We start from the raw sequence: 243,793 nt of genomic DNA on the forward strand, positions 1-243,793 counted from the left end.
ATGTGTGAGAAAGATGCACTCTCAAACATTTCTTCACAAGTTGCTTCATTGTGTATTGTTCATTAAACAAACATAGGCCATCAAACAAATTTACACTAAACATGGAATTTAACTTCAGCTTTGACAAAAGCATTGTAGGAACAGTTACCAATTAAACACTAACCTGGCTGGGGGGGGGGGGGAGAGAGAGAGAGAGAGAGAGAGAGAGAGAGAGAGAGAGAGAGAGAGAGAGAGAGAGAGAGAGAGAGAGAGAGAGAGAGAGAGAGAATAGGATACCCCGTAACAGTGGTATAATGAGCACATACCACAGCCTGTCGTGATCTATTGCTTAATTATAAATAGCTCTGGTTGTTTCTGTTCAACGACATTTTGTATGTCATGTTTGTGGTGTGAGCGCACCTGCCGTGGTGATGTTGGGCTTGTTGTGGGCTTATATGTGATCAATGATGTATCTGTCTGATCGTATTAGCTGTAGATGGATGGTTAAATAATGTCACAAGATCGGTCATACTGCAGGCTCTCATTTGCAAATGCACTGATTGTGTGCCCGTCTCCGATATGCTATATACCTGGCATTTATTCAGTTCTTCTGAGTGCGCAAGAACGGTGCCAGTTATTGTCGTGTTTGCATTGTAATGCACAACTTTGCCCCTCCCTGTTATAAAATAACGTGCATCCCAACAACTTTAGCCAATGCAGGCTCCTATTGCTTTACCAGTGTGTTTAAAGTGTGTGTGTGTGTGTGTGTGTGTGTGTGTGTGTGTGTGTGTGTGTGTGTGTGTGTGTGTGTGTGTGTGTGTGTGTGTGTGTGTGTGTGTGTTGTCATGTAGGCTATAGATATAGATTGATTGTCTTGGCTTGCTTGCATCCATGAAATATTGTAACGTCAAGTAGAAACACTTCCTTCAACAACTTGCTCTACACACACACACACACACACACACACACACACACACACACACACACACACACACGACTCTCTCCGACCACATGTCACAAGATCGGTCATACTGCATGCTCTCATTTGCAAATGCACTGATTGTGTGCCCGTCTCCGATATGCTATATACCTGGCATTTATTCAGTTCATGTTCATGTTATGTAATGTTATGGCCTAGCTGGCTACTGCATATCAAGAACAATCTGGGGATGAGGACATCCCCGAATATTGTCGGGTATTTCGCACACTGCCATCTCAATATATAGCCTAACATATACAAATATATCACTGTACTAGACATAAATGTATTTTCCACTAGCTAATGGTGGTCATTACATTGTAGTGAAACTAGTAAAGACAACACAGCTTTATGTTACAGCGAAACATGGAGGCACTGCAGCTCTGATTGGTTAGACAGCCTTCAAACTTCGTGGTCAAGCAAAGAAGAGGGAGGGGCTCGTTCTGCATACCTAATAGCTGGAGTGAATAACTAATAGCCGGAGTGAATGACTAATAGCCGGAGTGAATGACTAATAGCCGCGGCTATTACGCCTCGTTTCCACATACGTACATTCTCGTATGCGATCCAACCGTCTCCGACCGAAAGTCCATTCATTCCTATGTGATTCTCCGTAATGTCAGTTTTTCCTCCGAGACTCCTCCCCTCCGTAAAATTTCTGTCCGGTATGTCCGTAATATACGTTCAAAAAATTTTACTTTCGCCGTCGTTTTACGGAGATACCGTATGAAAGTTTTTATGTTTTTCACAAAACATGTAAGTACCTGGCAGGCCAAACTCCTCACCGATCTCTTTCCAAGCCTGGTTGGTTTTGTTTTTATCTCTGTATATGTCGATCCTCATGTTCCAAAGTACCGGTCTGCTAAAAACGGCCATTATCATACGCTCCCCCATCTTTTGTCCGTAAATAAATTCATGTCCGTACGTAAAACACTAGCGACTCCTTCCGTAAATTTACGGAAGCACGGATACGAAAAACATACGTATGTGGAAACGAGGCGTTACGCCTCGTTTCCACATACGTACATTCTCGTATGCGATCCAACCGTCTCCGACCGAAAGTCCATTCATTCCTATGTGATTCTCCGTAATGTCCGTTTTTCCTCCGAGACTCCTCCCCTCCGTAAAATTTCTGTCCGGTATGTCCGTAATACACGTTATTTTTTTTTTACTTTCGCCGTCGTTTTATGGAGATACCGTATGAAAGTTTTTATGTTTTTCACAAAACATGTAAGTACCTGGCAGGCCAAACTTCTCGCCGATCTCTTTCCAAGCCTGGTTGGTTTTGTTTTTATCTCTGTATATTTCGATCCTCATGTTGCAAAGTACCGGTCTCCTAAAAACGGCCATTATCATACGTTCCCCAATCTTTTTGGCTGACCGTAAATAAATTCATGTCCGTACGTAAAACACTAGCGCCCCCTTCCGTAAATTTACGGAAGCACGGAAACGAAAAACATACGTATGTGGAAACGAGGCGTTAGTCATTCAAAACCGTACGGAATCCGTACGGAAACCGTATGGATTCCGTACGGATTTCGTACGGATTCCGAACGAGAGTTGTTTTTTATTGAACGAGACTTCAACACGGAACAGCTGCACGAAACGATGGTCACGTCACTCTCGGTGACGGTGTCGACAACAATGAACACACAAACAATGTTAATAGAACAACACACAACCACATAACATCCCGAACCCATTAACCCCACTTAATCCTAACAACAAAACAAGTTAACAAAAGCCCCTTTTGTCAACTGACAACCCCAATTCCCAGAATCCCCCGCGGCTCCGGAACGCGGCGTAGCCTATATTAATCTTTATTATCTGAATGGGAAATGCAATATTTTAGGACAGATACACCATTAAACGCGTTTCTAATGACATTTCTAGCGAGAAATGTACATTTTCCTTACATAATCTTCAGTCAGTGAATGTGTATGATCTTTATTAATCTTTATTATCTGAATGGGAAATGCAATATTTTAGGACCGATTCACCGTTAAACGTGTTTCTAATAACATTTCTAGCGAGAAATATACTTTTTACTTGCATAATCTTCAGTCAGTGATTGTGTCTGATCTTTAGTTTTATAGTTATTAGGATTTGATCGGCTCGCTCGCATGTTTCAACGACGTCAGGTTGTTAGGGACGCTGCTTTCGCTAAACTAGCAGCTCACGTGCTTCCTGCGTTTGTGTTATTAAACTGTTACTTTATGTAACTTTTAATGATATCATCTTGTTAGAAACACGTATATCTGAGAGCCAACCCAGTCGCCAAAAGCATACGTTGACAGTGTACGTTTCGTGAACACTGGATTACGTCGCATTTCAACATAAAATAGCGTGTTCTATTTCATCCTTACTGACCGCCAGAGGCGGTGCATTAAGCACTGGATTTATCCGTCGAGTACCTATACCAACAAGGTCACATGTGACCCTCGTGACACCGGATTGGCTATATAGCCCGGTGTCGACAGAGGATCTGTTCCTTTCATCTTCTCGCAAAGACGCATGTAGTAGTACCGCTTGCGGATAGCGTATTCGCTTTTTGAAAAGGATCGCGCTCTTGACTGTGTGCAGCCTCGCGACCAAGGGTCGGAGCAACGGGTGAACTCGTCCTCCAGGGGCTGTTTGTCTGTACAGCTCTGAAAGGCTTCCTTTGAGTAGAAGCTTCCAAGTTTTTGTTTAGTAACACTTTTGTTGGAAGAATATATATATATAATCGTTCAGTCACTTACCGGTGAAGACAGCGCTCTCGCGTCCTCTTCCGGCAACACTGCTGGGATTATTTTCACTACTGGGATTATTTTCACTACTGGCTACATTGTACAGTTCGCTCCCCCCAGCGCTTGTAGCTGCTACTTGATAGCTCCCTGATAGAAACAGCTCGGCTGTGTTCTGGGTTACCAAATTTGTTTGGTAAATTTTTTTTTTCTTTTTTCTTTTCAGTCACTTACCGGTGAAGGCAGCGCTCTCGCGCCCTCTCCCTGTAACACTGTTGCGTATTTATTTTCAGTCACTTACCGGTGAAGGCAGCGCTCTCGCGCCCTCTCCCTGTAACACTTGTGTGTTTCTTTTCAGTCACTTACCGGTGAAGGCAGCGCTCTCGCGTCCTCTCCCGAGAACACTGCTGTATATTTGAGTGTGTAATTATTTTCAGTCACTTGCTGGTGAAGACTGCGCTCTCGTGTCCTCTCCCGGTAACACTTTCTTGGCTTTTCTTGAATTAGTAGCTTACTGGTGAAGGCAGTGCTCCCTCTCCCAGTGTTCTGCTGATGGCTCATGTGTGCGGCGCCTGTGTGGCCCTCCTTGAGCCTGACGATGGCCATGATCGCTGCCCCTCTTGCCTCGGCTTCGAGCATTTGAGGGAGGGCCTTACAGAGAGGGCCTGTATGAACTGCGGCTCCATGCCCTTGGCACTCAGGCTGGCTAGGCTCGCAGCGGTGGAACAACCAACAGCCATCGACCATCCATCAATGGCGCCACTTCCTCCGGCTCAGCCCGTCCGTTCTTGGCGTCGGGGTAGAGCAGGCCCCCCCCCCCCAGGAAAAGGGCTAGGGACGAGCTAGCATCCAAGGTGGATCGCTTGTCGTCCGACATGGTGAGGATACAGGAACTCCTCCTGACCCTGCAACCTGGGGCAGGTGGGGCGGTGGCTGACATCCGGCCTGACCCTTCCTTGGGGGATGTGCCGGGGACGGACGATGTCCTGTCGCTGGCGGCATCAGCCAACCTCTTCAGTGAGGGTGTCACGGGGGAGGAAGCCTCAAACGCTTTTGGGGAGGCCTCCCGCTCCTCTGCTCAGAGCTCTGGGCACAGCACAGAGGGTAACCCCATCGGGGCCGTCATCCGTACGGCCCTGGCTCGCCTGGGGCTCGATGCTCCTCAGGCAGACTTGGCTCAGCCTAGCGCCTTTTTCAGGCGCAGCCCTGCCACAGCCCCTTTCTCTGTCCCTCCTTCGGAGGAGTATTTAAAGGAGCTACACGTCTGCTGGAAGGATGCCAAGGCTCTCCCCCGTCCTTCTTCCAGTGCTCGGGCCTTGGCTGCCATGCGGGATCCAGCGCAGTATGGTTTGGGTCGCATGCCACCCGTTGAGCCCGCCATTGCCTCCCTCATTTTAACCCCCGATCAGGCCTTGCGGCCGGATGCCAGGTGTCCTCGGCCCCAGTGCAGGGTCACAGACGACCTGCTCTCGAAGGCCTACGACGCAGCAGCACGTATGGGGCGGATTGGCAACTCCCTCTCCCACCTAATGCTGGCACTCTCGACCTCGCTGCAACAAGCTGCAGTTGAGCCGTCTACGCAGGACCTGAGCGACGCGTCCCTACAGGCCTTTGCCCTCATGTCCAGGGAATTGGGGCGTGTTATGTCCAACCTGGTCCAGACTCGCCGCCAGGTTTGGTTGGCTCAGTCGCCCCTGACGGAGGCGTGCAGGAAGGCCCTCAGAGCCGTGCCAGTGGTACCGGGGGAGCTGTTTGGGTCAGCTGCCCTGGAGACGCTGGAGCGAGCTGCCCAAGCTAGGCAAACCAACCTGCAGCTGTCGGGTCTTCACAGGAGTGTGTCCGCTCCTGGCAGGCCTAGAGCAGGTGCCAAAGCACAGGTCCCGGGAGTAGAAAGGATCCAAAGCAAACACGTTTTCTAAAGTGAATAATAATATTTATTGACTGGAAAGGGATAAGGGAAAAGGGAGAACAAAACAGGAACAACAGTAAGACAAACAAGCACTAAACAATAACCCACTCAGCTTGATAATACAGACTAGTACCACACAAGCAAATGACTATCGCCAGGGAAATCTAACTTGCCGGGCAAGATCAGCAAGACAACATAATGAAGGCTAAAGAGCCTACCAACAATGGCATGAAAGCCTACAAATGTGACAGGTAGTGTCCACATCAATGGCGTAGCGCCATAACACGATACAACCAGTATCAACCGTGGCTTAGAGCCAAGTGGTGTGGGAGAGCACAGGCTTTATCCACCCGCCCCTCTTGATTGTAATTGCCCTCAGCTGTTGTCACCATTGGGCCTGTAGGATACTCTTCAGGGAGGGGCGGGGGTACCTGAGCAGAGGGGGGGGGGGGGGGGGAAAGAAAAGGGATTAAATTCCTCGTACAAAATAATTACCTATACCAACCTGATGTTTACATTGAACGGAATACGATAATGATGATGAGCCAACCCACCTACGTAACAACCTTAACCCGGGGGTACGAATTACAGTTCCGACGCCGGCCCCAGGCCTTCGGCCGGGTCAGGATGACAGTCGTCCGCGACCCGACGAAGGCCGCAGCTCTGGCCCAGGAGCTATCCGCCCTCCTATCGGGGCAGGCATTACCAGTTCAGGGTACTTCCCTTCGGGCTTTCCCTCTCCCGAGGGTTTTCACCAGGGTTGTGGCGGCAGCCCTCGCACCCCTGCAGACGCAGGGCATGAAGGTCCTGCCGTATCTGGACGACTGGCTGGTCTGTGCGCCCTCCAGGTCCCAGGTGGCCCAGGGCACGGCCCGCCTGCTGTCGCACGTCGCCCGGCTGGGCTTGACGGTGAACCAATCAAAGAGTTGCCTGGACCCTTCCCAACGGGTTACCTATCTGGGGTTGGTCCTGGACTCGGTCGCCATGAAGGCCTACCTTTCACCTCGACGGGTGAACGACATCCTCCGCCTCCTTCCCCTCTTCAGAGCCGGCAGGAGGCTGCTTTTTATTCAGTTTCTTCAGCTTCTGGGCAAGCTGGCAGCTGCTTCAGCTGTGGTGCCTCTGGGCTTACTGTCCCTGCGCCCACTCCAAATGTGGCTGAACAGCCTGCACCTAGATGCCAAGTGGCACAGGCAGAGGAGGGTCAAGGTGACCCTGCAGTGTCTTGTCTCTCTGGCTCCATGGAGAAAGAGAGCGTATCTGGAGGCAGGCGTGCCCATGGGCGCAATCCCGGCACGCCGGGAGTTGGTGACAACCGACGCCTGCCTCTCGGGATGGGGCGCAGTGTGGCAGGGCAGGACTGCGCAGGGACGGTGGTCTGGCCGGGACGTGGCACAACACATCAATGTGCTGGAACTCCGGGCTGTGCAGCTGGCACTAGCCAGCTTTCTGCCCCATTTGTCAGGCCGGCATGTCCTGGTCCGGTCGGACAACATGGCCACGGTTTCCCAGGTGAACCACCAGGGGGGCACCAGGTCAGCACGGCTTCTCCGGGTATCCCAGAGCCTGTGGACTTGGGCTTCTCCCCGTCTGGCCAGCCTACGGGCAGTCTATTTGCCGGGGGCCCAGAATCGGGCGGCAGACTTCCTCTCCCGACGGAAGCCTCCACCGGGGGAATGGCGGCTTCACCCCGAGGTGGTGGAGTCAATGTGGGGCCTCTTCGGCAGGGCAGAGGTGGACCTCTTTGCCTCGGAGGAGTCGGCGCATTGCCCCCTCTGGTTCTCCTGGGCAGAAGCGTCCAGCCCTTTAGGGCAGGACGCGCTGGCGCACGATTGGCCGGACAGGCCTCTTTATGCATACCCACCATTGCCTCTGGTTCTGCCGACACTCCAGAGGGTCCTTTTGCAGGGCCACCGGCTCCTTCTGGTGGCCCCTTTTTGGCCGGGGAGGCTCTGGTATCCACTGCTGCTCAGGCTCTGCTGCAGCTCGCCATGGCGCCTCCCCGACAGGAGGGATCTCCTGTGCCAGCTGGGGGGTCAGATCTGGCATCCCGACCCCTCTCGCCTACAGCTCTGGGCTTGGCCACTGCAGGGCCCGACCCACTGCTGAGGGAGTGCACTGCGGCTGTCAGGGGTACGGTCATGAGTGCCAGGGCACCGTCAACCAGGTTGCAGTGGGGAAACAAGTGGAAGCTGTTCTCCAACTGGTGTGCGGCTAGGGCCGTGGATCCAGTGCACTGCGCTGTGACCACGGTGCTGGAATTTCTGCAGTCCCTCCTGGATAGTGGCCGGTCGCACTCTACCTTGAGGGTCTATGTCGCTGCCATCTCCTCCCTACATGATAGGGTTGACAGCGCCACGGTAGGGTGCCACAGATTAGTGTCCCTCTTTCTTAGAGGGGCTTTGAGGCTGCGTCCCCCTACAGCCATGCGGTCTCCAGCATGGGACCTGCCACTGGTGCTGGAAGCCTTGTCATCGCCTCCCTTCGAGCCTTTGGGTCAAGGGGGGTTGAAGTGGCTGTCCATGAAGGCTGCCTTTTTACTCGCCATAACATCTGCCAAGCGGGTCGGGGAGTTGCATGCCCTATCAGTGAGTGATACATGCCTGAGGTGGAACTCTGATGGCTCGGGTGTCACTCTATGGCCGAATGTTGCGTTCCTGCCAAAGATGCTGCCACGCAATCACCATAACCAGCCCATCCAGTTAGCACGCTTTGACCCCCCTTCTGGGGATGGTGGGTCTGAGCTGCTGTGCCCGGTGCGGGCCCTTAGGGCTTATATTTCTGCTACCGCCGGTATTCGCCAGTCGGAGCAGCTTTTTGTTTGCCATGGTGGCCCTAACAGGGGTCGTGCTTTAACAAAGCAGAGGCTGTCCCACTGGATTGTGGAGACCATAACGCACGCCTACGGGGCCAGTGGCCGCCCCCCGCCATCCAGGGTGAGGTGTCACTCAACCAGGAGCGTCTCAACATCATGGGCTGCCCTGAGAGGGGTGCCCCTGGGGACCATCTGTGCCGCGGCGTCATGGGCGTCGCCTAGCACATTCTCCAGGTTCTACCGGGTCAACGTTGCCACTCCCCATCCAATGGGTGTGGCCCTGATGCCAAGCACTGCTGTCTCTGGTCAGTAGGTGAGCGCCTTGATTCTTCGTGACGTTGTTGGTATTGGCCATCCAGTGCTTAATGCACCGCCTCTGGCGATCAGTAAGGATGAAATAGAACGCAGAGTTACGTATGTAACTCCGGTTCTATGAATCCTGGATGACCGCCAGAGTTACAGGTCACTCAGAAGTCTCGTGGTTCGCGAGAAGATTCTGGGAACAGATCCTCTGTCGACACCGGGCTATATAGCCAATCCGGTGTCACGAGGGTCACATGTGACCTTGTTGGTATAGGTACTCGAACTGCGCATGCGCGAGACAGATAAATCCAGTGAGGCTTAATGCCTCTGGTGGTCATCCAGGATTCATAGAACCGTAGTTACATACGTAACTCTGCGTTATACACACAAACACACGCACGCACACACACACAAGCACACACACGCACGCACAGACACACACAGACACACAGACACAGACACACACACACACACACACACACACACACACACACACACGCACACGCACACGGTGCATTTCGCTGCTAAAACAACAACAAAAAAATATTCCCTCAAATATTATTACTTTCAAAACGTTGGCCAAAATGGGCAATAATTGGGATGCTTCTAGGACATTTTGGGTGGATTTTGAACGGTATGTGGGCAGCACGTTTTTTGCAGGACCTGGCAACCCTGCGCTGTTGCCCGAGATCTGGATCCACCACCCCCCCCCCCCCCCTCCCTAAATAAATACTATGGCAGAATAAAGAATAAATTCATGCATTATCATTAAACTTGAACATTCAAAGGAGCTGCCGTAAATTGTGTTGTTTTTGTCGTAAACTGGGGTCCGACGGTTAAAAAATAGACAGATATTCCGAGGTATCCTTAAAAGGCAGCTTGGATGTTTTTATTTTCTGCAGTTTAGACTTCTTCTATAACCTATTTTTGAAAGCAAAACACCAAGTTCATTGATTTAAGGAGGCAGGGTTATTTGAAACAATTTATTCAAAAAATATTTGTGAGAGGTCATTCCTTCTCCTGAGTTTACTTCCTATTTATGTCTAGTGTACACCCCTACTGTCCAAAAGCATCCCTCCCCATATGGATTTGGAGAGTTGTTGCCACGTCCCAGTGGTGGAAGTATCATATAATATGAAAGAGGGCATTCAATTATACTACAATGATCAATTAGGAGGCCGAAGCCCTAAAGGAAGTGATACAATAGGTGACTGAGGCGAGAACATTTAAGTAAACTGTACCTTGGGGTCTCTTATATATCAAAGGGGGTTTCAAAGGACGCATACGCTTCAACCTGTGGCTCCAGCCCTACAGGAAATGACTCAGCAAGTGCTCCATCTCGTTGCACCTGCACCCAGCGGCTCGCTTGCAAGATTTTGGCCTGAAGTTCTTCCCAGACCTATACCCTAACAGTCCAACATGCATATCTGAGAATCAGGCCTCTCTTCAATAATGACAAAATGTTATGAGAGAAATACAGATTAACTTTTTGTTATCTCATAAGCGGCGTGGTGCCGGCTCCTTTTGACCTTTTGACCCCAGACTTCAAAGACGTGGCCACAGGCCAGCTGTGTCTACACACATTAAGCCACAAATGTACCCCCCCATCCCGCAGCAAAGCTAGGGATGCTAAAATGTTTACACACATTTCCCGGGGCCCCGAGAACGACATATCCAAGATTTGTAGTTCTAGCCCATAGAGAAAAAAAGTTTTCCCAAATGGACTGTCATTTGGACAAAGCCCCTTCAGAAGTGTTGCCTGCGAGACCTAATGGTTCAGAATGTGGTGGAAAAACAGTTTTTGAGATAGGAAGGTCCTACCGCCCTGAAATTTGAATACCATATTCTAGGGCCTAACTGGGACCCCCGCACCGAAACTTGGCCCGGTCGGACCCCGAGTGCAGGAAGGGGGGGCCTGGACTTTCATAATCTTCGCTCGGTGAATGTAAAGGATGTTTGGTCGGATGTTATGACGAAGAATCATAATGTGAATGGGAATATTCTATAAATGTCTTGATATCATCTTTCGTCTCAACACTTCTGCTGCAGCCGCTTAAAGTCTCACTCCGAGAACCTTAAAATATGAATCAATCCATTAGAAGTATGAAAATATCAGGGCAAACAGGGCAAACAAGGTGTCCTTTGACATCTACGTTTCGAGACGATTGCAACAGTGCCACACATGATCATATTTGAATATGTTTCGGGGTAGTAATTAGCTGTCGATTTTGGAGGCCTTTATCAATAATGACCAGCTATAGATTTGCTTCCCGATGGAGATTTTTGACAAATTACATGTCAATTAGCATCTACACGTTAAGCTGAGATGAGATCAAGAGAGATCAAGCTCGCCCTCTTGCTACACCGAGATCATGTCCTAGACCTAGGTGTACCATGTAAAATACATGTTACCATTAGCTAGAGTGTCATGCTTGGTGTCATTGGACTCAGCTCAACGTGTAGATGCCAAATAACATGTCATTTGTCACAAATTTTGCAATCGTTGCAATCGCCTGGAAGCGTAGATGTTGAAGGACACCTTGTTCGTCCTCTTACGCCACCGGGAAGATATTTACATGCTTCTGATTGACTAATGAATTGATTCAGCTATTCCCCCAGAAGTCTGGGGTCAAAAGGTCAAAAGGAGACGGCACCACACCGCTTATGAGACAAAAGTTAATGTGTATTTCTCTCATAACTTTTTGTCATTATTAAAGAGAGGCCTGATTCTCAGATATGCAGGTTGGATGGCTAGGGTGTAGGTCTGGGAAGAACTTCAGGCCAAAATCTTGCAAGCGAGCCGCTGGGTGCAGGTGCAACGAGATGGAGCACTTGCTGAGTCATTTCCTGTAGGGCTGGAGCCACAGGTTGAAGCGTATGCGTCCTTTGAAACCCCCTTTGATATATAAGAGACTCCAAGGTACAGTTTACTTAAATGTTCTTGCCTCAGTCACCTATTGCATCACTTCCTTTAGGGCTTCGGCCTCCTAATTGATCATTGTAGTATAATTGAATGCCCTCTTTCATATTATATGATACTTCCACCACTGGGACGTGGCAACAACTCTCCAAATCCATATGGGGAGGGGGGGGGGATGCTTTTGGACAGTAGGGGTGTACACTAGACATAAATAGGAAGCAAACTCAGGAGAAGGAATGACCTCTCACAAATATTTATTGAATAAATTGTTTCAAATAACCCTGCCTCGTTAAATCAATGAACTTGGTGTTTTGCTTTCAAAAATAGGTTATAGAAGAAGTCTAAACTGCAGAAAATAAAAACATTCAAGCTGCCTTTTAAGGATACCTCGGAATATCTGTCTATTTTTTAACCGTCGGACCCCAGTTTACGACAAAAACAACACAATTTACGGCAGCTCCTTTGCCGCGTGGTTTTTAGAGCCATGTAAGGATTAGAGGGGGCGGTCGATAGCAACCACCATAGCAACCATGACGGTCAAGTGACTGGCTGCAGCCCCGTTGAAAAAAATAGAATACCACCCAACACACTCAGGAGATTAATGATATTTAAATTATTATGACCATGAAGTCTTTATTTGCATGGGTTTACATTTTGTTCTGTGTAGCATGGAAAAATCGGAGAAACACTCCCATTCAGAATGCATTGGTTTACATTTCGTTCTTTGGAAAACGGTACTTTTTATTTATTTATTTATTTATTTTCAGTTTTTGAGGAGGTGCTTAAAAGATGCTAATTTTTCTGCAATAATCCAAAATCCAATGGAAAAACCCGTTGGCTTTTTGTCAAGGGAACCCAGGGCGACGCTAACTTCCGGGTTGGCCAACATACGTCATCCCTCCACCAATCTACTGTAAAAACAAATGTTCAAGTTTAATGATAATGCATGAATTTATTCTTTATTCTGCCATAGTATTTATTTAGGTGGGGGGGGGGGGGGTGGTGGATCCAGATCTCGGGCAACAGCGCAGGGTTGCCAGGTCCTGCAAAAAACGTGCTGCCCACATACCGTTCAAAATCCACCCGCTACCCCTAACCGATCCCCTACCAAATGGGACAACCCTACCCTGTGACGTCATCATGGCCTCCCCGTGCCCCCTAGCAGATAACCAGACCCCTGCAATGTTACAAGAGACAGACTGGCTGCCATTGTCTCGGGCAACGAGCAAGACCCATTGTAAAGATGTTCAACCTGAAATGGTATTTATATTTTGTAATTGGCATGTTTAAATAAAGTGTTAAAAAAAAAAAACTATTTGTCCCTCGTAATATACCTTTATTTTGAATGTCACTTAGCTACATGTTAAAGGTGGTATTAGGGTGCACTCACACTAGGCCATCTGGCCGTGGCCGTTGGCCGTTTTCACACCTAACCATGCTCAAATGGCCCCATTGTTCATACGTCATCACGTCGTAACACTTCATCACCAAGCGTCCGCTGCATGGACCATAATAAAGTCTGCCGCCAGTCAGAGTTTTAACAACAATGGACAACAACACAGAGAACACACCAACAGTTGAACCGCTTGACGCGATGTTTACCGTTTAATGGGAAAGAAGGCTCGTCGCCTTTATTATGTCCGTGGTCGTCGCATTGACTATACGTCATCCAGCTCAGGTTGCGTAGCCGTGCGTGTGCGCGTGTCAGTTCATTAGCATCTGTACCGTAGCGGCCCGTGCCGTAGCAGCACACCTCTCCCAAGTGGCCAAATAGCCCCCGGCCTGGCCAGACTGGCCACACTCACACTGGCAGATTTGAGCATGGATAGGTGCTAAAACAGCCACGGCCACGGCCAGATGGCCTAGTGTGAGTGCACCCTTAGATGTCATTTGTGATGTGAACCGGGATAGAATTGTGCTAGAGCCACATTCTGTAACTAAGATATTTAAAGGCATACAGACTAACAAAGCGACAGGTCCGGACAATCTGTCGGCTTTCTTTCTCAAAAATTTTGCAGTATGGCACAAATTATTTCAGCTCTCCATAGACACATTCACAGTACCCAACTTATGGAAAAAATCAATCATAATCCCGGTACCCAAGAAAGTATGCCCTCAAGAGGACAATGACTATCGGCCGGTGGCCATTACCTCCAATGTTTTTGAATCTCTAGAGAGGCTTATGATTGAAGTACTCCATTCAGAAGTAGAACCCATGCTTGACACAAACCAATTTGCTTACACCAAAAACCGGAGCACGAGCGATGCCATATTAACAATAATGCACCTCATTCTTAAGCACCTAGAGAGTCCTAATGCGTATGCCAGATTGCTTTTTGTTGATTTTAGCTCTGTTTTCAACTTAATCCAGCCAGACATCCTTCTCAAGAAACTGGTAGAGCTAAAAGTCAACCCTTTTCTAATCCGGTGGTACCACTCATTCCTGTCAAACAGGCCTCAACAGGTGAAATTTAACGGGTCTTTGTCTGACTCTGCAGTCTGTAGCACCGGCGCCCCCCAAGGCTGCGTCAGCTCTCCGTTCTTATTTACATTATACACTAATGACTGCGTCATTACTGCACCTAACCAACACATAGTAAAGTTTTCTGATGACACTGTCATTCTCAGTCTTCTCACTAAAAACACAGACATCAGTGTTCACAAAGCTGCTGTGGACACGTTTGTTAATTGGTGTGATTCACACCAACTTCATATCAACACAAAAAAGACATTAGAAATGTTGGTGGATCCCAGATCAGTTGGTGACAAAAGCACTGTGACATGGTTCTGGCATTGCACAGGTGTCCTCCTTCAAGTACCTAGGGGTACATATCGACTGTGACTTGAGCTGGCGCACACATGTGGCAGATGTGTGTGCCAGAACTCACCAACGCCTCCATTTCATGCGCAGACTTAGGGTTTTTGGGGTCAGTAAAAATATCATGATCATATTCTACAGGGCAACAATTGTGTCCATTCTCCGATACGGTATTACCAGCTGGTTTGGGAACCTAACTGTCAAGTCAAAAACACAGATTTTCAACCTAGTTAAGACAGTAGGCAAAATCAATGGAACACCAGTACCTCTCAACCCACAAGAGCTCTTTGAACAAACTACAATAAGACAGGCTCAGACTATCCTATCTGACAGCTCCCATCCTCTGCACTCTGAATATACACTGTTAAACTCAGGTAGGAGGTATAGGGTTTCTCTGTGCAAACACAACAGGTACAAACACTCATTCATCCCTCTCTCAGTCAAGCTCATCAATGAAAAACGGTGAAAATGACTGTATGACAACATGTGAGAAGCAATGTCTTTTTGAAAGTGGAATGTATGTTACGAGATGGAGTAATGTATAGGTAGCTAGGACTATATGGGGAGTGGGGGGAGGGATAACTGTATGCACAGGGAACAAGATCTGGTAGATGAGTATGGAAGGATGAATGAATGAGACCAGAATTAATGTTGATCGTATGCCTGGTTGGATTGCTATTGCTATTGTTGCACAGGTATGGATGTATGAATGGAGGAGCAGTTTTGGTCAGGATGAATGCTGAGTGTATGGTGTGATTGCTATTTGCACAGGAGTGTGGGAATTTACAGATTGCTATTTTTGCACATGAATGCTTGTTTGCACAATACTATGTACAACAGTTTTTGAACCTGTTTGTCCAATAGTTTTTACTGATCGTTTTCGTATCTGTGATTTGCCAATACTATGTACAACAATTTTGCACTTGCCCATGTGATGAACTGACTGTATGTTGTATGTTGTATGTTGTTTCATACTGATGTGATGCAGCTATTGCCCAGATCCAAACAAATTTCTCCCCTGGGAGACACAATAAATTGACTTGACTTGAGATAATAATCGGTTAAGAACAAGAACACTTTAGAAGAAACACTTTATTTAAATAAGAAACACTGAACCACACATCTAAAAATACACACACACACGCACACCTAAAAATACACACACACACACACACACACACACACACACACACACACACACACACACACACACACACACACACACACACACTCTCTCTCAGCTTTTGAGAGAATGGTGGAGAATCACATCTTCTCCACCATTCCGCCAACTTTGCCTCGCTCTCCTCATGCCTCGCCTGCTCCCTGGCACTCTCCTCTTGGAAGGGGTGTCTGGGGTGGTGGAAGAGGTGCCTGGGGTGGAGGAGCATGAGGGAGAGGTGGGGGGGGGGGCTGGTGGCAGTGGACTCAACGAAGTCCTGAAAGAAAACGAATAAGAAGGAATTAGGAATTATATGCCAGAACTGGGTGATATGGCCATATGTTATGTACAATATATAATAGCTATGTACACAATATAGTACTGCCAAAAAATACATTGATTAACCATGTAATATTACTAATATAATATAATATATTAGTACATATAATAATACTTATAGAATATTACTAATATAATATAATATATTAGTATATATAATATTACTTATAGAATATTACTAATATAATATAATATATTAGTATAAAGCTTATTTTTAACCTGGAGTCACTAGAACATGGAAGATCTGGGTATCATACGACATGATATCCAGCCCGGTCGTATGCAGTCCGGTCTGCATCCTGGTCTGCAGCCCGGCCGAGAACCGGGGTCGGGCGGCCCGCGAAAGTCGGCCGTGGACTTTCGCGATCTTCCGCGAAAGTCGGCCACAGACTTTCGCGATCTTCCGAGAGTCCGCGGCCGGGCTGCAGAGTATAATTAATAAAATAATTACTAGTTAATAACAGAGAAAACACTTACATTTGTGTTTTTCCAATCCTGTCGCATCTTTTCGCCCTCCATCTTGTCTAGGATATTTCTTGATTTTCCGTTTTCTCGCAAGGTATTGTGGGAGCAAGTCAGAACTGAAACGCTTTGAGGGTGCCCATCGAAAATCTCAATTTTGAGGGGATGTTAGCCCTCCCCCTACCCCTTAAGCTACCTTTAAACTGGTATTGGGACATGGCTCCACGGCGCGTGAACGCGCAACAGCGAGGGTTAGGGCTGAGATTTTGAAGCGAGCAAAGGATTGAGATTCAACCAAAATGTCCTAGAAGCATCCCAAATAAAAAATTATATTATTGGCCATTTTGGCCAACGTTTTGAAAGTAATAATATTTGAGGGAATATTTTTTTGTTGTTGTTTTAGCAGCGAAATGCACCGTGTGCGTGTGTGTGTGTCTGTGTCTGTGTGTCTGTGTGTGTCTGTGCGTGCGTGTGCGTGTGTGTGCTTGTGTGTGTGTGCGCGTGCGTGCGTGTGTATAACACGCTATTTTATGTTGAAATGCGACGTAATCCAGTGTTCACGAAACGTACACTGTCAACGTATGCTTTTGGCGACTGGGTTGGCTCTCAGATATACGTGTTTCTAACAAGATGATATCATTAAAAGTTACATAAAGTAACAGTTTAATAACACAAACGCAGGAAGCACGTGAGCTGCTAGTTTAGCGAAAGCAGCGTCCCAACCTGACGTCGTTGAAACATGCGAGCGAGCCGATCAAATCCTAATAACTATAAAACTAAAGATCAGACACAATCACTGACTGAAGATTATGCAAGTAAAAAGTATATTTCTCGCTAGAAATGTTATTAGAAACACGTTTCACGGTGAATCTGTCCTAAAATATTGCATTTCCCATTCAGATAATAAAGATTAATAAAGATCATACACATTCACTGACTGAAGATTATGTAAGGAAAATGTACATTTCTCGCTAGAAATGTCATTAGAAACGCGTTTAATGGTGTATCTGTCCTAAAATATTGCATTTCCCATTCAGATACTAAAGATTGGCTACGCCGTGTTCCGGAGCCGCGGGGGATTCTGGGAATTGGGGTTGTCAGTTGACAAAAGGGGCTTTTGTTATCTTGTTTTGTTGTTAGGATTAAGTGGGGTTAATGGGTTCGGGATGTTATATGGTTGTGTGTTGTTCTATTAACATTGTTCGTGTGTTCATTGTTGTCGACACCGTCACCGAGAGTGACGTGACCATCGTTTCGTGCAGCTGTTCCGTGTTGAAGTCTCGTTCAATAAAAAACAACTGTCGTTGTCGAGCGTTCAATAAAAACCAACTCTCGTTGTCGAGCGTGCCCCCCCCCCCCCCCCCCCTACAAACGTGTCTCCCCCCCCCTCAACAAACGTGTTCCCCCCACCCCCCCCCTTCAACGAACGTGTTCCCCCCCCTCCCCCCCCTACAATCGTGTGTCGTCGTCCCCCCCCCCCCCTCAACAAACGTTTTTCAATACCATGACCGCTCTTTTCTCACTGAGACCTTCTTCATTTCATATTAGACCCATTTCTTGTTATTAGGTCAACCGTGATGTTCTTTGTGGGCACATTATTTTCAAAAATAATAATGTAGTGGTTGTTATTGTCTCTGTCAGTTTATGTGCATTTGAACAGTATAGAAAATACCCCCGGTTGTATCATCATAGCAGTCTCTCTCTCTCTCTATGGAGGATGTGTCACTGTGCAATGGTACAATTATTGTGGACAAAGTTTGTCCAGGGGGATGAGTCTGTTTATGGGGAGTTTGAGGTACTTCTCTCATCACAACAGGTGACGAATCTGGCTGCTGCGATCACACGTTGTTTTATTTCTCCCAACAGGTATGGCAGTTTGTTAGCATCTAGAGTATCTTTAAAGTCCTTGCATGCCTTTGTAATCCGTGGGAAGTGTATGTTCCTGATGTCTTTGTATGACCGGCAGAAAGTCAGGATGTGCAGCTCTGTTTCTAGTTGGTTTTGTGTGCAGTGGGAGCACCGTCTGTTATTCTCTCTCTCTCTCTCTCTCTCTCTCTCTCTCTCTCTCTCTCTCTCTCGCTCTCTCGCTCTGTCTCTCTGTCTCTCTGTCTCTCTGTCTCTCTGTCTCTCCGTCTCTCCGTCTCTCGATCTCTCGTCTCTCAGTCTCTCCAGCTCTCATCCGCTCTCTCCGTCTCTCATCTCTCTTTCTGGCCATCTCTCCTTGATGGCATTTGACCACAGTGTTGTTCCTCTTACTCCCTTCCAATGCATTGGGCACATTGGCGCTGATCCAGAGTACGAGAGTGTGGGACAGTATATGTATTGTTCTAGAATAAGCAGGTGAATGGAAAGATTGCAATAGAAACACTTTACAATAAGGTCACAATGATTAACCGAAAATTAACATAGGCTAATTAAGTGATAACCATTCGATAACAATTAACCATCATATAACAATAGAAACGCTGGCACCATCTAACTACTTTAGATGTCATCTGTGGTCGTTTTGACCATTTTGTTTTAGTGCCACCAAATAGTGACATTTTACTGCACTGCTGCAAGAGTTCTCAACTACTGGGTAAGGTTAAGGCCACACAATGACTTGGTTAGGGTTAGTTATGGAGAAATACAGTTTGAATTAGTCAGTCTGGTTAGTCAGCTGTAGGCCTTTGCTAACATGTTAACTCACATGTGTTCTGCTTAGTCAGCTGTAGGCCTCTGCTAATATGCTAGCTCACATTGTGTGTTCTGGTCAGCTACAGCTGACTAACCAGAACAGCCTAGCTCACATCATGTTTTGGTAGGTCAGCTCCAGGCCCACCGTACCCACATTTACTCAAAAATAGCTTGAAATATGGTGCTAGTTGAGAGATGTTGAAAAATGTGCATGCGTGGAGTTGATTCATGACCGTAAAAGTGCTTATGTCACGGCTTTTTACAATTATTACCATTCTCTAAGTCACTGTTCCCTCATTCCGTGCCTTTTACTGAACTCTGCTCCATGAGGCCGTTCTCCAAACACCAACAGGAGCTGTTCCCGAGTTCCCGGGGGCTGTTACGAGAATATATTACTTTGTGTTTACATTCGTGGTCAAGCTGTCTTCTAGATCGTGTTCCCCAAGTCCAAGAAGGCTGAATGCACTCCAAGCCAATAAAAACAGGTCCTACTCATACTTTGTAGGGAACATTTGTATTCAACAAAATTTAATGACAATTATTTTTTACAGTTATCGGCACGCTTTACATGTATGAATAGATGTATGAAGGTGGATTCAGAAAAGTACCCTCTTTAAGAACACAAAGTAACCTTGTGAATGACCTGATATGATATAGTCCACTCTATAAGCTCTATACAGTGAGGCTGTAAGCTAGCCTTGCTCTGCCCGCCTAAGTACTTCCGCTCAATTTAAATTTCCCGTCAGTTCTAGGTAAACTTCAACAGACAACCGCCTTCAAGTGAGTAAACGTTTGAAAGTCCAGACTCTCTGTACAAATGAAGTGAAGTATGAGAGTCTGCTAGGACCAAGCTAGCTGTAAGCCTGGTTGGTGCACCATGCCTGTAGGGGGGACTGGATCATTCGTCCAATAAGTAAAAAAATAATGATTTTTATACTGTTGTTATAAAGCAAATTATAACTATACTGAGGCAACGTCACTGAAAATATTGATCAGGAAACACAAAGTGTTTACTGTCAATCTTGTATTTCAACTTAAATTTTGTCTGAATAAAAAGTAATATATAAATAATAATAATATTAAAAATAACCTACAGCGAAAACAGTGATGCAAGACCTTACTCGAAGAGGAGGCTATAGTCATTTATTACACTGTTCTTCTCAATGTCATGCTTCGTTCACGTGCATGGGCCCTTCACAACTTCCGGCGGTGAATTATGTTTAATAATTCACTGTTGCTAAGTATAATTGCCGCTGTCAAGGAAAGTGGATTTTTTGCCGTCTTTCGTATCACTCTGCAAGTAGTCCGGTAATTTATCAACCCCAGCGTACTCAGTAGCTAAGCGACGTCAACGTCTTTGGCGGACTATTTCTCAGCTAACCAACTCTTCGAATGCTGGTAACAAATAAATTGTAAAAAGACACACCGTGTGAAGTTATTTTTTGTTTTGACAAGTAGCCGTGTAATAAGCGGGATAATGTATAGAACATTGCCATTATGGTAAATAAGCCCCTTCAGGGCGAAGCAAGGCACACAAGCCGTAACTGAGCTGGGTCAAACCGCACCTTCAGTACTGGGCCAAGGCGTGCTGGGCCAAAGCACACCCGCCGGTGGAAACGCGCCATTAGGGCTTGCGTTTCCACATAATATAATATGGTAAATTCAGTTAGTTATTAGGAGTTTAGATAACTGAAGAACATATAAGAGTGATTAACCTGTTAACACTATCACCTTCACACTGTTTAACTCACTAGATCTCTGCGGCTCATCAAAACATACATACATTTTTACATTTCATTATATGTTTATGATAATGTTATAGTTTAGATGAGATTATTCAATATGATATGAATATATGATCATTACACATATCATGAATTCTTCTTTAACTCTAAATATCATAGTTTGACAGGTTCGTTTTATCCAGATGTCTCGAATCAAAGAAAGAAATAACCCGCTGTGATTGGTGGAGGCGCGGCAGTGGTTTCCAGGCGCCCCTCCCCGTGCCAGGAGTCTATGGAAGGGCGTCTAGAAACCATCTGCTCGGTGCGCGCGCCCCCACTAAATCCTAGCGACCGTCTCGTGCTGTTGGTGATCTGCACGGAAAGTTTCATTCTTCTTTGATTTCAAGTTCCTGAGGGTCGGTGGGGCTGAGGTTCGTTCTTCTCTTCATCTCTGGTTGAGGTCCGGAGGGTCGGCGGGGCGTTTGTTCACTCAGGGACGACGGACACGAGGATGTCTGCAGTCAAAGGGCAACGCCAAAAGCGGAGTTCATCTGGATGTTTCTCTCCGTTAAACCCTGGAAAATAACATTTTTTCAGAGTGGAAAACTATCACTTCGGATCACTTCGGATACCTTTCTGATGGAGGATAACATTTTCTAACGGAAAACAACCGTTCCGAAATGCAAAATAACACACTTTTACTGTTTAAATGTCGATGTTGCCAAGGCGCTGATTCGGTGAGTACTCTTCAAGTCTAGTGAGATCAAAGTTTTCTCTCGCTCAACTATGTCGCTGCTGGAGTATGTGACGTCAGGGTCTAGATCTGGTTCTTCAAACCGGTTCCGCACCAACTTTGTCGGGGTCTACGTTCTGTTCGTGTTCGGGGTCGCCTGGCCATGCGCGGCCCAATCTCAGGATGACGCGGGTCTGTCGGTGCCGGAGCACGGCTTCTGCCAGCCCATCTCCATCCCTCTGTGCACGGATATCGCCTACAATCAGACCATCTTGCCCAACCTGCTGGGCCACACCAACCAAGAAGATGCAGGTCTAGAGGTCCACCAGTTCTACCCTCTGGTGAAGGTCCAGTGCTCAGTGGACCTGAAGTTCTTCCTGTGCTCCATGTACGCCCCGGTGTGCACGGTGCTGGAGCAGGCCATCCCGCCCTGCCGCTCCCTGTGCGAGCGAGCCCGCCACGGCTGCGAGGCCCTCATGAACAAGTTTGGCTTCCAGTGGCCCGAGCGGCTCCGCTGTGAGAACTTCCCGGTCCACGGTGGGGGAGAGATCTGTGTGGGCCAGAACTCCTCTGACTCCGGAAGCTCCACCTCACTGTCCGCCGTCCCGTTTTTCCCGGAACTGATGACCATGCAGCCGCCGAAATTGGGAAGACCAAACCAGAATCCTCACCTGACCCCCCAGAACCAGCCGTTTTCCTGCCCGCTGCAGCTGGAGGTGCTTCCCTATCTTGGCTACCACTTCCTGGGGGCCAAGGACTGCGGGGCTCCATGCGAGTCCAACAAGCCCAGCGGACTCATGTACTTCAGGGAGGAGGAGCTCAAGTTCGGCCGCCTGTGGGTGGGCGTCTGGTCCATCCTGTGCTGCGTCAGCACCCTGTTCACGGTACTCACCTACCTGGTAGACATGAAGAGGTTCCGCTACCCGGAGCGCCCCATCATCTTCCTGTCGGGTTGCTACTTCATGGTGGCTCTAGCGTACGCTGTGGGCTTCTTTCTGGAGGACCAGCTGGTGTGTATCGACGGGTTCAAAGAGGACAGCTACCGCACCGTGGTGCAGGGCACTAAGAAGGAGGGCTGCACCATCCTCTTCATGGTGCTGTACTTTTTCAGCATGGCCTCTTCCCTCTGGTGGGTCATCCTGTCCCTCACCTGGTTCCTCTCTGCTGGGATGAAGTGGGGCCACGAGGCCATCGAGGCAAACTCCCAATACTTCCACCTGGCGGCGTGGGCGGTGCCGGCGGTGAAGACCATCACCATCCTGGCCATGGGCCAGGTGGACGGGGACCTGCTGACAGGGGTCTGCTTCGTGGGCATCAACAGCGTAGACGCGCTGCGGGGATTCGTGCTGGCGCCGCTCTTCGTCTACCTCTTCATCGGGACGTCATTCCTCCTGGCGGGCTTCGTATCTCTATTCCGGATCCGCACCATCATGAAGCACGACGGCAGCAAGACAGAGAAACTGGAAAAGCTGATGGTGCGCATTGGGGTGTTCTCGGTGCTCTACACGGTGCCCGCCACTGTGGTCATCGCCTGCTACTTCTACGAGCAGGCGTTCCGGCCGCACTGGGAGAACACCTGGCGCTCACAGACCTGCAAGCGGCTGGCGGTGCCGTGCCCTCGCCACGATGCCGCACCCCTGCGGCCGGACTTCGCAGTGTTCATGATCAAATATCTGATGACCATGATCGTGGGCATCACGTCAGGGTTCTGGATCTGGTCCGGAAAGACCCTGCAGTCCTGGAGGCGGTTCTACCGGAGGCTGGGCAGCGGGGCCCAGGACGAGACCACTGTCTGACGTTACTTACCTCATTAGACCTACGAGGGGAACCGGGGCACTTCTCGATTATAGAAGAGTACTCCTCAAATGATTACCTTGTGGTCCTTTAACCTGTAGCATTTTTTTTCAGATCATTTGGGGTCTAAAGAACTAATGCTGACGATGATGTGAGATTTGTCCAGTATTTAGGAGGACGCTGCAGGTGTGATCTGTGAGACAGCTGCTGTGTCATCCTTTGGGGCGACAGCACCCATCAATGAAGGACCTCTAAAGGCTTGTTTACCACTGATGCTCAGATCAGGTTATATCATTATGGAAAGGATCTCCACTAATTTAACTTAATTTAAAGAGTCTCTTTCAAGGAGTGTTCTCCCTCTGTAATCTCCTTGTTGCGTTGTTGCAGGATATTTCTCTATTATCTTTAAAGTCTCATCCCTCCTCCACCCAAATCTTTTAGATAACACTAAACGACACTTTCTGTAGTCCACACAGCAGACTCTGCTCTCAAACCCTCACCCACACTCCAAACTCTTCCTACTCTGGGCCAAATAGCGAAAGGTAAAGAAACAAGTTTTATTTCTGTCAGGATCCTTTCCGAAATGATAGAATATATTCCGAAGCTGTCAGCAGCATATTTTGACCTTTGCCATTTAGGATTACATTGCAACCTGTTTTGCGGAATAAGGATGTAAACTTTATGTTCTTAAATTTCTGAATTTATTCTTATAGCTTTTACACTTATTAGGATGTAAACTTTTCATGTTTTAGTGGAAGGTTAAACCCTATTCCTCGATCAGAACTGGTTCTATCTAGAATAGTCAACTTCATGAAGATAACGGACATATTCGATCCAACATGCAGACAGTTTTGTGTTTTTAAGCAACATGTTTATAAACTGCTACCATGTACTGACATTTAGATGTGACAGTATGAACATTCCAGGTTACACTCAGGACTCACCTTAAGGACCCAAGACTGGGGAAGTCTTTATAAGTCAGGTCAACATAACCATGGTAACCAGCCCTGCCTTCTGCTGTTTTCTCCTGGATTGGGGAGACTTTAAACCAAGGAAAACATTTCACATAGTTTAGATGTCTGTCTCTCACACACACACACACACACACACACACACACACACACACACACACACACACACACACACACACACACACACACACACACATTATTTTTATGTGTATGTTGACCTAGACTTGATTCCTGATTGTCATATTGTCCTCACATCTTCTCGATGTTCATCTTCAAGGTATAAAGTCTTAATTAGAGTGAACTTTTGAGATGTTTATGTAAACAATACTTCCACTACTGCCAATCACAGCTTTGTTCGGTCTTCATGTCCTCTAGTGTAGCGACACGGACCTCAGGGAACCAAAGATCTATCCCATAATAGACAAAAGGATAAACGGTTGCTGGGGACTAAATGATAAATATATAATCAGAATAATCCTAGTCCTTTGATTATCCTCTGTATTCACCTGGGACCAGAACCCGCCCAACCCTTATAGCAACAACAAATAATGCCTAAACTGTGACTATTGGACGGACTGACGGTCTATGTGACTGACTGTTTAAGGGTTCACACTTGGGGCACATATGCAATCTACAGTATTGGTATGGAAGACTTTCAAATGATATATTGTATTAATAGTTCTGCCAGGTACCTATTTTTGAATGGCATAAAACATTTATACATTTTGTTTTTTTATATACAGAAAGTTAATAAAACAATCTGATTTCAAAAAAATATGCTGTTTGTTTATGATTCTATTATGATAGGAATATGTTTTATTATTTGCTTTATGCACTTTACAAATCAATTAGCCTCCAACAAACGCATGTTGGACGGACTGGAACTAACCCCAACCCTATATTGGTTGAAATGGTTTCTAGCCGATAAATGGTTTCTGGCGCCTCCTAATGGCCTGGCTTGGTAAAGCAGGGAACAATGACATGAATATTACTTCATTTAAATCTAATGAACAGGTTTTACACCTTGAAAAGATAAAAACGTAACTGACGCACAATGGTCTTTGGACCCATGTACAATAACGCTGAATATATATATATATATATATATATGCGTATTAAGATTAAGTCCATAATTACATTGATAGCATTCAGAATCGGAGTACTTTTTTTCACAATACATTAACTATTACAAGGCCTACAAATATAAAACAATATAAAATAAAATATAAGTAACATAAATTGCAGAAATAGATAAATAGAATATATACACAACATTTTGAAAAATCAAATCAATGCATTATGAATAAAAAGCATAACATTTATCAAAAATGAATGTACGTAACAGTAAGTAAGTGGCTAAATAATACCAGAAATCGGAGTGCTGATAGATTGAAATTCAGAACTCAGAAGTTTATGGTCTGTATATCCATCTTACTGCCATGGCAACAGAAACACAGACACACTTAATGGACACACACACTCACACACACACACACACACACACACACACACAACAGACACATAAACACATAGCAACAGGTACTACACACAAAGAGTTTTTTAGCCAAGTCTTAGGTTGCTGGGAGATGGTTCTGTGGAGCTGCTGAATGGGACGAGAGCGTATGTCAGGTAAGATCGGTTTTAAACCCTTAAGTTAGGTCATTTCGCAGAGGGTTCCAAATGATGGAACTCTGCTGCAGTTGACATAGGCGTTTCAACAGAGCACTGGGAATCAAACAACTGCTTGAGACTGCTGCTTGAAAACTTCATGTGTTCTCCTGTTGATACCATTTTTGGTGGCATTTAAGGGGCAGGATCATGTATTGGTTGGGGTGTTTGACCAACATCTCTGTTCAAGAGGCCTTCTATCCCCCACCGGCCTCAATGATCTGTATCTGAAATCAGTAGGAGAGAGAGTTTTTCTGATCTTCTGGAGCTGATTGAGTCCAGAAAATCTCCCCATGTGAAGCTCTGGACATGTGCGTGAATCAAATGTTAAAGAAATGTCAAGAAATTGTTACCTGAAATACAATGGCATTCATTTTTATAACACATTTATAGATGTTGTGAGCTGCCAGATCCAGACGCCTGTGTGTGTGTGTGTGTGTGTGTGTGTGTGTGTGTGTGTGTGTGTGTGTGTGTGTGTGTGTGTGTGTGTGTGTGTGTGTGTGTGTGTGTATTAACACTCACACTTTGTATGGACATTTTTTTTTAGAATGAATTGCTTTAACCAAATTCTTTAAAACAATTCAAATACAACCAATCATCTTCAGTCTTCAATTTAAATGAGCCAATCAACAACCAGGGCTCTGCCTGGGATATTTTCCTGAATTGTATTTGCTAAATACATTTATAAATAAGTTTGAATACACTACCTGCTAGTATGACCTGTTCCCAGGGTCACACAGGAAGAGCAATAATGAATGGGCTGTCCCTTCTGAGTCGGGGTTGTGGTCATGTGGAGGAACAACATGGCCGCCTGGAGGTCTGTTTCACACCGCAGGTACCCCATACCACAATGCAACACTGTTCAGTCAAACCAGTTGGTCTGTGTACTACCTATCAATGACTGTATGCTTTGACCAATAGGATTACTACATCTGGAGGTCGCAGCAGTCTCTGCTCCGGCTGACCAATAACAGCAGCCGTCTGCTGCAGGGGGGCGCGGCCACAGCTGCTAAGACCTATAGCACCCGCAGAGGACCCCTGCTGATCTACACACAGGTGTGTGTGTGTGTGTGTGTGTGTGTGTGTGTATGTGTGTGTGAGTGTGTTTGTACATTTTGTGAGTCAACATGTGAAAGAAAACAGAAAAATCTACAATCAAATATAAATAAATAATAATCATAAATGATAACATGAAAATATTCATCAACAATACAATGAATAATAACGTAACCCAAAATAAACAAGCAGAAGATTAAATACTGACAGAAGGTCTTAACAGGATCAGGTCAGCAGGTCCACTGCCCACCAATCCGCTGCCAGCTTGTGGAGGAATGGGCAGGGCTCCCGCCCAGAGGAGCAGTTTCAAAAGCCAATCACAACCCAGAGGAGCTCGTTGGTGGCCATGTTGAACTGTGGAAGCAAGAAGGTTGGAATCAAACCACTTAATTTTAAGTTTTAAGTGTGTCTTGTTTTGCTGCCCTTATTTAACTCTAGATTTAATTTGACGTTTTTATTATGTGATTTGATCTGCTGCAAAGCGTCTTTGAATATTAGACTGGGTAGCCCCGCCCATTCTGCCGCTGATATGAGTTTGCCCTGCAGAATGGTCTGGAGATGAGCAATACATTTCTCTCTTGTTTCGATACGTTTTTGCGGGAGCCAATCACCAAGCTGGCTTTTCCCCAGGCGCCCTGGTTTAACACAATGACGACAGGGAAGCGACGGCAAGCAGCCAAGCAGAGTAATTTGAGGCCCATTGGTCACGCCTCTTGTGCTGAAGAAAATGACAGCAGCTTCACCAGACCAACGTGCAATCTACGATTGAGCTTGGTCTGGCAATAGCCAGGCTATTTGAATACCTTTGGAGGTCAAAACATACAAACTTTATGAACTGTATGCAGCATCTACCCTGCAATATTTACAATACATTCGAGACACGTTTTGTCTGTCATTGTATGATGAATGCTCACATGTTATATCCTAGAAATAGTTGTAATACTAGTCTTGAAAATGTATTAAACTGTAATCCCTAACCCCTATTTACCTGTATAATTTTAATCCCTAGCCCCTATTTACCTGTATCATTTTAAACTCTAACCCCTATTCAAACAATGGCCGGACTGAACGTGTGCTGTAAGGACCATAGCACTGGTTCATACATACATACTGTATACATGAGGACACTTTGTAAGTTTTCATATCTGCACATACATATAGATGATAACATCTACATGGGATATATTCCTATGCATACGTACGTGCAGTGGCGGACTCAGGGGGGGGGCAGGGGGGGGCGACCGCCCCCCCTCGTGGCTCAATGGTTGAAAAAGCGTGCTAAAGTGCCCTTCAAGAGTGTCGAAAACGAGAGGAAAAACCTTATTGGCTGCCCATTTCACGTGCAAAACATGATTAGGTGCCCTCTAGGGTGCTCCTTCATACAATAAATTATGATGATGTGCCCTCTAGAACAAGAAAATTCAATGACGTGCCTTAATGAGTGCCCTTATAGTCCCCTTCTGCCCGTCTGGTGCCCTTTTAGTGCCCCCTTTAGTGCCCTTCTGCCCGTCTGGTCCTTCTAGTGCCCTGGTAGTCCCCTTCTGCCCGTCTGGTCCTTCAAGTGCCCTTCTGCCCTTCTAGTCCCTTTCTAGTACCATGATAGTGCCCTTCTGCCCGTCTGGTCCTTCTAGTGCCCTTCTAGTGCCCTTCTAGTACCCTGATAGTGCCCTTCTGCCCGTCTGGTCCTTCTATTGCCCTTCCAGTTCAAACTAATAGTGCTCGCTTGTTCAAAAACTACGGTGGGCAGTATGTGCCAAGAAGCTGTGTCATGACATCCAATACTACCTCATCGAGTCATTGGAGTGATGAGGTTCGTTGTTTCAAATTTTTTTCAAACTGCATTGAATCATTACGCCTCCTTTCCACATACGTACATTCTCGTATGCGATCCAACCGTCTCCGACCGAAAGTCCATTCATTCCTGTGTGATTCTCCGTAAGGTCAGTTTTTCCTCCGAGACTCCTCCCCTCCGTAAAATTTCTGTCCGGTATGTCCGTAATATACGTTCAAAAAATTTAACTTTCGCCGTTGTTTTACGGAGATACCGTATCAATATGTTTTTATGTTTTGCACAAAACATGTAAGTACCTGGCAGGCCAAACTCCTCGCCGATTTCTTTCCAAGCCTGGTTGGTTTTTGTTTTTATCTCTTTCTATGTCGATCCTCATGTTCCAAAGTACCGGTCTCCTAAAAACGGCCATTATCATACGTTCCCCCATCTTTTTGGCTGTCCGTAAATAAGTTCATGTCCGTACGTAAAACACTAGCGACCCCTTTCGTAAATTTACGGAAGCACGGATATGAAAAACATACGTATGTGGAAACGAGGCGTTAGTGTAAGCCAGTGATTTTCAACCTTTTTTGAGCCACGGCACACTTTTTACATTTACAAAATCCTGGGGCACACCACCAACCAAAATTACACAAAATGACACTCTAACACAGTACATATAATGCATATTGTAGTGGCGATTTGTCCTCAATAAAACAATAACTTGAAAATTAAGAAATCAAACAAAGCAACGTAATCAAAATAGCCACTGTGGCACCAGGGGGGACGAATCTTACGCAGTGCAGGGGAAAGAGTCAACTGTCCAGTCGTGAATTTAGATTTCTGCAGGTTTATTTTCCGATCTTCCAAGCAAACAAGACAAATGTGCAACAGTGTGAACTAGCAGCCTCAGTCCTTTGTCTCTCTCGTACAGCTGGTAAAAAAACATGACCCTTCCCAGTGCCTGACTTACCTATGCCCGCCACCTCTATATATAGGCTAGTTATAACTTCAAAACAAAAGCATAAACAAACTCAAATTAACAAATTTATAATACAAATACAAAAAAAATACAAATAAACAAAAGTCATATTATTTTATATTAAGCAAACAAACTAAATAAATGTTTTACAATTAAATCTAAGAACTGCATAGCTCCAACACATATAGTTAATAATATAGTTTCTAAATGTATTTATACTCACTTGGCAGTTCATAGACCGGAAGAACATGGAAGCCTCCATGAAGCTTACCCGTCCTATGTAACTACATATTCATTATTCTTCGCTCAGGAGGATATGTGAGATTTTTGGCAGCGATAATTTTACACCAATGGGGATTTATTTATGAATGAATACGTTGATTTGAGGTAATAAATGACTGAAAATATTACACAGTGTCACTTTAAGTGCAAATACATATGTATACATACGTACACATACATACAAAACCAAAACCTAACAAAGGACCAGGGAGTTGCGTGGGCCTGGGGTTCAGTCTGAGCATGGTGCTACCTTCAGGGGTTCAGTCTGAGCATGGTGCTAGGGGCCCTTCAAGGGTTCAGTCTGAGCATGGTGCTAGGGGCCCTTCAGGGGTTCAGTCTGAGCGTGGTGCTAGGGGCCCTTCAGGGGTTCAGTTTCAGCATGGTGCTAGGGGCCCTTCAGGGGTTCAGTCTGAGCATGGTGCTAGGGGCCCTTCAGGGGTTCAGTCTGAGCATGGTGCTACCTTCAGGGGTTCAGTCTCAGCATGGTGCTACCTTCAGGGGTTCAGTCTCAGCATGGTGCTAGGGGCCCTTCAGGGGTTCAGTCTCAGCATGGTGCTAGGGGCCCTTCAGGGGTTCAGTCTGAGCATGGTGCTAGGGGCCCTTCAGGGGTTCAGTCTCTGCATGGTGCTAGGGGCCCTTCAGGGGTTCAGTCTCAGCATGGTGCTAGGGGCCCTTCAGGGGTTCAGTCTGAGCATGGTGCTAGGGGCCCTTCAGGGGTTCAGTCTGAGCATGGTGGTACCTTCAGGGGTTCAGTCTGAGCATGGTGCTAGGGGCCCATCAGTGCTACCTTCAGGGGTTCAGTCTGAGCATGGTGCTAGGGGCCCTTCAGGGGTTCAGTCTCAGCATGGTGCTAGGGGCCCTTCAGGGGTTCAGTCTCAGCATGGTGCTAGGGGCCCTTCAGGGGTTCAGTCTGAGCATGGTGCTAGGGGCCCTTCAGGGGTTCAGTCTCAGCATGGTGCTAGGGGCCCTTCAGGGGTTCAGTCTCAGCATGGTGCTAGGGGCCCTTCAGGGGTTCAGTCTAAGCATGGTGCTAGGGGCCCTTCAGGGGTTCAGTCTGAGCATGGTGCTAGGGGCCCTTCAGGGGTTCAGTCTCAGCATGGTGCTAGGGGCCCTTCAGGGGTTCAGTCTGAGCATGGTGCTAGGGGCCCTTCAGGGGTTCAGTCTCAGCATGGTGCTAGGGGCCCTTCAGGGGTTCAGTCTCAGCATGGTGCTAGGGGCCCTTCAGGGGTTCAGTCTCAGCATGGTGCTAGGGGCCCTTCAGGGGTTCAGTCTGAGCATGGTGCTAGGGGCCCTTCAGGGGTTCAGTCTGAGCATGGTGCTAGGGGCCCTTCAGGGGTTCAGTCTCAGCATGGTGCTAGGGGCCCTTCAGGGGTTCAGTCTGAGCATGGTGCTAGGGGCCCTTCAGGGGTTCAGTCTCAGCATGGTGCTAGGGGCCCTTCAGGGGTTCAGTCTGAGCATGGTGCTACCTTCAGGGGTTCAGTCTGAGCATGGTGCTAGGGGCCCTTCAGGGGTTCAGTCTCAGCATGGTGCTAGGGACCCTTCAGGGGTTCAGTCTGAGCATGGTGCTACCTTCAGGGGTTCAGTCTGAGCATGGTGCTAGGGGCCCTTCAGGGGTTCAGTCTCAGCATGGTGCTAGGGGCCCTTCAGGGGTTCAGTCTGAGCATGGTGCTAGGGGCCCTTCAGGGGTTCAGTCTGAGCATGGTGCTAGGGGCCCTTCAGGGGTTCAGTCTCAGCATGGTGCTAGGGGCCCTTCAGTGGTTCAGTCTCAGCATGGTGCTAGGGGCCCTTCAGGGGTTCAGTCTCAGCATGGTGCTAGGGGCCCTTCAGGGGTTCAGTCTCAGCATGGTGCTAGGGGCCCTTCAGGGGTTCAGTCTGAGCATGGTGCTAGGGGCCCTTCAGGGGTTCAGTCTCAGCATGGTGCTAGGGGCCCTTCAGGGGTTCAGTCTGAGCATGGTGTTAGGGGCCCTTCAGGGGTTCAGTCTCAGCATGGTGCTAGGGGCCCTTCAGGGGTTCAGTCTGAGCATGGTGCTAGGGGCCCTTCAGGGGTTCAGTCTCAGCATGGTGCTAGGGGCCCTTCAGGGGTTCAGTCGCAGCATGGTCAGATTGACAGTACTCTATTGATACTTGGGGGACGCCCCGCCCATTGGTCCTTGGACACTAATGGTTTCCTCCTCTCCTCTCCAGGACTACTCCTTCTCCTGCAGAGCGGATCCTTCGCGCCTTCCTCCTCTTAACCTTCCTCCAGTTCCAGACCTCCGGCACACCCCCCTCCCCCCTCTCTGGAGGGTCCCCTCCCCGCTGCCCTGGCTCCAACCCGTCGCCAGGACAATGGCCCCAAGGCTAACCTCCAGGAGATGGGGCGGGTCCGTGTTGAGGATCCAGAGATTCAGCTGGACGCCCCTGGACCCAAATGCTCCCAGACCCAGACTTCACTACTATAGCGGTACCTGGAGGGAGGGAGGGGGTGCACATAGAGACATAGAACTAGATAGAACTACTAGAAATATATATAAATATATAGATGAGTCTAAATATATTTATAAATAGATGTATATAAATAGATGTGTCTAAATATATTCAAATATGTAGTCGCGATTAATCACATTATTGTCATAGTTAACTCACGATTAATCGCGATTAATCGCAAATCTTTTTTCTATGCTAAATATCCCTTGATTTCTTTGTACCATTAATTGTTCTAATTTTAATGCTCTTATCAACATGGAGAAGTGCATCGGCTTGCCTTGTGCAAATGTTTTTTTATTGATAACAACATTGGCATATACTGATCAAAACAGGAAGATACAAAAAAAAGCCTATAGTGCAATTAATCGATGAACATACAAACATACTGCCTTGAACATAGCAGTCAGGCTACTACTTCTTTGTTTTGAGCCAAAGAAATTATTATTTATTTTTTTTATATGAATTTGCGTTAATTGCGCGATAAAAAGATTAACGCTGTTAAAATTGGATTGCATTAACGCCGTTAATAACGAGTTTAACTGACAGCCCTAATATATATCTATGTATAAATATATATAGATATAAATATATGTATATAAATAGATATATGTAACCATAAAGAGACTGTTCTGTGCTTGCCAAGTCCTCCAGAGCAGCAGGGTCTCCATGAGCAGGGCCCCCCCCGACCCGCCTCCGTCCTGGGTGTACGATAGGACACGACCCCCTGAAGAACAAGAAGGAGCCCAGGTGAAACCAGACACATGATGTCACTTTCAGAGAGCACTCCAGGGTATGTTGTGATAGTCCAGTGTTGTACAGCCAGGCAGCAGAGAGCAGAAACACCTGCCAGAGCCCCCCAGAGAAGAGACCACAGGTCTAGACATGGGTCTGAAGAGGACCTACAATACCTGGCTCCCAGGAGTGCCCAGAAGAGGCTTTCCTCCTGTCATCCCAGAAGACAGAGAGGAAGAAGGCGGCGATGAGGCAGCGGAGCAGCGGGAGGAAGAGAGGGAGGAGCAAGAGAGCGGCCTTGTAGGTCAGGCTGGAGGAGAGACATGTCTGAAGGTAGCCATGCTTGATTCATGCGGGAAGTCTTCTCCTCTGGCTCAGATCCGTAACTATGGACGACACTGGCCTGGAGATCAAGGGGGAGGACCAGGTACCTTTCTGTCTGTCTGTCTGTCTGTCTGTCTGTCTGTCTGTCTGTCTGTCTGTCTGTCTGTCTGTCTGTCTGTCTGTCTGTCTGTCTGTCTGTCTGTCTGTCTGTCTGTCTGTCTGTCTGTCTGTCTGTCTGTCTGTTGACCTAGCTGTTCGTGACTATTCAGAGCAGAGCTCTCATCATAACAGTTTCTCCATTTAAATGTATAGTCCATATAAATATGTAGCCCCCCATGTGTTCATGTGGAACAGCCTACGTGTATTTCCAGGTGTATTTGCTTCAGACCGAGTGTTCGTATGGTAAGTGTGTTTATGGTTTGTGATCCAACCCAGTCGCCAAGAAAAAACGTTGACGGTGTACGTTTCCATGAACACTGGAGATGTAGCATTTCAACGTAAAAAATAGCGTGTTATACCTACAGTATCCACGCGTGCCGCTGTGGAGGCGGGTTTCGGGGTTTGGGTTTCACGGCTTTCGCGGCAAATTGTGGACACGATTGTTTAGGGGGGGGGGGGGGGAAGACTGTTGTTGACCGGGGGGGGGGGGGGGGGGGGGGAGACATGTTTGTTGAGGGGGACGACGACGACACGATTGTAGGGGGGGGGGGGGGGGGGGGGGCGACACGTTTGTTGAGGGGGGGGGGAGACACGTTTGTAGGGGGGGGGGGCACGCTCGACAACGAGAGTTGGTTTTTATTGAACGCTCGACAACGAGAGTTGGTTTTTATTGAACGAGACTTCAACACGGAACAGCTGCACGAAACGATGGTCACGTCACTCTCGGTGACGGTGTCGACAACAATGAACACACGAACAATGTTAATAGAACAACACACAACCACATAACATCCCGAACCCATTAACCCCACTTAATCCTAACAACAAAACAAGTTAACAAAAGCCCCTTTTGTCAACTGACAACCCCAATTCCCAGAATCCCCCGCGGCTCCGGAACACGGCGTAGCCTATATTAATCTTTATTATCTGAATGGGAAATGCAATATTTTAGGAGAGATACACCATTAAACGCGTTTCTAATGACATTTCTAGCGAGAAATGTACATTTTCCTTACATAATCTTCAGTCAGTGAATGTGTATGACCTTTATTAATCTTTATTATCTGAATGGGAAATGCAATATTTTAGGACCGATTCACCGTTAAACGTGTTTCTAATAACATTTCTAGCGAGAAATATACTTTTTAATTGCTTAATCTTCAGTCAGTGATTGTGTCTGATCTTTAGTTTTATAGTTATTAGGATTTGATCGGCTCGCTCGCATGTTTCAACGACGTCAGGTTGTTAGGAATAGGGACGCTGCTTTCGCTAAACTAGCAGCTCACGTGCTTCCTGCGTTTGTGTTATTAAACTGTTACTTTATGTAACTTTTAATGATATCATCTTGTTAGAAACACGTATATCTGAGAGCCAACCCAGTCGCCAAAAGCATACGTTGACAGTGTACGTTTCGTGAACACTGGATTACGTCGCATTTCAACATAAAATAGCGTGTTATACACACACACGCACGCACACACACGCAAGCACACACACGCACACGCACGCACAGACACACACAGACACAGACACACACACACACACGCACACGGTGCATTTCGCTGCTAAAACAACAACAACAAAATATTCCCTCAAATATTATTACTAAAGAACCGTTTTCCAAAGAACGAAATGTAAACCAATGCATTCTGAATGGGAGTGTTTCTCAGATTTTTCCATGCTACACAGAACGAAATGTAAACCCATGCAAATAAATATCATTAATCTCCTGAGTGTGTTGGGTGGTATTCTATTTTTTTCAACGGGGCTGCATCCAGTCACTTGACCGTCATGGTTGCTATGGTGGTTGCTATCGACCGCCCCCCTCTAATCCTTACATGGCTCTAAATACCACGCGGCAAAGGAGCTGCCGTAAATTGTGTTGTTTTTGTCGTAAACTGGGGTCCGACGGTTAAAAAATAGACAGATATTCCGAGGTATCCTTAAAAGGCAGCTTGGATGTTTTTATTTTCTGCACTTTAGACTTCTTCTATAACCTATTTTTGAAAGCAAAACACCAAGTTCATTGATTTAACGAGGCAGGGTTATTTGAAACAATTTATTCAATAAATATTTGTGAGAGGTCATTCCTTCTCCTGAGTTTGCTTCCTATTTATGTCTGGTGTACACCCCTACTGTCCAAAAGCATCCCCCCCCCCCTCCCCATATGGATTTGGAGAGTTGTTGCCACGTCCCAGAGGTGGAAGTATCATATAATATGAAAGAGGGCATTCAATTATACTACAATGATCAATTAGGAGGCCGAAGCCCTAAAGGAAGTGATGCAATAGGTGACTGAGGCGAGAACATTTAAGTAAACTGTACCTTGGGGTCTCTTATATATCAAAGGGGGTTTCAAAGGACGCATACGCTTCAACCTGTGGCTCCAGCCCTACAGGAAATGACTCAGCAAGTGCTCCATCTCGTTGCACCTGCATCCAGCGGCTCGCTTGCAAGATTTTGGCCTGAAGTTCTTCCCAGACCTATACCCTAACAGTCCAACATGCATATCTGAGAATCAGGCCTCTCTTCAATAATGACAAAATGTTATGAGAGAAATACAGATTCACTTTTTGTTATCTCATAAGCGGCGTGGTGCCGGCTCCTTTTGACCTTTTGACCCCAGACTTCAAAGACGTGGCCACAGGCCAGCTGTGTCTACACACATTAAGCCACAAATGTACACCTCCATCCCGCAAAAAATGGGGCCTAGAAACTAACCTCTGTCTTATGTACAGTGACTGTACTGTTGGAGGTCACGCCCCTTTTCCGGCCTTTTCGAGATAGCTAGGGATGCTAAAATGTTTACACACATTTCCCGGGGCCCCGAGAACGACATATCCAAGATTTGTAGTTCTAGCCAGAGGTGTCAAGTAACGAAGTACAAATACTTCGTTACTGTACTTAAGTAGAAATTTGAGGTATCTTTACTTTACTCGAGTATTTTTTTTTCTGACAACTTTTTACTTTTACTCCTTACATTTTAACACAATTATCTGTACTTTCTACTCCTTACATTTTTAAAACATTCTCGTTACTCTTGGTTACGGTTTTGTTTCAAAAGTTTCAAATGTGCGCCATCCAAATATACTGATTTCTAGCGTAATTGGATGAAGCATAGAAACCCATAACACTCATTGGCTTCTCTGCGTATGACGCAAAACAAGAGGCTGTAGTGCCGAGAGACGGGAGTCGGAGGCGGAGTATCCAGCACAAAGTTTTAATGAACACAATACAAAAAGACGTTCATTCGTAAAGTCAAAACCGGACTAAACTGGACGGTCGTTCCGTCCGCTAAACGGGTCCGTGCTAAACACCCCCCCCACCCATAGTTCCGTGGGTGAATTATGTTATCCACCACAAGGCTAATTTAAATATGCAAAGCGCGGCAAAGGTCAGTGTCAAAAAGATATACTGTTGGCAACTGTCACTGCGAGATGGCTGAAGGCTTTGAAGACAGAGGAGGACATCAAACGCTTCCACATCCCTGGCCCTATCTTGAAGAGGTGTTTGATATTGTGGGAAGCAAAAACGACTCATGGTGCATGCGCTGCAAACTTTGCCAACCAAAGAACCATGTACTTTCAGCTTTCAAGAACTCTCCGTCTAATCTCAAAAAACATATGGAGGTAAGCTCTGTATTATTATTATATTATAATAATGGTCGATTTAAAATGCTTGCTACAGCTTGACTAGCATATAAACATGCCAAAATAGTGCACTATATAGGGAATAGGGAACGAGAATTCGGACACTACGCTGAACATTTCTAAGCGTCAGTAAATGCGCCGGGTATTTGTGTGACGCAGAAAGATGCGCCCACATCATGTAAACAAACCGGGCACTCACGAGGAAAGCTGGAGGTTGTATTGATGTTGAATGTTACATTTCCTTGTTCATGTATTTTTTTTATTAATTTTGAATGTTAAATATTCTATGTTGTCAATTATATGAGGTCCATTAGTTTAGCTGTAAATGTTTAAAAAATATATATATATTACGGTTACTTTTTACTTTTATACTTTAAGTAGATTTTAGAGCCTGTACTTTTCTACTTTTACTTAAGTAAAGCGGTTAAGTTGATACTTTTACTTTTACCAGAGTCTTTTTAAAATCCAGTATCCATACTTTTACTTAAGTAGCGAATGTGTGTACTTTTGACACCACTGGTTCTAGCCCATAGAGAAAAAAAGTTTTCCCAAATGGACTGTCATTTGGACAAAGCCCCTTCAGAAGTGTTGCCTGCGAGACCTAATGGTTCAGAATGTGGTGGAAAAACTGTTTTTGAGATAGGAAGGTCCTACCGCCCTGAAATTTGAATACCATATTCTAGGGCCTAACTGGGACCCCCGCACCGAAACTTGGCCCGGTCGGACCCCGAGTGCAGGAAGGGGGGGCCTGGACTTTCATAATCTTCGCTCGGTGAATGTAAAGGATGTTTGGTCGGATGTTATGACGAAGAATCATAATGTGAATGGGAATATTCTATAAATGTCTTGATATCATCTTTCGTCTCAACACTTCTGCTGCAGCCGCTTAAAGTCTCACTCCGAGAACCTTAAAATATGAATCAATCCATTAGAAGTATGAAAATATCTTCCCGGTCGTGCAACAGGGCAAACAAGGTGTCCTTTGACATCTACATTTCGAGACAATTGCAACAGTGCCACACATGATCATATTTGAATATGTTTCGGGGTAGTAATTAGCTGTCGATTTTGGAGGCCTTTATCAATAATGACCAGCTATAGATTTGCTTCCCGATGGAGATTTTTGACAAATTACATGTTAATTAGCATCTACACGTTAAGCTGAGTCCAATGAGATCAAGCTCGCCCTCTTGCTACACCGAGATCATGTCCTAGACCTAGGTGTACCATGTAAAATACATGTTACCATTAGCTAGAGTGTCATGCTTGGTGTCATTGGACTCAGCTCAACGTGTAGATGCTAAATAACATGTCATTTGTCACAAATTTTTATCGGGAAGCAAATCAATAGCTGCTCATTATTGATTAAGGCCTCCAATTTCGACAGCTAATTACTACCATTAAACATATTCGAATATGCTCATGTGTGGCACCGTTGCAATCGCCTGGAAGCGTAGATGTTGAAGGACACCTTGTTCGTCCTCCTACGCCACCGGGAAGATATTTACATGCTTCTGATTGAATAATGAATTGATTCAGCTATTCCCCCAGAAGTCTGGGGTCAAAAGGTCAAAAGGAGACGGCACCAGCCCCGTTGAAAAAAATAGAATACCACCCAACACACTCAGGAGATTAATGATATTTAAATTATTATGACCATGAAGTCTTTATTTGCATGGGTTTGCATTTCGTTCTGTGTAGCATGGAAAAATCGGAGAAACACTCCCATTCAGAATGCATTGGTTTACATTTCGTTCTTTGGAAAACGGTTCTTTAGTAATAATATTTGAGGGAATATTTTTTTGTTGTTGTTTTAGCAGCGAAATGCACCGTGTGCGTGTGTGTGTGTGTGTGTGTGTGTCTGTGTCTGTGTGTGTCTGTGCGTGCGTGTGCGTGTGTGTGCTTGTGTCTGTGTCTGTGCGTGCGTGTGCGTGTGTGTGCTTGTGTGTGTGTGTGTGTGTGCGTGCGTGTGTGTGTATAACACGCTATTTTATGTTGAAATGCGACGTAATCCAGTGTTCACGAAACGTACACTGTCAACGTATGCTTTTGGCGACTGGGTTGGCTCTCAGATATACGTGTTTCTAACAAGATGATATCATTAAAAGTTACATAAAGTAACAGTTTAATAACACAAACGCAGGAAGCACGTGAGCTGCTAGTTTAGCGAAAGCAGCGTCCCTATTCCTAACAACCTGACGTCGTTGAAACATGCGAGCGAGCCGATTAAATCCTAATAACTATAAAACTAAAGATCAGACACAATCACTGACTGAAGATTAAGCAATTAAAAAGTATATTTCTCGCTAGAAATGTTATTAGAAACACGTTTAACGGTGAATCGGTCCTAAAATATTGCATTTCCCATTCAGATAATAAAGATTAATAAAGGTCATACACATTCACTGACTGAAGATTATGTAAGGAAAATGTACATTTCTCGCTCGAAATGTCATTAGAAACGCGTTTAATGGTGTATCTCTCCTAAAATATTGCATTTCCCATTCAGATAATAAAGATTAATATAGGCTACGCCGTGTTCCGGAGCCGCGGGGGATTCTGGGAATTGGGGTTGTCAGTTGACAAAAGGGGCTTTTGTTAACTTGTTTTGTTGTTAGGATTAAGTGGGGTTAATGGGTTCGGGATGTTATGTGGTTGTGTGTTGTTCTATTAACATTGTTCGTGTGTTCATTGTTGTCGACACCGTCACCGAGAGTGACGTGACCATCGTTTCGTGCAGCTGTTCCGTGTTGAAGTCTCGTTCAATAAAAACCAACTCTCGTTGTCGAGCGTTCAATAAAAACCAACTCTCGTTGTCGAGCGTGCCCCCCCCCCCCTACAAACGTGTGTCTCCCCCCCCCCTCAACAAACGTGTCGCCCCCCCCCCCTACAATCGTGTCGTCGTCGTCCCCCTCAACAAACGTGTCTCCCCCCCCCCCCCCCCCCCCGGTCAACAACAGTCTACCTCCCCCCCCCCCTAAACAATCGTGTCCACAATTTGCCGCGAAAGCCGTGAAACCCAAACCCCGAAACCCGCCTCCACAGCGGCACACGTGGATACTGTAGGTATAACACGCTATTTTTTACGTTGAAATGCTACGTCTCCAGTGTTCATGGAAACGTACACCGTCGAGTCGTCGACGTTTTTTCTTGGCGACTGGGTTGTGTGATCATATGGTTCTGTCCAAGTGTGTATTTGGTACGCACCACGAGATAGGTTCATTTTGTAGAATCCGCAGGTGTTGATCGGTACGGTTCACCTGTGGTTATAAGGTTCTGTCTGCATGTGTGTTTATAGGGTTCTGTCTTCAGGTGTGTTGATAAGGTACTGTCTCCAGATGTGTTTATAAGTTACTGTCAGAGGTGTGTTTATAAGGTTCTGTCTGCAGTTGTGTTAATGAGGTACTGACTGCAGATGTGTTTAAAAGTAACTGTCTACAGGTGTGTTCATAAGGTATTTTTTCTGCAGGTGTATTTATAAGGGCTTGTCCGCAAATGTGTTTATGTGGTACGATCCAGGTGTGTATTTCCAGGGGTGTTTCTTTGGTAGGGTCCACAGGTGCTGGTCTTCACACTGGCCTTCTGAAAGTCCCGATGCCCCGGCATGCCCGGTCAAACCCGAGCCCCAAGGTAAGACCCAGAATCTCCTGCAGAACTCCAGAGAGGGGGAGACCCTCTTCAATGTGTGAGACCACCTTGTGTCTGCAGAGGAACCCGCAACTAGAAACACACCCATTGAGTTCTCTGGGCAGCCAAAACAGAACCTTCCTTCGTTCTAGACTCTTGCTGAACTGGTGCCCATTGGTTCCACTTGATGTTATGTATAGAGTCTAGAATCTCTTCATCCAATCAGCGATGATGGAAAGGACCGAAAACCTGGGGCAAACAAACTAACGTAGCACCGTCTGCGAGCACAATGGACAGCGTTGATGCAGTTTAGAAGCAATATTAATGAAGTTAGTCAAGTCAAGTTAGTCAAGTTGCGGAGTGAAGAGAAGTCAAGAAATATATCAGAAGTGGTCCTAATGGCCGGACTCAATGTGTGACAAGGCCCACCTCCTGTCATCAGCTCATAAGGTACCACCTTCAAACTGTGAAAGTACAGCAAAGCCAAAAGTAATCCAGTCTGATAACACCAGGCTGCCCAGAACCAGCGGGAGAACCAGAACCAGGGAGTGGGTCTGCCCCCGCTGGACCAGACCCGGCTTGGGATCAGAGGACGTCAGGGTCCAGAAGAACCTCTGGTTGGACCACTGATGTTCGCTATTTCAGAACCATCTGGGACTGTCCCACAGAACAGAGGTAGAGCAGTCCATCTGTCCATCGGCTCAGATATGTAACCTGGTGTCAGTTTGCTGTGGATCCGTCCAACGTACATCCATCTTTCTATCCATCAGAGGAAAGAGGAGAGCAGAGAATCCGAGGACATGGGCATGGATGTAAAGGAGTGGAAGAAAGAAGTGAAGAAAGAGGAGCTGAAAAAGTCTGTGTGATTCTACTTCAACCGTTAGCAGGTAAACCTCGGAGAGATAGAGATGATATGATGTGTTAATAAACATGATTAAAACTTAATTCAAACATCTTTTATCCTCCCCTCTACTCTCTCCTCTTCTCACCTCCTCCTCTCTCAACACTCTCCTCCTCTCCTCCTTTCCTCTCCTCCCCCCTCCTCCCTCATCTCCTTCTCCCTCCTCCTCTCTCCCTCTCCTCCTTTCCTCTCCTTCCCCCTCCTCCCTCCTCTCCTTCTCCCTCCTCTTCTCTCCATCCCCCTCCTCCCTCCCCTCCTCTCCTCCCCCCTCCTCTGTCTCCTCCTCTCTCCCTCTCCTCTTCACCCCTCCTCTCCTCTCCTTCCCTCTCCTCTCTCTCCTCCACCTTGTCTGTGGGTCAGAGATGGCTACTCCTGTGCTGATGCATTGCTTTGAGGGGAGGAAAGGCCCAGGGAGGCAGAGTTCTCTGGCTGCCCTGCACACCAGACAGCTTGACCCCCGTTCTGACCTCCACAACCTCCATGACCTCCAGGAGTCTGGGGGTACCAGCGGGGGGGTGGTGAGGGGCACACTGCCCCAGGTGCTGAGAGGTGTGGATAGTGGTCACACATTCTAGTTCATAATAATACCATCAAGTGAATGCATTAATGAAAGCACCTTGCTGCTTTTCCATTAGTGCGATTTCAACTGCTTTGGGCAGTGTGGCAAGGCCTTCCTTTGGTGATTACGTGATTACGTGTTGAGAGGCTCAAGCCGTTGTCCTAACACAAAAGCACCGAACACAGAAGCACTAATTAGTTTCAGCTCAAGTCCAGATAATCGTGCTGCCACTAGAGGTTGGATGATGACAAAGGGGCGGCCCCCCGACATAGGGGCTGCAGTAAGGTCCCAGAGACTCCGGCCTTGACTGGGAACAGGCTGCAGTCAAGGCCCCAGTCAGGGCCGGGGGGGGCTCGGGGCCCTGACTGCAGCCCCTATGTCGGGGGACCGCCCCAGTTATGAGCAGTTGAGTATCAGGTTGACAGGTTGTGATGCAGCCCTCTGTAGCCTCTGGGATTGTCTGTCAGAGTTCCAGGCAAGGCAGTCCATGGGCAGCCTGCTCTTGGCTCCTGATGGGGAGGTCCTTCAGCTGTCCCTCTATGAGAACCACGCAGATAGGCTCCAGCTGGCGCACCGTGATGAGGTCACAGAGGAGGAGAAGGGTACAGTTAGCTGTGGAATAAACGATAATGGCTATTTTTACCTTTGAATTATCTTTTACTGTCTCTCTCTCTGTATATATTTATTTGTCTCTCTCCTTTTAGGGCAAGAACAGCTGCCCTGGGTCTCTTCCCTGAGGCCCGAACACACACAGAGAGGTACACGCACACAAACACACACACACACACACACACACACACAAACACATGTTAACGCACACAACCAAACATGCTTTAACATACACACACACGCACAAAGACACACGCACACAAACACATGTTAACGCACACACCCAAACATACCTTAACAAACACACACACACACAAACACACACCATGCATCCACAATTTCACACACACACACACACACACACACACACACACACACACACACACACACACACACACACACACACACACACACACACCCTCATGACATGAATCTTCCCATAAGGGGTGTGGTTCTTAGTGAAGCCAGTGGTTGCCAAGGGCGACCAGCGTGTCAGCCATTGTGTCTGATGGGTTGGGTTTCTGCTCTGCTAGGATAATAAGTGCCCAGGATATTCATTAGAGAACGGGACACCATGGGAGAGGGAGTGCTGCAAGGGTCGCACCACACCCTCCAACACACACACACACACACACACACACACACACACACACAACCTCACACACACACACACACACACACACACACACACACACACACTGTGGTAACCCGCTCCTTGAATGAGTCGGGTTACCGGTACAAACGACGCGTTTGTGGAAGGTTAAAGCCATTCCAGGCATTTATTCACAAACACTTCAATCAACCAGGGTTCTCACGGTCTCTAGGGCCTCCGTGGGCCTCTAGGCTCTCTTGCTGCCACGAGCCCTTCCTTCCTGCACCCGAGCCGTGCTGTGCTGTGCCTCCTTTTAACATGGCTACCGTGCTTTCGGCCAGGTGTCCCCCAATCACCCTGATTGGGGTGCCGAAAGGGCTGCTCTCTCTCGCCGGCTGGTGGGTGGGGGTGGTACACCCCGTCCTCTACGGTACCCTGGGCCCGTCCAGGCCGAGGACCACGTGGCGGGATGCCACACTCCTCCACCCTTTGTCCAAGCCCCAGGTAGCCGAGGGACCCGCCCAGGATGGTATCTCGCCGGGGCCGGGTGTCTCCTGCGGCGCCGGCTGCGTCGTCTCCGGCAGCGTCGTCTCCGGCAGCTTCGTCTCCGGCAGCTTCGTCTCCGGCAGCTTCGTCTCCGGCAGCGTCGTCTCCGGCTACCTCGTCTCCGGCTACCTCGTCTCCGGCCGCCTCGTCTCTAGCCGCCTCGTCTCCAGCTGCCTCGTCTCCCGCTGCACCGGCGGCGGCTGCCTCTCCTGCCGCGGCGGCGACCGCATCTCTCCTGCCCCGGGACTTTAGTGCCGGGTCCCAAAGCCGGCGAAATATCGGGCAATCCCTCCCGATTAGGAGCGGCACGGGGACCGGATGACCACGTGGCATGTCTCGTAGGTCCGGGTCCCCCCGTGCACGCAGGCCACCTCCATGGGCTCCCCCGCCTTCCCCCCCGCCAAGACGGGGCGAAGGAGGGTAACCACGCTGCCCGTGTCCAGAAGGGCCTGCGTGTCTCTGCTCATCACCCGCACCGGTACCGTCGGGCTCCCGGACGTCCCCTGCGCCAAGCAGGTCGCCAGCATGCAGGGCCGACCCGTCCCCACGTCCGCGTAGGCCGGCGGCACCGGCGCGTCCCGGTCTCGCGCTACAGCCTCGTCTCGCGCTGCGGCGGCGGCGGCGTCCCTTGTGCCGGCGGCGGCGGCGGCGTCCCTTGCGCCGGCGGCGGCGGCGTCCCTTGCGGCGGCGCCGGCGTCCCTTGCGGCGGCGGCGGCGTCCCTTGCGGCGGCGGCGGCGTCCCTTTCGGCGGCGGCAGCGTCTCTTGCGGCGGCGGCGACGTCTCTTGCGGCAGCGGCGACGTCTCTTGCGGCAGCGGCGACGTCTCTTGCGGCGGCGGCGACGTCTCTGGCGGCGGCGGCGACGTCCCTTGCGGCTGCGGCAGCGTCCCTTGCGGCTGCAGCAGCGTCCCTTGCGGCGGCGGCGGCGTCCCTTGCGGCGGCGGCGGCGGTACCGGGGAGCCGTAGTGGGACCTTCAAGGTGCCTGCATTCTCCACCAAGTGTGGCAACCCGCTCCTTAAATGAGCCGGGTTACCGGTACAAACGACGCGTTTGGTGAAGGTTAAAGCCATTGTGGGCATTTATTCACAAACACTTCAATCAACCAGGGTTCTCACGGTCTCTAGGGCCTCCGTTGGCCTCTAGGCTCTCTTGCTGCCACGAGCCCTTCCTTCCTGCACCCGAGCCGTGCTGTGCTGTGCCTCCTTTTAACATGGCTACCGTGCTTTCGGCCAGGTGTCCCCCAATCACCCTGGTTGGGGTGCCGAAAGGGCTGCTCTCTCTCGCCGGCTGGTGGGTGGGGGTGGTACACCCCGTCCTCTACGGTACCCCGGGCCCGTCCAGGCCGAGGACCACGTGGCGAGATGCCACAACACACACACACACACACACACACACACACACACACACACACACACACACACACACACACAACCTCTCACACACACACACACACACACACACACACACACACACACACACACACACACACACACACACACAATCTCACACACACACACACACACACACAAACACACACCATACATCCACAATTTCACACACACACACACACACACACACACACACACACACACACACACACACACACACACACACACACACACACACCACACTATACAACCAAGGTCACACAACACAATACACACACCTGCCTGTCTGTTTCCACTCTCTAGGAATGCATTCTGATGCACCATAACTTGCAGGGTTGTACTGGGTAGCCCCCCCCTAGTGGCGACACAAGGAATATCACCAGTAATGCTCTGGTTATGATTTGCCATCTGATGGGTTTTCAGAGGGGAAGATGGACGTAGACCAGGACCTGGATCATCACATGGACCACCATAGGACCAGACAGCATGTGAGGGCTGAACCAGTAACTTTCCAGCGTGTTAAGGTGCAACGTCTTGCTCATGGGCCCTGAATCAAACAGCATTGTGTTGTGTGGCTGGTTCTAATCCCCAGATACCAGGAGGTTCAAAGACCCTGACAGCCCACCACCAGAAGTCTTCATCTTGGACCCAGCAGACCAGCGCCAACCGGGTCCCAACGCTTTCTCTTTAACCTCTCTTTAAGTATCCTCTCTTTATGTGGGAGGCTGGACAACCTTTCAATGTTGTTTTTCTTAAAGATTTACTGTCTGTCCGTTCGTCCATAATTCTGTCCGTGTGTCCGTCCAGCGGGCCTGTCCGTATATCCGTCCACCGTGTCGGTCTGTCTGCCTTTCTGAATGTCTGTCCGTCCACCGTGTCGGCCTGCCTCTATTTATGTCTGTAATTCTCCTCCAGTCCATAGAGGCTCCAGCAGTACCACAACAAGACCCCAGACAATCCACAAGGCCCTGTTACCCGGGCAGAGACCAGGGTAGGGATCAAGTTAGGGTCTAGACAAAGTAGGGTACTGGGACCAGGGTAGGGTCTGGGGACCAGGGTAGGGTCTAGGGACCAGGGGTCTCATTTATAACCGTTGCGTACGCACAAAACGGGGCTGAAATTGGCGTACGTGACTTTCCACGCCAAGGTTGTGATCTATAAAAAACCAACTTGACGGGAAAATGTGCGCAGCCCTAAGCAAACTCTGACCCATGCGTACGCATGGTTTGAAGGAAAAGGAGAATTGGCGACACAGATGGTGTGGTGGTGAACTGAAGTCAGACCGAAGATAAGAGTGAGAAGAACGATTATGTTTTATCATCGCCCTTCATAAATTAAATTTCAACCCGTATCATGCGTTAAATCTATGTAATCAGAATAATTCAACTCAACTGCGTTATTTCTCAGTTATAACTCCAGAAACATCTCCTTAGAATAGAAATAAAAAAAAAACCTCTATATTTAATCCCGTCACTCCATACTGTCCACTGACGGCGCGACTGCATGGAATAAAGCATCTGTCCAACCTGTGTCAATAACATAATATTTTTATGTGACACTGTAAACACATAATCAAATGTCAAGTAAATCCCAAGTGTGGAAAACCAAGCCACACTCCTCATCACAATCGTTGTCCGTTACTCTTGATGCTTTTCATGACAAATCAGGCATTAAAAAGGGGTTATGTTCAAGAACATTTTACGTGGGTGATTATTACAAACTGATTATCCAAGGTGTTCTCGTCAGTCTTATTACCGTAACCCAGAGCCGAGCGCCGTGGTAATACTGCACCATATGGCACTTCTGGCGGACCATGCAAATGGCAGGATTCGGAGGGAGAGGGTCTTTAGGGACCATAACGATTTATTGGTAGGCTATATAAAAATATGTAACTTTATGTCAGACCACTTCTTTTTTAATTCTGGGACTGTGCGCTCCGTGCTACTGACAGAGTTCACTGCTGCAGCAACATGTTGCCGCTCACTCTGCTTTTTGTTGTTGGCGATCCCAATCCCGTGACCACCGAACAAAACTACTTTTCGGGCGTCCATCTCACCCACAAGTGTCTCCACTTCAACCTCCGTGAAATTTCGCTTTTTTGCTTTTCTCAGTACTTCTGCCATTGTTTCCGACAAGACATAATTCTTGCATTTGAGTCTGTTTTATATGCAGAACGCATTCATGAGGTCATTTGCATTGACCATTTATGGTTAAAAAGGGGCGTGTACAGGGCGGAGCGTGAAGCGGATTCAGCTGCGCACACTTGTAGGAAGTCTGTGATTTATAAAGAAAATATTGCGTACGGTGTGCGTACGCAGGGTTTTATAAATCGGAATATTTTTTGGCGCTCGCAAAACTTGGCTTTTGGGCGTACGTACACTTTTAGTAGCAATCCCACGCACAGTTTTATAAATGAGACCCCAGGTGTTTATTAAAGACCAACATTTTCAAACCCTTATTGGTTTTCGTCGTACTTTGTTTCAATCTTGTTTGTTTACGTTGACATATTGTCAGTAAGCTTCTCTCTACTGATGGCTGAATAAGTGAACCCCTTGTTTTGTCCAGCGGTAGCAGACCTCGCCTGTCCTCTAGTATCCATGGCAACAGAGGACTCGAGTACAGAGATGGCCCAGAGAACATGGAACGGACGAAAGAAGGATGTGAGGAAGAAGAGGAGAGGAGATGAGGAGCTAGGGAGGGCAGAGGATTTCTCTAAGGACGATGGCAGGCTCTGTCCAACGCCAGCCAATAGCGGACAGGCTGCTAAGACTGCAGCCAATAGGCATACGTGTGTCACTTCAGGGTGGGTTTCAACCAATTTCAAAAGAGCTTTGATATGAGGCTCATTAAGCCAAACAACTATAATTTAATTATAATAATTTAGTGGGAATTCCCGGGCCACGTCAACCATAACAGTCTAAACTGACCAAATTGGGTAGAATAAAGAGACACCCGAACTTATAAAAATGATGGTCATATATTTGCGTAATAATGGTACAATAACATACAAACAATCATACAGCAAACAATAAAACATACCAAACAATGATCCAATAGATGGGAATCAGCCCGCACCCCTCAAAGAGGTGCGCAAGCTGAAGTCCCTGCATGGGAAATCAACCTCTGCAGTTCAAAGAGCTGTAGTCTGACGCATTGTTTAATGCAAGGACTTCTTATACCGTGGCACAGGTCTCAGAAATGTTGAGATCAACTCTGCTCCACAGATGATGTGTGATGGAAAAATCGATCATGTCGTTTGCATTGTCTAGCCACTCTACTTGTTCCTAGCGTTATCTAACGTTAACCTTTGTGCCTGGGGTATACCGGTCACGATGTAGCAGAGATCCCCTTATGCATTATTTGTCCTTGATTAGAATACAGGAAACTGTCCTTAGATAAACATTATCCGATTTGATCATTGACAATTGAAATGTGGGGTCTCATAGTGGTGTCTTCTCAGTTGGACACTGTGTACCTTTACCACCCCAAGGGTGTCAACGAAAAGGCATAATCAACTAATTACATTAAGGGGAAACAGAATGTGAAAATATAATTTCCCTGTTACAATAATTAAACCATAATTGAACCTGGTACCAGAAAACCTTAAAAATACATCTATTTTGGAATAAAAATAACAAGAAATGCTTATTCTATGTTTACACAACCTAAATGAAGAAACAACTAATCATGGAGTTTATAGCTATGACCCCTCCTGAGGTGTTAACCTGCCCTCTGTGTGCTAAGGGAGGAGGACCTATCCCCCCCATCCAGCCCCCCAGGAGGCCATTGTAGGAGCAGGAAGGAGGATAGAGAAAACTCAAACACAGGGTGACACATGCTCACACACATGCACACACACACACGCACACACTCACACGATGACACACACAAACACACATGCACGCACACACAATTGGGATGTTCTTTCACTCTTCCCCTGCTGGTAACCTTTCAGTCATGATCTCGTTCCTGCTCAGACAGGACTTGCCTGGGAGTCAGACAGGAAGTAGAACTCACCGGGACCAGAAGATGAGAGGCAGGAGGGGGCGGAGCCTGTCAAAGCAACCACAAAAGGGTGATCGACCAATCAGGGACCAGGAGGAAGAGAGGAGCGACCGCCAAGAGGATACAGAAACTCACAACACTGCGATCTCCATGGTTACGGTAGATACGATGTACTTGATACATGCGTTATATATATATATATATATACAAGGCTGTTAATTGATGATTGATTGTTGGTGGATGTCATCAAATCCTTCTGTCAGAGAGACCCAAGAAGAGAGAGGGGTGAGGAGAGGAGAAGGAGGCAGACAGGAGTTGGAGGAGAGGAGAGAAGGGTGGGAAGGGGAAGGAGAGGGGAAGGAAAGCAGACGGTGGAGGAAGAAGAGGAGAAGCAGCCGTCTGTGAGGAAGAGGAGGGGACGCGGTGAACAGGAGGACTTTCTTGTTGGTAAGACATCTCTTTTCTACTCTCTCTGTCCTCCCTTGGTGGAGAATGAAGTGGTGCACATAAACCGAGGAACGCCATCATAGTGTCAGCAGAGACTCCCTTAATAAACATTACAAATTAATTTGAAATGCATTATATATATATATGCATTTCATATATTACTCGGCCATACCACCCTGAACACGCCCGATCTCGTCTGATCTCGGAAGCTAAGCAGGGTCGGGCCTCGTTAGTACCTGGATGGGAGACCGCCTGGGAATCCTAGGTGCTGTAAGTGGTGTCGGGTGGTGTCGGGTGGTGGCCTATAGGTGGCACTCTTCCCTCTGGCCCCCTTGCTCATCAATCCCAATGCCCCAGTGCAGTGACGGGGACACTGTGCTGTGGAAGGTGCCGTCCTTCGGAGGAGACGTAAAACCGAGGTTCTGACTCACTTGGGTCATAAAAGATCCCATGGCACTGATCGTAAAGAGTAGGGGTTTCCCCGGTGTCCTGGCCCAACCAGGCTCATTTCAATCTGGCCCCCTAATCATCCTCCTGTATAATTGGCTGACTCATCAATTCCCTCACTCTCCACCTCAAGCTGGTGTGTGGTGAGCGTTCTGGCGCAGGTTTGCTGCCGTGCATCACCCAAGTGGGTGCTACACACTGGTGGTGGTGAGTTAGGTCCCCCCCTTCTGTAAGCGTCTTTGGGTCATTGAAAAGCGCTATATAAATATAATGAATTATTAATTATTATTATCTATATATATATATATAATGCCATATACTGTATATATATACAGTATATGGCAGTATATTCTGTTCCTAAAATACATTATATCCTATTTAGTGGAGCAGATTAATGGCATATTTCAAGAGAATCGTTCAAATTGGTATACAAGCATGAAATGTGGCACAGATACTCTCTAAGGGTCACTTTTTGGGAAAAAGGCGTGGGCCACCAAAAATTCAACATGGCGGCCATTTTTTCAAGATGGCCGCCATTTCTGTCAAATGCTCGTTATGTCAATCGTTCAAACAGTGATGTAGGCATAACATTTAGTGAAAATATTCTCTTAAGAATGTTTTATTTTAGAAACGGTGCTTGTCCCTCAAAAATTCTAGATGGCAACCATTTTTCAACATGAATGCCATTACTCTTGAATCCTTACATCAATTCTTCAAATGGTGATGCTATCATCACATTTGGTACAAATATTCTTCAAGGAACATTCTCATGGAAAAAGGTGTGTGCCACTCAAAAATTAAAGATGGCGACCATTTTCAAGATTGCCACCATTTCTCTCAGAGGTCAATGTAATGTGTTAAGGAATAGGTGAGTCAATCTATGGAAAAAAAGGGCTTAACCCCCAAAAAAAATATACAAAAGGTTTTTCAATGGATTCTAGTAGTATTTGGTGTGCTGAATAACATACTAAAAGTATACCAAAATATACCTCACAGAAAGCCCTCATTTGATCCTTGAGCAGTTTGTTGTCCTGCTGTATGATCGATCAAGCACAGCTGTTAGTGTAGATGAGGCTAGACTTGACATGTTTGCCCGAAAGCAGAGGCCGTATGAGGCCATTCCTCCAACAAGAGCAGCTCTGCTTCAACACACTAAACGTGCTGCATATCAGGCAGGCTGCATATGGGGTCAAGCAACCCAGTGTCAGCCGGAAGCAGAGTGTCCTGCTGACTGGGGATGGAAAAAGCTTGGTGAACAATGGGGGTTATTTTGGACAGCAAATGCACCAAAGTTGTGAACAACTAAGTGTGGCTGCAAATCAGAGTGCCGTGGAAGATGCAAATGTTTTAGATTGGGGTTCACTTGCACAGAACTGTGCAATTGCAAATGTGAATAAAAAAATAAGTAGGGGAGGCATTGGTTACCATTTTTTTTCAATCCTTCCTTTTAACTCAGTCCCAACAGAGTACACTATTAAAGCAACACCCACCTTGAAAAATTAATCTTGAATTTTTGCGGTTGCCCTTTTCTAAAAGTGTGGCCGTTAGATTATTTTGCATGTGTTGCATGTGTGCATCAGTGTACAGACTACCAAAATGACGGCCATCTTGAAAAAGGCCTCCATCTTGAATTTTTTATTGGCCATACAATTTTTTCAAAAAGTGGCCTTAACAGAGGCATATTTTCTGTAACACTATTTGGAAACAGTGGCAATGAACATAGGACAGGAATGGAAGTCATCTTGAAAAATGGTTTCCATCCTGAATTTTTACTGGCCACTTCCCAGTGGCCCTTCCTCTCTGTGGACTGCACCTTGCCATGGTGGAGAGGCTTGTGTTCGCCAATGAACCTGAGAGCTATGCCGGCGGGGATTTTATATCCCTGGCAAGTTTAACTAGGCCGGGCATGTCAAAGGAGAGGAGGCTGACAAAGCAGACATTACAACTATCTGACAGAAATGGTGGCCATCTTGAAAATGGTTGCCATCCTGAAATTTTGAGTTGCACATACCTTTTTCCAAAAGAGTGTTCCTTGAAGAGTATTTCTGCCTTATTGTATGCTTGAATCACCATTTGAACAATTTAAATAATTAATATTTGACAGGAACGGTGGCCATCTTAAAAATGGCGGCCATCTTGAATTTTACTGGGACAAGCATCTTTTTCCATTAACATGTCCTTTAGATAGTATTTGTATCAAATATTATGCTTGGATCACTGTTTGAATAATTGATATAATAAGCATTGAATAGCAATGGCGACCATCTTGAAAAATGGCCGCCATATTGAATTTTTGAGTGGCCAACGCCTTTTTCCAAAATAGTGGCCCTTAGAGAGTATCTGTGCTAAATTTCATGCTTGTATATACCAAAGTGAACGATTATTTTACTTATCTGCTCCACTATATTCACTTTTTGCTGGAAGCAACCAGGGACAGGAAGTGACTCCACAGCCAAAGTTAGTTTGTGTCACCACACCTGCCACCCCATCCCCTGAAGCCAATCAGAGAGTCTGATAGGTGGGACGTTTACCGGACTCACGTTTAAGCTTAAGGTCGAGCTGTTCATTTGTCACTCAAGGTGCGGCCACACTGAACGCGTTATGTGCGTAAGATTATGCGCGTAACGCGCCTAACTTGACGCTTGATCATTGTGTGTCACAGAAATTGTTCAACGAGCCCGATTTCAACCTGACATTTTTTTAATGTGTAACTTAGGCCTACTCTGCTAAATATATATGTAAGGGATATTATATAGAACGCCGGTCATTATCGATAATGACCGGCGACGTTCTATACATTATCCTGCTTATTACACGCTTAGACCCGTGTAATAAAGGCCTATAATATTTCTGTTTATGGCATAGATTTCTCCTCAGATTAGGCCAATAAAGCAATGATTAAAAAAAAACAAAAACACAAACGCTCGATCAAAGGCCCGGCCCGACCCGGCCCGAGGACAGTGCTGGGGAATATCGGCCCAACCCGGCCCGCGGGTCGGCTCGGGCTCGGGCAGAGAATCTATACTGTAGTGCATGACATCCTCCGTAGGTGCTCACAGCTGGGTGGGTTTCACCTCCTCCTCATCGTTTCAGTGTGTGCTGAAACTTGGTCGTCCATGTTCTTTCTGCTTCTGTGCGTCCTCTGTTCTCTGCCAGTGACATCGGGTCAAGCCCAACGCTGATTGGCTATCGCGGCTAAGCGTCACGCGTAGGAGCGTCAAAAGTAAATATTATGAACTCGGCGCGTTGGGCGCTTTATTTAGGTGCGTAAAACGCATCCAACGCGCCTAATGCGCTGCTTTAGCGTGTGTAACGCCTCTCCGTACCAATGGTTCCCTATGCAAAAATGCATATTTTCTACACACATAACGCGTTCAGTGTTAAAGTCAGTTAAATCGATTCTGCTAATTGATAGGTTAGGTTTTACCTAAACAACTTCATACATGTGGATTCATATCAAAAATGAAGAATCCGTGTTACCTTACCGTCCTAGAGTCTGGTCTAAAGGTCCTGCAGCAGATCAGTTTAGTCATGGTTTCATGAACATGATCCTCTCCCTCCCCTTCCTCCCTACTCCCTCACCTCCCTGCTCTCCTATCCTTCTCTATCTCCCCACCTCTCCTCTTGGCTCCCCTCAACCTTTTATAGGTAAACCTCAGGATTCTGTTTTGAGAGACAAGAGATACCAGACCAAAAGAGAGACAGACAGATTGAACGAAAGACAGATAGAAAGAGAGACAGACCAAGAGACAAGAAGACAGACAGATAGAGAGGAAGACAGATACACAGAGAGATGGACAGGTAGGGAGACATGCAGCAAAACAAGCAGACAGACAGAAAGAGAGACGAGCAGAGAGACATACCGATACACAGATAGTGAGACAGATTGCTCCCTCTTGACCGCTGAATGGGAGCTGAGTTTGGTCCAATCAGGGAGCCTTCCTCGGTCAGCTGTTACCACGTCCTCCAGTCAGAGAAGCTATCCTCGGTCAGCTTTCACCAACACCTCTAATCAGAGAAGCTTGCGGCAGGCGGCTGCCTTCTGTGGAGGGGCGGGGCCAAAGGGGAGCGCTGGGAGCATGCCCTCCTCTGCTGTCATGGTAACCAAGGAGCAGCTGATGCTGGACCTGGTCCAATCAGAGGTGGGCTGATCCTTCCTTTCTTCTTCCTCATGAGCTCATTACATTCATTTAATTGATAAATCAATAGATACAACTTAAAGTCACAATGTGCCACATTTCAATTGGTTTGTAGCTTAGAGTCTCCTGGACATATCTGTGGTCAATGCGATTGATAAAATGACATCCAATAACTGATACATTCTACTGATAGAATGTTCTGGGCAGCCAATGTGTCTCTCTTTGTTTGATTAAGTATCTTACTATCAATACTTAATCAACACTTGATCAATACTGACTCACAGCGACCCACACCACCCAGCCACACGTCACACGGTCGCACAGCCAGGAATGCACCTTCATACACTTGGTGTCCGCCTCGGTCCGCGTCGGATGACGACACCCCAATGTGGACGGCCGCGCTGTCCAAGAACTGGCCACGGCCTTCTGCATTGGGCTGTCGACATCCGTACAGGAGGCCCGTACACGAGGCCCGTACACGAGGCCCGTACACGAGGCCCGTACACGAGGCCCGTACAGGAGGCCCGTACACGAGGCCCGTACAGGAGGCCCGTACACGAGGCCCGTACACGAGGCCCGTACACGAGGCCCGTACACAAGGCCCGTACAGGAGGCCCGTACACGAGGCCCGTACACGAGGCCCGTACACGAGGCCCGTACACGAGGCCCGTACACGAGGCCCGTACACGAGGCCCGTACAGGAGGCCCGTACAGGAGGCCCGAACAGAAGGCTCATACACAAGGCGAGGCTCTAACACAAGGCCCGTACAGGAGGCCCGTACACAAGGTGAAGCCCATACAGGAGACCCGTACACGAGGCCGTACATGAGGTGAGGCCTGTACAGGAGGCACGTACACAAGGCCGTACACAAGGTGAGGCCCGTACATGAGGACCGTAAGCAAGGCTCGTACATGAGGTGAAGCCCATATGCAGGGTCCCGTACACAAGCCCTACACAAGACCCATACAGGAGGCTTGTACACGAATCCCGTACATGAGGCTTGTACACTAGGCCCGTAACTGAGGTGAAACCTTTTCCAACGAGTGAACAGGACTAATATTTAAACAAATCAGCTCTCAATGAGCTGTTGAGATTAGGATGCAGAGAGGGGGTAATAGTGTTTGTCAAACTGAATTCTTCATCGCTAATTAAATTGTGTGTGTGTGTGTGTGTGTGTGTGTGCGTGTGTGTGTGTGTGTGTGTGTGTGTGTGTGTGTGTGTGTGTGTGTGTGTGTCTATCTGTGTGTGTGTGTGTGTGTGTGTTAGCCTCCTGAGAGGAACGTGGTTTCCGCTGCAGTAGTGCGTCTGGACCAACAGAGGGCAGCACAGCGAGTCGGGAAGCACCGGCAGGAGGTCGAAAAGAAGAGACGGGAGAAAGAGGAGGAGAAGAGGAGACAGCAAGAGAAGGAGGAGAGAGAGGAGGAGGAGAGAGAGAAGAGAGAGGGGAGGATGCGTGAGGAGCTTGAAGAGGAGAGGAGACGGAGGGCAGGGGAGATCAGGTTCAGCTAAACTACTAATAAATCATTGATCAACTTCTGCTGTGTTACGAGCATCGATGAGTAAATACGTAAGGGAAAATGTATAGAACGCCGGTCATTATCGAGAAAATAAGCCCCGACCGGGCGAACAGGACACCGACGCGCAGCGGAGGTGTCTTGCTTCGCCGTGAAGGGGCTTATTTTTCGATAATGACCGTCAAAGTTCTATACATTATCCCGCTTATTACACGGCTACTTGCCAAAACGAAACAATTTATTTACAATGTATTTGTTACCAGCATTCAGTGTTGATAAGCAGAGAAATAGTCCGCCCAAGACGTCGTCGCTTAGCAACCGACAGCGCTTGGGTTGATACATATCCCGCTTATTACATTGACAAGTTACCGGACTACGTGCGGAGTGATACCAAAGGCAAAAAGTCATTTTGTTTACCTTGACAGCGGTCATTATTCATCCGTTGAATTATCAAAAAATAATTGACCGCCGGAAGTTGTGAAGTGGCCATGCAAGTGAACGGAACGTTGAAAAGACCTGTGTAATAAATGAATATAATTCAGAAAAAACACAGAACAGCTGTCTGTTCCTATGGCAATATGTTGGGTCATAGTATATTAATACTATGTATAATATGTTCTATAATCTGTTTTCTCTAGATTAAAGAGAGAGAGGGAGGAAGAGCAGCAGAGGGTGAACGAGGCAGAGAACAGGGAGAGAGAGAGCCAGGAGCAGGCTAAAGGAGAATCTGAGAGGAGGCGGGTGGAGGAGAGGAGGAGACACGCAGAGAGACTCCAGAGAATGAGAGAGGAGGAGGAGAAACGAAGAGCAGGTGAGGAGAACCCAGAAAGTACACAACCTGTAGTTTGTTTACAGGTCAATAAACTGAGTTGTAGTTTGTTCCCAGGTCAATAAACGGAGTTGTAGCAAAGAATGTCTAATAGGAAGAGAATTGGCACCAGAATCAAATAAACATTGAAATTCCATTTATACCCATGTACTTTCAAGCAGGGTTTCTGGTTGTAATCGGTCGCAAGTCCGTCACTGACCAATCATTAGCAGAATGCTAGCGTGTTACGGCCAACAATGGCCAAACCTGTAAGAAAGAAAGAAGTACTCATTCATTCGACTTTTGAACTATAATCTATATTGAACTTGCGGATTCTACAATAAAATCTGCGATATTTAAACGACAAGCAGTTGAAAGAGATAAATGTAGCCGTCTAGCTCCATAGATCCTCGCCCACGATCACCCCTAGTGGAATTCTAATGGAACTGCAACCAAGTTCGACACAAAGGGGCTCAATATAGAGTGCCAAGGCTCTCCCTAGACGGGCTCCGGTTGTAGTTGGTTTACAGGTTAACACATTTAGTGGTAGCTTGTTTACATGTAACCACAATTTAGTTGTAGTTTTGTTCTTCTCCAGTTGAACAGGAACGTCTTCACCAGGAGGAGAATGAGAGGAGGGAGGAGGAGAACAGAAGGGTGGAGGGGATGGAGGAGGGCGAGAGGGAGGAATATCTACACAGGAGGCAGGAGGAAGATGAGGAAAGGAGGCAGGTGGAGAAGGAGAGGAGGAGGAGGGAGGAGGAGGCTGCTCTTTCGGCCCTAAAGGAAGCCCGACGCAGTGGGGCGCTCTTTGCCAGGTAAACGTGGTTCAGTCCAGGCTGGGTTTCCTCTTTAAACAAGCTGCTTCTTTAAAGTTGACAGAAAACAATGAGCCTTATAAAAAGGATTTCTGAAACCCAAACCCAAAACAACCCAGACTGTCATCTGTTCTCTCCTGTGTGATGACCTCTGACCTCCCTCCAGACAGAGGGCGCTGTTGGAGCAGCAGCTGTCCTTTAAACGGGGTCTCCTGCTCGAGGCTGAGGGGCTGGATACCGGACAGGATGTCTCCAGACCTTGGGTCTACTCCTACTTGGCCCTCCTGGACCTCCTGGGACTCCCCAAGCCTGACCCAGCGGAGCCTGACCTTTAACCTCTCGGCTCTGTTTTGACGCCAACCAGCTTCTAATGAAACTAGAGACTGAACACTGCTGTTTTCAGTCTATGTTCTCCAGTAGCTAGCCTTAAGTTTAGCATGCTAGGTAGCAAGGCTCAGGGAGCAAGTAAACTGTGTACTGTAGACATTAGCCTTTAGTTTAGCATGCTAGTTAGCAGGCTAAGAGAGCAAATATACTGTGTAGTCATTAGCCTTTAGTTTAGAATGCTAGGTAGCAAGGCTCAGAGAGCAGATCGACTGTGTAGACATTAGCCTTTAGTTTAGCTTGCTAGGTAGCAAGGCTTAGAGAGCAGATAGACTGCAGACATTAGCCTTTAGTTTAGCATGCTGGGTAGCAAGGCTCAGAGAGCAGATAGACTGCAGACATTTGCCTTTAGTTTAGAGTGCTGGGTAGCAAGGCTCAGAGAGCAATTAAACAGTGTTGACATTAGCCTTTAGTTTTGCATGCTAGGTAGCAGGCTAAGAGAGCAGATATAATTTGAGGACATTAGCCTTTAGTTTAGCATTCTATGTTGCAAGTCTCAGTGGGCAGATAGACTGTGTAGACATTAGCCTTTAGTTTTGAATGCCAGGTAGCAAGGCTCAGAGAGCAGATAGACTTTGCAGACATTAGCCTTTAGTTGACCCTGCTAGATAGCAAGGCTCAGAGAGCAGATAGACTGTGTAGAGTTAATGTGCCATCCTAGTAATGTCTATAATATTTCCTGCTTCACAAATAAAGTTAATTGAAGAAAATGAAATGTTGTCTTTTGTATCATTCAACACAGCCGACTAACACACTCACTCCTAATGAGCTGCTGGCAGCAGTGATGAGATGGAGGGTGTGTGAGTATATTGGACTGCTGATTATACTGACTCACACTTCTGCAGCAGTCTGCGTCTCCTCATCGCGACGGTCGCAACTCATTTTGCTGTGGTTGCGGGCAGCTCTCGGAGCACGCCGGCAGAGAACCAGAGGTAGGAGTATCCACCGAACTGCCATGACCTCCCTTAGGCTGCTGTTAGGGTTTGTGTTTGTTAGTGCTAATATAGAAGCATTCTTGGTGGTTAGGCTAAGAGCTATGCTAACATCATTCATGATGTCACAGCACCACCCGAACCAGAGCCGTTGTGATGGAGCTGTGACCGCGGCCGCTGGAGCACACTGGTGGAGCAGACTGGAGAAGCAGACCAGTGGAGCAGACCGGAGGAGCAGACCGAAGGAGCAGACCAGAGTAGCAGACCAGAGTAGCAGACCAGAGGAGAAGACCGGACGAGCAGTCCGGACGAGCAGACTGGACGAGCAGAGATGCTGAGCCCGGCGGTGCTGCGGGGGTCCCTGTTTCTCATTATCTTCTGCTCCCACCCTGGAGCCCCCTCCATTACCACAAGTACCGCCACCTGTCTGTCTGCCTGTCTGCCTGCCTGTCTATCTATTTGTATGTCTGTCTTTCTACCTATCTGCCTCCTTGTATTACTGTCTGTCCGTCTGCTTCTTTACCTGTCTCTCTACCTGTCTGTCTGTCTGTCTGTCAGCCTCTCCATCTTTCTATTTGTCTCTCTGCAGTTCTGTCTGTCTATTTACTCACCTGACTGCTTCTATCTGTCTGTCTGTCTGTTTGTCTACCTTTCTGTCTCTCAGGGTTTCCGACCATCAGAGACAAGACGTGGAGAGGTCAAAGATCATGCCCGCTGGTCCTGGCCCCTCCCCCTCCCCTCTTCCCTCCGTTCTCACGCAAAGAAGAGCTAATGGTGACACACACACACACACACACACACAGGCATGCATACACACGCGCACACACACACACACACAAACACACGCAAATACACACACGCACGCACACACGCACGCATGTCATGGACGTATTCCGTCATCCGCCAAAAGGTTGATTACATAAAAATGGAATGGAGGCACCATGGTTACAAAAATGTTGCTCCCAACTAAGAAACCAGGACTCCAGCTTCTGTCCTTCCGAAAGGAATCCCCTCGTATTGGGCTGCCCCCTACCAATCGGTCCCCAGGGGCGGAGCCACGCACCTCGTATTGGGCTGACCCCCTGCCAATCAGCCCTCAGTGGCGGGGCCAACCACCTCGTATTGGGCTGAACCCCTGCCAATAATTTCCCAGGGGCAGGGCCAAGCATCTCATATATCACTGACACCCTGCAAATCAGTCCCCAGGGGCGGGGCCCAGCACCAAGACAAACTCCACGGGTGGGGGATAACCTGCACTGTGATGAGATGTCAGAGGTCATCTGAAGGTGGTCTTGTTTCCAGGTTGACATAACGGATCAGATAACGGGACTCAACGGAGACAAGGTAGCTATCAGCTCATCAAGATCTAGTGTTGGCACAGCTGATCATACATCAATAATCAATATCTTTACAGGGCTGCAGGGGGACCAGAGGACAACAGGTACACACACACACACACACACACACACACACACACACACACACACACACACACACACACACACCAGACAAATCAAGCGCGTGTGTTTTCTGTTCGTCAGGGTAAGCCTGGACCCTCAGGGTCTCCTGGAGAGACAGGGTCACCTGGATCGATGGGACCCCCCATGAAGGTAACATTCAACCAACCATATATAAGCATTATTAATTACATGCCTCATGACCTTTCCAAAGGTATGCAGTGTTCACATGTTAAGGGTCTCAGGATGTAATGCTGTGTTCACATGTTAAGGGTCTCGGGATTTAATGCTGTGTTTACATGTTAAGGGTCTCATGATGTAATGCAGTGTTCACATGTTAAGGGTCTCATGATGTAATGCAGTGTTCACATGTTAAGGGGCTCATGATGTTATGCAATGTTCACATGTTAAGGGGCTCATGATGCAATGCAGTGTTCACATGTTAAGGGGCTCATGATGTAATGTAGTGTTCACATGCTAAGGAGCTCAAGATGTAATGCCTTTTTCACACTCTTAGGGGCTCATGATTTAATGCAGTGTTCAAATGTGTGTCAGGGGAAAAGGGGGGAGCGAGGTTGGAGAGGACTCTATGGAGACGTAGGGACACCTGGATTCATCAAGGTAATCAATACAGGAGAAATCATCACCTCAATACATAATCAATGTCCGAATACCTCACAAAAATATCAACACCTCAATATATACCCAATATTGTACTACTACATCAATATATAAGATACATAGAGTCATAACACTTCAATTCAATGTATTTTGGAGACATAATCAATAGTTCTATAGAATAACAGCTCAACACAACATCATGTCTGTTTACAGGGAAGGGCTGGAAACAAGGGAGCCACGGTGAGTACTACTGACAGACAACTGACGGACAGACGATAGACAGACAGACAGACAGACAGACAGACAGAGAAATGACAGACAGACTGACAGGCGCGAGACAGATGACAGACAGACAGACAGAAAGACAGAGGAGAGACAGATTACGGTCAGACAGCCTGTGTTGTCCTCGTGTCCTCCTCAGGGGGTGAGGGGGAGACCAGGGCTGCAGGGAGCCAGAGGAGATCAGGTGAGGAGCTTCTCTTCCCCTATTGGACAAGGTGTACACATCTTTGACACGGCTCAACAGATGCACTCACTGTGTTCTAGGGTTACGGTGGAGGACCGGGGGTCCTGGGAAAGAGGGTGAGCATTCTCAGGACACATCTACTGATGCCTAAACTACTGTACCACTGTACAACTGAACTATGCTAGTCGGTTACTGATCTGCTGTCATCTATTAACATCCAGAGTATTCTACTGTGAATCTGAAATAATATACTTCAATCTATTATAATCTAGTGTACTCTGCTGTAATCTACTAAATATTATTAATCAACTGTAATATAGTCGTTTTTTATGATCTACTCATCCGTAATCTACTCTAATCTATTAATAATCTTCTGCAATTTGCAGAAAGTGATGAATGATCTACTGTAATCTATTGTAATCTACTGGTTTAGGGGGACAGAGGCAAGGAGGGAGATGGAGGGATGAACGAGGAGGACGGACCACGAGGACCCACTGGATACAGAGGAGATACAGTATGTATCACTCTTTATCACTCTCTATCCATCACTCAACATTCTATCACTTTATATTAGTGTATACATTGTTCTTCTTTATATATCACGATCCATATATCACTCCATCGACCGAACACTCAACATAAGCATGTCGTATATATATATTGTAGTCGAGGTGACAACGACACAGTGCTTTGTATAGGGTTAGAAGGATGTCAGCATCCATCGAACTGAAGGTAGGTCTGAGGAGTCTGAACGTGGCATTGGCTTTGTTTATTTTGCCGTTGATTTGTATGTCAAATCGAGGTTTTGGTAAAAAATAACTCCTAGTTCTTTTCTTGTTTTGTGTATTCCAGATCGTGTCTTCCTTTGTCGTCTGTGAAATGTTATTGGTATGTGTTATCGGATTTTCCATAAGAGACAATTTATCCGGATGGTATCCGAGAAGCCCAGTGTCGCTCCACTTCTGTAGATTGTTTGGATCTTGTTGTAAGGAATCTTGGTTTGATTCTTTTTTTTCGTTCTGAATATCTTGGTGTCATTGGTAAATTGGAAGATGTCTGAATGAACATTATCTGGTAGATCCTTTATAAATATAATGAATAAAAGTGGTCCCAGTATGGATCATCGTGGGAAGCCCTACAAGGCGTTTTGCCATGTTGATGATGATCCTTTGATGACTACTCGTTGTGTTCTGTCTGTCAGGAATGCCTTAATCCATCCTAAAATGTTGCCTTAGTGCCGTATACTTCGACCTAGTAGTAATTTGTTGTGGGGGACCGTATCAATGGCTTTTTGGAAATCCATGTAGATGCAGTCTACAGATTGACCTTAATCGAGGGCTTGTCCATTTGTCAAGTATGATTAGTAACTGGAGTGCTGTTGATCATCCTTTCATGAATCCAAATTGTTTGTTGCTGAAGAGGCTGTTTTTGTCCATATGTTTCGCGATGTGGTCTCTTACTAATTTCTCCAGGGTTTTGCAAATTATACTGTTAGGCTGATGGGTTGGTATTACCTTTCTTTTAGATCGCTGATATTTGACCTCGTTTCCATTGTGTTGGTAATTTTTACTGTTTGATCGATTTTCTGTAGATGTAGGATATTGGAACACTAAGTGCCTCTGCCAATCCTGGAGATTTGTTGGGATTTAGTTAATGTAGCTTCTTCTCTATTAGTTCTAGGGTTATATTGATATATTCCATCGGTTGTGTAGCTACTCTCATGTTAATCTGAAATCAGAGTGCTGAATTCTTTATGGAGATCAGCTATATCTTTTCTAGTTTTTGTTCTGTTCTTGATGTATTTCCACGAATATTTAGGGTTTTCTTTAGCTTTTGATGCAAGGTATTTTTCATACTTTTTTCTTAGTTTGCTTGTTGTTGTTCTTACTTTCTTCCGTAGCTTGCAAAATTCTCTGTGGGTATGCACATCACCTGTTTCTCTGTAGCGTGTCCATAGGCGGTGTTTCTTGTGTATGAACTTTCTTGTCTCGATGTCACATGGGATATCCCATTTTTGTCTTTGGTTGCTGTCTATGGTTCCCTTAGGGATTTTTTCATCCATTAGATCTTTGATGATGCCTTCAAGGATGTTCCACTGTTCTATGACGTTTGAATGGCAGTTTTTAAATGTTTCTGGCCAATCCCGAAGCTGTAGTTGTTGTCGGATATGATTATAGTTGTCAGAGCTGTAGTAGTATAAAGTTTTAAGATATGGTGGGATCACAGGGCTACATGTAAGTTCAATGTATAACCCACAGTGGTCGCTGGCACCAAATGCACTCAGATATTCTATGCTGTTTACCAGTGCATCATCTGTTGTGAGGACTAGGTCCAAGATGCTTGGTTTATTTTTACCTCAAACCTGGGATGGTTTGTTTATCAGCTGATACACATAGCAGTCGCTCAGGCACTCTATCAGTTTGTATGCATTGGAGTTTATGTTGCTTATAGTCGTCCAATTTTCCCAATTTATATTTGGGTAATTGAAATCGCCCATTATTATTGTTTTGGTAAAGATTTTAGTTATAGCTTTTTGTAAGCATTCCAGGAGGTGGTTGCTGCTTGCTGTAGTTCCGCTGTATGATCGATGGATTTTGTCGTTGCTTTCTAGAGATACCGTATTTCTACCCAGATGTTTTCCTGTAACGGGGTGTCTAACCTCTTGGCATGCTAGACCTGCTTTAGTGTACATTATCATGCCAATGCCAATGTTGTTATCTATATTTCTGGTCCACATTTTATAGTTGTGTAGGTAATAATCCGAATCTGTGACCGGATAACCGAATCTCTGTCGTTTTTTGGTTTGACTTCTGTAGTTTGAATTTGTTGAACTGGTTTTTGAACTGGTTCGCATTTGTGTACTAACAGTGCAAATTTGCTCTACATTAGCTCGATGCAGTGCGATTGGGTTTCTCAACCAACTTATTTACAATGGCAAATTTATATTTTATTTTATTTTATATTTTTATTTACATTTCCTCTATTTCTGGCTCCCCTGCCTGGCTTGGGGGCATTTTGGGGGTCATTAGGTGGGTGCTTCATGCAGCGCTCAGCTATTGTTCATCTTAAGTTTTCTTCTTTCTTCTTTATTATTCTCTACAAATTTTGGGATCTACCTCCTTCATCAATTTTTCACCTAGAGACTCAGTTAAAATGTTCATATTAGCTTGGAATCGCGCAATTCTTTTCAGATTTTTATAATATGTTATACTTTTTAAGATATTCTACTTTTAAATTCTGCCCATTCTCTGACACTTACTACTTCAGACTTCAGACGTAACCTTGTCAATATTTTATTGTTAACCTTTGTTCAAAGGTTTAACAAATCAACACACTTGTATCTTCAATAATCTGAAAACAGAATTTCGATTTCCTTTATACTTTTTCTAAATCGCAGTTTAAGTTCCATGTCGGCTTGTTTTCAGTTGGGCCGTTTCTCAATTCCTAGTACTACGGACTCGATGACTTGCAAGTACGGACTTGGCAAGTCCGTACTTCAAGCACAGACTTGCGAGCACGCGAGTACGTACCTGCAATTGGAACAGCAGCGGACTCGATGACGTCACCACCTCTGCTCATCCGTTAACTGTGCTACGGCCTCATTTAGGCATATACTACTGAACAATATAAACAAATGATATAAAACAAAATCCCAGCCTCTTTCATTTTCAAATAGTATGTAAATATTCTGAATGAATAAAAATTGAAAAGATATGCGTGTCCTGTCATGTGTATAAGCTATACACACACGACTTTATATATATATATTTATATATTATCTTATATTATTATTATTATTATAATATTATATATTATATAAATATATATATAAGTTAAGAGTAACTTAAGCTACAGTTGTGCGTCTTCTCCATAGTGTCCGCCATCGTACTGCTGCGAGTGCGAAATGCATCCTGGGATTTATAGCGGTTGCAAGCACACACGAGCAACCTCCGATGCATGCTCGGTGAAACGGTGAGATCGAGCACGCATCAAGAACACTTCTGGGTTTTACGACAGTACTCGCTTGATGGGACTCTCTGGCTGTGTCCCAATTCATAGGACGCATCCTTTGTAGACCGCGTCCTTCGAAGAATGCGGCCTTCGTAGACCGCAAAGGACACTCCGAAGGCCGAAGAAATGGGACGGTCTAGCCTACGGAGCATTTCCGGTTTACGTAACGAACCGTTACCACTCTTAAATTTGAAACTATAGGGCTTAACGGGTGTTCTTAGTTAACGTTACAGCGTCACTAACTGTAACGTTACCTTACTTATATTGCCTATTACTTTAATGAAAAAAGTTTTAAGGGCCCTTGTTTTTTTTAACATTTGTATCGTTAAATACTCCAGTGACTAGAAACCAAATACTTACATTTAAATGCAAAACTTAAATCGCCATTCTCCGCCAACTCCATTGATTGAGTGCGCAATGAATCTTGGGAGGGATACGTTGGGCCGTGAAGGATCTTGGGATACGTTGGGCCGTGAAGGATACAGCCGATGCATCCTTCAAATCCGGGAAAAGAAGGCTGCATTCGTATTCCGCATTTGAAGGACCCTTGGAATTGGGACAGCACTTGGCGCGTCGCTGTGACGCAATCGGCGTCGACGCATCCTTCGAATGCAGCCTTCGAAGGATGCGTCCTAGGAATTGGGACACAGCCTCTAAATCGACACCACTTCGACCTGGGCGGGACTTTACGTCCTACGTCACTCGCTATGGGTTTGCATGTGTGCGCGTAGCCGTTTGTCTCAGGGATCTGTGCACGAACTCCCTTGCACTACAGATTACGAGCATCAGTGTCATACGCGATGGAGGGTGGGTGACATTCCTACAATCTGTGATGATAGGCTATATTTCTACAAATGACTTACTATTACTAGCGATTAACATGACGAAACAACACGAACTAAGCTAACATTAGACTATAGCCATACCAGATAACGCCATACCAGCTAACCCTAACTATTTCTATTAAACTCTGAACCATTTTGCAACAGGCAACTGTGTGTTGGTGCGTCTTATTGCTTCCCACGTCTCTGCGTCTGCATCTTTCCCACTCCTGGCTAATAGTTTCAGCTTTTGTACTGTATATCAGAAATGATCACCCTGTACCACACTGCTGACTTGTTGATGTTTTGTGAGCACTCACGCATTTCTCTAGGTATCTTAAGTTTCCTACTGGAGTCATCAAAACTTTGGAATTTGTTATTGTAAGAAATATTGTGTTGCAAAAACACTTTGTGTCTTACCCTTAGCGTTACCCTAACCTTAACCCCAGTAACATTTCTTCATCATAAACTACAAGTTACGCAAAATGGCATAGAAAAATCAAGTCGAATATGAAAGAAAAAAGCTAGCTTCATTAAGGAATCGAACCCCTTATCCCCGCGTTAATGAGTTGTTCTCTGACCACTAACCCATCAGGTCTTAGTACATGCGATTCAAGAGTTAACCACTTGACAATCTTTAAACTTCGGTTGCCTAGAAATTGTAAAGACAGTGATGTGTGTACATTGTGCGAGTATCCGTCACTCGCGATGTGTGTGCAGTCCAAAATGAAAGAAAAAACCTTGCATCACTAGGGAATCGAACCCCCAATCATCAGTTGGTCGTTGGTAACTGTAAACAAAGAGATCGCATTTTGTTTAACTGCTAACTAACAAACGGGTTTATGCGTTCACTGAACAAAGATTATGGAAATAAAAGACCACTTTTCCATCAAAAAAATCATCAGAACCGTTATTACCAACCCATAGACACTAAAGCCAAAACCTTTCTCACATGCACACCCATTGCGAGTGACGGCTATGCGCACACATGCACACCCATAGCGAGTGACGTAGGACGTAAAGTCCCGCCCAGGTCGAAGTGGCGTCGATTTAGAGAGTCCCCTCGCTTGATGCGTGCTTCGAATTGGAACAGTGCTCGGGCAACGACTGATGACGTTTCACGAGTCCACGAGCACACGAGCACGCACAAGTACGCGAATTGAGAAACGGCCTTGGTCTCATTGATTTACGCTGAGGTAAGAGCTAGTGATGAGTCGGTCGCGAACGAGCCGGTTCAAAGAGCCGGCTCTTTTAAGTGAACGAAGGGAGTCGGCTCCCAGCCGCGAGCCACTTTTTTTATTTTTTGGAAAAATGAGCATTCGGCGAGTATAATTTCGGCTTGTTTAAAAAAAAAAAGGCGGGATTATTATAATTCTTTCTGCAAAGATCAATCAAGACCATACCTCATAAGGCATATTGTTAGTGGAGCTAGTACCACTATTACTTCAGATAGACTACTACTTCAGCGACTACTACTACTTCTACTTCAACTACTACTACTTCAAATCAAATCAAATCAAATCAAATTTATTGTCATTTTGCTGATTGAACAACAAAACGAGAAGGTGTTTCTCACGGATCAAGATCAATTCCTAGTACTACGGACTCGATGACTTGCAAGTCATCGATTTAAAACAAACAAACAAACAAACAAACAAACAAACAAACAAACGTCCCAATGATGAATAAATAAATAAATAATAAATAAATAATAAATAAAGTCCAGTGAGAAGATCTGGGACGCTGGTGCATTGAGCATCCTGACAGCTTGAGGTAGGAAGCTGTTCCGCAGCCTGGTGGTGGAGCATCTTAAGCTGCGATAGCATTTCTTGGAGGGTAGGAGCTGAAAGAAGCTGTTCTGTTTGTTTACGTCCACCCCGTCTCTGCGGCTTCCTCCTCAGTCCAGATGCCAGCGAATGCCAGTGATGTTACTCGCTCTCAATGTCCTAATGTTTAATATTGTTTCCCTGTCATAAACTATGTTCGTAGGACGTCTCACACTCAAACATTGAATCTCAATCTCACAGATCTCAAGAGGGGCCGCTGCGACTGTGCGCGCCGCCAGTTAGTCGCCCTGGCAACAAGTTTACTTCCTCGTCTCCTATCCTGTTCCTAATTCCTCCCCTCGATCTTCTTTTCCTCCGTATTGTCTTCTTTATCAGAGTTGTTGGTATGAAATCCAGTTGTTCGGGTGATAAATCAACCCTCTGGCAAGCGAGTTGAAGCTCCAGAAGGTCCGCTCTAGCGTAAGTGCGTCTCGGTGGATTTGGATACGTGGTGACCCCAGCAGAGAATAAACCTCAATAACTTGATGAAGAATGGCTTTTGAATTCCTCCAACGCAGATTTGACAGTATCCATAAGTCATAAGAATATTGTCACGATTTAAACTCGACAAAAATGGGAAAAAGTAAATTAAATATGTAATAAAGTAGCCTTTCAATGACGAGTCGCTCAAACATAGGAGCGCCCCGCATCTCGTTGCCATGGAAACCCCAGCTACTACCATTACTACTACTACTACAGCTAGTACCACTACTACTACTATCTTCCAGCTTTGACAGTATTACAGTTTAGCTTCCAGCTTTTGTAACAATGTATTTCAGCATTTTGCTAATGCAGTTCAGCGTCCGTCAGTTTTCAATTTCAGCTTCCAGCTTTTCAGACGGGCAGTGCAATACATTTGAACTTTTTAGATTCTTCAGTTCAATTCCTTTTACATTTTTGCATTTTTAGCAATGCTCTGCGCTTTTCCTTCAGCTGTCACTTTATTTGTTTCCAACCATTTACATTTTTTTAAATGGTGTGCATGTTTTACATTGTTTACTCCATTTATACTTTGGAACTCTGTTCAAATCCCTTCACCTGATTCAAGCCATTTAACGTTTCTTTATGTCTAAATCTATGTGGCTTTATTAAAACATATTTTCAACCTCAATTTGTACTACAGCACTCACCGCATTTTCTAGTTTTATTTATTCTTCTGTCCCATGGTTGGCCTCTGACTCTGAGATATATTTCCCTTTTGCTTTCTGTTCCAATTATTTTGTCTATTCGATAAGGGCTCTTTCATCTTTTCTTTGTCTATGAGTGAGATCGTGTCAGACAGATACCTTATCATAGGGCACTCCTGCTGTTCGTAGTTTTTGCTGATTTTTTAGGAGGAGCTGTTTTGTTTGTGATTCTTTCATCTTGACCAGTACTGGTCTTGGTTGGTTCCTTCTCCAGCTTTTCCTAGTCTTATGACTTCTCGATTGTGTGAGGGTGATATTCCACAGAGACTACATATTTCCTTTGTTTAATCTATTTCAGATTGATCTCGGGATGTTTTTTCTCCTTCAATGCTTTCTGGTAGATGTCCGGCTTTCTTTATTATCTGCTTTGAATTTCTTTGACGTTCTCCTCCATCATTGCTTCTGCCTGCTTAGAGGCCTCGTCAATTGTTTGTTTTGCAGTCTGTTTTGCAGTCTGGAGTCTCGTTCCGAGTATTTCATTTCGAATGATTCCTGTTTTTTATCCAAGTTATTTTGTCGCTCACTCAGTTGGACGACATGGGACATCACTTGCCTCGCTCACTTACAGTAATTACGGCTGAGGTGTTAGGCTCTGCAGGCTTGTTGACCGATGCGACCTGATTGTCACTGCGTTGCCCCACACGCGTCGGGGACCTCCAGCAGGAAAGTCTGAGGCCTATCACTCTATATGTATCACCATCCATTTATCACTCCATCGATCAATCAACATTATTTCACTCTATATCCCTCCATATTTCCCCATCCATATATCAATCCATCTATCTATCACTGTATATATATCGCTATATATATCATTATCCATATATCACTACATCTAGACCTCAATATCATATCACTACTTATATCACTCAACATTCTATCACTCTATTTATCAATCTATATACTGTACCATTATCTATCTAACACTCAATTAATTATCACTCATCATTCTCAATCACTATCACAATATATACCTATCAGGCACACTTAACATCTATCATTATCTGTTTATCATTATATGTGTGTGTTATATACAGTATGCATATGTTATATATACAGTATGTGTTTATTGTTTACAGTTCGTGTGTAATATACACAGCTTTTATATATTATATACAGTGTGTGTATTATATACAGTGTGTATATATTATACACAGTGTTTATTATATACAGTGTGTGTGTATTATATACAGTATGTGTGTATTATATAAACTTTATAAAGCATTTGTGTATTATATAGTGTGTGTATGCATAGTAAACTGTGTATGTGTGATACACAGTATGTTTGTGTATAATAAACAGTGTGTAATGTATAATATACAATGTGTGTGTGTATTTTATGAAGTATGTGTGTATCATATGCACTGTGTGTTACATGCAGTATGTGTGTATTATGTACAGTTTGTGTATTATATACAGAATGTGTGTTTTATATACGTGTGTAGGGTGTGAGAGGAGCTCAGGGGCCTGTAGGAGGGGCCGGGGGGCCCGGGCTGGTGGGCCTGCTAGGTCTACCTGGAATGCCTGGACACGCTGGAAGAGGTACACACGCACTCACACACACACATGCAGGCACGCATGCACGCAACCCCGCACACACACACACACACACCCACACAAAAAACAAGTACATCTCTGGATCTCTCAACTCAGTGCTTCATCTCATATCTGCTGCTGTTTCACTAATGACGTGATGTGAAAATGTGTGTGTGTGTGTGTGTGTCTTTGTGTGAGTAGTGCATGTCTTACCAGGGCCGAGGGGTGACGGGGGCAACATCGGGACCACACACAGCTGTAATTGTTCACAAGTTCGATTCCAGGATCTGTTCCCAACACTAGGAGCCATAGCTGTGGTGCCTACCGTACGTACCGGTCTGTCTGTCTGTCTGGACCTACTGGCATGTATGTCTGTGTGTCCGTCTGTCCCACATGCCTGTCTGTCTGCATGCCTTTCTGTGTGCTACCTGTCTGCGGTCCAGGTGTACGTGGTGGAGGGCGAGCAGCAGATGCACAGCGTTTCCTCTGAGAACGTGATGGTCGTGAGGAGAGACACCCACAGGCTGCTGCTCTTCTCCAGAGGCCACTGGGTCCCTGTTTCTCCCAGAGCCGGGCCCCTGACACAACACCCCTGACCTGCTCATGAGCAAGGCACTGCAGTTTCATGGAGGTATCTGTCTGTGCTAATGCTTTGTCCCAAAAATTGTCAAATTACCTACCTACCTAGGTACCTTCCTACCTACCTCACCACAGGTGAGGTAGGTAGGTAGGTAGGTCCAAGCCTGGCTCCAAGCCTGGACCTACTGGGTCTCCATAGCTACTGTGTCTAGGGTACAGCATCAATATTGGACCTACTGGGTCTAGGGTACAGCATCAACACTGGATAGTGGCAGTTTGAGACTAACTGAATGCTCACAGCCAATGAGACTCCATTGCTTCTCACTTGGTCTGTGTTCAGAAGTCTGGAGCAGCTGTGTGATGAACCAGGGATCCTGACTGCTCTATGCTAGGACATTATGTTTGTGTAATATATGTGTGTAGATTATGTTTGTCTACATAATGTTTTAGTTAGTTATGTGTGTGTACATTATGTTTGTGTGTGTAATGTGTGTGTGTACATTATGTGTGTGTGTGTAATATGCATGTGTACATCATGTTTGTATGTTTGTGTGTGTTATTTGTTTGTAATATGTATGTTGTGGCAACCCCACACCGTCGGTCTCACACCATGCCAGCACCCTGAACAGCGCCCTCTCCGCGGGGAGGTAGTCAAAGGGAGATACTTACCGTTCAGCGCAGCTGCGCTAGATCGCTCATCAAGCGGCCCCGGGCAATCATGGGCATTGGGACCACCTGCGGGAGGGAGCCGGAAGAGGAGTTCTATTTCATCCTTACTGACCGGTGCTTAAAGCACTGGATCTCCACCTCGCGCATGCGCATTTCGAGTACCTAATACCAACATAGTCACCTGTGACCCCCACGTGACACCGGGAAGGCTATATCTTCCGGTGTCATTAGAGGATCTGTTCCTTACATCTTCTCGCTGCGCAGGTACCGTATTGAACCTTTGTTTGAGAAAGGAAGGAAGCTGTTACAACTGGCTACGTGCAGCCTCGTGACCAAGGTCGGAGCTGCGGGTAACCCGTCCTCCAGAGGCTGTGGCTAGTTCATACAGATACTTAGTGAAAGTAACTATAAGAAGAGTGGCCGGCGTTTGTTTGGGAGGGCAGTGTGCTCGCTCCCGCTCCCAGCATTTTTCCCTTACAACTTACCGGTGAAGGCAGTGCTCTCGCTCCCGCTCCCAGTAACGTTTTTGTTTGGTTTCTCCCTTGTTTAGCAGCAGCGCTTACGCTCAAGCTAATTAATATCGGTCGATTAAATTTTCTGGTGAAGGCAGTGTTCTCGCTCCCGCTCCCGTTAACGCCGCATTTGGCCCTTGTTTGGTTGATAATTAGTAGCAGCGATCACGCTCAAGCTAATTAGTTTTGGTTTTTCATTTTTTCTGGCGAGGGAAGTGCTCTCGCTTCCGCTCCCAGTACGCTGCCGGTGGCTGCCTCTATAATGGCCCACCTATGTGTCGCCTGTGCGGCTCCTCTTGAGCCTGAGGACGGCCACGACAGTTGCCCTCCTTGCCTCGGTCTCGAGCATCTGAGGGAGAGCCTCATGGACAGCGCCTGCATGAACTGCAGCCTCCTGCCTTGGGTGCTCAGAGTGGCTAGGCTAGCAGAGCTGGAGAATCGGGCAGCAGCCAACGACCCCTCTGCTTTAATGAGCCTCCCTCCCAATCAGCCTGGTCGTTCGGGGCGGCAGCGGCATGATGGGGCTGCGGCTATGGGTGCCCCCCCCAAAAAGAAGGCAAGGGGCGGGCTTGCTGCTAGGGTGGACGGATTGGCGTCCGACATGGAGCAAATCCGGTCCCTCCTCCTGGCCCTTCAGCCTGGGACTGGTCAGGGGCTGGCGGGGCTAGCTACAGCCCGGCCCTCCCTCCTCCCAATTTGAAAGCGATGCCCTCTCTCTGGCGGCTTCGGCTAACCTCTTTAATGAGGCTATGACCGAGGGCGATGCCTCCCACACGTTGGATGAGGCCTCCTGCTCCTCGGCACAAGGCTCCCTGCAGGGGGCAGCAGACACCTCCATGGCGGCCGTCCTGCGGACCGCTCTGGCTCGCCTGCAGCTTGACGCGGCGCAGACGGAGTCAGCCTAGGCCAGCGCCTTCTTCAGGCGCAACCCTGTCCCGGCCACATTCTCCGTCCCTCCTTCAGAGGAGTATCTGAAGGGGCTCCATGCTTGCTGGAGGGACACTAGGGCCCTATCCCACTCGACGTCGGACGCCCGGACCTTGGCTGCCATGCAGAATGCGGCACAGGTTGGGCTGGGCCGCATGCCAGCAGTCGAGCCTGCCATCGCCTCCCTAATTCTGGCTCCTGATGAGGCTCTGAGGCCAAATGCCAGGTGCCCTCGGCCACAGTGCAGGGTCACAGACGACCTCCTGTCAAAGGCCTACGACGCAGCGGCGCGCATGGGTCGTATTGGGAACTATTGGGAACACCTGCTGCTGGGTCTTTCGACCTCTCTGCAGCAGGCCCAGGTCGAGCCGTCGCTGCAGAGTCTGAGTGACGCCTCATTGCAGGCTTTTGCCCTCATGTTGAGGGAGTTAGGGCGCACTATGTCCACCCTCGTGCAGACTCGCCGCCAGGTGTGTCGCCCTTGACGGAGACATGTAGGAGGGTCCTTCGTGCGGTGTCGGTGGAACCAGGGGAGCTCTTTGGGTCAGCTGCCCTGGAAGCACTGGAGGGGGCTGCCCGAGGTAGGCAGACCAGGCAGCAACTGTCAGGCCTAAATAGGAGTGTGTCCGCTCCTAGCAGGCCTGGGGGCCCCTCGGCAGTCCCCCAGCGGCGCTTTCAGCCACCTGATAACTCCGGTGGCCTACGTAGGTCTCAGCGGGCTGCGCAACAGCCAACAGATGGCTTTCGGGCCCCCGAACGCCTACCTTCCTGGCAGCTCCGTGCCCCACAACCCAACCGACGCCCCCCCAGAGCCTCAGGAGGCCGGGGGGGCAGGCGCTAGGCCCTCGGGGCCGGTCGTCGGGAGTTTTTCCCATCAGCAGCTCAGTTACTGGGCTGCCTGTACTTCAGACCCTTGGGTGGTTTCCACCTTGACCCAAGGGCATGGACGCTGGAAGTGGGGGGGCTGGGGGGGCTGCAGCCCCCCCTGGTGGCGAGAGGCTGAATGTGAAATGCAAAAACCCCCGTGGAAATAAAATAAATACATAAATATATCAGACTATTATTATACTATTGTCATTTTATTGAAATAACTCAAACAACATATTTGACTATAAATGTCACAAGCAGTAGAAAAACCCCCACTGAAGTCCGTAGGTTCACGATACAAACCCCCCCCCCCCCCCCCCCCCACCCCCCCCCCCCCCCCCCGGAACGTTTCTCAGCCCCCCCAACTGTGAATTACTTCCAGCGTCCCTGCCCAAGGGTACGAGTTACAGTTCCGACGCCGGCCCCTAGCCTTCAGCCGGGTCAAAATGACTGTCGTCAACGACCCGGCAGAGGCCTTAGCTCTGGACCAGGAGTTGTCCACCCTCCTGGCCAAAGGGGCAATCGAGCCAGTGGATCCTCTGCTGCACCCCAGAGGATTCTACTCGAGATATTTTCTCGTAAAAAAGAAAGATGGCAGATTTCGCCCAATTCTCGACCTGAGGGGACTCAACAGGTTCCTGAAGGTCCTGCCATTCCACATGCTCACCGCATCCGACACGCTACGGGTGGTCGCAAGGGGAGAATGGTTCACCACGGTGGACCTAAGGGACGCATACTTCCACGTCCCAATTGCACCGCGCCATCAGCACTTCCTCCGGTTCGCCTTTCGCGGCCGGCACTTTCAATTCACTTCCCTTTGGTCTCTCCCTCTCTCCGAGGGTATTCACCAGGGTGGTGGCGGCAGCTCTCGCACCCCTGCAGAAGCAGGGCACGAGGGTCCTGCATTATTTGGACCACTGGCTGATCTGTGCACCTTCCCAGTCTCAGGCGGCCCGGGACACGGCTCGGCTGCTCTTGCACGTGGCCCTGCTTGGCCTAACGGTGAACTTTATGAAGAGTCGCCTGGACCCATCCCAACGGGTCGCATACCTGGGGATGGTCCTAGACTCGGACGCTATGAGGGCCTATCTGTCACCTCAGCGTGTGACCGACATCCTCCTCTGCCTCCCCCGCTTCGGGTATGGCAGGATGGTACCATTCATTCTTTGCCTGCAGCTCTTGGGCAAGCTGACAGCTGCCTCAGCTGTGGTGCCCCTCGGCTTGCTGTCTCTGCGCCCTATGCAGATGTGGCTGAACAGCCTCCACTTGGACCCCAAGTGGCACAGGCACCGAAAGGTCTGAGTGTCTCGGCAGTGCCTCTTCTCTCTGTCCCCATGGAGAAAGAGGTTGTATATGTCTGTGGGTATATACAACCTACAATGGGTACCATTGGTGCCCAATGGTACCCATGGGCACCATTCCATCCCGTCGGGAGCTGGTCACGACAGACGCCTGCCTATCGGGATGGGGCGCGGTTTGGCAGGTCAGGACTGCCCAAGGGCAGTGGCCGGTCCAGAACCACGCTCACATCAATGAGCTAGAGCTCAGGGCGGTACAGCTAGCACTCAATCATTTTCTGCCTCATTTGAGAGGCAAGCATGTGCTGGTTCGATCCGACAACATGTCAGCTGTTGCCCAGATCAACCACCAAGGGGGGACCCGGTCTTCACGGCTACTCCGGGTATCTCGGAACTTGTTGGCCTGGGCATATCCCCGCCTGGCCAGCGTGCGGGCAGTCTTCATACCGGGGCAACGGAACCAGGTCGCAGATTTTCTATCGCGGCAGAAGCCCCCACCGGGGGAGTGGCGGCTTCATCCGGAGGTGGTGGAGACGATGTGGGGTCTCTTTGGCAGGACGGAGGTGGACCTCTTTGCATCAGAGGAATCCGCACATTGCCCCCTCTGGTTCTCCTGGACGGAGGTGACCGGCCCCCTCGGACAGGATGCCTTAGCTCACGACTGGCCACAGAGTCCTCTGGATGCCTTCCCACCGCTGCCCCTGATTCTCCCCACACTCCAGAGGGTGTTTCTGCGGGGCCACAGGTTACTTCTGGTGGCCCCCTACTGGCCAGGGAGACTCTGGTTTCCACTGCTGCGCAGGCTCTGCTGCAGCTCTCCATGGCGCCTCCCCTGCAGGAAGGACCTCCTTTCGCAGCTGGGGGGCCAGATTTGGCACCCAGATCCCCGTCGCCTCCAGCTCTGGGCCTGGCCGCTGCAGGGCCCGATTCACTGCTGAATGTTTGCACTGAGACCGTCAGGAATTCTATTCTGAATGCCAGGGCACCATCTACCAGAGCACAGTATGCCAACAGATGGAAGTTATTCTCTGACTGGTGTAGGGGTAAGGCAGTAGACCCAGCACGTTGCTCCGTGGCCACCGTTCTGGAGTTTTTGCAGTCCCTCCTGGATGATGGTCGCTCTCATTCCACCTTGAGGGTCTATGTGGCTGATATCTCTTCCCGACATGAGATGGTCGACGGAGCCACAATGGGTTGCCACAGGTTGGTGTCCCTCTTCCTTAGGGGGGCCCTGAGGCTGCGTCCCCCTAGGACTCTGAGGACTCCAGCTTGATAATAATAATAATAATAATACATTTTATTTAGAGGCGCCTTTCAAGACACCCAAGGTCACCTTACAGAGCATATCAAAACAGAATAACACTCAAAAGAAAGGGGGGGACCTCACTAACCACCACCGATATGTAGCACCCACTTGGGTGATGCACGGCAACCAATCGGCGCCAGAACGCTCACTACACACCAGCTTGAGGTGGAGAGTTAGGGATGAGGTGGAGAGTGAGGAAATTCCCAGTAACAATCCGTCCCAGAAACATAGAAGACAGTGTGGGGAGACAGGACGGAGAGACTGTCAGGCGCTTGTTCACGAAGAACCCGCGGCCCGCATTAAATAAGAAAGTTTCAAAGCTAAGACAAGAGGAAACGAGGGGGAAAAAAAATTGTCAATACCCCAAACTATGCTCCTATAAGGGGGGCACAGTGTAGGGATTAGCAAAAAAAAACACCTCAACACATAAGCATCACATCAAAAACATCACAAACATATGGGAGGGGGAAGGGAGTTGGGGAGGGGAGGTGTCACAACTCAGACACCGGGAGGCGGACGCGGCCAACGGGCGCATCACATCACTCACGGCATACTGTGCTGCAACGGGGGAAGGGGAGGGGGGAGGGAGTCCAGTAGGCGGTGAGTCCAGGGGGTGTGTGTGTAATCAGTCTTGTGTGCGTGTGTGTGTGAGCTCAGGGACTCCATCTCCCATGGACTCAACAGTGTCTCTCCCGTCTGGTAGCTGGTGACGAGGACACGACCGTCGCCGTGGAGACGACCTCGAAGAGTTCCGACCAGAGATAAAGTTCGCAGGAGGTGGGGGGTGGACTTTGTGGGGGGAAGGGTGGCAGGGCATCCATCTGCATAACAACCAGGGAGAGGAGAGATATCAGCCTTCCAAGGCCAAAGTGGGGGGGCCGAATGAAGATAACGATTGCTTTGGGTCAGGCCGACTCTGCAATTTTTGCCAACCTTAGAGTCTCTCTGGTACTCTCTGTAGTCTTCCATTTCCAGAATCCAAAAACCAAAAAGCCAAAATAGCCGAAAAATTCGTGGTCCGTTTAAACCCGGTCCAACTTCACCACAATGGTATCCAATTTGCGATTTAGTTCGCCCAACGCATGAGTCTGTGTGTCGGCCATCCGGCACAATCCAGCAATGTTGGATTGCAATCCAATAATGACGGGCAGCTTTTCAAAAGCCGGATATGCTGCCATCACCTTACTAACTTTGAGATAGAACAGGAACCCGCAACCTCCGAACAGCAGGAATCCTGCTATCATCATCCCAATTATGTAGACGTCTTCAACATCCTCGACGGAAAGTATGGCGAGACACAAGGGCCTCCACTCCTTCCAGGAGTCCATCATGTATCCCGCTGCGAACGTTCCGTCAGGGCAGGCGGGCTCTCCTTGGCCCTGTTTTCTCGTCGAGAAAATTTGATCAATAGCGTTGAGAGACCAGCCGATCAAATCCATAATTTAGGTTTCGGGTAGAATGCAGAGAAGAGGCAGCACAGAACAGAGACAGAGACAGAGACAGAGGCAGGGACAGAGAGCAGGGGAGAGATAAGGGCCGGGAGCGGCAGAGGGAGCAGAGAGAGATGCGACCGCCTTCGTTGGATGCAGAGTAAAAAAAAAAAGAGAAAAAAAAAAATTGAGACCTGCCCCTGGTGCTGGAGGCCATGTCATCACCTCCTTTTAGCCTCTGACCCAGATAGGGTTGAAGTGGCTGTCCATGAAGGTGGCTTTTCTGCTCGCCATTACCACTGCGAAGCGGGTCGGGGAGTTGCACGCCCTATCCGTGGCAGATACATGCCTGCGGTGGAACCCTGATGGCTCAGGTGTGGTTTTATGGCCCAATGTGGCGTTCCTGCCCAAGGTGCTTTCACGCACCTATTTTAACCAGCCTATCCAGTTGGCATGTTTTAACTCCCCATCTGAGGGGAATGAGTCCGAGATGCTGTGCCCGGTACGGGCGCTTAGGGCTTACATTGCTGCTACGGCCGGTATACGGCAGTCCGAGCAACTGTTTGTGTGTCACGGTGGCCCTAACAGAGGTTCTGCCTTGTCTAAACAGAGACTGTCCCACTGGGTCGTCGACACCATTAAACACGCCTATGTGGCCAGTGGCCGCCCCCCGCCATCCGGGTTGAGGTGCCACTCCACCAGAAGCGTGTCGACATCGTGGGCCGCACTAAGAGGTGTACCCCTGGAGTCGATCTGTGCCGCGGCATCATGGACGTCACCGGGCACCAGTCGCCAGTCCCCACCCGATGAGTGTGGTCCTACTGCCAAGCTCTGCTACCTCCAATGAGTGAGGTGGGTGTTGGATTCTTTGTGACCTTTTTGGTATGGGTCATCCAGTGCTTTAAACACCGCCTCTGGCGGTCAGTAAGGATGAAATAGAACGATAGTTACGAATGTAACTACGGTTCTATGAATCCTGGATGACCGCCAGAGCGTTCAGTCACTCAGAATCCTTATGTTCTCGCGAGAAGATTCTAGGAACAGATCCTCTAATGACACCGGAAGATATAGCCTTCCCGGTGTCACGTGGGGGTCACAGGTGACTATGTTGGTATTAGGTACTCGAAATGCACATGCGCGAGGTGGAGATCCAGTGCTTTAAGCACCGCCTCTGGCGTTCATCCAGGATTCATAGAACCGTAGTTACATTCGTAACTATCGCTTTAAGGGCTGGGAACAAGGCAGACGGGGAGGAACACGAGTCGGAGAAAGATGCTGAACGAACGCCTCATGCTGGGTTAACGTTGGAGCGTATTCCAACAGGACAGAACCAGAGGCGTCGGGAGCGATTTCCACACCGACCACGACAACGGGCCTGACCCGGACACCCCTCACGCTTATGCCCCATTGTGGAAGAAACCCGAGTTACATTATATTTTCCGTTTTCTGCGTGAGCTGCACGATATAAACCTTTGCACCGCAACCGTGTTTGAGTGTGTCCATTAAGTCCCAGCCGACATCGAGGGGCGTTGCCTCAATGTGTACATCATGTTTGTGTACATTATTTTTGTGTGTGTAATATGTTTGTGTAGAATATGTGTGTGTAAACAACCCGGTATCACGCGATTTCGTGCTCATGCGCACAAACGTTAATCTATTGAAGCGTGTTCCAGAGCACGGTAGTCCGACTTTTTTCGTGCTACACAGAACGAAATGTAAACCAATGTATTCTGAATGGGAGTGTTCTCAGACAATTAACGTGCTCCACAAAACGGTACGAGAGAGAGAAAGAGAGAGAGAGCGAGGGACAGAGAGAGAGCGAGAGAGAGGCTTCAGAAAGGGTGTTCTCAGATAGTACAGTGCACCCTAGTTATGTTTATGCCAAAACCACAAATACTATATATATATATATATATATATTGTCTAATTATATATATTGCCTATATATATATATATATATAGGCTATATATATAATTAGGCTATAATTATATTATTTAGCGTGTAATGAGACTATATAGTCTATAGCCAAATTGTCGAAGATGCCCGAGAATCTCCGGAGATATCAGCATGGGAAATCGGCGCATCAGACCCATGAACCTATAAAGAAAGACGTCATCTCAAGCGGGAGAGAACGTTTGCGGGGCTGGTTTGTGTCACGTAAGTACAGGGCTCTCATGTCTCATGCATTCGGCGTGAGACACACGCAATTCAACCCATGCACACGCTCGAACCTGGTCTCACGAAAATACGTGACACTGTCACGTTATTTAATCTATTGAAACGTGATCAGGGACACGTAGGCCTATTTTCTAAATGTTGTATTTCAATTGGAAGTAGGCTATTTGTCGTGTCACTATAAGCACGACTTCCAAACTAAGGTTCTGTCCCGGAGCGTTCTCCCTAATGTCCCTTATGGAGCTCCGTACAGATCATTCATTGTTGAAAATTGTCTGTGATTACTAACAAATGACAGCTTTTGGCCACCCGTTTCCACTTTAAATTGTCTTTGATAACTAACAACATGACAGCTTTTGGCCACCCGTTTCTACTTTCACCTTTGATACTGAGAAATTGTGACAATACACGGATATATTAAATGCAGGTGCGCTGCTCTGTAGGCAAACCGCGAAGGAAAAAAGGGTAGCTGCTTCATCTGTTCTTTTTAGAATAGGGCTTGGGTGTCATGACGTAATTACTTTGCGTGGCCGCCATGTTGATGGTCTCCTTTACCGTCGTCGGTGCTCCACTCATTGTTTGGAACTTCATATGGATCCAAATTATTAATAATGCTGATTTTGTCACCATACCGGTCCCTGGCATCTCTATTTAATGTGTCCCGGTAAATTCCAGATCCTTTTCGGGATTTTAACATATTTTTTCTAGCTATTCTTTCTCAACTCTACTGCTGCTTCTCTTCGTTCAACAACGTTATGTCAGAGTTATGTTAACGTTCGCGTAGCCATTAACATGGCCGCCACGTCCCACAATGCAACGCGGATCCCGCGCCCTATTGTATGTCTTGATGTTTATTTTATCTAGCCATCTATTCTCTTGTTTTTGGCTATGTGAATGAACGTCCGCGTCGATGCCTCGCAAGTCCAGTGTCGCGAGCGGTTGTGCCATGACATTTAGAAATCATACTGTATTTAATGGGTTGTAGTGAGTGTAACATAATTCACCTACAGTATTTTGTTATGTGTTGTTCTTTCAATTGTGTTAGGCATGTCGTTTACTGTCTTGGTGGTTCAGGGATCGCTGTCCCTTTAAGGATTACGAGCGTCTCATGACGTCAGAGCCCATGCGGGATTTGTTTACTTGCAGCACGTTTTGATTTCCTGTTTCTCTCTTACTAAATAAACGACTCACACAACTGTGTGCTCAACGTGCGAAATTGTATCGCTCACTTATTGCAATTTCCACAGGGTTATCATTAATATTGATGTGTAGGGGTTGATTATAACTCGTGAATAATATTGTTTAGACCACGGTCTGGGGGAATACTCGTATTGTGATTGGCTGCAGTGCGTGCATTAACTCCTGATATAGCCCTACAGACACCTGCTAAGTAGTTCCAGTCAGTGTTTAGATTCTCTGCCCGAGCCCGACGCGGGCCGGGTCGGGCCGATATTTCCCACCACTATACTCGGGCCGGGCCTTTGATCGAGTGTTTGTATTTTTATTTTACCATTGGTTTATTGGCCTAATCTGAGGAGAAATCTATGCCATAAACAGAAATATTATAGGCCTTTATTACACGGGTCTTGGCCGTCAGTGTTGGGAGTAACGGTGTTTAAGTATAACGGCGTTACTAACGGAGTTCTTTTTCAGTAACGGAGTAATCTAATTAATTACTTTTGTCATCGTTGCAACGCCGTTATCGTTACTGATAATGTAAAGTGGCGCGTTACTACAATTTGGTTGAATGAAGCGTGCGGTGTCATATTACACACAAGCTGCGTGGAGAGAGCAGGGGCGTGGGGATGATGACACCGTTGCAAACGCGATGATGATTGGCTGGGTGGGCGGATGCCCTGCTCACGCTGTCTCACTGCGGGACTCTCTAAATCGACGCCACTTCGACCTGGGCGGGACTTTACGTCCTACGTCACTCGCGATGGGTGTGCATGTGAGAAAGGTTTTGGCTTTAGTGTCTATGGGTTGGTAATAACGGTTCTGATGATTTTTCTGATGGAAAAGTGGTCTTTTATTTCCATAATCTTTGTTCAGTGAACGCATAAACCCGTTTGTTAGTTAGCAGTTAAACAAAATGCGATCTCTTTGTTTACAGTTACCAACGACCAACTGATGATTGGGGGTTCGATTCCCTAGTGATGCAAGGTTTTTTCTTTCATTTTGGACTGCACACACATCGCGAGTGACGGATACTCGCACAATGTACACACATCATTGTCTTTACAATTTCTAGGCAACCGAAGTTTAAAGATTGTCAAGTGGTTAGCTCTTGAATCGCATGTACTAAGACCTGATGGGTTAGTGGTCAGAGAACAACTCATTAACGCGGGGATAAGTGGTTCGATTCCTTAATGAAGCTAGCTTTTTTCTTTCATATTGGACTGGATGTTTGCATGCCATTTTACGTAACTTGGAGTTTATGATGAAGAAATGTTACTGGGGTTAAGGTTAGGGTAACGCTAAGGGTAAGACACAAAGTGTCTTTGCAACACAATATTTCTTACAATAACAAAGTCCAAAGTTTTGATGACTCCAGTAGAAACTTAAGATACCTAGAGAAATGCGTGAGTGCTCACAAAACATCAACAAGTCAGCAGTGTGGTACAGGGTGATCATTTCTGATATACAGTACAAAAGCTGAAACTATTAGCCAGGAGTGGGAAAGATGCAGACGCAGACGCAGACGTGGAAAGCAATAAGCAATAAGACGCACCAACACACAGTTGCCTGTTGCAAAATGGTTCAGAGTTTAATAGAAATAGTTTGGGTTAGCTGGTATGGCGTTATCTGGTATGGCTATTGTCTAATGTTAGCTTAGTTCGTGTTGTTTGGTCATGTTAATAGCTAGTAATAGTAAGTCATTTGTAGAAATATAGCCCTAGTATACGACAAAAACAACACAATTGACGGCAGCTCATTTGCCGCGTGGTTTTTGGAGCCATGTAAGGATTAGAGGGGGCGGTCGATAGCAACCACCATAGCAACCATGACGGTCAAGTGACTGGATGCAGCCCCGTTGAAAAAAATAGAATACCACCCTACACCCTCAGGAGATTAATGATATTTAATTTATTATGAACAGGAAGTCTTTATTTGCATGGGTTTACATTTCATTCTGTGTAGCATGGAAAAAACGGAGAAACTCTCCCATTCAGAATGCATTGGTTTACATTACGTTCTTTGGAGCACGGATATTTTTATTTATTTTCAGTTTTTGAGGAGGTGCTTCAAAGATGCAAATGTTTCTGCAATAATCCAAAATCCAATGGCAAAACCCGTTGGCTTTTTGTCGAGGGAATCCAGGGCGACGCTCACTTCCGGGTTGGCCAACATACGTCATCCCTCCACCACTCTACTGTAAAAACACATGTTCAAGTTTAATGAGAATAATAATAATAATAATTCTGCCATAGTATTTATTTAAGGGGGGGTGGGGGGGGATACAAGTCTTTTGGCCATTCGTAGTGTTGATCAGCAGAGAAATAATTTGTCCGAAAAGACGGTGACGTCGCTTAGCAACGGAAGACGCTGGGGTAGACAAGTCACCGGACTACTACCCATGCAAGTGAACGGAGCGTTCCACGGCATTGAGAAGACCCGTGTAATAAAGGCCTATAATATTTCTGTTCATGGCATAGATTTCTCCTCAGATTAGGCCAATAAACCAATGGTAAAATAAAAATACAAACGCTCGATCAAAGGCCCGGTGTTGTGCCGAATTCGACCCCCCCAACATATTACGACCCCCCCCTTCGCGTGAACGCGCATTTGCTTATTGTCAACGCCCCATACTTTCATTTAGTTTCATTTAGACGCTCTTCCTTCCGACAATATTAGTCTAAATTAGTGTTTATATTCTATCACAACATCACAAGTTGAGCAACTTATCACAGAAAGCGATGGCATATTTTAGATTGTAAGTTTGAAGACGAACACATCGCATGTAGCCTCCGACGACCCATGTACGCTACAACATTCACGATAATGAACTACGAGAGCACTTAAATACGTAATAGTTAAAAGTAATACATTTATCCATTATATTATTTACTCATTAATTTTGACAACCTCTTGGTAGCCTACCCTGGAAAGCACATTTAACTGTCACTGATCCAAAACTAAGGAAATCCTTTACTAGGTACAGACTCAGTGAGCACAGCCTCTCCTTCGAGAGAGTGAAGGATATTGGATATATTGGATATATATTGAATATATTCAATATATATTTTCGATATATTCAATATATACTGTATATACTGTATATATTCAATATCCAGCCAATTTAGCCTGCCATATTCATCACCCCACTCCTATTTCTTGTTTGCAAAGTCTGAGAAACGTATTGAGTGTTGAGTGTTACTGAAAAGACAACATTTTCTTCATTATGAAGTCTTCGGCTTGGAACTTCAGGTGACCTTTCTCCAATTATCACGAGAGTTTAGGTGAGTGACAGCTCACAGGCCTGTGGTGGCCTGTGAAGGATATTGGATGTATTCAATATGTATTCAATGTATCCAATATATATTTTGGATACATTGAATAGATATTGAATATATATATATATACTGGATATATTCAATATCCAGCCAATTTAACTTGGCTGGACCAAGTTCAAGTGTCCAGCCAACACTTGAACTTTTTTGGGGTTACATCGTTGGATGTGTTGCCACTGGATGTGACTGTAGAAATGTCAGACGTGTAGTCACAACAGGGGACATTTGGCGGGGGGGGGGGTGTATTCTGGCAGGCAATTTAGGCACAATCCCGTTTCTTTGCTCACTGCCTCAACCCTACATCTCAACCCTAACCCTTACCCTCATAGCTCATGCTCATTGCTACCCCTAACCGATCCCCTACCAAATGGGACAACCCTACCCTGTGACGTCATCATGGCCTCCCCGTGCCCCCTAGCAGATAACCAGACCCCTGGTAATGTTACAAGAGACAGACTGGCTGCCATTGTCTCGGGCAACGAGCAAGACCCATTGCAAAGATGTTTAACCTGAAATGGTATTTATATTTTGTAATTGGCATGTTTAAATAAAGGATTTTTTTAATACTATTTGTCCCTCGTAATATACCTTTATTTTGAATGTCACTTAGCTACATGTTAAAGGTGGTATTAGGGTGCACTCACACTAGGCCATCTGGCCGTGGTCGTTGGCCGTCGCAGCTGTGGCCTGGCCACGAAAGGCTCTTGTACATACGTCATCACGTCGTAACACGTCATCACCAAGCGTCCGCTGCATGGACCATAATAAAGTCTGCCGCCAGTCAGAGTTTTAACAACAATGGACATCAACACAGAGAACACACCAACAGTTTGAACCGCTTGACGCGATGTTTACCGTTTAATGGGAAAGAAGGCTCGTCGCCTTTATTATGTCCGTGGTCGCGCATTGACTATACGTCATCCTACGTCATATATAATAATACTTATAGAATATTACTAATATAATATAATATATTGGTATATATAATATTACTTATAGAATATTACTAATATAATATATTAGTATAAAGCTTATTTTTAACCTGGAGTCACTAGAACATGGAAGATCTGGATATCATACGACATGATATCCAGCCCGGTCGTATGCAGCCCGGTCTGCAGCCCGGCCGAGAACCGGGGTCGGGCAGCCCGCGAAAGTCGGGCGGCCCGCGAAAGTCGGCCGCGGACTTTCGCGATCTTCCGCGAAAGTCGGCCGCGGACTTTCGCGATCTTCCGAGAGTCCGCGGCCGGGCTTCGAAGCCCGCGACCGGGCTGCAGAGTATAATTAATAAAATAATTACTAGTTAATTACAGAGAAAACACTTACATTTGTGTTTTTCCAATCCTGTCGCATCTTTTCGCCCTCCATCTTGTCTAGGATATTTCTTGATTTTCCGTTTTCTCGCAAGGTATTGTGGGAGCAAGTCAGAACTGAAGCGCTTTGAGTGTGCCCATCGAAAATCTCAATTTTGAGGGGATGTTAGCCCTCCCCCTACCCCTTAAGCTACCTTTAAACTGGTATTGGGACATGGCTCCACGGCGCGTGAACGCGCAACAGCGAGGGTTAGGGCTGAGATTTTGAAGCGAGCCAAGTAATGGGATTCAAGGTTTTTGATCACCCAGTGGAGGGAGGGGACGTTGCCAAGTGGCTTATTTCCCTGCGTCAGGGCTCCCGTAGCGTAGCCGAGTTCTCAGTCGAGTTCAGGACCTATGCAGCCAGGTCGGGCTGGAACGACAAGTCTCTACGTGGGCTTTTTATTTCCGGTCTCTGTGAGTCAATTAAAGATGAGCTGGCTACTAGGGAGGAGGCCGACACTCTCGACGAATTGATCTCCCTTTCCATTCGGCTGGATAATCGCCTACGTGAGCGGTGTAGGGAGAGGACAGGCAGTTCCGTGCCCCCGGCACTCGCTGCTTCACGTTTTTTCCCCACTTCCCGAGAGCTGCTCTCTCTGCCCCCGTGACACGTGCTGTCACTGAAGAGGAGCCCATGCAGCTGGGGCGCACTCGCCTCACCCAAGCAGAGCGGCTTCATCAGATTAGGACCGGAGTGTGTCTATACTGTGCCCTGCCCGGGCATCTCATCTCCACCTGTCCGTCACTGCCAAAAGACCGGGCTCAGCAGTGAGACTCGGGGCCCTGCTGAGCCACGCCCCCTCCGTCCCCGTTCCTCTCTCTTCACGCTCGCTGCTGGATGCCACTCTTCTGTTCCTCGGTCGTCCCCTTCCAGTATCGGTCCTTGTGGATTCAGGAGCGGATGAGAACTTCATCGACGCCGGTTTCGCATCTCAGGTTGGCATCATTTTAGAACAGTTACCCTCTCCCCTGAATGCCAACGCCTTAGATGGCCGCCACCTGGCCCTTATTACTCATCGTACTAAGCCCCTTGAATTAATTGTTTCTGGTAATCACAATGAAACACTTCAGTTTCATGTCATCCGGTCTCCCCTTACTCCCCTGGTCCTGGGTCACCCCTGGCTCAAGCGGCACAACCCCCATTTCGACTGGTCTTCTGGCAAGGTGGTGAATTGGAGCACTTTCTGTCATTCCACCTGCCTTCAGTCTGCCCTGTCTCCAGCAGAGGGAGGTGTTTCCTCGCCCCATGTACCCCCCGACCTCTCCTTGGTTCCGCCAACCTATCATGACCTAGGAGAGGTGTTTAGCAAGTGTCGTGCGCTCACCCTGCCTCCTCATCGCCCCTATGACTGCCCCATTGATCTCCTCCCCGGCGCCCCTTTGCCCAGTAGTCGCCTGTATAACTTGTCCCGTCCTGAGAGGGAGGCCATGGAGAAGTACATCAAGGAGTCTCTTTCGGCCGGCATCATAAGACCCTCCTCTTCTCCTGTTGGTGCAGGTTTTTTTTTTGTCTCCAAGAAGGACAAGTCTCTTCGTCCATGCATCGACTTCAGGGGACTCAACAACATCACAATCAAGAACAAGTATGCCCTACCCCTCATCAGTTCCGCATTCGAGCCACTGCAGGGCGCTACAGTCTTCTCGAAATTGGACCTGCGCAATGCCTACCACCTGGTGCGTATCCGTGAAGGGGATGAGTGGAAGACTGCTTTTAACACCCCCCTCGGCCACTTTGAATACCTTGTCATGCCCTTCGGTCTCACTAATGCCCCTGCCGTGTTCCAGAACCTTGTAAACGACGTCCTCCGGGACTTTCTCAACCGCTCAGTTTTTGTCTATATAGACGACATACTTATTTTTTCTCGCAACCAGGAAGAGCACTGCCAGCATGTCCGACAAGTTCTTCAGCGGCTGTTGGAGAACAAACTATTTGTGAAGGCAGAGAAGTGCGAGTTCAGTGTCACCTCTGTATCCTTCCTTGGGTTCATCATAGAGAGCGGACAAGTGAGGACCTGTCCTGAGAAGGTCAGTGCTGTGACAGACTGGCCCATTCCCAATTCTCGCAAGAAACTGCAGCAGTTTCTTGGGTTTGTAAATTTTTACCGGAGGTTCATCCGTAATTACAGCAGGGTTGCAGCCCCTCTCACTCGTCTCACCTCTCCTGCCCTCCCATTTGCCTGGACACCTGGGGCGGAGACTGCCTTCTCTGACCTCAAAATACTTTTCTCGTCGGCCCCCATTCTCATCCAACCTGACCCCTCCAGGCAATTCATCGTGGAGGTCGATGCGTCTGACACGGGGGTGGGGGCGGTCCTGTCCCAGCGCTCTGCCTCTGACGAGAAGATTCACCCCTGCGCGTTCTTCTCTCGCCGGCTTGTACCTGCGGAGCGCAACTATGATGTGGGTAACAGAGAGCTGCTGGCTGTGAAACTGGCGTTGGAGGAGTGGCGACATTGGCTTGAGGGGGCAGAACAACCGTTCGTGGTTTGGACCGACCACAAGAACTTACATCCAGACAGAGAAGCGCCTGAATTCCCGCCAAGCCCGTTGGTCCCTGTTTTTTGGGCGCTTTAATATCACCCTCACCTACCGTCCTGGTTCCCGTAACGTCAAACCTGACGCCCTCTCTCGTCAGTTCAACACTGAGAACGCACCGGCCCTCCCTGACACTATTCTCTCTCCTTCCTGCGTCAAGATCGCTGCCGTCACCTGGGAGATCGAGTCCCTCATCCGGGAGGCCCAAGTCACTGAACCAGATCCGGGTAACGGTCCTCCTAACCGTCTCTTCGTCCCCAGTGCGGTTCGCTCCCAAGTCCTGGTGTGGGGCCACACATCGCGCTTTGCCTGTCATCCTGGTGTGGTCCGCACCCTGTCCCTCCTGAAGAGGAGCTTTTGGTGGCCAGCGATGGACGCTGACACCCGGGCGTTCGTGCTTGCCTGCACGGTTTGTGCTCAGGCCAAGTCTTCCCATCAAGCTCCTGCTGGTTTGTTACGTCCCCTTCCTGTTCCTGGTCGGCCCTGGTCCCACATCGGCCTTGACTTTGTGACTGGGCTTCCTCCTTCTAAGGGCCACACTGTTATTTTAACTGTTGTTGACAGATTTTCGAAGGCAGTTCACTTCATTGCCCTTCCCAAGCTCCCAACTGCCACCGAGACTGCCCAGCTGCTTGTGCAGCATGTCGTCCGCCTCCACGGGATTCCCACTGACCTCGTCTCAGACCGTGGTCCCCAATTCATCTCCCAAGTTTGGAAGGCCTTCTGCCGTGCGCTTGGAGCCTCTGTCAGCCTGTCTTCAGGATACCAACCACAGACTAATGGGCAGGCTGAGAGAGCTAACCAGGACCTAGGAACCGCACTTCGTTGTGTGGCTGCGCGCAACCCCTCTGCATGGAGCGACCATCTCTCCTGGATCGAGTATGCCCACAATTCCATGGTCTGTGCGGCCACCGGCATGTCCCCATTCGAATGTTCCCTGGGGTACCAGCCTCCCTTGTTTCCCGCCCAGGAGGATGACATCTCCGTCCCCTCGGTTCAACACCATCTCCGCCGTTGCCGCAAGATGTGGAGGGACGCACGCTCCGCTCCGCTGAGCAGAACCGGTGCATTGTCGACCGCCACCGGGCTCCTGCTCCTGCCTATCGGGTGGGTCAACAGGTGTGGTTGTCCTCCAAGGATCTCCCCTTACAGACTGGCTCCAAGAAGTTAACCCCTCGTTTTGTTGGCCCTTTCCCTATTGTTTCGGTCATCAACCCCTCAGCTGTCACTCTCAAGCTGCCTCCAGCCATGCACGTACACCCCACCTTCCATGTCTCTCGCCTTAAGCCAGTCTCCGTCTGCCCCCTCCCCCCCCCGGCCGTTCCCCCCCCTCCTCCCCGTTTGATTGACGACCACCCTGCTTACACCGTCCGGCGGTTGCTGGACATTCGTCGTCGGGGCAGGGGGCATCAGTACCTCGTGGATTGGGAGGGTTATGGGCCAGAGGAAAGGAGCTGGGTTTCGCGGGGTCTCATCCTCGACCCCTCCCTCATCCGTGACTTCCATCAGGCTCACCCAGAGAGGCCTAGGCCGCCTAGAGGCGTCCGTTGAGGGGAGGGTACTGTTGTGCTCACAGCAGTTTGCTGTGTTTTTCCACCTCCTGGGTCTGCCACTCCTCCTGTCTGTCTCACTACACACCTGGACCTGTTCTGCCATCATGCTCACCTGGTCTTCATCTCCAATCAACTCCCCTTCATAAACCCTTGGATTCCCTGCTGTCGGTGCCAGATCGTACTACGCACTACTGTGGTAATGATACACGCCTGGCTTAGTTTTCGTGTTACCTCGCTCTCGCTCTCTCGTCTCTTGTTGTTTTTGACCACTACTCAACTCTTCCAATACCTGCCTCCCCGCCTCGTTCAATAAACCCTTTTTCTTCAATTCAACTTCATCTCCGTCTGCTCTTGGGTTCAGCATCGTTTAACCCTAACATGCACGGGTAATCCATTATATATAGGTAATTTAAAAAAAAAAAGGCACAGTGCGGTTGTGGTGAAAACAAACAAAAAAAATATATATATTGGATATATTCAATATATATCCAATATCCTTCACTCTCTCGAAGGCTAGGCTGTGCTCACTGAGTCTGTACCTAGTAAAGGATTTCCTTAGTTTTGGATCAGTCACAGTTAAATGTGCTTTCCAGGGTAGGCTACCAAGAAGTTGTCAAAATTAATATGAGTAAATAACGTAATGCATAAATGTATTACTTTTAACTATTACGTATTTAAGTGCTCTCGTAGTTCATTATCGTGAATGTTGGAGCGTACATGGGTCGTCGGAGGTTCCATTGCAATGTGTTCGTCTTCAAACTTACAATCTAAAATATGCCATCGCTGTCTGTGATAAGTTGCTCAACTTGTGATGTTGTGATAGAATATAAACACTAATTTAGACTAATATTGTCGGAAGGAAGAGCGCCTCGAACTAAATGAAAGTATGGGGCGTTGACAATAAGCGAATGCGCGTTCACGCGAAGGGGGGTCGTAATATGCGGGGGGGTCGAAATTCGGCACAACGCCGGCCCGAGTTTAGTGGTGGGAAATATCGGCCCGACCCGGCCCCCTCGGGCTCGGGCAGAGAATCTAAACACTGACTGGAACTACTTAGCAGAGGGGTGTTCCACGAACGGAGGTTTAACAAACACTGAGTTAACGCTGAACTCTAGGTTGATTGACCCTGTGCCGACCAACCCAGAGTTTTCGGTTCCACAGCAGCGGTTATGCATTAGTTCAATCAACTCGGGGTTGGTTAACACAGGGTTGTGCGTGTCCACGCCAAACCTAAAAAGACGTGATGTATGGATCATGGAAACCCTGATCGATATGGCGAAACGGGCCGCTTATATCAATGAAATGGAACTCCAGGTTCTCCTGGAGAGCTATGACGAGGAGAAGGACATTATCACCAGAAAAGGGAACGCTAAAGCCTCTGCAACCCGGAGAACCAAAGCCTTTTGCAGCGGATCGCTGACCGCGTAAATGCGTTAGTTACACGTCTAAAGCATGATCCTTAATATTTGAGCCATGAATATATAAATATCCAAGTTAAGCATTCTTAAAGATCCTACCACATAACCCCTTTCTTCTAAAAAATATGTACTCCGATTGCTTCCAAGCGGTATAAAAAAACATACAAACGGGTAAGCTTTTCCCACCATCGTATTGGTATAAATTTAAATAAGCCATTTTTTTAAGCCAATCGTGAAAAGGCCGACGGTCGGCAGACTGGATCTGGCCCTCAAATTGTCTTGACCCCGGTGGAGGAGCTGTTAATAAACATAAATTCAGGCCGCCCTGGCATGGAGGGGGTAACTGGAGGTATACCTCCTCAGAGAGTCAGGGGCCATACCCCACTGATTGAATGTAGGTTTTTGTGTTTTCTTGTATTTTAGATTTTTTTTGCCTTTGAAGTAACACATGCAAACCGTGTGCTTGCCACAGCGCATACTATTCCAAACGTTCCTTATTTTGGTAACTGGGTAGTAAACCTAAAAGTGACAATTCATCAACTTCACAGATCAAGATGGATTAATGCTTGTAATGTAGCCGCCGGCTACGATCAAACATTCTCCAGTGGATGCAAGTCCGTTAGGACTATTTTATACTTTATGTTGTAAATGCCTCTCGGCATAGTAGGCCTACTCAGACAATATTGCTCTTTGTATGATAGGATGCCGATACAAATCTTGGATGGGTCGTCTGAAACGACTGTGATGTGCTCAGCATCTCCAACATTATAGCCTAGATAAAACTACAATTTGCAAAAAACTGAGGGCTACGCAAATAGTCTGGAGTGAACTGAGGCCAGGGGGGTATACCACGAAGCTCGCTGAACATACCCAGGCTTTCTTGGGAAAACCTGGCTCGACAGAGCCGCAACTCACAATCAGAGTTAAATGGTACCACGAAGCTCACTTTAGATAAAATTAGTTGAACCAGGTTTTCCGCTTTAGGTTCAGTGCGCGTTCACGTGAAAGGGGCGTTTTTTGCGTCATTTTTCTCACCTTTACGATAGATCAAGCAGTCTATATGCATATGAGTGAAAAGATTCTGCATAATGTCTATAAAATAACTATGCCAAATGCAGAATTGTTCGCCATTAATCCAAATAGAATGATGATGATTTAAAAATGCATAAGCAACGTCCATACTGCCTTATTCTATCATTTAGGGAATTCACTTTAAATACACCCTATGTAAGAAATGTATAGCATGTTTTCAACCGCTGAGAGGTAGCGGCTGTAGCGTAGTGGATTAGTATAAGACCCGAACGCCAGCGACCGGGGTTCAAATCCGCCGGTCTATCATCATGCATTTTCCCCCCATAGATGTGGTGCCAGCACGGCCAAGTTCGAAATAAGCACAAATATATAATTCCATAAGCTTTAGTGAATAAGTATTCCATATGCATGAAAATTGGGACATTTTAAGCTTCACATAAATTCCCATCACTTGGGAGTCGAACCCCCCGCGCAGAAATTCAAGACTGACGCGCTACCTCCACTCTAGCACTCTGTCACGGAGACGCAATGCGCAACAGTAAGCATTGTCTACATAAGGTCCAAAAGGACGATCAAATAACGAACACCCTCTGATGAGAATCTGTATCTCTCATGAAGAACCCCAATTTCGTTGTTTGCACAATGACAATAAAGTCTGAAATCTGAATATCGTCGGACAATGCCAAGGGATCGGTTCTGTCCCGTAAAACCCTCTGTCTCCGGAGAGACGCCTGTACGAGAAGTGCGCCGAGGTCCACGGGAACTAGGGCTGTCACTTTTTATTCGAAGTTCGAATATTCGTTCGAAGGTGGGGTGAAAAGTTCGAATTCGAAGTGTAATTCTCCATTCGAACTGTAAAAATGCGCTATAAAGAAGAGAGCGGCGAGTGGCTTTTCCTCAATAAAGCGGCCCTCCTGGATCCCCGCTTCTCCCGGTTAGTCCACCTTTCCCCTGCACAGAAACATCTCGTGACTGAAAGCCTCTCACACGAGCTCATTGAAACGGAGACCGACACTGATCGCACACGACAGGGAGAAAAGTCCGCTGCTGCGCTGGGCGCGATGGGCAGCCTGTAGCGGCTGCAGCTGCAGCGGTAACGGAGAGCTGCGAGACTACTTGTAATTTTCTTTACAAGTACAAAAGAGCAGCATGCCGTGTTGGAGGTCGGCCTCACAGATTGTTCGTTTATATAGGCTGTGTGTGCCATGGACGACATGCGCTCCGCATATCGCGCTCCGAGCAGTTATTGTTAATGCGTAAAAGACAGCCGCACTTGTGTGTCGGAGCTTCCTCTTGTTGTGTTTACAAATGTGTTATCAAAGATGTGTTTTTATCCTGTGCTGTTATGAATTCAGTAGGTATACGTGATTTCCACAAGAAATAAAAAGAAACACGACAACAGTCGTTGTCGTGTTTCTTTTTATTTTTTATTTTTTATAGTTCTATGGGGGGGGGGGGGGGGGTCGAATGTATTCGAATGTATTCGAATTAATTATGGACATTCGAAATTCGTTCGAATTTCATTTTTGGAAAAAGTGACAGCCCTAACGGGAACACCCACAAATGGTGGCGCCATTGTCAGAGGAGGGGCTAGGAAGCTGCGCACGCCGATTTAAGTAGCCGATCTCCGGCTAGACTAAGCCTAAAAACTGCTCCCGACCAGGTTTGGTTGCGAGCATAAGTCACCATGGTGATACAGCGACGCTAAAAGAGATCGACTTTCATGGTACAACTAACCCAGGCTTTGAGCTCAACATACCTCGCTAACCCTCTAAGCGAGCTTCGAGGTACAGGGCCCAGGTCCTCGATTGGTAGTGTTGGCTATGTAAGGCTATGTGGCATTACGGGAAAAACAAGCTAGCCGACAACGCCACCCTAGGAATTGCACCCAGGGATATACTAATCGATTAAATCAAAACAATTATCTAGCACACACGTTCGTTGACTGACGGCACCAGAGACGAGGTTCCAAAAATAAGTTGTTTTTATTAACTAAAACATGTGGGTTCCACATGTAACAAACATGATAAAGGAAATCAGTAAGAAACAAACTAAATATAACACAAATACACAAACCAGGCCAAAGAAGGATCTTAAACATGCGTGATAGCCCACTGGTTATCCGCAGCTATAAAAAAAGGCCTCCTGCCAGTGGCTTAACAGAAGCAGGGCTCAAAACAAACCATAAACAGAATCCCCCAAATTAAACCAAACACTTCCCCAGGACAAACACGCACGCACGCGCAAACACTCTACACACACACACACCGACACACACTAGTTGCGACACGGACAGGTGGAAACACACAAGGACAAGTCAACAGACAGCCGGATCACGTTCAAAAGGAGTGGTCGTTAGCGTCTTCGCCGCTATCCTCCAGGCTAGCCCAGGACAGTTGGGCAGCTTTGGTGGTGAACAACGGGTGGCAAAAACAGCAGTCGGCAACGACACAATCGGCAGTACCTAGAAGGCAGAGTGGTAGATATAACAGAGTGGCGACACTTCCATTGGACTCCGTTGTAGCACCTACTTCCGGGGTATGGAGCCTCGAATAGTTCCAAACAACCATTTGACGGCGTAGGAGATCATCCATTTCCATTGCTGGCCGTCGAGTAACTTCTGCGGTAAATTGATTAAATAGCTTCCTCTTTTGAATTGTCAACTGTCTATATTGTATCAGAGGCCCTTTATGATGCATATACTGATATTTATTTGTAAATGCACAGCGTAATTGTATATATATTTATCTTGGTAGACGACCGTTTGCCTGCTAGTTTGTTAGCTCAACTTCGCCATCTGTGAAGGTAACTCCAGGGGTAAATTGATTAAATAGCTACCTCTTTTGAATTGTCAACTGTCTATTGTATTAGAGGTCCTTTTATGATGCATATAATGATATTTATTTGAATATTGTCGTGGCAATTTCTTAATTAGATATTGCGTCTGAGACAGATGAGATGTTTAGATGCAAAAAAGCACACAATACTTGTAGGCAATTGCTGGTCGCATATATTTGTAATAAAAAGTACTAACAAAGATACATCTCAATATGCATCAACAAACAATAAAAAACAGGCATACAATAATAATAATCTGAGGCCTCAGATGGGAGTTCTCCCTGCGTGTTACTTCATATACTAAAGGCACGCTTAGAGAACAGTCCATTGAGTGTTTGAATCGATGAGTTCTTATTCCCTTGGGTTGGGCTCTGGAGGAGCATCACGCAAAATGCATCACTCGACCCTTGACGGTTTACACTTTAGATGACCCACAAGGAGTAGAACGTAGGCCCTATATTAAATTACACAGAATAGCAATAAAACTTAAATTCATACAGACCAAAACAATACAACATGTGGATTTTCCATCAAAATATGCACGGCGTAATTATATATATATATTTGTCTTGGTAGACGACCGATTGCCTGCTAGTTTGTTAGCTCGACTTCACCACCTGTGAAGGTATCTCCAGGGGTAAATTGATTAAATGGCTATCTTTTGAATTGTCAACTGTCTATTGTATTAGAGGTCCTTTGATGATGCATATACTGATATTTATTTGAAAATGCACGGCGTAATTATATATATATTTGTCTTGGTAGACGACCGATTGCCTGCTAGTTTGTTAGCTCGACTTCACCACCTGTGAAGGTATCTCCAGGGGTAAATTGATTAAATAGCTACCTCTTTTGAATTGTCAACTCTCTATTGTATTAGAGGTCCTTTTATGATGCATATACTGACATTTATTTGTATATGCACAGCATAATTATATATATTTTTATCTTGGTAGACAACCTATTGCCTGCTGGTTTGTGAGCTCGACTTCGCCATGTGAAGGTATCTACACCAACAATTACGAAGTTCAGTAGTGAATCAAACTTTTATTTAGTTAGTTATTTATGTTGGTTCACTAGGATCATTTAGGTTGATTTAAGGACGGGTTTTATGATGCGATAGCTAGTAGAAATAACAGTATATTTGTTTAATTATATCCTGGAAAGGGTGTTCAGCACTTATGTAGACAAAAGCCCAACAGATTCCGCCGCTTCAACAATGCTGATTATGATGGGCGGTGAATTTAACCTGTATGGCTTTTTCGTTTTAACTTCTGCAGTCGCCCCATCAGTCCCTGGCAGTCTGGTCCCTGGAGCAACTGGCCCTGGAGCAGCTGCCCCTGAATCACCTGCCCCTGGCAAAGTGGCCTCTTGATTGCTCTCGGTGTCTCCTGTCATGTCCTTTTCATCGCTCTTGAAATCCACCTCAATTTCTCCCTCAATCTCTGTAATAATTACAAGGTAATGTTGCTGTTTTATGTTTTTTGCCTTTGCATTTGCAACTACTGTCATCTCCAATGTAAGAAAATTAATTAAAGCGAATCATTTCTGTAATGTGAATTAAATCATCTGCCACAATCAGAAACCAATAAAATGTATAAATGGATCTACCGGCAATTGTTAATTGGGTAGAAATGTGTCGATTATCTACATTGTGTGCAAATCCTCAGTGAATCCCTGACCTCTGGTTGTTTTTTAAACTGAATGTACAAATATGAATTATGTAATCTCATTAGGAGTGTAGTCTATCCTTGAATTACATGAAATGGGGAATATTGTTAGCTGCATGGATCATACCGAAGTTTAATTTGATGAAATATGTGTGGTCCGTTGCACTTGGTTCTGGAGGCACCCTCACAGAAGGGGGTTTCCTCCTCTTCGGCTTAGGGCGATGAATGAAAACTGTTGGGACTGCATCGGGCCTCAGCTTCAACATCCTTTCTCTTTTTGTGGCAGTGAATTGGTCATCTTCAAAGTGTACCTTTTTATAGGTAGGCTTGTAAGATCAGTTTCCATTGCACTTAAAATATCATTGAAAAGTCATAATTCTCTACACTTATAATTTTTATGCCCTTTGAAATGCTATCAAGTGATGTGAACATTAATTACATTACATAGTTTTTGACGGTTGCTGACCCCTGTCACTTGTACGTTTTGACGGCTGACCATTGCCATCCATTTCTTCCTGCGCTCTTGGTCCTTGGGGAAGCCATACATGTGGTAACCTTTCTCGGACCGATTGGAGCATCCAAACGCTGCACAGCCAACCATGGTATGACCATTGATCTAAACCAATTTTGAATTTGCTCAGGGCTATTATAAGTATTGTAATGGCATAAAGTATAGTATATTTGCAACGTTATATGTTAATGGTTTGCCCTAATTATATAGTGTTCCCTGCTGTGTCCATTGTTGAATCTGTTAACACAATCACACTCACTTGTTCTTGTCACACTAATTGTTTAATAAAAATAAAAACGATTTCATTCATCCAAGCGTAATGAGTTGTTATTCTTTAATATATTTGATACTTTGTGTGGCTCATATCTTAAAATGATCATGGTAAAACATCTTGATTACTTTGATTTCAATACAGATGTAGGGTAAAAGTTAAGGTTAAGCCAGTATGCTAACACGAACGTGAAGCTTTCCCTCAAACTTAAAAACGTATCTAACCACTCTAAAGGTAAAACTGACATTAACAAATATGCAATAATGCCATAACAGTCAGACAAATACTTGTATGTGTTTTTTTTCATTCATATTTACCATTCAATATTGAAATCTCTGCTGTCGTCCCATAGAATAACATTGCGTGTTTGGAACTATTGAGGCTTACATGAACCACGTGACAACCACGTGACCACCCTGTCGGCGAGATCATAGCGTGTCGCAACTCTCTCTCTATAGCATAGGCGGAGTTTCACTTTTGCATCGGGGGGCAAAACAATTTTTTTCACACGAACATGTTCTCACTCATGTTCGCACGCACAAACACACACACACACACACACACAAAGCGCATTTCGCATGATGGCACAAGTTTAGATGAGGTTCAACACCAGTTGTTACATTACAACGTGGTTGCTAGGAGTATTCATTTAAAGAAAATAGTCTTACCTAGTGCAGAAGTAAGCGTTTTTTTTGCGTCCTGCGTAAACGTCCACAACCGTCTCAAGTGACAGCCTGGCAGTGATGTCGCGCTCGATGTGAAGCACAGCAAGGGATGAAAACCGTGCAGCTCCTGTTGTTAAGCGTAGCCAGTTGCGAATCCTTCTCATTGCAGAGAAACTCCTCTCGGAAGTGGCAGATCCAACGGGTAGAGTCAGGGCCAACTGTAGTAGAATGTATAGATTTGGGTATACGGCCCTTGTCACCGTTTTTTTGAAGATGTTCACGTGACACAGATCCGACAGTAGAGGCTTTAACAAGGTCCATCTCTGTCCCAACAAGGTGGGGGTTGATTTTCAGAGGCTGTGCATACTTTTGTACGAGAGGTTCAATTCCACTTTTGTCGCATCTTAACACTGCTGCACAGGCCTGTGCGAGTTCAACAGCCTCTCCCGTGAATCGTCTGTCCAGTTCGCCAATGATGGTATCCAGCACTGGGAAATACAGGTGCTGTTGGAATCCAGGGGTCTCACTCTGGGACATTTGTACAGTATTTACATCATTTTCTTCTCTGTGGCCCAAAGTCGTTGTTATCAGGAAATTGTCGAGGGAGGTGGGGGGTTGTGTGGCCCGTTTTCTTTTCGGTAGTGGTCCAGGACCAGCAGGTGTCTGACTCTGAATGTTCGCATCCTCGGGTACGGAGACGTTGTTGTCTCGGCAGAACTGTTTCACTAATCCCCATACAGAGAGAGACAGTCTAGCACTTTCGTTAGTCTCTCCATCGCCTTGCTCACTCCCGGAGTAACAACATTTACACCCTCTCCATCATCCAACATATGTTTTACTTGGTAACTGTTTCTACTTCCAGGCGCGGAGTGATATGCAAACCTTCACAAAATGATCGGGCGTCATAGCAGTTATGTATACGCTCATTATACAACAGTTGGGAACCAATCAGATCGCTGGATTTAGGTCCCCCGTTGTATAATTAAGCAATAGATCACGCCAGGCTGTGGTATGTACCACTGTTAAGGGGCGTTGTCCGGCCCCGACGCGCAGCGGAGGGCCGGCGACCCCCTTCACAGTGGTATAATGAGCACATGCCACTGACTGAAGTGATCTATTGCTTTTATACAACGGTTACTATTATGGCGAAACGAAAGTCATCGACACACTACATTGAAAAAGAAACCAAGAAAGTCAAAAAAGCCGTTTATTAAAGAATACAAAAAAGTAGTCCCTCCTGGCTGCCGCTATGCATCGACGGGCGCTATGCAACACACTTTAGCGTCCCTCCGAGAGAAGGCTCCGATAGAGCGGTTCGCCGGCAATTTATCCTATGGAGTGAGCCATATTTATCCTATGGCTCACTCCCGGAGTAACAACATTTACACGCTCTCCATCATCCAACATATGTTTTACTTTGTAACTGTTTCTGGGTGTTTCTGCAACTATGGTCACTTTTGACTCTCCCAAAATAAAAAAATCAACCTTTATGAATTTGAATTTTAACCATCAGAGTCTGTAATAGGTACACAACATTGCATGTAGTTATTAAGATTTTCATCTGGAAACTTCCTCATCCTCATCCTCATCGTCATCCGCTTATCCGGGGTCGGGTCACGGGGGGAGCAGCTCAAGCAGGGGGCCCCAGACTTCCCTTTCCCGGGCCACATTGACCAGCTCTGACGGGGGGATCCCGAGGCGTTCCCAGGCCAGTGTTGAGATATAATCTCTCCACCTAGTCCTGGGTCTTCCCCGAGGTCTCCTCCCCACTGGACGTGCCTGAAACACCTCCCAAGGAAGGCGCCCAGTGGGCATCCTTACCAGATGCCCGAACCACCTCAGCTGACTCCTTTCTAAGTAAAGGAGCAGCGGCTCTAATCCGAGTTCCTCACGGATGGCTGAGCTTCTCACCCTATCCCTAAGGGAGACGCCAGCCACCCTTCTGAGAAAACTCATCTCGGCCGCTTGTACCCGCGATCTCGTCCTTTCGGTCATCACCCAGCCCTCATGACCATAGGTGAGGATAGGAACGAAGATCGACCGGTAGATCGAGAGCTTTGCCTTGCGGCTCAGCTCTCTTTTCGTTACAACGGTGCGGTAAAGCGAACGCAATACCGCCCCCGCTGCTCCGATTCTCCGGCCAATCTCACGCTCCATAGTACCCTCACTCGCGAACAAGACCCCGAGGTACTTGAACTCCTTCACTTGGGCTAAGGACTCATTTCCTACCCGGAGTAAGCAATCCACCGGTTTCCTGCTAAGAGTCATGGCCTCAGATTTAGCGGTGCTGATCCTCATCCCAGCCGATTCACACTCGGCCGCCAGCCGATCAAGTGAGTGCTGAAGGTCACAGGCCGATGATCCAATGAGGACCACATCATCTGCAAAAAGCAGTGACGAGATCCTCAGACCACCGAACTGCAACCCCTCCCCACCACGACTACGCCTCGATATCCTGTCCATGTATATCACAAACAGGATTGGTGACAAGGCGCAGCCCTGGCGGAGACCAGCACCCACTGAGAACGAAACTGACTGGCTGCCGAGAACACGAACACAGCTCTCGCTTTGGGAGTACAAAGATTGGATGGCCCTGAGGATAGACCCCCTTACCCCATACTCCCGCAGCACCTCCCACAGTTTCTCCCGGGGGACCCGGTCATACGCCTTCTCCAGATCCACAAAACACATGTAGACCGGATGGGCATACTCCCAGGCCCCCTCCAGGATCCTTGCGAGAGTGAAGAGCTGGTCCGTAGTTCCACGTCCGGGGCGAAAACCGCATTGTTCCTCTTCAATCTGAGGTTCGACGATCGGCCGAACCCTCCTTTCCAGCACCTTGGAGTAGACTTTACCAGGGAGGCTGAGAAGTGTGATACCCCGGTAATTGGCACACACTCTCTGGTCCCCCTTTTTGAACAGGGGAACCACCACCCCGGTTTGCCACTCCTTTGGCACTGTACCCGACTCCCACGCGATGTTGAATAGGCGTGTCAACCATGACAGCCCCTCAACTCCCAGAGCCTTTAGCATTTCTGGCTGGATCTCATCAATCCCTGGGGCTTTGCCACTGCAGAGATGTTTGACTACCTCAGTGACCTCCACCAGGGAAATTGACGACGAAACACCATCAACCTCGAACTCTGCCTCCAACATAGAGGGCGTGTTATTCGGATTCAGGAGTTCCTCAAAGTGTTCCTTCCAACGTCCGACGACCTCCTCAGTTGAGGTCAACAGAGTCCCATCCTTACTGTACACAGCTTGGATGGTTCCCCGTTTCCCCCTCCTGAGGTGCCGGATAGTCTTCCAGAAACACTTTGGTGCCGACCGAAAGTCCTTCTCCATGGCCTCTCCGAACTTCTCCCACACCCGCTGCTTAGCCTCCGATACGGCAGCCGCTGCAGCCCTTCGAGCCTGTCGGTACCCTGCAACCGAGTCAGGAGTCCTCCAGGATATCATATCCCGGAAGGCCTCCTTCTTCAGTCGGACGGCTTCCCTGACCACCGTAGTCCACCACGGTGTCCGAGGGTTACCGCCCCTTGAGGAGCCTAAGACCCTGAGGCCACAGCTAGCCACCGCAGCTTCAGCAATGGAGGCTTTGAACACCGCCCACTCCGGCTCAATGCCCCCAACCTCCACAGGAATGCCAGAAAAGCTCCGCCGGAGGTGTGAGTTGAAGATACCTAGGACGGGGGCCTCCTCCAGACGTTCCCAGTTCACCCGCACTACTCGTTTGGGCTTACCAGGTCTATCCGGAAATTTCCCCCATTCCCTGATCCAACTCACAACCAGATGGTGGTCGGTTGACAGTTCCGCCCCTCTCTTTACCCGAGTGTCCAAAACATGCGGCCTCAGATCAGATGACACGATCACGAAATCGATCATCGATCTTCGGCCTAGGGTACTCTGGTACCAGGTACACTTATGAGCACCCTTATGTTCGAACATGGTGTTTGTTATGGATAATCCATGACTAGCACAGAAGTCCAATAACAAACGACCGCTCGGGTTTAGATCAGGGAGGCCGTTCCTCCCCACCACGCCTCTCCAGGTGTCTCCATCGTTGCCCACGTGGGCGTTGAAGTCTCCCAGCAGAACTACGGAGTCCCCTACTGGAGCCCCATACAGGACTCCATTCAGGGTCTCCAAGAAGGCAGAGTACTCTGAGCTGCTGTTTGGTGCATACGCACAAACAACAGTCAGAGTTTTCCCCCCTACAACCCTTAGGCGCAGGGAGGCGACCCTCTCGTCTACCGGGGTAAACTCCAACACCGCGGCGCTCAGCCGGGGATTTATGAGTATCCCCACACCCGCCCGGCGCCTCACGCCCTTGGCAACTCCGGAGAAGAATAGAGTCCAACCCTTATCCAGGAGTACGGTACCAGAGCTGAGACTGTGCGTGGAGGTAAGCCCCACCAGATCTAACTGATAGCGCTCCACCTCCCTCACAAGCTCCGGTTCCTTTCCCCACAGCGAGGTGACGTTCCACGTCCCCAGAGCCAGCTTCTGCCGCCCGGGTCTGGTCCGTCGAGACCCCTGACCTTCGCTGCCACCCATGTGGCTGCGCACCCGACCCCAACGGGTCTTCCCACAGGTGGTGGGCCCATGGGATGAAGAGAGGGGGGGTGCCACGTAGTTTGTTCGGGCTGTGCCCGACCGGGCTCCGTGGCAAACCCGGCCACCAGGCGCTCGCCATCGAGCCCTCCGTCTGGGCCTGGCTCCAGACGGGGGCCCCGGGCTTCCTCCGGGCCGGGTCACATCTCCTCTTTTTTCGTTCTTCATTGGAGTTTTGTGAACCATTCTTAGTCTGGCCCCTCACCTGAGACCACTCTGCCATGAGAGACCCTACCAGGAGCACAAGGCTCCAGACAACACAGCTCTCAGGTTCACAGGGACACGCAAACCTCTCCACCACGATAAGGTGACGGTTCCAGGAGAGGGAAACTTGTTTATTTTTTATGGTTTTCATCAAATTAATCACAAAATGTCCTTACCGCAACATTACAATAACATAAATTTTACACATTTTTCATTTTTAAAATTTCTAGCACATTAATACATTTAAATAGATTTTCAGCAAGTTTTGTGCATCATTGTAATTACTGATAAAAAAAAAAAAATGGGTTATTTTATGTTTTTCTCTACACCATGGGATTTTGACAGTAACCTTATATGACAATTGTCTTCATACACACATATTTTTTTTTCTTTTTTTTATGACAGATATTGTTATTTCTAACGTGTAAATCATCAGTTTTGAAATCCCTTTGCAAATGAAAATCACAATTATAATCAAAATAAAGCATTGCTGCGGCAATGACATCTTGTGCCGTTAAGGACGCAATGGGGAGCATGTCTATGCCCACAGCCCGATGGTCCTACATTTCGAAGTAATCTAACTACTGTATAATGAAGAGGGTGTCTGTCTGTCTATTTGTGTCTGTCTCACTCCTATTCTAACCTCTCCCTGTCGCCTTACCCTAATCACGCAGCTGTGATGCCTAAACCTAGTCGCCAATTTCAGGAACATAGGGCTGTGTGACCATCAGGCTGTGGGAACATAGGGATGACCCCATGCATATGACCCCAGTACCCTTCTCCTCCAAAGTCAAGAGCCTCGGCGTCATCCTGGACAACACCCTCTCATTCGCACCCCATATTCACAACATCACCCGGACTGCATTCTTCCACCTCCGCAACATCGCCAGACTCCGCCCATCACTGACCCAATCCAGCACTGAAATCCTAGTTCACTCATTTGTCACATCACGCATAGACTACTGCAACGCCCTCCTCACCGGACTCCCCACCAAACTCATCAACAGACTGCAGATCATTCAGAACTCAGCCGCCCGGATCATCACCCGCACCAAATCATCTGACCACATCACCCCTGTCCTCATTCAACTTCACTGGCTCCCAGTACACTACCGTATCCAATACAAAACCCTACTCCTCACCTACAAAGCTCTCCACAACCTAGCCCCCAGTTATCTCTGCGACCTCCTCCAAGAATACACTCCCTCCCGCTCCCTCCGCTCAACCTCTGCTGGACTACTATGTATCCCCACATCACGACTCACTACAATGGGTGCCCGGTCATTCAGCTGTTCAGCACCCAGGCTCTGGAACTCCCTCCCCCCACACATAAAACAGTCAGACACCATTACAACCTTCAAGTCACAACTCAAAACTCACCTGTTCAAACTCGCACACAACGTCTAACTGATCACTGTTTTGATTGTTTTGTTTTTTTGTTTTGTTTTGTTTTGTCTTGTTTTTGTTTTATTTATTTCTTATTGCTTATGTTTATTTATTTATTTATTTTTTTCCACAATGTCTTGTTTTTTAAAAAAATTATGATGACTATATGCTCTGTAAGGTGACCTTGGGTGTCTTGAAAGGCGCCTCTAAATGAAATGTATTATTATTATTATTATTATGCAATGTGAACGGTAAATGTAAATACAGGTATGTATCCTTAACAATAGGCTACTGTAGGAAGTAAACTTAAAAAAGGCATTACATGTGTCATTAAAGACTGGATTAAACAGATTTTCTGGCTTGAACATTAATACAAATACACTAACATTAACATCGTAATGTGAGAGGCACCAACAGCCTCTCACATTAAATTTGTGTACCAAGTACTACTTAAAACGAGAGCAGAGTTCCTGCCAAACCGAGTCCATAAGCTTCATGTGCCTTGTTGTGACTGGTTTGGGTTCTGGCACAAGTCCAACCACATTCTCGTGTGGGTACCAGATCACATCATCCTTCATCGGCCAATAAAACCTATTGGCCCCAACGCTGTGCATTGTTTTGACCAAGGCACAACTCTCAGTATCGATGTCTGCCTCTTTACTGCTGCACCCACACCATCCGCTGGTCCCTTGCCGTGGCCTGCTTCAAGGAAATTCCATGTCACTTTTTTAAATCCCATCTTGAAGGGCTCTGTCGACAGGAAGAAGAAGTTGTTCTTGCAACGATACTGCGTGGTTGGTCCATCACTGACCATGTGAAGTACTCCTGATTTTTCTCCTGCAGATCGTGCAGAACTGGTTTGAGATGTGTCCATATGGCCGAAGGGTCATGGCGGAAAGAGGATGACAGAGTGCAATACGAAGATTGTGCTGCCTTGGTGTAGGCCACAACTGTGTGTATGCTCACCTGTTTATGAGAATCCCCGAAGTGCACTGCCTGTATTTCAGTTGCATATTTGCAGAGATAGTTTTCTGCAAAATCAACATGCAGTAAAACCTCCTCTTCGGTCAGATTCTTCTTTAGCTTTGTCAAGGTAGCATACTGGTGCTTAATGTTGTAAATATGCCGTCCTATTTTTGCCTGCAGCAATTCAGAGAAGTCTTCAATGAGGACTTGTAGGGTTCCATAAACCTTCTCCTTTGTTGTTAAATGAACAGTAAATTTCTCTGTCCCTCCATCTTTTGACTTTTTCTCTCTCTCCTCTGCTTTGTGTTGCCAATGATGCCACCACGTCTGATCCCCCTCTTCAAACGGCTGAATTTGGAGTGCTTTCTTTCTGCAGTTGGAGCATTCCCTGTACATGCACTCTTTTGATGGACTACAACACATGGATAGCATCAAGTCTGCAACCTTGCTGGTCTTCACTACACTTTGCTGGTATAGCCTGTCTGCCATGAATTGCGCATTTTCACATATCTTACAGAGACATGTTTCCCTGTCTCTGACTGATGGATGTACAACCCAAAAGGGTTTTCTCTTGCAAAACTCACTGTAGGAGATTTTGATGTTTGGATTCTCTGCTTTGAATTTCAGGTGTAGATTCTTAAGAGAATCGGAGAGTAGGCGCTTCTGCATTTTCAGTTGCTTTTTAGTTTTTGTGTCCCGTTTTCCTGTGGTGGCCCTGCTGTTGTCATCCCTTTCAAGAAATTGTGCCACTGTTAAGTCATCAGTGTTGGTGATCACATTTGATTGTTGTTTCCTGTGATAATCCAGGGAGTTTGGCCTCTTTCGGTTCGCTCTCATCATCTTTTGTGAGAACCCGAACTCTTGATGTGCATATTTTCCAAGTCGATATTTCTTTATGATCTTTCCTGAAATCACTTTTGAAAGGATCTGCTTCTCTTTAGGGTTGGTCAATTAGTTGCTACTCTCCTTCAGCTCTGCCATGATGACATTATGGAACAGAAGAACCTTTCTAATTTGGCGTTTGGATGTGTGACTTTGGTGGCGGGCTTTGGTTTGGGGTGAGTCAGTCGGATTTTTCGTCTTTGAAAGCCTGAGACAACGCTTCCTGTACTTTTCGACTGAGGCCAATGCCTTCTTAAGCTTGAACTTTGCATCTGTGAGTTCTAAGTACATCTTTGATTGCCTCTTTTTCACTTTTTTACGCCCCCTCTTCTGAGCAACTACCACATTAGGTAAGACACCAGCAGGTTCCTGAGGAACAACAGGTAAGTCATGAACAGCTTCATCCACAGGTAAGACTTCTGGGGATAGTGGTGGTGTGTTGTGATTTGAGGCCTCCAGCATTTTGTTTTTTTCCCTCTGGTTCCTTTTATTTATCCTCCACTGTCTTCTTTTCAGATTTGTCTCTCTTTTCGTCAGTTGGGAGACACTCTTTATCTGCCCTTTCTCACTTCTTTTTTTGTAACGCTCTTTTTCCTTCCGGAGATACGCTTCGTATCTGTCCGGGTCTTTTCTCATTTCCTCTCTGCATTTCCGTGATCTTATTGTAGATGAATTTGGTCTCATCTAGGGTTGAACAATTGACATGTTTATGTTTAGTTTAAAATAATAATTTATGACATAACAGACCATAGTAATAACATGTATGAATTTTGAAAATGGGTGGTTCCCTTTTAATATTTGCAATATAATATATCACCTTGAATTTGTCTCTACCGCGACACAAGGTCTTTACCGCAACACCTAAAGCTGCTGCGGTAAGGACACGTTGTGGTAATGACATTTTAGCTAATATTGCAGATTCATGGCAGCTAGCAAGGATTGCTATGTTAGCTTTGACTCTTAGCAACTAATATACATGAATTAAACAGTAATATTAACTTATGTTTTTAAATTTAGTTCAAAACACACAATTTCTACGCTGTATGGTAAGGACACACAATAAATACCTCCAAAGAAAGTATGATCTTTACCTTGTTTTTGCTTGACCTTGAGGGGCACCTAGTGTGGGTGGCCCAACCTGTCATCCAAGTGCTCACTTACCAACTGCCGTTTCCATAGAAACTAGATTTGTTTGGCTTACCAAAAACAAGTCCTCACCGCGACATTTGTCCAGTGTCGCGGTAAGGACTCAGAAGTGTGGGACAGACGCATTTAGACAAAAAAATCCAATAAATAATCGGTAAACAAATTTCATTTTTTTACATGGTGTAGAGAAGTAGAGTAATATGTTTATGAAACAATTGCATTTAAAATAATGTCATATTGTAATTGAATTACATCATTTTACGCATCTCAACCTTGAGACCACAGTGGTGGGACATGAACACAAGTGGTGTTTGGACCCATAAAATGCTTCATAAATTGTATTAAATCACATTATTTAGTAATGATTTTTTAGGTCAAGATGTGTTATAACACTGTGTTTATATTTATCAAGCTTTATATGATTAATCTTAACATGAATCCCAAATTTCACTACTGGGACTTAAAAGTGCCTGTAGTTGCAGAAACACCCTTCTACTTCCAGGCGCGGAGTGATATGCAAACTTTCACAAAATGATCGGGCGTCATAGCAGTTATGTATACGCTCATTATACAACAGTTGGGAACCAATCAGATCGCTGGATTTAGGTCCCCCGTTGTATAATTAAACGCATCCAATACTAGGAATGTCCGCTGGTTACGCCACTGAGGCTATAGTAGGCTAACGAGGCTCTTAAGGTGCGGCCACACCAGATGCGTATCTCGCGTACTTTTTACGCGAGATACGCGCGTAAAATGTTGCTTGACCATTTTGTGTCAAAAATGGTCACATACGCGCAATACGCCACACAACCCACACACACCGATAGCTGAAGCCAAGCAAAATACACACACACATTATTCACTGATCTTACCAGGAACGCCAATATCCTCTGCCACGTCGACCCACGCCCTCTCTGTTTTGTTCCTGTTCCTGTACGACACCATCGTGGTGTCGTACAGGACAGGACGGCCGCACACGGCGACGATGAGATTTTGATCCACCTCCATTTCTGTTCGTGTAGTGTCTGTAAGTGTTGATCAGCAGAGAAATAGTCCGCCAAGACGTTGAGGTTGCTTAGTAACCAGAGACTCTGTCCATGCAAGTGAACGGAGCGTTCCCTCTTCGTCATAACTATCAAACCAAACATCCTTCACATTCACCGAGCGAACATTATGAAAGTAAAATGCACATTTCTCGCTAGAAATGTTTCCATAAAAGCATTTAATGGCGTAACTATGTTACTATTTCCACACAGAATAAAGAAAGATGTCGGCCGTATGCTTCTGTCCAAGCTCACTACTCTCTGCCAGTGACGTCGGGTCAAGCTCAACGCTGATTGGGCAATACGGCTAATCGTCATGCGTATGAGCGTAAAAAGTTAAATTTTTTGAACTCTTGAAATGTACGCGATATACGCGCAATACGCGCGTATAGCCAGTGGTGTAGTCTATTTTATTGTAGTGGGTATACTGTGATGATTCCCTCCCATCCTCGTACAAACCCGTCCCACCGGTACGTGTACGTGTGTGGCGCTTATGGGATGTCGCACCACACTCACCAACGCAGGGGTCTACAACCCGCTGATTTAAGAGTATAACGATTATCAACAATCATGGAAAGCTGAGTAGGTTTATCAGATTTAATAACAGTATGAACAAATAGAACACAAAAATGAAAAGTTGTCCTTTGTATAGCAATAGCACATGCTAAACAAGGACAAAATCTACTCAAAATAATTTAATGAACTGTTTACAACCATGGCTAACCAGTGCATGAGAAGGAGATGACAGGAGACTAATGTTTCACGCTTTCAATTGCTCTAATTTGAGCTCTTACTGTTGTTATCTAACATACCATACAGTAATTGAATTGTGTAAAAGTGTAAAATTACTGCACCTTGAAAATGACCATGAATTAGCTATACTCATTTGCATAGTGATTAACATTATGAATTTCAATTGTGTATACCAACTGTATGTTGGCTGATATTTAGGTAACTTTTTTTCCCTCCACTCTAACCGAGGATGCCTGTTTTTAAATTCCCTAGCCTGACACCCTGTCTGAAAGGCTGGCCAGGGGGTTCTCATCTAAAAGTAACAAGGAGATATAAAGTGGGATTAAACATTGTCTTCTGTTGACTACTTATGTGGTTTACACATTAATATGGGAGTACTGGACACACACGCACGCACACACACACACGAGAAGGAGGGGCCGTTTCGCGCTTCGTAATAACAGAGACGGGGCAGAACGCGAGCCGAGCGTGCAGGGGGAATTTTATGAATGGTGAATGTAGGAGACTTCCCTACTTAAAGTATTTTATTGCAGTTATACCCAACCGGTATTTGCGAAAAATAAACACAGAAGTGAAAGATCTGTCACAAGACGATTGACACGTATCCGTGCACATTTTTAAGTGGGCACACGCAAATCCTGGTGCGTTCCTAGTGGGTATACGGCGTATACCTGCGTATCACGTAGACTACACCACTGCGTATAGCGCGTAAATATACGCGCCTCATACGCGCGTAAAATGTTGCTTATACGCGTATTACGCATAATACGCGTAATACGCGCGTATACCAATGGTTCCCTATGGAAAAAATTGCGATTTCATACGCGAAGTACGCGAGATACGCGTCTGGTGTGGCCGCACCTTTAGCGTCCTACGAGTACCCTGGAGCACTCGTTAGCTACTCGTGACTCGTGAGCGTTTTTAAGAGGTTCGTTACCAAAGATGCTTTCGGGAAACGGTGTGAAAACTGTACGATGCTCGTACGACCCACTCTGCGATCCACTTAGGCTAAAGATGCTTTCGGGAAACGGGGCCCAGGTTTGATTCAGAGCATATGTTTCTATAGCAACTAACATACCGTGATCCTTTTGGAACGGAAAACCTAGGGTTACCGCAAACCCTGGGTTAACTTACCCGGTTACGTGATAAAACCGGCTTTGTGGAACACCCCACAGGTGTCTGTAGGGCTATATCAGGAGAACTCCTGATATAGCCATAGTGCGTGCATTAACTTTAATGCACGCACTGCAGCCGAATCAGAATACGAGTATTCCCCCAGACCGTGGTCTAAACAATATTATTCACGAGTTATAATCAACCCCTACACATCAATATTAATGATAACCCTGTGGAAATTGCAATAAGTGAGGGATACAATTTCGCACGTTGAGCACACAGTTGTGTGACTCGTTTATTTAGTAAGAGAGAAACAGGAAATCAAAACGTGCTGCAAGTAAACAAATCCCGCATGGGCTCTGACGTCATGAGACGCTCGTAATCCTTAAAGGGACAGCGATCCTGAACCACCAAGACAGTAAACGACAACACAATTGAAAGAACAACACATAACAAAATACTGTAGGTGAATTATGTTACACTCACTACAACCCATTAAATACGGTATGATTTCTAGATGTCATGGCAATATCCGCTCGCGACACTGGACTAGCGAGGCATCGACGCGGACGTTCATTCACATAGCCAAAAACAAGAGAAGAGATGGCTAGATAAAATAAACATCAAGACATACAACTCTAAAAAGAACAGATGAAGCAGCTACCCTTTTTTCCTTCGCGGTTTGCCTACAGAGCAACGCACCTGCATTTAATATATCCGTGTATTGTCACAATTTCTCAGTATCAAAGGTGAAAGTAGAAACGGGTGGCCAAAAGCTGTCATGTTGTTAGTTATCACAGACGATTTTAAGTAGAAACGGGGGGCCAAAAGCTGTCATTTGTTAGTTATCACAGACAATTTTCAACAATGAATGATCTGTACGGAGCTCCATAAGGGACATTAGGGAGAACGCTCCGGGACAGAACCTTAGTTTGGAAGTCGTGCTTATAGTGACACGACAAATAGCTTACTTCCAATTGAAATACAAAATTTAGAAAATAGGCCTACGTGTCCCTGATCACGTTTCAATAGATTAAATAACGTGAGTGTCACGTATTTTCGTGAGACCAGGTTCGAGCGTGTGCATGGGTTGAATTGCATGTGTCTCACGCCGAATGCATGAGACATGAGAGCCCTGTACTTACGTGACACAAACCAGCACCGCAAACGTTCTCTCCAGCTTGAGATGACGTCTTTCTTTATAGGTTCATGGGTCTGATGCGCCAATTTCCCATGCTGATATCTCCGGAGATTCTCGGGCATCTTCAACAATTTGGCAATAGATTGTCTCATTACACGCTAAATAATATAATTATAGCCTAATTATATATATAGCCTATATATATATATGTAGGCAATATATATAATTAGGCAATATATATATATATATATATAGCATTTGTGGTTTTGGCATAAACATAACTAGGGTGCACTGTAGGCCTACTATCTGAGAACACCCTTTCTGAAGCCTCTCGCTCTCTCTCTCTGTCCCTCCCTCTCTCTCGTTCACTCTCTCTCTCGTACCGTTTTGTGGAGCACGTTAATTGTCTGAGAACACTCCCATTCAGAATGCATTGGTTTACATTTCGTTCTGTGTAGCACGAAAACTATCGTGCTCTGGAACACGCTTCAATAGATTAACGTTTGTGCGCATGAGCAGGAAATCGCGTGATACCGGGTTGGTGTAAATTATGTTTGCGCACATTATGTTTGTGTGTGTGTTATGTATGAATGTGATTATTATTTTTGTGCAAGATATGTGTGCATTGTTTGTGCACATTATGTTTGTATGTTATGTGTGTGAATGTGTATGTGTTGTTTGTAATATGTGTGTGTACATTGTTTGCGTTATGTGTGTACGTATGTTATATGAGTGTACGTTATGTTTGTGTGTTATGTGAGTTTGTAGGTTTTGTGTGTTATGTGTTTGTGTTATGAGTGTGAACGTTATGTGTTTGTTTAATGTGTGTTATATGCAGGGCCGCCGGACTGCGGGTTTAAGTTACACAGTTGTGGGGGGGCCCAAGGCAGAGGGGTAAAAGTCTAAAAAGAAAATAAATAAATAAAAGTCTGTAGAATTTTCTACCATCCCCTAGCGGTAGGAGCCGCCCACCCCCGCCCCCCGTCAACAATTGCTTCCCCCCCTCAGCAATTCTGACGGGGCGGGGTGTATAGGCCTACAGAGCACAGAATTTGGTGCTACGGCCCTGGTAATATGACTGTGTGTGTGTTATAAGTGAGTCGTGGTTAAGGAGAAAGTTGTCCTTTATTGACCTGAAAAGTAACAGAACATGTGAGCGTCTGCAGCCAATCAGGATAGAGATGCATGAAGATAAAGGATTCATGTTAAGATCTGACGACAACCCGACCTCCTCTGTCTCATTAATGTTTTGGTTCACTTTATTCACCCAATGCTGTAATATCAATGAAAATAAATAAAAACGTGAACAAGAATTGAAACATTATAATAATTATTTCATTTTGGCAGGAGTGACAATGTAGACACAACATGCATACGTCTGAACGGATCAGGAAGCCTGACACTCAGGGAATACAGGGTCTGGAGAGCTGAAACACACATTTAATCAAATGAGATTGTCTCAGACAACGGATCCTGTAAAGGGTACTTTACAAACTCACTAGAAAAGACTATCTATAGTCGAAACACAAGCTAACAAAATACTAGCATAGTTTACCGTCAGCTGGTTTGGGACTCAAGGAATATATAGTCGATGATTAAACATGAATAAAGTTATATAATTGGTTGTAATGAGGAAGCCCCTCCTTCATGGAGCTAGCAAAATGGGTAGTCTAGCTCACTAGGCTAGTTAATGGGATACTTCACCAATTCATAACCGGAGTTCAATCATTCAAAAATCGCTATTGTAATATAAAAAAAAGTTTTTTTTCCCCTTGTCTAACCCATTCGTTTGACCTCATCTCGGGAGAACTTTGCTTGCCTGCTAGAAGGGCCGAGGACTACAAACCACTGGCAAATTTGTGAGCACCAATAAGGAATGCGGGGGGGCGGGAGCTCGCGTACGAGATGTAAACACAATATCCGCCATGTTTCTTCACCGCTTAGCTAGAGAACAAATTTGCAATGTGAAACAACCAAAGTGGATTTTGAAAATCTATTGTTGGATTTGGACATTCAGGGCTATTAGTACAAGCCAGGATACAGCCAGGAAGAATTGACACAAATAGAGAAGGAGGCTGCTGCGGCTGCAGCTGAACAAGCCTTGCCTGTTGCCGAGGACGAGGAGCCGGAGCGCTCTGGTATGCTCTGTTCGCCTATAGATACTAACACAGAGTCCCTGTGCTGCAGCGAATTTCAGCGATGCCAGTTTCTTCTAGAATAAATGGCTGAAACTGGCGGGGACGGGGCCATGTGTGTAACCTCTCCCCCAGGCTTTAGCCTCCTCTGAACAGTTGGGTATTAGATACATATTTCCGGACCCAGAAAGAGTACTGGAAACGCCAACCAATGCCCGCCGGGAGCAACAGACGTCTGAGCATAGAGTAAGTGTTGTTTTTTTTACTTACACATTTGCTACAACAGTTTGAGGCCTGGGGAACATGACGTAGCTATCCAAAAGTAGCCGATCTTATTGGCAGAGCATAGGCTACGTTACGTTAGCTTGAAGTCTGTGTAATGCTGTATAGGCTACTCAAGGCATAATTGATCTTGCTTTGCTAATGTTGGTCTCTTTCTTTCTTAGAAAGTATCGGCTTCCTGTGTTGTCCAGGCCATCACAGCTAATTACCCAACACAAGATGGGCAGTACCGTGGCTATCAGGAGACAATAGATGCTCAAGATGAGCTGTGACTATTTTGACTCTAGCAAACACATGTTTATTTTCTGTAAATAGTTCATATATTTTCATGAATAAAAGTTCAAATTCATGTTGGTTGTTGTGATTTGTTTACCAACCCTGTTAAACAAATCACAAGTGCTGTTATACTAAAGTACGCCTACTGTATAAGATAAATACTTATTTCAACTGGGGAGAAAAGGTTGAGTACAAATACTTGATATGCTGAGCTACTGTAATTAGCAAATGTTTTTATGCTGTACAGTAATATACAAATGATGCGTTTGAAAAAACAGGGGCAGAAGTCTAAACTAGAACGTATCATCACAGGGAAATGTTTACACAAAGTTCACTCGCACTACCACTCGCGCTAGGACCATGGGTCCTTCCCCCTCCAAACGTTAACAGGCGGGCGGTGCAGCGAGCGCAATGCACTTTGGTAGTTGGAGGAGTTCTTACTTTTGAGCCAGAGAGACACTTTTTGCCTTTTCTCAGGCTAGAATTAATGGATTTAATTTTTTTTGCACATTTATAATCCATATAATTATTTAGTTCATATAACCTTCATATCACCACCGGTGAAGTATCCCTTTAACTAACTAACTTACTAGGATAGCTGGCTAGGCTACCTCGCAGATCAATGGATCAACTCTCAGAACACAGATTCACTGCCCGTCAACGGCCGTACTACACTTCCCATAAACATAAAGGAATTCAAAAACAACAATAGCTTTTAGGTATTAAATAATCTAATATAAAAACACACAATTTGAACTTTAAATGGCAAGGCCCCCTCCGACGGTGCCCCCCCCCACCTCACACTGGTCTGAACTGGCTGCTACGGTAACGATACCTCTTCCTGGCTCATGCTGCTCGGAGCACAAAGCCTCCGTCCGTCGTCCACTCCATTATATTTTAATGCTAAGCTGCTAAACCTGGGAAAGCTGGGTGGGTGTTCTAGTATGATCAGGGTATTATATATGAGGACTGGGGGGTAAACACGCAGTGGAAGGACAACAAGGGGACAGACAGGGAGATGGAAGCGGGTCAGCTCGGTCCTCAAGTCCTGGTCTGGGGGGTCAGGACCTCTGGGTCAGCTCGGACCTCAAGTCCTGGTCTGGGGGGTCAGGACCTCTGGGTCAGCTCGGACCTCAAGTCCTGATCTGGGGGGTCAGGACCTCTGGGTCAGCTCGGACCTCAAGTCCTGGTCTGGGGGGTCAGGACCTCTGGGTCAGCTCGGACCTCAAGTCCTGGTCCGGGGGGTCAGGGCCTCCTCGATCTGCTCGGTCCTTAGTCCTTGTCCGGGGGGCTCCGGACCTCGTGGTGGGCCGGTCTGAGTCCTGGTCCAGGGGTCCATACTGCCTATGGGCCAGTCTGAGTCCTGGTCCGGGGGGTCAGGACCTCCTGGTGGGCCGATCTGAGTCCTGGTCCAGGGGTCCAGACCGCCTGTGGGCCAGTCTGAGTCCTGGTCCGGGGCCCCTACCACTCCCCGGTCAGCTTGGTGTTCTGGTCCCGTTTGGGCGGGGCTGGGGGCGGCCCGCGGCGCAGCGTTGCATAGCCTGAGATGTGGGCGTGTTTGGCGGACTGGGAGCGGGTGTGGTGGCGGGAGAGGGTCTGGCTGTGGCCCGCCCTCTTCTGGCTCTGCAGCAGCTCCGGAGGGGGGGGGGGCAGCAGGGCCAGATCGTCCACCGTGCCCATGGGCTCGGTCTTGGAGGGCACGGGGAGGAGGCCGGCGGCAGCCAGGACGCCGTGCCGGGACACCGACTTCCTCTTCAGTGTGCGGTTGAGGTCCTCCAGGAAGTGGGGCTGCAGTGCCAGGCCGGGTGGCGCCGCCGCCTTGGGGGAGGTGGGGGGCACAGGGGAAGGGCAGTAGGAGGAGAGGGAGGGGGGCGGGGTCTGGGAGAGAGGGGGAGGCGAGAGGGGCGTGCCGCTGCTCCTCCTACTGGGCGCGGCGCCCGCCCCCTTCTTCAGAGAGCCACCCTGTTTCCATGACGATGCAGGGCTGGAGGAGGAGGGCTGCTGGGGCTGGGGGTTGACCACGGCCACGCGGGAGAGTGGGGAAGCAAACTCCGCTCTGTGAAGAGGAGGAGGAGGAAACAGCTCCGAGTCGCTGGGAGGAGGAGGGAAGTCGTCGGGGGAGGAGTGGAGGTGCTGCGGAGGAGGAGATGGGGGGGAGGGCTGGCGGTGCTGTCCTGTCTGCAGCCCCTGCAGCACCAGGGGCAGCGTGGCCAGGTTCAGCTTGCCCGGCTTGGGAGGAGTGGAGGAGGAGGGGCAGGATGAGGAGTCTTTGGAAGGAGAGCCGGCGCCAGAGGAGGAGGGGGGGGGCGTCTGGGCAAACAGGCTGACCAGACTGTCCACCTTCTTGGGCCGCTCCTCCTGGGAGTCGACCCGCACGGTGGAGGCCCTCTGGAGGGCAGGGGGCCGGGGTTTGGAGGAGCAGCCCCCCACTCCCAGGGGGGGAGGGGGGAAGTCGCTCTCCGAGGGGGGAGGGGGGAACTCTGGGGAGTGGAGCGCCACGCTGCCCCCCCGCCCCCACCGGGGCTTGGCTTTAACAGCCGGGGGGGATAGAGGGGCGGAGCAGGAGGAGGAGGGGGGGGAGTTCCCTGGGAACTGGTTCACTATCTGTTTGACCAAGGAGGAGGTCGCCGCGGCAACCAGTGAGAGTGAGGACGAAGAGGAGGGGGATGAAGCGGGAGTGGAGAGGGGGAGTTGCCGGGAGGAGAGGCTGTGCTGCTTGGGGAGGGTGGGGGGGGGCTGGCTGGGGGAGTGACCTGCAGAGAAGCTCTGCTGCTTCCTCATTGGTCCATGGCTGTGTGATGGGGGAGTCGGGGAGAGGGGGGAGAGCGGGGAGAGCGGGGAGATGGCGAGGGGGAGTGAGGAGGGGCCAGAGGGCTTGCGGGCTGTCTGTGGCGGGAAGCCTCCGCTGAAGCTCTTGGGAGGAGCAGGGGGGAGGAACTGGAGGGAGGCAGGGGGAGAGAGCTGGGGAGGGGGAGGGGGAGGGGGAGGGGGAGGAGAGTCCTCCTGGTGGGAGCTGAAGTCGTACTCCATGTGGGGGAACTTGTGGGAGAGGAACTCCTGCAGGCCGGCGTTGCAGAGAGAGGAGTGGGGGGGGGATGGGGGCGAGGGAGGGGAGGGGGGAGGGGGGAGGAGCTCCTCCTCCTCCTCTGGCGGGGGGGGAGGAGGAGCGAATCCCAGCGTCAGGGCGGAGAAGACGGGGGCAGGAAGGGTTTGGGACGGGGGAGGGGGGGTGCAGTAGGCAGCAGGGAGGGTGTTGTACCCGGGGCGGTCGGGCAGAGCGGGGGCCATGGGGGGGAGGGGACCGGCGGACTGGGCCCGGGGGAGGGGGTGGGCCAGGGTGCTGTACTTCAACTGCATCCCGGGGGCCGCCATGGGGGAGGAGCCGGGCAGGGGGGGGGACGGGGGACACTCCTCGGAGGGGGAGGTGCTGCCCGTGTAGCTGTTTCGAGAGGGGGGGGGTTGAGAGGGGGGGTACTGCGGCATGCTGGGTATCTGGACTGGGATTGGTCGACTGATTGGGTCAATCCTCAGCATCTAGAGAGAAAGAGAGAGAGAGAAAGAGAAAGAGAAAGAGAGAGAGAGAGAGAGAGAGAGAGAGAGAGAGAGAGAGAGAGAGAGAGAGAGTTTAGTATCCACCAGTGGATCCTAAACCTCAGACAGTCTGTACCCAGTTATTCACCAGATACAGGTCCGCCTCAGACGGTCGGTACCCAGTGTTCAATTTAATCATATTCAATTGATAACGGCCGTTTAAGTGAAGTCAGGAAAGATGTAACGATGGTTTCTGGTGTGGTCCTTTAAAGCATCACATAATTAAACATAATGCTATAAAACGTTTTACATATATCAGCACTGTGTTAGAGCAATGGATACATTATTATTATGAACTATATAAAAAGTCAAGAGCCTGTTCAAAACGGGTCTGTTTGGAATCGGCTGACTGCTTGGCCTGCGGTGTGTTTGGTAAACCGCTCATCAACCTCCCACTGGACCCGACCTGCCAGGAACCTCCCACCGGACCCGCCCTCCCACTGGACCCGCCCTGCCAGGAACCTCCCACCGGACCCGCCCTCCCACTGGACCCGCCCTGCCAGGGTCCTCCCACTGGACCCGCCCTCCCACTGGACCCACCCTCCCAGGGTTCTCCCACTGGACCCGCCCTCCCACTGGACCCGCCCTCCCAGGGTCCTCCCACTGGACCCGCCCTCCCACTGGACCCGCCCTCCCACTGGACCCACCCTCCCAGGGTCCTCCCACTGGACCCGCCCTCCCACTGGACCCGCCCTCCCACTGGACCCACCCTCCCAGGGTCCTCCCACTGGACCCGCCCTCCCACTGGACCCGCCCTCCCAGGGTCCTCCCACTGGACCCGCCCTCCCACTGGACCCGCCCTGTCAGGGTCCTCCCCCCGCCCAGGGGTCAGTCCATCGGGTGATTAGGGGGGTCAAGAAAAGGAAGGATAGACGGACATAGAGACTTTGATACTATAGTTTGATTATTATTAAAGGGACATATTATACCACCAGGTGTGAGTGTGATTAGCCATTACAAGCCGTTTTGAAAATGTGCAGCTTCTGACATCACAGGTGGGCCTGTCCACCTACGGTAGATGTGTGCTGGATAAATCAGTCTGAAAGCCTACCCAGTGGACGGTAGCAAACGTTGCTCATCTATCCGTCATACATCGAGATGGACAAGCCCACCTGTGATGTCAGAAGCTGCATATTTTCAAAACGACTTGTAATGGCTAATCACACTCACACCTGGTGGTATAATATGTCCCCTTTAAAGTCACACCCCAACTATATGTGGTGTGTGTGTGTGTAAGTGCATGTATGAGGTGTGTGTGTGTGTGTGTGTGTGTGTGTGTGTGTGTGTGTGTGTGTGTGTGTGTGTGTGTGTGTGTGTGTGTGTAGTCTGTGTGGTGTGTGTCCGGTGGTGTGTGTGTGTGGTGTGTGCGTGGGGTGTCTGTGTGGTGTGGTGTGTGTGTGTGTGTGTGTGCGTCTGTGTGTGTGGTTGTGTGTGTAGGTGGTGTGTGTGTGGGTTTGTCCGTACCTCTCCTCTCCTCCAGGCATCAGAGAAGATTGAGCTGACCACACTCTGAGAGCGGGCATGGCATGATGATGTCATCTCTGAGACGCCACTGTCTGATTGGCTGGAGTGGTTTGACTGAGACTCTGGAGGAGACAGACATATGACCTTTAACCCCAAACAGACGGACAGATAGACAGGGAGCTAGAGAGACAGAGAGACAGGGAGCTAGACAGACAGACAGACAGACAGACAAACAGGGAGCTAGAGAGACCGACAGACAGAGAGAGAGACAGACAAGCAGGGAGCTCGAGATACAGACAGACAAACAGGGAGCTAGAGATAAAGACAGACAAACAGGGAGCTAGAGATACAGACAGACAAACAGGGAGCTAGAGAGACAGACAGACAGGGCGCTAGAGAGAGTGAGACAGAAAGAAAGACAGACAGAGAGCTGGAAAGACAGGCAGGTACCTGGCATGCTTGAGTTGCTGGATCCTGATTGGATGGAGGAAGAAGACAGTGAGGACCAATCATATGCTGCGTCTGATCTTCTAGTGACCTCTTGGAAATTCAGGTACAGCTGCTTCCCGTACTGAGATCAAACACAGATGATATTATCCAACTATTATTACAGAGTATTTACAACTCACAGATTAACAGATAATATATATACAACTATCATTACAGAGTATACAAAAACTCATAAACTAACAGATAATATAATACGACTATTTTGACAGAGTATTGACAACCCACAGATTAACAGATAATATAATACAACTATTTTGACAGAGTATTCACAACCCACAAATTAACTGATTATATAATACAAAGATTACTACAGATTATAGACAACTCACAGATTAACAGATGATATAATACAACTATTATGAAAATTGTATACAGCTCAACGATTAACAGATTAAATAATACTCAGATTACCACAGAGTATAAACAACTCACATATTAATAGATGATACAATACAAATATTATTACAGAGTTTTATACAAACCACAGATTAACAGATTATATAACACACAGATTACTACGGATTATATACAACTCAGATGATGTAATACACAGATTACTACAGATTGTATACAACTAATATTATATAATACAAAGATTACTACCGATTATATAAAACTCACAGATTATACAATACACAAATGACTACGTATTATATAAAACTCAGATTATACAATACACAGATTACTATAGATTATATACAACTCACAGGTTGTTTAATACACTGATTGCTTCCGATTATTAACAACTCACAGATTGACACAGATCTGTGAGTTGTTAATAATGAACTAATTCACATATTACTACAGATAAAATACAACTCACTGACACAAATTACAATATATTATATACAACTCAGATTACATAATAATACACAAATGACTACTGATGAATTGTACTATACTGTATACTACTGTATAAGTATTATATACTATGTATAATACTGCATACTATATTGTAGTATAATACTACAGTGTAATTAAACACCCGCACACGCACACACACACACACACACGCACACACACACACACACACACACACACACACACACACACACACACACACACATAGATTATATATTGCTATACAACATAGACACACATACACACACACATATATTCACTCAGATGATATATAGCTATATAACACAAATAGCGATTAAATGTAACTTGTTACCTTGGCGATACGAATACTGTTGACCCACTGTTGGAGCGTTCTGACGTCGTCACAGCAGAGATACTTGATGTACTGAGACTTCTTTTGTATCTGAGGATGCTGCATACACACACACAGGTACATGTGTATCAATACCGAGTGCAACAGACAGAACTTTGAGTACTGCAGGACAGAGGTGGTGTCTAAAGGTACTGCCACAATGAACGCGCGTAAGATTACACACATAACTGTGCGTTCACACCAAACGCGAAATTTGTCGCCAGTCCGCGTTGTCGCCGAAGTTTTGTCGCGCCACACATCATAATCTGACGCTGTGCAAGTTTTGTTGAATTTGTCGCGCCACAACAAGATAACCACCATTGCATGTCTTTACCTTTTGTGGAAGAGGGAGAGACGTCGGAGGACCCGACGCAGTATATTCATAATATTGCAATCACGGAAGAGACAGTGAATGAAGTATTGAATCGACAGAGATTTATTAGATAGGCCTACCTAATAAACCGTTGGAACACAGAAGACCGGAAACATAGCAACGCCGGTAAACAAACCCCAAGAAGCCCAATCCCTATGAGAGCCCCGAATTTGTCGCGCCACAAATCCTCGTGAACACGCTCGTCTGTGCACGGCGAAAGTGTGGCGCGACAAATCAAAATTTGTCGCCGGTTTTCTCTCGCAAAAAATTCGCCCCATACGCGTCGATACGTTCACTTTGTATGGGATCCTGTCGCCCCGTCGCGTTTGGTGTAAACGCACAGTAACGCTTGATCATTGTGTGTCACAAAAATGGTTCAACCCGCCTACGCAGATAGAGCCCTCCCAAAACCTATTTTCCCCCGCTACTTTTCTTTTGCTCCAACAACATGGCTGAGATCACCACCATCGCTGCGCTGTATTTGTTGTGGGAGTTCGAGGCGAGTGTTTGGGTGCATGATAGAGCTTAGATCGGGCCCAAAAAATCGAGCCCGACCCGGCCCGAACCCGAGCACGTTCTGTCCGAGCCCCGCCCATCCCGACACATTAACTGTAATTATGAGCCCGACCAGATTTCAACCCGACATTTTTTTGAATGCATGTGTAATTTTGTACACATTTCTTACTTAGGCCTGCTCTGCTAAATCTATAGGGATAATGTATAGAACGCCGGTCATTATCGGGAAAATACAACCCAGTCTCACGTAAATACGTGACGCTGTCACGTCATTTAATCTATTCATTCGTGATCTGGGACAATTGGGAAATTGTGACAATTCACGGATATATTTAATGCAGGTGCGCTGCTCTGTAGGTAAACCGCAACGAAAAAAATGGTAGCTGCTTCATCTCTTCTTTTTTGAAATTTGTGCTCTTGGCATGAAAAAACTTAAATTACGTGTCCCAGATCACGAATGAATAGATAAAATGACGTGACGTGACAGTGTCACGAGACTGGGTTGGAAAATAAGCCCAGACAGGGAGAACAGGACACCGACTCGCAGCAGAGGTGTCTTGCTTCGCGGCCCAACCCGGCCCGCGGGTCGGCTCGGGCTCGGGCAGAGAATCTAAACTCTAGTGCATGACCTCCTCCGTAAGTGCTCACAGCTGGGTGAGTTTCACCATCTCCTCATCGGCATTTGGGGAAATTTGTGTGAAACCTTTCCTACAAATGAAAAGTACTAATATGAAATAAATCAGCTCTCAATGAGCTGCTGAGATTAGGAAGCAGAAAAGGGGGAATATTGAAGATCAAACTGAATTCATCATTGCTGATACAGTTGTGCATATTCTCTACCTGAAACAAACATTTCATACTATTTCATACCTTATATATAAAGTCTTAAACAAATCAATCAAATGTACAATAGGCTAAAATATAAAAGGTTTAGCGCACACACAAGTGTGTGTGTGTAGAGTTCTTATGTGCTTCTTGATGAATCATTCTTACATCAATATGTCTCCCCTCTGCTCTATGTGAAAAGTGTTGTCAACTGCCCTGAATCATTCTCATTAGTTTGTTCATATAACTATAATACCAGTGTTGACATTTCCCTCAAATGAATACTTCTCTTTGATTATTTAACAGTGCCTATAAAAAAATCATTGTGCGGGATATGGGCAGATTAGAGTTCTAAACGGAGTGATTATTATTTGTTCTTTCAAAATGATATCATAAGAAGTTCAATGTCAGTGTTGCCATTATTATTATTATTATTATTATTATTATTATTATTATTATTATTATTATTATTATTATTATTATATCCTACCTTTCTCCTGCTAACCTTTTGTAGGCCATTCCTTTTGTAACCCCTCAAACAAAAACACAACAGCTATTGTGTTGTGGGATTGGCATTACTACACTGGGGAGGCCTCATTGGCTTCATTGCATGATTTCTGGTCGTAAATTAAAGGCCCACTTGTTAAATATGGAACATCTAGAGAGGAAACTAATGTCTTATATTAAATTCAGCACGGTTGTCTGGCCGGTTTAGCCCTCCAGTGGATATGTGGACATGCTTAATGCACATGTGTAGTATCAGCTATGTCAGGGTCTCACAAGCCTTGTGTGTTCTGGCAGAGAGCAGAACGCCTTACCTTCAGCACCAGGCAGTAGTCACTGGGCGCTTTGTATTTGCTCCTGTAGTCCTGACCATAGTAGATGTTGACATGGTGCAGCTGGAGGAAACACACCAGGTCCCTGGATGCCTGCAAACATACCAGGCACGCAAAGCACACACACTAAATAATAATCCTTAAATATAATAAAGGTGGCAGGTGTACACTACAAGTTTTCATTGCTGTCTGATTGGGTGTCATGGGTGATGGGGGTGGACTATATTAGGGGCGTGTGATTGGAAGGCTGACCTTGGCTTTGCCTTTGGGGACGTAGTAAATCCCTGACGCTCGCAAAAGGAAGTAGCGCTTCTTCCACGACTTCTTCCCATCTTCCTTCAACCACAACACACCCTCCATCTCCGGCACCGACACAGAGCCACCGCCAAAACACTCCTGCACACACACACACACACACACACACACACACACACACACACACACACACACACACACACACACACACACACACACACACACACACACACACACACACACATTAACAACAGAGAGAGAGAGAGAGAGAGAGAGAGAGAGAGAGAGAGAGAGAGAAACTGAGTTATCGAACAGGAAAACTACGGCAGAAAAAATCTTCTCCAAAACATGTATTAGAGGATGAACACTCACTTAAAAAAGATAAAAAAAGAGAAACTGTTTTAATTGAATCCTCTAATTGGGCTTTTTTGTGAAAGGGTTGTTTGGGAAAGGGTTTTTGGTGAAAGGGTTGTTGGTGAAATGGATGTTGGTGAAATGGATGTTGGTGAATGAAAGGAGTATGATGGTCTTCACATGAGGCACATCCCAGAGGGTTAGGCTTGGGAACGTAACAGTTTGTGTAGTTGTGTTGAGCTCTGCAGCGGCCGATGTTGATGTCCGAGAGAGGGTTGAGCTTCACGGAACGTATATATATAAGTCCACGGTGTGAGGCACATTTCATGTAGAACAGCCCTTACATCATTAGAACACAATGAAGGTGATTGAAAATAATCACAAATGGGTCACAGCCAGACTCTTTAAAATACTTCTGAGTGGTATAGGCGGAGACTTATGATTTAACTGCTTTGTTGGGGAAAAAACAGCCATTTGAAAGAGTGCCATGGTGTCAAACAGTTCTGCAATATGAAACCGGTGTTATTTAATAAATATGAAATTGAAGAGGTTCTACGAATATCAACAATCCCTGGTGTTCCCCAGGCAGACCGAGGTAAACATTGACATTGGCACTGAGTGAACTTAAAAGGGTCTACGGCATCTCATTAGCATTGAGTTAACTTAAATATGATCTACATTAGAGACATTTTATCCCCAGGAGATTGACACAGAAGCTTCCTACTGCAATGTTTGGAATACAAGTTACAATAGGAGATCACTACTTTAATAAATATATAGGTGAGGAGAGCAGGACAGACGCTAAGCTCCGCTTGCTAGATCCATTGATTCTATTCCATCAGAGTTTAGATTTTTACTACCAACTAACTTCGTATTCATTATATAATAATGGTCAATGGTTTAAATGTCAATTTTAATATTATTTTTTAATATATTAATATTAATGTATTAAAAAAAATCATTATTTATTTATTTTTTATAGCCCATAATCACATTTACATATTTTATATATATATATATATATATATATATATATATATATATATATATATATATATATATATATATATATATATATATATATATATTATTGCTAGAGGGCAGTAGAGAGTTAGAGGGAGAATGGTAGAGGGCAGTAGAGTGTTAAGGGAGGTAGGGAGTGGGCAGTAGCGTGTTAGAGGGAGAACGACAGAGGGCAGTAGAGTGTTAAGGGAGGTAGGGAGTGGGCAGTAGTGTGTTAGAGGGAGAACGGCAGAGGGCAGTAGAGGGTTAGAGGGAGAGGGCAGCAGAATGTTAGAGGGCAGTAGAGTGTTAGAGGGAGAGGGCATTAGAGGGCAGTAGAGTGTTGGGAGGTAGGGGGGAGAGAGAGGCAGAGGGAGGTGAAGGTAAATCAATGATGATCACCTCTAGTAAGGCTTCTTTATTCCGGTCAGCCATCTCACACGTCTCCTTCCGCCCCAACAGGTAGTTCTACACAAATACACACAATATCATGTAGCTATACACAAATACACACAATATCATGTAGCTATACACAAATACACACAATATCATGTAGCTATACACAAATAAACAAAATATCATGTAGCTATACACAAAAACACACAGCTCATAAAGTCGTTCACACTATATGACATAGTCCTACCAGTGTTTCCCCCAAGATGATTCTAGAGGTGTTTCTGAGAGGCACTATGTTGATGTAAGCATGTACTGTGCTAATGTGTGTGTCCACCATCCTGATGTGTGTGTGCATACACCTTGTTGGGAAACACTGGTACTACAAAGAACACACAAATACCAGGTAGTTAAATATAATATATACTGTATGCAGTGTTGGGGTAGTTTCTCAAAAAAAGTAATTAGTTACTTATTACTAGTTACTTCTGTGAATTGTAATGAGATTACTTTACTAGTTACTGCATTTGAAACTTCACTACTTATTACTTCTCTTTCCCGTTTCTTAATTTACTGTAGGCCTAGATACATGGACAAACATCATAGCCCTATCATCACTTAGTGTTATTGTATAAATCTATACAAAATAGCATATAAACCATATGAAAGAACAATATCCCTGTCTGCACAAAGAAATGCCTCGCTGTAAAATCCACAAACAACAGGATAAAGTAGGCTATGTTGAGGTCAATGAAAAATACAAAAAGGTCACTTTATCCCATACAATTAAAACAGAAATGCACTTAAGCGGCAGTGACACATACTTTATGTGGTCCAAAGGCTGAATGAACCTGATCTATTTCGCAAAATATGACATCGTAAGTGTATCTTCCTCTCACCCTCTTGCAGGCAAGAGCAGCCTTCTCAAGTTTTAAAGTAATCCAGTGCACCATCATTCCTCAGTAATTTTTGTTGTTTGCGGACCAAATGTCCGTGGTGGTGGACACATGATCCAGGGAGGACTCGAAAATTATTTTGAGCTTCGATTCCATGTCGTAACACTTGTTCAGGTAATGGGAAAATGTTTTCCTGTCGGATGTTGGCTTGCGAGTTGCAGGTATTTTATCTAGTATTTTTCCTAAATCTGGGCGATTCAATAGTTGACAGGGGAAGCATGTCTTCTACAATGAACCCTGCAACCAGCCTGTCTTTCTGTGTCACCTGCTTCTGCGTTCCAACACTTCCAACACTTTACACGCAGGCAAACAGGGCTTGGGTAACGGAGGAAAGCGCGTCACGATAGTCTAGTAAAGTAGTGTAGTTACCAATATTTTAAATGTTATGCGTTACTTTACTTCGTTCACTTCGTTACCCCCAACACTGACTGTATGTATATATATAAATATCTATATGGACTTCTGCCGGACCATATGATGACATATGTTGAGTGTTAAGGGCCAATCGAATGTTCCATGTACCTAAATGGACATCACGTCACGTCAGGTAGTCTTGATGAAGTTACATGAAAACCAAGGTCCTGGTCTGAAGGCCAGGAAGTGGCAGACCGTGTGGACCACAGCCTGGAGCCCCCAGCGGGAACTCAGCCTGGAGCCCCCAACATGTGGACCACAGCCTGGAGCCCCCAGCAGGAACTCAGCCTGGAGCCCCCAACATGTGGACCACAGCCTGGAGCTCCCAGCGGGAACTCAGCCTGGAGCCCCCAACATGTGGACCACAGCCTGGAGCCCCCAGCGGGAACACAGCCTTGAGCCCCCAAAATATGGATCACAGCCTGGAGCCCCAAGCATGTGGAACACAGCCTGGAGCCCCCAGCAGGAACACAGCCTGGAGCCCCCAGCATGTGGACCACAGCCTGGAGCCCCCAGCATGTGGACCACAGCCTGGAGCCCCCAGCAGGAACACAGCCTGGAGCCCCCAGCATGTGGACCACAGCCTGGAGCCCCCAGCATGTGGACCACAGCCTGGAGCCCCCAGCATGTGGACCACAGCCTGGAGCCCCCAGCAGGAACTCAGCCTGGAGCCCCCAGCATGTGGACCACAGCCTGGAGCCCCCAGCGGGAACACAGCCTGGAGCCCCCAGCATGTGGACCGCAGCCTGGAGCCCCCAGCATGTGGACCACAGCCTGGAGCCCCCAGCATGTGGACCACAGCCTGGAGCCCCCAGCGGGAACTCAGCCTGGAGCCCCCAACATGTGGACCACAGCCTGGAGCCCCCAACATGTGGACCACAGCCTGGAGCCCCCAGCGGGACCACAGCCTGGAGCCCCCAACATGTGGACCACAGCCTGGAGCCCCCAGCGGGACCACAGCCTGGAGCCCCCAGCATGTGGACCACAGCCTGGAGCCCCCAGCATGTGGACCACAGCCTGGAGCCCCCAGCAGGAACACAGCCTGGAGCCCCCAGCAGGAACACAGCCTGGAGCCCCCAGCATGTGGACCACAGCCTGGAGCCCCCAGCGGGAACACAGCCTGAAGCCCCCAGCATGTGGACCACAGCCTGGAGCCCCCAGCATGTGGACCACAGCCTGGAGCCCCCAGCATGTGGACCACAGCCTGGAGCCCCCAGCATGTGGACCACAGCCTGGAGCCCCCAGCATGTGGACCACAGCCTGGAGCCCCCAGCATGTGGACCACAGCCTGGAGCCCCCAGCATGTGGACCACAGCGGGTCATGTGACAAAGACTGGCAAATAGGTTCTGGTAGATTGTGGCGCGGATAAGGCTCTCTACCCGTCCTCAAACTGCCTCACCTCGTCCAGTGAGCCGTACCTGAGGGTTCTTGAAGACAGCGTACTTCTCCATGCGCTCAGTGAACATGAGCCGGTTCTGTCCGTCTCTCGTCCAGTTCAGGAGGTTCTCCACCAGGTTCTCATGGTCCTCTAAAACACGCTCTGCACACACACACACACACACACACAGAAACACACAGACACATGGGCACAATCACGCACACGCACACACCCTCAAGACACACACAGACACACAGATTTGACATACACAGTTTATACAGGACACACAGGAAGCCCTACAGCTGTAGGTTAGTTTAACCACAGCACTGCTCAGTCCTTCAGAATGTGTGTGTGTGTGTGTGTGTGTGTGTGTGTGTGTGTGTGTGTGTGTGTGTGTGTGTGTGTGTGTGTGTATATATATGAATGTCCATATACATACATAAATATGTAAAATTTATTGAGAAGGCAAGGCAACTTTATTTATATAGCACTTTTCATACACAAGGCAGACTCAAAGTGCTTTACATATAAATATTGTCATACAATAAAATAAAATAATAGACAAGTAAAAGAAAACATATGCAAAGAAATGAGTAAAACAGAAAACGCAATGTATTTAAGATCAGATCAACATTCTCTCTGGTACCCATGTCGGGACTCCAACCCGACCTGAAGGAATTTGGTACCCACGTTGGGACTCCAACCCGAACTAAAGGAACTTGGTCCTTTCTCTGGGACTCCAACCCGGATACTAGTACTCTATTCTAAGACTCTAACCCAGATTCTAGGATTCTAACCCAGACACATGTCGGTACTCTAACCACGAACCAAAGGCCTTATTCTGGGACTCCAACCCAGACAGACGTCGGGACTCCTACCCAGACAGTACTCAGGCCTTTCTCTGGGACTCCAACCCGACCTAAAGGAACTTGGTCCTTTCTCGGGGACTCCAACCCAGATTCTAGGACTCTAACCCAGACAGAACTTGGGTCTCAAACCCTTATCCTTTCACTCTGGTATCAGATCATGTATCTTTCTGGTAAAAATAGAAAATAAATGGAAAGTTAAAAAGGCATTTTAGTAATAAAATAGAAAATAAAGGCAAAGTTAAAAAAGCTTTTTAGAAAGTGCAATGCATTTAAGATTTAGCAGAAAGCTAAAGCAAACATAAAAGCCTTCATTCTTGTTTTAAAGGTGCTCAGATTTGGGGCAAGTCTTAAATCCTAAGGGAGTTTTCCAGCTATTTGTTGCATAGTAACTAAATCCTGCTTCCCCATGTTTCGTGTTTACCCTGGGGATAATTAACAGATTGGTCTCAGAAGATCTTAGTGGTCTAGAAGGCTTATGTAGTGGAAGCATATCAGTTAAATATTTTGGGCCTAAACCATGTAGGGATTTATAGGCAGTGTTGGGGAGCATACATGTACCGGCGTTATGTATTCAGAATACAAATTATAGCTAACAGTATTCCGTTACAGTTACAATTTAAATAGTTGGTAATTAGAATACAGTAACATTGTTGAAATCAATGGATTACATGACGATACTTCTGTCTCAACAGTTTATTCGTGCTTTCACACCAACAGCATTTAGTGCGCACTAAACGAGTTTGTTCCCTTGGTTCGGTACGTTTGCGTTGGTGTGAATGCAACCACCTCGCTTCGATGTGAACCAAATCAGCCGGCCGAGACCTTCCTGAACAGCTGGTCTCGGTTCACTTCCAAACCAACCCAGTCGCCAAGAAAAAACGTTGACGGTGTACGTTTCCATGAACACTGGATACGTAGCATTTCAACGTAAAAAATAGCGTGTTATACCTACAGTATCCACGCGTGCCGCTGTGGAGGCGGGTTTCGAGGTTTGGGTTTCACGGCTTTCGCGGCAAATTGTGGACACGATTGTTTAGGGGGGGGGGAGGTAGACTGTTGTTGACGGGGGGGGGGGGGGGGGAGACACGTTTGTTGAGGGGGGGGGGGGGGGGGGGGACACGTTTGTTGAACAATGTTAATAGAACAACACACAACCACATAACATCCCGAACCCATTAACCCCACTTAATCCTAACAACAAAACAAGTTAACAAAAGCCCCTTTTGTCAACTGACAACCCCAATTCCCAGAATCCCCCGTGGCTCCGGAACACGGCGTCGCCTATATTCATCTTTAGTATCTGAATGGGAAATGCAATATTTTAGGACAGATACACCATTAAACGCGTTTCTAATGACATTTCTAGCGAGAAATGTACATTTTCCTTACATAATCTTCAGTCAGTGATTGTGTCTGATCTTTAGTTTTATAGTTATTAGGATTTGATCGGCTCGCACGCATGTTTCAACGACGTCAGGTTGTTAGGGACGCTGCTTTCGCTAAACTAGCAGCTCACGTGCTTCCTGCGTTTGTGTTATTAAACTGTTACTTTATGTAACTTTTAATGATATCATCTTGTTAGAAACACGTATATCTGAGAGCCAACCCAGTCGCCAAAAGCATACGTTGACAGTGTACGTTTCGTGAACACTGGATTACGTCGCATTTCAACATAAAATAGCGTGTTATACACACACACACACACGCACACACACACAAGCACACACACGCACACGCACAGACACACACAGACACACACACACACACACACACACACACACGCACACGGTGCATTTCGCTGCTAAAACAACAACAAAAAAATATTCCCTCAAATATTATTACTTTCAAAATGTTTGCCAAAATGGCCAATAATATCATTTTTTATTTGGGATGCTTCTAGGACATTTTGGGTGGATTTTGAACGGTATGTGGGCAGCATGTTTTTTGCAGGACCTGGCAACCCTGCGCTGTTGCCCGAGATCTGGATCCACCCCCCCCCCCCCCCCCCTAAATAAATACTATGGCAGAATAAAGAATAAATTCATGCATTATCATTAAACTTGAACATTTGTTTTTACAGTAGATTGGTGGAGGGATGACGTATGTTGGCCAACCCGGAAGTTAGCGTCGCCCTGGGTTCCCTTGACAAAAAGCCAACGGGTTTTTCCATTGGATTTTGGATTATTGCAGAAAAATTAGCATCTTTGAAGCACCTCCTCAAAAACTGAAAATAAATAAATAAATAAATAAAAAGAACCGTTTTCCAAAGAACGAAATGTAAACCAATGCATTCTGAATGGGAGTGTTTCTCCGATTTTTCCATGCTACACAGAACGAAATGTAAACCCATGCAAATAAAGACTTCATGGTCATAATAATTTAAAATATCATTAATCTCCTGAGTGTGTTGGGTGGTATTCTATTTTTTTCAACGGGGCTGCATCCAGTCACTTGACCGTCATGGTTGCTATGGTGGTTGCTATCGACCGCCCCCTCTAATCCTTACATGGCTCTAAAAACCACGCGGCAAAGGAGCTGCCGTAAATTGTGTTGTTTTTGTCGTAAACTGGGGTCTGACGGTTAAAAAATAGACAGATATTCCGAGGTATCCTTAAAAGGCAGCTTGGATGTTTTTATTTTCTGCAGTTTAGACTTCTTCTATAACCTATTTTTGAAAGCAAAACACCAAGTTCATTGATTTAACGAGGCAGGGTTATTTGAAACAATTTATTCAATAAATATTTGTGAGAGGTCATTCCTTCTCCTGAGTTTGCTTCCTATTTATGTCTAGTGTACACCCCTACTGTCCAAAAGCACCCCCCCCCCCCTCCCCATATGGATTTGGAGAGTTGTTGCCACGTCCCAGTGGTGGACGTATCATATAATATGAAAGAGGGCATTCAATTATACTACAATGATCAATTAGGAGGCCGAAGCCCTAAAGGAAGTGATGCAATAGGTGACTGAGGCGAGAACATTTAAGTAAACTGTACCTTGGGGTCTCTTATATATCAAAGGGGGTTTCAAAGGACGCATAAGCTTCAACCTGTGGCTCCAGCCCTACAGGAAATGACTCAGCAAGTGCTCCATCTCGTTGCACCTGCACCCAGCGGCTCGCTTGCAAGATTTTGGCCTGAAGTCCTTCCCAGACCTACACCCTAGCCATCTAACCAACCTGCATATCTGAGAATCAGGCCTCTCTTTAATAATGACAAAAAGTTATGAGAGAAATACACATTAACTTTTGTCTCATAAGCGGCGTGGTGCCGTCTCCTTTTGACCTTTTGACCCCAGACTTCTGGGGGAATAGCTGAATCAATTCATTAGTCAATCAGAAGCATGTAAATATCTTCCCGGTGGCGTAAGAGGACGAACAAGGTGTCCTTCAACATCTACGCTTCCAGGCGATTGCAACAGTGCCACACATGAGCATATTCAAACATGTTTAATGGTAGTAATTAGCTGTCGAAATTGGAGGCCATAATCAATAATGAGCAGCTATTGATTTGCTTCCCGATAAAAATTTGTGACAAATTACATGTTAATTAGCATCTACACGTTGAGCTGAGTCCAATGACACCAAGCATGACACTCTAGCTAATGGTAACATGTATTTTACATGGTACACCTAGGTCTAGGACATGATCTCGGTGTAGCAAGAGGGCGAGCTTGATCTCTCTGGATCTCATCTCAGCTTAACGTGTAGATGCTAATTAACATGTAATTTGTAAAAAATCTCCATCGGGAAGCAAATCTATAGCTGGTCATTATTGATAAAGGCCTCCAAAATCGACAGCTAATTACTACCCCGAAACATATTCAAATATGATCATGTGTGGCACTGTTGCAATCGTCTCGAAATGTAGATGTCAAAGGACACCTTGTTTGCCCTGTTTGCCCTGATATTTTCATACTTCTAATGGATTGATTCATATTTTAAGGTTCTCGGAGTGAGACTTTAAGCGGCTGCAGCAGAAGTGTTTAGACGAAAGATGATATCAAGACATTTATAGAATATTCCCATTCACATTATGATTCTTCGTCATAACATCCGACCAAACATCCTTTACATTCACCGAGAGAAGATTATGAAAGTCCAGGCCCCCCTTTCCTGCACTCGGGGTCCGACCGGGCCAAGTTTCGGTGCGGGGGTCCCAGTTAGGCCCTAGAATATGGTATTCAAATTTCAGGGCGGTAGGACCTTCCTATCTCAAAAACTGTTTTTCCACCACATTCTGAACCATTAGGTCTCGCAGGCAACACTTCTGAAGGGGCTTTGTCCAAATGACAGTCCATTTGGGAAAACTTTTTTTCTCTATGGGCTAGAACTACAAATCTTGGATATGTCGTTCTCGGGGCCCCGGGAAATGTGTGTAAACATTTTAGCATCCCTAGCTTTGCTGTGGGATGGGGGGGTACATTTGTGGCTTAATGTGTGTAGACACAGCTGGCCTGTGGCCACGTCTTTGAAGTCTGGGGTCAAAAGGTCAAAAGGAGCCGCTTATGAGATAACAAAAAGTTAATCTGTATTTCTCTCATAACATTTTGTCATTATTGAAGAGAGGCCTGATTCTCAGATATGCATGTTGGACTATAGGTCTGGGAAGAACTTCAGGCCAAAATCTTGCAAGCGAGCCGCTGGGTGCAGGTGCAACGAGATGGAGCACTTGCTGAGTCATTTCCTGTAGGGCTGGAGCCACAGGTTGAAGCGTATGCGTCCTTTGAAACCCCCTTTGATATATAAGAGACCCCAAGGTACAGTTTACTTAAATGTTCTCGCCTCAGTCACCTATTGCATCACTTCCTTTAGGGCTTCGGCCTCCTAATTGATCATTGTAGTATAATTGAATGCCCTCTTTCATATTATATGATACTTCCACCACTGGGACGTGGCAACAACTCTCCAAATCCATATGGGGAGGGGGGGGGGATGCTTTTGGACAGTAGGGGTGTACACTAGACATAAATAGGAAGCAAACTCAGGAGAAGGAATGACCTCTCACAAATATTTATTGAATAAATTGTTTCAAATAACCCTGCCTCGTTAAATCAATGAAATTGGTGTTTTGCTTTCAAAAATAGGTTATAGAAGAAGTCTAAACTGCAGAAAATAAAAACATCCAAGCTGCCTTTTAAGGAAACCTCGGAATATCTGTCTATTTTTTAACCGTCGGACCCCAGTTTACGACAAAAACAACACAATTTACGGCAGCTCCTTTGCCGCGTGGTTTTTAGAGCCATGTAAGGATTAGAGGGGGCGGTCGATAGCAACCACCATAGCAACCATGACGGTCAAGTGACTGGATGCAGCCCCGTTGAAAAAAATAGAATACCACCCAACACACTCAGGAGATTAATGATATTTAAATTATTATGAACATGAAGTCTTTATTTGCTTGGGTTTACATTTCGTTCTGTGTAGCATGGAAAAATCGGAGAAACACTCCCATTCAGAATGCATTGGTTTACATTTCGTTCTTTGGAAAACGGTTCTTTTTATTTATTCATTTATTTATTTTCAGTTTTTGAGGAGGTGCTTCAAAGATGCTAATTTTTCTGCAATAATCCAAAATCCAATGGAAAAACCCGTTGGCTTTTTGTCAAGGGAACCCAGGGCGACGCTAACTTCCGGGTTGGCCAACATACGTCATCCCTCCACCAATCTACTGTAAAAACAAATGTTCAAGTTTAATGATAATGCATGAATTTATTCTTTATTCTGCCATAGTATTTATTTAGGGGGGGGGGGGGGGGTGGTGGATCCAGATCTCGGGCAACAGCGCAGGGTTGCCAGGTCCTGCAAAAAACGTGCTGCCCACATACCGTTCAAAATCCACCCAAAATGTCCTAGAAGCATCCCAAATAAAAAATGATATTATTGGCCATTTTGGCCAACGTTTTGAAAGTAATAATATTTGAGGGAATATTTTTTTGTTGTTGTTTTAGCAGCGAAATGCACCGTGTGCGTGTGTGTGTGTGTGTGTGTGTGTGTGTGTGTGTGTGTGTGTGTCTGTGTCTGTGTGTGTCTGTGCGTGCGTGTGTGTGTGTGCGTGCGTGTGTTTGTGTGTATAACACGCTATTTTATGTTGAAATGCAATGTAATCCAGTGTTCACGAAACGTACACTGTCAACGTATGCTTTTGGCGACTGGGTTGGCTCTCAGATATACGTGTTTCTAACAAGATGATATCATTAGTTACATAAAGTAACAGTTTAATAACACAAACGCAGGAAGCACGTGAGCTGCTAGTTTAGCGAAAGCAGCGTCCCTAACAACCTGACGTCGTTGAAACATGCGAGCGAGCCGATCAAATCCTAATAACTATAAAACTAAAGATCAGACACAATCACTGACTGAAGATTATGCAAGTAAAAAGTATATTTCTCGCTAGAAATGTTATTAGAAACACGTTTAACGGTGAATCGGTCCTAAAATATTGCATTTCCCATTCAGATAATAAAGATTAATAAAGATCATACACATTCACTGACTGAAGATTATGTAAGGAAAATGTACATTTCTCGCTAGAAATGTCATTAGAAACGCGTTTAATGGTGTATCTGTCCTAAAATATTGCATTTCCGATTCAGATAATAAAGATTAATATAGGCTACGCCGTGTTCCGCGGGGGATTCTGGGAATTGGGGTTGTCAGTTGACAAAAGGGGCTTTTGTTAACTTGTTTTGTTGTTAGGATTAAGTGGGGTTAATGGGTTCGGGATGTTATGTGGTTGTGTGTTGTTCTATTAACATTGTTCGTGTGTTCATTGTTGTCGACACCGTCACCGAGAGTGACGTGACTATCGTTTCGTGCAGCTGTTCCGTGTTGAAGTCTCGTTCAATAAAAAACAACTCTCGTTGTCGAGCGTTCAATAAAAACCAACTCTCGTTGTCGAGCGTGCCCCCCCCCTACAAACGTGTCTCCCCCCCCCTCAACAAACGTGTCCCCCCCCCCGTCCCCCCCTCAACGTCCCCCCCTCCCACGTGTCCCCCCCCCCCCCTCAACCAACGTGTGTCCCCCCCCCCCCCCCCCCTCCCCCTCAACAAACGTGTCCCCCCCCCCCCCCCCCCCCCCCCCCCCCCCCCCCACCCTCCCCCCCCCCCCCCCCGGTCCAACAACAGTCTACCTCCCCCCCCCCCCCTAAACAATCGTGTCCACAATTTGCTGCGAAAGCCGTGAAACCCAAACCCCGAAACCTGCCTCCACAGCGGCACGCGTGGATACTGTAGGTATAACACGCTATTTTTTACGTTGAAATGCTACGTATCCATGTGTTCATGGAAACGTACACCGTCAACGTTTTTTCTTGGCGACTGGGTTGTCCAAACGAACCCTGGTACGGTTTGCTTGAGATGGGAAAGCGAACGCACCTCGGTCCGATCCAGTTCTACAAAAAATATGCCTCTTTGGATGTAACAGGCACCCGCTCATCCGCGTGCATAATGGGAATTATTGTTTGATTAGCGGTAACTTCAAGACTAGCAGCAAATTGTTGGACCGTCTGGTAATTTGGACAGACGCCCACATAAAACGTATCCTGAAAAACACACGAAAAAATGCCGATGCATTTAACACATTCAGCACCAGGATGAGGGCGGGTCCACTACCGCCCCAGACTTTTGTCCAATGATTGAACGATCCTCTCTCTCTCTCTCTCTCTCTCTCTCTCTCTCTCTCTCTCTCTCTCTCTCTCTCTCTCTCTCTCTCTCTCTCTCTCTCTCTCTCTCTCTCTCTCTCTCTCTCTCTCTCTCTCTCTCTCTCTATATTTTAAGGCAGTTTTTTATAGGCAACACCTATGCACTTAGCCCGGTGAAGAAAATGTTAGATGTAATAGCAAATATCTTTCGCATGAACATACCCTTATAGTCTTTGCTCCACTACAGCAAATTATATAAAATAGTGCACTTTCAGGGAGACTTGGGCCTAACACATTCAGCCAGTTTGAACAGAAGAACACACCAGAATAGGCCTGTTTAGTAAGCAAGATTTGATGCCGCATTTCTACACTTATAAAATGCAATTCAATGTGGATGTAATCCAAGTATACAATACTCATCACTCAGATTGAGTGATGAAACGGAATATGTTACATTTTAAATTTTTGGGCATGTATTTCGTATTCTGTAACTGGATACATTTTAAAACTATCCTTCCCAACACTGTTTATAGGTTAGCAACATGATTTTAAAATCAATTCTCTGACCTACAAGAAGCCAATGTAACGATTTAAGAATTGGTGTAATATGTTCACATTTTTAGAGTTTGTTTTGGGAGACCTGTAAGGAGACCATTGCAGTAATCAAGCTTACTGCTGATAAAGGCATGTACAAGTTTTTGCATGTCTTCGGTGGACATGAGCCCTCTAAGCATTTTAAAGGTGATAATATGCAGATTTTGTAACTGATTTGATGGGACTGTCGAAATGTAAATCTGAATCCATGATAACCTCTAGATTTCTGGCTTTGATTGAAGTTTTCAGGAACAGAGAGTGAAGGTGCTGGGTTACTTTAAGCCTTTCCGTTTTAGCACCAAATACAATTATCTCTGTTTTGTCCTCATTTAGTTGAAGGAAATTTCGGCACATCCACTCTTTCATTTGCTCAATGCACTGGCACAGCAGATCTATGGGCCGATAGTCATTTGGTGATATCGATACATAGATTCAGTGGTGGGTAGAGTACTGAAAATCTATACTCAAGTAAAAGTAAAATTACTTCCTTCAAAATCTACTTTAGTAAAAGTAAATATTCCAATTGGAAAACCTACTTGAGTAAGAGTAAAAAAGTACTTTGTTTTAAAGCTACTCAAATTACAAGTTACTTTACATTTTTGTATTGGAGTGTTTGGATCAATGAAAAATACATAACATGTTAGAATGCGTGAGTGAGTGAGGGAGAGAAAGAGATGCACTCCTAAAACATTTCTTCACAAGTTGAGGTCCACAACAAAAGCAATATGTACAACAAAAATGTAATTTCATTTCAAACAAATTTGCATTAAGCTCTGTGCATGTGACAAAAGGCAAGAGCTTTGTAGGAACACAACCAATTAAACACAAACGAGACTGACTTGGTCGGCTGATTGGGCAATCAGTTTTATCCAGCCTACGCACATAGCATGCACGCACACTCACAGAGCCAGACACGGCAATGACGAACAAGTTTGTGAGTGGTGTGCAGAATACAGTGCAACATAGTATCTTTAGAATTATATAAACTATACGTGGACCGTAACTCTGCACCCCCTGGCGAAAATATCTTCCTGCGCGTCTGCATCCATGCGTTTCTAGTCCTCAGTCCAACGTAACGGTCGACTCGTCTCCTCGCTATGGAATTGCAACAATGTTGCAACCTAGGGAGGGCGCGTCGCTAACGTGTGCGCTGTATTAGTCAACGAAGATAATGTCTTTATCAAAATACTCATTTTAATGAAGGCACAATGGAAAATGTAATTGATTAAAGTGTAGAATTCTAAATCAAATATTTACTTGAGTAAGAGTAAAATTACAGACTTAAAAAAGGAACGTGAAAAATACTCGTTACCGAAAAATTTACTTTTTTACTCATTTGCGTTACTTGTAATGCGTTACTACCCACCACTGCATAGATTTGCGTGTCATCAGCATAGCAATGATGGTCAATATTGTTATTTTGCATGATTTGCCCTAGCGGGAACATGTAGATGTTGAATAAAGAGGGTCCTAAGATCGAACCTTGTGGGTCTCCACATGTCACGTTGGTTGATTCTGATACAAAGTCGCCAATGGAAACAAAGTAGTTCCTATTTTGTAGGTAGGACCTGAACCAATTTAAGACTGTGCCTGACAGCCCCACCCAGTTTTCTAACCTGTCAAAAGTATTGTATGGTCTACAGTGTCGAATGCAGCACTGAGGTCTAGTAGCATTAGCATTGAGGTTTTGCCAGAGTCTGTGTTAAGACGGATGTCGTTTACAACTTTAATAAGGGCGGTCTCAGTGCTGTGCAGGGGTCAAAATCCTGATTGGAAGGTGTCATAGCAACCAGTTCATGCAGGAAGTGATTAAGTTGCTGGAGGACAACTTTCTCAATGATTTTAATTATGAAGGATAGCTTTGATATTGGTCTGTTGTCAATAATTGGTCAGTTGTCAATAATAGAGGCATCTAGGCTCCGCTTTTTTAAAAGGGGTTTAATAACTGCAGTTTTCAAGGCTTTTGGAAATTGCCTGAATGGAGAGAGTTGTTAACTATCTGCAATATGCCTATTGATTAGACAGTCAAAAACATTCTTAAAGAGGTTGGTAGGTGAAGTATCAAGGCAAAAGGTGGATGGTGTCACCGTTTCCACAAGAGTTTTAGAGTCTATAGCAAGAAATCATGCCATCCTTGCCACGTTACTTTTGCCTGAACAGGGTGGTATTCCAACATTTTTGTTGAGTGGAGATATTCATGGCGCGTCTGATGCCTTCAATTTTATCTGTATAAAAAGCTGCAAACTCATTGCATTTCTGCGTGGAATGGAGATCAGGTGGAATTTGTGTTGGGGGGTTGGTCAGTCTGTCAACAGTTGCAAATAGGGATTTGCATTATTAGTATTGGTTATAATGATATTGGCGAAAAAAAAATCTCTAGCACTTTTTATAGATATCATGGTGAATATGAAGTTTTGTTTTACGCCAGATGCGTTCAACCTTCCTGCATTCTTTTTTCTGTGCTGTTACAGAAGCAGCTTTTCTCCAGGGTACCTTTTTTTTTTACCTTTGTTTTAACCTTATAAGGTGCAATGACATCTATGACTTTCAAAATTTTCAAATTAAGGTTTTCTACAATATCATCAGCAGAACATGGGTTGAGAGGTGGTAGCAAGGAGATGGCCTTTTTAAGAAGTACATTATAATCTTCATTGATAAACCGTTTTTTGACAGTATTCGATTTTGTCTGTATGTCGGGAATAAAAGATATGTTAAAGAAAACACAAAAGTGGTCAGACAAAGAAGGATCAGTCACAGAGAGATCAGAAACGTTGAGGCCCTTTGTGATAACCAGGTCTAGAGCGTGCCCCTTACAATGAGTAGCCTCTTTTACATGTTGCGACAGTTCAAATGTCTCCAAAATGGTAAAAAAAAAAAAATTCACACTTGTCATTCAAATCATCAGTATGATTTATTTCAAGTTATAACTAGACAGTCAAAGTCTGTGGAGATGCTAGAAAATAATATGTGAAGTCATTGAAAAAAATTGCAGAGTATGTGGGAGGCCTGTACATAATTAATAGGTGAACTCTGGGGGAGCATTTCAATACAGCACAAAGGTATTCGAATGATGGAAAATCACCAAATAACATCTGTTTCCCCTGAAATACATACACCCTTAAATATAGCAGCAACCCCTCCACCTCTTTTTCCAGATCTACATGCATAAAAGAAAGTTATAGTTGGGAGGAGCTGTTTCTATCAGAAAGGTTGCACTGTTATTTTACTCCAGCCATGTTTCAGTTAAAAACATAAAATCCAGTTTAGAAGTGGTAATAAAATCATTAACTAAAAATGATTTGCTATTAAGAGACCTAACATTAAGTAGACCCATCCTGATGGTGTTGTTGATAGGCTTTAAGGTTGTTTTTGGTTTGGAGGCAATAAGTATGAGATTTGTGAGGTTAGCAGTGTGTCTAAATTTCCCTTTGTTTACTCTCTTAGTGGTTACAGCAGTAATGCAAAAGTTGCCATGTTTTGACGAAGGCAACCTTGGGTTCAGCAGATTATGCAAAACTTCCTTTATACTGTGTCTACGGCTGAACCCTTTTTTGTCTCAGTAATGCTCAGGACTACTATCAGTACAGGGGGTGGGGGGGCTGGGGTGCCCTCCGCATGGGTGTTATCAGCCTGTGGCCATGACGTGGCGATGCTATCATTGACACAGATGCAAGCTTGACGCCAACATATTCCAGTTTCTTAAATTCAGCTGGAAAATCGCAAAGGGAGGAGGCAGTGGAGCTGGAGTTGTTGTTGTGGCTATGACTCAGGAAAGCCATGTATTCAGTGCAAGTAGACGACTAAATCTGTTTATTCCCCTTTCAACTGCTGGTATGGGTCCACTGATGAATGACTTAATGTGTATTTTGTCCAGTATGTCAATTAGATCAGCGTAATCCTTTGTCAGAAGTTCTGACTGATATCACTAACCATCACATCTGGGAAGTATCATGTTTTGATCGTCTTACCGGTTATATTCTTTATGGTTGAGTTTCCTACAATCAGAGTTTCTGGTTCACCACATGCTTTCTGTGAGATGGGCCCGTGTTGGCTTGAGGTGGCGGTGGCAGATGCCTGCGCAGCTCGCTTCTGTAGCGACTGGTTCTTGTTCCATCTCTGTCCGCACCATCCGTCCGGACACATCTCAGGGTTCAGGGTTGCACGGGTGGCCAACTCTTGGGCAGCTCGCCTCCATGACGATTGGTTCTTGTTCCATCTCTGTCCGCACCGTCCGTCCGGACGCATCTCAGGGCTCAGGGGTGCATGGGTGGCCGATGCATGCACAGCTCGCCTCTCTGGCGACGGGTTCATGGTCCATCTCTGTCCGCACCGTTTGTCCGGACGCATCTCGGAGCTCAGGGGTGCATGGGTGGCGGGCACGTACGTGGACTCATGAAGTGGCAGGCACCGGTTCTTCAGCTGCAGGGTTAACTTCAGTGACGGGCAAATCCGGATGGTACATGCTACTTTAGCTTTGGGTAGCTTAGTATTTGGCGTTGAGTGAACTTGTTGATTCACTTTGGTATGTTGTTTGGGCTTAGCGCCGACTCTGTGCTAGTGAGACGCAGCTGGAACTGTCTCTCTCTTGTCCAGCTTCGGGAACGATACAGTGTAGCTTTGATTGTCTTGATCGTCTTGTAGCTTTGATCGTCTTGCAAAGGACTCCTGGGGGAGTCCTTTGCATTTTTCTAATGCTGCTGGTCTCGTTTCAGATAAAGCCACTGTCTGTCGCAGTTTGGTGCAGTCTGTGCATTTCCCAGTCTCCATGCCTGAGATATCCGAGTACAGAGGCATGTTGGCGATAGGAAAGTCCAAGGCTTTTGCTGTGGTCTGATCCGGGAGTCATAAAAGTGCCCAAATGTATTGTTGAATCGAGCGATGGAGGAAATGGCTCAGTTCCTCTAGTGACACTGGTAGGAAATGGTCAAAAAGAGCTGAAGGTCTAATGCCTAAGTTATGCAGGGGAGAGACTGGTGATGAGGGGGTTTAAAGACTGCCTATTGAGATTGATTTAGTCAATAAAACATTTCAAAAATGTCATGCAGATGTCGGTGGATGGCTTGACTTGTGGATTGATGATTGAGTTTAAAAGGCTAAAAAGGATTTTGGGACGATGAGCGTGTTTACTGATCATATCGGAAAAGTGTATAACTCTAGCTGCTTAAGCTGTCATGGTCCGCTCCTGATTTTCCCGTTCACCTGCCTGCCACGCTGATCTCACCTCATTAGCTCAACCACCTTCACCTGTGCTCCCTCTATATCAATCCTCTCTCTCTACTCAGTCTTTGCCAGATCGTCTCTCTTTACTCACAGAGCTTTCCCGCAACTCCAGAACTGTTTCTCCAACGCTGATCCTGCCTGTTACCGAACCCTCGCCTGTCTGACCACCCGCCTGTTGTCGAGTCCCTGCCGGCCTGTCTGCTCCCCTGTTTCCGGCTCCTCGCCTGCCTGCCTGCCCTCCTGTTGTCGAGTCCCCACCTGTCCGACTACCCGCCGGTTACGGTACCCCCAGTCTACCTGATTGTCTGCCGGTCCCCGAACTCTTGCTTGTCCCCGTTTACTCTGCCTGTCTGATCCTGAGCATCGGTGCAATCAATAAACCTTTGAACTGCCCTGTCACCATTGTCAGTCTGTGCACTTGGGTTCTGCCTAATCCCCCCGTTACATAAGATGCTGTTTGAAATGTTGCTAAAGAGTTTCTGGAAAGAAACAGTGAGGTGATCTTTCTTCCACTTTCGCTCAGCTGAGAGCGGATAGTGTCATCCAGCCATGGTTGAGATATGAGTTTGGGGCGTTTGAGCTTAAGGGGGGCAACATAATCAAAAATTGCTGAGCATGAGGAGTTGAAAATAGACAGTAGTTCATCTGCACAAGGGGGGGGGGGGGGGGATAACTCGCAGTTAAAATGGAGGTAGCAATATCACTAGCCAGAAAGCTATCTGCGAACTGTTCAGCAGTGAAAGGGTCTATGTAGCGTGAATAGCGATCTGGGGATTTGGCTTTGCATTGAGGATCAGAAATGTTAACATTGAATACAATAGGTTTGTGATCAGATAAGTAAGCATCCTCGACATTCACATTATCAATGGACAGGCCATGGGTTAAAATTAAGTCTAGGGTGTGCCCAAGTACATGAGGGGACTGATTAATATGTTGCATAAAGCCAAGAGAATCCAACACATCACAGAATTCCTTGACCTTGACCATCTGGACAGCAGATGTGGATATTAAAATCACCCAAAACCAACAGACGATCATGCAATGTTATATGATGCGACAGAAAGTCCGAAAATTCTGTAATGAAGTCCTTGTTTGGGGGCCTGTGGACCAGGGCAGTAGAAATAGATTCCACAATCACGCATTGAATTTCAAAGGTGGAATGAGACCCCACAGAAAGTAGCCATAATTTGTATGTATCCCTGAAAACCAAAGCAACACCACCACCCCTCCCGGAAGACCTAGGCGTGCTAAGGAAGGAGCAGTTAGTTGGACAAAGTTCTCCAAAGACAGATTTTTCACCAGCGGCCGCACTTAACCAAGTCTCCGTTAAGAACAGTAAATCCAAGCGTCGTCGAGTGAAAAAGTCATTTAAAAGGAATGTCTTATTAGACACCGACCTGGTGTTGAGTAGCGCCACTTTTGCTGCCAGTGAGATAGAGGATTGTGTACAGTGTACAAACTCCAGATTGGGGAGGTTATGCCCATTAGCTCCACAACCAGGGCCAGTCGGTTTTCGGGTGATGCGGGGAGTCGAGTGAACCGGAATGTTTTGAAAATGCTGTGCCGGTGTGATCGGAGGCAGGGAGATAATGTTGCAAGGATAAATGCCCCCATTTCTACGTTGTCTGGTTGACGATCGGGTGAGCGGTGCTGACAGCACAGTTGGAATAGTGCTATCAGATGCGGCGTGGAAGTGGATTTTAAGCCGACCGCCTCGGTGTAGATACCGGGGCCGACGTGCGATACAGAGGCTGGTGCAAAGTTTGTAAACTTCAGTTGGCAGCCAACGGGACGAAGAGTGTAACTGAAGCAAGTCAGTTGCAGAGTAGGTTAAATCCCCTGTGGCCTGCGGTGCCATGATAGATCCACAGGTAGGAATCCACAAGGACAGCAAGGCGTTGATGAGGAAGACGAGAGAAGTATGCGGCGGGCGCATTTTACCTCCACATGGATCACCGCGATAGCCAGCAGAACTCACCGCCAAGTTTGATCAAAACCTTGATAGGCTAACTGCCTAACAGATCTCAGTCTGCACTCTGTCAATGGCAGGGACAGCTCGAGTTAGGCCGGTGAGAACGTCGGCGTACCAACAGCGACAGGTCCGTGGCAGGCAGGTAAGTCCAATTTTATCAGCTAAGACGATAGAATAATCCAAATTGGCTGGAGCTGTGACAACGTAGCAATTATCGAAATCTTGCTACGGGGGAAAAGGGAAAAGGGCAGACGGATACAACACAGACCCGGCGAGCAGCGGCAGCCATTCACGCCAGCGTACACTCTACCGGAAGCTGTCAAGATGTCACTGACAGCTTGACAGCTGTCACACAGGGAAGAAGGTGTTTGTGTATGTGTGTGTGTGTCTGTGTGATTACCCATTTGCAGTTCGTGGATGGTCTCCACGAGAGACCAGTCGGGACTGAAGCCACAATGAGACTTATCCAGCAGATTGTCTAGAACCTGCAGAATACATGGTCACGATAAGTAATACTACTGGTAGTACTGTGTGTTATTATCATTACACACACTGTTAGATATAACCTGGACAACACAGTAGAGATCAGCTGGCCATTATGGAGAAACTGGACCTGGATACAGTTTAGTATCAGGTAAGTATCAGTTGAGTATCAGGTGAGTATCAGATTAGTATCAGGTTAGTATCAATTCAGTATCGGGTGAGTATCAGGTTATTATCAGTTGAGTATTAGGTGAGTATCAGGTGAGTATCAGGTGAGTATCGGGTTACTATCAGTTAAGTATGAGCTTAGTATCAGTTGAGTATCAGGTTAGTATGAGGTTGGTATCAGTTAAGTACCAGGTAAGTATCAGTTAAGTATCAGATGAGTAAGCTGGGAGTGGAGCGAGGGACTCACCTGTCTGACCGTCTGTCTCTCGTCCACCATCATGGTTTTAGAGCTCTCATCCGATAGATGAACACGGATCACCAGCTAGAGGGAGAGAGGGGGAGAGAGAGAGAGAGAGAGAGAGAGAGAGAGAGAGAGAGAGAGAGAGAGAGAGAGAGAGAGAGAGAGAGAGAGAGAGAGAGAGAGAGAGAGAGAGCGCGAGAGAGAGAGATACACAGAGAAACATTATTGGTTTGATAAAAGTGGAAGGAGGTGTACGCAGGGCTGATACCCTGATGTCTGATGACTATAAGAAAAGGAGATCTTAATGTGAGGGGGTGGTTGATTATATATCAGGCCATGGGAGCTAACTTGAGCACACCTGTCATGGTGGGACGGATACACGTTTCTTTATGTTGAGTGTAAAACCTTTTGCATTTCAAACAAAAATATTTATTTTGAAAGCAAAATAAGCTTTTAAGGTACTAACAGACCAATTTACATTTTACATTTGCATATTCATGCAACCTGCGTGATGCTTGACCAAATCAGCCTAATGTTTCTGTGTTCAAATCCTTTTACTCTCAAAGTTTTAAAGAAATCCTTTTCGTTTGACCAATAAATATTTTTTTGCATGATATTTTGATCTTCATTTTAGAATACTTGATTGCAACGGTTTTGCACTCGATATAAAGACACAAATCTATCTTCATACTCTGTCATAGTAAGATGAACTGTTCCCATTTTGTCAAGGTTATTGTCTGTTGTTATGTCTCGTTAATCGATGCCTCAATGTATGAACCACAGACATTACAATTAATTATTGACCTTTGACCTTAATTAGCTTGACCTTTACTCATCCATTCTCAACCTATATTCCTCACTAATCCACTGACTGGGAGTACACCATCAATTGAGATTAGTTGGTCATTCTGTTGGGTGCTGTGTGTATGTGTGGGGGGGCTCATGCACTACCACACACACACACACACACTCACACACATCTCTGTCCTGGAAAGCAGTACTGTAGTACCAGTAACTGACCTTCTCTTAACGATGTCAAACAAAGCCCACATTGGGCTGTGGTTCATGTGTCCATTATATCTAACATTCTGACTTCGTCTTTGATTCCAAATGATCACATTCAACCATTTACTGCTATTGTCCTGCTTAACATCGTTCTTCTCGCAACAGGTAGGTAGACTTGACAACTACAAGGACTCCCAAGGCACAGAATGGACTTGTGTGTGTGTGTGTGTGTGTGTGTGTGTGTGTGTGTGTGTGTGTGTGTGTGTGTGTCTGACAGTGTGTGTGTGTGTGTGTGTGTGTGTGTGTAACAGTGTGTGTGTGTGTGCCAGACTCACCTTTTTAACTTGGGCTTCCTTAATCTTCTCCAATGCAACTCTGATGTTATCAGCTTTAGTCTTAGCTGCCTGCTCCTCCTACACACGGACGCACGCATCCACGCACGCACGCACACAAGCATCCACACACACACCCACCCACACACCCACACACACACACACACACACACACACACACACACACACACACACACACACACACACACACACACACACACACACACACACACACACACACACAGTAATTATCGGAAGGCATTCTGCTAGTCCTAATATTATTGGCTGGACTGGGAAAACAGGATTCAACAAAAATATCTGTGTATGAATGACACGCAATAAATGACAGAAATGGGATAACTTTTTGCTGGGCTTTTGGGCGAAAGAGCACATATACAATGTGCTGAATAAAGTTTATGTGCTGAATAAAGCATTATGATGTGTTAAAGATGGACTGAGCTGAAATTTGAAGTTTAGTTGATATAACAGATGTATTGTCGGCCTTCTCATTGGTACAATAACAAAAAATGGCTGAACTTGCTAAAAGGGATTAAATTGTACGTGTAACAGGGCGCCGCCATGTTGGATTTCAACAATCAGCTACGTCACTGGCATGGTAACCTACTCCTACTCTGTGGCTCAACTAACACCTTATCGATGTTGAGTATTTCAGTTCAGTTCATCTTTAAAGTCCTTCGACTTCAAGTGATCAGAGAGTTCAACAGCTCCACACCTGCCGAGCAGAGGTAAACACACCCTGACCGTAGTTACAGGATTCTGCATGGAGGAAACAACTGGTGAGACCTAAAATATGCATTGTAACATTTCAGACAAATAAAGTATCAAGTTCATTCTGCTCCAGACTAAATTGGAAACTAACTTAAAGTATCAAGTAGGGATGGGAATTGATAAGAATTTAACGATTCAGATTCTGCTTATCGATCCGATTGCTTATCGATTCTCTTATCGATTCTCATTGGGTGAGAAAATAAGTACGAATTGAAACTGTTATTTATTGTAATAATGTTGTTAGGTGTCACAAAACGGAATGTAATACGAAAAAGTAGGTACTATTTTAGCGGTTTGCTATTGATTCTCATTTCCCCCATAATGCATTGGATACATCACGTTGGGGAGACACGGACCAAAGCCGCATTGAGACCCTTGAGAGTGGAGACTAGTAAGAGAGTGTTCAGCAGATTATTCAGTGTGGCAACCCTGATCCAACTGGGGGGGTCGAACCACGCCAGCACTGGGGGCAGCGCCCTCTCCGTGGACAGGTAGTCCGAGGGAGGTATGTGCCGTTCAGCACGGCGGCGCGGGAACGCGCATCAAGCGCACCCGGGCAATCACGGACATTGGGATCACCTGGGGGAGGAAGACGGCAGAGGGCGCTTGAGGACCAAGCACGCGGCAGACGGGAAGGACAGCCGAGTTGGAGAGACGCGGTAGGGGGAGATCGCACAAACCTAGACTAACGCCAATACGCTTCCCCCCCCCAGGACTGCGTGGGAGAAGACGGGAGTGATAGAGACGCTGACCTCGCAGCCGGACAAGACCCGGAGACGGCCGTTTTTACCCCATAAGAGGATGACCTTATGTTGACTTTTGTTTTACCTTTGTTCCCACGTGAGGCACAAATTAAAATCGCTGACCCGCAACCCTTGTTTGAGCGTCTCCTTTGACAAACTCAGCCGCCGACGATCAAGGTTGCCACAGTTGTGGAGAATGCAGGCAACGCGATCCTTCGGCAGACCCTAGACGAGACCATGAATCAATCAGGAGACCAACCCGCAACGCGGGATGAGGAGATCGAAGTGTTGCGGCGATGCATGGTCCGGATGGCCGAGCAGCTCGGACGGGAACCTGCCCACGCCGCGGGTCACCAAAATGGGACCGGACGATGACGTTGAGCGAACTTTGATCTTTGTGCGAACCGCGGCTCGTGAAAGGTGGCCAGCCCGGCCCAGGCGGCACATTACCCCACGCTCAAGCGGGCCATCCTCGCCCATTACGGACACAGCCTCCCAGCCCAGGTGCAACGCTACCACGACTGTGTTTACGACCCCCTGGGGTCGGTGAGAAGCCAGATTTCGCATCGTCCGCCTGGCCTGCCCTGCTGCTGGACCGGCTTATAATCAACCGTTGCATCCGATCTCTGCCCACCGGGGCCAAACGCTGCGCCTCCGGGAACCAACCCAGGTCGTTGAACGACCTTGTTGAACTTTTGGAGAACCATCAAGTCACCCAGCGGCTGTGCAGCGGGGCGACCCCGGCCCCCAGAGGGGACGAGACGCGAACCGAGCGGCGCAGACGGATGCCGGAGAACCAGCGCACCCAGATCATCGTGGACCGCCGAGGGCCCGCCCCTCAGACCCCCAGACTGGAGGTGCTACAGCTGTGGCCAGAAGGGCCACCTTACCCGCCATTGTCCCGGAGCAGGGGACGTGTCCATGCCCACGGCCAGTCCGCCCGACAGGAGAGGAGGGGTCTGTCTCCGCACCACCTGCTGGTCCCACGAGCGGACCGAATCCCCAAGCCTACCGTTACGCGTGGGGCGGCACGACACCCACGCCCTACTCGACTCAGGGAGCGTGGTCACGTTGATCCGACCCGGTCTGGCGGACGGAACCTCCGGGCAGAGGATCGACGTAGGCTGCATCCACGGGCAAACCGAGTCCTACACCACAAGGGGGATCACCGTTCAAACCCCGGGGCCGGGCTGGTCCCGAACCTCCCTATGCCCCTTTTGAAAGGACGGCACTGCCCGATTAGGGTCCGAGCTTCAGGCACCCCAACGCCGACAACTTCGGACCAGACCACGCCGGATGCGTAGTCGGTCCACCTATATGGCCGCCCACCCGGCGCCATCCAGGTCCACGAGTCCCCCGACAGGCTCCCGAGAGAGGGGGCGCGGCAGACACGCCTCGTCCACGGTCTCCCTTCCCCCGGGGACACCGGACACGATGACCGCCTCCGAGCAGACACCTCCACCAGGCGGGAGGGAGAATCCACCCCTTATCGACTTCTCCGACTTCCCCCTGGCCGACGGGGGAGGCGCCGACAGGGGAGGTCAGTTCGCCATCACCCAGCTGGAGGACGACGCCCTCAGAAACGCCTGGGCACATGTACAGGTCCATGAGGGCCTATCGCGGGACTCGGTGAGTAGCCGGCAGTACCCACACTTTAGCACCGGGGGGGGGGGGGGGGGTTGCTATACAGGGTGGTACAGAGGGGGGGGGGAGGAGGCGGAACAGTTGGTCGTTCCGAGACCATACGTGAGCAAAGTCCTCAATATGGCCCACACCCACCTGCCGTTCTGGAACGGTAACTGCCGTCGCGACTACTGACATACCATGGCATATGCCGTTCTGGAAAGGTAACTGCCGTTCTGAAACGGTAACTGCTGTTCAGGTGGAACGGCATATGCCATTCTGGAACGGTAATTGCCGTTCCCAACAATGGTATGTGACACCAGCATAACTCCTCTGTATAATTTCAAGACAGGTATCGCCGTAAATTTTGAAGCTATATATATTTGGTCTTTATTGACACTATATCACAACATAACGCCGTAAATAAAGGCAAGGCAAGGCAAGGCAACTTTATTTATATAGCACTTTTCATACACAAGGCAGACTCAAAATGCTTCACATATAAACATTGTCATACAATAAAATAAAATAAAAGATAAGTAAAAGAAAACATATGCAAAGAAATGGGTAAATAAAGGGATTTACACGCTTCTCTCGTTCGTGCTGTTGTTAGGATATTTCCGATCGGTTTGTTGTTGTCTTTTGTAATGACAGATGCTTTTGAAAACAGCCGGACTTGCTCCGGTGACGGTAGTTAGCCTAGCCACCTAAACAGGTCTGTTTAGGTGTCTATAGACAGGGCTCTGAAGTCTCACGCATTTGGCATGAGGCACACGCAATTCAACCCAAGCACACGCTCACACGCCACACTTCGTATTTCTCACGCAGATAAATTACCAGGATAGCGCCCAACCAATTTGGGCCACTATTTAACAGTGGAACAGGTAGGAATCAAATGGGTTTCCCATACGTAGGGTAACTAGACGTCCTCTTTTGCCCGGACATGCCCTATTTTTGAGACACTTTTAAAAAAAAGTGTGGCGGAATTTCAAAATCGTCCGGTATTTTATTCAAGCCTCATACATGATTGAATTTGCGCTGTGTTTCTCGTGGTTGTTCACAAACTAGTTAGGCTACGCCCTCCCCTACTCATTTCTGTTCGCTTTGCATTGGTGGAAGTGAGTAGGGGGAGTGGTTAGAGTAGAGCCTTCAGATTGGACGGTTTGACCTACTTAGGTACCGTCATGTTTTGTAATTATTTTTTTTACCATTATTGTTTTATAGGGACAAACATTAATACATTTCTCCTACAGGGGTTTGATAAAGTACTATCTATTGAACAGAAAGAAACACTTGGTCATACTTTACACACTTTACCACAGCATTGGCCTACTGAATGCCACAGATATACTTTAAGCATTGGACTGAATGCCACACAAGCATTGGACTGAATTCCATCATGTATGCCAAACAAAAATTTGTATATATGTTGTTATAAGAATGATTATGTAGCTGTGAATCATGAGTGGTATGCGTGTATGAACGGGCAAATACCACAGGAAAGGTGTGGCATGCCAGCAGAAAAACGGTAGGTGCCAGTAGAAACTGGTAATTACCATTTTACATGAGTGGCATGCCAGCGGAAAAACGGTAGGTACCAGTAAAACCTGGTAATACCATTTTACATGAGTGGCATGCCAGCGGAAAAACGGTGGTTCCAGTAGGAAATGGAACTTCCGATTAACATAATTAACAAAAAGTTTGGCCTGTATGCCATTATACCACTGGATCATGTCGGTATAGAAAGGTTTATGACACTGGATCAGAGTTAAATGATAGGAACCTGTAGGCCTACTTAAATTATTTGGTTAAACAACAATAAGAACAAATGCAAAACTTAATATTTGGCCAATTGAATAGTTATGAGCTGAAGCAGTCATACAGTAGGCTATATTATAGGCTACGCTACTAGAACATCTTGATAAAACACTAGTGGAAAAATGGATGACTGTCTAGCCATAGCCAACAGTGCCACCCCATGGTAGATATAGGGACCTGGCTCTGTGCACTAACCGGAAACTACGATCGCACGACGCAACCGCAATAAACATCTCGCTTTGAACGGTGAACTCTTTACACATAGTAGTTATAAAGCTATTAAAACTACAAAATGACTCCATTAATGCAGGATCTGTGGAAAATGCATGGACCTATTAAAGAAAATGCGCCGACGTTGGCTCAGCCTGGCTCTGCCTCTTCAGCTACGTAGCTAAGATGGCTGCCGTAGAGCACGAAAAGTGTACATCAATCCAAACTCCGCTGTTTGACCGTTTTGAGTATACCATCGGGGTCCTTTCACTACACTTCCTTTCGCCCTGATCTTAATTGCAACGCACTACGTACTCAAACTAATGACTGCGGATAGTATGGATATTGGAACACAGCAATAGACTATAGCTCTATAGACACCTAAACAGACCTGTTTAGGTGGCTAGGCTAACTACCGTCACCGGAGCAAGTCCGGCTGTTTTCAAAAGCATCTGTCATTGCAAAAGACAACAACAAACAGATCGGAAATATCATAACAACAGCACGGACGAGAGAAACGTGTAAATCCCTTCATTTACCCATTTCTTTGCATATGTTTTCTTTTACTTATCTATTATTTTATTTTATTGTATGACAATGTTTATATGTGAAGCACTTTGAGTCTGCCTTGTGTATGAAAAGTGCTATATAAATAAAGTTGCCTTGCCTTTATTTACGGCGTTATGTTGTGATATAGTGTCAATAAAGACCAAATATATATATAGCTTCAAATTTACGGCAATACCTGTCTTGAAATTATACGGAGGAGTTATGCTGGTGTCACATACCATTGTTGGGAACGGCAGTTACCGGTCCAGAATGGCATATGCCATTCCTGAACGGCATATGCCGTTCCACCTGAACGGCAGTTACCGTTCCAGAACGGCATATGCCGTTTCAGAACGGTAGTTACCGTTTCAGAACGGCATATGCCATGGTATGTCAGTGGTCGCGATGGCAGTTACCGTTTCAGAACGGCAGTTACCGTTCCAGAACAGTATATGCCATGGTATGTCCGTGGTCGCGACGGCAGTTACCGTTTCAGAACGGTAGTTACCGTTTCAGAACGGCAGTTACCGTTTCAGAACGGCATATGCCATGGTATGTCAGTGGTAGCGGTGGCACATGCCACAGGCCAATAAACGATCTCGGCCCTACTGAAACTGAGACCAGCTGCTCCCGCACGTCCTGTTTGCCATCCGAGAAGTACCCCAGGCATCCACGGGATTCTCGCCCTTCGAACTCCTCTATGGCCGGCGACCAAGAGGGCTGCTGGACATCGCCCGGGACGCCTGGGAGAGCCAACCATCCCCCCACTGCACCGTCATCGAACACGTGGAGCAGATGCGGGGCCGGATGGCGCAGATCTGGCCTGTGGTCCGGGAGCACCTCGGACGAGCCCAGCAAACCCAAGCCCGTGTATACAACCGAGGGGCCCAACTCCGCACCTTCAACCCAGGGGACCAGGTGATGGTCCTCGTCCCGACCACAGAGTGCAAGTTCCTGGCCAAATGGCAGGGTCCCTATGACGTCATCGACCGGGTCGGCGACGTCAACTACCGGTTACGGCAACCGGGAAGACGCAAGGCTGTCCAGATTTACCACATCAACCTACTGAAGCGGTGGCAACCACCGACAGCCCCGCGGGAACCAGCCCTCTTATCCCTTTCCTCTCGACTACCCCTGCACGAGGTACCAGTGGGGGAACAGCTGAGCCCAAGCCAAACCCAGGACATGAGGGAAGTGGTCCTCCAGCACCTTGACGTCTTCTCTGAGTGGCCCGGGAAGGACCACAACCGTCAGCCATGACATCAGGACGGAGCCGGGAGTCCGAGTCCGACTCCGGCCCTACCATATTCTGGAAGCGCGGCGGGCCGCCATCCGAACGGAGGTCACAAACATGCTGCGGATGGGGGTCATCGAGGAGTCCCACAGCGCTTGGTCCAGCCCGGTGGTCCTGGTCCCCATACCGGACAGAACATACCGCTTCTGTAACGACTTCCGGAAGCTGAACGAAGTGTCGGCCTACGACGCCTACCCCATGCCCCGCATAGACGAGTTGATAGAGCGACTGGGGCCGGCCCGGTTCATTACCACCCTGGATCTAACGAAGGGATACTGGCAGGTCCCCCTCACCTAGCGGGCCCGAGAGAAGACGGCGTTTTTACCCCATAAGAGGATGAACTTATGTTGACTTTTGTTTTACCTTTGTTCCCACGTGAGGCACAAATTAAAATCGCTGACCCGCAACCCTTGTTTGAGCGTCTCCTTTGACAAACTCAGCCGCCGACGATCAGGGTTGCCACAACAGATACATAGATAAATACATATATATTATCGATAGTTAGTATATGCTACACGTGAATCTCCTAAGATGGCGCAATTTGATTGGTTCGCTATCTCGGGATATTGGGCAATATCCCATGATTCACATCTCAAACTCGATATTGTTTTCATTGCAAAATGTCCACTAATAACAACAAATGAACCTTCGGTCTCAGGACTATTCCCCACTATTCACTTCGCCTTCGGCGTATAATTGTTGACTAGATAGATAGATAGCCTAGTCAAGTATTTATTAATACCAAACCACAAAAATCGTCGGGAATTCAATTAGGTGATTCGGCTCACACAGTATAGCCTACAAGACCACACAGAACAAGGGAGACAACAAGTCTGACTGGACATACACGAAATACATCACATTAAAACTAGACACAATTGTTTATAGATAGATAGACAGATAGAAAGATAATTAAATATGTTATATTATTTGCCTTGCGGATCCAGCCAATCCTGTGCTCGTATGCAAATTAGCCATGTGCGCCTAAAACAAGAAAAAGGTACCGTAATAAGGCGCACCGGATTATAAGGCGCACCTTCAATGAATGGCCTATTTTAGAATTTTTTTCATATATAGGGCGCACCGGATTATAAGCGCATAGAATAGAATAGCATAACGCAACCCCAGTCAAACGTTTGACTGGGGTTGCGTTATGCATCGACTAGACCGAGCTGTGCTAAATGGAATGTCAACAAAACAGTCAGATAAAGTTAAACTTTATTAAGCGTTCTGACAACTCCGTTCACTCCCATGGTAATGATGTTCAAACGTTAATTTGCATATTAACAATATCTCCCAGCCTTGTTCAGTTGTAAACACGTAAAAGAAACAGTCTGATACCGCTAATTCAAACGTTAGTGCATAACAACATTGTTCAGTTACGTATAACACGTAAAGCTCACTTTTTCAGTTCATTCCCCGTCCACGAATCCCTCTTCTTCTTCTTCTTCAGTGTCCGAATTGAACAGTTGGGCGAGTACGGCATCCAACATGCCCGGCTCCCTCTCGTCATTATCCGAGTCAGTGTCGCTGCTGTTGCCTGGCAGTTCAGTGATTATTCCTGCCTTCGTGAAAGCTCGGACCACAGTTGAGACTGATATATCAGCCCAGGCATCCTCGATCCATTGTCAAATAGTGGCGTAAGTTGCCCGGCGATGTCTCCCCGACTTGGTGAACGTGTGTTCGCCTTCTAAGGCCCCGTCCCCACAAAGCCGATTTATTGGTGAATCTGCATAAAGGCCCATTCTCACTCTACGATAAATACGGATACGGACCGTTTCGTCCGGTCCCGGAGGTTTTTCGTCCGTCAATGGGTCCGTCGCCTCTGAGCTTACGAACCTGGAGTGCTCCGGGAGAAACGGAGCAATACCACCGGAAATCGAGGCGGCAGTGTAGAGTCAAAAGTCAGACCATTCGCGAAAATAGAGAGTAGTATAATATCTGATATATATTGGTTTTATACTTATATTATACTATATACCTGACCGTTTTATTTTATTGTTCCCCTGCTTTGGCAATGAGTTGTAACTGGTCATTTAAAAAAACATTTTGAGGAGATAATCTGCGGGTTGGTGAGGGGTGTTACATGCCACCGCCGCCTAGGCCTACACTTTTTGCACATTTTTTTGCCGATTTCAGGTGACGCAAAGCAAAATCATCTCTACAGATATCATGTTTGCGATTGTCGATGCCGTTAATTTGTGAAACGACAGTAACTGCCCTCTGGAGAATTTATTGCGTCACATCCATAACAACGCTGAATTTCGTCCGGATCCGGAGGTATGAATCGGCCTTACGTCTTGTGCGTTTCGGCCGACCGTCCAGACGGAGCCGGCGAATCCGGCGCCCGAAACCGCACATTTCTGAAACCACCCTCGGAGGTGGTTTCAAAACTATCCGGACCTATGCGGTTTCGTGTTAGGATTTGTGTGGACGCCTGAAACTCAAACGATTATGGCATTAGCCCCCCACCAGCTGGGGGATGTCAGACTTGCGTTGAATTTTTTATTTATTATTTTATTTGTATTATTTTTGTAGCTTTAAATAAATCCCCTTGATAAATGTAATGACTAACTTAAACCTTCAACATTAAAAAGTATTTCTGCTCAATTTAAAAGGTTGAATCTCCTCGTGACTGAATGTTTGTATACAGCGCGCAGGCTTGATGCGCTCCACTTATTTCGGTGGATAACCAGCGCCTTGAATATTTACTACAGCGTTTCTACAGCTCGATGCGGTTTTGAAGTAGCCCCGTCTTTACGAAGATATCCCTGAACCGCATAAATCGAAATCGGATCGTTTTCGCCCATTTCGGCTCCGTGTGGACGGGGCCTAAGTGTTCGTGTGTTCGCCATATATAAGGCGCTCCGGATTATAAGGCACACTGTATTTTTTTGAAAAAATTAAAGGCTTTTAAGTACGCCTTATAGTGCGGAAAATACGGTAATGTTGAGAAGTTTAGCGAAAGCTAAACCAGAATGTATCAATCACATACTTTGGATCCATTCTAATTTATGGTAAGAGGCTAGTCTTTAAATCTTTGCAGTGACTGAATGTTGATGATAAAATGGATTGTTTTGCATAAGATGAGTGTGTGCGATTGCGTGTGTCCTTTCCGGCTTCGGCATACTGCTAGTTATGAAGGCCTTGTGGTTAGTTGTGGTCTTATGCCGCGTTTCCACTGCAGGGTGCAGGGAGGGGGGGGAGGGGGCGGTATAGCCCAGCTGAGTTCTGAGGTCGCGTTTCCACCGCTGACAGTACCCTTTATGGTAGGCCGGATGTCGATCGCCTTGGCAGCTACGTAAACATTGTGACATCATAGCAGCGCGACACAGTGTAGCCTGCTCAATAAAAACGATGGAAAAGTTGAACGCGACACATTAAACCAAGAGCTACCATGGAAGTCGTCCAGCAACAGTTCCTGGCCTCCTTGTTTGCCCAAGCAAGCGTTTTACGCGACATGTTCATTGTAAAGAATAATACCTCGAGGCTACTGGTTGTTTGTTTTTATCCCCACGTCGCCCGGTAGTGATGATTCTATCGACCAATCGACGGAGGGGGGGTGTAGCTCGAATTTTCCGGCACCCTTTCAGGAGTCTCAGTACCCCAACGGAGGAGTACTGAAGACGAGGGTAAAACGAGTACGGCTCAGTCCGGGTCACGCCCACTTTTGGCGTGGAAACGTAATCCGTACCGCACCTTTGCGAACCAAACCGTACCGCACCCTGCAGTGGAAACGCGCCATTAGTGAAGCAGCCTAGCCTTGGAGTTGGATAAGTTGGAGTGATGTGTACGGACGTGCAAGAGAGAGAGAGAGAGCACACCCGCCGTGGGGATGTTTGGCTTGTTGTGGGATGTCTGTCAGCATCCGCCGGGTTGGACGATATGCTTTGTGTATGTGTTCAATGTACATCTGTCTGGTCATATTTGCGGTAGATTGATGGTTAAATAATGTCACACCACGATCGGTTGTACTTGCAGGCACTCATTTGCAAGTGCACTGATTGCGTGTCAGACATATACATTGGGGGGTACAAGTCCCCCCCAATGTTCAGATATGCCCAAAATGTCCCCCCCAATAAATCGCTGGGAATAGGGATATAGCAATTCAATATTTCTATTGGTAGAACACTTAGGTTTTCCCTGAAGTACACTCCGTTCCCTGAATGCATCTCTGCACACAGTGCGCGCCCCACACCCTAAAGAACTCAATCCGATTCCATCTACAACTCTTACAGCCAATGAGAATATGGCTGCCTGTTCGGGCTAGCTAGCCAATGGGATAGATCCATGATTTGATTCGTCCCCGCACGTGCGGATCGGTGACGGTGACTTGTCGATTGCATTGGTCATCAACCGTCTTTTTTACATGACCACGGAATCAAAAACATCAACAACAGCAAATGAGTGGCGTGTTACGATCGAAAACACAGGTAAATTATGAAGCTTTTGATAGTGTCTCTCAAATTTCGTGGGTTGTTGTCGCTTCTCTAGCGAGCAGCATCATTAGCTATGTGTTACCTATGTAATAAGCCAGCTAGATGACGTTGGCCCCGGCCCCATTCCGTAATTCCAACGCCTCATTATGCAGACGTCTCAATGTTCCGAAATGTTCCCCATTAGATCTAAATGCATGGGCAGTTTGGTTTTAAATGTGCTGGGGACAGAGATGCATTCGGAAGTGCATTTTCAGAAGTGCTGGATGCACTCGTTTTTCTCTCTTTAGTGCAGTTAATGAAAGGTTCTGAAAGACGGCATACCCATGTAGCTAATACTAAGGAATAAAATGTATACAAAATCTGTCTGGCACGTTTTATGAAGAAAACGTTTCCAAAAAGTATCGGACATATGACCCACTATGTTCTGCTCCATGTATCCAATGTTGACAACGTGACATGACATGGCTAAGCTACCAACATAAACAAGAGGAGCTAGGAAAGGAAATTAACTGCGTGTTCAAGTTCAGAATAGGGCAAACGTGTGGCTACACTACACACAGCACTACAAAAATCGTCAAGATTGTATTTGGTGCTGCTTAGTGTGAGAGAGAGAGCGAGAGAGACAGAGAGAGAGGCCTGATTCACAAATTAACAAATGCCAGTGACAGTAAAGGTGTTGGCAAGCTGTAACAAATATGCATTAGCAACCTTTGCTGGTTTAAGTGAATTCACCATCCTCTTTAGGGTAACTAGGCTTGGAGGTGTGGAGAGCGAAAGAGAAGAGCAAATTATTGGGAGTAGGAGAAGGGAGGTAAGGATGATAGTAGAATCTCATGTTAGCCAGGCCTGCCTCAAAATTGGCTCTGTGTCGCACACACGCACTTGTGTATGTCACCATGGGTAAATCTTTCACATGCACTGTAGGCCTACGAAGTGCACAACCATTCTCAGCACTCCATTTTAGGAACTATCAATGTTGTGGATTGTAACAACAAGCCTGCGTGAAGTTTTAACTTGTCTCTCATGATGTTAGTGCTGCTTGTGTTATTTCACAGTCGTCATGAGCAAGAGGAAGCAAGAGGGTTGCAGAGACATTCGGCAATGTTTTGCCTCGTCTCAGAAAAGAAGCAAAGTAAGTAAAGAGGGGTGAGAAAATGAGAAGTGTCAACCTATCAGTTGTAGCATTACAGTACAGTAGAGTTAATAGACTACAAAAAACTAGCCATAGAATTATTGTCATTCAGATCAAAAGTGGTTTGTTGACTATCTGAGAAAGGAACAGTACTTGTTATCTGATAATATTTCTTCCCTGTGGCATGTCCACTTTGGTGGATGAAAGGATGAAAGCAGTGTGTGTCAATCTGGTAGTGACATAGAGGTGAGTAGCCTAAGAGAGGAGTTCTGGAAACTAATAGAGCCTTGGCTTTTCCTATGTTCAATGCAATTTGTAAGTTACTTTGGATAAAAGCGTCTGCAAAATGATTGTCAAAGAGTAAATATTAATGGTTTGAACCAAATTGTGACATTAGAGCAGAATCCTGTTGGCAGTGGCACTGATGTCTATAGTGTGTTTCAGTAGTCTACTTGTAAATAATTTGCTGATATCTGTGATATTATTCCTTCCATGTTTCCTCTGTTGTGTTCAGAGTAGAGCTAGTGAGCCAGCGGGAGGGACAGAAAGTTTGGAGGATGAAAGCACAGGGAGAGTTTGTCAATCTAGTGGTGGCATAGAGGTGAGTCGCCTAAGAGAGGAGTAAATATGAAAGGTTAAGACCGAATCATGACATTCAAGCAGAATCCTGTTAACACACATGTATATAGTGTAGGGTTGTCAAAAAAAAGTATACTCAGATACTAATCGATCAAAATTAAAAATAATAATATCGGATTAGATACTTATGTGCAACAGTATCGATACTAAAATCGCTGTCTTCATCATCTTCATCTCTTTTTTTTTCTCGCCTCCTTCAGTTGACACACAACTCTACACAGCAGCGTTGCAGTTGCTATTATAGCATTATAATAATTATTAAGCCAAGTTTCATTCAAGGTTACAAAACATTGTATGATGTATGTATTCATAGATTAATCCATAACTAATCAGAAAACATTTAGGTTATGTCCTAGACATGTCTAATTCTTTAACAGTGCATCATTCAATACGGCTAATGGTTTCACCATGAGATTAGCTCAGTGCGCTCTCTCGTGAAACTCATCTATGTACTTATTAAACAAGTGGATGAAAATATCAGAAAATCTATGTTTTCTGAGGGGTAACAAAAGTTTTGGGTTGACTTCTATTTAGGTCCATGAGATAGATGCACCTGGGTGGGTTTTACTCAACATTGGCAAATGTGATGGTTATGCAATAAAAAATGTAATGGAAGTAAGAACTGGCTGGATTTTGTGTCCTTGTTGTGGTGGTGCAGGTGTTTGTTTGTGTGTGTTTTGTAAAAAAAAGACAAAACATCAATGAATGTAATGTGAAAAAAAAAAAGGACTGGATTGGTTGAAATATTGAGGAGCACAAAATGTTATATTTAATTTAAAAAGTAAAGGAAAACAGAGCTCTGAACATGTGTGTCAACCTTTTCCTAATTTCAAGTCTTCCACACTCCCAGACTGCTTGGTCACATCCAGTATTAAAGTGTTTTAAACATCCATCCCTAAAAAGGTCTTCAAAATTAGGTGCAAGGTATTGAGATTTTGCTCTCAGAGTGCACCAGATTAATGCATGTTCAAAATCTTTGCCTGGGGGGGGGGGCCGGACCCCGCCCCCAGGCATTTGTCCCCCCCAATGTTGAAACCATGGCTACACCTCTGGTGTCAGATAGGCTAAGTTAGCCCATAGCTAGCATTATGCCTTCTATTTCTAGATCTTCTGACTAATTTTACCGGTACTTACGACATAATCGCTGTCACTAGATATAAAGAAAACGTTGACTTTCATTCGGTGCTATTCACTGAGAGTAAAAATAAATAAAAGTGCTGTTATTGTATGCACTGCTGTACATGACTAGCTCCAGCGCTCGTTGCTGCGTTGCTTAATGATAGTAACTCCCCACTCATTCTCCTCTGACCATGCATTTAATTGGCATTGATCAGTTCTCGGTAATTCCTCATTCGCCGTATCACGTCTGACAGGTTCGAAATTATACTGCTGTGGGCCATCATACATGTTATTTGTGGTTCTTGCCACCTCTTAGACGCCATAGTTCTATTACTAGGTTGAGGCTACCTTCCAACACGTCTCCCCAACGTGACTTCATCGCCGAATGGTGTTAGAAAACACCTGTTACTGCCAAAAACGCCAAAAACTGGACTTTAACACAATTTTGGAGACATTTTTTAAATGATACACATATTTTGAGTATTTATGTACCCATTAATCAAACCTTCCGGTTAACCTGCATGTAGGCCTTTGAGCAGGCATGCTAACGATTCCAAGGAATTGGTTCACTGGGCACCGGTTATGAACAAGAACCGGTTCCCACCCCTAGTATCAAGTTCATTCTGCTCCAGATGTCAATCTTACCTAAAGTATCTAGTTCATCCTGCTCCAGATGAGAAACTAACCTAAAGTATCTAGTTAATTCTGATCCAGATGAAAAACGAACAAAGTATCAAGTTCATTTTGCTCCAGATGAGAAATTTATGCCGTGTTTCCGATGCAGGGTGCGGAACGGATCGGATCGCAAAGGTGCGGGTCGGGTCGCGTTTCCACCGCCAAAAGTGGGCGTGACCCGGACTTTGCCGTACCCGTTCCGGCTCCGTTCTCGGGACTCCTCCGTTGGGGTACCGCAAACGAGACGAGACGCCTAAAAGGGTCCCGTGAAATTCTAGCTACACCCCCCCTCCGTTGATTGGTCGACAGAATCGTCACTTCCGGGTGACGCGGGGATAAAAACAAACGAATTGTAGCCTCGAGGTACTATTCTTTACAATTAACAAGGAGGTGGAGACGTTCGTCTGCGTTCTTGGGGAGGAAGACGTTGTGTACGATGTTTACGTAGCTGCCGCGGCGATCGACATCCGGCCTACCACAAAGGGTACTGTCGGCAGTGGAAACGCGACCTCGGAACTGAGCTGGGCTATACCGCCCCCTCCCTACCGCACCTTTGCGATCCGATCCGTTCCGCACCCTGCAGTGGAAATGCGGCATAACCTAAAGTATGAACTTCATTCTGCTCCAGATGAGAAACTAACCTAAAGTTCCATCTTCATTCTCTCCAGACTATAGAGAAACTAATCTAAAGTATCAATTTCATTCTGCTCAAGATGAGAAAGTAACCGTATCAACTTCATTCTGATTCAGACTAACTGGACTACGCTTGTCTAACTCAATTGGTCCATCTTACCTGGCTTATCTCACCTGGTCCATCTCACCTGGTCTAAGTAACCTAGTCTAACTAACTCACTTAGTCTAACTCAACTGGTCAACCTCACCTGGTTTAAGTAACCTTGTCTAACTCACTTAGTATAACTCACTTGGCCCATCTCACCTTGTGTTACTAGGCTACTTGGTCTAACTAACCGTCTAACAAACTCACTAGATATAACTCACTCAGCTGGTCTATCTGACCTGGTCTAAGTGACCAGGTCTCACTCACCTGGTCTATCTGACCTGGTCTCACTAACTTGGTAAAATTGACCTGGTCTATCTGACCTGTTATAAGTGACCAGGTCTCACTCAACTGGTCTCACTCACCTGGTCTAACTCAGTGTTTCTATCTCAGTCTGTCTTACCTTATTCTTTCAACAGGAGTTCATCATGACATTAGGCTTCTGTCTCTTCGGAGGAAAGTTTCGGCAAAGGTCCATAATGTCCCTTGGATTCTCCTCCAGATGCACATGACTGCAGGTCAAACTCCTGAAGCTCCAATCTCCTGAAGCTCCCAACTCATAAAGCTCCCAGCTCCTACGCCACTATCTGGATATTCAACCAATATATCAGACCTACACACGACTCATCAGGACTACACATTCCAGATCCCAGGTATGTCTTCCTGTCTCTCTTTCTCTCTGCCTGTCTGTCTGTCTGCCTGTCTCTGTCTTCCTGTATCTCTGTCTGCCTGTCTTTTTTTCCTCCTGTCTCTCAGTATCTGCCTGGTTCTCTGTCTGTCTGCCTGTCTCTCTGTCTTCTTGTCTCTCTGTATCTGCCTGTCTCTCTATCTTCCTGTCTCTCTGTCTTCTTGGCTCTCTGTATCTGCCTGTCTCTCCATGTGTCTATTTGTATCTGCCTGTCTCTCTATCTTCCTGTCTCTCTGTCTTCTTGGCTCTCTGTATCTGCCTGTCTCTCCATGTGTCTATCCATCTGACTGGAACATATTAAACATCTTGTTGCTGGATGAGAGAGTGAATAAAAGGGAGGGGCTTATCTGCTGGGCCAATGCACATGAAGTAGAGCTTATCTCTTTATCTGCTCTCTCTCTCTCTCTCTCTCTCTCTCTCTCTCTCTCTCTCTCTCTCTCTCTCTCTCTCTCTCTCTCTCTCTCTCTCTCTCTCTCTCTCTCTCTCTCTCTCTCTCTCTCTCTCTCTCTCTCTCTCTCTCCTGGTATCACGCGATTTCGTGCTCATGCGCACAAACGTTAATCTATTGAAACGTGTCCCAGAGCACGATAGTCCGACTTTTTTCGTGCTGCACAGAACGAAATGTAAACCAATGCATTCTGAATGGGAGTGTTCTCAGACAATTAACGTGCTCCACAAAACGAAACGAGAGAGAGAGAAAGAGAGAGAGGGAGGGACAGAGAGAGAGCGACAGAGAGAGGCTTCAGAAAGGGTGTGCGCCGATAGTACAGTGCACCCTAGTTATGTTTATGCCAAAACCACAAATGCTATATATTTAAGCAATGGATCACGACAGGCTGTGGTATGTGCTCATTATACCACTGTTAAGGGGCGTTGTCCGGCTTTCGTTTCGTATTATGGCGAAACGAAAGTCATAGACACACTACATTTAAAAAGAAACCAAGAAAGTCAAAGTAGACGTTTTATTAAAGAATACAAAAAAGTAGTCCCTCCTGGCTGCCTTCAAAATGCACGACGGTCGCTATGCAACACACTTTAGCGTCCCTCCGAGAGAAGGCTCGGCTAGAGCGGTTCGCCGGGAGCAGTTCACTCGCCGTGTGCCTAAGCTTTCGTTAGTTTCTCCATCGCCTTGCTCACTCCCGGAGTAACAACATTTACACCCTCTCCATCATCCAACATATGTTTTACTTTGTAACTGTTTCTACTTCCAGGCGCGGAGTGATATGCAAACTTTCACAAAATGATCGGGCGTCATAGCAGTTATGTATACGCTCATTATACAACAGTTAGGAACCAATCAGATCTCTGGATTTAGGCCCCCCGTTGTATAAATATATATATATTGCCTATATATATATATAGGCTATATATATAATTAGGCTATATTTATATTATTTAGCGTGTATTGAGACAATCTATAGCCAAATTGTCGAAAATGCCAGAGAATCTCCGGAAATATCAGCATGGGAAATCGGCGCATCAGACCCATGAACCTATATATATATATATAAAGAAAGACGTCATCTCAAGCGGGAGAGAACGTTTGCGGTGCTGGTTTGTGTCACGTGAATACAGGGCTCTCAAGTCTCACGCATTCGGCGTGAGACACACGCAATTCAACCCATGCACACGCTCGAACCCGGTCTCACGAAAATACGTGACACTGTCACGTTATTTAATCTATTGAAAAGTGATCAGGGACACGTATTTTCTACATTTTGTATTTCAAATGGAAGTATTTGTCGTGTCACTAAGCACGACTTCCAAACTAAGGTTCTGTCCGGGAGCGTTCTCCCTAATGTCCCTTAAGGAGCTCCGTACAGATCATTCATTGTTGAAAATTGTCTGTGATAACTAACAAATGACAGCTTTTGGCCACCTGTTTTTACTTAAAATTGTCTGTGATAACTAACAATATGACAGCTTTTGGCCACCCGTTTCTACTTTCACCTTTGATTCTGAGAAATTATGACAATTCACGGATATATTAAATGCAGGTGCTCTGTAGGCAAACCGCGAAGGAAAAAAGGGTAGCTGCTTCATCTGTTCTTTTTAGAATTGTGTGTCTTGATGTTTATTTTATCTCGCCATCTATTGTCTTGTTTTTGGCTATGTGAATGAAAGTCTGCGTCGATGCCTCGCAAGTCCAGTGTCGCGAGCAGACGTTGCCATGACATCTAGAAATCATACCGTATTTAATGGGTTATCATTAATATTGATGTGTAGGGGTTGATTATAACTCGTGAATTATATTTTTTATACCACGGTCTGGGGGAATACTCGTATTCTGATTGGCTGCAGTGCGTGCATTAACTCCTGATATAGGCCTACAGACACCTGCTAAGTAGTTCCAGTCAGTGTTTAGATTCTCTGCCCGAGCCCGAGCCCAACCCGACCCGACCCGCGGGCCAGGTCGGGCCGATATTTCCCACCACTATCCTCGGGCCGGGCCTTTGATCGAGCGTTTTTATTTTTATTTTATCATTGGTTTATTGGCCTAATCTGAGGAGAAATCTATGCCATAAACAGAAATATTATAGGCCTTTATTACACAGGTCTTCTCAATGCCGTGGAACGCTCCGTTCACTTGCATGGGTAGTGGTCCGGTGACTTGTCAACCCCAGCGTTTTCCGTTGCTAAGCGACGTCACCGTCTTTGCGGACAAATTATTTCTCTGCTGATCAACACTACGAATGGCCAAAAGACTTGTATGCCCCCCCCCCCACCTTAAATAAATACTATGGCAGAATTATTATTATTATTATTATTATTCTCATTCAACTTGAAAATGTGTTTTTACAGTAGAGTGGTGGAGGATGACGTATGTTGGCCAACCCGGAAGTGAGCGTCGCCCTGGGTTCCCTTGACAAAAAGCCAACAGGTTTTTCCATTGGATTTTGGATTATTGCAGAAACATTTGCATCTTTGAAGCACCTCCTCAAAAACAAAATAAATAAATAAATAAAAATAACTGTGCTCCAAAGAACGAAATGTAAACCAATGCATTCTGAATGGGAGTGTATCTCAGATTTTTCCATGCTACACAGAACGAAATGTAAACCCATGCAAATAAAGACTTCATGGTCATAATAATTTAAATATCATTAATCTCCTGAGTGTGTAGGGTGGTATTCTAATTTTTTCAACGGGGCTGCATCCAGTCACTAGACCGTCATGGTTTCTATGGTGGTTGCTATCGACCGCCCCCCTCTAATCCTTACATGGCTCTAAAAACCACACGGCAAAGGAGCTGCCGTCGCTTGGATGTTTTTATTTTCTGCAGTTTAGACTTCTTCTATAACCTATTTTTGAAAGCAATACACCAAGCTCATTGATTTAACGAGGCAGGGTTATTTGAAACAATTTATTAAATAAATATTTGTGATAGGTCATTCCTTCTCCTGAGTTTGCTTCCTATTTATGTCTAGTGTACACCCCTAATGTCCACAAGCATCCCCCCCCCCCCCTCCCAATATGGATTTGGAGAATTGTTGCCCCGGCCCAGTGGTGGAGGCATCATATATATGAAAGAGGGCATTCAATTATACTACAATGATCAATTAAGAGGCCGAAGCCCTAAAGGAAGTGATGCAATAGGTGACTGAGTCGAGAACCTTTAAGTAAGCTGTACCTTGGGGTCTCTTATATATCAAAGGGGGTCTCAAAGGATGCATACGCTTCAACCTGTGGCTCCAGCCCTACAGGAAATGACTCAGCAAGTGCTCCATCTCGTTGCACCTCACCCAGCGGCTCGCTTGCAAGATTTTGGCCTGAAGTTCTTCCCAGACCTACACCCTAGCCATCCAACATGCATATTTGAGAATTAGGCCTCTATTTAATAATGACAAAAAGTTATGAGAGAAATACACATGAACTTTTTGTTATCTCATAAGCGGCGTGGTGCCGGCTCCTTTTGACCTTTTGACCCCAGGCTTCAAAAACGTGGCCACAGGCCAGCTGTGTCTACACACCTTAAGCCACAAATGTACTCGGACCCCTTCCTGCCCTCGGGGTCCGACCGGGCCAAGTTTCGGTGCGGGGGTCCCCGTTAGGCCCTAGAATAAGGTATTCGTATTCAAATTTCAGGGCGGTAGGACCTTCCTATCTCAAAAACTGTTTTTCCACCTGGAGCCTGACCTGCAGCCAATCAGAATACGAGTATTTCCCCAGACCGTGGTATAAACAATATAATTCAGGAGTTATAATCAACCCCTACACATCAATATTAATGATAACCCATTAAATACGGTATGATTTCTAGATGTCATGGCAACGTCCGCTCGCGACACTGGACTTGCGAGGCATCGACGCGGACTTTCATTCACATAGCCAAAAACAAGACAATAGATGGCTAGATAAAATAAACATCAAGACATACAATTCTAAAAAGAACAGATGAAGCAGCTACCCTTTTTTCCTTCGCGGTTTGCCTACAGAGCAGCGCACCTGCATTTAATATATCTGTGAAGGTGAAAGTAGAAACGGGTGGCCAAAAGCTGTCATATTGTTAGATATCACAGACAATTTTAAGTAGAAACGGGTGGCCAAAAGCTGTCATTTGTTAGTTATCACAGACAATTTTCAACAATGAATGATCTGTACGGAGCTCCTTAAGGGACATTAGGGAGAACGCTCCCGGACAGAACCTTAGTTTGGAAGTAGTGCTTAGTGACACGACAAATATTTCCAATTGAAATGCAAACTGTAGAAAATACGTGTCCCTGATCACGTTTCAATAGATTAAATAACGTGACAGTGTCACGTATTTTCGTGAGACCGGGTTCGAGCGTGTGCATGGGTTGAATTGCGTGTGTCTCACGCCGAATGCATGAGACTTGAGAGCCCTGTACTTACGTGACACAAACCAGCACCGCAAACGTTCTCTCCCGCTTGAGATTACGTCTTTCTTTATAGGTTCATGGGTCTAATGTGCCGATTTCCCATGATGATATTTCCGGAGATTCTCGGGCATCTTCGACAATTTGGCTATAGATTGTCTCATTACACGCTAAATAATATAATTATAGCCTAATTATATATATATAGGCAATATATATATATTTATATATATATATATATATATTTATATATATATAGCATTTGTGGTTTTGGCATAAACATAACTAGGGTGCACTGTACTATCTGCGCACACCCTTTCTGAAGCCTCTCTCTCTCGCTCTCTCTCTCTGTCCCTCCCTCTCTCTCTTTCTCTCTCTCGTTTCGTTTTGTGGAGCACGTTAATTGTCTGAGAACACTCCCATTCAGAATGCATTGGTTTACATTTCATTCTGTATAGCACGAAAAAGTCGGACTAGCGTGCTCTGGGACACGATTCAATAGATTAACGTTCGTTAATCAGACCATTACCGAGGAGCAGAGAGGAGCACAGACCATTACAGAGGAGCAGAGAGGAGCACAGACCATTACTGAGGAGCAGAGAGGAGAACAGACCATTACCCAGGAGCAGAGAGGAGTACAGACCATAACCCAGGAGCAGAGAGCTGTACAGACCATTACGGAGGAGCAGACCTGTAAACACACACTGGGACTCCTCATTACCTCACTACTGTACCCAGATCAGCCCTGTAAACACACGCAGTGACTCCTCATTACCTCACTACTGTACCCAGATGAGCACTGTCAACACACGCTGTGACTACTCATTACCTCACTACGGTCCCAAGATCAGCCCTGTCAACACACGCTGTGACTCATTACCTCACTACTGTACCAACCCAGATCAGCCCTGTAACCACACGCTGTGACTCCTCTTTACCTCCCTACTGTACCCAGATCAGCACTGTCAACACACGCTGTGACTACTCATTACCTCACTACTGTCCCCAGATCAGTCCTGTCAACACACGCTGTGACTCATTACCTCACTACTGTACCCAGATCAGCCCTGTAAACAACAGACACACATACAGATAGACTGGCAGGCAGACAGACAGAGAGTAAATCAGGCATGCAGACAGAGAAACATGCAGAAAGGAAGAAAGATAGACAGACATACAGAGGACATCGATAACAGTATTTCAGAGAAGGGAATGGATGCTGATTGGCTCATACAGAAGGGGTTAAATGTGACCAATAGGGCAGGAGGAGGCGTCACCTTAGTGAGCAGGTGGGAAGGCTTCCCCGCCATGTTCTTTAGAATCAGAGAGGTCTCACTGTCCAGATAGGAATGCTTTGGAGAGAGAGACAGTGAGAGAGAGAGACATAGGGGGGGGGGGGGGGGGGAGAAAAGAGAGACATAGAAGGAGGGAGAGACAGAGCATGAGAGAGGGAGAACAGAGGAGATTGTTAAAAAGGCAGCAATGGATGAATCTAGTGCTTTGTTACAGGCTGCAAGAACTGTCGTGTGATTAAGAGAAGAAGATGGAGACAGTACAGAGACACGTTTGGCCAAAGTACTTGCGAACAATACAAAAGTCTTGCAGACACACAATTACCATGCCAAAATCAAGGTTATAACTTAACAATCTTAACGTCTCTGGTTCTTCCACTTCGACGTCAATCTGAAATTGTTGCTGTTTGCGGACTCTTGGTACTTCAACAACGCGACTTTGAAGAGAAGGGGATTGTTGCGTGCGATTATTGCCCGGTTTTGTCTCCTACCGGAGCCCCGCTACCAAAGCAACGCCGCGGGGGGGCACCACGGCCGCGGGGGGGGGAACCACGGCCGCCGGGGCACCCCCACGGGGCATCCCTGGGGGCACCACCTCCATCGGGGCACCACCTCCGCCGGTGCAACGCCAACACCGGAGCAACACCAGCCCCGGGGCACCGCCACCAATGTCGGAGCGGTGCCCCAATGCCGGGGCATTGGGGCACCAGCTCCCGCTGGAGCCCACAGCAGTAAATGAAACGTGTGCCTTTAGGTGAAGGCTGGTTGATGTCTGATTGGCCAAAGCACCGTTAAAGCTGCTGTAAATTAAACGTATCGTATGCCTTTCGGGGGAAGGCTGGTGGATGCGTCTGTTAAAGCAGGTGTGTTGAATTGTAATCATGACTTTGTTTGAGTGGTCCCTTTAGGCTATTGGTTGTCATGGTTACCAGGTCACCAGGTCCAAATAGTAAGATAGTTTGGTCTTCTTCAACCAGAATGCAGTTAGGCAGCACTAATCTGTCTGTTCCCTCTCAGCAGCTGTTATACTGGGAGCCGCCAGTACAACCACAGACTTCTATTGGTTATACTGGGAGCCAGGGCCGGCGCTCGGCATAGGCGAGCTAGGCGACCGCCTAGGGCGACAAATGCGTTGGGGGCGCCCTCTGGTGGCGCCCTTAATCAGTCAATTAAAATATACGACGCGAACGGAGAAGGGAGGGGGCGCGGGAGCAATCGCCAGGGCGGCCCGAAACCGTCACCGTAGCACCCCCCCCGCTCGGAAGACCTGTCCAGGGCGCAAGTTGATTTCGAGCCGCCTAGGGCGCCGAAACGGCCAGCGCCGGCTCTGCTGGGAGCTGCCCAGTACAATCACATTCCCCTACGAGTGGACACGGGGTGCTGTCAAGTACAACCGGTGGTTTTCCTGGGAGCATGGCTGCATTAGGGCGTTCCCGTTGATACAGAGAGAGGAAGGTCACTTAAGACAGGAGAACAGTGTGTGTGGGCGTGTACCTCTGTACTAGCCGGCCCCTGATTTGTTCCTTCGGGAGGGGGTGTGGCCAAAGAGTGGTTGGCGTCTGATGGGGCGAAGCGCAGCACTCTGTCCAATGAGTCCATGGAGGAGGCGGAGTTAACAGACGCCCCCGAGGCAGAGGCCACAGAGGAGCGCGAAGAGTGGGCAACCAGGCGGGCCTGAGAGAGAGACAGAGTTAGTCATAGTTAGTTAGTTTGTATAGTGGGGATGTGTGAGACACAGAGTTATAGTAAGTTAGTTAGTATAGTGGGGATGAGTGAGACAAAGAGTTAGTCATAGTTAGTTAGTTATAGTAGGGATGTGTGGGTGTGCCTGTTAGGTGGGGTGAGTGTGGTCTGAAGGCTGAGAGGGAACTGAGACTAAGGGCCGTACCACAATTGACCTACTCTATGCAATTTAAAGAGGCAGTCCACACTCACTTTCAGAACAGAATTTGACCCACCTCCTGATGGTGTAACATGACCTTCTCTAGAGGCAGTGGGGACCCCCTAGTGGTGTTACATGACCTGCTCTAGAGGCAGTGCATAGCTCCTAGAGGTGTAAAATGACATGCTCTAGAGCATTGGTTCTCAAAGTGCAGAATCATACCTGGCGGCCCGCAATGACATACATAATTATGTAAGTTATATAAAAAAAAAAAATATATATATATATATATATATTATTTTTATTATTATATCAATATTAATTTAAACAAAAATAAATGAATATAAAGAGAAAAGTCTACTCTCTCTAGCTTTCAATTAAATCCTTTTACATTTGTTAGTTTTAATCCGACTGTACATTACTTTGAAAGGCTGAACCTCAGTTTCGTGATATAGACCTCACTTGACCTCACTCCCGGAGGTCCACGGTGCAATGTTTTTTTTGACCACTGGGATGCTGGCGGCGTTTCCCGCCATTTCTTTTTTCCTTTGGCGGCACTCAGTCAAATTTTGGGTTCCTAAATTGGCCCTCAGTTGTCAAAACTTTGAGAACCCCTGCTCTAGTGGCAGTGTGGACCCCCTAGTGGTGTAACATGACCTGTTCTAGAGGCAGTGTGGACCTGCTACTGGTCTAACTTGATCTGCTCTAGAGGCAGTGTGAAGCCCCTAGTGGTGTAACATGACCTGCTCTAGAGGCAGTGTGGACCCCCTAGTGATGTAACATGACCTATACTAGAGGCAGTGTGGACCCCCTCGTGATGTAACATGACCTATACTAGAAGCAGTGTGGACCCTCTAATGGTGCAACAGATCACCTGCTCTAGAGGTAGTGTAGACCCCCTTGTGGTGTAACATGACCCCTTCTAGAGGCAGTGTTGACCCCCTAATGTTGTAACATGACCGGTTCTAGAGGCAGTGTGGAACTTGTAGTGTTGTAACATGACCCCTTCTAGAGGCAGTGTTGACTCCCTAGTGTTGTAACATGACCGGTTATAGAGGCAGTGTGGACCCCCTAGTGGTGTAACATGACCGGTTATAGAGGTAGTGTGGACCCCCTAGTGGTGTAACATGACCGGTTATAGAGGTAGTGTGGACCCCCTAGTGGTGTGACATGACCTGTTCTAGAGGCAGTGTGGATCTTCTGTCTAGCTGTCCAGCTGAGCTGTAACATGCGGCTGCACCAGAAGATGCAGATGTAAGGATTCAAATGTCACGTCTTCACAGCTTGGTCACAAAAGACGTGTTGAATAAAGTACATACTGGCTAAGGCTTATTATTATGTGTGTAGCAAGATTTATGCAAGAAAAGGCTGAACATTGAATGTATTGGTTGTTCAGGAAAAATGTGTAGACAAAAAAATCAATACGATTAATACAGAGAGAAAATAAGATGCATATCATTGTCAATATGCGAGACCCTATTTGCTTGCTTTGCCTAAGTGTGGATTAGAGCTAGCTGATGAATCCATTACCTTCATAAAAGTTTCCTGGATCGCAGAGAACGCCATTTTTTATTTGAAGCCACCCTCCCATACAGCTACTGCCTCACTCCACTTCACTCCTCCTTCACTCCACTTCACCCTACCCTCACTCCTTCACTCTCACCCTCACTCCTCACTCTGGAGCTCCTTCACTCCACCCTCACTCCTCCCTCTGGAGATCCTTCACTCCACCCTCACCCCTCACTCTGGAGCTCCTTCACTCCACCCTCACTCCTCACTCCACCATCCTCTCTGTGGCGCCCCACAGGACACTCCATCTTGTTTGGACTTTAACATTAGGATTAGGATCTGCAAACATTGCTCATTCCTAAGGTCTTACAAATACTGACATGTTGGCCCTTTGCTAGGTGGAGGCTAATTGAAACGTTTTCTAAGGTTGATCATTGTGCCCAGAGGTTCAGCCAGTGCTGTAGTGACACTATATTATGTCAGTAGTCTGTTATAAATAGAGCAGAGACTACTGCACACCCGCACGTTGGGTCCATTAGTATTTATTCTTAATGTACTGCTTTTTTGTTTTTATGGTTTGGTAAAGAATAACTAAACACCCGACCATTTTGCTGCTGGGACATCTCTTTAACATGAGCCACACTGCCTGTCCAATTTGTAATTTGTAACTAATTAGTTGCCAACTTCTATGGAGGTACTATCAGTGACTGTGGTACTGTTTTCTTATTGTTCATTATCGTTATCTGTGCCTGTAAACATAAAACATTAGATGCAAAAAAATTGTAACATGAGTTTAACTACAGAACATTGTTTAGAATGGTTTATATCATCTGCTGGTATTCCAGTACAGATCGGGCCATGTCCATCTGAAGGGGATCAGGGTTGACCCAACCTCATTGCCGTTTTCTATTGGTCAGAGAGCGATGGCACTGATTGGGGGACCAGAACTTCTCTGTCTGAATGGTCTGAGGTAAACACAGCTCCCATTCAACTCCTGGGTCTGGGAGGGTCTGGCTTTGCTTAGTTTACCATTTATTTTGAAAGGCACCGTAAACATTCAAGGCAACAAAAAAGTTAATCTCTACATTTCCTCAAGGTATCATTCTTCCACAAATATCTATGATGTCTCAGTGTGTGTGACTCAAGAGTGTGTGAGACACGGTAGAGCGATGTCGTGAACACAGAGAAGGGTGAGATGTTAAAGGTTGGGTATGGGATTTGCGAAACGCCAGCAGATTTTGAAAATACACGACTCAAATGGTCCTACCCCCTCTCCTTCAACGCTGACTCTGACTCCACCCATTCCAAGTACCTGGACGCGCAATCATGCACGAGCGCGAACAGAGATGCGCGAGAGCGAGCCAGGCTAGCGTAGGTTTTCGTTTAACAACATGGCACTACATTCAGCTGTAAGTTGCACCCAGTACCGCGGGAAGTAGGGGTGCTGGGGGTGCTGCAACACCCCCTGTCCGAGGCCCTGTTTTATCACAGAAAACGATCATTTCTAAAAACTCCGGCCAAAGTGGAGATTTCTGAAAACGCCGGTTATGTGTTGTCGTGTCAACGGGGAGAAACGGGATTTTAGGTTCTGAAGCGTCACATTATGCACCAGGAAATGCTTAACGTCATGTGAGCGCCCGCTGTACCGTATTGGTCCGAATATAAACACAAACCCCATTGTAAGACGACCTATATTTGGAAAAAAGATTTGAAGACCAGATCTTGTTTTTAAGAATAAATAAATTGTATTCATTGAAATAATATACGAAAATAAAAAGGCATAGAATAAAACACTGCATTGCCACTAAACAGTAGTGCAAATAGGCCGTACTGATGTGTACACCAAAGACTATTCCTGACACTCCTCTGCCCCGCTGTGTTCGCTCTGGCTGTGGTCGCTCCGAACTTTTTCGGCCCGTGGCAAAGCGAGTCATCCTCGCTGCTGTCCAAGGCATTTTGAGACGCAGCATTTATTTAATGCTCATATGACCTAGTGCTGAAAAAAGGTTATTTTACATTAAACGGTCACATAAATCATTACTATTTTTAGAAAATGTATGTTTGTTTCATATAATTGTATTGGAAGTCCTGGTTTTCACTAGGGTTGCCGCGGTGTGGACATTTTACACCGAGTAATACACTCGTCTCAACACCGGTATTACCGAGTATAAACGGTATAAACTTTGAAACTAGGTCAAGCGCCACACAAGCATCGGTTTTTAGACCCTTCTCGTCCTTCAGTTGCCGCCAACATTCGAAAGCAGCGCCTAGGATTATTCTTGATTTCAGTTTTTCTCTTTCAGCGTTTTTATTATCAATTACTCTCTGAAAAAGAGTTTTCCTTCTCTTTGCTGGTGGTGGTGGTGGTGGTGGTGGTGGGGATGGTGGCGTCTTGTCTGCCATGGAAATTGTCTTCTACTGCTAGGTCCAAATGTGGATTAACTAGTTCCAGTAGCTACCGCAGGATAACAACAAACAGGAGCTTGCTCTGGGTCACGAGCTCTGGGTCACAAGTACTGCACGAAGGGGTCGCGCGCGGGGGAGGGGGAGTGCAGTACGACCGTTTGATTGACGTACTTACTGTCCAATGCAACTCGGTGGCAATGCAAATGATTGGCTGGAGTTTTTCGAGCCCTGCCCGTTCCACAGATGATTGACAAGTTTAATTTTCATGTCAGTACTTCTAACTCAGTGGCTGTAAGCGGGTTATGATAAGGATTTCAAGTAATTTTGCAAAAATGGCCAAAAAAGCGAATTCCATACCCAACCTTTAAGGAGACCATCTTCATCACGTATCTAATGCGCAAGTAACTTCTTCAAAACGTAACACCACAACGCCCATGATATATCTAGCTCATGCTACACTGCTATTTAGTGTTATACCCGTAAATCCACACTTACTGTACATTGCTTTCACTGCCATGAAAATAACACAGTATGGTGAATTATGTCTATAGAGTCCACCACAAGAGTACACTTTGTTGCTCGAAACGTAATAATACTCTTCTCCTTGAGCCTCCCGAAATGTCTTCACACTTTGTTGCTCAAACTTAATATTACTCCTCTCCTTGAGCCTCCCGAAAAGTCTTGCGATATTGATATCCCTCTTCCCCCCTGCGGACTGTTTGAGTTGTTTAATTTTTCCTATTTTTTGTGCTATGTGTGACTGTAGGCTACTGCTGCCTGTCTTGGCCAGGACACTTGAAGAGATGTTTAATCTCAATGATGATTATTATTTTCATCATTGAGCTACTATAACCAATAGTAGTTGCCATCCATTTTAAAATGTCAATGCACTTTTCAGCCCTGAATAACATTGATTCGCATGCATAATATACTACACTTTCCAATGAACAATTACCCCTGTTAGCCATATTTGACAAATTTTATAATATTATCAAATGCTCACACACAAGCTGCTTTCAGACACATGTGTAAATTCTGATATTCTCCTGCTATTCTCCTGATGGGCCGTATGTGTGAATAACATATTCTGACATTTGTACCCTGAAAATCTCCTGAATAATACTACCCCTTGGGTAGACGTATTTGTACCGAACCGTCACGGTACAGGCACTTCGGAGCGGTTACAGAGGTGTACCGCGGTACGTAAATGTGGCGTACATAGCGTTAATATGGCGAATGTAAAGGCTTGTTTTGTGATGCAGAATTAAAAACTTGAAGTCGGAGTTCCAGCCGGACCGTTTAGCCAAAGTATACTACTCCGACTCGGTAATCCGAATCGGAGTAGTATACTAAACTTCCAAAGCTTTTCAAATCTTATTTGGTGTTTTATTGGTCCTCAAGGTGCAAAGTAAACAATGTACAAAGTAATTAAGGCACAAAGTCAAACCGGAGAAGTGATTCCGGAAATGAATTTGTTAGAGGACCAATCACAGCCCTTGCCGTCTCCGTTGCGTCGACCAATAGGTCCATGGCGTCGACAGATAGTTAAAAAATATTGGCTATGGAGAGGGATCTGCGTGTCTACGTACATCCCTTTAACATGCACACGCTAGGGATGGGCAACGATCGTCGAATAGTCGGCGTCACATAGAATATCGAATAATGAATATGACTATCGTTATTTACACGGCTCTTCTCAATGCTGTTGAACGCTCCGTTGACTTGCATGGGCCTTCACAACTTCTGGTGGTGAATAGCGTCCTCGGTTGCTAAGCAACGTCAACATCTTTGGTGGACTGTGTGAAGTTATTATTTTGACGTGTCTAGTTCACCGTCATGCAGGCATTGCAGGCTGTGTTCAGTGAAATAAAGAAATAAATAGCGATCCGTTTTCGGCGCATGTAGGTCTATCTGCCTAAGCAAAGGTGCGGTACGGATTGCGTTTCCACCGCCAAAAGTGGGCGTGACCCGGACTGAGCCGTACTCGTTTTGCCCTCGTTTTCAGTACTCCTCCGTTGGGGTACTGAAAACGAGACGAGACGCCTGAAAGGGTACCGGAAAATTCGAGCTACACACCCCCTCCGTTGATTGGTCGACAGAACCGTCACTTCCGGGCGACGTGGGGATAAAAACAAACAAACAGTAGCCTCGAGGTATTATTCTTTACAATGAACATGTCGCGTAAAACGCTTGCTTGGGCGAACAAGGAGGTGGAGACGTTCCTCTGCATTCTTGGGGAGGAAGACGTTGTTTACGATGTTTATGTAGCTGCCGCGGCGATCGACATCCGGCCTACCATAAAGGGTACTGTCGGCGGTGGAAACGCAACCTCGGAACTGAGCTGGGCTATACCGCCCCCTCCCTCCCGGACTGAGGCGAACCGAACCGTATCGCACCCTGCAGTGGAAACGCGGCATAATTGTACTACACCTACCGGACCTAACCGCACCGCTCGTGGCAATGCGCCATTAGTGTGTGTTTGTATAGAATCAATAGATCAACTGATTCACTGATTCTGGATTGATCCTGAAGACGTCCACGTCCAACTGTGATGTCCACGCTACAGGGAATTACACCGCTTATACGAAATGTGTCCGCGGAGCAGAGGCAAAGTTTTGCAGAGAATGATATTCATCCCCACATTTCCTTAAGGTTATGGGGTAAAAAAAAAAAATGTATACACGATTATTAACAGTGGATTCAAGTCTTTGTGTGTGTGACTTAGATGCAACTTGAGGCTAATTTGCAAACTCGAGTCCCCATCTCTGACTTGTCTGTGTGTGTGTGTGTGTGTGTGTGTGTGTGTGTGTGTGTGTGTGTGTGTGTGTGTGTGTGTGTGTGTGTGTGTGTGTGTGTGTGTGTGTGTGCTCATGTGTGTACCTCGTGCTCGCTGACGGTGCCTACAGATCCGGTCCTGCGGTGGTGGTGCTGGGAGGAGGCCTGGCCTCTCATGGGAGCAGACCAGCTGGTGGAGGAGTGGGGGGAGCTTTGCTGCGCAGCTTCCTCCATACTCAGAGAGGCCTGAGGAACAACATTTAGATCATTAGAATCCAATTTAACATCTTTATTTAATTTTTTAAGCTAGAAAAAAATAGACCCTTTTACAGCCAACGTCATCAAATAGTTACGCGCGCATTTTGGCAACGGAAGTGGTGTTGTTCCCCATTCGTTCTGACTCACACAGATGAGGTAGCAACTGGTTAGCAAGAAAGTTGATAAAAACAGTTTCCAGCATCAAAATGTCTGGGTGTTGCGTAGATGGTTGTCAGAATCGATATTCCACCGGCGGCAAGTTTTGAGTTTAGGCTGAAATCTGGATGGCTTTGGGACATAAATGCAGTGTAGGCTTGTCTTGCTGTTTCCTCCATGTTATGACCCCAGAGCACAGATGGGACATTTAACTGAGTTTTGTTGTACTGCATTATATCAGTTAGGTATGTCTTGCTGATCTTGTCAGTTGTGGTCGCATGGTGAAATTTAAAATTTCCAATTTGGAAATTTGAAAATAAATACGAAAATCGGTCAATCAAGAACCCCCAACGTACGCACGCACACACGCACCTCGGATACACGCACACACAATGACACAGGGAGAGGCTTGTTGTTTTGTATGAAATCTCATATTAAAACTAACATAACAAAGGATACTGACATTATTCAAACTGTGTCTGTAGGCCTTTTCATCTATCTATGGATAAATCAAGTTAAGTTAATAAAATGCACTATGGCAAAAGGAAACTTATCTAGGCTCTGTCAACTATTGCATGCCTCTGGGTGTGATACTACTCATCGTAGCAGATGTTGAAGCTGCTGGAAGCTGCCTGCTTAGCCTCTTTGGTTTTTGGAAGCAGATTTTCCCTCAATGGAGCTGGTCTGACTTCTTTCCTGCTGATATCTTTCCACATGCACACTCCAGAAGTAACCGCTGCTTTCTCTGTCCTTCCCATCCTAACATAGGGCTCAACTTTGAACAATATTGCAGCTGCATGGCTGCAGCATGACCCAAATCTGAAATTTCTCAAAAACATAATAAACATACTGTCTGCTCCGTAATGTTATGACCGGGGCTTGAAAGTAACTGTGGGGGGGGACTTGCGACGTCTGGCCTGCAGGGGGAGGTAGAGGACGGTTGGGAGCACACCTGATCGGCTGGGGGGATTGGACCTGATTGCGAGCAGGTGCCCGTGATCAGGTCCAATCAGGGAAGGTGTATTTATGTGCCTGCTTTGTTTGTAGTAGGAAGAATTGGGGAGCAGAGAGACAGGGGCGATCGCCGCCAGAGATCGCCTGGAACGCATCCTGTGACCGCTTTGAGCGGAGTTATGACTTACGTCTAAGGTGTTTTGTTGGACTGAGCGATCGAAATTAAAATGACTTTCTGTTGGAAAAAGCAAACCTGGTGTCCAAGCGCTCTGTGAACCTGTTACAGTGGAGCCCAAAGTGGGGCGAGCGCAGAAGATGGACCAGTCAACACTTGTGAGTGTGCTCGGGCATCTGGCCCAGATGTCCAACCGACAGAGCCAGTTACAGCACGCACAGAACGGAGCTAGCCCAGTCCTTGGTGGCCGATCGGGCTGTTCTTTGTGAGCTCCTCGCCTCCGGAGGACGCGAGGAGAACCCAAAGGGGCAGGAGTCGTGGCCCACATCCATGTCCCGAAGATGGGGGAGGCAGACAACGCTGAGGCTTTCCTAGAGACTTTTCAGGGGGTGGCCGAGGTCTCCGGGAGGCCTCGCAGGAGTGGGCTCACCGTCTCCTGCCGCTCCTGACCGGGGAGGCCCATCTTGCAGCCCACAGTCTGCCGGCCGGTGCCCAGCGGGACTATGGGACCATCGCCAGGGCCATCCGGGACCGGCTTGGCCTCTACCCAGAGGAACATCGTCGCCGGTTCCGGACGCTGGCATTCACTGAGGGGGACCGTCCCTTCGCCTTTGCCCAGCAGCTGCAGGACCAGGAGAGGAGGTGGCTGTTTCCGGACCAGAACTCGGCAGAGGACGTGGTGGAGCAGGTGGCCCTTGAGAGGTTCGCTGAGGGGCTTCCGGCCAGGACCTCTGCCTGGGACCGGTACCACCGGCCCGAGAGCCTCTCCGCTGCGGTCGACCTGGCGGAGAGCCACTTGCAGCCCCCACCGAAGGCCCAGCGACCACCAACACCGGTCCCGGGCACCGGTGCAGCTGCCCTACGGTGGGACAGGCCAAGCCCGGCGCCGAGGGCGAGAGGGAGGGTCCCCGTTCCGGATCGGGCACATGAATCACCTCCCACCCCCACTCTGCAGACGGGCGCTCAGACGGCAGGGGAGGGGTGTTGGAGGTGCGGGCGGCCTGGTCACTTCCGGCGGGATTGCCCTCTAATGGAGGTGGGCCAGGTCGTCTGCGTCACCGGGGGACTCTCTAAATCGACGCCACTTCGACCTGGGCGGGACTTTACGTCCTACGTCACTCGCTATGGGTGTGCATGTGTGCGCGTAGCCGTTTGTCTCAGGGATCTGTGCACGAACTCCCTTGCACTACAGGATTACGAGCGTCAGTGTCATACGCGATGGAGGGTGGGTGACATTCCTACAGTCTGTGATGATAGGCTATATTTCTACAAATGACATGACGAAACAACACGAACTAAGCTAACATTAGACTATAGCCATACCAGATAACGCCATACCAGCTAACCCTAACTATTTCTATTAAACTCTGAACCACTTTGCAACAGGCAACTGTGTGTTGGTGTGTCTTATTGCTTCCCACGTCTGCGTCTGCATCTTTCCCACTCCTGGCTAATAGTTTCAGCTTTTGTACTGTATATCAGAAATGATCACCCTGTACCACACTGCTGACTTGTTGATGTTTTGTGAGCACTCAGGCATTTCTCTAGGTATCTTAAGTTTCCTACTGGAATTGTAAGAAATATTGTGTTGCAAAAACACTTTGTGTCTTACCCTTACCGTTACCCTAACCTTAACCCCAGTAACATTTCTTCATCATAAACTACAAGTTACGCAAAATGGCATACAAACATCCAGTCCAATATGAAAGAAAAAAGCTAGCTTCATTAAGGAATCGAACCCCTTATCCCTGCGTCAATGAGTTGTTCTCTGACCACTAACCCATCAGGTCTTAGTTCCGGTGTTCAAGATAAAACGTGAGAATGGAGGAACTGGCACCAAGACCATTCACAGAGACAATCTCCTTCCCATCGGGCAGTTTGTGAGAATGCCAAACACAGACCCGGTGATTGATTTACCTGTCAGACCAAAAACCAGAGCTGTGACTCACCGGAGGAGTGAAATATCCCCACCTGAAACGCAAAAAGTACAAAGGGAGTTGCAGGAAATGTCTGATTCGTCATCTGACCCTGAGTTGTATTCACCTTGCAGAACTTACCCGAGAGAGTTGTTTCACAGAGCTCTAGACAATGCTAGACACACAATTGCTCCTCAAGAAGAGAACCATCAGGCAGATGGAAGTGGTGCTGCTGATGCTATATCCTCATCTGATGATGACGCAGAGCCAGAGCACCATAGGTTGAGAGACCAAGAGTCTGATCGAGAGTTAGCTCCTGGTGACACCAGTGATACGGATTCAGAGTCTGGCCCTGATCAAGAGACTTTCAATGTGTCCAAAGATAATGGGAGGCTAAGATCTGAGCCTAGGCCAAAGAGAGCAATAAGGCCACCAGTCAGGCTTACATATGATGAGCCGGGTAGATCCAGAGATCAGCCTTTGACAATTGTACACAGAGGTATTGTCATTAAGATTGGACATACTTAAAGCAACATTTGTAACTCTCCATATCCCTTAGTTTGAGTCTTTTAGTGTTGTATGAGGACATACAGACCTTTTTAGAAGGGGGAGGGTGTAACCCAGTTGGGATTTGGGTTCTAATTATTCATAAGAATAAACATTATATAAGAGTTTATTATTTTACATAATGTTTTTGGCGTTTGTGTAATGATTGCAAACTTTGTAAATGTTATTTGATGTATTGTAAATGTTGTATATGTCCTTTGCTTAATTGAACTGTGATGTGGCCATCCAGCCAGGAGGGGGCGCGATGAGGTGTTCGGGGGTGAATGTGGGGAAGGCGGGAAAGTAGAGGAAAGGGGGGGTGCTGGAGTTGGGGAGAGAGGAGGAAAGACGTTCGTTGGATGGAGCACATGGTTTTCGATGGAGTACAGTCTGTTGATGACATATCAGCAACTCTTAAAATTCAATATAAAGTTCAACACGAACTTTACTGAAAGCTCCACCGGACCAGTCCACATAAACGACCCGGTCAGTTGCTTAACGAAAGTAGCTGAACAGTAGTGGCCTGCTAACCAGCGCGGCTAGCGACGCTACTACAAGGGATTTTCCCGTGGACCTCCGCACCAGATAGTGGGTGTGACCACGAGGGTTGGCTCACCTTCCTCTGGCGAAGAGGAATCAAGCAACAAGCCAGTGAGGAGCGCCTTTGTCCTTTAGACAGACTTTCGCAGACTTTCCCCATACTGGTCTTTCCATGGACATTCAAGGACGCCCCCCCACGTCTCCTCCCCACGGTCCCGGTGAGGCGTACCGTATCCCAGTGAGGATACAGCGGGGTACACACAAGGCGCTATTGGACTCAGGCTGCATGCAGACCATGATCCACCAGCGTCTGGTGTGGTCCGAGGCATTGGTGGAGGCGTTGAGCGTTTTGGTGAGGTGTATACACAGGGATGTGCACGAGTACCCTTTGGTCCCTATCGTAATTCGTTGTGGGGGGAAAAAGCACATTGTTAAGGCGGCAGTTAGTTCGAGCCTCACGCATCCCCTGATTCTTGGGTTGGATTGGGCGGGGTTTCCACAGGCTGTTAGGGGGACTATGGGGGTGCGGACACGACCGGTAGGGACATGTAAGTCTTGTGCTGTGTTCTGCGCCGAGGCGGGGGCGGCCGACGCTGCTCAGGGATCGGGGGAGGTGGGGGATCCCCAACCCGAGGTCCCAGCGCAGAGGTTCCCACCGGTGGAGGATTTCCCCCTCGAGCAGTCTCGTGACGCCACACTGAGCTCAGCCAACGACCAGGTGATTGCTATTGATGGGAGCAAGGTCCGGCCAGACGCGGCGCTGACTTACCCACACTTTATAGTGGTTAGGATAGGCTTTATCTGGTGAGTCGTGACACCCAGAGTGAGGAGGTTGTCACCCAGTTGCTGGTAGCCAGGAGCCGCCGGGAAATGGTTTTCCAGGCGGCGCATTATAACCCAATGGCGGGCCATTTAGGGTACGAAAAAACACTGGATAATGGCCCGGTTCTATTGGCCGGGGATTCGGGCGGAGGTGCGCAGGTGGTGCGCATCCTGCCAATTGGTGAATCCCCCGGCTGTCCCCAGGGCTCCCATATGGCCCCTTCCCCTGGTGGAAGCCCCTTTCGATCGCGTCGGCATGGACATTATCGGGCCATCAGAACGTTCCGCACACGGGTATCGATTTGTGTTAGTCCTGATCGACTACGCAACCCGGTACCCGGAAGCAATTCCGTTGCGCAACATCTCCGCGAAGAGTGTTGCGCAGGCGTTGTTTCATGTCATATCGCGGGTGGGAATCCCGAAGGAGATTCTCACTGACCAGGGCACCAATTTCATGTCACGCACGATTAGGGAACTTTACGGGTTGTTGAACGTCAAGGCCATTCGCACAAGCGTCTATCGCCCAGCCACGGACGGCTTGTGTGAGAGGTTTAACCGGACGTTAAAGTCCATGATCCGTAAATTCGTACACGAGGATGCTCGGAATTGGCATCAATGGCTTGACCCTCTGTTGTTTGCAGTGTGGGAAGTGCCCCAGGCTTCCGAAGGGTTTTCCCCATTTGAGTTGCTTTATGGGCAAAAGCCCAGGGGAGTCCTGGACCTCATTAAAGAAAACTGGGAGGAAGGGTCCTCACTAGGGGTATTGTCACGTGAGCACTTGCACCGAGCCCAGGAGAGTCAGAGACGCCTGTACGACAGAGGGACTAGATTACGCGATCTCACCCCGGGGGATAAGGTCCTCGTACTGTTGCCCTCCCCTAGCACCAAATTACTCGCAAAGTGGCAAGGGCCCTTTGTGGTCACACGGCGGGTCGGGGACGTGGATTACGAGGTAGCGCGTTCGGACAGGGGCGAAAACAAGCAGGTGTACCACATCAACCTCCTTAAGAGGTGGAACGATGCTGTCGCATTTGCGTCGATGTTACCGGAGAGGGAAGAGCTCGGGCCGGATGTCCCTAGCCCAGGCCCCACCCCCCCGGTCGATCAGGGCGAGGGTCTCTCAGGTCTGCAACTCCGGTTCGCCAACGTCTTTTTGCCCCTGCGAAATTACTCACATTAGCCACCTATTATACGACCCCGTTCGGGTTGTTCGGGGCCCCGGCCACGTTTCAGCGGCTGATGGACCGGGTGTTACGGCCCCACGCCGCGTATGCTGCTGCCTACATTGATGACATCGTCGTCTATAGCGGAACGTGGGAGCAGCATATGCGGCAGGTGGCGGCCGTTCTTCAGTCGCTGAGACGGGCGCGGCTCACGGCCAACCCGAGGAAGTGCGTGATCGGGCGGAGGGAGATCCAATATCTGGGGTACCACCTGGGGGGGGGGAAGGTCCGGCCACAGGTCGCGAAGACCGCAGTGGTCGCCGCCTCCCCTCGGCCCAGGACCAAGAAAGAGTTGAGGCGGTTTTTGGGGCTGGCAGGGTACGACCGGCAGTTTGTACCACACTTCTCCGACCTGGCCAGCCCCTTGACCGACCTCACCCATAAGAGGGCCCCAGATACAGTGGTCGGAGCCATGTCAGGTGTCGTTTGAGGCTATTAACCCATTGGCGCCGGATGCTGCGTAGCGCAGCATGGCCCCTCCTGCCGGTTGCTGCGTAGCGCAACATAGCCTTTCCTGCCGGTTGCTGCGTAGCGCAGCATTTTGTACACGTGCTGTTTTCATGACGAATGCAGCATATAACTCACTCTGGTTGGTTAAAAATACACATGGGGTGGGTCTTAAGGCTTTGGTAAAGATCAGGAGACCACCAAAACGAACTTTGGTTGGCTGAAAATCACGTCAATCAATCATATAGCCACGCGATATTCTCTGTTTGTTTTTAGCGACGCGTCTAGCTGGCGACCGAGAAGTAGCAATGAACATGGAGGATTTTGATAGCGATGGCAGTGATATTGTCATAGAATTCAAGGGATTTGAGTATGAGAATGAGGACGAGAATGATTTTGTGCCGGTTGATCCACTGGATCGGGCACAGAAGTGGGAATTTTTGGACACCGAAGGAGAGGAGGAGGATGACTTTCGGGGATTCCAGGTGGACTGGAGAACCGGCAATTACCAGCCTCGGAAAACAAAGACATTCTCTCGCACACCGGGGTTGAAACAACCGATCCCCTTGGATGCTAGCCCACTCGATGTGTTTTCCAGGATCTTTACCGATCAGCTGTGGGTCACGTTATTGACCGAAACGAATCGGTACGCGCAACAGGTACGAGCTCAGACCCCCACGACCTCAAGTGGACCCCGGTCCCGAAAACAGAAATGAAAACATTCCTCGGGCTGTGTCTTTTCTTTGGAATTTTAAAGCAAACTACTGATTACTGGAGGCAAACTAAGTGGCTCTACCAAACAAATGTCAAGGGACCGTTTCGACATGATCTGGAGGTAAATATTTATGTTTTCTTTTCTTGTGCTCTCTTCCGAGTTCCATTCTCTTCTCTTAGAAAACGGAATGGCCAGTAATGATAGTGGTGCTATAGCAATTACTAATGGTGATGATGGTTGATATTGAATAAATACAATGATGTTAGTTATAAATACAATAATGGAATAATGAATAAATAGTAATACAATTATGAATATAAATACTATAAATAACATAATACAAATAATCACAATGATGGAAATAAATGTCAGGCTCAAATTCTTTGTCATATATGCATTTTCAGATATCTCCATCTAGAAGATAACTTGGACCCTGCCTTGGATAAATCCAATAAGCTGTGGAAGATCCAGCGGTTCATGGACCTCCTCTTGCATCAGTTCCAGGCCCTCTATGAGGTCAATGGGTTTGTGAGCGTGGATGAGTCCATGGTAAAATACAAGGGATGCCTTGCCTTCCGGCAGTACCTCCCCATGAAGCCGGTGAAGTGGGGGATAAAGGTGTGGGTCATGGCAGAGAGCAATACAGGCTACGTAAACAATTTTCAAGTTTACACAGGGGCCATTGCAGGCAAGACCGAGACAGGCCTGGCTTACCGGATTGTGTCATACCTGGCTAAACCGTATTTTGGGTCAAACTTGTGTGTTTACATGGACAACTTTTACACCAGCGTGAAGTTGTTGCTGGATCTGCAGGTCAGGGGTGTGCCTTTACAATGCTTTGGTTAAAATGTTATTTGTTGTATTTTATATCATCGATTTATACTGTTTTTTCTTCTTAATCTTGTTTTGAGAATGTTTTTAAAATGTTGCTGTTATGGTTGTGCTCAGGGAGCATGTTTTAATAAAACCTGTAGTTCTTACCTTTAAAATGCTTTTTATTTCATGTTTCTAGGTGCTCCAGAGGCTTAGATATTAAGGTTTATGTAGACGTTGACAATTCTTACTATTTTCTCAGAAAAACCTCAGGAAATGAGGTTCTTTTTCCTAGAATATCATAGGATTTTAGCAGGCGTTTTTAGCAGGCGTTTTAGGCATAAATGGGTTAAAACAGCCCTCTGTGGAAAGTCGGTCCTGTGTGCTCCTGATCTCCCTTTTTCCCTGCAGACGGACGGGTCGGATAGGGGGTTGGGCGCGGTCCTGACCCAGCAGCTGGAGGGGGTCGACCATACCATTTTTGATATGGAAAGCAGTTAAAGTTAAACCTCAAAGGACAGTAACACAGCAGCATAATTCATCTTTGCATAACAACTACGTATATCATAGAGCTCTGAACTATGTTAGCTACAACACCAAATAATAGGCAACTTACCCCGCCATACAGGTGCAATTCGCTGTGAGGACATAGTTTTCTCGTTGGTTGATTATAACCCAAGCCTCATACATCGTTGTCTTGTGTCCTTGTCTTTGACTAGGGAGGATTTCTGATTTCACCACACAAAACTCAGAGTCTATGTCATGGTATTTGATGTTCTGTACATGACCACAGACAACGTATTCATAAGCATCCAGTGACTTATATGCTCGTAATTTCTCTCTGGTGTACACGGTCGGTTTCTCTATTAAATACGTATATATATATCTGGCCACTGTATATTCGGCCACTTGCTGATGTCTTCAACCCACTCATTAATAGTACTACACGGATCTTGAAGTCGGACACCATTTGTCAAAGTCAACTTGTTGAAGTAAAATTTGCGATCTTGTGTGGATAATTCCCTTGTATAGCTTGACAAGCTGTTGATCTCCGCCATACTTCTGTTGCCAAAATGCGCGTGCATACGTTCTACGTAATCATTGTGTACAAACAGTAAAAGGGTCTATTAAGGAATGAAGGAAACTGCACAAGGAGTGGACTAGGACCCTAGGAGAGGTGACTAGGCCCCTAGGATAGGTGAGTAGGACCCAAGGAGAGGTGACTAGGACCCTAGGAGAGGAGACAAGGACCCCAGGAGAGGTGACTAGGACCCGAGGAGAGGAGACTAGGAGCCTAGGAGAGGTGGCTAGAAGAGATTAATAGGTACCTAGGAAGGTGACAAGGACCCTATCAGAGGTGACTAGGAGCCTAGGAGAGGTGACTAGGTCCCTAGGAGAGGATACTAGGATCCTAGGAGAGGTGACCAGGACCTTAGAAAAGGTGACTAGGAGCCTAGGAGAGGAGACTAGGACCCTAGGAGAGGTGAGTAGGACCCTATGAGAGGTGAGTAGGACCCTAGGATCCTAGGAGAGGTGACTAGGACCCTAGGAGACGTGACTAGGAGGTGACAAGGACCCTAGGAGAGGTGACTAAGACCCTAAGAGAGGTGACAAGGACCCTAGGAGAGCTGACTAAGAGAGGTGACTAGAACCCTAGGAGAGGTGAATAGGACACTAGGAGGTGACTTGGAGAGGTGACTAGGACCCTAGGAGAGGTGACTAGGAGAGGTGACTGGGACCCTAGGAGAGGTTACTAGGACCCTAGGACAGGAGCCTATTAGAGGTGACTTGGAGAGGTGACTAGGAGCCTAGGAGAGGTGACTAGGACCCTATGAGGGGTGAGTAGGAGAGGTGACTAGCACCCCAGTAGAGGTGTCTAGGAGGTGTTCACCTTCTCCAGCTGGGCGGTGATGTCCTCCAGGCTGAAGTTGGATGCGAGGGGGGGGCTCCAGTGAGTGGGGTTGGGGCCGCGCACTGTGCCAGCCGGAGAGACGCGGGCGCTGCTGCCCCCGCTGCCCCCCCCGTCCCCTGCTGGGTCTGCTCGGGCACTGCGACCTGTGGGGGGCTTCTGACGGACCTGCGGACACCAAGGACAGCATGCTGTTGGGTGAGTGCTGAATGCAGCACACAACTATTATTCTTCTTAGGTTTGGGAAGATTTAGGACCTATCTCCTTCCATCATTTTTCACCTGGAGCAGGGGTTGGCAACTGGCGGCCCGCGGGCCATGTCTGGCCCGCCAGATTATTCTGAAGTTATATGATTTATTTATTTAGGATTATTCTTTTTTTAGAATATTGATTATCTAGATCTGTTACTGTTAGCTTAAATGTAAAGGGCCGAATACAGTGAACTTTTTTTCTTTCACAACCGTTTTTGAATTTAATTGTATCAAATCCTGCTACTACTCCCGTAAGGTTAGAGACACAATCGTCATGGTCAAGTGTAAGCTGTGAGGGGCTGAGCGGGAGTTATTGAAACTCTGCAATATTAAATGAAACAGATCTCCCTTTTATAGGCCTATATACAACAACCATGGGCGTCAGTTTGGTTTGAAATGTGCTGGGGACAGAGGCGCATTCGGAAGTGCATTTTCAGAAGTGCTGGGTACAATGAGGATGCACTCTTTTTTCTCTCTTTAGTGCCGGTAATAAAAGGTTCTGAAAGACAGCATACCCATGTAGCTAATTACTATAAATAAAATGTATACAAAATCTGTCTGGCACGTTTTATGAAGAAAACGTTTCCAAAAAGCATCGGACATATGACCCACTATGTTCTGCTCCATGTATCCAATGTTGACAACGTGACATGACATGGCTAAGCTAACAACATAAACAAGAGGAGCTAGGAAAGGAAATTAACTGCGTGTTTAAATTCAGAAGGGCCAAACGTGTGGCTACACACATCAATACAAAAGTCGTCAAAATATTTGTTGCACAGCTGAACGCTGTATCACATCATGAGCTGGCTGTTCTCAATCCACAACACGCATTCCATCAAAACTAGCCTACATCAGGCATGCTGACCAAAACTCATGCACTCCCCCCCCACAATTATTCCAGAATTCAAGCACAGCAAGAATGACCAAAAGTCACTTTGTGTCAACAAGAGACTGACTCCACCAACTATCAATTGCAAGTTAAAACAGCCGACCCCTTGAGCGCAAAAAACACAAAATGACCTCCCCACAGCACCAGCAAATACCTTTATTTTTGTGGCAGTGGTCTGCAGATGCATCCCGTGGTGTCGCCTACCACACCCATTTAGTTCAACAGGTTATCGATAATGACCGGCGACGTTCTATACATTATCCCGCTTATTACACGGCTACTTGCCATAACGAAAAAATAACTTCACATGGTGTGTCTTTTTACAATTTATTTGTTACCATCATTCATAGTGTTGATCAGCAGAGGAATAGTCCGCCAAAGATGTTGACGTCGTTTAGCAACCGAAGACACTGGGGTTGAAAAGTTACCGGACTACTTGAGGAGTGATACCAAAGACGTCATTAGAGGCAAAAAGTCCTTTGTTTTCCTTGACAGCGGTCAATTATACTTAGCAACGGTGAATAATCAAATATAATTCACCGCCAGAAGTTGTGAAGAGCCCATGCAAGTGAACGGAGTGTTCCACGGCATTGAGAAGACCCGTGTAACAATCCATATAATTCAACTCCTCTTTTTTCTTTTTACAAGTGGTGGGTATATGAATCTTGACGAAATCTGGTGGGGACGCGTCCCCAGCGTAATCGACGCCTATGCCACGGCGACCCAACATTACGTATTTTTGTGTGATACTGCAGGTAGAGAAAGGCAGGAGCTGTTGACAAAAGTCCACAAAAGATTTAAGACGCCAAGCACTGAGATTTTGCTGTTTAACGTAAGTAGAGTCTCTGATGAGGCTAATTCGCCTACAGCTCTTCTAACGGTGAGTAAGCTAGGAACGGAGGTTTGTGTGTGTGCGCAGTCAGTCAGCACCCGCCATGGTGTGTGTATATAATAATAATACATTTTATTTATAATGCACTTTATATTCAAGAATCTCAAAGTGCTTCAGAGAAAAAAAAAACCTATAAAAAGGGGGAACCTCAAAGAAAGTTTAGCTAAATGCTCTTTTAAAGAGATGGGTTTTGAGGTTCCGTTAAAAAGAGCTGTAGTCTGTGGAGCCCTCAGGTGGTCAGGGAGGGCGTTCCATAGTCTAGGGGCAGCAGCAGAAAAGGCCCGATCACCCATGGTGCACAGCTTCGTACGTCGGGTTTGGAGGATGTGAGTGGATCCTGAACGGAGTGTACGTGAGGTTGTCGGGGGGGTGAGGAGTTCCTGAAGGTAGAGGGGGGCAAGTCCGTGAAGGCACTGGTGGGTGAGGAGGGAGACCTTGTACTCAATTCTGAGTGGGACAGGGAGCCAGTGCAGTGATTTCAGGATGGGGGTGATGTGGTCATGCTTGCGCACCCTCATCAGGACCCTGGCAGCACTGTTTTGAATGTATTGGAGCCTCTGGATGCTCTTGCCAGGGATCCCAATGAGGAGTGCATTGGAGTAGTCCAACCTGGAGGAGACAAAGGCATGGACGAGCTTCTCTGCATCAGCCAGGGTGATTGATTGGCGGAGTTTGGCGATGTTCCTGAGGTGGTATAATGCTGTCTTACTGAGGTGTTTGATGTGGGTGTCAAAATTAAGTTGTGGGTCCATTTTAACACAGAGGTTGGTGACGGATGTGGAAAGGGGGATGTTTTGGCCAGAGAAGGTGATATTGGTGATGGTGGGGGAGCGGAGCTGATGTGGCATGTCAACAAGGATGGCTTCCGTTTTATGGCTGTTAAGTTGTAGGAAGTTGAGCTTCATCCACGCCTCTATCTCCTCCAGGCAGGTGGTCAGTGTGGATGTTGGCAGAGGGGCAGAAGAAGTGGGGGTTGTCCTGATGTAGAGCTGTGTATCATCAGCATAGCAGTGGTAAGATAAGCCATGCCTGCTAATGACACTACCCAGGGGGAGCATGTACAGTGAGAACAGTGTGGGGCCCAACACCGAGCCCTGGGGGACACCGCAGGTGACGTTGTTGGTGTGTGATTTTGCTTTGCCCAGGGCAACGTGCTCAGTTCTGTCAGTGAGGTACGAGGTGAACCAGTTCTTTACATTTCCTGATAGTCCAATGGTGTATTGCAGGCGGTGAAGGAGAATATTGTGGTCAACCGTATCAAAAGCAGCTGTTAAGTCCAGGAGGATGAGGAGAGATGGGGAGCCGGTGTCTGCTGCCATCAGGAGGTCATTTGTGACCCTGACCAAGGCTGTTTCTGTACTGTGGCCATAGCGGAAACCAGACTGGAATTTTTCAAACAAGTGATGTTGTATGAGGTGATCCTGGAGTTGTGCTGCAACTGTTTTTTCCAGAACTTTTGACAGAAATGAGAGATTTGAGATGGGCCTGTAGTTGGAGAGGACTTCTGGATCAAGGGTAGGTTTTTTTAATGTTGGTCTGATGACAGCAGTTTTTAATGCAGATGGGATATGGCCGGCCAGGAGGGAGTGGTTAATGATATTGGTGATGAGTGGAGAGACAGCAGAGATGTTGGCCTTCAGCAGAGCTGTAGGGAAGGGGTCTAGTGCAAAGGTGGATGGCTTCATTTTCCTGATGACGTCCTCCACCTCTTCCTTTGTGATGCTGGAGAAGGAGCAGAGGGTCTGGACAGAGTCAATCGGTGGGTCAGCAGTTGGAAGGGGCAGGACAGTAGTGGTGGAGAGGTGTGAGCGGATGTTATTCACTTTTTGTTTAAAAAAGTTGTGGTGACATCAGATTGGGATTGTAAAGGGGGTTTGAGAAGGTGATTGATAGTTGAAAAGAGCTGTTTGGAGCTACCAGGGCTATTGTTGATTATTGTGGAATAGAACCTGGACCGTGCATTATTCAGGGCTTCAGCATATGCCCTCCTGTGTTCCCTGTATGCCTGTTTGAAAACGGTCAGACCAGAGGCCTTGAGTCGCCGCTCAAGGACACGCCCAGCAGCCTTCATTGTACGTAGTTCACTGGTGTACCAGGGTGCGGAGCGCGAGAAGGAGACTGACCTCGATGTTAAGGGGGCGTGGAGATCCAGGAGACTGCTCAGGGACTGGTTGTATAAGTCCACTGAGTCAGCAACAGAGAGGGAGTCAGTTGAACCAGAGGAGAGATGTTGAAGGTCCAGGGCCAGGGCATCCATGTTGATATTTTTCACATTCCTGAAGTGGATCTGCCGCTTTGGTTTGGTGTGGGAGGAAGGAAAAGGGAGCTCCATTGACACAACTCTGTGATCCGAGACGCCAAGATCATAGACCTGTAGGTTGCTGATGGGGGCGGAGTTTGAGATGACCAGGTCAATTGTGTGTCCTCTGGAGTGTGTGGGGGCGTCAACATGTTGTTGTAGGTTGAGGGAGTCTAGCAGCTGAAGAAAATCAGCAGCGGGCTGGCATGAGGGGGTGTCAACATGAATATTTAAATCACCCAGAATGATGGTATTGGCAGAGGTAGTACAGAGTGTTGTGAGGAGATCAGACATTTCCGGGATGAAAGCAGAGTTGGGTTTTGGGGGCCTGTATATGAGTAGGACAGTCATGGGATGGGGGGGCTTGCATGTGAATGCAAGACATTCACAGGAGGAAGTTGTAGGCAGCACCATGGGGGACAACTCCAGGTCCTGTTTGTGGATGACAGCTAGGCCACCACCGCGTCCAGTTCTGCGGGCTGCCTCCAAGTAACTGTAGCCTGGGGGACAGGCTTCGTTTAGGGCAGAGTAAACCTCTGGCTGGTGCCAGGTTTCTGTTAGACACATGAAGTCAAGTCCTTTTTCCCTGATATGCTCTTCAATCAAGCTGGATTTATAATTTAAGGATTGAGTGTTGAAAAGTTCAAATTTGACCAGTGACTGTGGGGTTATTCTCTGTACAGGTCGCAGAGCCTTAAAATCTACTCCGCGCAGGTTGGAATCCACTCCATGAAATCTATCCAGCCGGGAGTGCGGGGATCTCGCGATGTTGCGTCTTTTGCCCTCAGCCGTCTCAGCGGACCTGATGGATGTGATGAAGCCGGCAGGCTGACCATAAATAAAGTTTCTCCCTGAGCCTCTGTGGATATATCGAGGTCTACGCAATAGTCCTAGCTGCTTAATGGTGGAAATACAGGGTGGGATGGAGCGATTGTTGTACTTCAGCAGCTGTGGGGCGAAGTACGTCAACATCGAACCTGATGTTGAGTGATGTTTGCCTGTTAGCAGCTAGGTACGGACCCGAAGCATCTGGGGAAGAGCTGGGAGGCAGTGCAGAAAATCCACGAGACAGTAGAGACAGCTTAGCAGGTTGACCAGGGCATATTCCTCACCAGGATCACCGAAAAAAACGCCAGCAGTGACCAGGAAATTGTCACATCGGCTACTTGTTTTTAGCCGTTGTTTTTAGCTGTTGCTAGGGACGCCAAAATAACAAGTGAGCTACACGGCTCTTCACAATAACACTGGAACAACTAAAGACAGTCCATAGGCTTGCTTTTCGTCGCTGATGTAGCTTGCAGGGAACCAAGTAGAGATTATGTGTCCACAAAAAATCACTTTTTTAAATAAAATTGGCCAAAATTGGCCCAAAAATTGCTTGGAGAAGCGGCGAACAGACAGCGCCAGCGTCCTCTCCGTTTGTTGCCTAGTGACAATTTACTAGGCAAGATCTGGGGCAAGATACAATTTACACATGCATATGTGCGTGTGCATGTGTGTGCGCGCAGTCAATCAGCACCTGCCGTGGTGTGTGTGTGTGTGTGTGTGTGTGTGTGTGTGTGTGTGTGTGTGTGTGTGTGTGTGTGTGTGTGTGTGTGTGTGTGTGTGTGTGTGTGTGTGTGTGTGTGTGCAGTCAGTCAGCACCCGCCGTGGTGTGTGTGTGTGTGTGTGTGTTTAGGCGCGCACTACTGCCCGCTCTCCAGCATAAGGCCTTTCTACATTGCCAAGCCGGTTCGGTCGAGGCTTGGCACGCCCGGCGATTTCACTGTCTTATCTCAAGTTTCTTATGTAAAACCGAGGTGGTAAAATCCCCCGTTCGTCACGGCTCAGGCTTTCTTGGTTCACTGGAGAAAGCTGGGCTCCACACGGAGTCTAGACCTCTTTAGAATAATTGGCATATACCCGAATGTTTTTATTTTTTCATGAATGAAGACATAAAAAAAGAATGACTTCACATCCGAGTGTAGGCCAAAAACGCGATTAACTATTTACAAGTGCAAAAACGCCAACATATTCTTTATTTTACTGACTACCTTTGGGTTAGGGACAGGTTAGGGCTTTTTATCCCGACAAAAGCCTTGTAAGGACAGTTCCTCTGCGTCTCTCTCGTAGATCTCACCATCTTTCAACGTCTTTGTTTAATACGACTACATCACCTTGTCTCACATGATCAGCAGCTCGCGGATTTCACTTTCTCTCCAGTTAGAACTGCTCATGATGATATCGCTGCGTTGTCTCTGTGGAGACAGGGCAGCAAACACCTCTACCCAATGTGATCAGGCATGACATTTACGTGATTAGGGCATACACTTGTTTATATGTACGTATTTTAAGAGTCATCTAGTGCTTGGTAGGCATATGACTAAGCCAGCTCTGAATAAAAATCTCAATTTTGGCTGTCTGTCTTGAAACTTCTCCAGTGCGTCCACGCACTGCGGTCAAGCCAGCCGACTCATCAAGATCGGCGGTCAAGCCAGCCGACTCTTTTTTTTGCCGTACCTGTATATACTAGCCATTACGGTAATAGCGTCTCAGAACTAGTTTCAAATAAAAGCATTCGTCGGGTACATACAAAAAGACAGTCAATAAAAGCAAATACTATCAAAGGAAGTGTACGGCCGTTGTGGTATTTACTTTCAAAATATAAGCCCACCAAACATTCCAATATGAGACATATTACATATGATTTTGGATACGATTTAAAAGAAAATGCCCTGTTATTTCAGGCTCATTTCACTTCAGGGCTATAGTTCACGACCCCATGGGGTCACGCAAAAGGTTTCAGAACATTCTGATGTGGAGTTTCAAAATGAAAGCCAACCAAAGTTTCCAATATGAGACATATTACATATGATTTTGGATTCAATTTAAAAGAACATGCCCTGTTATTTCAGGCTCATTTCACTTCAGGGTTATAGCTCACGACCCCATAGGGTCACCCAAGAAGTTTCAGAACATTCTGATGTGGAGTTTCAAAATAAAAGCCCACCAGAAATTCCAATATGAGACATATTACATATGATTTTGGATTCAATTTAAAAGAAAATGCCCTGTTATTTCAGGCTCATTTCACTTCATGGTTATAGTTCACAACCCCATGGGGTCACGCAAGAAGTTTCAGAACATTCTGATGTGGAGTTTCAAAGTAAAAGCCAAACAAAGTCTCCAATATGAGACATATTACATATGATTTTGGATTCAATTTAAAAGAAAATGCCCTGTTATTTCAGGCTCATTTCACATCAGGGTTATAGTTCAAGACTCCATGGGGTCACACAAGAAGTTTCAGAACATTCTGATGTGGAGTTTCAAAATAAAAGCCAACCAAAATCCCCAATATGAGACATATTACATATGATTTTGGATTCAATTTAAAAGAAAATGCCCTGTTATTTCAGGCTCATTGCACTTCATGGTAATAGTTCACGACCCCCTGGGGTCAGGCAAGAAGATTCAGAACATTCTGATGTGGAGTTTCCAAGTAAAAGCCAACGAAAATCTCCAATATGAGACATATTACATATGATTTTGGATTCAATTTAAAAGAAAATGCCCTGTTATTTCAGGCTCATTTCACATCAGGGTCATAGTTCAAGACCCCATGGGGTCACACAAGAAGTTTCAGAACATTCTGATGTGGAGTTTCAAAATAAAAGCCAACCAAAATCCCCAATATGAGACATATTACATATGATTTTGGATTCAATTTAAAAGAAAATGCCCTGTTATTTCGAGGCTCATTTCACATCAGGGTTATAGTTCAAGACCCCATGGGGTCGCACAAGAAGTTTCAGAACATTCTGATGTGGAGTTTCAAAATAAAAGCCAACCAAAATCCCCAATATGAGACATATTACATATGATTTTGGATTCAATTTAAAAGAAAATGCCCTGTTATTTCAGGCTCATTTCACTTCATGGTTATAGTTCACGACCCCCTTAAATCGAATCCAAAATCATATGTAATATGTCTCATATTTGGTGGGCTTTTATTTTGAAACTACGCATCAGAATGTCCTGAAACTTCTTGGGTTACCCTGTGGGGTCTTGAACTATCGCCCTGCAGTGAAATGAGCCTGGAATAACAGGGAATTGTCTTTTAAATCGAATCCAAAATCATGTTATATGTCTCATATTGGAATGTTTGGTGGGCTTTTATTTTGAAACTCCACATCAGAATTTTCTGAAACTTATTGTGTGACCCCATGGGGTCTTGAACTATAACCCTGAAGTGAAATGAGCCTGAAATAACAGGGCATTGTCTTTTAAATTGAATCCAAATTCATATGTAATATGTCTCATATTGGAAATTTTGGTTGGCTTTTATTTTGAAACCCCACATCAGAATGTTCTGAAACTTCTTGCGTGACCCCATGGGTTCTTGAACTATAACCCTGAACTGAAATGAGCCTGAAATAACAGGGCATTTTCTTTTAAATTGAATCCAAAATCATATGTAATATGTTTCATATTGGAAACCTTGGTTGGCTTTTACTTTGAAACTCCACATCAGAATGTTCTGAAACCTTTTGCGTGACCCCATGGGGTCTTGAACTATAACCCTGAATTGAAATGAGCCTGAAATAACAGGGCATGTTCTTTTAAATTGAATCCAAAATCATATGTAATATGTCTCATTGGAAACCTTGGTTGGCTTTTACTTTGAAACTCCACTTTAGAATGTTCTGAAACTTCTTGCCTGACCCCATGGGGTCGTGAACTATAACCCTGAAGTGAAATGAGCCTGGAATAACAGGGAATTTCCTTTTAAATCGAATCCAAAATCATATGTAATATGTCTCATATTTGGTCGGCTTTTATTTTGAAACTACGCATCAGAATGTCCTGAAACTTCTTGGGTTACCCTGTGGGGTCTTGAACTATCGCCCTGCAGTGAAATGAGCCTGGAATAACAGGGCATTTTCTTTTAAATCGTATCCAAAATCATATGTAATATGTCTCATATTGGAATGTTTGGTGGGCTTTTATTTTGAAATTAAATACCACAACGGCCGTACACTTCCTTTGATAGTATTTGCTTTTATTGACTGTCTTTTTGTATGTACCCGACGAATGCTTTTATTTGAAACTAGTTCTGAGACGCTATTACCGTAATGGCTAGTATATACAGGTACGGCAAAAAACTGAGTCGGCTGGCTTGACCGCCGATCTTGATGAATCGGCTGGCTTGACCGCAGTGTCCACGCGACGGGGCGACAAGATCCCATACAAAGTGAACGTATAGACGCGTATCGGGCGAATTTTTTTGATTTGTTTTGATTTGTCACGCTCACTTTCGCCGTGCACAGGCGAGCGCGTTCACGAGGATTTGTGGTGCGACAAATTCGCTCGAGTTGAAATATTTCAACTTTGACACGAATTTCGCTTGATGACAGCCAATCAGCGTTCAACAGCGTGGCCACTGAGTGACATGTGTAACGTAACAGCCAATCAGCGTTCAACCGTCAAACTCAGTGCAGTGCAGTCCGGGGTGAACTGCAGCATGGAGGAGAAAGTGATTGTTGCCGTTTGCGATTCTCGGAGCTCTATATATAATAGTATATAATATAATATAATATCACAGCCAAATGCTCTGTGCGCCTCCGGATGGCCGTAGCGCGGGGAGCTCTCATAGGGATTGGGCTTCTCGGGGTTTGTTTACCGGTGTTGCTATGGGTTCCAGTCTTGTGTGTTCCAACGGTTTATAGGCCTATGTCACGGAACAATTGAAGACCGGAAGAAGCTCGCGGAGTAGGGTAACTGCTCTTCCGCTTAGCTTAGCTAAGCTGTTTACCATGGCGGAGGCAGATCGATACCTGTGGACCAAGTCTCTCTCCAACCTACCTAAATTGTCCTACGACGACGTCCTAAGGATCGTAAATCAGCACTCACGTGTCGAAACATCTAAACTACGCAAAGGATATAAGTTCTTCTGGGAGAAGTACATTTTTAATTACAGAAGTAAGTGTTTCAAATCTGTTGACACTGTGTAGCTTGACTGTGACAGATAGCACTAAGTGTAATACATGTCAGCATAATGGAGCATGGTTTCAGACTTTCACAGATTCAGTTGCATGTTCAGTCTGTGTGTTTTTATTATTATTGTTTCTTGTTGCTGTTCCAAAATGCTCTCTCTTTCTCCAGATCTGCTGTTGCAGATGATAATGTTTTGTTTCATGTCTGCTGTTGCAGATTGTCATGTTTTGTTTTATATCCGCTCTTCCAGACACATGACTACCACTTCACAGGGGAGCAAAGCGTGCCAACACCTCTGTCGTGCACCAGTGTTCTGCAGTCGTGGACCAAGGACACAGGTTTATGTGTATACCTCAGGCCTAGCCAAACATCCTGTATAGTCTACTCAATAATAGTATTCAAAGTTCTTGTATATAGACGGACGCGACTAACACTGACTTAAGTGTTGCTACACTGACAATATGATTTATGTGCTGACATATTTTTTCTTTTTGCTCCAGGGGATTCGCTCCAGGGGATTCGCCCGGAACCCACTGACCAACTTGTGGTCAGGAAACCCAAGGTTTGGGTTAGGTGTTTTATTTTAACACATACATGGACACATACCTCCTGAATGCCAAGTAAATATGGCCGAGGGACACACACACCCCATTTCATTTATTTCTGTTAAATGTATATATGTAAATATTTTAATCAAAGAATTGGAAACAAACATTCCCGAACATTTGTTTAAGGTAACACACTCTGAGCACCTTTAAAGCAAGCCTGAAGACTTTTATGTTTGCATTAGCTTTCTGCTACATCATAAATACATTGCACTTTCTAAAAAGCTTTTTTAACTTTGCCTTTATTTTTTATTTTAATACTAAAATGCCTTTAACTTTCTATTTTACTCATTTCTTTGCATATGTTTTCTTATACTTATCTATTTTATTGTATGACAATGTTTATATGTGAAGCACTTTGAGTCTGCCTTGTGTATGAAAAGTGCTACATAAATAAAGTTGCCTTGCCTAACACACACAGAACATTTCATTTCTTTCTGTTAAATGTAAATATGTATATATGTAAATTTAGATTTAAAAAAAAGAATTAGAAACTAACATTAAATAAACATTTGAAAAGGACGGACGGACACAAACACACACACCATTTTAATTTCTTTCTGCTAAATGTAAACAAAGAACATTAATAAACGTTTGAAAATAGTCATGTGACGTCGTGTGTGTTTTAATGTGTAACACTGGGACATCACCCTTCACATCTAAAGGACCTTGATAGTATGACATCAAGCAACAATTTACCCACAGCTGATTGACAGAGCCTGAAAGAGTCAGAGGAATGGTCGTGTCCCAGATATGATATTCTTTGACCCTTCTGATGGCCCTCTCCACCAAAGTCGGGCGATACTCTGGGGTTTTTCGGTGTCCTCACTGGTGAACCTGGCGCCTCTTTTAAATGGCGGCATTATGAGGGTGGCCCCAACTTCAGAAAGCATCTTGTCGGATGACAAAGCCTTTGTCAGCCATGCATGCATCTCCTGGCTGAAGTAGACTAAGGATTCCTGACTGCTGTGTGATTTCTCTTGTCTGATATGGAACCAGTGTACAGCTTAGAAATTAAGGTGATAACTCCACATGGAGCAATGCCGATCAGACCTTTGAAGGTGTTGGTATTCTTGTGGTGGGAGAATGTTTCAGACTGGAGGGTGAGTGATGAGGGTGCCTCACACCTGATTTCTGTGCAGTCTAGAATCACTCGCACGTTAGGACAGTAATGGGCAAAAAATAATCTCAACCAAGATTTATTTTGTCCTTCGGGAAAGCGTGGAAGCTGAGGTATGGCTGTATACGTCCTGATGTAGAGCAACACGGTACACTACAAGAACAACTGCGAACGGGGGCTGCCATTGTTGCTGCTGCTAGACGTGACCGGAGGTTGGATGACCCTACTACGCGCTCCGGAAGCAGGAAGTGTGACATAGGCCTATCAGGTAGGCCTATCAGGTAGGCCTATCTAATACATGATGTCTTCGTGCGCGCCTATCGCATGATTTTAGACTCGACGATTTCGGTTGAGTGTGCGGGGATTTTTTCAGTTGCAATTGGTTTGCACATTTTTAAAAGTGGTGGGCACAAAATTCGTATTTTAAATAGTGGGGGAGACATGTCACCCCCGTCCCCCCCCGTAATCGACGCCTATGCGAACCATCGTAATTTTCTTTGGAGCGTTTTCACAAACACCTCTTAACATGAACGCGTGTGCACTGCTCTGACGTCGTTCGTAGGATTACAATCCTACGAACGACGTCTGTCCACTGACACAGTGCTGAAATGGGCTCTGTAAGGGGGGAGACGCAGGAATGTCACAGGAAAATGGGGTTAAAAAGAGTTCAAATATCTCCCCATAAAGGCCAACAGCAGAGTAGCATACGAAAAGAATAGACTGCAATAATATTAATGCTAAAGATATTTAAACACAATTGATTAGGCCTAGGCCGACACATACTATATCAGTCCTAATCCTGAACGCAGTCCTAATCCTGTGCGCACATTTCTTCACTGCATTTTCCCCCCTGAAATAATTCCATATTACAAAAATCTAAAATAGCTTGTGTGACAACAGAACTACCTTTATCTTAATGTGCTGATTTCTGAAAAATGCTTTGCGCTAGCCTGGCTATTACCAGAGCAATGCTGTGTTCCAATATCCATACTTCCATGAGTACACTGCAGGCTATGTGACAAATGCTTTGGCTCAGCCTGGCTCCACACTCTTCCGCTACGTAGCTAAGATGGCTGCCATTGAGTACGAAAAGTGTACATCGATCCATAGTACACCATCCGGGTCTTTTCAGTACACTTATTTTCCCCCGATCTTAATTGTAACGCTCTACGTACTCAAACCAAGTAAAGTAAGTACGGATAGTATGGATATTGGAACACAGCACAAGCCAATCGTAGATTCTAAGGGAACATGTGCACACATCAAGGGTAAATGTACACACATCAAGGGTAAATGTACACACAGCTCTGAGAATGCATCACACAAGTGGTAGAGTGAATAGAAACAATGACCTGATGAAATTTGCAAACGTCACCAATAAATGCTTTGATCAACTCTGGAATGGTTCAACAGGTCCAAGCATCCCAGGAGTGATGGATTTCATGCACATCCGACGTTCCATCATGTAAACACATGGATTTCATCATCTATTGTCTGTTTGATGAGTGTGTGTGTAGTACCTTAGTGTCTGTGTGATGAGTGTGTGTGGTAGCTTGGTGTCTGTGGGATGAGTGTGTGTGGTACCTTGGTGTCTGTGTGATGAGTGTGTGTGGTACCTTAGTGTCTGTGTGATGAGTGTGTGTGGTAGCTTGGTGTCTGTGTGATGAGTGTGTGTAGTACCTTAGTGTCTGTGTGATGAGTGTGTGTGGTAGCTTGGTGTCTGTGTGATGAGTGTGTGTGGTACCTTAGTGTCTGTGTGATGAGTGTGTGTGGTAGCTTGGTGTCTGTGTGATGAGTTGGTGTAGTACCTTGGTGTCTGTGGGATGAGTGTGTGTAGTACCTTAGTGTCTGTGTGATGAGTGTGTGTGGTAGCTTGGTGTCTGTGGGATGAGTGTGTGTAGTACCTTAGTGTCTGTGTGATGAGTTGGTGTAGTACCTTGGTGGCTGTGTGATGAGTGTGTGTAGTACCTTAGTGTCTGTGTGATGAGTGTGTGTGGTACCTTGGTGTCTGTGTGATGAGTGTGTGTGGTAGCTTGGTGCCTGTGTGATGAGTGTGTGTGGTAGCTTGGTGTCTGTGTGATGAGTGTGTGTGGTAGCTTGGTGTCTGTGTGATGAGTGTGTGTGGTAGCTTGGTGTCTGTGGGATGAGTGTGTGTAGTACCTTAGTGTCTGTGTGATGAGTGTGTGTGGTAGCTTGGTGCCTGTGTGATGAGTGTGTGTGGTAGCTTGGTGTCTGTGGGATGAGTGTGTGTGGTAGCTTGGTGTCTGTGTGATGAGTGTGTGTGGTAGCTTGGTGTCTGTGGGATGAGTGTGTGTGGTAGCTTGGTGTCTGTGGGATGAGTGTGTGTGGTAGCTTGGTGCCTGTGTGATGAGTGTGTGTGGTAGCTTGGTGCCTGTGTGATGAGTGTGTGTGGTAGCTTGGTGCCTGTGTGATGAGTGTGTGTGGTAGCTTGGTGTCTGTGGGATGAGTGTGTGTGGTAGCTTGGTGTCTGTGTGATGAGTGTGTGTGGTAGCTTGGTGTCTGTGGGATGAGTGTGTGTGGTAGCTTGGTGTCTGTGTGATGAGTGCGTACCCTGGGGTCGGTCAGGCCCAGCCGGCTGGTCTTGCTGCTGTCCGTGGTGAGCTCCTGCTCTATGGAGCACAGGTCGGCCATCAGAGAGTCCAGGTCCACGCCCTCCCTCTGGTTCAGAGCCTCTGCAGTGGATATATTAGACATATTGTATGGAACTTTACACATATATAAGGCCTTTTATAAGAATTAGACGACGCCTTTTATAGGCATAATTAACAATCGTCAATATGTAGTTCCCAAAATCCTGTAATCATTCATTCAACTCAATTCATAGTTTCCTTTGATGTGGTTCACATCACATCAGCAGCAGGTCAGGTCAGGTCATCACTTTATTTAACACTAACATGGCCTGTAACATGGTTGTAACATGTCTCCAAACATATGTACACATATCCACATCTCCTCACACCTATACAGGTACACAGTAGATCTAGATGGATACACAGTATCTAGAGAGCTCTGAGTCCTACCGTTGATGTTGTAGACGGAGAAGCGGTAGGACAGGTTGGCCATGTTGCTCTCCTGTCTGAGAGGAGCCTTCTGCTGGCCTGGACGATCAGGGCGGCCATCATCCAGACTCTAGATAGATAGATAGATAGAGAGAGAGAGAGAGAGAGAGAGAGAGAGAGAGAGAGAGAGAGAGAGAGAGAGAGAGAGAGAGAGAGAGAGAGAGAGAGAGAGAGAGAGAGAGAGAGAGAGAGAGAGAGAGAGAGAGAGAGATATACATCCCTGGCCCAAGCTGTCGTCCCATCTTGCTTTAAAAAGTCTATCATTGTACCGGTGCCCAAAAATAGTAATCCATCATGTTTGAACGATTACCGTCCAGTGGCCCTGACCTCTGCAGAGGTCGAAACCCGGTTCTATCAAGGACCCGGTTCCACTTTTTTTAAACCCGAAAATCATTAACGTTTGGGCTGGTCGATACCACTATCGAGTCCCGTAGTTCATTTATTTATTTTTTTGTCCCGTAGGTCCTGTAACGTAATGTTGTGTCCCTCGAGTCGCGTCACGGCATTTAAATCAATAAATCCTATCACTGCAGCGTTTCCACCAATGTTTTTGAATGGAATTTTAGGCTAACAGGTATTACAAGTAAAACAATTGATGTCTGGCAGTTAACTTTGCTTGCGAGGACGGCCGAACGGGCGAAAAGGGCGAAAATCATTTATTGTAAAGGGGGGAACACAACCTCAATGGCCAAGCACATTAGCATTGTGCATCAAATAAAGACCCAATGCAGTACCATCGACTGTCTCCGAGTTGAAAAGACTCTGTCTCCTCCTTCTCCTGTCGCACCACAGACGGGCCCGTCTCAATCATCCACTCAAACTACGAGCGGTAATCGCACACACAGACATTGTCGCTAGCCCCGTCGGTGTTGTAATCAGCAGCATACAAGCTAGTTATCTTAAAAAGTAAATAAAGTTTCAGATGTGCTGCGTGATGATGTGTTGAGGTTGGCTCAGTAAAACGACTGTTTTACTGATAACCTTGTTTTAATTTTTAACAAGGTTATCATGATGCGGTCAAATCTAACATAAAGAAACGATAAATTTAGTTTTTGGTGAGAAACATGAGTAATACTGTATTATTCATGTTTCTGTATTACCAATACAGTTGTATAGTGCTTTAATAATTTTAGTTTATATAACAAAAACTACTGATATCAATATTTATTAAGAATTACATATTTCATTTAAAATGCAATTCTTTTATTTCCTAAATATTTTCCTCATCACTAAAAACGCTTTGTATTTCCACCAATTAATAGAAAAGTATCGATAGTGGTATTGATAAAGACTCGGATCGTTAAGGAGCATCGAAAATGGTATCGATATCAATAAATATTAATGATCCCTATCCCTAAGTGTGAGTGTTTGTGTGTGTGTGTGTCTGTGCGCGTGTGTGTCTGTGTGTGTGGATATGTGTGTGTGTGTGTGTGTGTGTGTGTGTGTGTGTGTGTGTGTGTGTGTGTGTGTGTGTGTGTGTGTGTGTGTGTGTGTGTGTGTGTGTGTGTGTGTGTGAGTACCTTGGTGAGTTTCTCCAGCTCCCCTAGCCATGCTCCAAACATTTGGTCTAGATCCTGGTCCTCCTCATCGCTGTCCGCCTCCTCACCCGCATGTTCCACCTCCTCATCTGATACCTGCTCCATCTGAGTTAGAGAAGAAGAGGAGAGAGGGGGAGGGGGGAGAGGAGAGGATAGGGGAGGAGACAAGAGGAGGTCAGAGGAGTAGAGGGGAGGAGAGGAAAGGGGGAGAGGAGGAGAGAGGGGGAGAGGAGGAGAGAGGGGGAGAGGAGGAAGAGAGAGGATGAGGAAAGAAGAGGTCAAGAGAAAGAAGAGAGGGGGAGAGATTTAGGCCCAATCTCAATTCTTTTTTAGCCCTACCCCTCGTTATTGAGTGGCCCTAGTTTTTGGGTGGCTTGGACTTGCCCCCTGAAACAGAGGGCCAAGTGGAATTCTTCCCCTACGAAATGGGACAACTCTTCAAGTCCATCTTGTCTCGTTTGTAGACTTCGACAGCATTTAAGTAAATAGAAGCGACAAGTTTGTTGGCAGTTGTTTTGAGTTTCCCAATACCGGCTTCAGCTGTGGTGATTTTTTCTTGCGTGGGTTTCAAACATTATTTCCGGTTGTCAGCGAATCTGAGAAATGTGGAAAAAATACCGTATTCAACGCCTGGGAATGCTGGTGGATCCGTTTGAGGTATGTAGAATATACTGAAAAACGTGTTGTTGTAGTTAGCTTAGCTACACAGAATGCTAGTATGATAGCATGTCAGTATTGCTATATTAACTCATGTTAATGTTGTTAGATCAACCCCTTTGTGACACCTAATGTAAAATAAACAGTTTACCTTGATTTGTGTTTCTATCCGTGTTCAGGTCTGATAGGATACCATACACATGCATTGTTTGTTACTGGTTTCATGTAGTAAAAGTCCTTCCAATTCAGACTTAATGATGTGATTTTATTTCCTTCCTACTGCAAGTTAAATGTAAAGGTGCCCATCCTGCGTTTGTTGTTCAACGTAGAGTTTGAGCTCTATGCTTATTGCTTGTCTCCGGTTTGTGTACAAGTTATTTCATAAAACTTTAATTTCAGAATAAATCTTTTGATACAATATCTGTCTCTGGAATTGTACTGTTTAGTTTTGTCTCAGGAATGTAACTATTACCTACATGGTAAAACGCGGTATGATAAGATAAGAATCGTATTCATGCTCACAATCTGCTATAAACTGCAATATTGTACTTTATTTTGCATCGAACATTGTACCAAAAGACAATATATAAGACCAGACCCTAAATAACCCTAAATAGAACTTGAGGTAGTGTGCCATCAATGTAAAAAATAAATATCATACAAACAAGAACCAGTGATATAATCAAACTAATATTGCACATTTCAAAAAGTAATTAACGGTCGGTTTTGAACCGACCGGGTTGGGGGCTTAAGCAGGGCTCTAGACTTACTTTTTCCAATGGTTCCAATTTTTTTTTATCAATTTTATCTTCAATCCAATACCTTAAAATAAATGATATTCAATAGCATTTTCGATACCACAGGGAAATTTTTTTTTCATCTTGGTGCCAAAAGAAAGATTGTTGTGCAAGTGAAATATTCAATGGGGAAACTATTTGGTTAGAGTGGATAAAGCTAGAATGGTAACGCTTTATTTTAAGATCTTTTTAATAAGCCTTAGTTAATAGATAATACGACTTTAACAACCTTTTTTGGTTGTTAAAGGAAAGGGGAAGTTTGTTCTTGATTGGTTATTTTTACGAGATTTTGTCAGAGAGTGATATGCTACTGTTGGAATCAGTGGAGGCTTAGCTTTCATATACGTAATGTATATTTGTGCAGGTCCAATTTCATGAAAATTATCGCTATTGTTGTGCATGTGCACAGTTATGAAACCCAAAACCTTGTTCTTGCATGGGTATACATGCGTCTTTTGACTTTCCTTGGTAATTTGTCTCAAATCCAAAGTACTCCTAAACAGCACTCCTGCCGTTTTCTTCTCTACCTAAACCGGTTGCAGAGGCGCTGCACTTGACATGCTAGCTGTGTTGGCTAACTTTAAGCTAAGACTGTCATGCAGAGCATTGAGACTTGTGCCGAATCACCGTGAGAGACGTTAGTTACGTATTGTAACTCTAGATTCTATGAGTATAGGCGCAGCCTTTTAAGGCTATCACTATTGGATTTTCCCTAGGCGCAAGCCGTAGCACTGAAATATTTGTAATCCCCGCCCACCAACAGCGTGGGCCTCAATCACGTCTGCAGGGCCTCAATCACGTCCGACACACGTCAGCGGGCGCCGGCGGACGTTCTGCTCCCAATAAATAGCTTTTCTTCAGCTATTTTCCTGTAGGCTCCGGCGTTAACTGGGGTGTGGGGAGAAAACAGCCGTCTTTAGTAAAGAGGTGTTTCTCGCTGTCACTCACTTCTCCCTCGCCCCGTAATAGCCTTCGCCGGCGCTTGTTGGGCGGGGCATCGCCCCATGAGGCCGCTGCCCGAGACCTTCGCTGGCCGCTCGCCGCAGCCTGCGATGGAGGTGGGCGGGGCTGGTAAGCCGGGCGAGGATGCCTTTTTAAAAGTACTGAAGGGCTGGCTCGATCAATAATACGAGGTTTATTGACGGCCTGCCTATATATAGCGGGAGAAGCGTGTGAAACAGTTATAGCCGAGCCGATAGGCTCCGGCGTTAACTGGGGTGTGGGGAGAAAAACAGCCGTCTTTAGTAAAGAGGTGGGTGGCTCTTAAAAGAGCGGTTGTTTTCTCGCCATCACACGCTTCTCCCTCGCCCCATCATAGCCTTCGCCGGCGCTTGTGGGGCGGGACATTTCCCCATGAGCCCGCTGCCCGGGGCCCTTGCTGGCCGCTCGCCGCAGCCTGCGATGGAGGCGGGCGGGGCTTGTAAGCCGGGGGGCCAGGAGGAGGAGCTGCCGGCGGCGCCGTAACAGTGGCTGTCGGGGGCCTATGGCGGCGACGGGAACCTGAGGCGGAGCGCTGCTGCCGGGGTGGAGGCGGAGGGCGGGAGACGGGTCTCCAGAATTTCTCTGCCACCTCGGAAGCAGCCTGCATTTCGTCGACCATAGATGACAGGCGGGGCCCCTACAGCCCGTCCGGGCTGATGGGGCACTCCAGCAACTGTCGCCTCATCAGCTCAGGGATGCCCGGGGTCTGCTGAAGCCACAGGTTCCTCTGTGGTGCTGCCATGCCGCCGTCCGGGCAGCTGTTACCGCACCGGTGGAGCAGAGGCAGAGGATGACACCGGCAGTTTTCGCCATGTCGACTGCCCGTTCGGCCAGACGATGAGGGTCAGCCGCCACGGTGGAGATGTCATATGCCAGCAGGGCGATGTTATTCATAACAGCCTCTTGCTGCTTCATACACTGATGCGCCCTGCCCGTAAGCTTGGCCGTCAGCCAAGCTTTGGGAGTGGGGCGGCGGCCGCCGAGCCCCGGCTTCACTCCAAAGAGCGGGATCCAGCGGCGGTACCGCCCTGTAACCCTGGTCTGTCAGACCCTCTGTCTTCGTGACCGGGATGAATGTTTTCACTGGGGCTCCGAGCTTTCCGGGCTCCGCCGCAGCCCCACTGAAGTACGGTCTGATGGCGGGAGAAATTGGCCAGATCGGGTCGAGACCGACCCGATATATATCTACAGAAATAGACCTCTACAAACATTTGAGATTGTTGCCTTCCTGCAACAAACAGGAGTTTGATGTGATAGTCACTCACAGATCTTTTAGTTTTAAACACATTATTTTATGTAGCATAATATCTGTTTTTTCAATGTTTTCATTTTGCACTTACGTAAGCAATACGTAGTTCCTATTTTATATATTAAAGTTCAGTTCATGTGCCAGGGCCTTTGTTCATCCACGTTTTTACTTTTTATGTATTGGTTGCGCCTCTACAAGATTTAAGATGTTTTCTGAAGCCCTGCCAAAGGAGTTTAATGTGAAAGAAGTCAGAGCTTTTATTTTTATTTACATTATTTTCAATAGGTTACTACCTAGTTACAAGGCAAGCTACCTTATATTGTTCTGTTGGAAGCAGTTTTGTGAAGTTAAATGTTTATATTTAAATGTGATTAAATGTTCCCTTATCACAATGAACACATATATCGTGATTAATATCGATATCGATCAATACCGAAAAAATAATCGTGCTAATAATTTTTGGAATATCGCCCAGCCCTAGCGGGGGGTGTTGCAGCCTCAAGCCCCCAGCTTCCATGCAGCTGGTCCGGGCGTTGGGGGGCCAGAGGCATGGGCACCACAAGGCCAAGGTTTGCTTGGCGATAATGCCCGGAAGCTCTGCCACCAAAGCGCCAACCACTCGAAGTGAGGTGGTGGCAGAGACGGGCAATGCTGCTGCCCCGGGCTCCGACCTCTCCACTCGGAGAGGAGAAGCCGAGGGAGACGCCCCCTCCTCGCCGCGGTCAGAGTCGTCCGACTCCGAGTTCACATGGAGGGAGAGGGCATCGTCGAGCGGGACAGTAAAGTCGTCGGCACATTCAGCGAAGACGGCGGCAGTGTCGGCTCTGCGCTGTCGGTAGTCCACCGGCAGCGCCTTACAATGCTGACACAGGCAGAGCGGCGAGAGCGTCAAGAGGGCATGTTCATGTCCCAGGCAGTCCTCGCACACTTCATGGCCGTCACGAGGCAAGATGTAACCCGTGTTACACGTCTTGCAGATGCGGATGGTCTTGGAGTCCATGGTGTCCATCTAGTTATGCTACAAGATCGTCCTGAAGAAAATGGGAGCAGAACGTCCGCTGGCGCCCGCTTGTATCTGCGAACTGCGGCCCTTTTGAGGCCCTGCGGACATGATTGAGGCCCACGCTGTTGATGGGCGGGGAATACAAATTTTTCAGTGCTACGGCTCGCGCCTAGGGAAAACCCAATAGCGATAGCCTTGAAAGGCGAAGCCTATACGACATAGAACCGTGAGCGAGTGATAGGAGGAGGGCCTATGTCGGCACTTTTGTGACGTGTGTGTGTGTTAACTCGCTGTTCTAGAGAAGAGAGCGAGAAAGCGGACCTGGTATTTGTGTATCGATACTGCAGAGAATGATTATTGTAACAATCTCAAAAATTCAATATCGATATTTGAAGCAAAGACCCCAATCTCTGTCTCTGATTGGTTTGGACCACGATATGAGCCTACCTTAACTGTGAGTTCCTTCAAAGGAGATCAAACGCTTCGTTAGTAGAGAGAGAGAGAACAGATAGGATGGAAGTTTAGGCGTTTGCATTGAAAACGCTAGGTGCACCAGTGCGACCCAGGAATCATTTTAGGCGCACCATTACAAATTTTAGTCGCATGTGTGACCAAATTGGTCGCACTCTGGAGCCCTGGGCTTAGGGCTACAAATGCAGAAGAGGTGCCTGAGATGGAGGGGTGGGCTCGGTGGTGGCAGAAGCCTCAATGATCTCCTGAAAGAAATAACGAAAGAGAAGGAATTATATGGCAGAACTGGGTGATATGGCCACATGTTATCTACAATTAGGGGTGTAACGGTACACGTATTGTACCGAACCGTCACGGTACAGGCACTTCGGAGCAATTAGAGGTGTACCGCGGTACGTAAATGTGGCGTACATAGCGTTAATATGGCGAATGTAAAGGCTTGTTTTGCGATGCGGAATTTAAAACTTGAAGTCGGAGTTCCAGCCGGACCGTTTAGCCAAAGTATACTACTCAGACTCGGTAATCCGAGTCGGAGTAGTACACTAAACTTCCAAAGCTTTTCAAATCATATTTGGTATTTTATTGGTCCTTAAGGTGCAAAGTAAACAATGTAAATGTATAGATCTTTATCTATATCTATATGGATAGATAGTTTGTGGCAACCCGGCTTGGTGAGTGAGCCGCCTCCTTCCAATAAGCACACGAACTGGAGCTTACTTAAAGCCAAAATGGCACTTATTCAATAATAAATTATATATCTGTCAAAGCAGAGGAATCAACAGTCTTGTTCCTCCAGCTGGAATCACCTCACCCTCGAGACTGGTCTCACCGCACACGTGAACCAGGAGAGCCCTGAATGAGTGTGGAAGCATGCTTTTTAAAGCATGCTTCCCACCTGCTCCTCAGGTGCTCCGCATTTCAATGATTGGCACCGATGATCTTACTGGCGCCATCTGTCGGAAATCTGTGGTACACCGCCTCCACAACCTGCCCCCTTGGCCTCCAGAGGCGCTGTGCCAGAGACGGGTTGCCACACTCCTCAACCCTTTGATGAAGGCCCGGTGCACCTCTGACTGACCAGCAACCCGCGTCGAGGCTGGATAGGGTGTTGGCGTTGGTCCGCCCCGGCCAGTGTCCCCCCTGGAACCTGTAGGACCTCTTGCCGGACCGGTAGTCCTGCCCGAAGCGTAGCTGCTCCTGCTGCCGGCGCAGCTTGTCCCGCTCCCGCTGGATCCCGTACTGCTCACGCCGGCGCCCAAACCGGATGCGCTGCCGCTCACGCTCCAGGAACTGCAGCTCCAGGATCAGGTGCTGATCCTGGTGTGGAGAGACTGGTCTCTCCACACTCATTCAGGGCTCTCCTGGTTCGCGTGTGCGGAGAGACCAGTCTCGTGGGTGATGTGATTCCACCCGGAGGAAAAAGACTGTTGATTCCTCCAAAGCTGAGTTTTTTGGTTTGCTTTGTTAGATATATCATTTATGAATGAATAAAAGTGCCATTTTGGCTTTAAGTAAGCTCCAGTTGGTGTGCTTATTGGAAGGAGGCGGGTCACTCACCAAGCCGGGTTGCCACAAGTTATACCAAAATAAATTGATTGTTACCAAAATAAATGAAAGACACTGGATTGTCAAAAACCACATCACATTCTCCAAGCTACATGGCATTCTTAAAATAATAACTATTGAATGACTCGCAAGTGACAGTAGCTAATCTTCAAACCTGAGGTCCCTGGAACATATGGATATCATTGTAACCTTTTTCCGATTCAAAAAGACCACAACCTACAAGTTTCACGCCATCAATCGACATGAACTATGATCAATGTTCGCTAGCAAGTTCCCTAGCTAGAGCCATGCATACTAGTGATTTTGTGTTTATGCTTTTATAAAAAAAAAAAAATCTACATTGAAACAACACAAGGATAATGCACTGGTCGTTTTTTTTAATGATTTTTAGCAAAGAAAACAATTACATTTGTGGTTTTCGATACTGTCGCATCTTTCGCCGCCATCTTGCCTAATATTTTTCTTGATTTTAATGTTTTTCGCATGGCATTGTGGGAAATGTCTCCCCACCTTACCCCTAACCCTCAATGAAACGACTATTGGGACAGCCCTACTCCACGCGTGGACGCGCAAAAGTGAGGTGTAGGGCTAAAGGCCAATTTCTACCAGATCCGTCTCAGAAGCGTCACGGCAGTTAACGTTTGCCGCAGACAATAGAAACCATTCTATTCAATGTAGGCTATTCCACTGGCTACGGTCTTGGCACGGCACAGAACCGTCCCCAAACCGGCACTTCGTTTACAATACTTGCCTCTTCTTTTTTTGAAGGTTGCCGGTTTGCAGCCGTGTCTCAGAACAATTCTACAGCCAATCAGTTTGCATTTGTTCATGAGTATTCATGACCTCACATCGACCCCTATGCAATTCACTACCAGGGTAATATTATACAGTCTATCTATGGTATCAATAGCTAATCAGTGGCACCTTGCTAATGGTTGAAAACTACAACAATTACGATGCAGGATTGCTACAGACTCACAGAAAGCATTACAAGTTATTTTAATGTAAAAGCCTACCTGTAAAAACAGTCCAACATAATCATATAGCATAGTCTATGAATATTCATGAGTTTACACTTCCCACCGATACATTATACATTAAGGTTACAAAAAGTCGCTGAACCATATCTCAGCCGGAACGTGTCCAGACCACTTCTAGTGCGGATGCAGTACGGAACACAGCCGCTTCGCCGCCATACCGCTTCTGAGACAGATCTGGTGGGAATGGGCCTTAAGGGCTAGGGCCAAAGTGGTGTTTTACTTCCTCCCAACAGCCAGGCGTGGCTGTGTGGGTACTGCAGCCTGGAACTGATGTTTCAAATGCATCCCATAATAACACGCAGCTTCTAAAAAAGAGACAACCCTGCAACACTACTATCAGAATGTGTGTGTGTGTGTGTGTGTGTGTGTGTGTGTGTGTGTGTGTGTGTGTGTGTGTGTGTGTGTGTGTGTGTGTGTGTGCGTGTGTGTGTGTGTGTGTGTTAGGTTTGAGCCTCAGGCTGCATGTTACAGTTCCAGTGGCCCAGTGATGTTCCTGGTTAGCCAGCCATCACACACACTCACACACAGACACACACACACACACACACACACACACACACACACACACACACACACACACACACACACACACACACACACACACACACACACACACACACACCTACCAGTTTTCGTTTTGTACCAACACTTAAAAGAAAATAAATCGAGTTGAATTCAGTTAAAAAATAATTCTTCGCACATATAATTCTTAGCTGTCTGTCTCACCCTAACTCTCTGCGGCACCGTAGTTGTGGATTATTTTTGTATGAGCTGCCAGCCTGGCTTGGACAATGGATGAGGTATTAATACCAATACTCTTTGGCTGGGATGCAATGATGAGGCATTAGAAAATCAAGTCATTTTAGCCGGAATACCTACGTAAAAAGCACCAGACCAGGTTGCTAGTACCATGGACAGTATCAGAGCGATAACCTGTTGAACTAAATGAATGTGGTAGGCTACACCACGGGATGCATCTGCAGACCACCACATAAATAAAGGTAAGATGCGATATTTATTGCTTAAGATTTGCTGGTGCTGTGGCAAGGTATCTACAGCTCACACACACACAGCACTCGCAAACGCATACATACACCGCAAGCATGACACACACACACCGCATACACACACTGCACACACATGCACATGCGCACGAACATGCATGTAAATGCACACACACACACACGTCACACACACACACACACACACACACACACACACACACACACACACACACACACACATTAGCCTACACACACACGCGCGCACACACCGCACGTCAAGACAAAGGCAGCGACACATACACGGAAGCACACACACGCACGCAGCACACACACACACACACACCCGCGCACACACCGTACGTCAAGACAAAGGCAGCGACACACTCGCCGAGCTAAGACGTTATGATGTTTAACATAACCCGCCATCGACACACGCGCAGGTAAGAACAAACACACACGCGCACACACTGCAGCGACACTCGCCCAGGAAAGACGTTATGTTTTTAAAAATAACGGCGCCGCCATCGACAAACGTGCCCAGGTGAGATCACCCACCCACACACCGCAGCGACACACTCGCCCAGGCAAGACGTTATGTTTTTAAACATAAGGCTCCGCCGTCGACAAACTCTCCCAGGTAACAAGGTCTGTCTATAGACTAGAAATTGCGATAAAAGTAGGGATAGAGACAATTTCTCATCTCGACCATGTCATATAAAAACCGTTAAATTCAAATATTGCACCTACTGGCATATCAACACATAAGTCACGTGATCTCAAAGAGACAGTGACCCTATAACACAGAACGAAAAGATGTCAATAACACAGTATGGTGAATTATGTCTATAGAATCCACCACAAGACTACACTTTGTAGCTCAAATGTAATATTACTCTTCTCCTTGAGCCTCCCGAAATGTCTTTACACTTTGTTGCTCAAACTTAATATTACTCTACTCCTTGAGCCTCCCCAAATGTCTTGCGATATTGATAATATAGTGTATATAAAACCGAATGCAGAGGGGGCCCCCGTGCTGCACGTCAGAGAATGTCAGTGTATGGATACAGAAGAATTGGAAGCAGACATTTTGAAATGGGAAAAGGATTTTCAATGATCAAGGTATAAAGAAGTACATTAGTTATTGGTAAATAAAAAGCTTAGATACAATACTTTGCATACTTATAAAATTGAAAAAAAACCTTCTGAGAAGCAAGCAAAGGTACTATGAATTGGGGGAGAAGACGCACAAAATTCTGTCTTCGCAACTGAGAAAAGAAGAAAGCTCTAGGATGATTAATTCAATCCAAACTGAAACAGGTTCTGTATCATAACCCAACATAAATTAATGATGCATTCAAAGAGTTTTACACACATTTGTACATTTCAGAACAACATGGTCTCACAGGAATCCGTGAAATGACTACGGTCGGACGCTTAACTCGAAATCCGTGGCCACATCACGGAAACACGCCGATATCCGTGTGTGAGCCACGGAATAACAGCGTCATTTACTTGTATTGGAGCAATTTCCGTGGCCACATCACGGACTATTGAAGTGATTCCGTCAGACCACCGCGGATTTTGAGTTAAGCCCTCGCTGTGGTCAAATGTGGCACACACACAGATTGAAACGGGAGCACACACACAGATTGAAACGGGAATCTGTGTGTGTGCCACGGAATATCATTGTCATTTTACTTGCATTGGAGCAACTTCCGTGGACACAACAAGGACAATTTAAGTGTTTCAGTGAGACCACCCCGGGTTTTGAGTTGAGCCCCCGTGGTCGACTCGCTCGTTGAAACGGGGATCCGTGTGTGAGCCACGGAACATCAGCGTCATTAACTTGCATTGGAGCGAATTCCGTGGCCACATCACGGAAATCGGCGTGTTTCCGTGATGTGTCCACGGATTTCGAGTTAAGCGTCCGACCGTAGTCATTTCACGGATTCCTGTGAGACCAGGTTGTTTCAGAACCACCAGAAAATCTGAGTAACATTGATGGATTTTTGTCCATGATTGCACTGCTCAAACTTGGCCAAGAAGATCAAAATAGTCTTGATCTGCCCTTTACACAAAAATGAATTGGAAAAGCTCTGGGCTCATTGCAAGCAAACAAATCTCCTGGAGAAGATGGGCTTCCTCCAGAATTGTACAGGTAATTCAAGGATTTGCTCCTCCCAATTCTCAAGGATGTCATCAACTTGGCCTCTAAAACACAAACAATCCCTGAATCATTCTCCACAGCCATAATTACTGTAATTTACAAAAAAAATAGAGATCCATTGAATTGCTCTTCATATCGGCCAATTTAATTGTTAAGTGCAGATTATGAATTAATGTCCAAGGCCCTGGCTAACAGACTTAGCCAATACCTGTCACAATTAATAAATCCAGACAAGTGTGGCTTTATTTCAAAGCGCTCCTCAGCTAATAACCTATGTGGGCTCTTTAACATTATTCATTTAACAAAATCTGATACGGAACCCTATAGCTGTGGCTTTAGATGCTGAAAAAGCCTTTGATAGGCTAGAGTGGCCATATTTATTTAAAGTGTTGGCCAAGTTTGGGTTCGGCCCATTATTTATTAGTTGGGTTCAAACTCTATACCATAAACCCCAGGCAAAAATTAGCACCAATGGACAGATTTCATCCACATTCCCTTTAGGTAGATCAAGTCGACATGGATGCCCTCTGTCTCCAGCACTTTTTGTCTTGGCAATTGAGCCTTTAGCTGAAACAATTAGACAAGATCCTGACGTAAAGGGCGTTCAGGTGGGTCAGACAGTTCATAAAATGTATCTTCTGGCAGATTATGTTATTTTGTGCTTGAAATATCCTGGTAACACTCTTTCCAAATTACAAACTGTACATATTACTTATGGTAATAATTCAGGCCATAAGGTGAATTAGGAAAGAAGGGAAATTATTCAATTGACAAATTTTGATCGCTTCAAACTCCAGTGCACAAGTCCATTTAGGTTGCCTATGGATGGTATAAAATACCTTGGGATATTTGTAGACAACAACCTCAAAAACTTGTACAAATTGAATTACCTCCCACTAGGGATGGGCATTCGATTAAGTTGTCTTAGTCGATCGTCGGGAGAATTAATGATCAATTAGTCGATTAATCGTTAATATTTTACATTAAAATTAAAAAGAAAATTATATTCAAAATGAAATGAAAATCCTCATTGGGATCTTTATTATTAGATGAACAACTCAGTTAAAGGTCCCATGACATGCTATTTTATGTATTCTTTAATATAGGTATTAGTGGGCAACTAACACAGTATTCAAAGACGTTCCCTAAATTCAGCCGTGGTGCAGAGTTACAGCCACTCCGAGCCAGTCGCACATTGAGCTTCCCCCAAATGCGCTGTTTCGGTGGGCGTGTCAAGGAGGAGGGTGGGGGTGTGGCCCTGAGCAGCTTGCAGCCACCATGCGCTCTGTTTACAGTGGATGTATCGCAATGGCGAGGGCACACAGCCTTTAGCCGTGTTCTGTAAATATTCTAGAACACACGGGAGTCCTGGAGCTCTATATCTAAATATTATCATATAGCCTACACAGATATCTATATCATATAATATATATTATCACGGCCAAAAGCTGTGTGAGCCGATATTATGAATCTCAAACGACCGCGTTGGGTTCTCCGACGTTCCTGGTTCTTCAACGTCCACATCAATGTGAATACACACACTGTAACGCAAGTGTTTCTTGTCGGTTCTTTGACGTGTCTTGTATTTCCACAACGAGACTGTCGTGGGGGTTATCTGAGCCATGGTTGAGAAGGAATTGGGGGAAAGGAACTTTGGTTTGACTCGCTGAAGTACATGAACTGCGACATGCCGCCGGTTGCCGCGAGGCACCATCGCCCGGCAGCGGGCAGCCGGCAGCAGGCAGCGCGCGGTTCAGTCGACTTCAGGTTGATGTGAAAGTGGAAGAACCAGAGACGTCGCAGAACCCGACAAAGTCGTTTGTGATTCATAATATCGTCTGGAGGCGCACACAATATGTTATATGATATAGATATCTATGTATTATATGATATTATTTAGATATAGAGCTCCAGGACTGTAACGCAAGTGTTGTACACTTCCTTGTTATTTGGATAACCGTTCTGCTGTTGGTGTGATGGCGCATAACACGTCGGACTCTCGTATCTGGTATTTCTACAACGAGACTCGTATTGGGGGCTATCTCAGCCAAGGTTGAGAATGAATTGGGGGGAAGGAACTTTGGCTTTGACTCCCTCAAGAACATGAACCACGACATGGAGGACCCTAACCCGTTCTTGAGGGAGTCAAAGCCAAAGTTCCTTCCCCCCAATTCATTCTCAACCTTGGCTGAGATAACCCCCAATACGAGTCTCGTTGTAGAAATACCAGAGACGAGAGACCGACGTGTTATGCGCCATCACACCAACAGCAGAACGGTTATCCAAATAACAAGGAAGTGTACAACACTTGCGTTACAGTCCTGGAGCTCTATATCTAAATAATATCATATAATACATAGATATCTATATCATATAACATATTGTGTGCGCCTCCAGACGATATTATGAATCACAAACGACTTTGTCGGGTTCTGCGACGTCTCTGGTTCTTCCACTTTCACATCAACCTGAAGTCGACTGAACCACGCGCTGCCTGCGGCCGGCTGCCCGCTGCCGGGCGATGGTGCCTCGCGGCAACCGGCGGCATGTCGCAGTTCATGTACTTCAGCGAGTCAAACCAAAGTTCCTTTCCCCCAATTCCTTCTCAACCATGGCTTAGATAACCCCCACGACAGTCTCGTTGTGGAAATACAAGACACGTCAAAGAACCGACAAGAAACACTTGCGTTACAGTATGTGTATTCACACACACACATGTGGCGCTCGCACGGTCAAGTCTCATTGGCGGGCCAACGTCTCTGGGCGGGCCAGGCAGAGTAAGGGGAGGAGCTGAGATTCCTGATGACGTCATGAGCACAGACATTCCAAATCAGCGCGCTTGAGCCTCCGTTTTTTCAAAGGCGAGCAGAACAGCTAGTGCTAGTTTTACACCAAACGCAAGTTTTAGCCACTGGGGGACCATAGGCAGGCTAGGGGAACTCATATTTATGTTAGAAAACCTCCCAAAGTGAGATTTTCATGTCATGGGACCTTTAAACCAGATCCGTTCAATAGATATGCGCTACTCTGCTCTAAGCAACGGAGCATGCAGCTCGAAGCCGGTGCTCATAAACATAACTAAAAATAAACACAACCCTAGTTTCTTCCCAAAATAATAACAATAATAATATCAAAAAAACAATCATGTTATAACTTAACCAACCAGTCTACGGATTTTTGTTCAGAAAGATGAGCATGTTGACATGCTCTGGGGTCAGACGAGACCGCAGCCTGGTGACCGTCAGTCCAGCCGCCGAAAACACCCGCTCTGAGTGGACCGACGTTGCCGTGATGCACAAATACCTCCGTGCTAACTTGGCAAGGCGGGGGAACAACTTTCCACAATCCAGGGGCTCAGGAAGTGCTTTATTTCTGCTTCGATGCAAACCTCGCCTTGAGTGGTAGGCCTATAGTGCTCCCCAATAAGTCATTTTTTAAATCATAATGGTCCCACACCAGACTTCGCCGTGGCCTCGTCCGCGTTCCGATTCAGATCGGGCGAAAATAAGTGTACTGAAAACGGTCAAATCGCGAAGTGTGTCGCGATGTACACTTTTCGTACTCAACGGCAGCCATCTTAGCTACGTAGCGGAAGAGGGCGGAGCCATGCTGAGCCAAAGTCTGCGCATTTTCCACATAGTTTTTATAGCTTTTTGTAGCTGCTAGGCGCAAAGAGTTCACCGTTCAAAGCGGGATGTTTATTGCGGGGGAGGAGCCGCAAATTTAAATATTAACCCGTGTGGTAAAATGTTTAATTGCACACTGCATTAGTTTAATCGATGAAAAATGTACGTAATCAACGAAATTCTTAACGATCAATTAGTCGATCGTCGATTAATCATGCCCATCCCTACCTCCCACTGCTCAGTAAGATTGAGGAGGATTTACGTAGATGGGTGGGCCTTCCTCTCACCTTGATTGGCAGAGTTAATTCTATTAAAATGAATGTACAACCTAGATTGCAATATCTGTTTCAATCCCTGCCCATTCCATTGCCACAATCCTTCTTCAAAGCTCAATAGATATGTCAGACAATTTTTATGGAATTGTATTTAAAACATAATTGTTTTATGGGTATCCATTGGAAAGCTAACATGGGACTATGGCTCAGGGGGAGCAAATTTTAAAAACTACTACTTGGCAGCTCAAAAGAGGTTCATCTCATCCTTTTTTCAGGGCAGTGATGCCCCTTCTTGGACACAAATCGGACTGCACCCCCGATAGAAAAGGTCCACAGTGACTTCATTTATAAGTGTAACCAACTGTATTGTTAAAGGTAATATAACACAATGCAGTAGTGTTGCATCAATTCCAGATTATAAGGAGACTGGCTTGTATTCTTTAAAGAACTCTGATAAAAGGAATAACACACAGACACAGTGAGGCACGTTTGACCTTTTATCTAACGATCAATCAGAATCAATCAAAGATTATTCACACGATAATAATAACAACCCTGAACCTAAAACACTGAACTCAAACCACTGAACCCAAAAGAGGTCCCCAAGAAAAATAACAAACTAAATAAAATGGGTACCCAGCTAGTCTTTGAGTGCACTCAATTCAATGAAAGGGGCGTTCTGTTCCTACCACTACCGCTAAGGCCAAACGTTCTTGAGCAGGGGCCAGTCGATGACTGGGCTCTCTCAGAACGGGGTGTACAATAACCAGGACTCTTTCTCTTTCATGCACGTCACGTGAGTGGTCTTCTTTCCAGTGTTCACCTCCAATGCGAAGTCCTCTTGTTCTAAGTATCGTCAAATCTTCCTCCGTATCTTCTATTTCTTCCATGATATCCTTTCCTTCATTTCTCTTCAAGTCTCTATGTTCACTCTTCAAGTCTATGTTCGCTCTTCAAATCTCTATGTTCACTCTTCAAGTCAATTTTTTCGAGCTTCAAGTCTATTTGTTCGCTTTTCAAGTCTATTCCCTCCTGTCCCCTTTCTCGGTCTCTCTCACTTAAGGTGCGGCCACACCAGACGCGTATTTCGCGTACTTCACGTATGAAATCGCCATTTTTTCCATAGGGAACCATTGGTTTACGCGCGTATTACGCGTAATACGCGTATAAGCAACATTGTACGCGCGTATTGCGCGTATGAGGCGCGTGTATTTACGCGCTATACGCGCGTAAAGTGCGTATATCGCGTACATTTCAAGAGTTAAAAAAATTGAACTTTTTACGCTCATACGCATGATGATTAGCCGTATTGCCCAATCAGCGTTGAGCTTGACCCGACGTCACTGGCAGAGAGTAGTGAGCTTGGACAGAAGCATACGGCCGACATCTTTCTTTATTCTGTGTGGAAATAGTAACATAGTTACGCCATTAAATGCTTTTATGGAAACATTTCTAGCGAGAAATGTGCATTTTACTTTCATAATGTTCGCTCGGTGAATGTGAAGGATGTTTGGTTTGATAGTTATGACGAAGAGGGAATGCTCCGTTCACTTGCATGGACAGAGTCTCTGGTTACTAAGCAACCTCAACGTCTTGGCGGACTATTTCTCTGCTGATCAACACTACAGAAACTACACGAACAGAAATGGAGGTGGATCAAAATATCATCGTCGCCGTGTGCGGCCGTCCTGTCCTGTACGACACCACGATGGTGTCGTACAGGGACAGGAACAAAACAGAGAGGGCGTGGGTCGACGTGGCAGAGGATATTGGCGTTCCTGGTAAGATCAGTGAATAATGTGTGTGTGTATTTTGCTTGGCTTCAGCTATCGGTTGTGTTCTACTATGAAAAAAGTTAGCGCCGGTTAGCGGTAGCACCAGTTAGCAGTAATATTAAGTGATACTACTACAACAGACTGTCCCGCTTGTCAGGTTACACAACTTAATATGTATATATGTTCTTGTCAGTGGACGTATGTCGCAGGAGGTGGAAGTCACTCAGGGATAGGTATAGCGCGTATTGCGCGTATGCAACCATTTTTGACACAAAATGGTCAAGCAACATTATACGCGCGTATCTCGCGTAAAAAGTACGCGAGATACGCGTCTGGTGTGGCCGCACCATTACACGTCAAGCCGAGAACGACTTCTCCCGCGCCCGCCGATTCTGTCTCGCTGCGATAACGCTACTGCCTGTCGCATGTTTTGCCCTTTAAGGGAGCGTCAACAAAACACGGTCTCCAGTGAACCGTTTCAGTTAGGGGCCGTCGGGAATATATACTTGGAAAGATATATATATTATAGATATACACCATACACACTATATTATATACATTATTATAATATATATATTCATATATATTTTTATGTACACATATTACTAGATACCGCGAAATAGCATGGGCTACAGAAGCATAATTCTAGAACTGTACACAACAGGACAGATAACCCTATATTGAGGCATCTGATAAAAATTTGGTATACGGTTCACAAAAGTCTTGGATTGAAGGTGGGACTATCACCTAAAACACCTTTAAAGCAAAATGAACTCATACCCATGACTCGTGATAATAAGATTCTGGGCATATGGCATCATAAGGGAATCCAATACTTTTCATGTCATTTGAGCACCTGAAGAGGAAATATAACTTGCCCAATCAAACCTTTTACCGTTATCTCCAACTAAGATCCTTTCTGAGAGCTAATTTGGGTCCTGAATTGACCCTCCCTGTCATGAATGATGTTGAAAGATTTCTTTATGATGGGAACACGCATACATTTATTTCTAAAATATATCGCCTGTTATTGAATGAGGGCCCAAAGCCATTCATTCCAGCATAAGTCTAGAATGAAATGGGAGTCAGATCTCAATGTTACAATTGATGAACATTTTTTGACGGGATTCTGTCAAAACAGCTTGTCAACTAGGGCTGCAACTAACGATTATTATAATAATTAGATTAATCGGTCGATTATTTTTTCGATGAATCTGATAAAAAAAGAAACATTTGTAATTGCCGCATCTTTATTCAAAAACCGAACATTGCTTCAAATTCGCGGTGCAGACTGAAGTGTAAAAATATCAGGTTATGCTCCAACGTCCCGGAACTATTAAAAGTAATATTAAATGATAAAAAAATAAAAAACATAACTGGGATAACACAAAAGAAAACATACTGTTTTCCAGTGCACCGTCCCTAGTGACTCTGTGTCCCAGGAAATCGATGACGGAGAGACCAAACTGGCACTTGGCAGGGTTGACAATTAGCCTGCAGAGGGTGGCAAACGTTGCTCAAAAAATCATTGGCTGCCCTCTGCCTTCCTTAAGCACCATCTACGGCTCCCGCTGTCTCAGCAGGGCCAGAGGCATCCTGAAGGACACCACCCACCCCGGCTACCATCTCTTCAACCTGTTGCCCTCTGGCAGGCGCTTCAGGTCCATATATGCCAGAACAAATAGACTCAGGAACAGCTTCTTTCCTAAAGCTGTCACCATACTGAACTCAGTTCTGCACTGATGTTTTTTTTTGTCTGTTGGTAGTCTTTACTCTGTATTTAAGTTTTACTGTGTATTTTAAATTTTTATTTATTTATTTATTTATTTATATTATATATTGCTTTTGTAATTGTTATATATTTATATTCGATTACATGTATGCATGTATGGAGCTGCTCGTTGCATTTCGTTGTACTTGTACAATGACAATAAAGCTTTCTATTCTATTCTGTTTTGATGGAGAATAAGCATTACATGTTTGGTTGGTAATATTGCCATTCATCATCAGGCCTATTCCTGCTGCAGATGCGTTGCATTCTAAAAATAGATTTGATTAAACGAGTACTCGATTGATCCTCGAGGAATTCCTTCGATCACTCGAGTTTGGAATTTACTACTCGTATATATATATATATATATATATATATATATATATATATATATATATTATTATATAAAAAATAATCTATGCCCACCACTAATATATATATATATATATATATATATATATATATATATTAGTGGTGGGCATTATTTTTTTTTCTAGATTAATTTTGGAATTAATCTAGATTAATCTAGATTAAAATGGCAAACGGCAAAAAATCCTTTCGTTTACCTTGACAGCTGTCAATTATACTTGGCAACGGTGAATAATAATAATAATAATTCACCGCCGGAAGTAGTGCCCATGCAAGTGAACGGAGCATAAACAAAAATAATTGACAGCTGAACGTTGGGAAGGCCCATGCAAGTGAATGGAGCAGCATTTAGAAGAGCTGTGTAATGATCCATAATAATGTAAGGTTTAGAAGTTAAATATTTGAAAGTTGTAGAATTAATTAATATAATTTATATTGGAGTTAATTTGCTACAAATGTACTTACAATGTTTAGTCAGTTAATCATTTACATATTTATGTCACACAATTATTACTTAGATATTTACATGTTTAAATATTTAACACAGTCAGGATATTCTGTTGTATCTGCCGATTCCCTCACGTTTACCTCAGTCTAAATTCTAGCTTCTGACTGGTTAGTTCGGTCACATGATGGGTCCGACTAATATATATATATATATATTAGGGATGGACATGATTATTCAACGATCGACTAATTGATCGTTAAGAGTTTCGTCGATTGCGTAAATTTTCATCGATTAAACTAATGCAGTGTGCAATTAAACATTTTATCACACGGGGGCAATATTTAAATTTGCGGCTCCTCCCCCGCAATAAACATCCTGCTTTGAACGGTGAACTCTTTACGCCTAGCAGCTATAAAAAGCTATAAAAACTATAAAAACTACAAAATGACTATTAATGCAGGCTATGTGGAAAATGCGCCGGCGGCAGTCGTGATCGTCATTTCCGGTAAGTGCACCACAGAGTACTCGATTTGGAACAGCACTCACATCTAAAAAATGTGCGTACTCAAGTGAGTACAGATAGTGCAGATAGTGTACTTCCTTTAAGTATACTCATGGAAGTACGGGTATTGGAACACGGCAATGGCCACACACTTCGCGATTTGACCGTTTTCAGTACATTTATTTTCGCCCGATCTGAATCGGAACGCCCTACGTACTCAAACTTAGACTAGTAAGTACGGATAGTATGGATATATATATATATATACAGTATATAATGGATGTCCATGGTTAACCGATAAGATCTTTAACCGGTAAATACTAACGGTTCAAAATAAATTAAATCATCTTAATTTCTCTCAGATGACAGGAGATCGTTAATTTGTATTGATATTGACACAATTTTCGAGACTCCTTAATGATCCAAGTCTTTATTGATACTATTATACTTTTCTATAATTTTGTTGAATAAAACGTGTATTATTGCTTTAATTGCTGATCAAATGATCATAGCTCAAGATAGGATGTTAAACAGGCCATAATTCCAAGTTTTTCGTCAAAAACTCAAATTTCTTTCTTTTTTGTGTTGCATTTGAACACATCAATCATGTTACTGAGCCGACCTGAACACATCACATTTGACACGGTTTGCTACTTTTTTTTAAAACTAACTAGCTCTATGCTGCCAATTTTAACATGGATTTAAAAACTGGATTACTATTTTTAACTGACAGGATTTTCTACACCGTCCGGTTCTGTGATTACTACCGCTGCTTTGAATGACTGTTAATGCACGGGGTTCTGACTCCGAGCCCGTCTGCAGCAGCAGCTGACAGAGTTTTTGGTTGGACTAGATGGATACTGAGTTGAAGGATTTTTTTTTAACCCAAAGGCAGTGAAGGTAAAACACTTTTATATAGGACTACAGTCCAGTGGTAAGATATGACCAAAATGCAAGCTGTGGTCGCTCACATTAAAAGCTCGCTGTGGGCGTGCATTAACCATGAACCAATCTGTCGGCGGCTGGCTGTAAACAGTGCCACGCCTACGAGTGACGTATTAATTGAGCGACTCAACGAATCTATGACCAAATTCGTCAACGCTTTTAGTAATAGATTTTTGTCGATTTTATCTATTCGTTGTTGCAGCCCTATTGTCAACTATTATTAATGCCCAGTATAGTTGATTAACTATAATATTCATTCAAATCTAACCTGTCAGAAATGTGCTTCAGATGTGATACTGTATTTTGTTCCTTTTTGCATTGTACCTGGCTGTGTATGAAAGTTAGGCCTTTTTGGCATGATATAAGCTCCACTTTAACCAGGATCACAGGAGTTCATGTTCCTGTGAACCCTGAACTTTGTTTATTGGGGAACTTTACAAGTATTCGTCGTTCTCTAAACAGTGCACAACTCAAATTCATTGAAATTGCTCTAACTGTGACTAAGAAGTGCATTGCAGTGTCATGGAAATCTGACTCCCCTCTTCTTATTGACAGGTGGTCTGTTGAGATGAATAGCTGCATTACCCTGTAAAAAATCACTTATTGTCTCAGAATACGGTATAACAACTGTTTGAATTTGGCAGCCATATTTAGACCATATCGGTAAATCTCTTACTCCAAGTACTTAATGGAATCGTTTGAATTGACCTTCACACTGACGTTTTTCCTTGATTGGATAAGATGCATGTATACACCATAGCCGAAGTAAAAATAGTCGGATTAAGACCCCTAGATCAGTGGTTCTCAAACTTTGGTAGCACTAGAACAGAGACACGGAAACACATACACATACAGCAAGTGAGAACATGATCTCATAAATAAATGTATTTCCATTCGTACAGTGGCGGCTGGTGGTTTTTAAATTGAAGGAGGAAGGACTGCGTGCTTGGTTGCCATTGGCCTGCTTGCACTGTTAGTGGCGTATGGTGGCATAAGTATGAGACTCTTATGTGAATTGATCCACCAGTGGCAGCATTGTACTTTGAAAGCTGGTGGGCAGCATGTCTTGACTACAAGGGCAGAAGGAAAGGATGCAAAGCCAATTAGTCAAATCAGTCCTACTTTTGATTTGTAAAACTAAATAAAATAATCTGGGCCTAGCATTGGGCCTATTTTTGCCCTCAATGACTGAAGCTATTGGTTGTAATTTGGCTAATTACAATGTTTATTTTAAGCTACAATTGTTGTAGGAAAAATGAAGACACAATACCAAAAGTGATGCCATTTAAAATGCATCATGCTCTGAATTATTCACTAACATCCTTTCCACAATATCAAACAGAATGGTCAGAGTAACAGAGTAAGTTAAAAGAACAACAAGAACATTATTTCACAACTATTTGCATGGGCTGTAAGCCTAACATTGTTTGAGGCAAATATGGATGTTAATGGATTTTTCGGAATGTTGGTCATGGTGTTAAAGTTTGTTAAACCAATTAAGATTAAGGGACTTAATTGATAGATTAAAGGCGGCTGCATGCTTCAGCGTTGGTGTTACGTTGTTGCGCAAAATTTACTCAAAGCAATTCATGCTCCCTTTTAGGTTGCGCGTGTTGCGCGTGTTGCCAAGCAATTTACCGCCAGAACAGTAGGTGGAGTAATATGTGGAGTAAAGTTTTTCGTTGAAGACGACCTCGAGAATGACGTCTTTGTCTGTGGGAGTCGTTGGTTTGTTTATGTGCCAGATCGTGTTCTCCCCATACACAGTGAATGATGGCAACAGACAGAGGAACAGGGGTGATGAAGTTGTTGATCATTGGGGTTGTATAAATGTGCATATCTCTCTACATTTTAAAACGACATAATGTGTTGGCAGCAAAGTTAACTTCACTGATACTCCAGACAGGAAGTAGTAACCAGACCAGCAGACCAATCACAGCCTTGCAGGCTGCGCGGCTCGCGTAAAAGCTTACGTAAAAAATTACGCAAGTCTAGAAAAATCGCCCGACGCACGCAAGACGTGAGAAGTCGCGCAAGGGGTGCGCAAGGGCACGCAAGGGCCTCTTGCGCTTGCGCTTACGCTTACGTAACTGAGCATAAATCGGCCTTAAGTCAATCCTCCTCGCGGGAACCGCAGCACGGCCGCGGGCTCCGCAGCCCAGCCACGGGCAGCCCTGCCTGGCAGCGGGCTCAGCAGCCCGGCCGCGGGCAGTCCTGCCCAGCAGCGGGCACGACAGCCCAACCACGGGCTCCGCAGCCCGGCTGCGGGCTACGGAATCAGCAATATAACCGAACCGAGCCGCACTGTACCGCGACGAGCAGCGTCGCACCGCTCGACGGAAACGAGGCATACGACTGAGCGGGTTTGTTGGTTCTTGTAGCATAGACTTGATGGATAACCCTTCCCTCCAGGCTGCTCCACAGCCAGGGCTCCAGCTTATTGGTTCATAGCGCAGCCATGCGCTATAACAGACGTAGGCGGGATCCAGATCCCATAGCTCGTCACACCCACTCAGAGCTGCCAACACTTTCGGGGAAATGAATGGGAGTCAATGGAGGCTGAAGTAATTGTCAATAGGCAATAGGGGGTGCTATTGTCCCTTTACCGAGGGAACCGAACATTACATATACAAAGGCATTAAAGTAGTCATATTTGAGGGCATTAATTCATTAGTAGTCTGGGCAATCTACATTTTTTATTCCGAACAATTTTAAGGAGGATCTTCCTCTCCTCACTGGAGAAGCCTCCACTGCATTCATACTAGTATCTTGATTGTAGCTTATTGTTTTTCATCTAAAGTTTTTTATTTTTTATTAATTCCTCTGCGTATCACTTCATATATGGCATCGCGTTCAACCAGTGGTAAGCGTACCATAGTTTGAGAAGCACTTCCCTTGATTATTCAATTGATAGTCGCATTAAGCGTGCAGGTTTAGGTTTAAAAAGGTGGCGCAGAAGATGGAGGAAGCCGGTGTCGTGCCAATGTAGTTATCCTTATACGAAGTGTATCATCATCAACATGCATTCAGTACACACTTAGCTTCAATTTCACCCAAGGCGATAATTCAAAAAACTTGACTGTACTCGACTTTTTACAGAACCGTAGGTACCGGGGATGCAATTCCTCCGGACGTCACGTTGGCAGCATATACACCTACGAGTGTTGAGGTCTGCGGTTAAATGCATAGACATCTTATAGATAGACGGAGCATTGGCTGCTGGGACGCGAGAAATACGGCCGCCATCTTGGAGTGGTCAACCGGGAGCAGCAACAGCAGCAGAAACAGGATGCCGGGCTGTTGTTCAGCGTATTCCTGCTCAAATCGGCGGACAATCCATAATAGGAATCGGGGGATTACTTTTCACAAGCAAGATTTAACATTACCGTACTATTGGTATAATTAGTATTGAATAATAAAACACGCCAAACCATGTGGCCTTTATCATAGCTACACGTATGACAAAAAAACGCATGAAAATCAGTGGTATTCAGTGAGGTATGATTGATTAAATGCGCTGACAGTTCATTGCTCCAGCCAAACGGATTACACTGAGTGGAGCGGATGACCACTCCAAGATGGTGGGCCCGCGTCTCGTCAGCGCCAGTAGGCGGTAGCATTCGATGCTCCGTCTATCATATAAGATGTCTATGGTTAAATGCCAAAGGAACGCGGAAGATAGCAACTGCAGCTGCAGTATGGCGACACATTAGTGCCATAATTCACTAATGTGATAAAAGATGCATTCGGGCGTATTATATAATTGCACACGCGTAGATATTAACTGCGAGTGCGCAAATGATCTCTGCGCGCGCAAAACCTCTCGCGAAAGATGTTTTTACGCTCTCGCTTGAATTTAATTTTGGCACTATGGGGGAGGGAACCAAGGCAGGGCGGGCTTTCCTATGATTGGCCGTTTCTGATGCGCGATATTTGATTGACAGCCCTCCTCAGCCCTCCTCCATTCAATTCTGAATTGTACAGTAAATGGCTGAAACGATAGTTACTTATTGTAACTCTAGATTCTATGAGTATAGAGAGATAATTTGCACGCTCGCAGTTAATATCTACGCGTGTGGAATAATATAATACGCCCGAATGCATCTTTTATCACGTTAGTGAATTATGGCACTAATGTGTCGCCATACTGCAGCGAGTGCGACAGCTCCGCCTCGACTTGTCGAAAAAAATAGCAATATTCATGTCTGGAAGTACTTTGCGTTTGAGGCGGATGATCAGGGATTAATAATAGATTTCGCAAAAACCTATATGCAAACGGTGCCATCAAGCTTTTCAAACGAAAGGAGAAAACACTTCCAACTTATCGAAGCACTTCAAAGACAGAGAATTCAAAGAATTCAAGTTGAGTGAATTTAAATTTTCAAGTTAACGTTACAGTGTTATCTGGGTCATACTTATCCTGAAATACACTGTGAAAAGCGAGGGTCACATTTCCACAGAGCCTACCATGTAGCCCCCTTTACCATTTGCATAGCGCCACAACCACCACACACGTCAGTTTAATCCACTTCATTTATTTACTCAACATGATACATATTTCACGCTGTCAACAATGCATTAAATGTATATCCAACAGGACAGAGGGTTGTTTATGTTTGGTTGTAGTCTTTTCCCTCGGTTCTCCGACTCAACCGTAGGGATAGAACCGAGCGAAAAAAGACTACAACCAGCCGCCCCCTTTCCGTTTCCGGTCAACAAGTAATGAGTCTTCCAACAGAAATCAGTGGCCAAATAAAACATGACAGAAACTGTATTTTTTTATTCAGTATCCATGTTAAAAAGAAGAAGGAATAATGCCTCAGTTTGCACTTTATATTGTTTGCCAATGTTCTTTTTTTGTAAGGTTATAGTGGTTTACCAGCAGCCAAACCAATGGCAACCCTGCCTTGGCTGAATCTCTGAAGCTAAGCAGGTGTGGGCTTGGTTAGTAATGGATGGGAGACCAACTGGGAATATTTGAGTTGCTGCTGGAAGGGGTGTCGGGTGTTGGCTAGTAGGTGGCACTCTTCCCTCTGGCCAAAAACATCAATCCCCAGTGCAGTGACAGGGACACTGTGCTGTTGAAGGTGCCGTCCTTCGGAGGAGATGTAAAACCGAGGTCCTGACTCACTGAGGTCATAAAAGATCCCAGGGCACTTATCGCAAAGAGTAGGGGATTCCCCGGTGTCCTGGCTAAAACTGCCCAACCAGGCTCATTCAAGCTAGCCCCCTAATCATCCCCCTGTATAATTGGCTTATTCATTAATTCCCCCACTCTCCACCTCAAGCTGGTGTGTAGTGAGTGTTCTGGCACTGATTGGCTGCCGTGCATCACCCAAGTTGGCGCTGGTGGTGGTTAGTGAGGTTCCCCCCCCTTCACTGTAAGCGCTGCGAGTTTCCAGAAAAAAAAGCTCTCTATAAATTCAATGAATTATTATTATTATTTGTATTACTTCTATTCATTACTTGAAGTCTACATGACAGTGAAACTGTTTTTTGTAATGTTCAAATGTTTTTAATAAATGAGTGTATGTTGAAGTACATCGGTTATATTGCTTTATTTTTGTTCTTTACAGTGGTATCAAATTGGGTATCGAGAATCGTGGAATTTCACTGGTATTGGTATCGACTACTAAATGTCTGGTTACGGTATCGTGACATCCCTACTGTCTGAAAACATCATTCTCGAATGCCGCCTGAGTTTGTTGTTGCTGGTGACATAAAGAGGCCAGTCGGTGGCTCTATTACCTTTTGTTGAAATGGGTACAGCACCAGCTATTAGGGAACATTTATAAAAAAAAAGAAAAAAGTAAATAAAGCCTACCACATTTCCACCACATTTCTCCTCTCATGTATTTGGAGAAAAAGCCACGTACCGGGGTATGACATGCTTTGTCCAATGAATCGATTTTCTTTTGTATAATCTGACAATTGCAGTTGTCCAATTGAGGAGCATAGTCGAACTATGGCTTTAATCATATTAAGCTGTGCATGTAAACATACTGACTGTTTCACCGGGGCTGCCGCCAAACCAGTCAAAGACCAGACAAAGGCGATGAAGAGGTTGCAGTAACCAAGATGAAAAGGGAATTGTTCAATCGAAGATACCACAGCTGCTACATCAAATATGGCCTCACCGCAAAAGGGGATGTTGACACGCCCCCTTTGGTGTGGTACGCCACTGAAAGGGAAACCAACAGAATATTATGAGAGGAAGAAATGTGAACCAGAGAGCCAGAAGGAGATTCTGAAATCCACAACTCCCGTCCATGGAGCTGCTTTGAGAGCTTCCTATCAGGTGGCAAACACCACCAGATAGGCCACCAGATTCACCTTTGAGAAGGGAACATTGTTACGGAAATAGATTCTTCCTACAGCAAAGTGCATATGTCTTGAATAGCTAGGGCATGTTTGTCTCTTTGATAACACGGTAAGAAGGAGAATGGATGACATGGCCGAGGATGTAGAGCTGCAGTTACTTGAGAGGCTTCGTGTATCCCCATGGTATACCATTCAAGTGGATGAATCCACTGACGTGGAAAGTAGGGCAATTTTACGTCATTAAGTTATTTCTATCAAGATGACAGATAGAGGCGCACAAAGTGTCTGCTTTTAAGGCCAAATTGGATTAAGGGGCAGAACGAGTTGACAGAGGAATCTATGATATAAACACGCAGATTGTGTGGGAGAAAGAAAATGCAGACACCTGTGGACTGATGCAGGACCACCAGGTCAGTGGAGCTTCAGGTCTGTTTCTCACCAGGACCTGAGCACTGCATGAACGATACAATCTTCTCCTGATACGAAACAAGAGGACAAACTGCTGGAGGACTAAAAACTCTCTTCACTCACTTCCCTGGATTCAAGTAAGGATGGAATACCCAGAATTAGCCACACAGCACTAAGGATCTTAACACCTGTCCTATCTACATACATAAGGCCGGCTGCTTTTCCACCTTGACAGTCACCAAAAAAAGTTACGAAGAAGACTGAATACCACAAATGCACTTTTTTTGTCCTTGACGTCCATGATTGTTTGTGCCCTGTGGTCTGTGATCATCACCAGGTTCTTGACCCCTGGTCTACAGCGGTGCAAATATAATGTATTTTTCATGATGTTTTTAACCATTTAGAATTTTCTCAGAATGTACATTTTTTGAAGTCTATATATAAAAAAACAACTAAAATCAGCTTTTTTGTAGGGTGTATTTCAGTCGCCTATATTTAGAATTCTCAAAAACAGGCTGTAAAGGGCGTGGGGTTATGCTAATGAGCACTGGTCTGATTGGCCGCCTCATTGCCAGGTTTGAGGCGGAGAACAGAGATCAACAAGCTTGATGCAGTAGTTCACTGCCAACATGACTCCAGAACCAGAACCAACACACCGTAGACGTTTGAGTCCTCCCCAGAACGGGGGGTCAGGGGGGTTTGACCCAAACACAGAACGAGACAAACACAGATGGACTTTTCCTCTGCTAAAGTCATGGTTAAGATCTGGAACAAGTGGAAGGGTCAGCAGTAAGCCATTTGCCATATTAGGTCCTCTTAATATTATATATACAAATACAGAGACACCGCTGATTTAATAAAGTTCTTTAAATGATTGTCTTAATTGTCTTAATACCAAAATAAAGACATGTATATACATACATATATATATATATATACATATATATATATATATATATACAAAACACATATATATATACACACATATATAAATATATATATACACACATATATATATACACACATATATATACACACACATATATATATATATATATACACACATATATATATACACACACATATATACACACACATATATATACACACACATATATATACACACACACATATATATACACACACACATATATATATATATACACATACATACATACATATATATATATAAAACTATATATATAAATATTCAACATAGTAGTCTACCATACATACAGAATACATTAATATTAGAGCTGTCAGTTAAACGCGTTATTAACGGCGTTAACGCAAACCAAATTTAACGGCGTTAAAAAATTTATCGCGCGATTAACGTAATTATTTTATTTAAAAAAATATATTTTTTTTTTTTCTTTTTTTTCTTTGGCTCAAAACAAAGAAGCAGTAGCCTGACTGCTATGTTCAAATGACATTTGTTCAAAGCAGTCGTTTAATTGCACTATAGGCTCTTTTTTTGTATCGTCCTGTTTTGATCAGTATATGCCAATGTTGTTATCAATAAAAAATCATTTGCACAAGGCAAGCCGATGCACTTCAACATGTTGATAAGAGAATTAAAATGAGAAGAATTATGGGACAAAAAAATTGAAGCGGGTGAACTGCTCCATAGGATAAATTGCCGGCGAACCGCTCTATCGGAGCCTTCTCTCGGAGGGACGCTAAAGTGTGTTGCATAGCGACCGTCGATGCATAGCGGCAGCCAGGAGGGACTACTTTTTTGTATTCTTTAACAAAACGGCTACTTTGACTTTCTTTGTTTCTTTTTAAATGTAGTATGTCTATGACTTTCGTTTCGCCATAACAGTAACCGTTGTATAAAAGCAATAGATCACTTCAGTCAGTGGCATGTGCTCATTATACCACTGTGAAGGGGGTCGCCGGCCCTCCGCTGCGCGTCGGGGCCGGACAACGCCCCTTAACAGTGGTATAATGAGCACATACCACAGCCTGGCGTGATCTATTGTTTAAATATATTAGGGGTGTAACGGTACATGTATTTGTATTGAACCGTTTCGGTACGGGGTGCTCGGTTCGGTGCGGAGGCGTACCGAACGAGTTTCCATACGGACATATTAAAGGCCCACTATGCAACTTTTTTAGCCAAAATTACATTAATTATGCTGGTTGAGAGTTATTCTGATGGTTCTGCAACCATTTCTGGGTCGTTTGGTGGGTGTGTCATTGCCCCATGTTACCTCTCCAAGGAAAAATTGCATATGCAACTTGCTCTGTTCGGACCGAGACAATCCAGATGTGACGCAGCGGAAGTATCCAATCGCTCCTCGAAAATGTAGTCAGATTGTAGTTTTGAAAATGCTTTACGGCACAGACACACACCCAAACATGGCACCGGCTAGATATAAACAGGCAGTTGCGAGGCAATTGTTGCATACATCATGGATCAATCTACTGATAAGGGACCCAAGAGGCGACTGTCGGTGGAACAAAAGAAGAATGGACCAGAAAAGAGATCAGACACGAGTGAAAGGGGAACTATGCAACTTTTTTGGCATGATTTACCTTAATATAACAGGCTAAGAGTCATTGCGATGGTCCTATTATACATTTTTGTTCGATTGTTCGTTGTTTCGGCCTCCCTGATCTAAACCCGAGCGGTCGTTTGTTATTGGACTTCTGTGCTAGTCATGGATTATCCATAACAAACACCATGTTCGAACATAAGGGTGCTCATAAGTGTACCTGGTACCAGAGTACCCTAGGCCGAAGATCGATGATCGATTTCGTGATCGTGTCATCTGATCTGAGGCCGCATGTTTTGGACACTCGGGTAAAGAGAGGGGCGGAACTGTCAACCGACCACCATCTGGTTGTGAGTTGGATCAGGGAATGGGGGAAATTTCCGGATGGACCTGGTAAGCCCAAACGAGTAGTGCGGGTGAACTGGGAACGTCTGGAGGAGGCCCCCGTCCTAGGTATCTTCAACTCACACCTCCGGCGGAGCTTTTCTGGCATTCCTGTGGAGGTTGGGGGCATTGAGCCGGAGTGGGCGGTGTTCAAAGCCTCCATTGCTGAAGCTGCGGTGGCTAGCTGTGGCCTCAGGGTCTTAGGCTCCTCAAGGGGCGGTAACCCTCGGACACCGTGGTGGACTACGGTGGTCAGGGAAGCCGTCCGACTGAAGAAGGAGGCCTTCCCGGATATGATATCCTGGAGGACTCCTGACTCGGTTGCAGGGTACCGACAGGCTCGAAGGGCTGCAGCGGCTGCCGTGTCGGAGGCTAAGCAGCGGGTGTGGGAGAAGTTCGGAGAGGCCATGGAGAAGGACTTTCGGTCGGCACCAAAGTGTTTCTGGAAGACTATCCGGCACCTCAGGAGGGGGAAACGGGGAACCATCCAAGCTGTGTACAGTAAGGATGGGACTCTGTTGACCTCAACTGAGGAGGTCGTCGGACGTTGGAAGGAACACTTTGAGGAACTCCTGAATCCGAATAACACGCCCTCTATGTTGGAGGCAGAGCTCGAGGTTGATGGTGTTTCGTCGTCAATTTCCCTGGTGGAGGTCACTGAGGTAGTCAAACATCTCCGCAGTGGCAAAGCCCCAGGGATTGATGAGATCCAGCCAGAAATGCTAAAGGCTCTGGGTGTTGAGGGGCTGTCATGGTTGACACGCCTATTCAACATCGCGTGGGAGTCGGGTACAGTGCCAAAGGAGTGGCAAACCGGGGTGGTGGTTCCCCTGTTCAAAAAGGGGGACCAGAGAGTGTGTGCCAATTACCGGGGTATCACACTTCTCAGCCTCCCTGGTAAAGTCTACTCCAAGGTGCTGGAAAGGAGGGTTCGGCCGATCGTCGAACCTCAGATTGAAGAGGAACAATGCGGTTTTCGCCCCGGACGTGGAACTACGGACCAGCTCTTCACTCTCGCAAGGATCCTGGAGGGGGCCTGGGAGTATGCCCATCCGGTCTACATGTGTTTTGTGGATCTGGAGAAGGCGTATGACCGGGTCCCCCGGGAGAAACTGTGGGAGGTGCTGCGGGAGTATGGGGTAAGGGGGTCTATCCTCAGGGCCATCCAATCTTTGTACTCCCAAAGCGAGAGCTGTGTTCGTGTTCTCGGCAGCCAGTCAGTTTCGTTCTCAGTGGGTGCTGGTCGCCGCCAGGGCTGCGCCTTGTCACCAATCCTGTTTGTGATATACATGGACAGGATATCGAGGCGTAGTCATGGTGGGGAGGGGTTGCAGTTCGGTGGTCTGAGGATCTCGTCACTGCTTTTTGCAGATGATGTGGTCCTCATTGGATCATCGGCCTGTGACCTTCAGCACTCACTTGATCGGCTGGCGGCCGAGTGTGAATCGGCTGGGATGAGGATCAGCACCGCTAAATCTGAGGCCATGACTCTTAGCAGGAAACCGGTGGATTGCTTACTCCGGGTAGGAAATGAGTCCTTAGCCCAAGTGAAGGAGTTCAAGTACCTCGGGGTCTTGTTCGCGAGTGAGGGTACTATGGAGCGTGAGATTGGCCGGAGAATCGGAGCAGCGGGGGCGGTATTGCGTTCGCTTTACCGCACCGTTGTAACGAAAAGAGAGCTGAGCCGCAAGGCAAAGCTCTCGATCTACCGGTCGATCTTCGTTCCTATCCTCACCTATGGTCATGAGGGCTGGGTGATGACCGAAAGGACGAGATCGCGGGTACAAGCGGCCGAGATGAGTTTTCTCAGAAGGGTGGCTGGCGTCTCCCTTAGGGATAGGGTGAGAAGCTCAGCCATCCGTGAGGAACTCGGATTAGAGCCGCTGCTCCTTTACTTAGAAAGGAGTCAGCTGAGGTGGTTCGGGCATCTGGTAAGGATGCCCACTGGGCGCCTTCCTTGGGAGGTGTTTCAGGCACGTCCAGTGGGGAGGAGACCTCGGGGAAGACCCAGGACTAGGTGGAGAGATTATATCTCAACACTGGCCTGGGAACGCCTCGGGATATCCCCGTCAGAGCTGGTCAATGTGGCCCGGGAAAGGGAAGTCTGGGGCCCCCTGCTTGAGCTGCTCCCCCCGCGACCCGACCCTGGATAAGCGGATGACGATGAGGATGAGGATGTTCGTTGTTTCGACTCCCCCTTGCGCATCTTGGCGGAGAAAAGGAATATGTTTCTGCCGGCGACCCGCCGCCCACTCTCGCGGGAGTCTCGGGTCTCGCGAGGTAACGAATTGCTTTACGGCACAGACCCCCAAACACGGAACCGGCTCGATATAAACACAAGTAACTAAGGGATTGTTACATTAAAGAGACAGAGAACTAAAAAGAGACAGAGAAACCCAATGTCGGAGGAACAGAAGAAGAGAAAAGGGAGACTGACCTACAGAGAGGCAAGACACGAGTAAATGTTGGGCAAGCTTTTCAGGAATAGCGTGAACTGAAAGAAAAAGAAGACTGCAAATCAGACGCCGACTTGGCCGTGTTGCTTTTGAAATTGAAAGTACCCTTGGGTGAACTTTGTCTTCGTGGTATTCTTGATGTTCATAGTCTCTGTACAAATGTGTTTGCTCAACCATTTTGTTGTGAGCCCTGTAAAAATTGTTTTCTCGACCGTTTTGTTGTGAGCCCTGTATTTTTCTAGCTTGCTTGGTTGCAACCATATAAACACCTTTGTTTCCATGGGTGTTTTGCTGTTCGTCTGTCTCGTCCCCCAGATACAGACTGAATCCCCGAATCCAGGTTCTTGTTTATTTAGATTATTATGTTGGCCAACACTCTTACACTGATTGTTCTGTTCAACCTAAGATAACACACACACATATATATATATATACACAAATATATACATATATACATACATACATACATACATACATACATACATACTAGAGCCCGACCGATATATCGGCAGGCCGATATTATCGGCCGATATTAGGCATTTTTCAAACTATTCGGTATCGGCATTTATAATGGCCGATAAATGAATATAAAAAATAAAAAAAAAAGTCTGTCCACCAGAGGGCGCTCTAACGCCCAAACCCGGTGATTCAGCCAGAGTTAGGCAGAGTGAATGACGGAGATTGACGGTGATCATCGGTGTTGTTCATGTGTGCAAGTGTGTTCATGGTAAGTTGGCAAATGTCACGGGACATACATTGCTTGAATAACAATTAAAAGAACATCCCCATCAATTCTCTAAAGTCGATAAGCATGACTTAATTCATGACTACCATGTCCAGTTTTGCTGTTGTTACGTGTTAGCTGAGAGTGAAAAGGATTTAAAGGATAACTACAAATAACCAATGTTAGGGAAATGTGTTTGTTTTGTTGCGCGTTTCTGGATTTTTTTTTTAATATATATATATATCGGCCGATATATCGGCATATCGGTTTTTTAAATCACAAAATATTCGTATCGGTATCGGCCTCAAAAATTCTATATCGGTCGGGCTCTAATACATACATACATACATACATACATACATACATACATACATACATACATACATACATACATACATATATATGTATATATCTTTATTTTACTTTGCTAAAAATATGTATAATATTTCTGATATTGCATAGCTTCTCCCCACCCAATTAGGCTAATAAAGTAATGATAAAAAATAAAATAATCAGCCCATCTCCTGCTTAATCAGGAGATGGGCCAGCCCGAGGATAGGGACGGGAAATATTGGCCCGGCCCGCGGGTCGGGTCAAAGGGAATCTAAGCTCTATGTGTGAGTGCCTATCTCCACCTACTGAACTACGCAGGGAATATAATCCTTAACCCTGCAGTGTTAGTGCCTTGCTCTACCCACTGAGCTACACAGGAATATAACACCATGTAGCGTTAATACATTGCTCTACCTACTGAGCTACACAGAGAATATAACCTCTAACCATGTAGTGTTAATACCTTGCTCTACCTACTGAGCTACACAGAATAGTAGCCAGCTAGTGCCTGGCTCTAGCGGTTCTCAGGGAGTGCAGGGTTAGGATGGACAATAGTGTCTGCAGATGCTGCAGACTACCACAGTTCCTTACCACAGAAGAAGAACCACTCATTTCACTTATCATGTGTGGAAATTTCCACTGAGACACAAACACACGAGTCCTGATCCCACTTTCCACACTAGCCGTGCGCCCTCCAAATATGTTCTGCCAGAAACAACAGCTGCAGTAGGAACCACAAAAACCAGCTGAATATATAAATATACCATTAGAGGGGTGGAGAGAAGAGAATGGGAAAGCAGAGGAGAGAAAATGGAAGGTGAGGAGAGGAAAGCAGAGCAGAGGAGAGGGAAGTGAAGGAGATTAGAGGGGAGGGGTGGGGAGGGGAGAGAAGAGGAGAGGAGAGAGGAGGAGAGGAGAGTGAAGAGGAGAGGAAAGCAGGAGAGAGGAGAGGAGGAGATGAGTGGAGAGGAGAGGAAAGGCGGGGAGAGAGAAGAGGAAAGGGGAGGATAGGCGAGGAGGAGGGGAGGAGATGAGAGGATAGGAGGAGAGAGGAGAGGCGGGAGAGGAGAGGATGAGAGAGGAGAGGAGGGGGGAGGAGGAGAGAGGAGAGGAGATGAGAGGAGTGTAGAGGCGGGGACTGCAGGGAAGAATACCATTGAGCCGGAGAACAGAATGAGTCACACTCTTTCACAATAACTTAATGAAATTGCCTTAAACACAGGCTCCCCCCTGCACAGGCAGGGAGGAGGAGGAAGAGGGGGGGGCAATATTCTGTCTGTATATCAGAGACACACAGAAAGACAGAGGTTAACTCCATATTATCGAGTTATACAATATACTTATTTGAGATTATAAACCAGTTCGTCTTCCAAGAACCCCCCCCCCCCCCCCCCCCAACACACGTACACGCACACACACACACACAAACATACACACACAGTAGAATATAACAACAGACAAGATGCATGTGTGATTAGTGTAAATCACTAACGGTGCCTGATGTGTTAGCCGGCTGATGTGTTAGCTACCTACCATAACGTACTGCTACCTATAACCTACTACCATAACATGCTACCCCTTGGAAACTACATCCTACTACTATCTAAAACTACTACCATAAAATACTACTTATAAACTACAACCTACTATGATCTATAAACCATGACCATAACGTACTACTACCAATAAACTACTACCTACAATGTACGTACTATGCCCTATTAACTACTACCATAATGTACTACTATCCATGAACTACTACAATGAGGTACTACTAAATTGCTACCTTATATGTACTACTACCTATAAACTACAACCTACTACGATCTATAAACTAGTACCATAACATACTACTACCTACCATAACATACAATCTATAAACTACTACCACAAATGTACTACAACCTATAAACTACTACAATAACATACTGACGTATAAACTACTACAACAACATACTACGACCTATAAATGACTACTACAAACGTACTACGAGCTATAAACTACTACCATAACGTACTTATACCTATACACTACTACAATAAGGTACTACTACTTATAAACTACTACAATAACAACGTCTGGAACGGCACCCCTGAACACATTACAGCATTACAATCCATCACACAGTTCAAAAAGGCATACAAACTTATACTCCTCAATACCTACACTTGCAAACACTGTTCATAGACCACAGTATATGAGATTGTCCTACTGATGTGCTCTGTTCCTGTTATGTACTGTATGTAAATGTGACTTGTGATGTGTTGTTGTGTACCTATTATATGGTATATGTGCTGCAGAACAGGAACCTGCTGGAAATCAGCTTTATACTGAGTCAGGCCCGTTTTAAATTGTAACTTTGTAACCACTAATATTTCCGGTATAATAATAAACAAAAAAAATAAATAATAAAAAATATAACGTGGGCTACGTACTTATACCTCCTGCCTATCTGATTTGAGGACTCTCTCATATAGATGCTACAACAGAACCAGACCTCATTTGTGATGAAGGGTGACAGCAGACAGACAGACATCCGAAAATTAAGTCACACAGACAGATAGACAAACAAACCCTTACACACGCACACGCGCGCACACACACACACACACACACACACACACACACACACACACACACACACACACACACACACACACACACACACACACACACACACACACACACACACACACACACACACACACACACACACACACACACACACACACACACACACACACAGTGTTTTCCAGAGAGAGGGCCGTGTGGTTGTGCGGCTACAGAACACGCCCATATCCGCGGCACGCCACGCCTTGTGCTCCGGGTCATCATCCTGTGGTCGGTCGGTGTTTAGGCCGAAACGGAGCGAACCGAAACACTGAACAGGCCCGACGACACGTTTAGCACGAGCTACCCATTGCACCAGAGCACAAAACACAAAACACAACACACACACAGGCCGAGGCCCAGGCCCCCAGCTGTCTGAAGCCCGCATCTCAGTACCGAGAACAGAGGAGCACCCCCCCCCCCACCCACACATATCTACACACACACACACACACACACACACACACACACACACACACACACACACACACACACACACATATCCACACACACACACACACACACACACACACACACACACACACACACACACACACACACACACACACACACACACACACACACGTCGTAAGATAGCGGGTTTAGCTGGAGCTACAGCCGGGATGCAGCGCAGTGTGGCGGGGAGGAGAGATTGACTCACCGCTGCGGGACGGCGGATCGGCGGCGTTATTCCCGGGTTGTTGATCGGTTGGACCGAGGTACCGGCATGGAGTAAACCTCCTAGATACCGCTCACACACACACATACACACACACACATACACACACACACATGCACACACTGCTCCGAGCCCAGCTCCATACCGTAAAAAACGGGGACGCGCCTGGATTCCCTGCGCGCTCCCGATGGCTTAGACCGCTGGTTGCTCATCTTACTGGGATATAAAATATATTATACACCATTTCTCATTATAATATATCATAAACAATGTTACATGATGCACTATAAATCATAGCTTATCATATTCATCATAAAGGCCTAATGTAAAATATCTATTGGACTACAATCCATATCATCCTATAACCTCATACGTAACATAGTTCCTATGTAACTATGTCTTCCATATGTATCATACATAGATTATAATAATACAGCATGTATCATATCATGCTACAAATATTATCATACTGGGATATTATATAGCTGATTATTAATGGTATTAATAGTATCATATCATGTTTAATATCGGATTTCTTATATTATTAATATTATAAAGAGCTGGAAGAGGACAGCCGGCTCTTCTGCTCAATTCGTTCAATCGAATCCATTTTGTTATTTTATTCTGTTTCTCAATGTCACACACACACACACACACACACACACACACACACACACACACACACACACACACACAC

At 46.2% G+C, this 243,793-nt stretch overlaps 6 protein-coding genes, 2 long non-coding RNA genes and 1 pseudogene across 10 annotated transcripts; 8 read left to right on the forward strand and 1 right to left on the reverse strand.

The window, feature by feature from the left end:
- Positions 1 to 21,069: 21,069 nt before the first annotated feature.
- LOC132474137 (frizzled-7-A-like) lies at positions 21,070 to 25,082 on the forward strand. The gene has a single exon (XM_060074686.1). It carries the CDS (start codon positions 21,596 to 21,598, stop codon positions 23,336 to 23,338), a length of 1,743 nt encoding a protein of 580 aa, XP_059930669.1. The 5' UTR covers positions 21,070 to 21,595; the 3' UTR covers positions 23,339 to 25,082.
- A 720-nt stretch (positions 25,083 to 25,802) lies between these two features.
- On the forward strand, positions 25,803 to 27,079 carry LOC132474236 (uncharacterized). The gene is made up of 3 exons (XR_009529627.1): positions 25,803 to 25,936; positions 26,706 to 26,810; positions 26,897 to 27,079. It is a non-coding gene; the product is annotated as an uncharacterized LOC132474236 (long non-coding RNA).
- A 5,194-nt stretch (positions 27,080 to 32,273) lies between these two features.
- On the forward strand, positions 32,274 to 58,897 carry LOC132474130 (inner centromere protein A). Its single transcript, XM_060074659.1, has 20 exons — positions 32,274 to 32,509; positions 33,176 to 33,691; positions 40,948 to 41,027; positions 41,537 to 41,699; positions 41,795 to 41,911; positions 42,286 to 42,474; positions 42,952 to 43,086; positions 43,189 to 43,242; positions 46,043 to 46,107; positions 46,212 to 46,289; positions 46,535 to 46,610; positions 48,185 to 48,422; positions 49,364 to 49,447; positions 49,597 to 49,783; positions 49,888 to 50,071; positions 54,167 to 54,660; positions 55,925 to 56,157; positions 56,811 to 56,983; positions 57,579 to 57,798; positions 57,965 to 58,897. The coding sequence occupies exons 2-20, from the start codon at positions 33,415 to 33,417 to the stop codon at positions 58,131 to 58,133; spliced, it is 3,216 nt and encodes a 1,071-aa protein (XP_059930642.1). The 5' UTR covers positions 32,274 to 32,509; positions 33,176 to 33,414; the 3' UTR covers positions 58,134 to 58,897.
- LOC132475391 (5S ribosomal RNA) lies at positions 50,232 to 50,348 on the forward strand (annotated as a pseudogene).
- Positions 58,898 to 58,992: 95 nt separating the features above from the next.
- Positions 58,993 to 61,630, forward strand: LOC132474147 (acetylcholinesterase collagenic tail peptide-like). Its single transcript, XM_060074695.1, has 8 exons — positions 58,993 to 59,114; positions 59,246 to 59,527; positions 59,779 to 59,888; positions 60,417 to 60,458; positions 60,529 to 60,555; positions 60,656 to 60,724; positions 61,127 to 61,192; positions 61,406 to 61,630. The coding sequence occupies exons 2-8, from the start codon at positions 59,446 to 59,448 to the stop codon at positions 61,469 to 61,471; spliced, it is 462 nt and encodes a 153-aa protein (XP_059930678.1). The 5' UTR covers positions 58,993 to 59,114; positions 59,246 to 59,445; the 3' UTR covers positions 61,472 to 61,630.
- Positions 61,631 to 62,096: 466 nt separating this feature from the next.
- On the forward strand, positions 62,097 to 72,377 carry LOC132475185 (acetylcholinesterase collagenic tail peptide-like). Its single transcript, XM_060076190.1, has 4 exons — positions 62,097 to 62,172; positions 70,949 to 71,045; positions 71,241 to 71,365; positions 71,483 to 72,377. Exons 1-4 carry the CDS (start codon positions 62,122 to 62,124, stop codon positions 71,633 to 71,635), a joined length of 426 nt encoding a protein of 141 aa, XP_059932173.1. The 5' UTR covers positions 62,097 to 62,121; the 3' UTR covers positions 71,636 to 72,377.
- Positions 72,378 to 113,519: 41,142 nt separating this feature from the next.
- raph1a (Ras association (RalGDS/AF-6) and pleckstrin homology domains 1a) lies at positions 113,520 to 243,287 on the reverse strand. 3 transcript variants are annotated; one of them, XM_060074656.1, is made up of 20 exons: positions 243,079 to 243,287; positions 206,016 to 206,138; positions 204,457 to 204,565; positions 203,987 to 204,108; positions 189,363 to 189,548; positions 179,012 to 179,152; positions 171,829 to 172,008; positions 170,320 to 170,394; positions 147,712 to 147,789; positions 146,378 to 146,452; positions 145,880 to 145,964; positions 129,228 to 129,349; positions 126,448 to 126,513; positions 124,687 to 124,830; positions 124,417 to 124,527; positions 121,846 to 121,944; positions 120,612 to 120,732; positions 120,162 to 120,283; positions 116,285 to 118,640; positions 113,520 to 116,146 (listed from the first exon to the last, which is right to left on the reverse strand). In XM_060074656.1, exons 1-19 carry the CDS (start codon positions 243,181 to 243,183, stop codon positions 116,568 to 116,570), a joined length of 4,137 nt encoding a protein of 1,378 aa, XP_059930639.1. In that variant the 5' UTR covers positions 243,184 to 243,287; the 3' UTR covers positions 113,520 to 116,146; positions 116,285 to 116,567. The 3 variants fall into 3 exon arrangements, with proteins under 3 accessions (XP_059930639.1, XP_059930640.1, XP_059930641.1); XM_060074657.1 differs by lacking the exon at positions 170,320 to 170,394; XM_060074658.1 differs by lacking the exons at positions 170,320 to 170,394; positions 171,829 to 172,008.
- Positions 186,716 to 187,785, forward strand: LOC132474145 (piggyBac transposable element-derived protein 4-like). Its single transcript, XM_060074694.1, has 2 exons — positions 186,716 to 186,778; positions 187,063 to 187,785. Exons 1-2 carry the CDS (start codon positions 186,747 to 186,749, stop codon positions 187,502 to 187,504), a joined length of 474 nt encoding a protein of 157 aa, XP_059930677.1. The 5' UTR covers positions 186,716 to 186,746; the 3' UTR covers positions 187,505 to 187,785.
- Positions 199,411 to 200,898, forward strand: LOC132474153 (uncharacterized). Its single transcript, XR_009529586.1, has 2 exons — positions 199,411 to 199,675; positions 199,941 to 200,898. It is a non-coding gene; the product is annotated as an uncharacterized LOC132474153 (long non-coding RNA).
- Positions 243,288 to 243,793: the final 506 nt, after the last annotated feature.

The sequence above is a fragment of the Gadus macrocephalus genome, chromosome 16 (genome assembly GCF_031168955.1).
Source record: "Gadus macrocephalus chromosome 16, ASM3116895v1".
Taxonomy (NCBI): domain Eukaryota; kingdom Metazoa; phylum Chordata; class Actinopteri; order Gadiformes; family Gadidae; genus Gadus; species Gadus macrocephalus.

Coding starts and splice junctions, on each gene's coding strand:
- LOC132474137 (XM_060074686.1), top strand. CDS start 21,596: ATGTCGCTGCTGGAGTATGTGACGTCAGGGTCTAGATCTGGTTCTTCA.
- LOC132474130 (XM_060074659.1), top strand. CDS start 33,415: ATGGGTCTGAAGAGGACCTACAATACCTGGCTCCCAGGAGTGCCCAGA. Junction 33,692..40,947: donor AGATCAAGGGGGAGGACCAG/GTACCTTTCTGT, acceptor TTTCTTTGGTAG/GGTCCACAGGTGCTGGTCTT. Junction 46,290..46,534: donor AGCAGACCAGCGCCAACCGG/GTCCCAACGCTT, acceptor ATTCTCCTCCAG/TCCATAGAGGCTCCAGCAGT.
- LOC132474147 (XM_060074695.1), top strand. CDS start 59,446: ATGCTGAGCCCGGCGGTGCTGCGGGGGTCCCTGTTTCTCATTATCTTC. Junction 59,889..60,416: donor CACGCAAAGAAGAGCTAATG/GTGACACACACA, acceptor TCTTGTTTCCAG/GTTGACATAACGGATCAGAT. Junction 61,193..61,405: donor GGACACCTGGATTCATCAAG/GTAATCAATACA, acceptor GTCTGTTTACAG/GGAAGGGCTGGAAACAAGGG.
- LOC132475185 (XM_060076190.1), top strand. CDS start 62,122: ATGAACGAGGAGGACGGACCACGAGGACCCACTGGATACAGAGGAGAT. Junction 62,173..70,948: donor CTGGATACAGAGGAGATACA/GTATGTATCACT, acceptor ATACGTGTGTAG/GGTGTGAGAGGAGCTCAGGG. Junction 71,046..71,240: donor GCCTGGACACGCTGGAAGAG/GTACACACGCAC, acceptor TTGTGTGAGTAG/TGCATGTCTTACCAGGGCCG.
- LOC132474145 (XM_060074694.1), top strand. CDS start 186,747: ATGTCAAGGGACCGTTTCGACATGATCTGGAG. Junction 186,779..187,062: donor CGTTTCGACATGATCTGGAG/GTAAATATTTAT, acceptor ATGCATTTTCAG/ATATCTCCATCTAGAAGATA.
- raph1a (XM_060074656.1), bottom strand. CDS start 243,183: ATGTGTGTGTGTGAGCGGTATCTAGGAGGTTTACTCCATGCCGGTACC. Junction 204,109..204,456: donor CTCCGTCTACAACATCAACG/GTAGGACTCAGA, acceptor TATCCACTGCAG/AGGCTCTGAACCAGAGGGAG. Junction 170,395..171,828: donor AGGGGCCGGCTAGTACAGAG/GTACACGCCCAC, acceptor CTCTCTCCAAAG/CATTCCTATCTGGACAGTGA.